The sequence below is a fragment of the Ascidia mentula genome, chromosome 5 (assembly GCF_947561715.1).
Source record: "Ascidia mentula chromosome 5, kaAscMent1.1, whole genome shotgun sequence".
NCBI classification, from domain to species: domain Eukaryota; kingdom Metazoa; phylum Chordata; class Ascidiacea; order Phlebobranchia; family Ascidiidae; genus Ascidia; species Ascidia mentula.
Window position 1 is genome coordinate 21,898,341 of NC_138570.1, and position 269,339 is coordinate 22,167,679.

At 38.0% G+C, this 269,339-nt stretch overlaps 36 protein-coding genes, 1 non-coding gene and 2 pseudogenes across 55 annotated transcripts in view; 19 read left to right on the plus strand and 20 right to left on the minus strand.

Moving 5' to 3' along the window:
• The window catches only part of LOC145901575 (cathepsin Q-like), a 1,231-nt gene extending 30 nt beyond the window's left edge, over positions 1-1,201 (minus strand). The window contains exons 1-5 of the mRNA XM_082989309.1: positions 1,127-1,201; positions 886-1,028; positions 667-823; positions 465-603; positions 1-295 (exon numbers count right to left, since the gene is read on the minus strand). The exon at positions 1-295 is cut by the window's left edge and continues 30 nt beyond it. Of these exons, the coding sequence (XP_082845435.1) occupies positions 479-603; positions 667-823; positions 886-1,028; positions 1,127-1,187 (486 nt within the window). The 5' untranslated portion in view covers positions 1,188-1,201 and the 3' untranslated portion in view covers positions 1-295; positions 465-478. The remainder of the gene's footprint in view (positions 296-464; positions 604-666; positions 824-885; positions 1,029-1,126) is intronic.
• A 1,816-nt stretch (positions 1,202-3,017) lies between these two features.
• On the minus strand, positions 3,018-4,157 carry LOC145901573 (cathepsin L-like peptidase). The gene is made up of 4 exons (XM_082989306.1): positions 4,026-4,157; positions 3,689-3,842; positions 3,487-3,625; positions 3,018-3,317 (listed from the first exon to the last, which is right to left on the minus strand). The coding sequence occupies exons 1-4, from the start codon at positions 4,122-4,124 to the stop codon at positions 3,176-3,178; spliced, it is 534 nt and encodes a 177-aa protein (XP_082845432.1). The 5' UTR covers positions 4,125-4,157; the 3' UTR covers positions 3,018-3,175.
• Positions 4,115-4,915, minus strand: LOC145901574 (procathepsin L-like). 2 transcript variants are annotated; one of them, XM_082989308.1, is made up of 4 exons: positions 4,809-4,915; positions 4,568-4,710; positions 4,269-4,505; positions 4,115-4,201 (listed from the first exon to the last, which is right to left on the minus strand). In XM_082989308.1, the coding sequence occupies exons 1-4, from the start codon at positions 4,867-4,869 to the stop codon at positions 4,157-4,159; spliced, it is 486 nt and encodes a 161-aa protein (XP_082845434.1). In that variant the 5' UTR covers positions 4,870-4,915; the 3' UTR covers positions 4,115-4,156. The 2 variants fall into 2 exon arrangements, with proteins under 2 accessions (XP_082845434.1, XP_082845433.1); XM_082989307.1 differs by lacking the exon at positions 4,115-4,201 and having other exon boundaries at positions 4,209-4,505.
• A 2,402-nt stretch (positions 4,916-7,317) lies between these two features.
• Positions 7,318-9,134, minus strand: LOC145901571 (procathepsin L-like). Of its 2 annotated transcripts, none has more exons than XM_082989303.1 (6): positions 9,018-9,134; positions 8,725-8,882; positions 8,425-8,601; positions 8,174-8,345; positions 7,970-8,111; positions 7,318-7,861 (listed from the first exon to the last, which is right to left on the minus strand). In XM_082989303.1, the coding sequence occupies exons 1-6, from the start codon at positions 9,046-9,048 to the stop codon at positions 7,690-7,692; spliced, it is 852 nt and encodes a 283-aa protein (XP_082845429.1). In that variant the 5' UTR covers positions 9,049-9,134; the 3' UTR covers positions 7,318-7,689. The 2 variants fall into 2 exon arrangements, with proteins under 2 accessions (XP_082845429.1, XP_082845428.1); XM_082989302.1 differs by having other exon boundaries at positions 8,970-9,068.
• Positions 9,135-25,801: 16,667 nt separating this feature from the next.
• Positions 25,802-39,468, plus strand: LOC145903232 (uncharacterized; annotated as a pseudogene).
• A 2,401-nt stretch (positions 39,469-41,869) lies between these two features.
• On the plus strand, positions 41,870-47,028 carry LOC145903717 (procathepsin L-like). The gene is made up of 10 exons (XM_082991846.1): positions 41,870-41,933; positions 42,231-42,318; positions 44,658-44,730; positions 44,796-44,935; positions 45,126-45,341; positions 45,398-45,574; positions 45,925-46,093; positions 46,155-46,296; positions 46,670-46,838; positions 46,894-47,028. Exons 3-9 carry the CDS (start codon positions 44,676-44,678, stop codon positions 46,818-46,820), a joined length of 1,050 nt encoding a protein of 349 aa, XP_082847972.1. The 5' UTR covers positions 41,870-41,933; positions 42,231-42,318; positions 44,658-44,675; the 3' UTR covers positions 46,821-46,838; positions 46,894-47,028.
• Positions 47,029-48,725: 1,697 nt separating this feature from the next.
• Positions 48,726-52,655, plus strand: LOC145903722 (procathepsin L-like). 2 transcript variants are annotated; one of them, XM_082991849.1, is made up of 9 exons: positions 48,726-48,813; positions 50,347-50,419; positions 50,485-50,624; positions 50,770-51,033; positions 51,090-51,266; positions 51,617-51,788; positions 51,850-51,991; positions 52,319-52,487; positions 52,543-52,655. In XM_082991849.1, exons 2-8 carry the CDS (start codon positions 50,365-50,367, stop codon positions 52,467-52,469), a joined length of 1,101 nt encoding a protein of 366 aa, XP_082847975.1. In that variant the 5' UTR covers positions 48,726-48,813; positions 50,347-50,364; the 3' UTR covers positions 52,470-52,487; positions 52,543-52,655. The 2 variants fall into 2 exon arrangements, with proteins under 2 accessions (XP_082847975.1, XP_082847976.1); XM_082991850.1 differs by having other exon boundaries at positions 50,815-51,033.
• A 1,909-nt stretch (positions 52,656-54,564) lies between these two features.
• Positions 54,565-57,144, plus strand: LOC145903756 (procathepsin L-like). Of its 2 annotated transcripts, none has more exons than XM_082991892.1 (6): positions 54,565-54,654; positions 55,788-55,945; positions 56,138-56,314; positions 56,393-56,564; positions 56,627-56,768; positions 56,922-57,144. In XM_082991892.1, the coding sequence occupies exons 1-6, from the start codon at positions 54,594-54,596 to the stop codon at positions 57,037-57,039; spliced, it is 828 nt and encodes a 275-aa protein (XP_082848018.1). In that variant the 5' UTR covers positions 54,565-54,593; the 3' UTR covers positions 57,040-57,144. The 2 variants fall into 2 exon arrangements, with proteins under 2 accessions (XP_082848018.1, XP_082848017.1); XM_082991891.1 differs by lacking the exon at positions 54,565-54,654 and adding an exon at positions 55,608-55,700.
• Positions 57,145-65,284: 8,140 nt separating this feature from the next.
• Positions 65,285-68,141, plus strand: LOC145901885 (small ribosomal subunit protein eS7-like). The gene is made up of 6 exons (XM_082989693.1): positions 65,285-65,365; positions 65,602-65,755; positions 66,053-66,196; positions 66,607-66,671; positions 67,571-67,721; positions 68,045-68,141. The coding sequence occupies exons 2-6, from the start codon at positions 65,609-65,611 to the stop codon at positions 68,117-68,119; spliced, it is 582 nt and encodes a 193-aa protein (XP_082845819.1). The 5' UTR covers positions 65,285-65,365; positions 65,602-65,608; the 3' UTR covers positions 68,120-68,141.
• Positions 68,142-68,448: 307 nt separating this feature from the next.
• On the minus strand, positions 68,449-71,312 carry LOC145903233 (neurensin-1-like). Its single transcript, XM_082991299.1, has 4 exons — positions 71,077-71,312; positions 70,731-70,830; positions 70,317-70,484; positions 68,449-68,613 (listed from the first exon to the last, which is right to left on the minus strand). Exons 1-4 carry the CDS (start codon positions 71,310-71,312, stop codon positions 68,449-68,451), a joined length of 669 nt encoding a protein of 222 aa, XP_082847425.1.
• Positions 71,313-72,745: 1,433 nt separating this feature from the next.
• Positions 72,746-83,891, plus strand: LOC145901906 (uncharacterized). Its single transcript, XM_082989719.1, has 13 exons — positions 72,746-74,689; positions 75,996-76,115; positions 76,486-76,567; positions 76,910-77,065; positions 79,082-79,258; positions 79,541-79,621; positions 79,821-79,901; positions 81,816-81,910; positions 82,579-82,839; positions 83,004-83,186; positions 83,415-83,486; positions 83,545-83,590; positions 83,694-83,891. Exons 1-13 carry the CDS (start codon positions 74,453-74,455, stop codon positions 83,750-83,752), a joined length of 1,650 nt encoding a protein of 549 aa, XP_082845845.1. The 5' UTR covers positions 72,746-74,452; the 3' UTR covers positions 83,753-83,891.
• A 175-nt stretch (positions 83,892-84,066) lies between these two features.
• Positions 84,067-85,183, minus strand: LOC145901907 (phosphopantothenate--cysteine ligase-like). Its single transcript, XM_082989720.1, has one exon. It carries the CDS (start codon positions 85,162-85,164, stop codon positions 84,226-84,228), a length of 939 nt encoding a protein of 312 aa, XP_082845846.1. The 5' UTR covers positions 85,165-85,183; the 3' UTR covers positions 84,067-84,225.
• A 271-nt stretch (positions 85,184-85,454) lies between these two features.
• LOC145903730 (mitochondrial enolase superfamily member 1-like) lies at positions 85,455-89,163 on the plus strand. The gene is made up of 14 exons (XM_082991856.1): positions 85,455-85,686; positions 85,902-86,010; positions 86,133-86,248; positions 86,309-86,395; positions 86,558-86,625; positions 86,691-86,761; positions 87,023-87,105; positions 87,172-87,206; positions 87,270-87,357; positions 87,661-87,795; positions 88,000-88,171; positions 88,297-88,396; positions 88,559-88,640; positions 88,822-89,163. Exons 1-14 carry the CDS (start codon positions 85,597-85,599, stop codon positions 88,927-88,929), a joined length of 1,344 nt encoding a protein of 447 aa, XP_082847982.1. The 5' UTR covers positions 85,455-85,596; the 3' UTR covers positions 88,930-89,163.
• Positions 89,164-90,153: 990 nt separating this feature from the next.
• Positions 90,154-93,880, minus strand: LOC145903234 (alpha-tectorin-like). The gene is made up of 10 exons (XM_082991300.1): positions 93,811-93,880; positions 93,516-93,576; positions 92,964-93,135; positions 92,465-92,622; positions 91,946-92,114; positions 91,669-91,739; positions 91,355-91,523; positions 91,064-91,216; positions 90,528-90,636; positions 90,154-90,281 (listed from the first exon to the last, which is right to left on the minus strand). The coding sequence occupies exons 1-10, from the start codon at positions 93,878-93,880 to the stop codon at positions 90,154-90,156; spliced, it is 1,260 nt and encodes a 419-aa protein (XP_082847426.1).
• Positions 93,881-95,268: 1,388 nt separating this feature from the next.
• On the plus strand, positions 95,269-98,093 carry LOC145902733 (armadillo repeat-containing protein 1-like). The gene is made up of 7 exons (XM_082990828.1): positions 95,269-95,540; positions 95,785-95,906; positions 96,106-96,209; positions 96,471-96,595; positions 96,783-96,899; positions 97,132-97,237; positions 97,373-98,093. Exons 1-7 carry the CDS (start codon positions 95,397-95,399, stop codon positions 97,537-97,539), a joined length of 885 nt encoding a protein of 294 aa, XP_082846954.1. The 5' UTR covers positions 95,269-95,396; the 3' UTR covers positions 97,540-98,093.
• A 298-nt stretch (positions 98,094-98,391) lies between these two features.
• Positions 98,392-99,606, plus strand: LOC145902160 (enoyl-CoA hydratase, mitochondrial-like). Its single transcript, XM_082990031.1, has one exon. The coding sequence runs from the start codon at positions 98,509-98,511 to the stop codon at positions 99,379-99,381; it is 873 nt and encodes a 290-aa protein (XP_082846157.1). The 5' UTR covers positions 98,392-98,508; the 3' UTR covers positions 99,382-99,606.
• Positions 99,607-107,230: 7,624 nt separating this feature from the next.
• LOC145903235 (uncharacterized) lies at positions 107,231-112,457 on the minus strand. The gene is made up of 15 exons (XM_082991301.1): positions 112,337-112,457; positions 111,901-112,027; positions 111,136-111,477; positions 110,892-111,080; positions 110,714-110,833; positions 110,543-110,611; positions 110,045-110,297; positions 109,861-109,982; positions 109,326-109,467; positions 109,139-109,270; positions 108,786-108,947; positions 108,430-108,732; positions 108,025-108,374; positions 107,591-107,784; positions 107,231-107,535 (listed from the first exon to the last, which is right to left on the minus strand). The coding sequence occupies exons 1-15, from the start codon at positions 112,401-112,403 to the stop codon at positions 107,231-107,233; spliced, it is 2,877 nt and encodes a 958-aa protein (XP_082847427.1). The 5' UTR covers positions 112,404-112,457.
• Positions 112,458-115,570: 3,113 nt separating this feature from the next.
• LOC145902393 (uncharacterized) lies at positions 115,571-120,904 on the minus strand. The gene is made up of 15 exons (XM_082990339.1): positions 120,815-120,904; positions 120,393-120,519; positions 119,618-119,959; positions 119,374-119,562; positions 119,196-119,315; positions 119,000-119,068; positions 118,502-118,754; positions 118,318-118,439; positions 117,783-117,924; positions 117,596-117,727; positions 117,243-117,404; positions 116,887-117,189; positions 116,482-116,831; positions 116,048-116,241; positions 115,571-115,992 (listed from the first exon to the last, which is right to left on the minus strand). Exons 1-15 carry the CDS (start codon positions 120,879-120,881, stop codon positions 115,685-115,687), a joined length of 2,880 nt encoding a protein of 959 aa, XP_082846465.1. The 5' UTR covers positions 120,882-120,904; the 3' UTR covers positions 115,571-115,684.
• A 3,292-nt stretch (positions 120,905-124,196) lies between these two features.
• On the minus strand, positions 124,197-136,895 carry LOC145903729 (protein phosphatase EYA2-like). Of its 2 annotated transcripts, none has more exons than XM_082991855.1 (15): positions 136,758-136,895; positions 136,474-136,569; positions 136,306-136,413; positions 136,192-136,246; positions 135,312-135,393; positions 135,158-135,242; positions 134,982-135,092; positions 130,322-130,395; positions 130,134-130,257; positions 129,866-129,993; positions 127,863-127,946; positions 126,363-126,452; positions 125,731-126,059; positions 124,991-125,213; positions 124,197-124,768 (listed from the first exon to the last, which is right to left on the minus strand). In XM_082991855.1, the coding sequence occupies exons 1-15, from the start codon at positions 136,855-136,857 to the stop codon at positions 124,688-124,690; spliced, it is 1,770 nt and encodes a 589-aa protein (XP_082847981.1). In that variant the 5' UTR covers positions 136,858-136,895; the 3' UTR covers positions 124,197-124,687. The 2 variants fall into 2 exon arrangements, with proteins under 2 accessions (XP_082847981.1, XP_082847980.1); XM_082991854.1 differs by having other exon boundaries at positions 136,303-136,413.
• A 595-nt stretch (positions 136,896-137,490) lies between these two features.
• LOC145902270 (ADP-ribosylation factor GTPase-activating protein 1-like) lies at positions 137,491-142,962 on the minus strand. Of its 2 annotated transcripts, none has more exons than XM_082990178.1 (9): positions 142,821-142,962; positions 142,389-142,556; positions 141,714-141,827; positions 141,285-141,388; positions 141,091-141,200; positions 140,567-140,745; positions 140,168-140,317; positions 139,588-139,646; positions 137,491-138,953 (listed from the first exon to the last, which is right to left on the minus strand). In XM_082990178.1, exons 1-9 carry the CDS (start codon positions 142,878-142,880, stop codon positions 138,599-138,601), a joined length of 1,299 nt encoding a protein of 432 aa, XP_082846304.1. In that variant the 5' UTR covers positions 142,881-142,962; the 3' UTR covers positions 137,491-138,598. The 2 variants fall into 2 exon arrangements, with proteins under 2 accessions (XP_082846304.1, XP_082846303.1); XM_082990177.1 differs by having other exon boundaries at positions 137,497-138,953; positions 140,567-140,748.
• A 216-nt stretch (positions 142,963-143,178) lies between these two features.
• On the plus strand, positions 143,179-144,525 carry LOC145902256 (uncharacterized). The gene is made up of 6 exons (XM_082990155.1): positions 143,179-143,322; positions 143,415-143,541; positions 143,742-143,970; positions 144,134-144,177; positions 144,242-144,344; positions 144,395-144,525. Exons 1-6 carry the CDS (start codon positions 143,198-143,200, stop codon positions 144,523-144,525), a joined length of 759 nt encoding a protein of 252 aa, XP_082846281.1. The 5' UTR covers positions 143,179-143,197.
• On the minus strand, positions 144,354-147,679 carry LOC145902255 (nuclear inhibitor of protein phosphatase 1-like). Its single transcript, XM_082990154.1, has 10 exons — positions 147,551-147,679; positions 147,401-147,461; positions 146,260-146,413; positions 145,877-145,987; positions 145,729-145,817; positions 145,344-145,476; positions 145,100-145,164; positions 144,880-144,982; positions 144,738-144,820; positions 144,354-144,673 (listed from the first exon to the last, which is right to left on the minus strand). Exons 1-10 carry the CDS (start codon positions 147,613-147,615, stop codon positions 144,539-144,541), a joined length of 999 nt encoding a protein of 332 aa, XP_082846280.1. The 5' UTR covers positions 147,616-147,679; the 3' UTR covers positions 144,354-144,538.
• Positions 147,680-148,082: 403 nt separating this feature from the next.
• On the plus strand, positions 148,083-155,297 carry LOC145902307 (uncharacterized). The gene is made up of 25 exons (XM_082990233.1): positions 148,083-148,224; positions 148,471-148,609; positions 148,722-148,808; positions 148,865-148,935; positions 149,121-149,255; positions 149,312-149,401; positions 149,559-149,679; positions 149,952-150,057; positions 150,184-150,238; positions 150,393-150,551; positions 150,854-150,978; positions 151,045-151,132; positions 151,261-151,346; positions 151,597-151,716; positions 151,972-152,136; positions 152,202-152,329; positions 152,436-152,471; positions 152,615-152,718; positions 153,112-153,256; positions 153,550-153,678; positions 153,774-153,842; positions 153,998-154,081; positions 154,146-154,276; positions 154,333-154,590; positions 154,647-155,297. Exons 2-25 carry the CDS (start codon positions 148,483-148,485, stop codon positions 154,833-154,835), a joined length of 2,808 nt encoding a protein of 935 aa, XP_082846359.1. The 5' UTR covers positions 148,083-148,224; positions 148,471-148,482; the 3' UTR covers positions 154,836-155,297.
• Positions 155,298-157,036: 1,739 nt separating this feature from the next.
• LOC145903556 (transcription factor AP-2-alpha-like) lies at positions 157,037-160,778 on the plus strand. 4 transcript variants are annotated; one of them, XM_082991642.1, is made up of 12 exons: positions 157,037-157,335; positions 157,534-157,649; positions 157,757-157,871; positions 158,196-158,287; positions 158,466-158,595; positions 158,661-158,718; positions 158,790-158,864; positions 159,051-159,213; positions 159,477-159,595; positions 159,712-159,853; positions 160,132-160,303; positions 160,595-160,778. In XM_082991642.1, exons 1-12 carry the CDS (start codon positions 157,054-157,056, stop codon positions 160,769-160,771), a joined length of 1,641 nt encoding a protein of 546 aa, XP_082847768.1. In that variant the 5' UTR covers positions 157,037-157,053; the 3' UTR covers positions 160,772-160,778. The 4 variants fall into 4 exon arrangements, with proteins under 4 accessions (XP_082847768.1, XP_082847770.1, XP_082847769.1 ...); XM_082991644.1 differs by having other exon boundaries at positions 158,478-158,595; XM_082991643.1 differs by having other exon boundaries at positions 157,537-157,649.
• Positions 160,779-160,876: 98 nt separating this feature from the next.
• Positions 160,877-173,110, minus strand: LOC145903555 (oxysterol-binding protein-related protein 1-like). The gene is made up of 24 exons (XM_082991641.1): positions 172,917-173,110; positions 172,691-172,851; positions 172,200-172,311; positions 171,798-171,883; positions 171,401-171,548; positions 170,970-171,079; positions 170,350-170,487; positions 170,162-170,263; positions 169,630-169,764; positions 169,248-169,344; positions 168,895-169,007; positions 166,726-166,889; positions 166,294-166,397; positions 165,233-165,537; positions 164,968-165,102; positions 164,771-164,868; positions 163,438-163,626; positions 162,966-163,073; positions 162,687-162,776; positions 162,187-162,322; positions 161,980-162,093; positions 161,388-161,508; positions 161,233-161,323; positions 160,877-161,162 (listed from the first exon to the last, which is right to left on the minus strand). Exons 1-24 carry the CDS (start codon positions 173,023-173,025, stop codon positions 161,060-161,062), a joined length of 3,069 nt encoding a protein of 1,022 aa, XP_082847767.1. The 5' UTR covers positions 173,026-173,110; the 3' UTR covers positions 160,877-161,059.
• Positions 173,111-174,024: 914 nt separating this feature from the next.
• LOC145903236 (uncharacterized) lies at positions 174,025-177,729 on the plus strand. The gene is made up of 6 exons (XM_082991302.1): positions 174,025-174,155; positions 174,367-174,556; positions 174,877-175,031; positions 175,691-175,850; positions 176,148-176,366; positions 176,737-177,729. Exons 1-6 carry the CDS (start codon positions 174,052-174,054, stop codon positions 177,727-177,729), a joined length of 1,821 nt encoding a protein of 606 aa, XP_082847428.1. The 5' UTR covers positions 174,025-174,051.
• An 836-nt stretch (positions 177,730-178,565) lies between these two features.
• On the minus strand, positions 178,566-181,931 carry LOC145901893 (eukaryotic translation initiation factor 3 subunit H-like). Its single transcript, XM_082989702.1, has 6 exons — positions 181,811-181,931; positions 181,437-181,590; positions 180,714-180,981; positions 180,065-180,214; positions 179,348-179,601; positions 178,566-178,729 (listed from the first exon to the last, which is right to left on the minus strand). Exons 1-6 carry the CDS (start codon positions 181,862-181,864, stop codon positions 178,635-178,637), a joined length of 975 nt encoding a protein of 324 aa, XP_082845828.1. The 5' UTR covers positions 181,865-181,931; the 3' UTR covers positions 178,566-178,634.
• A 1,244-nt stretch (positions 181,932-183,175) lies between these two features.
• Positions 183,176-186,406, plus strand: LOC145902619 (receptor-interacting serine/threonine-protein kinase 3-like). 2 transcript variants are annotated; one of them, XM_082990658.1, is made up of 6 exons: positions 183,176-183,316; positions 183,380-183,549; positions 183,609-184,468; positions 184,617-184,754; positions 184,984-185,028; positions 185,403-186,406. In XM_082990658.1, exons 2-6 carry the CDS (start codon positions 183,380-183,382, stop codon positions 186,146-186,148), a joined length of 1,959 nt encoding a protein of 652 aa, XP_082846784.1. In that variant the 5' UTR covers positions 183,176-183,316; the 3' UTR covers positions 186,149-186,406. The 2 variants fall into 2 exon arrangements, with proteins under 2 accessions (XP_082846784.1, XP_082846785.1); XM_082990659.1 differs by having other exon boundaries at positions 184,620-184,754.
• Positions 186,407-187,748: 1,342 nt separating this feature from the next.
• Positions 187,749-188,585, minus strand: LOC145903237 (uncharacterized). Its single transcript, XM_082991303.1, has 4 exons — positions 188,482-188,585; positions 188,231-188,380; positions 188,116-188,172; positions 187,749-187,932 (listed from the first exon to the last, which is right to left on the minus strand). The coding sequence occupies exons 1-4, from the start codon at positions 188,583-188,585 to the stop codon at positions 187,749-187,751; spliced, it is 495 nt and encodes a 164-aa protein (XP_082847429.1).
• Positions 188,586-191,379: 2,794 nt separating this feature from the next.
• LOC145903238 (gamma-aminobutyric acid receptor subunit rho-2-like) lies at positions 191,380-196,965 on the minus strand (annotated as a pseudogene).
• Positions 196,966-200,026: 3,061 nt separating this feature from the next.
• LOC145903239 (echinoderm microtubule-associated protein-like CG42247) lies at positions 200,027-203,641 on the plus strand. Its single transcript, XM_082991304.1, has 10 exons — positions 200,027-200,252; positions 200,306-200,437; positions 200,490-200,667; positions 200,803-201,165; positions 201,528-201,635; positions 201,692-201,829; positions 201,950-202,248; positions 202,312-202,539; positions 203,324-203,438; positions 203,492-203,641. Exons 1-10 carry the CDS (start codon positions 200,116-200,118, stop codon positions 203,639-203,641), a joined length of 1,848 nt encoding a protein of 615 aa, XP_082847430.1. The 5' UTR covers positions 200,027-200,115.
• Positions 202,803-202,876, minus strand: Trnat-ggu (transfer RNA threonine (anticodon GGU)). The gene has a single exon. It is a non-coding gene; the product is annotated as a tRNA-Thr (tRNA).
• A 178-nt stretch (positions 203,642-203,819) lies between the features above and the next one.
• LOC145902263 (uncharacterized) lies at positions 203,820-211,454 on the plus strand. 2 transcript variants are annotated; one of them, XR_014402588.1, is made up of 21 exons: positions 203,820-204,106; positions 204,170-204,359; positions 204,555-204,664; positions 204,859-204,926; positions 205,280-205,400; positions 205,453-205,557; positions 205,844-205,957; positions 206,010-206,084; positions 206,178-206,279; positions 206,360-206,730; positions 206,788-207,022; positions 207,077-207,200; positions 207,257-207,476; positions 207,576-207,840; positions 207,897-208,025; positions 208,077-208,181; positions 208,431-208,586; positions 208,831-209,003; positions 209,063-209,146; positions 209,235-209,377; positions 211,334-211,454. XR_014402588.1 is itself a non-coding variant. In XM_082990165.1 (21 exons), exons 1-21 carry the CDS (start codon positions 203,996-203,998, stop codon positions 211,401-211,403), a joined length of 3,045 nt encoding a protein of 1,014 aa, XP_082846291.1. In that variant the 5' UTR covers positions 203,820-203,995; the 3' UTR covers positions 211,404-211,454. The 2 variants fall into 2 exon arrangements, 1 of the variants encoding a protein (XP_082846291.1); XM_082990165.1 differs by having other exon boundaries at positions 209,261-209,377.
• Positions 211,455-212,639: 1,185 nt separating this feature from the next.
• LOC145903788 (transmembrane 9 superfamily member 2-like) lies at positions 212,640-219,350 on the plus strand. The gene is made up of 15 exons (XM_082991934.1): positions 212,640-212,819; positions 213,831-213,995; positions 214,096-214,214; positions 214,422-214,551; positions 214,680-214,798; positions 215,089-215,185; positions 215,493-215,681; positions 215,855-215,959; positions 216,047-216,194; positions 216,496-216,553; positions 216,660-216,819; positions 217,030-217,181; positions 217,985-218,096; positions 218,559-218,730; positions 219,125-219,350. The coding sequence occupies exons 1-15, from the start codon at positions 212,700-212,702 to the stop codon at positions 219,190-219,192; spliced, it is 1,914 nt and encodes a 637-aa protein (XP_082848060.1). The 5' UTR covers positions 212,640-212,699; the 3' UTR covers positions 219,193-219,350.
• A 142-nt stretch (positions 219,351-219,492) lies between these two features.
• LOC145903786 (prominin-1-A-like) lies at positions 219,493-233,255 on the minus strand. 7 transcript variants are annotated; one of them, XM_082991927.1, is made up of 24 exons: positions 233,148-233,255; positions 232,919-233,030; positions 232,478-232,545; positions 230,753-230,961; positions 229,141-229,325; positions 228,154-228,243; positions 227,235-227,443; positions 226,800-226,826; positions 226,114-226,252; positions 225,705-225,864; positions 225,198-225,344; positions 224,938-225,064; positions 223,945-224,027; positions 223,617-223,760; positions 223,422-223,509; positions 223,158-223,244; positions 222,962-223,102; positions 222,618-222,767; positions 222,391-222,480; positions 222,154-222,266; positions 221,775-221,816; positions 221,231-221,266; positions 220,170-220,205; positions 219,493-219,756 (listed from the first exon to the last, which is right to left on the minus strand). In XM_082991927.1, exons 1-23 carry the CDS (start codon positions 233,235-233,237, stop codon positions 220,199-220,201), a joined length of 2,544 nt encoding a protein of 847 aa, XP_082848053.1. In that variant the 5' UTR covers positions 233,238-233,255; the 3' UTR covers positions 219,493-219,756; positions 220,170-220,198. The 7 variants fall into 7 exon arrangements, with proteins under 7 accessions (XP_082848053.1, XP_082848058.1, XP_082848052.1 ...); XM_082991932.1 differs by lacking the exon at positions 221,231-221,266; XM_082991926.1 differs by lacking the exon at positions 220,170-220,205.
• Positions 233,256-235,934: 2,679 nt separating this feature from the next.
• LOC145902057 (prominin-1-like) lies at positions 235,935-244,786 on the plus strand. Of its 2 annotated transcripts, XR_014402573.1 has the most exons (24): positions 235,935-236,082; positions 236,159-236,273; positions 236,778-236,845; positions 237,587-237,795; positions 237,924-238,108; positions 238,534-238,623; positions 238,761-238,957; positions 239,239-239,383; positions 239,565-239,715; positions 239,887-240,039; positions 240,252-240,378; positions 240,775-240,842; positions 241,078-241,218; positions 241,316-241,394; positions 241,755-241,820; positions 242,262-242,390; positions 242,703-242,852; positions 242,993-243,082; positions 243,258-243,358; positions 243,543-243,584; positions 243,740-243,766; positions 243,845-243,900; positions 244,061-244,102; positions 244,305-244,786. XR_014402573.1 is itself a non-coding variant. In XM_082989905.1 (23 exons), exons 1-23 carry the CDS (start codon positions 235,981-235,983, stop codon positions 244,336-244,338), a joined length of 2,511 nt encoding a protein of 836 aa, XP_082846031.1. In that variant the 5' UTR covers positions 235,935-235,980; the 3' UTR covers positions 244,339-244,786. The 2 variants fall into 2 exon arrangements, 1 of the variants encoding a protein (XP_082846031.1); XM_082989905.1 differs by lacking the exon at positions 243,845-243,900.
• A 623-nt stretch (positions 244,787-245,409) lies between these two features.
• LOC145902638 (uncharacterized) lies at positions 245,410-247,918 on the plus strand. The gene is made up of 3 exons (XM_082990684.1): positions 245,410-245,491; positions 245,949-247,372; positions 247,483-247,918. Exons 2-3 carry the CDS (start codon positions 245,979-245,981, stop codon positions 247,817-247,819), a joined length of 1,731 nt encoding a protein of 576 aa, XP_082846810.1. The 5' UTR covers positions 245,410-245,491; positions 245,949-245,978; the 3' UTR covers positions 247,820-247,918.
• Positions 247,919-248,084: 166 nt separating this feature from the next.
• LOC145901750 (acyl-CoA synthetase short-chain family member 3, mitochondrial-like) lies at positions 248,085-255,156 on the minus strand. The gene is made up of 15 exons (XM_082989520.1): positions 254,833-255,156; positions 254,413-254,546; positions 254,098-254,242; positions 253,921-254,004; positions 253,646-253,755; positions 253,281-253,410; positions 252,305-252,526; positions 251,930-252,025; positions 251,399-251,550; positions 250,992-251,191; positions 250,677-250,822; positions 250,188-250,310; positions 249,631-249,730; positions 249,283-249,455; positions 248,085-248,961 (listed from the first exon to the last, which is right to left on the minus strand). Exons 1-15 carry the CDS (start codon positions 255,100-255,102, stop codon positions 248,881-248,883), a joined length of 2,166 nt encoding a protein of 721 aa, XP_082845646.1. The 5' UTR covers positions 255,103-255,156; the 3' UTR covers positions 248,085-248,880.
• Positions 255,157-257,067: 1,911 nt separating this feature from the next.
• LOC145902535 (uncharacterized) lies at positions 257,068-263,746 on the minus strand. The gene is made up of 19 exons (XM_082990547.1): positions 263,634-263,746; positions 263,414-263,568; positions 262,619-262,735; positions 262,213-262,407; positions 261,887-261,986; positions 261,725-261,825; positions 261,479-261,640; positions 261,161-261,310; positions 260,841-260,954; positions 260,453-260,521; positions 260,178-260,208; positions 259,982-260,115; positions 259,725-259,878; positions 259,310-259,367; positions 258,978-259,211; positions 258,553-258,707; positions 258,111-258,299; positions 257,522-257,602; positions 257,068-257,211 (listed from the first exon to the last, which is right to left on the minus strand). The coding sequence occupies exons 1-19, from the start codon at positions 263,674-263,676 to the stop codon at positions 257,132-257,134; spliced, it is 2,322 nt and encodes a 773-aa protein (XP_082846673.1). The 5' UTR covers positions 263,677-263,746; the 3' UTR covers positions 257,068-257,131.
• Between the last annotated feature and the right edge of the window lie 5,593 nt (positions 263,747-269,339).

Consider the following 269,339-nt stretch of genomic DNA (forward strand, 5'->3'; position numbering starts at 1 on the left):
AAATCGTAATTTTATAATAAATCTACATGACATTTCGGTGAAATAAAACCACAGCACTTGATAAATACCACATATAAATACATATAAATACATAAATACATATGACAATTGCAGGCAAACGTGAGTTTTTCAGCAGCACATTTACAAAAATAATTATGGCAGGCCGAGAGAATGCACGCCGACTGGATACATAGCACAGCAACGGAAACTCCCGGCAATATTGCAGTTGTTTCGTCGGTTCTTAGCGATTTTCTTATAACCGGAATTCGAATCGTTTTCGTCATCTATTCCCCAACTTAATTTAAAAAAATATAATAATTCCAGCAACATATTATGATTATCTTAAAAAAAATCATTTGGTTGATTTATTTTATTGATATTCCAATGCTTTATAACAACTTTAAGGCTACAAATCGATCAATAATAATATCTCTACACAGTTCGTAAGTGCATAGGTTGTCTACCTGTTCTTGACAATCTAGTACTCGTCTTCACCAGGTGGTTTAAATGGATCCTTCCCAAAACCTACTACACACACCGTATGTCGCAGAGAATCGCCGTTTCCGTCAGAAGCCTTCTCCCAATCAGGATCGTAAAATATATCTGACGTGTACGGTTTAGGTTATACAACACTTCCATCTATTTTTAAAACAGAACTTATTGAACCTTCATAGTGGGTATGGCGAAAGAATTTGCTCCGGTTTGAAACATACAGACCGACAGCAACTGGTCCAACATTCGCCACAACATTCTCCATCTCCTTTTCGTCTCCGGAAGTTTCCAACGATATCAAACCACTCATCCATGATAATTCCTCAGGTCTCTAATGTGAGAAAAAACATGAGTAAATATTCTTCAACAACAAAAGAAAAGTAATTCATTCACCTGATCACTAAACCGAGTGAGAGAAATGCGGTAGGTGAATATGCCGTCCTCATACAATTTGTTGTGCTCCTCAATTTCAATGCAATTTTTTCGCCAAATGTTTCTTCGTTCGTGGAGGTCGTGTTCGCTTGTGTAAACTTTTTCTTCATGAGGGATTAACATTATTTAGTTGACACATGTATCAAAACCACTCGACATTTCTCAACAAATTAAAATTTTTCCCACTAACATATAAACTTACCATACTTTGCAGTCCACTTCGCCCATTCTTGCTCCAAGTGGTCTTCAAACTTTCTGTCCATTCTCTAGCGGTTGTAGATCTTAGCACTGATATCTAATATATGTGTATATATACTCGCAACAGCATGTGGGAAAATGTGACGTATGATTTCACCATATCCATTCACAACGTACGTAGTTGAACACAACGGTGGGTGTGGGATTCATGATGTCAGCGGCAAAAATAACACAAGTCATGGCTTCCCACGTTGCAATGCGTTAACGTTTAGTATCACTCTGACGTTAGTTACAATGAAAAAGTAACTCCATTCATGGGTTGAACGCTACAGATGCACCAATGATAAAGATTACTACTGGTATCAGGAAATAGTAGGTGGTAGGGTTGCATCCACAGAGACATTCTGCAAATGCAACTTGCCATTTCGATATGGCAATCGTGCATTTTTATATATTTGCTTTTATTGGTGCCATAAATACTATTAATATTCACATTATTTTGCCCCTTTCTTTCTTTTCGATCTATTTAATGACGAAAAGTGGCTTTCTTTTATACGACCTGAAATGTCTTAACTAAAATAAAAATTTTTTTGCCTTCATCGGATCTTTCTTGGGGTAAGTGATTTGTTCGACGGAACCGTAATGTGAAGGTTCGAGGAGAGTTATCTGACCTATAAATATTTGGCCAAGGCAAGGTTAGCATGTCGATATGACATGTGTTACTTGCGTCATATCTCCACCATGTGTTGCGCCACTATATCAAATCAAATCATGTTTATTTTGCGAAAAAGCAACAATATACAAGGAAATGAAATGGCATGGGCACAGATAAAACCATGAAGGTTATCAGGCGCCCATGAAGGTGATTTCCTCACGGAGAATCACCATCTGTCGTAGGATCGCAGCCAGTCGCACTGAGAGGTGATGGGTTGCGACAAGCTGCATGTGACGAAAGGTGGTCACCCGGCCGTGCTGGCCAAAGCAAAACGAATTATACGCGTTTTTTTTGTCTTTTGTGACGTAGTTATCGAACACCATGTCGAGCGATGACGTCATCAAGCTATACAAACAGCTGTTGTCGGCGAAGAGCAAAGTCCAGATGGACGAGGAGAAAAATGGGTTTTGCTGGCCAAAGCAAAACCCATCGAAACGCAAACGCCAACTCGGTTCTCAGAACGTTTCCTTTGATCCACATCGACAGACCTACAACAACACGAAGCAACACGTCAGAGTCACATCACGTGACAACAGCACCAACAACTCGGCAGCGACGTCATCAGTTGTCATTTATGTTTTGTGATGGTTTGTGGTGCTGGACGTACACCCTCGGTTCTCCGCTGCATGCAACTCATTCAATCATGTTACTAATGATAAACGCAGTTCCTATAACTAACACAATATAAAATATGTCTGAAAACAAGAACAGTAAAGAAAGGGCTAGTGATAAAAACAAATTGTTGTTTTTTTCTTTTTTAAACACCAAAAACATCCTTTATTATGTTTACTGCAAGGAACTGAAGATGCCCATGGGGCGAAATATATATTCCTGATCAAAGGCCAGGCTGATCCTGTAGTAAAAAGCTACTTCTTCTCTAGTATGATTGCGAAAGTTACAGTGATCGCTAGGCCTGTATCTGCAGTTGTGGTTAGATCCCAATTTTTCAATTTTTGAATGCGTTGGGTTTTTATTCGCCGACGATCATGCATTGTTCGCTGGTACAACTCAAACCGGGGTTGTTGATATCACTTTCTCTTCTTGGTTCTTTTTACATACTTTCGTTTTATTTCACGTTTAAACTTTATCCTTTTTTATCAGTAAATAACAATTCCCAGCTTTTTAATCATGCACACTTTTCCTTTTAATCGTGACACAACACATCTTAATGTGGGGAGTTACAACAAATCGTAATTTTATAATAAATCTACATGACATTTCGGTGAAATAAAACCACAGCACTTGATAAATACCATATATAAATACATATAAATACATAAATACATATGACAATTGCAGGCAAACGTGAGTTTTTCAGCAGCACATTTACAAAAATAATTATGGCAGGCCGAGAGAATGCACGCCGACTGGATACATAGCACAGCAACGGAAACTCCCGGCAATATTGCAGTTGTTTCGTCGGTTCTTAGCGATTTTCTTATAACCGGAATTCGGATCGTTTTTGTCATCTATTCCCCAACTTAATTAAAAAAAATATAATAATTCCAGCAACATATTATGATTATCTTAAAAAAAATCATTTGGTTGATTTATTATATTGATATTCCAATGCTTTATAACAACTTTAAGGCTACAAATCGATCAATAATAATATCTCTACACAGTTCGTAAGTGCATAGATTGTCTACCTGTTCTTGACAATCCAGTACTCGTCTTCACCAGGTGGTTTAAATGGATCCTTCCCAAAACCTACTACACACACCGTATGTCGCAGAGAATCGCCGTTTCCGTCAGAAGCCTTCTCCCAATCAGGATCGTAAAATATATCTGACGTGTACGGTTTAGGTTATACAACACTTCCATCTATTTTTAAAACAGAACTTATTGAACCTTCATAGTGGGTATGGCGAAAGAATTTGCTCCGGTTTGAAACATACAGGCCGACAGCAACTGGTCCAACATTCGCCACAACATTCTCCATCTCCTTTTCGTCTCCGGAAGGTATTATCTTCCATCCTTTTATTCCAACTGCTCTTTCCTTTGTCTAACAAAACGTGTAATGTTAGACAACATTTTTCTTTATTTGAGCCTGAGTTGCGATCCAGTCTTTCTTGTTCATCTTTTTATTTTGCGTCTTCAACCAACTTAAAAATCAGTACTACTTTTTCTCAAACGTTTTCTCTTACTCAGGTTCTGAGGTAAAATTTTTCTTCAATGGCGAACCAACCTTTCTCGTGCGTTGATACTGATCCAATTTTGCAATTCCATTTTCCTTTATGTATTCAAACGCACACACCAAATAGCCTTTCCTGTCACCTTCCTCCATGCAATCAACAAGTTGTTGTTCAGAAAGTTTAATCAACTGATTGTTGTAGATTTTGTAATGTGTTCAACGGCTGCAACCTATAGTTTAATGAAATAGAAACTGTATTTGAATACTAACCAAGATATCACCATGACATATCCATACTGCGCTGAATATGCAGCATGCCGACAATTCTGTTTTTTGGTCTTGTACAGGTGTCACACAACCCTTTTCCCTCCAATCAACGTTTTCTGAATTCGGCAACTGTCCTGCTTGTCGCCGACTGCTACCAAAAGATAGATCTATCCCGCTGTGTGGTTGATGAAGGTACCCTTGGACAACAGAATTTGTCTTATTTTCCAACGATATCAAACCACTCATCCATGATAATTCCTCAGGTCTCTAATGTGAGAAAAAACATGAGTAAATATTCTTCAACAACAAAAGAAAAGTAATTCATTCACCTGATCACTAAACCGAGTGAGAGAAACGCGGTAGGTGAATATGCCGTCCTCATACAATTTGTTGTGCTCCTCAATTTCAATGCAATTTTTTCGCCAAATGTTTCTTCGTTCGTGGAGGTCGTGTTCGCTTGTGTAAACTTTTTCTTCATGAGGGATTAACATTATTTAGTTGACACATGTATCAAAACCACTCGACATTTCTCAACAAATTAAAATTTTTCCCACTAACATATAAACTTACCATACTTTGCAGTCCACTTCGCCCATTCTTGCTCCAAGTGGTCTTCAAACTTTCTGTCCATTCTCTAGCGGTTGTAGATCTTAGCACTGATATCTAATATATGTGTATATATACTCGCAACAGCATGTGGGAAAAAGTGACGTATGATTTCACCATATCCATTCACAACGTACGTAGTTGAACACAACGGTGGGTGTGGGATTCATGATGTCAGCGGCAAAAATAACACAAGTCATGGCTTCCCACGTTGCAATGCGTTAACGTTTAGTATTACTCTGACGTTAGTTACAATTCATGGGTTGAACGCTACAGATGCACCAATGATGAAGATTACTACTGGTATCAGGAAATAGTAGGTGGTAGGGTTGCATCCACAGAGACATTCTGCAAATGCAACTTGCCATTTCGATATGCCAATCGTGCATTTTTATATATTTGCTTTTATTGGTGCCATAAATACTATTAATATTCACATTATTTTGCCCCTTTCTTTCTTTTCGATCTATTTAATGACGAAAAGTGGCTTTCTTTTATACGACCTGAAATGTCTTAACTAAAATAAAAATTTTTTTGCCTTCATCGGATCTTTCTTGGGGTAAGTGATTTGTTCGACGGAACCGTAATGTGAAGGTTCGAGGAGAGTTATCTGACCTATAAATATTTGGCCAAGGCAAGGTTAGCATGTCGATATGACATGTGTTACTTGCGTCATATCTCCACCATGTGTTGCGCCACTATATCAAATCAAATCAAATCATGTTTATTTTGCGAGAAAAGCAACTACGCGACGAACAAAAAACAAGGAAATGAAATGGCATGGGCACCGATAAAACCATGAAGGTTATCAGGCGCCCATGAAGGTGATTTCCTCACGGAGAATCACCATCTGTCGTAGGATCGCAGCCTGTCGCACTGAGAGGTGATGGGTTGCGACAAGCTGCATGTGACGAAAGGTGGCCACCCGGCCGTGCTGGCCAAAGCAAAACCCATCGAAACGCAAACGCCAACTCGGTTCTCAGAACGTTTCCTTTGATCCACATCGACAGACCTTTACGTCCCGTCCAAACGTGGTGGTTTTGGTTGGAGATGGTCGGGATCGTATGGAGGTTGCGCTTGTTGAATCATCGTAGGTCTTGCTGATGATCAATCGCACGTTGTGATGTTGGTTTGCAGCGCTCCTAGGTCTGAAACAACAACGGATCCTACGGCAGTAAATTGTTCATTTAGGCGTAGAGTGTACAGTGGAATATAGATAAAAACACAGGAAAACCAGAAAAAAAGGACAGGAAAACGCAATAAACGACAGGAGGACTACGAAGAAAAAGGGAAAAACGGACTGTAGGAAAACTATTCTGATTGAAGTTATCATTGCCAATGCACGTATGTTGAGAGGTAGTTATTGCGCAGAGAACCCACTCACAATGACGACACACGATTCGTTATGCAACGTTACAAAGTTTAATCGATTGCAGCTGTACAGTCCTGGATGTGACGCAGATTTTGTGATAATATTTGTCCGGAACTGCACAAACTGAATTTAAACACAAGAAACAACAGCAAAACACAGGTATTTTTTTAAGGACCACACAATGGAGTGTTTCAGATGAGCTTCAAATCATTTACATCATTACGGCAGTTACTAACAAAATTATGTACAACTTCCCAAGCGGCTAACAAACTTCATTGGTAGGGCTCTGAAATAGTTGCTTTTTGTTTAGACTGAAAGAAAGTAATATTTAAAGAAAAAAAAAATATGCAACCCCTGATGACTCTCTGACGATGATTCTATTTCAGTTAAGGCTTGACTGTTGATTTTCCAACCGAATTTAAGACGTTTTAAACAGCAAACTTAACTACTTGTATAGTAAACGCCTTTTGCTTCTTGGTCATCTTCAATCAAACCGGATTTTGCTCCTGCAGCTTAGCCGGTAGAACAGAGTCACAATTGCAATTCTTGTTGCATTTCCAGAGAGAAACGAAACTTGGATAAATGGATTGATCGTTTACTAACTGGTATAGTAGCAATTTTTGTTTCTAAACCCTTCACATAATTTTAAAATACGTCACCGGATTTGCATAATTCAAATTATTCCACTGTCCACGCTGTATTCAACTGTGTTCACTTGCCGAAACTAAATAAGAACGACGTAAAACGTGAAGATAAACTAACACAAATTGAGTGCCGGTTCTAATAAACTTGTAACAAGTGCTGGTTTGTTCAGATTTGACTTTTATTTAAGGTACGGAGAGAACCTGGTAGAGTTTTTTTTTTTAAAAAACACAATTTCCACGGTGGTTGTCTCTGTTGTTTGGCACTGCAGCTCTCAATTATTGTCGCTTTTTTACAAAAAATATTTTTCCGACATACTTATGGACCTCAGCATTTTAGCAAGTGCAAACCGAAGTTCGTGTTTAAATCTGGGATAGAGTAAATTTTCATGTAAAATGATCATGTACTGTTTCTAATGGCGCATTAAGCTATTGTAAGTTGTCTATGGAGTGTCCGTTTGTAAAAGTTGTAAAAAAAATAATATATTGTGACCAATTTTAGTAACTGTCCATTAGTTTTATGCTATCCCACATATAACGGCAAGCGCTGCTACGAACTTTTAACCTGCACGAGTTAACTTTGATAAAAAGAAAATCTTTCTAGCCAAACTATTGGTTATATTTATTTTAGTTGATAAATACATAAATACAATCAACTAATTGTTGTTCAGAAAGTTTGACCAATTCTCCGTTATTTATCTTGTGATGAGATTTAACGGATGCTACCTGCATATTTAAATCACAGTAGTTATACCAGTTAGGCATTTGTTACGAACGCTTACTGCACTGAATATCCAACAGACATTGATTTTCATTTGGTCCTTCACCGGTGTTACACAACCCTTGACCCTCCAGTCAATACTTTCAGGGTTGAGTCCCTCAATGCCAACATCTGGTTCAGTTTCGTGAGGTTCATCACACAGTTTTGATGCTCCGAATAACAAGGGTGGTCTGTAACATTCTGCCACATTCCGATCGTCCATCCATGGAATTTCATCGTTTTTCTGTGTGGAAATGTATTTAAACAAACGTTCACACAAAACTTAGTAGGAAGTCATTAGGCTAACAGGCTTCGCAGCCCAGGTATCGTAGTCTAACTGTAAAATTTATACCTGTTCTTTATAATCCAGTACTTGTCTTCACCACGTGGTTTGCTCTGATCTCGTCCAAAACCAACGACCAACACAGCATGACGCAACGCATCTTTCTTTTGAGGGTTAAATCCCTTCACCCATTTCGGATCGTAAAAAATGTCTGCAAGACGAATGTTTTTAATCAAGAAAATTGATTCTGTGGTTTTCCTTGCAGTGACATACCTTGATAATATGTGTGACGATAAAACATGTCCGTACTGGAAGCAACCAAACTCACTGCAACTGGACCAACTTTAGCCACAATTTTCTCCAACTCCTGTTCGTCACCAGGGGTAATTTTCTTCCATTCTTCTACACGGGCCGCTGGTTCTAAGTCATTTTTCCAAACTCCTTTCTGTACAAACGTTATTCAAATTTAGTAATGTGGGGGCGATTTTAACAACTGAGTAAATGATCAACAGTATTTGACCGACCTTTCCAGTATAAGGGTACAGATCAGCTCGAGTAATGCCATTTTCCTTGATATAATCAAACGCCCATTCCAACCTGCCTGGTCTGTCACCTTTATCCAGGCCATCGACTAATTGTTGTTCAGAAAGTTTCACCAATTTCCCGTTCTTGATTTTATGATGTGATTTAACGGCTGCTACCTGCATATCCAAAGCTTTTTCCAAACAAAGGCACCAGTGAAATTATATCAAAAAAAATATTTATCAAAAAAAAATTTTTTTAAAACATTTATCCACAACACTTTAGTGATTCGAAATACTTACTGCAGCAAATATCCATCCACATGGGAATTGCATCTGATCCTGTACAGATGTTACACAACCAGAATCACGCCAGTCAAAATAAGAATTCTCCTGTGGCTTCAAAGGACTTGCAACTTGTGCAATTTCTGTCTCATCGAATGCAGCTTGAGTTTTCCTCACTGAAAATATACATCTTAACGTCTTAACACGTTTGGTTTCCCAAATTCGCCATATGCAATAAACTTGGTCAATCTAAAAGAGCTTACACAACAAATGTCTCCGATCGACAACCTCGTCCTTCATTAAATACAAACCATCTTCCAATGGTGCCGCAACTTGCAACATAGTTTTGCTCAGTGTAAATCTAACCAGACGGTGAAGTAATGCTCCTTCTGCTGATGGACTGCGTTCTTTGTATGAATAAATCCTTCCCACGCATTGCAATGCCATCACATGATGCCAACGACGAATTAACAAATACGGTTTACCTTTAATGCTAACTACATGTAAAAGAAATTTAAACATTATTTAACTTATTTTATGAGGATAGTGAGAATACCATATGAATAATGTTACCAAAAACGCGGAAAAGGCTTTCATTTAACGCTGTTTGTGCCAAAACAATTTTAAAAAGCGTCGCCTGAGGATCAAAACCGTGAAGGGAATAAAGACACCCAGTTAAGAACGAATTTAAAACATAAAGAAGGTATGTCCACTGTGTTGTAAATAGCATTCTCCTTAGACCAACATTGATGATGAGGTACACCAACGCACACGTCAGTTGCTGGCGAGATTAAGTTTTCTCCACCTACATTTGAGGTGTGTCAGTAGAGTCGCGTCGGAGGAAAGCCGGGGTAACATTTTATCAACGTTTATTTGCATTGACAGATTTTATATTTTATAACAAAGTATAATATTTCGCAAACGGGGTCTTGCTCAAAGAATAACTCGCTGGCAACGCGGCAAAGAGAGAGGGAGAGAGAGGGAGAGAGAGGGAGAAGGAGAGGGAGTTAGATTTCGAACCGCTGTTAGCAACATGCACTGTTGATATTACTTATAATCGCACATTCCGAATAATCACATATGAAAAGCCTGGTGGTAAATTGGCTGCACAATTAACCCACTGTTTCGTGGTTGTTGTTAGCAACAAGTAACTCAAAACGCAACTAATATAACACAATTAAAAGCAGTTATATTCATGTTAACCATGTGTGCTTACTTATAATGCGTTTGTGTTTTTTGTTGCTTTTTGTTACACTCAAGACACAGTGTTAAGCGTGTTGTTAGTTGTTGTTGCACTAAACAAATCAAAAACAACAAACAAACTGTTTAATTAAATGGTGACTTTCCCCACCATATTTCACAAACTTGGGTGCAAAATACTTTTGATTTGATTACTTTAAATAGGAAAGCCAAAGCAAATATGCCATCAACTGCGTTTATCATCAGTACTATAATAAGCTACATGCAGCGGAGCACCGAGGTAGACATGCGACTGAACGGGCAGAAAAACAACAACACGAAGCAACACGTCAGAGTCACATCACGTGACAACAGTACCAACAACTCGGCAGCGACGTCATCAGTTGAGATGTGTCAAGCTGCAGTGAAGACCTAAATGTTGAACAGGTTGAGAGGTTTTGATTTGTCATTTATGTTTTGTGATGGTTTGTGGTGCTGGATGTACACTCGGTTCTCCGCTGCATGCAACTCATTCAATCATAGTACTGATGATAAACGCAGTTAGTGTTAACGTCTACTATACTTAGCGTGATTAATAGCATCTTAGCTTTGGCTTTCCTATTTAAAATATTTCACATTAATCCACAAAAACAAAAACGTTTTATAAAATGTTTATTGATAGTTCCGCGATTAAAAAGCCTGAACATTTATGTCTTGACAATCGTGTACCTGTCTTTACCAAACGGTTTAACATTTTTTTCGCATAACCAAGTACACAAACACAGTCGGTGGTAGTAAATCACCGTTTTTGTTCGAAATATTTCCACATTAAGATCGTCAGAAACGTATTTGAACGTATTGGGTTTGAATAAAACAGCTCATTATAATTATTTGAGAGCTATTGCAAGCGATTTGTTTGTTTGTAATGACGAATTTGTAACAGAGAACTCCAAGCACTGGTAGAGGCCGCAAGTTTTTGAACTTAACTAACTCATACCAGACCTAACTTATTTGCCAGATATGCTGTACGGAATTACAACATCTAAAAATGATTTATAATTATAACACGAATATTTGAAGTGCAAATAAATAAAAACTGAGTTTTGCTATTCAGTATAAACCACCTAAAAATCTTAATATTTACTCAATAGGTTTCTTCCCCCCACAGAGGCCATGTTCATGGACAGATATTTTATTCGTCAAAAATATACCTGGGCATTCCAGCGAAGCAAGGAAATTTTACAAAGAATCGTCGTTTCAAACACCTTGAATACAAGCAAGTAAATAAGCAAATAATCCACATTTCATAATTGATTGTCATGATGCTGTCGCCAACACAACTCAACTAAGAACAACTTGTTTCACAACGCAAGGAACAGAGCTTTTACGACGGTCAAAATTTCACAACTCCAAACAAAACTCCACGTGGATGACGCGTTGTGTCACGTGCGTGGCACCAAATATGGACGAACAACAGCAAATAATGTTTGATTGACCCACCATCTTGGTTGGGAGCTTTCCAATGTATTTTAGCGACTGGTTATATGGTCCCAACTTCAATGAAGAAGAGTTTGGAGGTTGATGCGCGTTTTGCGTGCGTTTGTTTCTTTTGTATCTTTTATACAAGAGGGAGACAGAACAAAAACATTCGGGCATCGATTTTTGTCGTGCGTGTCGAATAGCTAAAATGTCGTATCTGGTAACTAACGCATGAGAACGACCAGGCATATTTCGATTACAGGATTCTTGTACTTGCATAAGTTTGGCGTTAAAATAACGACTATTATTATGTGCGCATCAACCACGTGATGTGACCAGAAAGAAAACCCATACGTAGAATGCAACGTTTTAAACAAACGTGGGTTGAAACCGCGAAAACACGCGAATTCGTTGCCTCGCAGTCGTTGTAATATTGTATCGAAGACAGTTGTACAGTTGTACACTGGATATAATGTAAACGTAATTTCAATATTTTTACGGGCTTAAAACAAATTGGTAGCAACTTTTAACGTAAAAACTGTAAGAATCACAATTCAAGTAGTTTTCTCATCAAAATGATGGACAAAGTAAGTTCAAAAGGCTATTACGGTAATAACGTACGAATTACCAAATAAGGAACAATTTTCTTAGTGTTTAAATTTACAAACTATACAGAAAGCGCACTGAAACAGTTGCTTTTTGTGTTCAGGCTGATTCATAATCATAAAAAAAGTAAATAAGAAAAAACACATGGAAAAGAAAATATGTAAACAGTTATAAAACAGCGGAACTTAAAAATAACTGATATGGATTTTATTTCAGTGCAGTGAAAAGCTTGGATTACTACATACAGTGAATCTTTCATGCTTCATTGTTAATTTTCCAAATAAATTTAAATTCGTCACGTTTGCACAGACAAAAGTTATTCTTTAGAGGAAATGGAAGAACGCTAACTTGACAAAGATCAACAAACAATACGATGAGGGAAATGCACTTGTCATATTTCATTGAATCGTTTCAGTGACATGGTAAATCGTCCTTAATTTGCTTAACCATAGTTGCGTAAAACTTAATACTTAAATAAAGGGGTGTGACAAAAAATATAGCATTTATCTTTTGCAACAACGAAGTTTCAAACAGCAAACTTTACTGCTTGTATAATAAACGCCTTTTGCTACAACCGGACATTGCTCCTGTTTACTAAAATCTGAAAAAAGTTGTTGTTGCATTTCCAGAGAGAAACGGAACTAGGATGGATGAATGGATTGCACGTTTGCTAAAATCTGGAAAATTTGTTTGTGGTATCGTCGTTTAAAAACACATTAAACATTATTGTGATATTCTGTTTAAAATCGTTTTTGAATAATGCAAGTTTGCACCGAAGCAGAGAAGTGACAAGACTGTGGATGCAACCAACCACCTTCTATTTCTTGTTGCGAGTAATGTTTTTGTTCTGTCTCCCTCTTGTATAAAAGATACAAAAGAAACAAACGCACGCAAAACCCGCATCAACCTCCAAACTCCACGCAGAACTTTTGCCTCTTCATAGAAGTTGGGACCGCAGCTTGTTAACCACTCGCTAAAATACATTCGAGAGCTCCCAACCAAGATGGTGGGTCAATCAAACATTATTTCCTGTTGTTCGTCCATATTTGGGTGAGGTGCCACTCATGTGACACAACGCGTCATCCACGTGGAGTTTTGTTTGGAGTTGTGAAATTTTGACCTTTCGTGTAAGCTCTGTACCTTGCGTTGTGAATCAAGATGTTCTTAGTTAAGTTGTGTTGGCGGCCAACCGACAGCATAATGACAATGAATTATGAAATGTGGATTATTTGCTTATTTACTTGCCTGTATTCAAAGTGTCGGAAACAACGATTCTTTGTAAAATTTCCTTGCTTCGCTGGAATGCCCAGGTATATTTTTGACGAATAAAATATCTGTCCATGAACATGGCCTCTGTGGGAGGAAGAAACCTATTGAGTAAATATTAAGATTTTTAGGTGGTTTATACTCAATAGCAAAACTCAATTTTTATTTAATTACACTTAAAATATTCGTGTTATAATTATACGTTATTTTTAGATGTTGTAATTCCGTACAGCATATCTGGCAAATAAGTTAGGTCTGGTATGAGTTAGTTAAGTTCAAAAACTTGCGGCCTCTACCAGTGCTTGGAGTTCTCTGTTACAAATTCGTCATTACAAACAAACAAATCGCTTGCAATAGCTCTCAAATAATTATAATGAGCTGTTTTATTCAAACCCAATACGTTCAAATACGTTTCTGACGATCTTAATGTGGAAATATTTCGAACAAAAACGGTGATTTACTACCACCGACTGTGTTTGTGTACTTGGTTATGCGAAAAAAATGTTAAACCGTTTGGTAAAGACAGGTACACGATTGTCAAGACATCAATGTTCAGGCTTTTTAATCTCGGAACTATCAATAAACAATTGATACTTTTTTATAAAACGCTTTTGTTTTTGTGGATTAATGTGAAATATTTTAAATAGGAAAGCCAAAGCTAAGATGCTATTAATCACGCTAAGTATAGTAGACGTTAACACTAACTGCGTTTATCATCAGTACTATGATTGAATGAGTTACATGCAGCGGAGAACCGAGGGTGTACGTCCAGCACCACAAACCATCACAAAACATAAATGACAAATCAAAACCTCTCAACCTGTTCAACATTTAGGTCCTCACTGCAGCTTGACACATCTCAACTGATGACGTAGCTGCCGAGTGGTTGGTGCTGTTGTCACGTGATGTGACTCTGACGTGTTGCTTCGTGTTGTTGTTTTTCTGCCCGTTCAGTCGCATGTCTACCTCGGTGCTCCGCTGCATGTAGCTCATTATAGTACTGATGATAAACGCAGTTGATGGCATATTTGCTTTGGTTTTCCTATTTAAAGTAATCAACTCCAAGTATTTTGCACCCAAGTGTGTGAAATATGGTGGGGAAAGTCATCATTTAATTAGACAGTTTGTTTGTTGTTTTTGATTTGTTTAGTGCAACAACAACTAACAACACGCTTAACACTGTGTCTTGAGTGTAACAAAAAGCAACAAAAACCCCCAAACGCATTATAAGTAAGCATACATAGTTAATATGAATATAGCTTAATTGAGTTATAGCTTCGAAATCTCCCTCTTCCCCCCTCTCTCTCTCTCTCTCTCTCTTTCTCTCTCTCTCTTTGGATTGTGTTAAAGCGTTGCGTGTTTTTCTTTGGGCAAGACCCCGTTTGCGAAATATTATACTTTATTTTAAAATATAAATTCAATGCAAATAAACGTTGATAAAATGAGTCAGTTACCACGGCTTTCCCCCAACGCGACTCTACCGACACACCTCAAATGTAGGTGGAGAAAACTTAATCTCGCCAGCAACTGACGTGTGCGTTGGTGTACCAACAACATCATCAATGCAGGTCTAAGGAGAATACTATTTACAGCATAGTGGACATACCTTCTTTATGTTTTACATTCGTTCTTAACTGGGTGTCTTCATTTCCTTCACGGTTTTGATCCTCAGGCGACGCTTTTTAAAATTGTTTTGGCACAAACAGCGTTAAATGAAAGCCTTTTCCGTATTTTTGGTAACATCATTCCTTTGGCGTTCTCACTATCCTCATAAAAAAATAATGTTTAAATTTCTACAACGTGTAGTTAGCATTGAAGGTAAACCGTATTTGTTAATTCGTCGATGGCATCATGTGATGTACAATTGTAACTCCAATGCGTGGGAAGGATTTATTCATATAAAGAACGCAGTCCATCAGCAGAAGGAGCATCACTTCACCGCATGGTTAGATTTACACTGAGCAAAACTATGTTACAAGTTGCGGCACCATTGGAAGATGGTTTGCATTTAATGAAGGAAGAGGTTGTCGATCGGAGACATTTGTTGTGTAAGCTCTTTTAGATTGACCAAGTTTATTGCATATGGCGAATTTGGGAAACCAAACGTGTTAAGACGTTAAGATGTATATTTTTAGTTAGAAAATTTCAAGCTGCATTCGATGAGACAGAAATTGCACAAGTTGCACGTTCTTTGAAGCCACAGGAGAATTCCTATTTTGACTGGCGTGATTCTGGTTGTGTCACATCTGTACAGGATCAGATGCAACTCCCATGTGGCTGGATATTTGCTGCAGTAAGTATTTCGAATCACCAAAGTGTTGCGGACAAAGTTTTAAATATTTACGGAAACTATCGCAAGTAAATAACTGTCAGTCAGTGGAATCATTCCATAAAAGTGCTTGAACAACTTGATTTGGTAAAACGGTAACTCTTTGTGTTTACACAGGTAGCAGCCGTTGAATCACATCATAAAATCAAGAACGGGAAATTGGTTAAACTTTCCGAACAACAATTAGTCGATTGCCTGGAAAAGGTGACAGACCAGGCAGGTTGGAGTGGGCGTTTGATTATATCAAGGAAAATGGCATTACTCGAGCTGATCTGTACCCTTATACTGGAAAGGTCGGTCAAATACTGTTGATCATTCACTCAGTTGTTAAAATCTTACCGCAAAAATGAATTTGAACAACGTTTGTACAGAAAGGAGTTTGGAAAAATGACTTAGAACCAGCGGCCCGTGTAGAAGATTGGAAGAAAATTACCCCTGGTGACGAACAGGATTTGGAGAAAATTGTGGCTAAAGTTGGTCCAGTTGCTGTGAGTTTGGTTGCTTCCAGTACGCACATGTTTTATCGTCACACAGATTATCAAGGTATGTCAGTGCAAGGCAAACAACAGAATCAATTTTCTAGATTAAAAACATTCGCCTTACAGACATTTTTTACGATCCGAAATGGGTGAAGGGATTTAACCCTCAAAACCAACATGCATTACGTCATGCAGTGTTGGTCGTTGGTTATGGACGAGATCCCAGCAAACCACCAGGCGAGGACAAGTACTGGATTATAAAGAACAGGTATACATTTTTCCTATACACTATTTGTAGGATATTTGAATTGGTTTTGTGCGCTTCATACATTAAAACTGCATTTTTGCGGCAGTGACAAATGAATTGAAATGTAATTTTTATTGTTTCTCAACCTTCACAGTAGGGGAATCGACGACGAAAACGACCCGAACTCCGGTTACATGAAAATCGCCAAAAACAGAGCAAATAATTGCAACATTGCTGGGTGTGCTTTGTATCCCGTGGGATAGGAATCCAAAAGAATTTTCATGAAAATCGATGCAACAAGAATGTTGATCAGTCAATCTTTTGTGCATTAACTATTTACACAACTTGGGGAAACCCACTGTTGCCTGTATGTATATCATGTATGTACGTGCTGTATAACTAGAAGGTCCAAAATGCCTTTATTTCAAGATTGGGCAACTTATAATAACGTACAAGTTACCCGAGTGTAAATACACCAAAATAAAATCTGAAAAGTGCAATATATCTGTGGTAGATTGGTAGTTTGGAATGGAGGTAAATTATATCGAAGATTGGATCATCAATTTTCTGAAAGAACAAACGTCCCTTTTTCAAGACAAACTTTAACAGATATAGGTCAATAAAACAAAAGCAAAATTACAAATTCACTTTAAGTATATTGGAACCAAATCCTGCTGGCAAACACAAAGTAAACATCCGATTTTAAACACTTCAAAGGAATATCAAGATATAACTGAATAATGTCCTTTGTTATTCCTTTGATGTAGGCACGTCTTTCAGCGACATCCACAGACTTCAATTTTACGGCACTTGTTCGGTGTTTGTTATGCGCTTTAAAAATAGATCCTGGACCCTTAAGCTGGTCACGAATAACAATTGCGTGACTTTTAGTTCAACCCACAGGATCCGCACTAAAAGATAATAGAAATGGTATGGAGGTTTTTTGCATAGGATGAGCATAGTTCCGTTTGTCGTAGTGATGTTCACTTTTTGGAGATTGTTTACAGGCTAATTACCGAAACAATTTCATCACTACATTATGTGCAAAACGGTTTCACAAACCACACCAATAATTATTGTCTACAAAGCTTAAATACATGCAGCAGAAACTTGTTTTTTTTTGGTTTTCTTGTTTTTGTACAACAAGCACATATTAATGTAGTATACTGCTGTAATTGCGACATAGCCAATATGATTAACACAAGAAACGCGAAAACATGTTTCATTCACAAACACATCTGCTTCATATTGCAACACCTTTATGTTGTGCACGTGTTGTTCAATAGCCTACACATTCACGTCACAGGTTTTTTAAGAATATCAACACCGATTTTCAACTACGTATAATGCCACCGCAAGACGTAATAAGGCTACACGTCACATAATCCCACTTGTTGTTCGGCCACCAAGTTATATATTCCATATGCAAGTATATACTTTACAACTTTATTTCTTTGAAGACTGAGTGAAACTTGACAATGTACGCGGAAATTGATGCAGAGGAAGAGTGGGAAACTTGGACAAAACAATTCGGTAAGGACATTGTTGTGAATCTGCAATGAAACAACTGCTGATGGAATGTTGTATGGCGTCTGCAGGGAAAAGTTATACAAAAAGAGAATTGCAGAAAGGAAACCGATCTGACAAAGTAATTTTCAAAAATATTTGAAACAAGTGGATGATTGTGATGTTCACAATCGCAGTAGACGCCCATTTCTTGACAAGTTTAGCGATTATGTAAGTATTAATTTTCCTATGTTCAAATTATGCTGTACGTATTAAAATACACATTTATAATTATATCCTAACATTTATTCATGTCGAATGGAGGGAATACTTCTGTATTTACTGTCATCATAAATCAACTGCATAGTTTTTAACTTGTAGTAAAGAACATAAAAATTGTGATCGTATCTTGTGGTATTTCAACAAGAAACCGGAAGAATTATCATGGATGAGCGGATTGATACCCGAAGAAGTTTTGTTTGGTTCTTACGCACCATTAACACCTAACCTAGAACCTGACCCCGATCCTCAACTGCCCATTTCTCAACCCTGGAAACGTTGACTGGCGTGAACAGGGTTGGGTGACACCGGTGCCAGACCAATTTAAGTCACCCGCTTGCTGGATATTCAGTGCAGTAAGCGTTCGCAACAAATGCCCAACTATGGTATAACTACTGTAATTCAAATATGCAGGGAGCAGCCGTTGAATCCCATCACAAGATAAACAACAGTGAATTGGTCAAACTTTCTGAACAACAATTAGTTGATTGTCACGAAAATGGTGGAGGAACAGGAGATCTGGAATGGGCGTTTGATTACATTAGAAGCAAATCGATTGCCCTGAGTCATGATTACCCGTATACTGGAAAGGTTAGAAGTTTACTTTAAAATATTTTTGACTTCACATTTCTATGGTGACTCAAAAAGTATATTGAGACAAAACGCAACTGGATACAGAAAACCTTTCAAAACCTTTTTCACTTGCATAAATAAAAAACATATCAGTTATGAGAAAGGTTGGAAACAATTGTAACAAAGTAAAGCAGTTCGTACATTTGTAATGGTAATTTTAAACGTTTTTATTGACCAGAAAGGAGTTTGTAGATTTAGCACAAGACGAGTAATTGGGATGCAATGATGGAAGATCACAGAAGGAGACGAACAAGAACTTGAGAATGTTGTAGCAAAGATTGGTCCGGTTGCTGTGGGATTGACTGCTTCAAGTTGTGGGAAATTCAAAAACCATACTGACTACGAAGGTGCGCTACTTTACCTATATGTATGACTGGACCTTCATGAGAGTTACGTTTGCTTTTACAGAGATACTTTATGACCCGGATTGGGAAAATAGTTTTAATCCATTGCATATAAACCCGTTTCATCATGCAGTGTTGGTTGGTGGTTACGGACGAGATCCGAGAAAACCACGTGGTGAAGACAAGTACTGGATTATCAAGAACAGGTAGCAACATTTTTAATAGTAAATAAACAATTTAAAACTAAAAAAAATCAAGCTCCCGGTGTGGTTTGACCTCATGACCAAGCGCTGGCTACGATGCAAGTAAACCTAAATGTACTAGTTGTAATCGAAAAGTAAAGTATTTCACATTAAGGCGATCGTGCCCTGTTAGAACTATGTATTTCGGTTTTGTGTACCTCTTTTCACACAATAGCAAGCAAATTAAACGTGATTCAATTAGAATTCTAAACAATTTAAACCATAACCTGCAAAATAATCTTGTCTCATGGGCCTATAGGGTCAAATATGTGTTGCCAATGCCTGGACGTACCCATGTCTAAAGTTCATCGCCAAACTATTTCCTTTCATCGAACTTTATTCATCTTTAGTTGGGGCGACGAATCCGGAAACAAAAAAGATCCGAATTCTGGTTACAAGAAAATCGCTAAAGACCGAGAAAACAATTGTAATATTGCCGGTTGTGTGATGTATCCAGTGGGAGTGAAACATAAATAAGATCGTGACTATTGTCAGGTAAACTTTTCCGAGTAGAAATATGAAGATATTTCATGTTGATATTTCCCAGTAGAAAACATGAGCGATTATGCAAGGCTACGACCCTGATCCTCAATAAAAACGTCTTTTATGCATTATCATCGATTTTGTACCTACAAATATCTGCATATTGTTAATTACACTGCTCAATACATTTATATACAGAAAAATACAATCTTATGGCTTTGGTGTTGAGGGAGATTTGAAACTTCGTTCTCGACGCTCGAGATTAAATTGAGATATATCAGACCTTGATTACCGTGTGTGAGTTGGAAAGTGAATGTATGCTATAAAGCTGTAATAAAAACATTAGTTTAATCGATGGTTAACCGATATGCCTTTGAAAAATGGGTAACAGTTGAACAGAGTCAGGCCTTTTTTTAAATAAACAAACATAAATAGTAATTCCGCCTATTTAACCTAATTGTTTTGTGTAGTTGGACTGTAATAGAGGCAAATACTCTGGAAGATGCAATAGGTGTTTTTTTTTCGTCGCATGGCGGCGCTATAATGCGATGCCAGTGTTATGTAACAACTCCGACCGGTAGTGACACCGCAACTTATAGACTTAGGTGTGATGGACTAAGCTTACTGTGTTTGAGTTTCAATCCAAATGGAATCATTGGAAACATGATTTCCCGATTATAATATCTTAGCAAATAGTGATGCAGCGGTACACTGCAAGGGTGGTATTGTACACGCTCCATAGCAAATGCTGGGACAGGAGTTGCGTATACCAACATCAGAAAAGCCAACAATTTATCTGAAGAAATCTGACCCCATTCCTAATGATCTTGACTCAAAATTTCCTGTCTACGGATTCACTGTAGTAAGTTTTGTGGAACTTCAATGGCAGGGAGAGTCATGAATATTGCGAGCAGTTTGCTGTGTGACAACTCACGCGTTTGAACCGTCGGTGCAGGGCGACGATAAATCTTTTCTGATGAGAGAAGCAATGTGTCTTTGCATTTCTACGTTAACATCTGGTGGTTTCATACAAGGTTTCATCATAGTACACTCATATATAGTGGTCCGACTCATTGTTACGTAGGTCGTCGTCACGCATGACCGCTTAGGCCTTAGATCTGTTGTGCGACTTTTGTTTACGTGAGGTTTTGTTGTCTGCGTGGCTAAAACATTGTTGAAAATTTCTTTTGGCTTTGTTTCGTTTTAGTGAAGACAGTTAATAACAATGCCAGGAACTCACTGCGCTGTGCCTAAATGCAGCTGGACTAAGAAGAAAGCAAAGAAGGGAGACGTGAGAGCCCTGTAAAAATATACCCAAGGTCACGAGCTTGTATCCAAACTTGAAACGAAAAGCTCCAAAAGAAAGAAATATTAAGTTAAAAATACGCCATAAAAATACAAATGATTTAAAATCGTCTGCAGACAAATTGCCAGGGATAATGAAAGGTATTGCAGATTTTTAATCTAGTATTTGAAGTAAGGTACTAAGGGCTTTGATATACCAGAGAAATGGGTTTATTACTTCCATAAGGACACTTTTGTAATGGAGTTTGTTGATAAAAACTACATTGTTCCAAAAATCAAGTAAGTTTGTTTTCCAATGTCAGTGCTTGCTGTACTTACAAGCATACATTGCAGAGTTGTATTTGATGAAACTGCAGTAATAAGGAGTGTTGCTTTATGGGGATGGAGGATTGAAATTCATGAAAAATTCTCAAACAGACACACTGTATCATGTCCTGAGTATGTTATATAGTACATTTTAATGTACATAAAAGTGTTTTTTGCTGTTTTGTGTTTTAGATGATTTAGAATATTTACATTGTTGCTCTGGTGTGCAGTCAGATGATGCTCAATTACATTGCCATCCCATTCCGCAGTGGAGAAACTCAAAAGTTTGTATAGAAAATATTTACAGATCACCTAATTGTTCTATCTGTTAGTGTGACATAAGTTTTCCACACACCAATGTATCACAAAAGATTGTTTAAAATAGACTCTACTGATGATAAACCCTGCACTGCTTGTCAAACATTTGTTTCTGCAAAATTAAGACATCAATGTCCAGGAACAATCCAGGCAAATCCGTAGGAGTCATGCTTTGATCAGCGATGATCAGTGTTTATTTTGCTGCCAGTCTGATATACAATAAAATGAATAAAAGTTGTTTTTGTAGTTTGTTGCAAAAAAACAATTCATCTCCCAAAAATATATTTTAGCAACAACAAAAAAAACAGTAATACGAAAAGGCTACTTGAGTGAACGTTTCAATTCTGCCCTGAAACTATTTGAGTGTGCGTTGCACTTTTTCAAAAAAGACTGAAATACACGCTTTGCAAAAGTATATGACAAAACACGAACAAATAAACTGACAGAATATACGAGTATTGATTTTACAATATCATCTTCTGGATTACACTGGGCAGCAAGTTCTTGCACAAAATTAGAATATACGAGTATTGATTTTACAATATCATCTTCTGGATTACACTGGGCAGTAAGTTCTTGCACAAAATTATTAAAGTACACATTATCCAAAAAGTTGGAGAGAACACAGCTAAAATTGACTTTAGTTGGGGTTTTAAATGATTCTCTTGAACACTTCAAATAAAGATTTTGTAGCAAGTACATATATGACTCAGAGGGATATTTTAAACAAGCCCCCTTATGCTCTAATAATCCAATTAATTGACCTTGAGGACTGTCAGTGCACAAAATATTTACAATGTAACAATATGAGGAAAATTTAGTGAAGCATTTTTTTATTGTATACCCTGCAAAGTATTCAATTGTGTCATTTTCTATAACACCTATACTGGCGATACGGTCTTGTTGATTAATTGGGGCATTATTTTTTAAGTTTACAATGGACCTTATAAAGTCCAAAAGAAGTTTAGGTGCACATTTAGTGTCTGACAACGAAAATAACGTTTTTGCAGTGCAACATAAGTTCGAGTACTGTCTAAGTAAGTAGTCATCATTTTGTTTTTCACAATATTTCCGTATGAGGTTTAAAGTCACATCCTTTCCTTTTTCATTAAATGGAAACTCTGTTGATTTAGCTACCCTATCGACGAATTTACATGGGGCTTTTAAGTCAGCTTAAGTTAAGTTGTCTCGGGCTGACAGGCTGTAAATTCAGACTCTGTACTAAATAAATTATCAATATTTCTAATCTAAGCATGCAGAGAAAAGTTATTGGCAGTTAGTTTAAGCAAATTCTTGCTGTAAATTGGTCCTTGATTACCCAATCAAAAATTATCTGCGATTATATATGAATCTTGTGTAAGTTACTTGCGGCATATCTTTGATATGGCCTTCGTAGTATTGCCGTGGATGTGCCGTATATGTTTAGTCCGATATAAGCACGATAAAACGGACATAACCCAGCTGTAGATATTCCATGCTTAATGAACAGATAATCATACCATGAAATTAAATTTTCAATTGCATTTACAATATAACTGCGAAGAAATTTGATACGTCTCATTTCTCATTTAAGAGACAAACTAAATTAATTAGGCATTTGATTAAGTTGTAATTCGTTTGAATCTGTGTTATTTTTTTTTTGTATTTAAATTAATTACTTTCTTGAATAAGTTTGTTTTCCAGATGGTATGCAAATGTTTTGTGATCTTGAAAAAAATATAACCTGGAAATTGCAAATTTATTCTTGTCATCTCCCAAATTTTTATTGCGTCACTGTTCTGGAATTAATTCTGCCGCACTGGATTTACGACTTCAATAGTTGCATTACGCAATCGGCAGTCGTCGTATTTTGCGCGTGGTGTTTTTTTAACGGTTTAAATCTGCAATAATCCTATTTAGATTTGATATTTTAGTTGATATGGAAGTTTGAAAGGGAAAGAGGTTTGGATTTTTGGGCAGCGCTATAATGCCTAAAACTGAGTATAAACCATATCGCAAACTATCTAGACAGCAGAAGTGGCGGCGCAAGACCTCAAGTCGAAAGTGTAAAAAAACAAACGATGGAAAAGAAACAATTCTTTTTTCAAATGGCTCTGATTATCAAGTTGACTTAACTACTGACACTATCCCTGATAACGTGGATTCTGACAGGCCAAGTTCAAGTAATATGCAACAAGTGGGCCACCATGATTTTTTTTGCAACGTTTTGTCTAACTCTGATTATGATTCCGACGTTTCTAGTGGTCCAGTTCCTGGATCAACTAAACAAAATCTACCTGAATCATGTGGTAACCAGTTTAATCCTTTTGCATTAAAGCAATCTTTGCAACAATGGGCCCTCACAGAGCCTAATGTACCTAAGTCTGCTGTGACCAATCTGTTGAAAATTTTAAAGCAATATTCTGAACATTTGCCCATGACGTTTACAACCTTACTACCCACACCCAAACTTTCATATTGTAGTATGAATAATGGGGGTGAATATGTTCATTTCAGTAACTGGATAACTAGTTTGAAGAAGATTCTGACAAATGAAGTGTTACGACTAAAACTTTCCGCTTGTCAATTTACATTTTACTTAATAATCAATGTGGATGGACTACCACTTTTTAAAGGTTCTCCTGATTACAAGCTTTATCCAATTCTAATAAAAGTGTATCTTGTTAAAATGAAATGTCTATGTGCTGGATTTTATTGCACAAACAAGTCCACCAACAGAGAACTCCCTGCTCCTGACCTGTTTCTGAAGGAATTTCTTAAAGATTTAGACAATCTCACTGAAAATCCAGTTATAATTGATACTGTAACGTGCAGACTAGGAAACTATGGAATTTAAGTTTGTGATGCACCAATGCGATCTAGTCTTAAATGCATTAAATCACATACTGGATATTACAGTTGTGAAAGGTGTACTGTTAAAGGCCAATACATTGAGCGTCGTGTATGTTTTCTCGGACACAGTTGGACTCAACGCACTGATGCAGATTTCAAAAGGCACATCGACAAGCAGCATCAAATGGGTGTGTCAGTTCTGTCTACAAAAAATGTTGACATGGGTGTCTGGTTTTATTTTAGACTATATGCACTTAGGTTGCTTGGGAGTGATGCGACGGTTACTTCTATGGTGGAAAGGAACACCACATCAGTTACATGCAAAATTGTCCTCACACGCTGTAAATGACATTACTTCCAGTATTTTGGCTTGTCAACCATTTGTTCCAGATGAGTTTAATCGGAAGTTACGACCACTAAAAGATATACTATATTGGAAAGCAATGGAGTTTAGGCTATTCATGTTATATGTGGGACCAGTGGTTCTTAAAAACAGCAATGCTTTAACACATGAGAGATACATTCATTTTCTTAAACTTTCCTGTGCCTTCAGGTTTTTTTTAGATAAGAATTGTACTACTTTCAATTTGAAAACTGCCAGTGATCTGCTTCATAACTTTGTGCATGAATCTGTTGTACTATATGGCAAACAATTTGTAACCTATAATGTACATTCTCTAATTCACTTGGTTGAGGACTGTCAAAAGTATGGTTGTTTGGAAAACATTTCATGTTTTCCATTTGAAAGCTACCTGGGTTGCTTAAAAGACCAAGTTAGATCTGGATTTAAACCACTGCAACAATGCTCTTGGTTTGCATATCATAACAATGAAAATCTTGTGTTTGATTGCCCTTTAAAACATGACAAACGTGATGCAAAACCCGCCATTGGTATGAATGTTTTAGTTGAGCTTTTTGGGGAAAAGTCTTTGTCATTCATGAAAAAAATTTTCTTGTTTGATTCTGTTGTTATTAAGCGAAATACTATATCTGACTCCACATTGTTTCACAATAATTGTTTTTACAGAGTTGTTGATATAGTTGTTGAAAATTGCCACATTTATTTTGTTGTATGTCAGTATACAAAAGTGCTAAACTTTTTTATAAACCCGGTTCATTCAAAAATTGTAGGGATACAAAGAATTTCCAACCTATGCAGTGACTATAAACTATTGTGCATGTCAAGTAATATAAAAAAGTGTTTTGTTTTACCATATAGAGAGGATTTAGTTGCTTTAATATTGCTTCACATGACCTAATGCATGTTTGGTGTCTTGCAGGAAATTGGTCTCACTATGAAAAAGTTTGTATGTGTAAAATTTAACAATGGCTCCACTGACATAGTGCCACGGTCATGGATGGTGGGATATTCCATGTGTAAGTGGCCTCAAATGTCAAACGAAGATATTAGGGCTTTAGCAAAAAATGAAGTTGAACCTGATGAGGAATGGAAGCAATACAGTTGTATGATCCTCTGTGAATCTAGTATGTAGTAATGTGATACAGTTCTGTTCCAATGTTACTAACAGTTCATTATTTAAGATGACTTTCACAAGTGCGAGGAAAAAGGTTATAGCACAGTAATGTTGAGTGAGACATCAGCAGATGATGAATTTGTTCCACCTCCTCTTGTAAGGACAGACAGTGAAAGTATTTACAAACGAGCAACAGCACCTCAAAATAGTGATTTGAGGAGAAAGCACAAGAGGTTTGTTACTATCAAAGGCTTAACATGGTTTGCAAGTAAAAATTGTTTGCCATGTGTTGTTAGAAAAAGTCCCCAAAAGGTTTTTCCTCAAACAAAGCATCCAAAATACCAAAACGAAGAATTGCTGTGTGAGATTCGGAGTGGATATTCTTTTATACGGAAACAGTAATATTTTAAATGATAAAATTGATAAATTGTCAGATTTAAATCTTTCAATGAACAGTGATTGTTCAAGCTCGGCAACTGAGCCATGGAAAATTGAAGCTGCTTGTACAGAGGAAGAGCTGGAATCTAATTTAAAACAATCTCTGGTATGACTGTCTTGAAAGTCATTTTTATGCAGATAATGATTTCTTTTTTTAAACACAGAATGCCAAATTGTTGGCTCAGCAAGTTGAAGTAAAATGTGTCCGAGCAACTTTCCGTAACTTTCTGAAAGTATTCATGGTCAAGGATTTGGCCATGCAATTTTCATGGTCTGGCATGGGAAGCGGACGTCAACAAGTGAAAAGAGCTTTCAAAAGCCACCAAATGTATGCACTCTTTCAAGGTATATACCTATTTTGTTTAAGTGTGGAAAACTGTCAATACATGTATGGACATGTGCAATTTGAACACTTTTCTAAATCATTTTTTTGCAATAGTTGTGATAGATAACCAATGTAGGCTGTTCTTGACAGTGTGAAGTGACTAATTTTGTTCCTGGTGCAGATAGTATTGTGGTAACAGTTCCAACAAATTGTAGTGACATGTTTTGATATAAGTGCTTATGTCATTTTTGTTATTTATATGCAGGATATGGTGGCCTATACATTTTTCCATAAGAAAAAAAAATTCGTTTCGAATTTCGTTTTCCCGAAACAAATTTTGTTTTGAAATAATCAATTTTGTTTCCAAAAGCAAAATTCGAAACAGAGTTCAAAACGAATTTCAGAAAAGGTGGTTATGGTCAAAAACGAAATTCGAAACAAATTTTTTGGAAAAACTTTTTTTTAAAAGTGAATATCGCTTGATGGAAACAAAGAGCTGATATTTAATATAATGACGTCAGTATTCAAAAACATATTTTTGTAAACAAATTTTGTTAACAAATCAAAGACCGTTTTGAAATGCCCAAATTTTGAAGTATCAAAAATGAAACTGTGAAAACAAAATTTGTTTTCGAAACAAAATTCGTTTACAAATGCCTTTAGTACGTTACTCACTATGTTGTAAACAGTGGGAAACAAATTATGTTTTCGAAACAAATTCGTTTACAAATGCCTTTGGATCGTTAGTATCTATGTTGCCCATAGCGGAAAACAAAATTCGTTTCCGAAACAAAATTCGTTTACAAATGCCTTTGGATCGTTACTATCTATGTTGCCCATAGCGGAAACAAAATTTGTTTTCGAAACAAAATTCGTTTACAAATGCCTTTGGATCGTTACTATCTATGTTGCCCATAGCAGGAAACAAAATTTGTTTTCGAAACAAAATTCGTTTACAAATGCCTTTGGATAGTTACTATCTATATTGCCCATAGCGGGAAACAAAATTCGTTTTCGGAACAAAATTCGTTTACAAATGCCTTTGGTTCGTTACTCACCATGATGTCTATAGCGGGAAACAAAAATTCGTTTTCGAAACAAAATTCGTTTACAAACGCCTTTGGATCGTTACTATCTATGTTGCCCATAGCGGGAAACAAAATTCGTTTTCGAAACAAAATTCCTTTACAAATGCCTTTGGATCGTTACTATCTATGTTGCCCATAGCGGAAACAAAATTAGTTTTCGAAACAAAATTCGTTTACAAATGCCTTTGGATCGTTACTATCTATGTTGCCCATAGCAGGAAACAAAATTTTTTTTCGAAACAAAATTCGTTTACAAATGCCTTTGGATCGTTACTATCTATGTTGCCCATAGCGGGAAACAAAATTTGTTTTCGAAACAAAATTCGTTTACAAATGCTTTTGGATCGTTACTATCTATGTTGCCCATAGCGGGAAACAAAATTTGTTTTCGAAACAAAATTCGTTTACAAATGCCTTTGTATCGTTACTATCTATGTTGCCCATAGCGGGAAACAAAATTCATTTTCGAAACAAAATTCGTTTACAAATGCCTTTGGATCGTTTCTATCTATGTTGCCCATAGCGGGAAACAAAATTCGTTTTGGAAACAAAATTCGTTTACAAATGCCTTTGGATCGTTACTATCTATGTTGCCCATAGCGGGAAACAAAATTCGTTTTCGAAACAAAATTCGTTTACAAATGCCTTTGGATTGTTGCTATCTATGTTGCCCATAGCTGGAAACAAAATTCGTTTTCGAAACAAAATTCGTTTACAAATGCTTTTGGATCATTACTATCTATGTTGCCCATAGTAGGAAACATAATTTGTTTTCGAAACAAAATTCGTTTACAAATGCCTTTGGTTCGTTACTCACCATGATGTCTATACCGGGAAACAAAAATTCGTTTTCGAAATTAATTTCGTTTTCAAATGCTTTGGTTCGTTACTCACCATGTTGTACATAGTGGGAAACATAATTTGTTTTCGAAACAAAATTCGTTTACAAATGCCTTTGGATCGTTACTATCTATGTTGCCCATAGCGGGAAAAAAATTCGTTTTCGAAACAAAATTCGTTTACAAATGCCTTTGGATCGTTACTACCTATGTTGCCCATAGCGGGAAACAAAATTCGTTTTCGAAACAAAATTCGTTTACATATGCCTTTGGATCGTTGCTATCTATGTTGCCCATAGCGGGAAACAAAATTCGTTTTCGAAACAAAATTCGTTTACAAATGCTTTTGGATCGTTACTATCTATGTTGCCCATAGCGGGAAACAAAATTCGTTTTCGAAACAAAATTCGTTTACAAATGCCTTTGGATCGTTGCTATCTATGTTGCCAATAGCGGGAAACAAAATTCGTTTTCGAAACAAAATTCGTTTACAAATGCCTTTGGATCGTTACTATCAATGTTGCCAATAGCGGGAAACAAAATTCGTTTTCGAAACAAAATTCGTTTACAAATGCCTTTGGATCGTTACTATCTATGTTGCCCATAGCGGGAAACAAAATTGGTTTTCGAAACAAAATTCGTTTACAAATGCCTTTGGATCGTTACTATCTATGTTGCCCATAGCGGGAAACAAAATTCGTTTTCGAAACAAAATTCGTTTACAAATGCTTTTGGATCGTTACTATCTATGTTGCCCATAGCGGGAAACAAAATTCGTTTTCGAAACAAAATTCGTTTACAAATGCCTTTGGATCGTTGCTATCTATGTTGCCAATAGCGGGAAACAAAATTCGTTTTCGAAACAAAATTCGTTTACAAATGCCTTTGGATCGTTACTATCAATGTTGCCAATAGCGGGAAACAAAATTCGTTTTCGAAACAAAATTCGTTTACAAATGCCTTTGGATCGTTACTATCTATGTTGCCCATAGCGGGAAACAAAATTCGTTTTCGAAACAAAATTCGTTTACAAATGCCTTTGGATCGTTGCTATCTATGTTGCCCATATCAGGAAACAAAATTCGTTTTCGAAACAAAATTCGTTTACAAATGCTTTTGGATCGTTACTCTCTATGTTGCCCATAGCGGGAAACAAAATTCGTTTTCGAAACAAAATTCGTTTACAAATGCATTTGGATCGTTACTATCAATGTTGCCCATAGCGGGAAACAAAATTCGTTTTCGAAACAAAATTCGTTTACAAATGCCTTTGGATCGTTACTATCTATGTTGCCCATAGCAGGAAACATAATTTGTTTTCGAAACAAAATTCGTTTTCAAAGGATTTTGATCCGTTACTCACTATAGTGACCATAGTGGGAAACCAAATTTGTATTTGTGTTTAAAACTTCACGTCAATTGACTTCAAAATAAAGCAAAGGTAGGCGGCCAACCATCAGAATTTGACAGTAGCCATCATGCCTTAGCAGTTTTCAATGCTCGTTTTGTTCTGGTATCTAGTATTTGTGTGCAAAATTTCAAGTCCCCTGATATTAAAATGTTCAAATCACAGGCGGGCAACTCTCAAAATTACATAATTTCGCCGAAACTTAGCCACCATAGTGCCAAACATGCGTTTTCGTTCGCGAATAAAAAACTAAAGGACATAGGCCAATTTGGTTTCTATTGTTCGTTTTGCACTGGCATCTAATATTTGTGTGCAAAATTTCAAATCGCTTGATGGAAAAATGTTGAAATCACAGGCGGTCAACTGTCAAAATTAGTTAGATCCGACGAACCTTAGCCACCATAGTGTCAAACGAACAAAAAACTACCTTCACGAACAAAAAACTAAAAAACATAGGCCAATTTGGTTTTCACTGCTTGTTTTGTACTGGCATCTAGTATTTGTGTGCAAAATTTCGAGTCGCTTGATATAAAATTGTTCAAATCACAGGCGGGCAACTCTCAAAATTACGTAATTCCGCCGAGCCTTAGCCACCGTAGTGCCAAACATGCGTTTTCCTTCGCGAATAAAAAACTAAAAGACATAGGCCAATTTGGTTTTCACTGTTCGTTTTCTACTGGCATCTAGTATTTGTGTGCAAAATTTCAAGTCGCTTGATAAAAAAATGTTCAAATTGCAAGCGGGCAACTGTCAATTTGAGTTAATTTCGCTGAAACTTAGCCACCATAGTGCCAAACATGCGTTTTTGGTCGCGAATAAAATACTAAAAGACATAGGCCAATTTGGTTTTCACTGATCGTTTTGTACTGGCATCTAGTATATGTGTGCAAAATTTCAAGTCGCTTGATATAAAAATGTTCAAATTGCAAGCGGGCAACTGTCAATTTGAGTTAATTTCGCTGAAACTTAGCCACCATAGTGCCAAACATGCGTTTTTGGTCGCGAATAAAATACTAAAAGACATAGGCCAATTTGGTTTTCACTGCTCGTTTTTTACTGGCATTTAGTATTTGTGTACAAAATTTCAAGTCGCTTGATATAAAAATGTTCAAATCGAAGGCGGGAAGATCTCCAAATCAGTTAATTCCGCCGAACCTTAGCCAGCATCATAGTTTGAGCATGCGTTGTTGTTCACCAACAAATTTCCAAAGGACATAGGCTAATTTGGTTTCCACCGCTCACTTTGCATTGGCATCTAGTATTTGTGTCCTTTAGAATTTTATTGGTGAACGAAAACGTATGTTCGAAACTATGTGGCTAAGGATCGGCGAAAATAACTCAAATTGACAGCTGCCCGGCTGCAATTTGAACATTTTTATATCAAGCGACTTGAAATTTTGCACACAAATACTAGATGCCAGTATACAAAACGAGCAGTGAAAACCAAATTGGCCTATGTGTTTTAGAATTTTATGGTGAACGAAAACGCATGTTTGAGACTATATGGTGGCTAAAGTTCGGCGGAATAAATTGATTTTAATAGTTGACCTCCTGCGATTTAAACATTTTTATATCAAGCGACTTGAAATTTTGCACACAAATACTAAATGCCAGTACAAAACAAGCAGTGAAAACCAAATTGGCCTATGTCTTTTAGTATTTTATTCGCGACCAAAAACGCATGTTTGGCACTATGGTGGCTAAGTTTCAGCGAAATTAACTCAAATTGACAGTTGCCCGCTTGCAATTTGAACATTTTTATATCAAGCGACTTGAAATTTTGCACACAAATACTAGATGCCAGTGCAAAACGAACAAGAAAAACCAAATTGGCCTATGTCTTTTGTTTTTATATTCGCGACCGAAAGCGCATGTTTGACACTATGGTGGCTAAGGTTCGGCGAAATTAACTCAATTTGACAGTTGCCCGCTTGCAATTTGAACATTTTTATATCAAGCGACTTGAAATTTTGCACACAAATACTAGTTGCCAGTACAAAACGAGCAGTGAAAACCAAATTGGCCTATGTCCTTTAGTTTTATATTCGCGACCGAAAACGCATGTTTGACGCTATGGTGGCCAAGGTTCGGCGAAATTTACTCAAATTGACAGTTGCCCGCTTGCAATTTGAACATTTTTATATCAAGCGACTTGAAATTTTGCACACAAATACTAGATGCCAGTGCAAAACGAACAATAAAAACCAAATTGGCCTATGTCTTTTAGTTTTTTATTCGCTACCGAAAACGCATGTTTGACACTATGGTGGCTAAGGTTCGTCGAAATTTACTCAAATTGACAGTTGCCCGCCTGCAATTTGAACATTTTTGTATCAAGCGACTTGAAATTTTGAACACAAATACTAGATGCCAGTGCAAAACGAACAAGAAAAACCAAATTGGCCTATGTCTTTTAGTTTTATATTCGCGACCGAAAACGCATGTTTGACACTATGGTGGCTAAGGTTCGTCGAAATTAACACAAATTGACAGTTGCCTGCCTGCAATTTGAACATTTTTATATCAAGCGACTTGAAATTTTGCACACAAATACTAGATGCCAGTGCAAAACGAACAAGAAAAACCAAATTGGCCTATGTCTTTTGTTTTTATATTCGCGACCGAAAACGCATGTTTGACACTATGGTGGCTAAGGTTCGTCGAAATTAACTCAAATTGACAGTTGCCCGCTTGCAATTTGAACATTTTTATATCAAGCGACTTGAAATTTTGCACACAAATACTAGATGCCAGTACAAAACGAGCAGTGAAAACCAAATTGGCCTATGTCCTTTAGTTTTATATTCGCGACCGAAAACGCATGTTTGACGCTATGGTGGCTAAGGTTCGGCGAAATTTACTCAAATTGACAGTTGCCCGCCTGCAATTTGAACATTTTTATATCAAGCGACTTGAAATTTTGCACACAAATACTAGATGCCAGTACAAAACGAGCAGTGAAAACCAAATTGGCCTATGTCCTTTAGTTTTATATTCGCGACCGAAAACGCATGTTTGACGCTATGGTGGCTAAGGTTCGGCGAAATTTACTCAAATTGACAGTTGCCCGCTTGCAATTTGAACATTTTTATATCAAGCGACTTGAAATTTTGCACACAAATACTAGATGCCAGTACAAAACGAGCAGTGAAAACCAAATTGGCCTATGTCCTTTAGTTTTTTATTCGCGACCGAAAACGCATGTTTGACACTATGGTGGCTAAGGATCGGCGAAATTTACTCAAATTGACAGTTGCCCGCCTGCAATTTGAACATTTCTATATCAAGCGACTTGAAATTTTGCACACAAATACTAGATGCTAGTACAAAACGAGCAGTGAAAACCAAATTGGCCTATGTCCTTTAGTTTTTTATTCGCGACCGAAAACGCATGTTTGACTCTATGGTGGCCAAGGTTCGTCGAATTTAACTCAAATTGACAGTTGCCCGCTTGTAATTTGAACATTTTTATATCAAGCGACTTGAAATTTTGCACACAAATACTAGATGCCAGTGCAAAACGAACAATAAAAACCAAATTGGCCTATGTCTTTTAGTTTTTTTTTCGCTACCGAAAACGCATGTTTGACACTATGGTGGCTAAGGTTCGTCGAAATTAACACAAATTGACAGTTGCCTGCCTGCAATTTGAACATTTTTATATCAAGCGACTTGAAATTTTGCACACAAATACTAGATGCCAGTACAAAACGAGCAGTGAAAATCAAATTGGCCTATGTCCTTTAGTTTTTTATTCGCGACCGAAAACCCATGTTTGACACTATGGTGGCTAAGGATCGGCGAAATTAACTCAAATTGACAGTTGCCCGCCTGCAATTTGAACATTTCTATATCAAGCGACTTGAAATTTTGCACACAAATACTAGATGCCAGTGCAAAACGAACAAGAAAAACCAAATTGGCCTATGTCTTTTGTTTTTATATTCGCGACCGAAAACGCATGTTTGACACTATGGTGGCTAAGGTTCGGCGAAATTAACTCAAATTGACAGTTGCCCGCTTGCAATTTGAACATTTTTATATCAAGCGACTTGAAATTATGCACACAAATACTAGATGCCAGTGCAAAACGAACAAGAAAAACCAAATTGGCCTATGTCTTTTGTTTTTATATTCGCGACCGAAAACGCATGTTTGACACTATGGTGGCTAAGGTTCGGCGAAATTAACTCAAATTGACAGTTGCCCGCTTGCAATTTGAACATTTTTATATCAAGCGACTTGAAATTTTGCACACAAATACTAGATGCCAGTACAAAACGAGCAGTGAAAACCAAATTGGCCTATGTCCTTTAGTTTTATATTCGCGACCGAAAACGCATGTTTGACGCTATGGTGGCCAAGGTTCGGCGAAATTTACTCAAATTGAGAGTTGCCCGCTTGCAATTTGAACATTTTTATATCAAGCGACTTGAAGTTTTGCACACAAATACTAGATGCCAGTGCAAAACGAACAATAAAAACCAAATTGGCCTATGTCTTTTAGTTTTTTATTCGCGTCCGAAAACGCATGTTTGACACTATGGTGGCTAAGGTTCGTCGAAATTTACTCAAATTGACAGTTGCCCGCCTGCAATTTGAACATTTTTATATCAAGCGACTTGAAATTTTGAACACAAATACTAGATGCCAGTGCAAAACGAACAAGAAAAACCAAATTGGACTATGTCTTTTAGTTTTATATTCGCGACCGAAAACGCATGTTTGACACTATGGTGGCTAAGGTTCGTCGAAATTAACACAAATTGACAGTTGCCTGCCTGCAATTTGAACATTTTAATATCAAGCGACTTGAAATTTTGCACACAAATACTAGATGCCAGTGCAAAACGAACAAGAAAAACCAAATTGGCCTATGTCTTTTGTTTTTATATTCGCGACCGAAAACGCATGTTTGACACTATGGTGGCTAAGGTTCGTCGAAATTAACTCAAATTGACAGTTGCCCGCTTGCAATTTGAACATTTTTATATCAAGCGACTTGAAATTTTGCACACAAATACTAGATGCCAGTACAAAACGAGCAGTGAAAACCAAATTGGCCTATGTCCTTTAGTTTTATATTCGCGACCGAAAACGCATGTTTGACGCTATGGTGGCTAAGGTTCGGCGAAATTTACTCAAATTGACAGTTGCCCGCCTGCAATTTGAACATTTTTATATCAAGCGACTTGAAATTTTGCACACAAATACTAGATGCCAGTACAAAACGAGCAGTGAAAACCAAATTGGCCTATGTCCTTTAGTTTTATATTCGCGACCGAAAACGCATGTTTGACGCTATGGTGGCTAAGGTTCGGCGAAATTTACTCAAATTGACAGTTGCCCGCCTGCAATTTGAACATTTTTATATCAAGCGACTTGAAATTTTGCACACAAATACTAGATGCCAGTACAAAACGAGCAGTGAAAACCAAATTGGCCTATGTCCTTTAGTTTTTTATTCGCGACCGAAAACGCATGTTTGACACTATGGTGGCTAAGGATCGGCGAAATTAACTCAAATTGACAGTTGCCCGCCTGCAATTTGAACATTTCTATATCAAGCGACTTGAAATTTTGCACACAAATACTAGTTGCCAGTACAAAACGAGCAGTGAAAACCAAATTGGCCTATGTCCTTTAGTTTTTTATTCGCGACCGAAAACGCATGTTAGACTCTATGGTGGCCAAGGTTCGTCGAATTTAACTCAAATTGACAGTTGCCCGCTTGTAATTTGAACATTTTTATATCAAGCGACTTGAAATTTTGCACACAAATACTAGATGCCAGTGCAAAACGAACAATAAAAACCAAATTGGCCTATGCCTTTTAGTTTTTTATTCGCTACCGAAAACGCATGTTTGACACTATGGTGGCTAAGGTTCGTCGAAATTAACACAAATTGACAGTTGCCTGCCTGCAATTTGAACATTTTTATATCAAGCGACTTGAAATTTTGCACACAAATACTAGATGCCAGTACAAAACGAGCAGTGAAAATCAAATTGGCCTATGTCCTTTAGTTTTTTATTCGCGACCGAAAACGCATGTTTGACACTATGGTGGCTAAGGATCGGCGAAATTAACTCAAATTGACAGTTGCCCGCCTGCAATTTGAACATTTCTATATCAAGCGACTTGAAATTTTGCACACAAATACTACATGCCAGTACAAAACGAGCAGTGAAAATCAAATTGGCCTATGTCCTTTAGTTTTTTATTCGCGACCGAAAACGCATGTTTGACACTATGGTGGCTAAGGATCGGCGAAATTAACTCAAATTGACAGTTGCCCGCTTGCAATTTGAACATTTTTATATCAAGCGACTTGAAATTATGCACACAAATACTACATGCCAGTACAAAACGAGCAGTGAAAACCAAATTGGCCTATGTCCTTTAGTTTTATATTCGCGACCGAAAACGCATGTTTGACGCTATGGTGGCTAAGGTTCGGCGAAATTTACTCAAATTGACAGTTGCCCGCTTGCAATTTGAACATTTTTATATCAAGCGACTTGAAATTTTGCACACAAATACTAGATGCCAGTACAAAACGAGCAGTGAAAACCAAATTGGCCTATGTCCTTTAGTTTTATATTCGCGACCGAAAACGCATGTTTGACGCTATGGTGGCTAAGGTTCGTCGAAATTAACTCAAATTGACAGTTGCCCGCTTGCAATTTGAACATTTTTATATCAAGCGACTTGAAATTTTGCACACAAATACTAGATGCCAGTACAAAACGAGCAGAGCAAACCAAATTGGCCTATATCCTTTAGTTTTTTATTCGCGACCGAAAACGCATGTTTGGCACTATGTTTGCCAAGGATCGGCGAAATTAACTCAAATTGAGAGTTGCCCGCCTGCAATTTGAACATTTTTATATCAAGCGACTTGAAATTTTGCACATAAATACTAGATGCCAGTGCAAAACGAGCAGTAAAAACCAAATTGGCCTATGACCTTTAGCTTTTTATTCGCGACCGAAAACGCATGTTTGACTCTATGGTGGCTAAGGTTCGTCGAATTTAACTCAAATTGACAGTTGCCCGCTTGTAATTTGAACATTTTTATATCAAGCGACTTGAAATTTTGCACACAAATACTAGATGCCAGTGCAAAACGAACAAGAAAAATCAAATTGGCCTATGTCTTTTAGTTTTATATTCGCGACCGAAAACGCATGTTTGACACTATGGTGGCTAAGGTTCGTCGAAATTTACTCAAATTGACAGTTGCCCGCTTGCAATTTGAACATTTTTATATCAAGCGACTTGAAATTTTGCACATAAATACTAGATGCCAGTGCAAAACGAGCAGTGAAAACCAAATTGGCCTATGTCCTTTAGCTTTTTATTCGCGACCGAAAACGCATGTTTGACTCTATGGTGGCTAAGGTTCGTCGAATTTAACTCAAATTGTCAGTTGCCCGCCTGTAATTTGAACATTTTTATATCAAGCGACTTGAAATTTTGCACACAAATACTAGATGCCAGTGCAAAACGAACAATAAAAACCAAATTGGCCTATGTCTTTTAGTTTTTTATTCGCGACCGAAAACGCATGTTTGACACTATGGTGGCTAAGGTTCGGCGAAATTTACTCAAATTGACAGTTGCCCGCCTGCAGTTTGAACATTTTTGTATCAAGCGACTTGAAATTTTGCACACAAATACTAGATGCCAGTGCAAAACGAACAATAAAATCCAAATTGGCCTATGTCGTTTAGTTTTTTATTCGCGACCGAAAACGCATGTTTGACACTATGGTGGCTAAGGTTCGGCGAAATTTACTCAAATTGACAGTTGCCCGCCTGCAGTTTGAACATTTTTGTATCAAGCGACTTGAAATTTTGCACACAAATACTAGATGCCAGTGCAAAACGAACAATAAAAACCAAATTGGCCTATGTCGTTTAGTTTTTTATTCGCGACCGAAAACGCATGTTTGACACTATAGTGGCCAAGGATCGGCGAAATTAACACAAATTGACAGTTGCCTGCCTGCAATTTGAACATTTTTATATCAAGCGACTTGAAATTTTGCACACAAATACTAGATGGCAGTACAAATCGAGCAGTGAAAATCAAACTGGCCTATGTCCTTTAGAATTTTGTTGCTGAACGAAAACGCATGTTTGAGACTATGGTGGCTAAGGTTCGGCGGAAATAATTGATTTTGAGAGACCGCCTGCGATGGTGGTCGAAAAATTTTTTGACATTTTTGAATCAAGTGACTTTGAACTTCACACGCAAATTACAGATTCTGTTTCCACTATGAACAACATATTTGTGTCGGACTAATGGTATTACAACACAGTGATTAATGGATCAACGGCATTTGTAATCGAATTTTGTTTCGAAAACAAATTTTGTTTCCCACTCTATACAACACAGTGATTAACGGATCAAAGGCATTTGTAATCGAATTTTGTTTCGAAAACAAATTTTAATTCATGCTATGTTCATGATGTTTTTGTGCAACTTTTTGCATTTTTGAATAGATAAAATCAGTTATCACAGTATATATAGACGTAAGTTATACTTACTGAGGCGTTTCAACTTTAAATTAAGAAACGTTTTGCTTCAACATATGCCCTACTCACACATATTTCGCACAGCGTTTGTTTCGTGTGATAGTGGATGAAAATCTAGTTTGTTTTGGATTAATTCGTATGACATGTTCCAACAGATTAATTTTATAAATTAGTTGAAAAAGATTTCTGATTTAGGAACAATCCTTAACCCCGGCCCCATTATCTCACGTTTGGACCAACATTGTCCAATTTATCCGATAGTGTTGATTTAAATAGCTCATTTGACACCTGTATAACCTAGCATTTTTATTCCATAATATGTTACAGCACGTTTGCGTAACGCTTCTAATTTCAAGTATGGCCCTCTACCCTCATCATGTGGCCAGTCGTCGTCAAGAATTTTGTTCACAAAATTCGTTCACAAAATTCGTTTACAAAATTTCAATTTTGTTTCCCACCATTACATAGGTAAGGATATTTAAGTGCATATCTTATGAAACATTAACATGGTATACTTTCTCTAACATCTGCCCCAGCAATAACATACATAGTTATTATTAATTTAAGATTTGGGTTAAGTAATGTAAAATAACATAAATCGTTTTTCTAAAAAAGTGGATGTTGTAGCGGACACCTCGCTAAAGTGTGTTGTTAATGGACAAAAACATTTACGTTCAGATGTTCTTCAAAACACTTGCCATCGTGACGTCAGCCGCGAGGAAATAACCAATGCAATCAAGCGTGTGTTCAACGGAGTGCCTGATTGGGATGGCGGCAGGCAACATCGCCTGAAATCGACTGCAGGACAATAGAGGGACAAAATTTCGTTGTGTGTTCGCTTGTTCAAATAAACAACAAATGTCGTACATTTGCCTTTGTATGGCATTTGTTTGGGACAATTGAAGTTTATGCTTGTTTTTGTTATATCTTGCAAAAGCCAAGTGTGGAGGTGAACAGGGACTTCAACGAACAAGCTAGGCCCTTGTATGAAAATTGAAACAATTAAGGGCCGAAAAAGGCCGTTGTTGCATTTGAGACATATATGCCAGGTATATACACCAGGGTCATGTTAGGCTTCGGCATATGGCCCATACCTTTTGACAAACAAAAACGAACTTATTCTGTACAAGGGCCCAACATAAATTTTTGTTTGGGTATGAGTTTACTTTGCCAGATATAATAGATGATTTAACTAGAAAGCCTGCTGCAACCCGTATTTTTAATTTCTGATTAAACTAAAAGGCTGCATTTTCCTGGAATGTGTTCACAACAACACCATGGTAAGAGTATTCAAGTGAAAATTTCATGTTTAGTAGTATTAATTATCTCTGTCCTTCTTCACAGGATCCTTTTCAGAAGCTGCCTAATCCCGTAATCCCATGTACAATTGAGTGTCAGAAAAGACTGAATGGAATGTTTCATACCAGCCCAATGTTAATTAATTTGAAACAAATATGCAGAAGATGTGATAGTTACATAACATAAACTTGTGTCAAGGCATTCTTGTCATATTTTCTTTTTTTTTTGACGAACAGAAAAGGTTTACATAAGCCTGCTTTTGTATTTTATGGTTGATTGTTGTTCACAAAATCCTTGCATAAATAAGATGCAGTAGCCTAAATATGAATAAACAACCAGTTTGCATTGATTGTTATATTATAGCACATCCAGCAGCAAATGAAAACAGTTAACACAAGTGCATTCTTCTTTCAAGCAAGTGTCAGCATTCCTGCAATGCATTTGTTTCCTTCAGGTCTCCAAAATGCAACTTAGGTCCTCAAAACGAATGTTGCTTTTTTGTATCTTGATGCTTGTACAATTCATTTAACGCTTGCGCAGTATTTATCAAAATTAACTCGAGTAAGCACATCCTTCTCGCCCCTGCAGCATAGAGCATAGTTGTACTAGAACTAGTTTATTACTTTTAAGGTTTATTGTAAACAGCAAACCCTCAACGCACAACCTCATAAACAACTTACCTAATCCTAACTTCTTCGCGGCACTTGTCGCAACTGGGTTTAAGCTGATTTAATCGCTTAAGCTGTCCCGTAAACCACTCTTCGCGTTAGATCGAAGGCCGAGACGGCTTAAGACGCTTGCCTTTTTCTCTTCGCCGAAAACGAGAGAGTCGGATCGGCGAGTCAGCTTCGAAGCCGTCTTAAACCGTCATGTAAACGGGGTTAATGTTTAAACAAAGTCTGTAGACCTTTAAGGTTTACCCTCCAATTTAATTCGTTAAAACAACAAAACACATCGACAATTTACAAACAACGCATCGAATCGTGTCCCAAACAATAGCTCGTATAGCTAGGCGACAATCTCTCTCTTGGTCTTTTACTTGTCTCTTGTTGTCTCTCTGATTATTTGACAAATTTGAATGGAATATATAGCCAGAGAAAGTGCAGTTAATTGGGTTCAGGTAAAAGGAAGACTACTTAAAAAATGACGTTTGTGTTAAATGTTATGACAAGATTGGTTTAGGACGTCTTAATGAGGTGTACGGAGCGCTACTTGTGTCATCCAGCATGAATGATGAATGTTCGTTCAGTCTAATCGAGTTGACGTGAGTTTGGGGAGTGCCCGTGGCTAATTGTAACAGGTTGATGGCGGTACAAAGCAATTGCGTGTTAAACAATAGCACCACAATACTGGGAACTGTTCTTTGATTTGATGTGATAGATGCATGGCAGAGCTGGAATTTCATTACATTCCATCAACAATAATTCTTGAAAAAATTCTGCTGGTAAGTTATCCCACTTATCGTCTCAGTGGTGGTCTCCATCCCAACCTTCAGTTTAAATTTATTTTGTATAGTTAAAGTATGTCATATATGTCTTCAGTAATAATGTATTAAAATCCCAAAACAGCGATCTGTAGACAGCTCAGATCGATTTATTGAGAGAAAAATATATTTCGCCTAAAACGGCATCATCAGTTTCTCCATTTACCAAAATATGTCTTCAGTAAAAGAATATATGTATAACAACATTGTTTCTACCACACAGACAACAAAACCTCACGTAAACAAAAGTCGCACAACAGATCTAAGGCCTAAGCGGTCATGCGTGACGACGGCCTACGTAACAATGAGTCGGACTACTACTTCTTAGTATACTATGGTTTCATCCATCAATATCCGATAACGTACGCTTTACGTAGATAGGGTAATCAGTCTCTTCCGTGTAAATTCTCCATATATCAGCGGATGCTATGACGAATGCAGGTGGTATTGAATTGTTTTGTTGAAAGAACATTCAAATGCTGCTGATGGTGAATAGTAAGTTTATATTTCAAAACGTTAAGTACAAACACAGATCGGGTTAATGTTTAAAAGCATGTTTTGTCTGCTTTAGATTTTTGATACTTAACATGAAATGTTGCTTTCTATTTTAATGTTTAATACTTGCTGTTTTATGGCTGGTTTTAGCGACCAAATTGTAATGAATAGGCGAGCAAGTAAAGGACACAAACGACAAACGATTCTTCGCGTTGTTGGTGTAACAATGTTTTTAGTTTGGTTTATTCAATAAAAGTTTTACACAACTGTGTTCAGTGTTCACGCCTTTACATGCAGGTTCTGAAATAGTTGCAGGACTGAAACTAAACAGTGCTCAAGAAAGTTGATTCTATTCAACTGTGGAAAAAGCGGAGTAAACACTTTGGTGAGCGTTTGAGTTTTATTTTAGAAACCAAAGCCTAATGAATAGATTGCTTAAACAGTTAATAGCATATTAGCTTTGGCTTTCCTATTTAAAGTAATCACCTCCAAGTATTTTGCACCCAAGTGTGTGAAATATGTTGGGAAAGTCACCATTTAATTATACAGTTTGTTTGTTGTTTTTGATTTGTTTAGTGCAACTTCAATGTTAAACTAACAACACGCTTAACACTAGCCCTGTTTACATGGACGTCTAAAGCGGGTTCGCGGCACGCTTCTTACCCGCTTCCCGCCATTATCAGAAAAAGCGTTACGCATCACAGCCCAAGCTAGTTCGGAAGCGGTTTCGGCGAACTAGCTTAATAGGGGTGGGTTCGGAAGCTAGTTCGCCCAACTAGCTTCTTTTCGCGAACCAGCTGTTCGAAAAATTTGGCGGCAAAATCAAGTTAGGTTAGGTTTGCTTGTTGATGTTTTTCGAAGATATTCTTTTTGAGGTTTTATTTTTTTTGCTTGGTATTAATGTTTTTCGAAGATATTAAACACCCAAAGCATTCTTTACTCAATCTGAAATGGGTCAACCACTGGGAATCATTAAAACCGGGAACTATAACATTCCACCATTGTCCTGACCTAAAACAAACGAAAATAACATTTAACTTAACCAAGATACAAAACTATGAATGCAAAGCTAAGCACAGTATTCCAGTAAGCATAAAGCTTGGCCCATAAATACCACCAATATCTCACCTCTGTAATCGCCACGGCCGTCCAAGTCTTCGATTGTGAGAGCCCTAACTTCCAATAAACTATCTGTTGCCGCCATATCCATTTTGCGAGAACCGAATTTCGCGCGCTCATGTAAATTGAGCCCCGAAGCTCGCTCGTTATGGTATGTTAGTTCTTCACGGCTCGATGCCGCAAGCTCGTTCGCAAACCACTTCATGTAAACAGGGCTACTGTGTCTTGAGCGTAACAAAAAACAATAAAAAAACACAAACGCAACATAAGTAAGCACACATGGTTAATATGAATATAGCTGCTTATAACTGTGTTATATTAGTTGCGTTTTGAGTTACTTGTTACTAACAACAACCACGAAACAGTGGGTAATTGTGCAGCCTCTCTCTCTCTCTCTCTCTCTCTCTCTCTCTCTCTCTCTCTCCCTCTCTCTCTCTCTCTCTCTCTCTCTCTCTCTCTCTCTCTCTCTCTCTCTCTCTCTCTCTCTCTCTCTCTCTCTCTCTCTCTCTCTCTCTCGTTGCCAGCGAGTTATTTTTTGGGCAAGACCCCGTTTGCGACATATTTTACTTTATTTTAAAATATAAAATCTTGTCAATGCAAATAAACGTTGATAAAGTGAGTCAGTTACCATAGCTTCCTCCGACGTGACTCTATTGACACTCCTCAAATGTAGGTGGAAGACATTATGGTTTCAAAATTACCGTATAAATTTCAATATTTTTCAGTCAGGTATTATAACGCATTTCATTTTTTTCATTATTGGGCCTTTTCTCAATCTCAATGATGAACCGAATTATCCGATTTTGTAACCAAATCCTGCTGGCAAACACAAAGCAAACGTCTGATTTTAAACACTCTGAAGGAATATCAGGAAATAGCTGAAAATTGTATTTCAATATTCCCTTGATACCGATGATGCCTGCACAGACAGGCGAAATATATATGTCGTAAAAACGTGAAACAGACAGACGACTTAGGATTTTTTATCATTTTTTGTAGTAATCCGCTACTGAGTCTCTGTCAGCCATAGAGACTATACAGGCGATTCATAGAAATCAAACTCTCATTATTCCCTCAATTTCGCGGTACCTTTTCGGTGTTTGGTATGCGCTTTGAAAATGGATCCTGGACTCTTACGCTTGGCACGCATAACTCGTTCAATTGCGTGACTAAAGATAATAGTTATAGTATGGGGTTTTTTGCATAGGATGAGCATAGTTCCGTTTGTCGTAATTATGTTCACTTCTTGGATATTGTTTAGAGGCTAAATACCGAAACAATTTCATCACTACATTATGTGCAAAACGGTTCTACAAACCACTGGACTTAATTATTGTTTACAAAGCTTAAACACATGCAGCAGAAACTTTAACTGATACAAGACAATGCGATGGTTTCTTTGTTTTTGTAAAACAAGCACATTGAAATATGGCGCCATAAGTATTTAGTATATACGCCTACTTCTGTAACCGCGACATAGCCTATATGATTGAGACTAGAAACGCGACAACATGTTTCATTCAGAAACACATCTGCGTCATATTGCAACAGCAAGTTATATATTCCATATGCAAGTATATACTTTACAACTTTATTTCTTTGAAGACTGAGTGAAACTTGACAATGGACGCGGAAATTCATGCAGAGGAAGAGTGGGAAACTTGGACAAAACAATTCGGTAAGGACATTGTTATGGATCTGCAATGAAACAACTGCTGATGTAATTTTGAATGACGTCTGCAGGAAAAACTTATACAAAAAGAGAACTCGAGAAACGGAAAGCGATCTGGCAAAGCAATTTTCAAACATATTTGAAACAAGTGGATGACTTTCATGTTCATAATAGCATTAGACGCCCATTTCTTGACAAGTTTAGCGATTATGTAAGTCCTAATTTTTCCTATGTTTTAAATTATACAGTAAATACACATTTTTAATTATATCTTAGCATATTTAATGTCGAATGGAGGGAATACTTCTGTATTTACTGGTCATTACAAATCAACTGCATAGTTTTTCAACTTGTAGCAAAAGAGAAAAAAATGTGTTTGTATCTTGTGGTATTTCAACAAGAAACCGGAAGAATTGTCATGGATGAGCGGATTGATACCCGAAGAAATTTTATTTGGTTCTTACGCACCAATAACACCTACCCCAGAACCTGACCCCGATCCTCAACTACCCATTTGGCAAGAACCCAACCCTGAAAGTATTGACTGGCGGGGACCGGTTTGTGTAACATCCGTGCAAGACCAAAGATTCCTGCCCGCTTGCTGGATATTCAGTGCAGTAAGTGTTCGCGTTAAAAGCTTAACTGGTATAACTACTGTGATTTAAATATGCAGGTAGCAGCCGTTGAATCCCATCACTCAATAAACAACGGAGAATTGGTCAAACTTTCTGAACAACAATTAGTTGATTGTCTCGAAAATGGTGGAGGAACAGGAAATCTGAAATGGGCGTTTGATTACATTGGGAAGCAATCGATTGCTCTGAGGGACGAATACCCGTATACTGGAACGGTTAGAAGTTTGCTTTAAAATATTTACAGTATTCGGACATTCGAAGGAAACATTAAATATTTGGAAAAAAATTAAAGTAGGTCTACTTAACATTAGCTGTAAAAAATATATTGTTATGGAAAAATGTTGGTGAAATCTTTATAATTAAGATTCATTCTCTTTTGTCTTTGGCTTGAGATTTCTATGGTTACTTAAAAAGTATATTGAGACAAAACGCAACTGGATACAGAAAACCTTTAAAAAAACCTTTTCACTTGAATAAATAAAAAAACATATCAGTTATGAGGAAGGTTGGAAACAATCGCAACAAAGTAAAGCAGTTCGTAATTTTAAACGTTTTTATTTACCAGAAAGAAGATTGTAAATTTAGCATCAGAAGAGTAATTGGGATGCAAGGATGGAGGAAAATCACAGCAGGAAACGAACAAGAACTTGAGAATGTTGTAGCAAACATTGGTCCGGTTGCTGTGGGATTGACTACAAGTAAAAAGAAATTTAAAAACCATACTGACTACGAAGGTGCGCTACTTTACCTATATGTATGACTGGACATTCATGACAGTTGCGTTTGCTTTTACAGAGATATTTTATGATCCTGAGTGGGTGAAGGGATTTAATCCATTGAACGAAGACGCATTACGTCATGCAGTGTTGGTTGTTGGTTATGGACGAGATCCGAGAAAACCACGTGGCGAAGACAAGTACTGGATTATCAAGAACAGGTAGCAACATTTTTAATAATAAATAAACAATTTAAAAAAACAAAAAATCAATCTCACGGTGTGGTTTGACCTCATGACCAGGTGCTGGCTACGATGGCAGTAAACCTACATGTGCTAGTTGTAATCGGAAAGTATTATCTTTCACATTAAGGCGATCGTGCCCTGTTAAAACTATGTCTGTCGGTTATGTGTACCTGTTTTCGAACATAGCAAGCAAATAAAACGTGATTCAATTAGAATTCTAAACAATTTGGACCATAACCTGTTAAATAATCTTGTCTCATGGACCTATAGGGTCAAATATCTGTTGCCAATGCCTGGGCGTACCCATGTCTAAAGTTATATCCTTTCATCAAACTTTATTCATCTTTAGTTGGGGCGACGAATCAGGAGACGAAAAAGATCCGAATTCTGGAGACAAAAAAGATCCGAATTCTGGTTACAAGAAAATCGCTAAAGATCGAGGAAACAATTGTAATATCGCCGGTTGTGCGATGTATCCAGTGGGAGTGAAACATATATAAGATCGTGACTATTGTCAGGTAAACTTTTCCGAGTAGAAATATTAAGATATTTCATGTTGATATTTCCCAATAGGAAACATGAGCGATTATGCAAGGCTACGACCCTGATCCTCAATAAATGGTGACAGCTTGCTACAATTCCTAAATGTTTGGTCTTTTATGTATTATCATCGATTTTCTACCGACAAAATATCTGCATATTGTTAATTACACTGCTCAATACAGTTATATACAGAAAAATACAATCTTATGGCTTTGGTGTTGAGAGAGATCTTCGTTCTCGACGCTCGAGATTAAATTGAGATATATCAGACCTTGATTACCGTGTGAGAACTGGAAAGTGAATGTATGCAATAAAGCTGTAATAAAAACAGTAGTTTAATCGATGGTTAACGGATATGCCCAAAAAAATGGGTAACAGTTAAACAGAGTCAAACCCTTTTTTAAATAAACAATCATAAATAGTAATTCCGCCTATTAACGTAATTGTTTTGTGTAGGACTGAAATAGAGGCAAATACTCTGGAAGATACAATAGGTGTTGTTGTGGCAAACAACGCGCACAAAAAGTCGCGTGGCGGCGCTATAATGTGAAGCCAGTGTTATGTAACAACTCAGACCGGTAGTGACGCCACAAAATATAGACGGAGGTGTGATTAATCAAGCTTACTGTGTATGAGGTAAGGACGGTGAAATGCTAGGCGAGGAGTCATCTGACCATGCTTCATCGCCCTATTCTGGATTCTGAGTTTCAATCAAAATGGAATCATTGGAAACATGCAAATATTACAGGGTTACTACTACCGTGCTGATTTTAAAGATTTGTGGTAATTGTCACAAGCAGTGTCCAGGAAATGTAAATGTGCTTTCTTCCAAAACACGTGTCTATTGTGTACTTGGTCATTTTTCTTAGTGTACCCACCAAGCGTGCTTTTTTGTTTATTGTATACGGATTAATGGTTACATGGCGCTGCACATGTCGATTTTACATCAACCACCTTTACGAAAAGCACACAAATACTCAAAAAGAGACGGAATTTCAAAAAAGCAGATCGCTTGTTTATTAGAACTTTCATGTATAGATGGGGTTGATTTCCCGATTATAATATCTTAGCAAATAGTGATGCAGCGATACACTGCAAGGGTGGTATTGTACACGCTCCATAGCAAATGCTGGGACAGGAGTTAAGTATACCAACATCAGAAAAGCCAACAATTTATCTGGAGAAATCTGACCCAATTTATAATAATCTTGACTCAAAATTTCCTGTCTACCGATTTATTGTAGTGAGTTTTGTAGAACTTCAATGGCAGGGAGAGTCGTGAATATTACGAGCAGTTTGTTGAGTGACAACTCACGCGTTTTTACCGGCGGTGCAGGGCGTCGACGATCTTTACTGATAAGAGCAGCAATGTGTTGTTGCATTTCTACGTTAACATCTAGTGGTTCCACACAAGGTTTCATCCATCAATATCCGATAACGTACGCTTTACGTAGATAGGGTAATCAGTCTCTTCCGTGTAAATTCTCCATATATCAGCGGATGCTATGACGAATGCAGGTGGTATTGAATTGTTTTGTTGAGAGAATATTAAAATGCTGCTGATGGTGAATAGTAAGTTTATATTTCAAAACGTTAAGTACAAACACAGATCGGGTTAGTGTTTAAAAGCATGTTTTGTCTGCTTTAGATTTTTGATACTTAACATGAAATGTTGCTTTCTATTTTAATGTTTAATACTTGCTGTTTTATGGCTGGTTTTAGCGACCAAATTGTAATAAATAGGCGAGCAAATAAAGGACAGAAACGACAAACGATTCTTCGCGTTGTTGGTGTAACAATGTTTTTAGTTTGGTTTATTCGATAACAGTTTTACACAACTGTGTTCACGCTTTTACATTCAGGTTCTGAAATAGTTGCAGGACTGAAACTAAACAGTGCTCAAGAAAGTTGATTCTTTTCAACTGCGGAAAAAGCGGAGTAAACACTTTGGTGAGCGTTTGAGTTTTATTTTAGAAACCAAAGCCTAATGAATAGATTGCTTAAACAGTTAATAGCATATTAGCTTTGGCTTTCCTATTTAAAGTAATCACCTCCAAGTATTTTGCACCCAAGTGTGTGAAATATGTTGGGAAAGTCACCATTTAATTATACAGTTTGTTTGTTGTTTTTGATTTGTTTAGTGCAACTTCAATGTTAAACTAACAACACGCTTAACACTGTGTCTTGAGTGTAACAAAAAGCAACAGAAAAACACAAACGCAATATAAGTAAGCACACATGGTTAATATGAATATAGCTGCTTATAACTGTGTTATATTAGTTGCGTTTTGAGTTACTTGTTACTAACAACAACCACGAAACAGTGGGTAATTGTGTAGCCTCTCTCTCTCTCTCTCTCTCTCTCTCTCTCTCTCTCTCTCTCTCTCTCTTGGGTTTGCCAGTGAGTTGTTCTTTGGGCAAGACCCCGTTTGCGACATATTTTACTTTATTTTAAAATATAAAATCTTGTCAATGCAAATAAACGTTGATAAAGTGAGTCAGTTACCATAGCTTCCTCCGACGTGACTCTATTGACACTCCTCAAATGTAGGTGGAAGACATTATGGTTTCAAAATTACCGTATAAATTTCAATATTTTTCAGTCAGGTATTATAACGCATTTCATTTTTTTCATTATTGGGCCTTTTCTCAATCTCAATGATGAACCGAATTATCCGATTTTGTAACCAAATCCTGCTGGCAAACACAAAGCAAACGTCTGATTTTAAACACTCTGAAGGAATATCAGGAAATAGCTGAAAATTGTATTTCAATATTCCCTTGATACCGATGATGCCTGCACAGACAGGCGAAATATATATGTCGTAAAAACGTGAAACAGACAGACGACTTAGGATTTTTTATCATTTTTTGTAGTAATCCGCTACTGAGTCTCTGTCAGCCATAGAGACTATACAGGCGATTCATAGAAATCAAACTCTCATTATTCCCTCAATTTCGCGGTACCTTTTCGGTGTTTGGTATGCGCTTTGAAAATGGATCCTGGACTCTTACGCTTGGCACGCATAACTCGTTCAATTGCGTGACTAAAGATAATAGTTATAGTATGGGTTTTTTTGCATAGGATGAGCATAGTTCCGTTTGTCGTAATTATGTTCACTTCTTGGATATTGTTTAGAGGCTAAATACCGAAACAATTTCAGCACTACATTATGTGCAAAACGGTTCTACAAACCACTCAACTTAATTATTGTTTACAAAGCTTAAACACATGCAGCAGAAACTTTAACTGATACAAGATAATGCAATGGTTTCTTTGTTTTTGTAAAACAAGCACATTGAAATATGGCGCCATAAGTATTTAGTATATAGGCCTACTGCTGTAACCGCGACATAGCCTATATGATTGAGACTAGAAACGCGAAAACATGTTTCATTCACAAACACATCTGCGTCATATTGCAACAGCAGGTTATATATTCCATATGCAAGTATATACATTACAACTTTATTTGTTTAAAGGTTGAGTGAAACTTGACAATGGACGCGGAAATTCATGCAGAGGAAGGGTGGGAAACTTGGACAAAAAAATTCGGTAAGGTCATTGTTATGGATCTGCAATGAAACAACTGCTGATGTAATTTTGTTTGACGCCTGCAGGGAAAACTTATTCAAAAAGCGAACTCAAGAAACGGAAACAGATCTGGCAAAGCAATTTTCAAATATACTTGAAACAAGTGGATGACTTTCATGTTCATAATAGCATTAGACGCCCATTTCTTGACAAGTTTAGCGATTATGTAAGTCCTAATTTTTCCTATGTTTTAAATTATACAGTAAATACACATTTTTAATTATATCTTAGCATATTTAATGTCGAATGGAGGGAATACTTTTGTATTTACTGGTCATTACAAATCAACTGCATAGTTTTTCAACTTGTAGCAAAAGAGAAAAAAATGTGTTTGTATCTTGTGGTATTTCAACAAGAAACCGGAAGAATTGTCATGGATGAGCGGATTGATACCCGAAGAAATTTTATTTGGTTCTTACGCACCAATAACACCTACCCCAGAACCTGACCCCGATCCTCAACTACCCATTTGGCAAGAACCCAACCCTGAAAACGTTGACTGGCGGGGACCGGTTTGTGTAACATCCGTGCAAGACCAAGGAACTGAGTTGCCCGCTAGCTGGATATGCAGTGCAGTAAGCGTTCGTAACAAATGCCTAACTGGTATAACTACCGTGATTTAAATATGCAGGTAGCAGCCGTTGAATCTCATCACAAGATAAACAACGGAGAATTGGTCAAACTTTCTGAACAACAATTAGTTGATTGTCTCGAAAAGGGTGGAGGAACAGGAAAGCTGGAATGGGCGTTTGATTACATTAGAAGCAAATCGATTGCTCTGAGGGACGAATACCCGTATACTGGAACGGTTAGAAGTTTGCTTTAAAATATTTACAGTATTCGGACATTCGAAGGAAACATTAAATATTTGGAAAAAAATTAAAGTAGGTCTACTTAACATTAGCTGTAAAAAATATATTGTTATGGAAAAATGTTGGTGAAATCTTTATAATTAAGATTCATTCTCTTTTGTCTTTGGCTTGAGATTTCTATGGTTACTTAAAAAGTATATTGAGACAAAACGCAACTGGATACAGAAAACCTTTAAAAAAACCTTTTCACTTGAATAAATAAAAAAACATATCAGTTATGAGGAAGGTTGGACACAATCGTAACACAATAAAGCAGTTCGTAATTTTAAACGTTTTTATTGACCAGAAAGAAGATTGTAAATTTAGCATCAGAAGAGTAATTGGGATGCAAGGATGGAGGAAAATCACAGCAGGAAACGAACAAGAACTTGAGCATGTTGTAGCAAACATTGGTCCGGTTGCTGTGGGATTGACTGCCTCAAGTTGTGAGAAATTTAAAAAACACACTGACTACGAAGGTGCGCTACTTTACCTATATGTATGACTGGACATTCATGAAAGTTGCGTTTGCTTTTACAGAGATATTTTATGATCCTGAGTGGGTGAAGGGATTTAATCCATTGAACGAAGACGCATTACGTCATGCAGTGTTGGTTGTTGGTTATGGACGAGATCCGAGAAAACCACGTGGCGAAGACAAGTACTGGATTATCAAGAACAGGTAGCAACATTTTTAATAATAAATAAACAATTTAAAAAAATAAAAAATCAATCTCCCGGTGTGGTTTGACCTCATGACCAGGTGCTGGCTACGATGGCAGTAAACCTACATGTGCTAGTTGTAATCGGAAAGTAAAGTCTTTCACATTAAGGCGATCGTGCCCTGTTAAAATTATGTATTTCGGTTATGTGTACCTGTTTTCGAACATAGCAAGCAAATAAAACGTGATTCAATTAGAATTCTAAACAATTGCCAATGCCTGGGCGTACCCATGTCTAAAGTTCATCACCAAACTATTTCGTTTCATCAAACTTTATTCATCTTTAGTTTGGGCGACGAATCCGGAGACAAAAAAGATCCGAATTCTGGAGACAAAAAAGATCCGAATTCTGGTTACAAGAAAATCGCTAAAGACCGAGAAAACAATTGTAATATCGCCGGTTGTGCGATGTATCCAGTGGGAGTGAACCATATATAAGATCGTGACTATTGTCAGGTAAACTTTTCCGAGTAGAAATATTAAGATATTTCATGTTGATATTTCCCAATAGGAAACATGAGCGATTATGCAAGGCTACGACCCTGATCCTCAATAAATGGTGACAACTTGCTACAATTCCTAAATATTTGGTCTTTTATGTATTATCATCGATTTTCTACCGACAAAATATCTGCATATTGTTAATTACACTGCTCAATACATTTATATACAGAAAAATACAATCTTGTGGCTTTGGTGTTGAGGGAGATTTGAAACTTCGTTCTCGACGCTCGAGATTAAATTGAAATATATCAGATCTTAATTACACGTGTGAGAGCTGGAAAGTGAATGCTATATGCGATAAAGCTGTAATAAAAACAGCAGTTAAATCGATGGTTAACGGATATGCCCAAAAAAATGGGTTACAGTTGAACAGAGTCAAACCCTTTTTTAAATAAACAAACATAAATAGTAATCAAAGTGGAGCCAATAATATGAATTGTGTATAAGCTGCAGACAGATGGCCACTGTTTCGACCTAAAAGGTCTCATCAGTGCAGCTGGTGTGACTTTCAGACGACTTTGCTGACCAAACGGCCAACCTTTTAGGTCGAAACAGTGGCCATCTGTCTGCAGCTTACACAATAAATAGTAATTCCGCCTATTAACCTGATTGTTTTGTGTAGTTGGACTGAAATAGAGGCAAATACTCTGGAAGATACAATAGGTGTTGTTGTGGCAAACAACGCGCACAAAAAGTCGCGTGGCGGCGCTATAATGTGAAGCCAGTGTTATGTAACAACTCAGACCGGTAGTGACGCCACAAAATATAGACGGAGGTGTGATTAATCAAGCTTACTGTGTATGAGGTAAGGACGGTGAAATGCTAGGCGAGGAGTCATCTGACCATGCTTCATCGCCCTATTCTGGATTCTGAGTTTCAATCAAAATGGAATCATTGGAAACATGCAAATATTACAGGGTTACTACTACCGTGCTGATTTTAAAGATTTGTGGTAATTGTCACAAGCAGTGTCCAGGAAATGTAAATGTGCTTTCTTCCAAAACACGTGTCTATTGTGTACTTGGTCATTTTTCTTAGTGTACCCACCAAGCGTGCTTATTTGTTTTTGTATACGGATTAATGGTTACATGGCGCTGCACATGTCGATTTTACATCAACCACCTTTACGAAAAGCACACAAATACTCAAAAAGAGACGGAATTTCAAAAAAGCAGATCGCTTGTTTATTAGAACTTTCATGTATAGATGGGGTTGATTTCCCGATTATAATATCTTAGCAAATAGTGATGCAGCGATACACTGCAAGGGTGGTACACGCTCCATAGCAAACGCTGGGACAGGATTTACGTATACCAACATCAGTAAAGCCAACAATTTATCTGGAGAAATCTGACCCAATTTATAATAATCTTGACTCAAAACTTCCTGTCTACCGATTATTGTAGTGAGTTTTGTAGAACTTCAATGGCAGGGAGAGTCGTGAATATCACGAGCAGTTTGTTGAGTGACAACTCACGCGTTTTTACCGGCGGTGCAGGGCGTCGACGATCTTTACTGATAAGAGCAGCAATGTGTTGTTGCATTTCTACGTTAACATCTAATGGTTCCACACAAGGTTTCATCCATCAATATCCGATAACGTACGCTTTACGTAGATAGGGTAATCAGTCTCTTCCGTGTAAATTCTCCATATATCAGCGGATGCTATGACGAATGCAGGTGGTATTGAATTGTTTTGTTGAAAGAACATTCAAATGCTGCTGATGGTGAATAGTAAGTTTATATTTCAAAACGTTAAGTACAAACACAGATCGGGTTAGTGTTTAAAAGCATGTTTTGTCTGCTTTAGATTTTTGATACTTAACATGAAATGTTGCTTTCTATTTTAATGTTTAATACCTTGCTGTTTTATGGCTGGTTTTAGCGACCAAATTGTAATGAATAGGCGAGCAAGTAAAGGACAGAAACGACAAACGATTCTTCGCGTTGTTGGTGTAACAATGTTTTTAGTTTGATTTATTCATTAAAAGTTTTACAAAACTGTGTTCACGCCTTTACATGCAGGTTCTGAAATAGTTGCAGGACTGAAACTAAACAATGTCCAAGAAAGTCGATTCTGACGCCGATCAACTACGGGCAAAGCGGAGTGAACGCATTGGTGAGCGTTTGAGTTTTATTTTAGAAACCAAAGCCTAATGAATAGATTGCTTAAACAGTTAATAGCATATTAGCTTTGGCTTTCCTATTTAAAGTAATCACCTCCAAGTATTTTGCACCCAAGTATGTGAAATATGGAAAGTCACCATTTAATTATACAGTTTGTTTGTTGTTTTTGATTTGTTTAGTGCAACTTCAATGTTTAAACTAACAACACGCTTAACACTGTGTCTTGAGTGTAACAAAAAGCAACAGAAAAACACAAACGCAATATAAGTAAGCATACATAGTTAATATGAATATAGCTGCTTTTAATTGTGCTATATTAGTTGCGTTTTGAGTTACTTGTTACTAACAACAACCACGAAACAGTGGGTTAATTGTGCAGCCAATTTACCACCAGGCTTTTATATGTGATTATTCGGAATGTGCGATCATAAGTAATATCAACAGTGCATGTTGTTAACTGCTTAACTCTCTCTCTCTCTCTCTCTCTCTCTCTCTCTCTTAATCGGATCTCGCCAGCAACTGACGTGTGTGTTGATTAGCCTACGAATAATATCATCAATGTTGGTCTAAGGAGAATGCTATTTACAGCACAGTGTACATACCTTCTTTATGTTTTAAATTCGTTCTTAACTGGGTGTCTTTATTCCCTTCACGGTTTTGATCCTCAGGCAACGTTTTTGTTATGTTTTGGCACAAACAGCGTTAAATAAAAGACTTTTCCGTATTTTTGCTAACATCATTTCTTTGGCATATCTTCAGAAAAAAAAAAGTTATATTTAAATTTCTATAACATGTAGTAGCATTGAATGTAAATCGTATTTGTTAATTCGTCGTTGGCATCATGTGATGTACAATTGTAACTCCAATGCGTGGGAAGGATATATTCACATAAAGAACGCAATCCATCAGCAACACTAGCATTACTTTACCGTCTTGTTAGATTTACACTGAGCAAAACTATGTTGCAAGTTGCGGCACCATTGGAAGATGGTTTGCATTTAATGAAGGAAGAGGTTGTCGATCGGAGACATTTGTTGTGTAAGCTCTTTTAGATTAACCAAGTTTATTGCATATGGCGAATTTAGGAAACCAAACATGTTAAGATGTTAAGATGTATATTTTCAGTAAACAAAACTCAAGCTACATTCGATGAGACAGAAACTGCACGAGATGCACGTCCTTTGAAGCCACAGGAGAATTCCTATTTTGACTGGCGTGATTCTGGTTGTGTAACATCTGTAAAGAATCAGATGCAATTGCCATGTGCCTGGATATTTGCTGCAGTAAGTATTTCGAATCATCAAACAGACAAAGTTTTAAATAAATACGGAAACGCAAGTAAATAAGTATCAGGCAGTGGAAGTGCTTGAACAATTTGCCTTGACAAAACGGTAACTCTTTGTATGCGCATTACATATATTCTTGATATAATTTCACTGGTGCTTTTGTTTGACAAAATCTTTGTGTTTACACAGGTAGCAGCCGTTGAATCACATCATAAAATCAAGAACGGGAAATTGGTTAAACTTTCCGAACAACAATTAGTCGATGGCCTGGAAAAAGGTGACAGACCAGGCAGGTTGGAGTGGGCGTTTGATTATATCAAGGAAAATGGCATTACTCGAGCTGATCTGTACCCTTATACTGGAATGGTCGGTCAAATACTGTTGATCATTCACTCAGTTGTTAAAATCTTACCGCAAAAATGAATTTGAACAACGTTTGTACAGAAAGGAGTTTGGAAAAATGACTTAGAACCAGCGGCCCGTGTAGAAGATTGGAAGAAAATTACCCCTGGTGACGAACAGGAGTTGGAGGAAATTGTGGCTAAAGTTGGTCCAGTTGCTGTGAGTTTAGTTATTTCCAGTACGTACATGTTTTGTCGTCACACAGATTCTCAAGGTATGTCAGTGCAAGGCAAACCACCGAATCAATTTTTTAGATTAAAAACATTCGTCTTACAGATATTTTTTACGATCCGAAATGGGAGAAGGGATTTAATCCTCAAAACCAACATGCATTACGTCATGCAGTGTTGGTCGTTGGTTATGGAAAAGATCCGAGCAAACCACGTGGCGAAGACGAGTACTGGATTATAAAGAACAGGTATACATATTTCCTATGCACTATTTGTAGGATATTTGAATTGGCTTTATGCGCTTTAAACATTAAAACTGCATTTCTGCGACAGTGAGAAATGCATTGACATAGTTTAAATGTAATTTTTATTGTTCTTCAACTTTTTGTATTCCTTCACAGTTGGGGAATCGACGACGAAAACGACGAAAACGACCAGAACTCCGGTTACATGAAAATCGCCAAAAACAGAGCAAATAATTGCAACATTGCTGGGTGTGCCTTGTATCCCGTGGTATAAGAAACCGGAAGAATTTTCAGGGATGAGCAAATAGATGCAACAAGATTGTTCACCGACCAGTTTCTGTTTGTTAAAATTATTTCTTCGTTTTCCACCAAAAGTACTTTTCGGTCAATATTTCGTGCATTAACTATTAACACAACCCTCTGTTGCCTGCATGATTCATGTATATCATGTATGTACGTGTTGTATAACTAGAAGATTAAAAATGCTTTTATTTCAAAATTGGCAAAGGCAAAGTTAAAATGGCCTCTAAGTTACCCAAGTGTAAATACACCAAAATAAAATCTGAAAACTGCAATATATCTGTGGTATATTGGTAGTTTGGAATGGAGGTAAATTACATCGAAGATGGGATCACCAATTTTCTGAAAGAACAACGTCCTTTTTCAAGACAAAATTTAAAAGCAAAATTAGAAAGTAGTGTTTACCGACCGGTGGAACCCGTTCCACTAGTGGTACGCGACGGCATTTTGGGTGGTACTCGAGCAACTTTCCGTAATTTACGGATATGGTTCGAATTGGAAAATTTTGTTTTCGAAAAGCACACTCATTCGTGCGTTGGGTACAACACCACACCATTTGCACACTATACTGTGGACAAACCAAGGCAAAATAAGACTACAAATTCACTTAAAGTATATTGGAACCAAATCATGCTGGCAAACGCAAAGTAAACATCCGATTTTAAACACTCCTAAGGAATATCAAGAAATAACTGAATAATGTCCTTTATTATTCCTTTGATGTAGCCATGTCTTTCAGCGACATCCACAGATTTCAGTTTCGCGGCACCTTTTAGGTGTTTGTTATGCGCTTCAAAAATAGATCCTGGACTCTTACGCTGGTCACGAATAACAATTGCATGACTTTTAGTTCAACCCACAGGATCCGCACTAAAAGATAATAGTAATGGTATGGAGGTTTTTTGCATAGGATGAGCGTAGTTCCATTTGTCATAATTATGTTCACTTCTTGGTGATTGTTTACAGGCTAATTACCGAAACAATTTCATCACTACATAATCTGCAAAACGGTTTTACAAACCACTTAACACCAATAATTATTGTCTACAAAGCTTGCAGCAGAAACTTTAACTTATACAAGATAATGCAATAGTTTTTCTTGTTTTTGTACAACAAGCACATTCAAATATGGCGCCGTAAGTATTTAGTATACTGCTGTAACTGCGACATAGCCAATATGATTAACACAAGGAACGCAGAAATTTTATGTGATTCTTGCGCACCATTAACACCTACCCCAGAACCTGATCCCGATCCTCAACTACCCATTTGTCAGGAACCCAACCCTGAAAACGTTGACTGGCGGGGACACGGTTGTGTAACATCCGTGCAAGACCAAAGATTCCTGCCCGCTTGCTGGATATTCAGTGCAGTAAATGTTCGCGTTAAAAGCTTAACTGGTATATCTACTGTGATTTAAATATGTAGGTGGCAGCCGTTGAATCCTATTACAAAATAAACAACGGAGAATTGTTCAAACTTTCTGAACAACAATTAGTTGACTGAAACGAGAAGGGTGGAAAAGTTGGTCGCTTGGAATGGGCGTTTAATTACATTAGAAGCAAATCGATTGCTCTAAGGGACGAATACCCGTATACTGGAACGGTTAGAAGTTTACTTTAAAATATTTACAGTATTCGGACATTCGAAGGAAACACTAAATGTTTGAAAAAATATAAAAGTAGGTCTGCCTAACATTAGCGGTAAAAAAATATTACTATGGCAAAATGTTGGTGAAATCTTTCCATGTAAGATACTTTCTCTTCTGTCTCTACTGGATACAGAAAACCTTTCAAAACCTTTTTCCCTTGAATAAATAACAAAACCTATCAGTTATGAGGAAGGTTGGAAACAATCGTAACAAAATAAAGCAGTTCGTAATTTTAAACGTTTGTTTGACCAGAAAGAAGCTTGTAGATTTAGCATAAGAAGAGTAGTTGGGATGCAAGGATGGAAGGAAATCACAGCAGGAGATGAACAAGAACTTGAGCATGTTGTAGCAAACATTGGTCCGGTTGCTGTGGGATTGACTGCTTCAAGTTGTGAGAAATTTAACAACCATACTGACTACGAAGGTGCGCTACTTTACCTATATGTATGACTGGAAATTCATGAAAGTTGCGTCTGATTTTACAGAGATACTTTATGACCCTGATTGGGAAAATAGTTATGATCCATTGCATAAAAACCCGTTTCATCATGCAGTGTTGGTTGTTGGTTTTGGAAGAGATCTGAGCAAACCACCTGGTGAAGACAAGTACTGGATTATCAAGAACAGGTAGCAACATTTTTAATAATAAATAAACAAGTTAAAAAAATAAAAAATAAAAAATCAAGCTCCCGGTGTGGTTTGACCTCATGACCAAGTGCTGCCTACGATGGCAGTAAACCTAATGTACTAGTTGTAATCGGAAAGTAAAGTCTTTCACATTAAGGCGATCGTGCCCTGTTAAAACTATGTCTGTCGGTTATGTGTACCTGTTTTCGAACATAGCAAGCAAATAAAACGTGATTCAATTAGAATTCTAAACAATTTAAACCATAACCTGTCAAATAATCTTGTCTCATGGACCTATAGGGTCAAATATCTGTTGCCAATGCCTGGGCGTACCCATGTCTAAAGTTCATCGCCAAGTTATATCCTTTCATCAAACTTTATTCATCTTTAGTTGGGGCGACGAATCCGGAGACAAAAAAGATCCGAATTCTGGTTACAAGAAAATCGCTAAAGACCGAGAAAACAATTGTAATATTGCCGGTTGTGCGATGTATCCGGTGGGAGTAAAACATATATAAGATCGTGACTATTGTCAGGTAAACTTTTCCAAGTAGAAATATGAAGATATTTCATGTTGATATTTCCCAGTAGGAAACAAGAGCAATTATGCCAAGCTTCCACCCTGATCCTCAATAAATGGTGACAACTTGCTACAATTTCTATATGTTTGGTCTTTTATGTATTATCATCGATTTTCTACCGACAAAGTACCTGCATATTGTTAATTACACTGCTCAATACATTTATATACAGAAAAATACAATCTTGTGGCTTTGGTGTTGAAAGAGATCTTCGTTCTCGACGCTCGAGATTAAATTGAAATATATCAGATCTTAATTACACGTGTGAGAGCTGGAAAGTGAATGTATGCAATAAAGCTGTTATAAAAACATTAGTTTAATCGATGGTTAACGGATATGCCTTTGAAAAATGGGTAACAGTTGAACAGAGTCAGACCCTTTTATAAATAAACAAACACAAATAGTAATTCCGCCCATTAACTTAATGTGTAGTTGGACTGAGGTAGAGGCAAATACCCTGGAAGATACAATAGGTGCTTTTTTATACGTCGCGTGGCGGCGCTATAGTGTGACGCAAGTGTTATGTAACAACTCCGACCGGTAGTGACGACACACAATATATACGGAGGTGTGATTGACTAAGCTTGACAAAGGACGGTGACATGCTAGGCTGAATTATGAGTTTCAATCCCAATAGAATCATTGGAAACATGCAAATATTACAGGGTTACTACCATCGTGCTTAATTCAAAGATTTCTGGCAATTGTCACAAGCAGTGTCCAGAAAATACAAATGTGCTTTCTTCTAAAATACGTGTCTGTTGTGTACTTGATCAGTCTTCTTAGTGTACCCACCAAGCTTTCTTATTTGTTTATTACATACAGACTATTGGTTACATGCGCACTGCACTGGTCGATTTTAGATCAACCACCTTTACGAAAATCACACAAATCCTCAAAAAAGGACGGAGTTCTGAAAAAGCAGATCGCTTGTTTCTTGGAACTTTCGTGTGTAGATCGGGCTGATTTCCAGATTATAATATCTTAGAAAATTGTGATGCAGTGATACAGGGTGGCGACTCTGTATCCCACGTGTGATGTCGGTAGTTTTATTCTTTCGTCATATCAAGAATAGCATGACCCGTTCAGTTCCCACGTGTTGTTGTTTGTTACAATATATAAGGTTGTGTAATACAAACTCGAATGATAGGGATTCCGTGTTTGGGAATTTTTAGGCTGCCTGTATGTTGTGACCAAATACGTCACAACCACATATATTGCAACGTCACAACCACATATATTGCAACGTCACAACCACATATATTGCAACATCACAACCACATATATTTCAACGTCACAACCACATATATTTCAACGTCACAACCACATATAATGCAACGTCACAACCACATATATTTTATTCTTTCGTCATATCAAGGATAGCATGACCCGTTCAGTTCCCACGTGTTGTTGTTTGTTACAATATATGAGGTTGTGACGTTATAATATATGAGGTTGTGACGTTGCATTATATGAGGTTGTGACGTTTCAATATATGTGGTTGTGACGTTGAAATATATGTGGTTGTGACGTTACAAAATATATGAGGTTGTGACGTTATAATATATGAGGTTGTGACGTTTCAATATATGTGGTTGTGACGTTTCAATATATGTGGTTGTTACGTTACAATATATGAGGTTGTGACGTTTCAATATATGTGGTTGTGACGTTGCAATATATGTGGTTGTGACGTTGCAATATAGGTGGTTGTGACGTTGCATTATATGTGGTTGTGGCGTTGCAATATATGTGGTTGTGACGTTGAAATATATATGGTTGTTACGTTACAATATATGAGGTTGTGACGTTTCAATATATGTGGTTGTGACATTGCAATATATGTGGTTGTGACGTTGCAATATATGTGGTTGTGACGTTGCAATATATGTGGTTGTGACGTTGAAATATATGTGGTTGTGACGTTTCAATATATGTGGTTGTGACGTTGAAATATATGTGGTTGTGACGTTGAAATATATGTGGTTGTGACGTTTCAATATATGTGGTTGTGACGTTGCAATATATGTGGTTGTGACGCTACAATATATGTGGTTGTGACGTATTTGGTCACAACATATACAGGCAACCTAAAAATTCCCAAACACGGAATCCCTATCATTCGAGTTTGTATTACACAACCTTATATATTGTAACAAACAACAACACGTGGGAACTGAACGGGTCATGCTATTCTTGATATGACGAAAGAATAAAACTACCGACATCACACGTGGGATACAGAGTCGATACACGCTTTGCAATGAGTAAGCGCAGGCTTAATTATTAGTCAGGTCGACTCAACCACACAAAAATACCTGCGTCTGTATTCGTAATGTTATCATGTTGGGTCATATCGATGTGTAGGTTTTTTCGTGGGAGTCGTTTTTTCATTTCTAATTTGGTTTTACTCGTGATTCCATGCAAGGTTTCATCCACCAATATATGCAATGTTAAAAGTGGCTCGCGTACTAATTTTAATATATGCAATGTTATAACAGCCATATCCAACAGTGTTCAAAACTTTCTGACAAACTGGTTTTAAAACATCCCCAAAAAAGATCACATAAATGTTTAGCTAGTTATAGGTAGTGCATAACAAACACAACATGCATTTCTGTTTCAGTTGCACTCCTGATATAAAAAAAAACACTTTCTTTTAAGAAAGTCAAGTTAAATATTTTCCTTTGTAATCAACAAACAAAAGTAATCAGTTTGTTTCAATCGTCCACAGAAAAAACATCTTCAAACGAAGAACTTCGTGACAGAAAAAGTATTCGGAAAAGAAAGTTAGCTGAAGTGAAAGAACACAATGAAGATTTCAAGACTGGAAAGTTCACATACAGGATTTCTCTAACACAGTTCAGCGATCGGGTAAAAAATAACACATGTCCAAATCAATGCGGTAATGTTTCATACAATAGTGGCTGATACAGTTAGACTGCAATACCTGGGCTGCGAAGCCTGATAACCTAATGATTTCCAACTAAGTTTTAAGTAAACGTTTGTTTAAATACATTTCAACACAGAAAAACGGTGAACTCCCATGGATGGACGATCGGAATGTGGCAGAATGTTACAGACCACCCTTGTTATTCGGAGCAACAAAAGAACCTCAAAAAACTGACCCAGGTGTTGTTGAGGGACCTAACCCTGAAAGTATTGACTGGGGGGTTAGGGGTTGTGTAACACCCGTGAAGCACCAAGGAACTGAGTTATCCGCTTGCTGGATATTCAGTGCAGTAAGCGTTCGTAACATAAGTCTAACTGGTTTTACTACCGTGATTTAAATATGCAGGTAGCAGCCGTTGAATCTCATCACAAGATAAACAACGGAGAATTGGTCAAACTTTCTGAACAACAATTAGTTGATTGTGACGAAAAGGGTGGAGGTACAGGAGATCTGGAATGGGCTTTTGATTACATTCGAAGGAATGGAGTCGTTTTTGAACACGAATATCCGTTCATTGGCAAGGTTTGTTCAACGAAACTCTTTCGCTTGTTTATCATTCACATTGTAAATGATAGGCCTCGTCTTTAGCTACACTTTAAACCTTGCAATCTTGTCTGGCCACTAAATTACACCGTTTTCTTAAATTTGTTGTTATTATATACAACAACGATAGGCAACTCAAAATACTCTGACTATAGTATTTTAAAATCAACATAATCAACTACAACCGGCCCTGTGAAAAATCTTGTTGGAATTAGCCATTTTTCCCGACAAGTCTGAGCGAGATTTAAAGTCAGTGGTTTTGCGGGATCTCGATACGATTGCTGTGAACGGCAATCGAGGACCTCGCCAGTGGGGCGAACCTGCCAATTATGTGATTGCATGAAACATTATCTGGGTTGGATTGAAGATCTTGATTTGAGGATCGAGAACAATGTTTCATGGTGATGGTGGTGTTAACCTCCTGGGTTAAAAAGGGGGACGCAGAAAAACGACTCTCAAACTTATTCTTTTTACACATGAACAAACAGTGGTCATCTATCTGCAGCTTACAACAATTATTTCTTTTAACCTGTAAGGTCTCATCATTGCAGCTGTTAAGTGGCACTGTGCTAGCTTTCACACTAGCAGGCACACTAGTCTCCACTTTGTGGTACCTTTCGGTCAACGTGGATCTGCAGGGTACCCTATAGTAGGTACCGAACAACAGAGACGACGAACCACTGTGTGTATTTGAGCGTACTATGGCCCTTACAGGTCGAAACAGTGCGTGTACACACCCTGTCTGCAGCTTTGCAATAATATGGCTTTTTTGCACGTATATTTCTTTTACATTTGACAGAAAAAGAGTTGCAAGGATGGACCCTGCAGACGTATTGGAATCAAAGAATTCAAGAAAATAAAAGGAGGTGAAATAGAACTTGAAAATGTGGTGGCGAAAGTTGGGCCGGTTGCTGTCAGTTTGGTTGCTTCAAATAAATCCAAACTCCACGCTCACACCAACTATGAAGGTGACGTTTTGCTATAAGTTATATATAAACATATGTGGTGGAAAGAGAAATATATGTTGATTTTCTAGATATATTTTATGACCCTGACTGGACAACTGGCAGACATCCAGAAAACAAAAATGCCCTTAAACATACGGTGTTGGTCGTTGGTTATGGGAGAGATCCGAGCAAACCATCTGGAGAAAACAAGTACTGGATTATCAAGAACAGGTGATAATCTGTACAGTTGTGAATTGTTCAGCAGATAACGGAGGTTTTGCAAAGTACATTGTCTTTACCTCTAGTTCTGTTGTTTGATATTTTGTCGTTTTTTTATGGCGTTTTAGTTGGGGAAGAAAAGATGGAAATACCGGATTTCAGAAAATCGCTAAAGACAGGAACAACAATTGCTTTGTCGCCGGGCGAGCCATGTATCCAGTTGGCGTGCATGTAATCAACCCCAGTGTTTCTTTGCCTGTTGAAATGCATGCTAGTGTTTAGTTAAAGGCTTTGAAGTTGTTTTTGACGTGTTTCACAATAAAGTCGAGACTTTTGACGAACAAAATATTCACAAAGATCATGACCAGTATTTAAGTTGTCGATTTCTTTCCTTGCTGTTGTTATTCTGTGCCGCTTAACAAAATACGCATCAGAGTTATTTTGTCCTCGTATAATTGTTGATAAGAAAGTCGAAATCAATCGAAATCTGAAAATACAATGAAGTGAAATTTGTTGTTTTAGCTTGTTTAACAAACCCTTTAAAATAACATATCATCTTAAAAGTTGACTGTAGTTCAATTTGTTTTTGTATTATGTCAATCGTTTGCTCTTAAAAACAAAAAAATACTACACATTTTTAATTTTATGGTGGAATTACTCTCAGTGCATACACACTGTATAACTTTACAAGAGCAGCAAATATGATTTTTGTGTAAAAGCATAATTTGCCCATAGAAAGCGTAGGCAATCCTCTTTTACAGTCGCCGTGTCGGCTCCAGGTGGGTTTTTGATTGTGGCTTTATTTATCGTTAAAAATCTTAGAAACTACAGAGTTTAGTTTATGTCGAAGGTGGCTGTGCTGATAAAAACATTTACCTTTTACTCATGTTAGACATTTTGAAGCCATATTTGCGTAACGGTAAGTTATAGAGGTTGAACAAAGTCACGGATCTGTGCAAGAAAACTTTTCACCGAATAGTTGGGTTGTAGATTTATAAATGTCATGTTGTTGCAGCCTCAAGATGTTCAGTGTGGGAGCAAAGATAATAAAAGCGAACAATGACAGACCAGACGAGTTCGAGACTTCCATTTCTCAGGCAATTCTGGAATTAGAAAACAACAGCGATCTGAAGACGCATCTTCGTGAACTTTACATCACCGCTGCAAAGGTTTGTGAATAAAGTCGTATGTTAAGCTGTAAATACTGAAACAAATGCACTGTAAACCTTTGTGATATTGAGAAAAATGTTTTGAATGACGAAGGTTTTTGTCATTCTTAACTAGCATTGCTTTGTATTTTCAACATTATTTCAGTAACTTGCGTATTGTTGGTACAATTGCATATTTATTGTTGATAAAGTTCTTTTGTACAAAATAAAGTTGCGTTGTACCCTGCCCAGTTCATAATGTTCTACTTATAATGTCACTACTTGACAGTTACGCAATAAAAGTATATTCTGTGACAGGAGGTTGATATTGGTTCCGGTAAAAAGGCTGTCATCATATTTGTTCCTGTTCCACAATTGAGACAATTCCAGAAAATCCAAGTCCGACTTGTTCGTGAACTTGAGAAGAAATTCAGTGGAAAACACATTGTTTTCATTGCTCAGGTAATTTTGTATCTTGCTATATTACTCATTAGAATTTCTAAACATCAGTATTTCCCAGATTGGAAAGTTTGTTTTTTGCGCGGAGGATTTCGTTTCGGCGATCGTTAATTGCGCGGACGATCGCAACGTTTTTTGTATGTTAATGCATTAGCTAATTAATATTGCGCGGATTATCGGCGAATTTTCGCAAAAGTGGACATTTTTTCCAGTCTGGAGTATTTCTATATCATCTCTTAAGTCGGCCACTGTGCGTTGTTTGACTTTCACTCATTGGTGGAGTCTGTAAAATGAGTGTAACAATATTACTGTAAGGTTTGACATATAATTTCAACCATCCTGTGCACCATTTTATGATTTTGCAATTTTGTAAATGGTTTGCAGCAGAATTTGATGTATTTCTTTAATTTCAGAGACGAATTCTTCCCAAGCCCACAAGAAAAACCAGAATTAAGAACAAACAGAAGCGGCCGAGAAGGTAATCCCATTCACAACAAGCAACTTTGCCATTAGTTATTTTATTACATTGATATCTTGCTTGCTTCAGCAATATAACATATCATAAGTTGCATCTATGTAAGCCACGTCACTTAAACTATGATATAGAATATAAACTACAGTTCTCTGGCATAGCGTGCACCCCCGACCTTTTCAAAATTTAGCAACACAATAACATCACATCCTCTAGGCTTACGCCAGTTTAAACTGCAGCAAAAATGAAGTTGCATTTCTTTTCTGATCAAACTCATAAAATGCTTTACATGCAGTTTCATTTGCCTCACAATTACACAACACAAGCAAAAGCACGTTTGTGACGAACATGTGGAAGAAAGATTTTATCAATAGCATTTTAGGCTCGTAAACTCCAGATATTTTGCACCCATAGATTTCATCTTTGTGCAGAGAAAATTGACTTCCGATTTTGTCGCGAAAACATTTATTTAAAACCACATTTGGACCATGTTTTTCGGTCGACAATTACTAAGGTCGCTGCCAAGAAACTTGTGAACTTGGAAGATCCTATGACCAATATATTATGGCATGCAAAAGAATTTGTGAGAGCATTTTTTATTTGCCGCTCCCCGTTGATGTGCAAAACTCTACGCCTATGCTACAGTTGAAATGTTTATGATAAACCTACAATGGAGTTCCCAGTTTTAAATAGTGTTTTTTTTTCAATTCGACTTGCGTTTTATCTAAACAAGACAAAAAAGTTCAACAACTGTGCTGTTGGTCTTGTCCAACTAGCGATTTCCAAAATATCTTTCTGATTTTTATTTAAACATTAATTTGTGGTGGTGACATTTGTGTGAAAAGTTATGACAATTTACATGAACATAGAAAATCTCTGCTGAGCATTTATGTGTGTTTTTGCAGTCGAACTCTGACTACAGTCCATGACAATATCTTGGAAGATCTTGTGTTTCCTGCCGAGATCGTGGGAAAACGAACTCGTGTCAAGCTTGATTGCTCCCGTATCATCAAAGTTCACCTCGACAAAGCTCAGCAGAACAATGTTGAACATAAGGTTGGTGCAATTACATTCTTAGAGAGAATGTGCGTCTTGTTTCATTGAGCTGCAGAAATGCACACAGTTTCGACCTAGCAGTGCTGCGAGTGACTAAACAGCCAGGTAAAGACATACCTGTATGCTGGAGGCATTGACTTATCCAAACTACGAACATAACAACTTGTATGACCAACATGGAATTATGTGCGTTGACTGCAGCTCATGTTTTATGCAATCCTGTTTCAGTTTGAAAGATTAACATAATAATTAATGAATATGATTTCTATTTCAAACCATTTATATTCACAAATATTAACTCTTGAATACTTTTTGATTTGTAGACGGATACTTTCTCCGCTGTGTACAAGAAGTTGACAGGAAAAGAAATTGTCTTTGAATTTCCAGGGGGCATTTAAATGATTAAATAAGCCACCAACACCAATGACTGGTTTTGTTCAAATTAACCAGTTTAGGCAGATGGAGGTTATGTGAAAGTGTACAATGTTGTCACCAAATTTAACAACCAGTTATATGTTTTTAGTTTGTAGATAACATGCAGGATTCACTGTTAACCCGATCAAAAACACAGTACTTACAGTTTAGCATCTAGTTTATCAGCAATCCTAATAAACTCAGTATGGTGTGGAAAGAAAGTTATGTCTGCCCTGGTTCTCCCATAAACCACACACGACGTTTATGGTGCAAATATGAGCATTGTATTTGTGATGTAACAATACGTCAGAAATCATTGTGAGGAAACAGTGGTTGAATGCTGGGCCTGTGAGGTGTGTAGAGTTACGTCATGAGCTCCCGGTGTCTGAAGAAAAGGTTGAACGGCTTTGACGTCATAGTGACGTGTTGAATCCGCTTGTTGGGCCTGTTTGATTGACAGCCCTCTGAAGAGTCTTTCCTGTGTATGAAGAGCGTTAATACTTAAATCGGTTCAAATGGTTTGTGACGTAAGACTGAGTTGATCGCATTACAATAATCTTCCAAGTGGCGTCACCTACCGGTCAAGAATATTTCGCCTTGAACTAAGACCATGTTTAATTACTACCCGGTAAAATCTCATCGTTTTTATTTAAGTGTGATGTCATAATCGTTCGTATGCCGTAACATTGACCGTAATCGGCGAACTCAAAGGATGTAAATCGATTTTATACATTTCTCGATCGAACCATTGTGACGTAACAAAACGCTGGAACAGATTGAAGATTCGAACGACCACACTATACAGTCACGTGATTTTTTATCAGCAAACCATCTCAGTTCACATCAAATTCTAATTGATCAGTTTAGTTATGTACTGTCTCAACACATGTGCCGACAAACTGATGTTTAAACGCATGTCCATCATATCAGACCAGTTGTAACATTCAATACAGGTTGTGGTTGCTAAGACACACAGAATGTGATGACGTCACATGCTCAAGTAGAACACAATAACAAAATGTCCTATCACTATACGCTATAGCGAATTCAAATATATTTCCATTCGCAATATCACTGACCACCATTACCGGTTATTTTCACATCGTGTCAGAAAATAAAATCGAGTCTTAAAGGTTTTTAAATAAAATAAATTTTGTTTTTGAAAAGCTTTCCGCCCGCACTCGCCGTTTTAAAATTAACTTAAACAAAGGTTATCGAACTTCGTAAATAAAACATTGACACCGGGTTTAACGGCACGTTTACAAGAAGTTCTCGGGTCGACTGTGGGAATTTGAAAGCTCTCGTGCAGATCGAAAATCATCGACATTTATCTGATTTCATTTAAAATATATACAGCTCTAATGGTGCTTATTTATGTGAATAGTAAGGTTTGCAGGCATTGCAGCCTAGCTGGATCAGCCACTTTTTCCTGACAACTCGGAGTAAGATTTGAAAAATCAAGCTCCCTTTGAGGTTTGAACTCACGACCCTGGACTAACCGGGCCCAACGCTCTACCAACTGAGCTACAGGAGCTCAGTGGTTTCACGGGGTATATTGTGGCCAAGGTACACTAGTGCGCAAGCGCACAACTTGCCAGGCAACCTTCACATATACGTAGGGGATCTCTATGCAAAGACATGATTGGCATAATCGCCCACTGCGCAGGTCATTGCTTGGCGATCACAGCTATCGTATCGCGATCATTAGGTTTGAAGGCTTGGCAGCCCAGGCAATACAGCCTAGCTGGATCAGCCACTTTTTCCTGACAACTCGGAGTAAGATTTAAAAAATCAAGCTCCCTTTGAGGTTTGAACTCACGACCCTGGACTAACCGGGCCCAACGCTCTACCAACTGAGCTACAGGAGCTCAGTGGTTTCACGGGGTATATTGTGGCCAAGGTACACTGGTGCGCAAGCGCACAACTTGCCAGGCAACCTTCACATACACGTAGGGGATCTCTATGCAATGACATGATTGGCATGATCGCCCACTGCGCAGGTCCTTGCTTGGCGATCACAGCTATCGTATCGCGATCATTAGGTTTGCTGGCTTGGCAGCCCAGGCATTGCAGCCTAGCTGGATCAGCCACTTTTACCTGACAAGCCGGAGCAAGATTTGAAACTTCATCTACGATTTCTATGGTTTTCACCGAACAAACTTTAAAATCATGAAGGTTTACCTGAAATTGGTTCCGCTCGAGTAGCTCTTGTTTAATTTCGATTATTCCGATCCCGATCATGACAACGCACAAGGTTACCACGATCCCCCCAACACAAAATGCTGACGCACCACTTATCATCATGACGTAATTAGCCCAAACCGGGTATTTCCCGGCTTCATCACTGACCTGTACAGAACATACGAATAATCAGCAAAATGCGGAGTTGAATAAGTGATACTGATGATGCCGACGAGCATAGGCGGATCTTATATATATACATTGGGAAACACGACAAACAAACGACTTCGGATTTTTTGTAGGAGTTGATAAATAAATCTGTTACCAAGTCTTTGTTGGTCATAAAGTTGCCAAGAGATCACGATTTATAGAGATCACGATTTATACAAAGTTTCATTGAAAGTTTTCAGGCACCTGTGTGGTTTCGGCGAAACTGTAGAGAAGAATTACAACCCCGAACACGGCGAGCAACAAACCTCCTGCACACGTCACACACAGCACTAGACGTTTCTTCCTAAACAAACAATGGGGCATTGTTACATGCACTGTTCCGTGTTCTGGAAGTTAAAGTGGTTGCGGTAACTTTCGACCGTTTTTATTTGGGTTTGCAGAGAAAACAAAGTGCAAAAATCCAAAAATGTTTGTTCGTAAGTTATTGGTGGGAGCTGCCTTAGGTGTGTATGAAGTTTAAATCACAATGATTTTTGCAACTTAACCTTCCGGAGAAAACCGATTTGGATGCGCATGTCACGTGACTTACTTCTGCCTCTTCTCGATCTCATCTGGCGCGATAATTTCACTCCTACACAAAGCAACTCCCGCGCAATCCTCGTAGAAGTGATGGAGGTAATTCCTGACTCCAAATCTTTGCCCACCGTCCTCCGTTGAACTGGATTCACTATCCGACACAGATATTTTCCTTTCTTTCGTCATAATGCAATCTTGCGTCACATCGTCTCCGGAGTTTTTAGCGATTTCGCCCCCGGTAAGTTTCATGGTTCAGTAAATATGTGACGTCACATACTTAAAATTTGGTAATGGTTAGAAAGCTGCAGTGTTTCCTATCAAAAAATTATGGCATCATCAATGCAGCGAAAAACGTTTTTCTGACACAATGTAACCATACAATTGGGCAAAAGTTGCAAATAAGCGCAAATAACTATCGTAATATGCTGCGATTCATGCAAAAACTGTGCACTGAAGGCTTGATAATTAACCAACGTTTTCATCACCTGTCAATCAAACTTTCTGACACTTTCGAAACTCAAGCAGCTCACAACATGCATTGCTTGTATTCTGTTGCATTTGGCGACTGCACATGTTTTTCGTGGCACTTTCATCGAATAGACAGCAGCCGTGTCGCAGGAAGGTTGTCAAACACATATGTTGGAGTTAGTTAGTTATTCTGGTGGAGCGCTGGACAGGAACATTCAGCGCATTAATAAATCAACAGTCAGGTAGGGAGCCCTCGTCGCGTCGCGGTTTCATGCAATGCTTCATTACTTCCACCTCTGCCCACTGTAATACTTCATCACACAACCTTCGTGTGCGTTTATAAAAAACAGCAACAAAATGAAACTTCATATTTTGCGCAGAAACATTTCCGTCCACTGCCTCGCACAAATAACTTGGTGCACGAAAATGTTAATCCAAATATCCCCGCCATTGTCGGTTAAACAAAACTGACAGCTGAATTTTTCTATCTGCTGCCTCGTATTGAGACATCGCTTTCTTGCCTCACGTCCACCCACCTCTCCCTGTCGATCGATTCCTGCCACAAAGAATAATCTTGGATTTAGGCGAGCGCTCTCAATCGATTTTCCCGCAAAATCATGCTCATTTTGTGACGTCATAATGCCGAAGGAAGCGGGGTGATCGATCACACCCGGCGGGTAGAAACGGTTCCGTGTGTTCGTTTTTTGTCGAACTGACGCAATTACCAGCATGCTGAAAGGCACCTACATCTGTCTCCTGTAATCAATGCTGTTTCCTTCAAACCACGTTTTAATCATATTTTTTTACTATTGTGTTAATTATAAATATGTTGAAGCGGACGGACGCAGTCAAAATTACTATTGGTATTTCCCGCCTGTTATCGGCGCTTGGACACTCTGCTGTTTGACAATCGGAAAGAAGACTGACTGCCCAGTCTTTAAATATAAGTTGGTGCAAGATAACGTAAACTGAACTACAGGATTTTATTGTAAAACTAATCAAGTACCTTTTTATTCGCGACCCTGTTTGGTTTGCAAGGTTTTTATTTCCTTTGTAGAGTCCACGTTACAGAATCCAATAAAATATTAGCACGCCACTAGCGACGAAGCGAAGTTGCGTGTTTTTTTTGCGCTCATTGGATAACAACGCCGACGAAAATTTGTCAACTTTTTTCTACAAATGTTGATAGATTTCCGTTGTTTTGACTTATTAATAAACATTATTGGCTTAGCATTGCTCTGTTTTGCTTTTTGTAATATTTACATTCAGAATTTTTGATTGTTTGATGGGAGTTTTTTTTGCGTTTATTTTAGCACCACAAATCCATCTGGTTGTTAATTGCAGCAGCTGCAAGTTGTCAAAGAAAACAGCCATTTCAGTTGATTGTATTCTGTATATTGTTTTTGATGTAACACAAGAAGGTGCAAAAAGTATTCAGGGAAATGTATCAGTGGTAATTCTAATTCTCATTTCCATTTTGTCGACATATCCTCACAAAAAATAAAGTGTTTGTGTTAATCGTGTAGGCCTATAGGCCCACTGCTATATACCAACCCTTTAATAGCATTGTGATTGCTATTTCTTTTTATTCTTGTTAAGGACAATTATGACACTAGAATAGATTGGCAATTGTGAAGATCACATCAATTAACCAAGGTTTTTTGTTTGATGATGTGGATTGCACATAAATTTATAAAATTGACATTTTTTCCGATCTTATAATAATATAGACCATCTACAATAATTTTGAAGTTGTGTTTTTGGAAGTATATCAATTGAAATGCTTTTTGTAGAGTTTTAGGCAAAATATCAACAAGTTACTATATTACAATGTAAGGTGGATTGTGTAGTAGGTTTTCTTATATAAATGTATATAAAAAATCTTTTTCATGAGTGGTGCTTCACCAGTAAAATAATGAAAGATGACAATGAACAAATAATTAAATGAAGTCCATATTTAAACTTGGTCAGCAAAGGTTGGTAGCATGTGCATCTACAAACAACACATTCCAGACCATTAAACTTTTAACCTTAACAATGTCTGAACATTTTTTGCAAAAACTTCGCCAATCTAGTTAGAAGATTTTCATAAAGTCAAGTAAAGTATGACAAACTTATTTTTGTTGTTTGCAGGTAGGATTTATTTTTCTGTTTTTTACTTCATCTGTCTTGGTGTTGCTCCCTTGTTCATGCATATAGTGTTTGTATTATGATATCACAATACTTCCTGTTGGTAACAGAGTATCGCACATCGGCGTGTTTGTGTTTGGGTGATGCCCATTGTTTTGTCATCACCACTAGAACGATTTCTTGTCGCCTATTCTAGTGATTAAATCAGCTATTAATTGTAATTGCTCATTTTAAAAAAGTTAGGAATTGTGAAACATGTTTGTGTTTATTACCATTTGGTTTCTGACTTAAAATTATTTTTTTACGCTTTATTGATTAAAACTTGTAAAATTGTAGAAAGTATTTTACTGGAATGTATTTATGTGTATGTGATATGTTCTCTTGCTTCTGCTTATAAATAGCTGATGTCATTTAAGCTGTCATTGGAAATGTTTCGATGATAAATGACCAACCTTTAACTTCACTTTTACAAAACTGTTATTAATTGTCTTGTGAGTTGATAATGTTCGTGGCAACATTTACTACAAGCTTTTAGTCATTTATATGCAGGGCTGCCATGTTATAGGTATTTTGAGTGCAGTGTCCAGAAAATACATGTATTTGTTTATTTCTTTAAAACATGCTTTTTTGTGTGCTTGGTGCTAACCTTAGTTATATTTCTGAGATTGTTGCAGTTATTTTTATTGAAAAAAGTATTTGAAAGCAGAATATTTGCTGATAAAAATCATAAAAACAAACAAAGAAAACATGAAACAAAATCATTTCATTTTCTAGAGATACCATAGGCAGAGATGATGCAGGTGAACGCAACAACATTGAAACCATACATACCATTTGCGGTGTTGGGAGGTTTTGTTTTCTTGCTCATCTTCATCCTCATTAAGTTGATTCAAAGTCGTCACGGCAAGAAATCAATATCTGGGAACTCGCCAGGGTCTGGACTCCACCTAACACGAGAAAACCTGGTTCGTTCGGGGAAGAAGAAGAAAGGCAAGAAGTCAAGACCAACTGATATTTCTGGCCATCAGGTATTTTGAATGTTGTCTGGTTCACTTTTTATGTGATTTTGTGCTTTTTATTTATAAAAAAATATAATTTTGTCTTACCAAGGTTATACGACTGTATATGATATCATAGGCTTCAATTTTTTACTGTTTTGTAAAATATTAAGGGTGACTTTTCCAGGTTTTAGAAACATGCAAAAAACATTTCGTCAGTGGTATCGCCCTAAGCATAGGAAACGACGCAAATTCTGTTTCATGTCACTTTGTTTTTACCGAATCATGTTGTTGTCGCACTAAGTTTTGAACACTTAATTGCGGACCCCCTTACTGAAAGCGGCACATTTTTGTTTCACTCGGTATATTGCACATTTCATAATTATGAAGTAACAAACAAATCTATTACACAACAATGCCGATTCTTACCATTGCGCTACAACTATTGCTGCGCTGCGTAACAATCCACGAGACACTTGTGTTTGACATGATTGTGACAATAATAATACAGGTCGTTTGAAACTTGCTTAGCGGATAGTATAGTGTGTGTGGATTTTCTGACAATACTTTTTAATTTATCTGAAATCCAGGGGTGACAATACATGCGTTGTCACCCCTGTTTGTTTGTGAGAGGTGACATGTCACCCCTAAATTGACGCCTATGTACACTGGCGTAGAGTACGGGGGTGCAGGGGTGCCGCGCACCCCCGATCTTTTCCAAATTTAATCACAAAATCGTATCGCGTCCTTTTGGCTTTCGCCAGTTTAAACCGCAGCAAAAATGAAGGCGCATTTCTTTTCTGATTACACTCATAAAGGTACTTAACATGCGGTTTCGTTTGCATCATATTCGCGATCTACAATTATGCAACACAAGTGAAATTACGTTGGAGACGAACTTGAAAAAGGAAGATTTTATCGCGTGTATAGAGAAATCGACTTTATCGCTAAAACCACGTTTCGTCCAGTTTTTTCGGCCAAAAAAGTTGTGTGGACGACGCTATAACTTTACATTTGGTGCACAAACGACCATCTGATGTTTGTATTTTTTTGCCGCACCCCCGTTGATGTACAAAATTCTACACCTATGCCTATGTATGATATGAAAAACTCTGTATTTTCATCTGTTTTTTTGCATATTTTCTGTCTAGATTGGATAAACAATAATGCTCATAAGGTTATAGGGTAAATAATACAATTCCTTGATTGTGCTGTGGCAATTTTTTAGCTTCAGTATCAAACAAAATTGTCACCGACTAATTATGAAATAATTGTAACAATGAACTGTATATATATGTATTATTTCTTCGCATTTAAAAACTTTTTTATTTTTTAGAAACCGATTGCAAGATCAGAGTTGGAGAAAAATATTCAAACAAATCAAAAACCGAAAGCATCCACACCCACCTTGGAGAATGGAGACGCAAAACAAATTAAAAAAATTGATAAGAAAAAGGTTAGCTTTTACCCAATTTACTTTTATTTGCCAAAAATGCACATATATGTAGAACTCCTTATCAGAGTCAGCAAACAGTTTTATGAGCAACATAGATTTGTTATATATCTATTTTTTTTGTAATAGTTGATGGTGCTAATTACAAGCGGAATGTGAAATGACTTTTTCTTATATAACTTATCATAAATTTATTTATGGTAATAAATATTTCTGTACCCGCCGTTTTTAATGTAGATATGTACTGTTCCCTTTTGGGCGACACACTTTATATATATATAAATGTTATTATTATTGTAATGTGTGCTACCATGGTTCTCAATATTCTCAATAAGCATATTTACTATGAAACATATTGTGTCAACTATCTCAGAGTAAAAGCAAGCGAAGAAAAACTCAAGTAGAAGATGAAGTACTTTCTCAGTATGTTGAAAACCAATCAACCATGGAAGAAGGTTTGATATTTGTTGTTGTTTATATGAAACCAATGCATATTGACCTAGCTAGTAGCTAGTTGTATTGCTCTCACAATTTATTACTTAACTATTAATTTGTTGCTGAAAAATTAAAAAAAAAAATACTAATATTATTTTAAATAAATACTGTATTTTATACTTATTTTAAGAAAAAGGACACGTCACACGTTAAAGGGGTTTTCTGTGTATTCAAACTTGCTGATTTAACTTTTGGCGGTGGCAAAAATAAAAAAGCACAAAAACATCAATTCTAACACTGCCTTAAAAATTTTTTACATGTACAAATAATTTCTTGTGAAGTTAACAATCGTTCTTGTTTAGCTGGCGAATGGCAAACTGTTGGTAAAGAACAACGAACAAAACGAGAGAAAAAGAAGCCTCATGAACATGACCCACCAGCAACATCTAGTGGAGAAGTCATAAAACCTCCGTATATTCCACCTTATGTCTCAACATCTTTACCAAGTACTGCTAAAGGTCAGTTTGATTGTCAAACAGTGCACATCACTTACTGAAAAGTTTGAACAACAAAATTTGGATATTTCCAATTCTGTTTTGCTACCCACTTGTGGTCATGTTTTCTGTGAAACATGTACCACTAGATGTCAGAAAAGATACACCAACTAACAATATCTTGAATGTTCAAATTTGGTCATTATTGTCCAACATTTCTAAACATAATTGAATCACTTGAAATTTGCTGTGAAGGCCATAAATATATATGCTGATAAAATATACAATTTGAAATATTAAACTTATTCTGAACTTGTTTTCCTAAAAACAAAACAGTTATATCTTGGTGGTTTGGAAACAAAATTCTCCACAAAAATTTAACATATTGTCGCAAAGTAATGTCTCAGTTTTTACCTTTTTGATGCGAGCCAAGAATAAATGTGTTTGATTGACACCGACCCTTGCAAATGTCCCACGATTTCCTCTGTGGTTTGTCTTGATGTGCATTCCTCCACCCCAACCATGCTTGTGGCATTTTGTCTGGTGTGGTGCACATCCATTGGTTTGTGGCAATCTATCACAATGATCAGTTCGGTGAAAAGGAAGGCACTGACACTTTTCCTCAATTTCCACCAATTGTAAATGACATTTTCATATTCACGACAGCTCTCCCATTCACATTGGCTGCAACCAATTCCTTATATGGTCGATTTAGGTGCAGAAATGGCCCTTGACAAATATTAGAATGGTTCAGCCTGGAGTTTTAAAGTCGAAGAGCAATTACATATTGTGTGCTTTCAGATTGACAACAACAATCTTTGCCACAAATATTGTCATTAAAAACTACGCAATAATAATTCACTGTGTCATCATTCTGTTTGTAAAGTTTAAACAAAATGCTTGTTGCTGCTTTGTAGAGTTCAATCCGATAGGTGTTACCTTAGCAGCAACAAGTGTAAATCTAGTAACCTCCAATAAAGCACATTGAACAGATTTTTTATTGTCAATGTTTTTTTACAAAAACAAGTGCAAACATATGTTGATGATCTGCAATCTGCTGTTGTCCAACTTTGACCAAAACTTGGTCATAATGTTTGGTTGTCGCGTGTGGTTTGTTTGCACAACAACAGCAGTTATTTGTCATTCTCATTCAACGCTAAACTTCCTAATAAAATATGACAAGCCGTGGCATTTTGATCAACACCAGCAAATTAATAAACCTGCTCTGTATATTCCACGTTGCAGAAAAGACAACAGATCCTCATTTGCATTTGCAAATTTTCTGAGGTTGAAAGTATTTTATTAAACACAAACTTCAAATCTAAGCAAGGGGGTGTCAACTGATAGGGGCTGGGTGTCAACTGATAATTTTAATAATCTGTGAAATATGAAACTTTGGAAACAGCTGAAAAAATGGAATATTTCAGAAGCGTGGAATTGCTCAATGGTTTCAAATACCAGCAATATGTTTGTGCCTTGACAATATGTGGCGAGGCTCTTAGTACTTGCATTGACACTCTGCACCCGTGAGTGTGCTGTGACTCAACGTGGATGAGCGAAAACGTGCACGGCCGAACATATGAGCCCGCATCCTTCCTTAACTATAATAGGCCAGGAGGAAGAAGCCCCTCTGCTGGTGGCAATTTATGATCACAAACTTTGCAGCGTCACAACTAAATGGTTGCAAGATGTTTTAAGGCAATGTTGTTGGCAAAATGTGGTTTAATAAGACAGAAAACTTAGTGACAAGTTAGTATTTTGCAACTAAGGTTGTTCTTAAGATTGGGAGGAATTTATTTGTTTAAAAAAAGACAACAACAGTTAATTGTGTTTTATTGTCTAATTGTAGTGTTGCAATAAAAGTTATTTCCCTTGAAATATTAAGTTTGCAGATCATGACAAAAAAAATGTAAACCTAGAGATTTCAGGTGGTCGCCTATTTGTTTTTATTTTTGTCGCAAAAGATGCGTTACATAGTTTTAAGCGTGTCCACAATTAATTCAAGTTATTCAATTGATCCACATTATATTGAACATTCAGATGTAGCTCCACGATTTGCGAAAGCTGCTGGTGAAGAATGGACTGAGAAGCGACAACCTGTGACATCTCGTCATCATTCTGCTAAACCTACAATAAATCGTACTCCAATATCGCAGGCTGCGTTGCCACCACCGGCTAAAACTGTGAACAACTGGACTCCTGCTACCTCAATATCAGGTGATACACAAACATTTGTACGCCACCTGCTCTTCATTAAAAAAACATTTTTACAATTTGTCTGTCCTAATGTTTGCTAGTTGAGACAACATCATGTACTTATTGTTTTTGTAAAAAGTGAAATTTGTTCAACAAAGTTTAAAAGCATGTCCAAGTTACCCAATGCAATATTTTACCTAAAACTGCAATTGATAATAATCCACAAATATGTAAGATTAGAGTTCAGGTAACACAAGGTTTCATTAAAACGGAAACATTGAGTTTATCCATGTTTTGTTGTAGGTTTGTGGGAATCCAACGGAAATTTAATTTCAACCCCAGTTTCTTCGATCGAGAAAACTTCGTGGAATCAAAAAAATGAAGGTTTGTAAAATGTTGTCATAAACTTGCAAAAACAAATAGAATTAGAAAATCTTTCAAAAGAAAATGATAGTTTTGATTTCATGCAATTAATTTTCAAGTTGTGTGTAAACAATAATCTATTGGAATTGTGATTTCTATTGTGTGGTAACTTTACTACTGATAATGATGGTTTTGTTACCGCCTTTCAAATTGTGCTCAGTAATATTTTCAAAACCGGAGAGTTTGAAACAGTGGAATAATGAGGAACAAACTAATTCACCTTCTACCTGGATTAACCCAGGTTAGTTTAAACTCAGGTGAAACTTAAACTAAACCTCTTGCCGAAAAGTTAACGGACGTGGCTATGTTCAACATAGGTTTGTGTAATATTGGTTTGGTCAACATAGGTTTGTTCAAAATAAGTGTGGTCAATGTTGTAATCATGGACGCAATGCTTCAACAAGCACGTCGTACCGCTGGGTTTGTTTGTTCATGTTAATCAATCCCTTTTCAATTGTTGCTGCTTCAAATGCCGCTAATAGTAAGCAAGCGATTGATTGTATTAAGCTGTGTAAAGACGAACTGGTCTCCATACAAACTGTCGCATGTTCATAACCCTTTTCTTTCATCAGAATTAATCTCGTTAACGAACTTTTGTCGAAAAAATACCCACGTGCTTCCCTTTCACCCCAGTGGGGTCAGCGGGTCAACCCCCCTCTCTGCCCCGTGTAAGTTGGGCTTGTCGCCATGGTAACATGAGTGCGTTTCAGTTTAAAATAAATCATCAACATTAAAATTTGCAGCAGTGATTCTAGTTGTGTCGCAGTGTGATTGTGGATTTTAACATGGAAGATCTGAAAAGTTTTTATTTGAATTCGCAAAAAAATCCAACGATCGTCGGTTTTTCTTCATGCGTGAACTTTTATGGCGCGGAGTTTGATTAAAAAATAGAACAACGAAGCGGATTGCCAGCATGTGAAATAATTTTTACTGACAGAACGCAGTAACCGTTGGGGCTGCGTGGATTCCATGTACAAGATGCTTGGTATGTTACATAAATCTCCAATCAATCAAATATACTGGTTTATTTGTTTGTAGAAACTCTGCATTTATAATAAACTTATAATAAATTCGCGAATAGTTTCTATCAAAGCGAAAGTATGATGATTGAAGTTTGATGCAGAACAAACCGCACAGCAGTTTTAATTACATTCAAATAAAATTTACATAAGATAATGTGTTAGAAATTTGGTTAGAACTAGCTCAAAGTATTTGGAAGCATGGTGAAGGACTTGGCGTGCAGCCAATACTTGTACCACCTTAATCCGTGATGCAGGCGGCGTTTTAAATACAGCGCTTTCGAAACCCATTTCAGAGTTAGAATCGCGACAAAATCCCTATGGCAGCAGAATTAGCTCTCGCCCCGGTACTGCAGGAGGGGAAACGCGGTAGCTGCTCTGGTGTCAGATTAATGGAGCTTGATTGCTACTTCCCGCCAGTGTTGTCGCCTCGCAAGCCTTTTTCTCCTTTGTATAAAACCCGGCCATATAACCGCTCTATACGCGAGCAGGGCGGGTGTATAGACAGGCGAAGGTTGCAGTAAGTCGATCCGATCAACTCGTGTCGAATGCTCGTGAATTTGGCGCCAATTTTCGTGATGACGATGAAATCTTTATACTGCGGTCGTCTCGTTGTTGTTTGTTACGTCACAGTTGAATTGTAAGTAGTTTGTAAAAAAGTTTGTGGCATTTATTTGGATTTTGCTACCTCGTACTTAGAATTAATCGATTGTTGAGTGTATTATTGTTCGGTTAATGTGTGTTTGTTTTAATAATCAAACTTAGGGTCAGACTGTTGCGAGTTTTTATTTAATCAGCGGCCATAGGTTGTTTATGGAAATGTCTGCTGAGATTTTTGTGGTTGTCATCAAATCACCAACTTCCCGTGTCAGGATGGTTGCGACGCCATTTTGTTTCTAACCGCCGCTGGGTGGCGTAGTTCGTCAACAACGTGTTCTCTCTCAATGTAGCGATGGCTGATGCATTTTTATTTAGCGCCAGTTATATTCCATTAAGGAAACATGTAATTGTTCAACTTAATTTTTAAGACTAGGTTGAAGTTTGCTGCAAACTCAATTTGTGGGACGATTGCAGACAACTCATTCCACAAGAAACCGAAACAACAAAAAATTTAAAATTTGCGCTCTTATACTCAGGGTCAACTGCAGTGACGTCACGACGATGGGGTTCCCCCTCATCGATTACTGACGATTGGGTGCACGTCAACACTACGTCATCGACCTACCAACCGGTAAGTGTTAGTTAGATAGTGAATTACGTGATAATGTTGATTTGTTGGCTGGCTGTATATGAAGATGTAAGCTATTCGTCGTGGTATTTGAATAGCTATTCGCTTCATATGCGGTCCGTCATCCCCAATCACCCCCCAGTCGATCGTTACGTCACACACAGCATTGTTACGTGAGCGTGGGCGGGTACGACGCGGCGAAACATCAGATGGTGATTCGTAATGTTGAAACACTCTGGCGTTCCGTCATTGGTCGTTCCATGCCGATGTCAAACCTCACACACGAACCTGCCCTGCCACGTGGTCAATTGCACTCGTCTGTACCGCCCACTTGTGACGGCGGGCGCCGATGGCAATCAACCGCGTGATGGAGCGCTATCTTCCTATTCTTGTTTTTGGCGAATGACGTCACGGGCTTGCGTTTCGAGTCGCGTATAGGTGACGTCACTTGAAACCCAGGACCTGTTGACGTGTTTTTGCTCTTTCATCACTGATGATGTCATTTCTTGCAACGTCGCCATTACATTGATTCCCCGCTAAATTTCATTCTGAGTTTCTCATGCTATTCTGATGACGTCACGAATAATTAGAGCTGTTTCGAAGATTTGCGGTTAAATCCACGACTTTACACGAATAATGTGTACACTGATATCAGCATGTTTGGTGCGCAGAGTCCACTTCGTCAATGGTCGGGAATACGAACGGGAACGCACTCAAGTCCACCAGGGGTCGCCCAAGAGATGATGAAACGCGAAGAATTTCTCCTGGAACCTGAAGGTTACAGTGTGCCCACTCCCGACGACCCGTGGAATCCGGATAACTTCAATAAAACAGACGGCAATGACTGGGGAATCCCCGAGGCGAATTGGACCAACACCAACGACGAGTGGGAAACCCCCCAAGTTGAAACGAAACCCAAACCCTCTTATTTTGTAAGTGGAATTTATTATTTCATCCGTTAATGGTTACGGCATTGCGGTATAATTAGTTACGGTTCTTAGCGATAATTATGATGCTGATATTGGCTTGAATGTTACAATATTTGTTTGATGGGACTGTGGTTTGCGTTATTTATCCTCACTAATGTTGAACACAGGATGAATCGAGCGATGACGAACGTACCCAATCCCTACTTCCCCTCCCATCTCAGACATCTGCACCTCAACAGGCTGTGGTTGGGGCGGGCCCAAACTTCATTTCCTCAGCCAATCAGAACACGAATAAGAAGCAACGTAGACGACGCAAGAAGAAGAATGCCAACCAACAGGACTCAAATAACGTAAGTGTTACCTTTATTATACGGGGTCAGTTGTTGTCACACTTTCTTACCGCCCATTGGACAAAGATTGTGATTTCTTAATACAATTTGTACATAAGTTTTAATCTTCAACATTTACATGTTAAGGAAGATTATTGTGGTTTACAGCAAATATCATTCCGAATTTTCGTACAACTTGCAACTGCAGTTGTTAGAATAAAAAAGAACAATTATTAATTCTTTATTCAGGGTACTGACAATGACGTGACAAACAAAGACAATGAAACTGTCCAAGAACAGATCGAAAACATTGAGCCGAAGGTAAATCAGTTGCACCCTTGCTGTGTCATGGATCACTGATTTTTTTATTATTTTTAAGGTTACTCTGGAAAATTTGCCACTTGAACAACAATCTGTTGCGGAAGGTAAGTCTGCAGAATTATTTGTTAATATCCCACAACTTTTACATGCAGTTGAACACTATTTCCTTTTGTTATTACGATTATGTTTAAAAATACATTTTTGCAGATGCTGATTGGTCGAAAGCCGGGAAGAAGAAGAAATGTCGTTCCCGCAAAGAAGATTAGACAGATGGCACGCCGATAAACAAATCCAATATCCCCCACATATTTTTGTAAACCTTCCTAGTTTCTCAAACATGTGCTCATCCCTGTGTTTGTAGGAAATTATTTAACCATTGCATTTACTATGAGTGTTTGCTTAATAAAATATCTTGGCTCAGTACAGTGGTGTTGCAGAAATGTTTGAATAATGTATTTTAGAGCAGTATTTATTTCATCAAATTCCCTGGCCACAACTGGTCTGCAAGTGCAAAAATGCTGAGAATAAGAACCACTGGTTTAGGCTTCACGAGCATGATTGTTAGGTGAAAACATGTTGCAGTATGCAATGCCTTGTCAATTAGGATTAAAGAAAACTAAAATAAAGGTTGATCTTTCTATAAAATTTGTGCTTTGGTCTTTTTCCCAAACAGACAACTTAGTTCCATATAAATATCCACTAAAGAAATGAGAATAATTGCATGTAAATGCTGAACGAACTACAATGAAGAAATGTATTTCTCATGGAGATCATTCAAATATTGGATAATTTTGTTTTCAATTTCAACTTTTAGCAGAGTGTCTTGTTCACTCAATTCTATGGCAAATACTTTTTGCTTTGTTACAATCGTTACTTTCGAAGCTTTTGTTCTTAAAATATTTGCAACTACAACATGGTGGCAATATCTGTCAAGTGATGTTGTAGCTTTTTCAAGCAAAATTGTTTCATCAGTTTCAAGTTTGAATGAAACAACAAATGCATTGCGAACCCACTTTTCTGTGAGCTGTTTAATTGTTTTTGGCACTAATTGCAGTTTTATGGTGAAACTTTCAAGATTCCCAGATTGAATTTTGTGCTCTGGAAGTTCATCATATGGAATGTAAAAATCGGACACTGCTGCAGCCAAATAAACCATGGCATTTGAACCAACTGGCCTCATTGCAACGCAAACAACATGAAGCAAATGCAGGTATTGATCCACAGTGACAAAATGGATTGGCAGAAATAGACCAGCCCCCGCGTAAGCATGAAATGCTCTGACATCATTGAGTATATTTTCATCTGTAGTTTCAAAATAAAGTTTTTCATCTTCTGCATGCAAATGTTGAATCAAAGGGCCTTCACCCTCAACTAAATGCCTCATAAAAGGAAAGGTGCTGTTCTTGCGATGTAGAAATATAACAGCATACCCTTTTTTCAAAAACTCCTCGGCAGATGTAGAACCACGCCACCCAGTGCTAAAGTTTTCAATTTGGCGAACACCACTCTTCTCCAAAGGTACACTTGTACCACCAGAAGTCACCAACACAATTTTTCTTGATTGCTTTGTTTGACAGTTAATGATAAATTCAGAAACTTTGTCATAAACCTCCTTGGCATTTGGGGGACATTTAAGTGAAGCAAGTACAAGGTCCTCTTCCATACTACTACAACTCATTAAATTTTACACAACAAAAACGTTTCTGATACAAACATATACATTGACTTACCAACACACAGCTTGCCCAATGCATGACATAATTAGGTACAACAGCCAGATGTCTAACATTAGCAAGCAAAAATGCTAGTAAACAGTCAATAAAAATCATCAACTACAACTTAAACAACAAATTACTTAACATCTTCAGATTAAATTTCTGTAACCGTATTTAAAATTTACAGTTTAATGTTTTCTGTGGTACCTTAACATTCTGGTGTACTGCAGCACGACGTTTTTTTGGGAATCTCGTTACAAAGGTCGCATTGTATTATTTCCGCACACCGCAGTTGCAAAGTTAGCAATTCAGCAGCGTCTGTTTGACTGGTTGTAAATGAATGACTGCCCACGGCGTTGCCAGTCATTTGCAAAGCAAACGTATGTGGGGACAAAATGGCTAACTTGCAAGGCAAAGTTACCAAGATAAGAGTCAAAGACATTAGATTCCCGACTTCATTGGAGCACCATGGATCTGATGCAATGGTAAATATCAGAAGAAATTAAAGTTGTACAACCTGTAATACGTCTATAATGTTTTTGTTGCTGCCAGGCATATTGTAACTTAATAATCTGTTCTTCTGGCAAAGATAAAACGTAACTTTATTCACCGACGTTTCGCCTGTTATTATGTAATACGTCTGGTTTGGGGGGAAATCTATGTTGCTTTGTTGAAGACACTGAAGTATTTGTGTTTGCAGCATGGCGAAGTTGATTACTCAGCAGTATACGTTACAATAGAGACAGATCGTGGTGATGGAATAATTGGCCATGGATTGACTTTCTCCCTCGGCCGGGGGAATGACATATGTAGGTCTTGTGTGGAAACGAAGCCCACATTTATTAAATTGCTTTATTATTGGCGTATGCCCAGTAAATAACAAATAAAATGGTAATTTGATGCCGATCAAGTTGGTAATTTGCAAATGCAGTGGCGAAAGCAGCCGAGGTTATCAGTGGTCACGTGATCGGATGTGAGATTGGAAAAATATTCGGAAACTTTGGGGTATTTTGGCGCCAAATAACCCAAGAGGGCCAGCTTAGATGGGTAAGATTTGTTGTGTGTTATTGATTAAGTTGGTTTATTTATATTCAACGTCATCCGTAGCTCGGACCGGAGAAAGGAGTTGTCCACATGGCTGCCGCCGGGATTTTCAACGCTCTGTGGGACTTGTGGGCCAAGAAGGAGAAAAAGGTAATTTCTTGATCCCTGTTGTTTCCGTCTAATAATCTAACAAGTATAAATTTGCCGTGGTGAGTCCCTAATTGTTCGTTTGCATGCTTCTTATTGTATTGCATTGTTGAAAATAAAACCAATCAGAGTTTGAGATTTGATATTAACTGTCCCCTTTTTTAGCCGGTTTGGAAACTTCTTGCTGACATGTCACCCATAGAAATCATAAACCTGGTGGATTTTAGTTACATGTAAGATTGAATTTTCCTTATGCCAAAGGACAATGAATTTGTTATTTCCGTATTTTTGTTTGCAGAACTGACGTTTTGACCAAAGAAGAAGCCTTGAAAATCCTGGAAACGAACAAACCCAGCCAGCAAGAACGGGGTGAATTATTGTTAGAGATTGACGTTATTTCAGCGCCAAATTTCCCACCAGTGCATAATCTTGTGGAATGGTTTGATTCCACAGCAGAAAATATAGTCATCTACATGTAAACAAATTACGTCTCATTTTCTTTTCGGTCGACAATGACTTCTCTATGTTCAACTGTTAGTAATTTTTAATCGATTTTAACCCGGATTCCTTACTATCCAGTAAGTTGTACTTTGAACGTAAACTGCTTAGCGTTTATATCGAATTTTGCAGAGAGAGAGTTGCAGACGAGGGGTTTCCCCGCCTACACGACGTCGATTGCTTGGCTCGGATATTCTGACGAAACCCTCGTGCAGGTAAACCTCTGTTACGTCACAACACTTCGTTTGTTTGTTTCCAAACCGTCGTATTTCCATATTTAGAAATGTGAGGAGGCTCTCGCGGATGGATGGACGAAGTGAGTGTTTCACATTGGATATGTGAAGTTTCAGGTGTATCACGTGGCATCTTTCTCTTCCAGGTTTAAGATGAAGGTGGGAGTGGATGTTGAGGATGACAGGAGAAGGAGCAAACTCATCCGGGATCAGATAGGATGGGAGAATCAGTTGGTAAGTTACAACTTGTTTCCAGGCAACATCCACTACTTATTTCTTGAATTATTTTCATTCAGCAAATAACAAAAAAAGCTTAAAGGCTTTTATTTAAATAATTTATTTAGATGTAAAACATCTTGGCCGATTGTGCTGTTATTGTTACGTCACAATTTATCTTAATTTTTACGTCATTTATTACTTAAACAAGTATATATATATATTGCTAAAACAAACGCATTTTAAGTAAAATCTTGTTTTTCACATTGATTTGTTGCAAAGTTATAACAAACTAAGAACTTTCAATTTTATTTTTATGAGATGATGGACGCGAACCAACGATGGGATGTAAAGGACGCCATCGAGTGGATGAAAAATCTTGCTGAGTTTCGTCCAGTTTGGATAGAAGAACCCACGAGCCCGGATGATGTTCTTGGTCATGCGACTATTGCTAAAGTAAGTGTTCAAACTGTTTTTATTCTTCTTTAACCTTCAATTACACACAAGCCATAATAGGTGAACGACAGAACTACGTGTTGGTTTGTATTTCGCGCAAAGGGTTTCCCTAAGTTTCAAAATATCCAACATAAAATTATCTGATTAGCAAATTTCTCTCTTCCTGTGTGTTCGTGTATTAATTTACATGTAATGTTCAAACAGGCTCTCGCACCGTTCAATATCGGAGTGGCGACGGGTGAACAGTGCCAGAATCGTGTGATCTTCAAACAACTTCTACAGTCGGATGCATTGCGATTCCTTCAAATCGATTCTTGCCGTGTTGGTTCGATTAATGAAAATATCGCGATACTTCTCATGGCGAAAAAGTTTAATGGTAAATAATCATAAAATTAATAAATTAATTGGGTTGAAGTTTTTTCCACAATTTTTAATTTTTTCAACCTTTGGATTAAGCACCGTGCAATATTTGAATCGTTTTATCGCCTGATTATCGTTTAGTTCCTGTGTGTCCTCATGCTGGCGGTGTTGGATTGTGCGAGCTCGTCCAACACATCGCAATGTTTGATTATCTTTGTGTATCCGCCACCACTGATGGAAGGTAATATTGCAAAATCTAAGTCGCCCAATTCCGACTCCAAAGTAACTGTCCACAACCGCTGATCAATTTCACGTGTATCATTAAGAATGTACATCATTGTGACATAACAATAACTTTACTGTTGTTTGACTGCATTGTTAAACCAGTGTATGTTTTGTTTAGAGTTTGTGAGTATGTTAATCATCTCCATGAGCACTTCAACTACCCTGTAAATGTGAAGAAAAACTGTTACATGCCCCCTCAGGTGAGTTGTGTCAACAATTACTTTCGAATGTGTGGTTTGAATCGAAGCAAAGCATCGTGAAATTGGCGTGGTGAAAAAATATGTAAAAAAATCAATATAGTTTGAAATAAGTTTTACCTGAAATCAGGGCAGAATTTTACCGAATATTTTGCGATAAACCAAACAATGCTTAATACCACAGGATCCCGGATATTCAAGTCAGATGAAACCTAAATCCCTTGAACAATTCCAATTCCCCGATGGTAGCGTGTGGAAAAAGCTCATCCAGGAAGGGAAGTTTACAGTGTGACGTCATATACAACGATTGTTAATTCCCATTGTGCGTTTGATAAATGATGTTTTGCAGAAAAACAAAACGAGCGATCTTTTGCCGATTTTAAAACTTTTCGTTTCTTTCTCGATTAAAAATTGTGAATTTTTTGTGCTGCAAAATCAGTTTCCATTTTTCCATCGCTAAAAATCATTCTTTGTTTAGCGTGTGAGTTTGAAATAATGTATAAGCAATAATTACATTCAAAGCAGTAAACAATTTTGCCATGAAAGGCGTTGACAGTTTATGAATCATGTTTTCATTACAATTATAGTGAAGGTTATTCTCTAAATCAGGGGTTCTCAAACCTTTTAGCCTCACGACACACTTGGACCCTCTTATTTCGTTTACGGAACCACAAACTTAAAAGTTAGTTCTAAATTGTCCGTCCTACCAGTTATCATCCCAAAAAATAAACTTCTAAAATCAATCGAGTCTTATTTAAATTTATGCGGGGTTCATCATGAGAACGAACTAAAAGAGTTACCCTATGTAAAAGTTAAGATAACGGCGGGGCGGGCAGAACTATATGTTGACCCTAAAATTTAAAGTACCGAAGGAAGTTTTCTGCGAGGGTACAAGAAATAAAGCTTATGTCCAAACATCATTCCTGCACCAAAACATATTGGAAGTGCTCTTATAAATTCGTCGGTTGGCCCACAGTAAAATTTTGAAAACACGTATTGCTGGGTCAATTCTCAGCCAAAACCCCAAACAGATACGCAATGGACTCCTATCACTTAATAAAACTGAATAACCGCAGTAAATTTTTTTTTTTCAAAAATTTTATCAAGGCGGGAGTGATTGCTCATAACGACCTGTTGGACCGAAATGTGGAATATCTGAAACACGAGACACTCGCTACGAAGTTTCGTTAAGTTTTTGAAGCTGTCAGCAAGTGTACATGTGGAGTGGGATTATGGTGCAGTTCTTCACAAACAAAAAAGCTAACAAACGTCTTAAAAACTATCTTGCAACACTGTGGGTACACAAAGGCCTCGACAGCCTACCAGAGTGGCTTGGTTCACCGATCCCGTTGAGGTCATTGTTTTTTCATCAGCAAAGGCCATGTATACTTAGTTACAGAAAAATTAGTCGAATTCAATCTCCGTATAACGTTTTATTCTACGCAAGAAATAATCCACTACGACATAATCATATAATTGTGATGTCACAAATCCACTGCTCCAGCACAAGACAAGATTAAATGTAATTTTGAATCTTCACCAGCAGCAGAAAAATGCAAGTCACCCCGAAAGCGATGAGGACAATGATGGGAGCGTGACTCAGCATATCAGATTTTTTATCTTGGCTGAACAGAATTTCCTCAACTGCATAGAAAAACATGCGGCGTGGTCAGAACTAGGCCAGGGAAAACATGCGTGTTGCCACAGTACAAACACTCAGCAAAGTGGTGGTGTGTGATAAACTAAACGATTCGCATTAAAACAAAAATCTTTAAAAGCCAGTTTGTTGTACGATTTTGACGTCATAGACACCCAATCCCTGAATGCGAATATAATTGAACCAAGCAACAATGCCAGTCATTATAGCCAGAAGTAATGAAGTAATTTTACCTGACATACAAGTCTTCCCATCTGGGAGAAGCATTTGCAAACTTGGGCAAGTGCACACAATCCCACCATCATTGTCCACTGCACAGTCGTGAGCGCATCCAGCACTGACCTGGAATATTCAAATCTTTTTACATTTGCGGAAAAATTTAAAACAACGTTGACGACGCGACGATTTTGTAAATCACTAGAATATGGCAAACATGCCACAGGTTGAATAAAAGAATTATGCGTGGGTGGGTATAGGATTTTGCGGACAGTTAAAATTATTTAAGTTCATCAGCGCTAACTGTCAGTGAGTTGCACCAAGGCGTATTTAAGTTCAATACAAACTTGCATGCGCTTGTGACAGAGGGAAACACTGACGGCGTTTTTTAGCGAAATATATTTCTCCTATATTCAGGTCAACAGATTTTAACCTCAGAAATTTTTTGTGGTCAAACACGCAACAAATGATATGCAGTTCAATGACGTGGTTTACATGAAAGCAGTGAAGCGTAACATTATCTTCCTGTTGTTGTAAAATATACGTCACTCACCTTGTCACACTTGACCGGCTCCGGTTCGAATACGATGTGTTCAGTGACGTCATTGGCTTTGGGATCAACGACTTGCAAGGGTCCGACGGTAACTAGTTGGGTGTTTTCCCCAGTGTTATCTGCGGGTATTTCCCGTCTTCTCCGACTGCAAACCTGCATGGAAACTTCTGGTGTAATTTTTCTTGCAAGGTTTTGTTGACGATGAAACCACACCGGTTTTGTCAAAAAATTTGAATTTTAAAGTGTTTTGAGCATAAATTCATGTCAGACAGAGAAGTTCTTTGAACTCACGTTCGTCTCGCACGTTTTGTTCAACCTCTCTCCGCACATCAACATCTCACACTGTATGTAAATCCTCTGGTTGGCTGGAGTCACTCTCAACCAATGGAACGACCGGAATTTAAATGTGAAATGGCGGGAAAAGCCGACAGATACAATTTGTGAGTCACTGGAGGCACACCTGCGAATACACGAGCAAATGACGCAACAGGATTTCGTGTTCCACGTTAAGTAACAAACATTCTGGTGATTCTAATGTTCAATATTTTTGTAGCATCAATGTCAATCTTAGAGTCTTTCGAATAAATGTAAATATTTCCACCCACCTTCCGTCGATGATGTAATATCGTGGACCAACATTTGGATCTGACGTCTGGGTTGCGAAACACCTCTCCATCTGTGACGCAATAACAAAAAATGACGTCATTTTAGCGCTCAAGTTCTAAATCCGTGATTTTAACCAAGTAACATTGTCCTGTCATTCAACTGCATTGAAATAACAACGCAGAATATCATAAATTTTGGTGAAGGTATTTATGTTGATTGATTTTTATAATCACCGAGTTGGTTAGGCAGCGTGCTGTGTTGCTATGGTTACCTCACCTGTATGTTCGGGCTGTTGATAATTTCAACCAACCAAATGTTGACATACACATCTGCATCAACCAACACTTGTCCCCCAGTGAATAAAGCGTCCAAAGCAGAATTGGAGTAGAACTGACCTTCGGCGTGATATTCCACCAAAGCAGGCGCGACAAAAGTGTCGTGGAGCCTGGATAACACGCTTGAAGTTAGTCGAAACCCACCAACCCGGATTAAACCAATCATCGACATGTGTAGTGTTGCATAAACCCACCTACCCAGTCTTAATAGGTTTTAATTCACATATAAATTCCACGAAATTCTTTCAGTGGTCTTTTATCCCCATGAATTTAACTAATTGAGTCCAACGTGTGTTGTGATAATACGCAAGCATAACATTAGCTTCAAAGTGCAGAATAATTTTCCCTGCAGTCTTTGTATTTTTAGGAAGCAAATAACAGACGTTGTAAGTAAGGAACATTTTGATGGTTTTCCAGTTTCACTGCACATTTTACTTTCGTGCAAAGTTTGAATTCTTACTTGTTTTCGGGGTTTAGGGGGGACAGTTGACCTTCTATGACCGTTCCGTAGTTACAACAGACGCGGATGAATACGCATCCCTCGCGCGATATCACTCCGCCACCGACGGGAATAACCAGGATGTAGTACGTCACTTTCCTCACCGTCCCGTCCACAATCTGATGGAAAACACCAGTTTAGCGACTTTGCTGCTGTTACATAGAAATGTTAAACTTCGTCGTCATAAATTTATAAGAAAGTCTGAGAAACGTCACTGCAACAAAATATCAACCATGCATAAACTGGCACAGTGCTTACATCGCACGGTTGGGAGGGGACCTCTCACAACAAATGTCGTTATTGTGATGTCACTTATCAACCTTTATGATGTAAGTAAATACAAAAAGCGTTTCGTTTATATCAGAAATTGTGCTAAATTTAATGCGAGTGTCGCACGCGGTGTTGCAACAACACTCAGACATGAGTTGAAATGACCTGGACCCAAATGTTAATTTCATACCGTGAGATCAGCTGCGCAGTCGCCAAAAGTTTGGTTCAACAGGAAAGTGTATCCAGTGCTTGACTGGACCGCAGTACATTCCGTTGTGGCTGAGGTCTGTTCAGTGTTGTTGGCCAAAATCACTTTGTCAACTGCAGTAATGCCGGCCTCCATGAGAAATTGATTGGAGACACTGCAGAAAAAAATAAGTTCTGTGCATTCTGGAATTCATTATTGCATCGAAGACACGTAATGGAGATCATTTTCTGATGCAAACGGGATCGGTCCTGGGCTCATTTGATCGGTTTGGGCCAAATCTGACCCCGCGCCTTTGCCTTTTTTGTCAAGGTCAACAAGAATATAGTAAGCATATGACGTATAAGCATATGACGTATTAATAATTGAAATTAAAATACCGACTAAAGCTTGAACAAACTGTTGGCATTACTTAATTTTATCCAAAAAAATTGTGATTATTTTCTCCCAAAGCAACTTTTGGTAAATTCAATTAATTGGTAAATTCAAGTAAGGAAACCAAACAATTGTAGTTTCCATCACGATTCAAACACTCACAAAAACTCTGGATCAGGGTAGCACGTGATTGAGTCATTACTGAGACTCGGAAGTTCCGTAACTGAAAAGTACAAGTGACACAAATGTTAATATTATGCGAAAACACAACTTAGGGCTTGTAAATCATTAAGACAAAAGATACAACACATTGTTTCGGTTGTATCGGCGATTTTAGGGGAAGCTACATGGGATAAATTATTTGTCTTATAGTTTATGTTGCATGCTTTAGCCTCCAGCAGCCCTGACATAAACAAGCTCAATTTGTCTATTTTATCGGACCATGAACTGAACCTACTTGTTGCTGCCTGCGATCTTTCAAAGCCAACTGCGGCTAGGATCACAACGATCCACGTCAACTTCAACATTTCGTCTCAATCGGTGTGATTTTAGGTGTTATTGCAGGATTCACGAAAAGATTTAAGTTTTGCTAAACCAAAATACACAACCATAAATAAATTTTGTGTACAAATATCCAAATCGCCATGCAACAACATATCGTTAACGTTTAGCACAAGATTAGTTAAGTCGCCACAGAAGACAAAAAGCGCTGGCACTGGGGTTTGCATTTGAACCACAACTAAACACGCAAGATATCCACAATTTTCCAGGACTTCATTTAACTCTACAGTTTGTTCGAACGTTATCCACTGTATATACAACCTCCATTTAAATGCTTCTGTTGATGAGGTTACAGATGTAGGGTTGACAGGAAACGTTGTTATCGAACAATGAAAGAACAAACCTTATTGTGATTCATCGGAAGTAATTGTGCATCGCGACTTAATGCTTCGTTATGTGCGTCGTGTATTCCTGTACGATTATGTGTGTGTGTGTTATTTACTGGGTGCCGAATAACGTCCACTTTGCGATGCGATAAAACAGCAGGGCCACATAGTCCTCGCTAGACCAAAACCTGTCTTCTCACGACAAAAATATCACAAGATAAATCTTTGTTTAGGATATCAACAAAATTACCCGTTTTACCCAAAATACCCGGAGATTCGTTAACAAACAGTTTGAGTGAACAAAAGTTAGTACTAGCAACGTTATTTACCAACAGAAAGTAATGCACAAAAATTGAATCTTTTTTTTGTAAAACTTTTTTAATTTTTATCTAGTCATCAGTCATGGATTACGTTTACGTTAAAAAAGATGCATATTATTAGTAAATATCACAATTTATGGTAATATCATCCATGACTGACAAAGTATTGAAACGACTTTGTTGATTTCTAATCTTTGGTTAATCCTGAATAATTAATAATATTCTGCTTTCCGATGTGGAAGGTCAATAAATCATTTCTCTCATCCGAATAACCCAAGTGCAAGTTATTTTTATGATATCTATAGATTGTCCGGGTTTTGTTTTTTTTGATAAAAATTGTTGTGAGCTCTTGTTATGTAAGACTTTTAGTGTAAGTAACATATTAAACAAATCTGAATCTGTTAGAACCAAGGCTAGTTTAAACGTACTACGTAAATTGTTAGGTATTCTGGAAAGATTTGCTGTGAATTGTGATGCAATTAATACATTCTCGTTAGGAGCAAAATGCAAAATTCGATATTATGATGTCAAGGGCACAATGCAGCTATTAACAGACATCACCAAGCAAATGCTGTTGTTTTCTTAAATATTGAATGTGATGCAAATAATAACAAGCTTCTGCAAGACCCTAAAGTTTGAATAATGCAAAAATAAATTAGAGTTTCCTAAATTCTCTTTTTACATTTTATAGTTTGTGATTTTTAAGATGTCAATTTGTGTTATAGAAACTTTGCTGGTGTTTTTGAACAATCTTTGGTAACGTAGTTTTTTAGGAGAGTCTTGTAAAGTCGACAACTTCATTTCAATCGTGGACAACATGGAAATCTGCTAGCACGATGTCTTCATCAACAACGTCTTTGTCAATTGTCAAAGAACTTCGTCGACTAGCACAGAATCCAGCACATCGGGAATATTTGTTAAGAAACGATGTTAACTCAATATTAATATTTGTTGATCCAGATGAACACACAGTGCAAGTGGTAAGATTAACTGTTTGTATTATTCCAGGGGTGACAAACATTTCCATTGCAATTTGCCAAATGTTTAAAAGCCTGCATGCCATCGACTGTATATATATGATATAGAATACAAATAATGTAATATTTTTTTTTAAAGTGACTTGTTTTTATTTTGGTGTTTAAGGAATTTTTTAACAACCAAATAAATCAGTTAATGTCGAACTATATATTTACTTGCAATTTGCACAATTGACTATTTGCTTAGGTAACTGAGGCACTAAATGCATTGTTGTATTTGGCTGAGGAAGCAGCAGAAAATGAAGGCACAAAAACATCGATGAGGTCAACCGTTGGTTTGATGGAGTTGATGAAGAAAGTTGAACAAAGGTATGTTTTTAAAAAATTTTATTTGTCAGGCCAAAACAAAAACAGAATATACAGTTGTTAATCTGGATATAATTGTGATTAATTGAAATGAAAGTCATGATAATAGACCCTTTGCTTCAACTTCCTGCATGATTTTATGATGTATGTCTATAATTCATGTAGTTGTATGTTTTTAACACAACATATCTCTTGTGTGTAGAGAAGGATTTGCCGTTGATTGCAAAGCTGTCGCCATGAAAATTCAACATTTACTCCGACCAAACAGAATGGAAACGAGAAGCAGCAAAAAAGCACAATCCTCAGGTTTCAGTCTCAAATTTATAATAAATATGACATTATTAGATCTGCAATTGTTTGTGTTTGTTTTTATAATAAGAAACCTATCCAATTTTATGATTCATACTGACAAAGGTTCAAGCAAATACATTCTGTGTGTAAGTTGGCAGTGTATGCTACAAGTATATGCGATGACTGGATTCACTACAAATTAAATAAATTGTTTGCCTGGAACAAATAATTTAAACTCTTGGTTTGTTCATTCAATACTGATTTAACTTTGAACAGAGTCTGGCGTTGTGACTCGAGCTGGTGTAAGAAGTGGAAGAAAAAGCAAAGATTCATTGAGTTTTCTCGGCGGAAACAAAAAAGCCAAAGTTATAACTTTGCAAATTAAAGGTCTAACTGATCAAGTAAGTTCTGCCATCTACTTTCTATATGCAAACTATTGACAAATACTAACAGTGGCATAATCAATGGTTACAGTGGTTTGTGGTAATTGACAGTTATGACAACTTTGAAGTGCAACAATTTTTCATGGTATCAAAATTAACTAAAAGATGTAGTGATGTTGTTTTATGGTTGTGGCAACATTTTCAGGAGAGAAGACAACAGTGTGTGGATGAATTGGTTCGAATCAAGGGCGTTATTTCCCTCACCTTCAACATGCATTTGCAAAGATGTACTGTGAGGGCAAAGGCTGAACTAACAGCTGAGGTATTTTATGTTGACCTACTTTGTGTTAAAACAGCATGAATTTGGTCATGCCAAGAACAAAGTTATGGTCAGTTGATGAATCTGAAGCATTGCATCTATCTCATGTATACATATTGTACTTAACTCGAATGCGTTAATATATGTAATATTATATCTATGTACATATACATATAATACATCATCTTTAAATAAAGCTTATCCCGTCTTTTGTGATTATTTTTTTTTTATTTAGCGTCTTGCGACAGCGGTCAAGAAAACGCAAGTAATGGAAGCGAGTCAAGTTTTAAAAGATGATGAAGGGAAGGAGATTCTGATTCCACTTGAAAGCAGAGTTGATGGTACAAAATATTTTCTGCAAAGATTTATTGTTCTTATGTGTATTGTGTATAGACTGGTTAAAAATGTGTACTTACGTCCATAATGTCTTAATTTACTCATAATTTGTACCCACAATTCTGCATTATTATCAACAGATACTGAAAATAAAGAGTTGCCGCCATATTTGGATGAAGAAGCTGCTGAATCCCCTTCAAAAGAAGATAAAGCTGTAGCAAGACCTGATTCATCGGGGATTGGGTCGTACGCTAGCTCATGGTTTGGTTCCATGATCAACGCTGTTAACAAAAACCTTTACTGGTGAAACGCAGTCATGCCATCTGGTGGACACTCGATGTAAATACCACACAGACACAAAAAACAAATAAATTCTGAGAATCTCAAGTCAGTGTTGCCTGGAAACCTAAAACAACACAACTACTGCCCAATGTTACAAGGATTGCATCTTGATCATAAAAGTTTACTTGCCAATAATGAACTACAACAACATTCTATTGCATTAATCGCATCACAGGTGTATATTGTATTTGTCACATTTTCTTCATCGGCAAAATACCAGTTTAGAAGTTATCTGGGCACAACTCATCAACACCATCTACCTATAAATTATTTGTGAATGAAATGGGTTATATTCGAACACCATCAGTTTTTGCTGCTCCAATGGTTGGGAATTTCTGCAATGTTGAACGAACACAACAGTTGAATTACGGTTCTGTACTTGTTGATTTTTACCTGCGAAACTTACTTGAGTTATTGCGGCAAACTTTTGTCCGACGTCTCTGGTGCTTCTTGCATGTTTGCCCTCTCTCTGTCTGGTATTGTACCCGATTTTACAACATGACGTTTATAAAATTGAAAATGTTGGTCTTGAGTGCCTCATGTAAAAGGATAACATATCGAAATATATATGGGTACTTCCACGTTTAGCTTGTAGTGGAACTAAAGAACTAACTTTACATTACCGCTACACAAAAAAGGTTTATGTTTGTGATGTAGGTACTTGAATACCTTAAAAATTGGTATGCGTTTTTTTAAACATTTTTTTAGGATTGAATACGGAAGACTCAATGGAAAATTTTATTTTTTCTACAAGATTAATTGTGGTTTCGGATGACTAAGCAAGCAGTTATTGCATGCATCAGCGGTTTTTCGACGTTCATCAAAACAAACATTGCCTGAATTTGTTCTTGCGTGCCTGGAGTATTTTGTCTAATTTGTACTGAGATTACTGATTTATTGCAACTTAGTATAGCACGGTAAAGGTTGCAACACAATGGCAGGCTTATTGGGTACGACATGCAGAGGATTGCTAAGACGCAGTGTTTACCTGAAAAATCCTTGTAAACTTTATGTAAGCGGTTTGAAAACGTACACAAACATATTGGTTGACAAGAAAGGAGATAATGGTTGTGTTGGATTTATTCAATTGAATCGCCCAAAAGCATTGAATTCCCTCTGCGATGCTTTGATCACTGACGTCAATGATGCCTTGGATGACTTTGAAAAGGATACATCAATTGGTTGTGTTGTTATCACTGGAAGTGAGAAGGCATTTGCTGCTGGAGCTGACATCAAGGAAATGCAAAACAAGACCTATGTTGACTGTGTCCAAGGTAACTTTCTCACTCATTGGACAAGAATTGCCGACAATAAAAAACCTATTATTGCCGCCGTGAATGGTTTTGCCCTGGGTGGGGGCTGTGAGTTGGCAATGATGTGTGATATCATTTATGCCGGTGACACTGCACAATTTGGACAGCCGGAAATCTTGCTTGGGACCATTCCTGGTGCCGGAGGCACTCAGCGTCTAACCAGGGTGGTCGGAAAGTCCCTTGCAATGGAAATGGTGTTGACTGGGAATCGCATCAATGCTGAATCAGCCTTGAGGGCTGGGCTTGTAAGCAAAGTCACAAGCAAAGAAACTGTGGTTGATGAAGCAATTAAAACAGCTGAGAAAATATCTAAAAATTCCAAACTTATTGTTTCATTGGCAAAAGAAGCTGTGAACACGGCTTATGAAACCACACTTACCGAAGGAAATCACTTCGAAAAGAAAATATTCCATGCCACATTTGCCACTAAAGATCGGAAAGAAGGCATGACTGCTTTTGTAGAAAAACGACCAGCAAACTTTCAAGATAAATAAACCCCAAAAGAAACAATTCTTACCTAGCATGCGCCAGGAGTTGTATTATCACTGCTTTATGCTGAAAATTTAATTACATAAAAAGTAGTTTTAGCTTACCCTCCAATGCTTTTCTGTTTGCTAATGATTTCATCATACTGCATTTGTTGTAAATTGTGTACATGTTTCTATTTAAAGTATCAGGTGTTTTGATAAATTGTGATTAATTTCTAACTTCCTTTGCAGGTGTTGAGTAGTTAACATAGGGAGAACAAATTAATGTGTTTTTGATGTGTGTATTTTCTTCAATAACACAAGCATTGTGTTTGCTAAATTTAATTAAAAAAGGTAACTATTTATTGGCCACATCTCCGGAAAAAAATAATTTTGTGCAATGATATTTTCAATAAGTTAAAGGTGTTAAACTGGTAATCTTATTTTTCAGTTAATTCTTGGCTGTACTACATTATGTGAACCACAACTCAACCCAGGGAAGGTTTAGATGCAGTTATTTTTCGATGGCAAACTTACGGTAAGATACTGCAGATATTTAAATTTTTTCAATCTGTTGGACATTTGTTTAAATCAAACTTTTGTGAAACAGAGAGACAACCTGTAGTGCATTGCATCATTACAAGTGGATCACTATACCTAAGAGATAATGGAACACTAAGAGATAATAGAAGAACAAAATCTTTTCCACCTGTAAAAGAAACAAACAACTGATTTCCAGAGAAAAGTATATCTTGGTCACTTGCTACAAACATTACTCTTCTGTTTATCATTGGTAATCTTTCATTTTGCATTTGTTGCAATTGGGTGAATGCTTAAGGCCAACATGTTTTGTAGGAAATTGATGTACACCCCTGTAGTGGCAGTGGAGAGCTATTGGTCATCCAGGGTCTAATTTGGAGAGTTTCCATAGAAACATACTTGTTCTCATGGAGATTCGCTTGTTTTTTTTCTATTTAGATTTATGTTCACGCATTTGGTGGAAGAGAGGCACAGAATAACTTTCCTAATTCACCGTTTTTTTAGTTTTTTTTCTAAGGAAATTTTTGCACTCAAAAAACAGTATTGATTCCAGTTTTGTTTTTGGCTACATGTACAGTCGTTATTAAACTATGAAATACTCAAAATAGTTGCACGTGCTAATTAGTCAGACAAGTGGAATTTCAGAAAATACTGATTTCATTTACTTTGCCAGAGCGGAGCCGTTGCTTGGAAGTGTTAGGCTAGATTTAAAAAAAAAAAAAAAAAAGATGTCACAGTTAGCGAACGGCAAATGTTATGATTTTGTTTTTATCCTTCTCGCAAACTGCGGTCCCGGTTTGGTTGAAATCAGTTAATGGTTTCTAAAACAGGTAGTTTTGCAAACATGCGTGGAGTTGGAACACAGACATCGTATAACAAATTTACGGATGGTTGGTTTTATTCGTGCGAATTATTCCCGCGGAAAGTGACCTTGCAAAAACGAGGCAGTCTTCTGATCTTGTTTGACTTGTGTAGGAAAGAGTGCGCAAAGGTGGGATTTCGCAGGGCTGATATTTTTCTTGCTGATATTTTTTTTGTACTTAAAAACTCTGCAGATGTTGGTGTAGTTTCTAAATTTTAATGGAAACCTAAATAATTTTAACGTGCTGGTATAAATAATTGTTTGTGGGAAATTATGTTTACAAACAAAAGATCAATCATTACACTGATAATACTACTTGGTCATACACTGATTTGATATTGTGTAGACTGTAATATCAACAAAATATTAAGAACCATACCACTGAACACTGGTTATATGTAGTAAAGACATATGTATTTGTCTGAAAACATAGTACTTAAGTTTGTATGTCTATATATTGGTATTTTTATTGCCACATTTCACATATATATATATGTTATGATTTTATGTCATTTGCAGCAACTATTATAGGGAAATTTGTGTTCTGTTTGGATAGGAAATAATATGTTCCAACAAAAGCTGTCTTAAAAATGAGGTTAGTAAAGTTTTTCCAGTGTGTTTTTTTGCAAAATATGATTTTAAAGTTTATTTAATTGGTCTTTGGCAAGTTGGGGTTTTAAATTTCTTGGGTGTAAGTGATGATAATTGGGATCAAAAAATTTCATTAAGCAAATGTGTTTTTTATCATTGTTTTATGTTAATCTGTTAGCAGTGTGTTTTACATGTAATAGTGTATTTGTTTCTTAAATATGACGTTGTATGTTAGTAATATTTGCAAACAGTTTAAAATTTGTGACAGATTATTTGGACTATATAGGGTTGCTTCTACTTGTGAGTTCTTAGGCCAGTGTTTTTGACATAACAAAAAAATACTCTGCTAAACTACAGAATCACTTTCCAAGTAACATTCATAGTCTTAGTTTTGAGTGACATGGATTGTTTTTTAAATGCATTCAGTTTCCGTTTAAGTTGTTTTTTTTCATGACTGTTTGGATTTCTCCTCGTACCGATGATAGCTTCCTGTAGCAACCTCATTTGGAGAAAATAACTTTCTTGACTAAGGAATTTAATTGTTGAATTTCTAATACATTCTCCTTTTGTGAGATTTTTCATTTAGAAGGCGCAAGATGACTATGCAATCTTTTGGTATCATGCATGTGCTTGGATAACATGATAAAATCCACATGTGCATCAAACATGGTGATGATGACACAGTTAGGGCACAGGTTCCCTCGTATGAGACCGGTTGACCAACTATCTTTGTGCTGCATGTTTTTCTGCAATTGAAGTGGTTGAGTTGGGTTGTATTCTGAAACTGCAAATTTTTAGAGCTTCTCCGAGATAGAATGTTATTTTGTGAAGGTCCTTTTCAAGCACTGGTTGGTGCTTGATAAAAGGGTCTTATAGGTTCCTGCTTGATTGAGTGGCAACACTACCAACTTTTGTCATTCACTCACCACTTGTATTTGTAGTTAGCTGTAAGGCCAGCCAGTTTGCACTCCCACTTTGCTGCAGAAGGTAAATTTTGTCTTTTGCAGGTTGATGAGACCATTGTGTTAGTTGATGTTGAATTGAGGAAACATTCTGAATTATAGATGCAAAAACAATTCTGCAATGTGCATCAGTCTCAGGTTTATATTTTTCTGTAGTTTCTGGTGACGAGGTCAAACTTAATTGGCACTGGCTTTTGAGATCTTATTCTCATTTCATCTGGTGGTACAAAGAAATCAATGTAACCATGCCCATGCAGTGTGATAAGGGTAGAAGCTGTGTGTACACAGTTCCATTGGTTTTGCGGCAGAAGTTATAAAGTCGTCCATGTTTGCAACTTTTTCGACCGAAACCTGGTTTTCGCGAAAAACTCAACAATCGATTAAATTTCGGTGCACACTCGAGACATATCACTGTGTGGCATCGATCGATATGGTTTGTTTTAATACATTTTTTAAAGTAAATTATTGATCAATTCCTGTTCATCCAACTGGAATAACAAAACCCACCTATTTAAAAGGGTCAAGATTGGAAAAAGTTAAACAACGTATAAACGAATCAATGCCCCGCTTAACACATCTTGAGATGCTCGTAAAAATTAAACCCGTCGACTGAGGTTCAGGAAACAGGGATGACGCGCCATCCAAAGAAAAAGGCACAAAACGCGGCGATCAGGGTAGGCGTCCCGTCCAAGCAGGAATTAGAAGCGCTTGCGATTATGCAGGATGAACAAAAGGTCAACGGCGTTGCGGTGAAAGGAAAGTTAGGCGGAACATTGCAGAAGGTCAATTTCCAGCTGCGGTCGCAAGATACTTTTGAATATTTTACTAACTTACAAAATGCGATATAATGACATAGACGCAACTGGCAGCGTCATTAAACCTAGGTAACGATGCGCATTTTTACGTTTATAAAATAGTTGTAAGAAACCCCAACAAAGGAAGGCTGTCGCAACGTATGTGACAAACCGCCATAACATCACATCTATTTCGCAATTGTTAAAACTTTACAAAAGCGACGAAAATAAATACATCGGTAAAACGAACGTTAAACTTATAATGTGCGATAGTTCAATGGCGCTTATTCGTTCAATTTTAGTCATGGTTGAGGACTTCCACGCTTATATAGAACGATGTTACGCCGTCATATCGGGCGAAGCAAGTGACAGACAGTTAAATCAGAAGCCGTTTCTACATTTATGTAACAGTCATATAATGAAAAATTTGAAACAATTATGCGGATTAGTAAAAAAGCGTCGCGCCGAATCGATGTTTATCGTTGCTTTGTTAGTAGCCGCAGAGGGTATGAAGGAAATTGAAATTTTTTTCCAAATGACTTTGCTTTATAATTTAAAAGACGCAAATCAAGCTAAAACCAGTTCGGATTTGTTAAAGAATAAAGTGCAAAAATGTTGACCCAACATTTCATTCAATTGAAACTGTAGAAGACTTGGACGATACCTTTTCCACAATTACCACCGATAATCCATTTAAAGACCATTTTGAGCAAGTGATAAACCGGGATAATTTGAAAGCAAACTATCCCTTATCAATTAAAAATGATTTTTATTGTCCTGAATTTATAATCAAATTTTTCCGGGAATGTCCTTCCGAAAAAACCTCTGTGTTCTACAAAGTACAGCATTCGGACAAACGCTACTATTCGATAATCGCACGCAGGGAATCATGTAAAAATCAACAGGAATTTAATCGAACTCCGTTCGACGGCAGGAAGCTTAACGGCCTGCACGAGTTTTCCGAAAATGTACGACGATAAACATAAAGCGCTTATAGTTGAGTTTATGGACAGTGGGTACCGCCGAAAACCCAAGCGCAAACGCGTTAGACAGGAAGCTGAGGTCGAGGAGAGATGGGGGAAGAAGGCAAAGGTTGTTGGGACGGACAAAAGTATGGGAAGATACTTTCAAACTCCCAACAAATCTTTGCGTGCTCCCAGATCATCAGAAAAAACAGGAAACCACGCGTGTAGAAACGATCTCGATCCAAATAGTTTGGCACGCCGGTGCTGCGCGCGCAAAATGGAAGCGGCGAATTATATGAATACTTCAGATTACGCGGAGCTTTCGGCAGAAAATGTTTGGCTTTATAACAAACATAAATGCGGGGCATTGCGTATTACTTAAACAGTTCCCAGGGATCGACGGTATGCAGAGCACGTTTGCGTACTCACGTCCAACAAAATAGTTATATCCAAATAATTAACGTTAATGGTAACCATGGGGTAGCAGTTCCAAATGTGTTCTCATTAAAAACCATACAATTCAAATTTATGACAACCTGTATCCATATAAAACTCTGACGACAAATTCGCTATTTCTAAATTGCTAAATTTTTCAAAATTGTTTCATTTTCAAAAACTATTTGGTTCTGGTAACTGTGGTATTTACGACATCGCGTTTTAGGTTTTAATCAACATCCGGAACATCTTACATTTAACGAGCCATCGCTGCGAACGGATATAGAGAAAATGTTACGCAAAAAAAGTATTTTATCCGCTATTTTATGGAAGCTCATCATAAACCGAAGAAGAAAAAGCGAGACGGTTATTGTGATTTATTGTAATTGTAGACTTGCAGACAATCAACAATATTCTTTGTTTGTGTTTTTTAATTTTAATAATAGAAGTATTCCACTTTACTTTAAATTCGCTTACTTTCTTGGTTCGTAATGCTGTTATTTTTTCTTCTGCTGCCCTAACATGCTGTACTTGTTTACGGAAATTGTAAAATAGGGTCGCACTTTGGCCACTTTTCATTTGTATAATATACAAAATCTTGCTATTAGTAAAATCAAGTTAATTAGTTCTTCACGGTTCGTATTTTCGTATTCTGTACCAAAAAGTTTAAGTTTATCGGTGATAACAATTTCTTCCATTAATTTGGCATCTAGCCATGCACTAACATGTTCTTATAACATTAACACACATACAAAATATATGACAATTTTTTTCCGTTTCCTATCCTCAAAAAAACGCATTCACCCGTGTCAAGCAGCGAAATAAAACATCAAGTTTAATTTGAAAAGATCTCAACACATTTTCAGGGTGCATTTAAAATAATTTTTAATAGCGACTGCCATTGGGCTTCCGTTAGGGTCGATTGGGTGTAGATTACCCATTTGTTTTGTTGCTTTTTATTTTTGAAGCATAATATTCGTAAATAGTCTCCAAGGCGGGTTAAAATAGTTGATCTATCTATTTCTACGTCGTAATTTGTTTCCCATTTTGTTGGTATGGCTTTTATTGCTGCTTTAATAATTTTATTGCTTGCCGTAAGATCACTGCATGCAATGCATACCATTTTGTTTACTTGTGTTATATTTGTTTTAACAGTTTTCCACGGGTCCCATAAAATTCGGGTTCAATTTTTTTCTTATCCAAGAGAATCGCTGTGCTTTTATATAAGACTCCATGTCTACCATATCTATTCCCCCTTCTTTAACCTTTGCGCATAAAACATTTCTACTTACTCTCTCCCAGTTTGATCCAAAAAGAGTAAAGCCGCAGACTCTCCCGTTTTTACTGCGATTTTGTAATCTGCCATTAATAAGGTTATAGGTCTATAACTGCCCGAGTACAATGTTCTTTTTCCAGGCTTAGGTAACAAGGTTAAAACCCCCCAGCAGGCCATTTGTCCAGAAAAGGAACCAAGTTTAAAAGCGTAGTTAAATGCCTCAACCGTTTTGCTGTTTAAAAATTCCCAAAACTTTTTGTAAAACACAGCTGGAAACCCATCTAGCACAGGCGACTTGTTGTTTTTCATTGATTTTAAAGCCCTCCGGCATTCTGCGGGAGTAACATCACAATCACATGACTCGCGATCAACGTCGCTTAACAAAGGCGTGGGAGTTGTGTCCAGATCATGTTTCACGTTTTTCTTGGTTTGTTGCGCAAAAATGTATTTTTTTAAGACAAAAAAGCTCACCGTGAACAAAAGAAGGAACAGCGAAACGGTTGGGATTTATTGCAATTGTAGGCTTGCGGAAAATAAGCAACAATATTTAATTGAGTGACATAAAAGGACAACAAGTGTTAAACATAATGGCGAGAAATCAGCACAAGAAGTCAAGTTACATTCGAATTCACGTCAAGCAGCGTTCGACCACTTTCTTTTGTAATAATTCGATTCGGTATTTCTCACTGGCGATGTTTAATTCAATGGTTCTTGTTGTTTGCAACATATTTACAAATTCTGTCGTTGTTGGTCTCCTCTTAGCGTATTTGCATCGATAAATTACAAATAGGGTGAGTGTAGCAAATGTGGAGAATGGTTTCTTTCGGAATGTTTCTTGCGCCGCAGATCGGATGAACCTAAAATCGAAGAGGTAGCTTGGTTTTGTGGAAAATGTTAACGTTTCCTGTGCGATATTATAGCGGGTAAATTGCTTGTCAATGTAACAAACGTCTCAAACAGCAAGTCATCTGTGTACCTCCTCGTGGTGCGACCGGAAGCAGTTTCGACTGACCAAACACAGAGGTACTACGGGCGGGTGAAGTTTTAGAAAAGCACCTCCGGCTGAATGGGATAATGTTTGATTTCATTCGATAGTGGGATGGTATAAGATTGTTTTTACAAAAGAACAGCTTGCGACCAAGTTTGTGCCAACAGTTACCTGCAAAAGTGTGTCCCGGACCACCTAAAAACCTTGTTTATAATGGAGCAGTTCACTTAACTTTATTTCCTTTTTTGTCCGTATAAAACATATACACACCATGTTAACATGGTTTAATAAACACAAAGTAATACGGTTGCACAATTATACCGTGCAATGGCAGAAGATTCTGAGCAATTTATTTAAATACAAATCTATGTAACAATATTCATGCAAAAAATACACTTAAAAGTCACAAACGGAAGTCGAGTATTGTTAAGGTTTATCAGATTTTCCGGACATCAAACCGCACTTAGATTTCAGTGGGTTGATGTTTTGTGTTAGAAAGTTGGGTTCCTCCAATATTTGACACCACCTTCCCAGTTGACATTCTGCTGTCATCTGCATGACTTCTAAACTTCTCTGTTATCTTATCAATGAAGTTAGAGTAGAGAATGGGGTTGAGGGCGCTGTTGATTGGGAGAAGAACGATGGCAGCAACTGCGTATGAGATGCTGTCAATCTTAACTCCGCTAAAGTTGACGAACACCATGATTGAAAGAGGAATCCAGCAACAGAAATCGGTGACGATCAGTCGAATTATTTTGCGTTGGAGAGCTGTGGAAAGGGACTTATTTTGAATGTGAATATGAAATGTGATTAAATAAGTTACCAATAGTTTTCTTTCCAGCTGCGTTTGATTTTCCAACTGATTTTCTCGCCTTGAAAATGATTGCAGTGTAAGTGGAGGCGACGAATGCGAACACAAGAAAGTTGATGATGGAAATTGTGAGCGAAAACTTCCAAGGCCAATCTTTACTTGTGACAAATAGGTTTGGGATGCAGACACTGTTAGCACTGTAGTATCTGCACAAAAGGAGGTGGTAAGTGTGAAGGTGAAGGTTGAAATTAACTGTATATACAAGAGTGCGGTTACAACTCTCAAGTTGTCTATTAAAAGTGTCTAGTTTAGTTACCGAAATTACGTTTGTAGAATTTGTATATGACCCCTAACCCCAGAAATTTAATACTGGTTTGGTTAGTTCTCGCTGGGGTCTTTGGTGTACTGTTCACTAAGTTACGGCGCACCATGTACTTTAATCTTACCCAAAGTGGCTTGATATGGTCAACAGATTAGTGTTTGGAAAGTTGGTGGATAGAAACTGTTGTAGTTCGTCCCATGAAGTCAATGCTTCAACCTGAGTCAATGCAGATGTATTGTAAGCTGATGATGGGTGGGAGTAGGTGAGCAACTTCATGACGAAACTTTTAGCATCGTTGAAATGCACGACAGTGTTACTGAAGTAGGGGTTGCTTTCGATTAATGCCAGTTCGACGAAAGTGCTTTGTTGGTAGCTTGAGAGTGGAATGAGGGCAAGGGCCAAGGATATCACCCAAGTAAGAACAACCATGAGTGAAACTGCTTTGAGTGATGGTTGGGTCATGGAGGCAATTGGCTGAAAACCAAAGTATTGTTAAGAAAATGTGATTGGTTTAAAAGTAATTTCTCACATTGTAAACAGCAAACAAGCGTGTTCCTGTTAGAAGCAACATCGTCATCACCGACGTTTCGCTTGAAAGCACGACCAACACTCCCATGACGACACAAGATTGACTTGTGAGCCACGATAGAGATTGAGAGCAATAACTTCCACTATATACAGCTCCCGCTATCCCAAGCATTAACAAGTAGATCGCCATAAGGAGATCTGCCACAGCTAGATTCAACACCAGCATGTGATTGGTCCACAGAGACGCCCCTCTATTTTTTGATATGATTTCTTTCAACGATTTTACTTCTGTGACAATGACGATCTGTGTACAAAATGTCACTGAAATGATTGATTGGATAATTGTCCAGTACTCACCATATTCCCGAAGAATGCGAGCAAGGCCATGATCCACACGATTGCTCGCAGTATCGGGTTTGCGATAAGATCGAATGGAGACGATAAAATATTTGCTCCAGATTTAAATTTGGGTGAACACTCGTCGCTCCAATCGCTACAGTCTTGCCGACCATCCAAAACCTTAAAAGGGATGGTTGTTAATTTTGTGCAGTTTATTTGATCTCCACCCAGTTGTTCACATTGTTTCGGTCTGGTCTTTGCAGCTGATGTTGAACTGACCTAGCTGGTAAACTAGCCACAATCACTTTGTGGCGATCAGTTGAATAAACACAACTAGCTGCTAAACAGCAGCTTATTTATTATTTAAATACTTGTGATTTTCGAACAAACAAGGGATCTCCGCTCTCGCAGTAAAACCTCCCATCCTTGGTGCAATTCATTTCATCTTCTGAATTGTCACAGTTGGACACAAAGTCACAAAGTAATAGTCGCTGTATAGAAACCTGAACATAACAAAGTTTACCGAAATAAGTTGAATGAAATGTTGAATTCCACGACCTTTTTCCCGTTGAATGCTTTACAGTAAAACCTCTCCGGACAAATCGTTACGTTTTCATCTTCTCCATTGTCACAGTCTTCAAACCCATCACATACTTCAAGGTCGGGTATGTTCACTAAGTTTCCACTTTTACATGAAAATCTGAAAGTGGAAAGTTCCATATTTAAACACAGCAGGTGTCATTATTGTTACCTAATAGAGCTTGAAAGTTAACCAAGCTTGTCTGTCATTGTCGCCAAATACGTCCTGTTGCGAAAGTCAGGTGTGCAATAATTTCTTTAGTATTGCTTCAGAACACCCGGTCTCCGCCATGTTATTTGTAATTATCAATTGTTTGTTAAAAACATGTTGCGGAACCTGATTTACTTTTCCACCTAATATTGTTTCTATAATCGCTGTTAGCTTGAAAGTTCTTGAGCCAAAACACGAATACTGGTTGCGATATTTCTCGGTTAGTTAATGTAGGTTTGTGACAATAAACCTTTACTTCATAAATTACTCGACTGCTGTGATTTCAGTCAGATCATTGTTCACCTTCCAGGACAGTTTGTCTCGTCACTCATGTCGGCCGTGCAATCCAAAATTCCATTACAATCTACCTCGTTCCCACTGAAGAACGTTTCCTCTGTACCTCGACTTCCGTTGGGAAAAGGTACCTGAAAATCCTCGTATTGCAGGAGGGAAATGTAGGAGTTTAAGGGAGAAGATTATTACTCACATAGATCTGACACGATATCCAGAATAAAGGTTCGCCGACTCCTTCGATAAAATTATTAGTGCAATTAAATTTTCCTGGAATGTCCGGACAATTTGCGTCGCACTCATCCGACGGGTATCCCGGTGGATTAGACCAAGACGTGCGTCCTGGAATTCCAGGTGGTTGAAGATGACATTCTTCCACTGCATTGCATAGAACCCCCCTCTGTATCTCCATGTCTACTCTGTAGTCATTGCACTTCCAGGTGTTGCACCTTAAACATTGAGACGGCGAAATGAATTCCTTGGTGTTGATTGTTTTACGCCAAGGGAAGATCGACCGAAGTGCGAATTGTTTGCTTGGAGTAAATTATCATAAGCTGTGTTGGATGAAAGCTTCTTTCTAACTTTTCACCATTTTAAATTTAGATGAGTGTACGTTTAGATTGCAAACAACAGAGTTAACTTGTTGTGTTTAAAGTGGCTCAGAGTATGTTGGAAGCCGTCCCACGTGAATTACCTGCAATTATTTCCGGCATCATCCAGCAATCCTCTCCCACATGCTAACGTCCCTTCACAATAGTCAAACCTGCCGGACAAATGGAGCTCACATTACCAACTCAAATAACTGCACACATTACCAACTCAAATAACTGCTCACATTACCAACTCAAATAACTGCTCCACTCACTTCTCGTCCAAATTGTTGAGACAATCCGAAACCCCATCACAAACCGATGTTCGATCCACACATTGAATGACGTCACCGTTTCTACAGTGCACTTGACCTGGAAGGCAGGTTCCAAGCGAACTGGCAACAAGCAACTGTTAAACTCTGATGGTGATTCACTTAAAGTAGAGAAATTTACCTGTCCGGCAGAAGAGTCACGTGACCGCAAATATCGGCGTATTGAACCTCGCACAAGCACTCATCCGACATATCCGAACAATCTATTATTCCGTCACAAACCTTGTCACGTGGTATTATCATAGAGTTGTCAAGGCAACGTGAGCACTTTTTATTGTCAAAAATTGCATTGGAAATATTGCGAAGATCTCTGTATAAAATACAATTAATTATCTGGTGGCGAATATTAGATGTCATCGAGTCACCTTCCGTCTTGCAAGTTCACGTTCACTTGGAAACAAAGATCTGCTGCGTCATCACAATCCTGTACATTATCCCACAGCAGTTGCTGGGGAAGACGGCAAGTTAAACCGTTCCGCACACATTTAAACCCTGCACCGTTTTCCCATTCATCGTCCTCAGGACAACCTTTACATGGTTTCCCATCGCATACAGTTGAACGGAGAACGCACTTACTGCTGTTCTCACATTTGTAATGAGTTGGACAACTGACGTCACAAGGCGTTAAACCTTGACACGTGACCGTTCCGTTGCAAATGTAGTCTCGGTGCAGCAGACATGTGTTGTTCAGAGGTGGAACTGTACAACTGGAACAAAATTGTTTGGTGAGAAACGTGAGGTGAACAAAAGGCGGTTGGTGAAGTTTGTTTAGAGTGAGGCAACATTGTGAATAATTCGTTGCAGAAAACGCCTTCAGCAGCGCTAAGTAAAAGTACATTAATCTTTTCTCTCAAAATTGTGACAGTAAAGAAGTGATTAGGACATTAGGTTATTGATGGGGAAGATATCATCAATCTCATTTCTTTAACCCTCTAATGACGCAGTTAACGGTTACTGTGGTCACAGTTCATCCTCCGTTCACCACAAAGCGTCAGAGAGTGAAAACACGTTTTTTTGGGGGGTAATTTGTGGCTGAAATGTTGATCAAATTTTTGTTCAGTTGTGGTTTGTTCATGTTTATGTTTCCCTCTTCAAACGTGAGCAAGTTTGTGACGAAACAAAATTCACACCTGACTTTGACAAGATCACATGCCGGACATGACGCTGCTGTGCTTATTTCGTCACTTCCGTCGCAATCCTGGATTCCGTCACAAAACTTCCCGGGTTCAATTACGGTTCCGTTCGTGCAAGTGAACTCTGTTGATAGACAGGGATTGGTTGTCATGTTTACGCGTGTTACTCGGGACCCATGAAGGTGCTCGAACAAAAGTCGCAGCAAATTTATGTCTTCGAAATTACATGAACTATGACGTCAGTATTTTTGTAGAAACGTTGGGTTTGTGGGCGGTTGGTGACTACATTTTCAGGATGCCTTAAAAGTAAACTCCCGGATGTTCCAACGTGCACTTTGTAATTAAATCATTGCCATTTGGTGACCACAAGATTGCAGTTGATGGTTTAAAAATAATAATTTTTGGTCTCTGTTTTAACTTTACTGACACTCACTTTGGGTTGAAACTATCCCGAATATCGTCGCCAGACACCAACCAATGATCAAAATCCTACCAACCATTTCCAACTTGTGTTTACAGTAAGCAGCTTTAACACCAGTCGAAAGTTACTTGACAAGATCAAACACAACCACGATATTTCGTTTTTGTTTGAATGCCCTTCGAATGAAAACAGATATATTAGCAGAGTTATTGGATGAGATATCGGTATATGCGGGGTTGCTATTATTTCTATGATTTTAAGACAAGTGTCTTGGAAATTACTAGCCTGCCTTTTTGTGATAACATGCATACTTTTTAATAACGTGCTTAGTTTGATTTTTATGTCTTAATGTTCTTTTTAGGTTTATTAATTACATGGCGCAGTGAAGGATGTTTTTAAGCGCCACCACGTGACTAGTAAAAAACAATCATCGTTGTATGAAATAAACTTGACCATCCTGAATTAATTAATAATATCCTCTAAAATCGTATAATCTTACTGAAATAATCAAAAAGGTCTGGGTTGGTTGTAAACCAAGGTCGTTCTATTGCACGAGGCGCATAATGTTAGCTTCAATATCTTCGCCATCCAAATGTTTTCCGCGGAAACTAAGCACACCTCACCTTTCACAACTTTCCGCTCCCCAACCCCAAAATATACCAGCTGTGGTGGATCGTATCTGTAGCTTAATTGATAAAATAGTGGTTTGGGAAATTACTTTCCTGCTTCTAAACATTGCATAGTAATAACCCCGTCTGGTAAGCGTTCCTCCCAAATGTTCGCCAACTTAAGTATTTTAAACTACTTTTTGCCAAATAAAATTTTTCAATTTATTTCTATTCTCCGCTGAAATTCCCGAACTAGGCTGAACTTGAAACTTCGCGTTTAAAAAGTTTTTGATCAATTATGCGTCTCTGCTGATTCCAATCCTGGTCATCGTTTTTGCGTGAGCCGAAACATTTGTCCTGCTTTAAGCTGTTGTAATCTGCTGGGTTTCGTCTAGTCTGCAAAACCTTTATTGAGATCGGCCACCGGACATGCCAATAACCGCAGGTTATAATGATGGTTGATTGATAGTTTTGTGTCTAAAGCTTCAAGCTTGCTGCTTCCTAATAGCCTAGTCACGAAACTTACGTCAAACCGCTGGTGGTTGAGGTGAAATATGGGCGAAGTCCCCCCCTAAAAAAAAGTAATTTCGGAACAATATCTGACATTTAATGCTGTTTTAATTGATTTATGTATTACCCATTTGTTTTGTTGCTTTTTATTTTACTTGTCATTAACATAGGGTGGGTTAAAATAGTTGATCTATCTATTTCTTTGTCGAAACTTGTTTCCTATTTTGTTGGAATGGCTTTTATTAGCTTGAGGTAATCTGCATAATTTTTGTTCAAATTGTCAAGCCCTCTACTTTGTAATTCTTTGAAGAGGCAATATTGCGGAGAGTCGTCAATGATTTGGTGGTATTCTAATATACCGCTTCGTATGAATGCATCAAAAGCATATGGTTTTCCTTCAATCTTTACTTCTCTATTATACCACAATATAAACCGATTTGTTGCCTTCCGCCGCATGTAAACAATCACGCCACTCCCTAAGGGCCACCCAGAATGTACTTAATCGAGACGCTGATTTAATAATTTTGCTGTTTGTCGTGAGATCACTGCATGCAATGCATACGATTTTGTTTACTGATGTTATATTTGTTTTAACAGTTTTCCACGGGTCCCACAAAATTCGGATTCAAAATTTTTCTTATCCAAGAGAATCGCTGTGCTTTTATAGAGGACTTAATGTCTGTCATGTCTAATCCCCTATTCCCACCTTTGCGCATCAGACATTTCTACACACTCTCTTTCAGTTTGATCCAAAAAGAGTAAAGCCGCAGACTCTCCCGCTTGCTTATCATATTCCATAACATTAAACAGAAGCCTTTTATTATCCCCAATTTATCTGTTTTTGACAAAACCACTTGCGCCAAATAATTTTTATTCTCATATTATTGGTTTTTGCTGCGATTTTGTAATCTGCCATTAATATGGTTATAGGTCTATAACTCTCCGGTTACAATGTTTTTTTCCAGGCTTAGGTAACAAGGTTAAAACCCCCCAGGCCATTTGTCCAGAAAAGGAACCAACTTTAAAAGCGTAGTTAAATGCCTCAACCATTTTGCCGTTCAAACATTCCCAGAACTTTTTGTAAAACTCAGCGGGAAACCCAACTAGTCCAGGCGACTTGTTGTTTTTCATTTTTTTTTAAAGCCCTCAGTCATTCTGCGGGAGTAACATCACAATCACATGACTCGCGATCAACGTCGCTTAACACTGGCGTGGGTTTTGTGTCCAGATCATGTTTTACGTTTTTCTTGGTTTGTTGCGCAAAAAATTTTTTTTTTTAAGACAAAAAAGCTCACCGTGAATAAAAGAAGGAACAGCGAAACGGTTGTGATTTATTGCAATTGTAGGCTTGCGGAAAATAAGCAACAATATTTAATTGAGTGAAATAAAAAGGCAACAAGGGTTAAACATAATGGCGAGAAATCAGCGCAAGATTCAGGTTACATTCGAATTCACGTCAAGCAGCGTACGACCACTAATTCGATTCGGTATTTCTCACTGGCGATGTTTAATTCATTGGTTCTTGTTGTTTGCAACATATTTACAAATTCTGTCGTTGTTGGTCTCCTCTTAGCGTATTTGCATCGATAAATTACAAATAGGGTGAGTGTAGCAAATGTGGAGAATGGTTTCTTTCGGAATGTTTCTTGCGCCGCAGATCGGATGAACCTAAAATCGAAGACGTAGCTTGGTTTTGCGAAAAATGTTAACGTTTCCTGTGTGATATTATAGCGGGTAAATTGCTTGTCAATGTAACAAACGTCTCAAACACCAAGTCATCTGTGTACCTCCTCGTGGTGAGACTGGAAGCAGTTTCGACTGACCAAACACAGAGGTACTACGGGCGGGCGGCTGAAGTTTTAGAAAAGCACCTCAGGCTGAATGGGATAAAGTTTGGTTACATTCGATAGTGGGATAGTATAAGATTGTTTTTACAAAAGAACAGCTTGCGACCAAGTTTGTGCCAACAGTTACCTGCAAAAGTGTGTCCCGGACCACCTAAAAACCTTGTTTATAATGGAGCAGTTCACTTAACTTTATTTCCTTTATTGTCCGTATAAAACATATACACACCATGTTAACATGGTTTAATAAACACAAAGTAATACGGTTGCACAATAATATCGTGCAATGGTAGAAGATTCTGAGCAATGCATTAAAATACAGATCTATGTAACAATATTCATGCAAAAAATACACTTAACAATGTGGTTTATCATATTTTCCGGACATCAAACCGCACTTAGATTTCAGTGGGTTGATGTTTTGTGTTAGAAAGTTGGGTTCCTCCAGTATTTGACACCATCACCTTCCCAGTTGACATTCTGCTGTCATCTGCATGACTTCTAAACTTCTCTGTTATCTTGTCGATGAAGTTAGAGTAGAGTATGGGGTTGAGGGCGCTGTTGATTGGGAGAAGAACGATGGCAGCAACTGCGTATGAGATGCTGTCAATCTTAACTCCGCTAAAGTTGACGAACACCATGATTGAAAGAGGAATCCAGCAACAGAAATCGGTGACGATCAGTCGAATTATTTTGCGTTGGAGAGCTGTGGAAAGGGACTTATTTTGAATGTGAATATGAAATGTGATTAAATAAGTTACCGATAGTTTTCTTTCCAGCTGCGTTTGATTTTCCAACTGATTTTCTCGCCTTGAAAATGATTGCAGTGTAAGTGGAGGCGACGAATACGAACACAAGAAAGTTGATGATGGAAATTGTGAGCGAAAACTTCCAAGGCCAATCTTTACTTGTGACAAATAGGTTTGGGATGCAGACACTGTTAGCACTGTAGTATCTGCACAAAAGGAGGTGGTTAGTGTGAAGGTGATGGTTGAAATTGACTTTATATACAAGAGTGCGGTTACAACTCTCAAGTTGTCTATAAAAATTGTCTAGTTTAGTTACCGAAATTACGTTTGTAGAATTTGTATATGACCCCTAACCCCAGAAATTTAATACTGGTTTGGTTAGTTCTCGCTGGGGTCTTTGGTGTACTGTTCACTAAGTTACGGCGCACCATGTACTTTAATCTTACCCAAAGTGGCTTGATATGGTCAACAGATTAGTGTTTGGAAAGTTGGTGGATAGAAACTGTTGTAGTTCGTCCCATGAAGTCAATGCTTCAACCTGAATCAATGCAGATGTATTGTAAGCTGATGATGGGTGGGAGTAGGTGAGCAACTTCATGGCGAAACTCTTAGCATCGTTGAAATGCACGACAGTGTTACTGAAGTAGGGGTTGCTTTCTATTAATGCCAGTTCGACGAAAGTACTTTGTTGGTAGCTTGAGAGTGGAATGAGGGCAAGGGCCAAGGATATCACCCAAGTAAGAACAACCATGAGTGAAACTGCTTTGAGTGATGGTTGGGTCATGGAGGCAATTGGCTGAAAACCAAAGTATTGTTAAGAAAATGTGATTGGTTTAAAAGTAATTTCTCACATTGTAAACAGCAAACAAGCGTGTTCCTGTAAGAAGCAACATCGTCATCACCGACGTTTCGCTTGAAAGCACGACCAACACTCCCATGACGACACAAGATTGACTTGTGAGCCACGATAGAGATTGAGAGCAATAACTTCCACTATATACAGCTCCCGCTATCCCAAGCATTAACAAGTAGATCGCCATAAGGAGATCTGCCACAGCTAGATTCAACACCAGCATGTGATTGGTCCACAGAGACGCCCCTCTATTTTTTGATATGATTTCTTTCAACGATTTTACTTCTGTGACAATGACGATCTGTGTACAAAATGTCACTGAAATGATTGATTGGATAATTGTCCAGTACTCACCATATTCCCGAAGAATGCGAGCAAGGCCATGATCCACACGATTGCTCGCAGTATCGGGTTTGCGATAAGATCGAATGGAGACGATAAAATATTTGCTCCAGATTTAAATTTGGGTGAACACTCGTCGCTCCAATCGCTACAGTCTTGCCGACCATCCAAAACCTTAAAAGGGATGGTTGTTAATTTTGTTCAGTTTATTTGATCTCCACCCAGTTGTTCACATTGTTACGGTCTGGTCTTTGCAGCTGATGTTGAACTGACCTAGCTGGTAAACTAGCCAGAATCACTTAGTGGTGATCAGTTGAATACACATAACTAGCTGCTAAACAGCAGCTTATTTATTATTTAAATACTTGTGATTTTCGAACAAACAAGGGATCTCCGCTCTCGCAGTAAAACCTCCCATCCTTGGTGCAATTCATTTCATCTTCTGAATTGTCACAGTTGGACACAAAGTCACAAAGTAATAGTTGATGTATAGAAACCTGAACATAATAAAGTTTACCGAAATAAGTTGAATGAAATGTTGAATTCCACGACCTTTTTCCCGTTGAATGCTTTACAATAAAACCTCTCCGGACAAATCGTTACGTTTTCATCTTCTCCATTGTCGCAGTCTTCAAACCCATCACACACTTCAAGGTCGGGTATGTTCACTAAGTTTCCACTTTTACATGAAAATCTGAAAGTGGAAAGTTCCATATTTAAGCACAGCAGGTGTCATTATTGTTACCTAATAGAGCTTGAAAGTTAACCAAGCTTGTCTGTCATTGTCGCCAAAGACGTCCTGTTGCGAAAGCCAGGTGTGCAATAATTTCTTTAGTATTGCTTCAGAACACCCGGTCTCCGCCATGTTATTTGTAATTATCAATTGTTCGTTAAAAACATGTTGCGGAACCTGATTTACTTTTCCACTTAATATTGTTTCTATAATCGCTGTTAGCTTGAAAGTTCTTGAGCCAAAACACGAATACTGGTTGCGATATTTCTCGGTTAGTTAACGTAGGTTTGTGACAATAAACCTTTACTTCATAAATTACTCGACTGCTGTGATTTCAGTCAGATCATTGTTCACCTTCCAGGACAGTTTGTCTCGTCACTCATGTCGGCCGTGCAATCCAAAATCCCATTACAATCTACCTCGTTCCCACTGAAGAACGTTTCCTCTGTACCTCGACTTCCGTTGGGAAAAGGTACCTGAAAATCCTCGTATTGCAGGAGGGGAATGTAGGAGTTTAAGGGAGAAGATTATTACTCACATAGATCTGACACGATATCCAGAATAAAGGTTCGCCGACTCCTTCGATAAAATTATTAGTGCAGTTAAATTTTCCTGGAATGTCCGGACAATTTGCGTCGCACTCATCCGACGGGTATCCCGGTGGATTAGACCAAGACGTGCGTCCTGGAATTCCAGGTGGTTGAAGATGACATTCTTCCACTGCATTGCATAGAACCCCCCTCTGTATCTCCATGTCTACTCTGTAGTCATTGCACTTCCAGGTGTTGCACCTTAAACATTGAGACGGCGAAATGAATTCCTTGGTGTTGATTGTTTTACGCCAAGGAAAGATCGACCGAAGTGCGAATTGTTTGCTTGGAGTAAATTATCATAAGCTGTGTTGGATGAAAGCTTCTTTCTAACTTTCCACCGTTTTAAATTTAGATGAGTGTACGTTTAGATTGCAAACAACAGAGTTAACTTGTTGTGTTTAAAGTGGCTCAGAGTATGTTGGAAGCCGTCCCACGTGAATTACCTGCAGTTATTTCCGGCATCATCCAGCAATCCTCTCCCACATGCTAACGTCCCTTCACAATAGTCAAACCTGCCGGACAAATGGAGCTCACATTACCAACTCAAATAACTGCTCACATTACCAACTCTAATAACTGCTCACATTACCAACTCAAATAACTGCTCACATTACCAACTCTAATAACTGCCTCACTCACTTCTCGTCCAAATTGTTGAGACAATCCGAAACCCCGTCACAAACCGATGTTCGATCCACACATTGAATGACGTCACCGTTTCTACAGTGCACTTGACCTGGAAGGCAGGTTCCAAGCGAACTGGCAACAAGCAACTGTTAAACTCTGATGGTGATTCACTTAAAGTAGAGAAATTTACCTGTCCGGCAGAAGAGTCACGTGACCGCAAATATCGGCGTATTGAACCTCGCACAAGCACTCATCCGACATATCCGAACAATCTATTATTCCGTCACAAACCTTGTCACGTGGTATTATCATAGAGTTGTCAAGGCAACGTGAGCACTTTTTATTGTCAAAAATTGCATTGGAAATATTGCGAAGATCTCTGTATAAAATACAATTAATTATCTGGTGGCGAATATTAGATGTCATCGAGTCACCTTCCGTCTTGCAAGGTCACGTTCACTTGGAAACAAAGATCTGCTGCGTCATCACAATCCTGTACATTATCCCACAGCAGTTGCTGGGGAAGACGGCAAGTTAAACCGTTCCGCACACATTTAAACCCTGCACCGTTTTCCCATTCATCGTCCTCAGGACAACCTTTACATGGTTTCCCATCGCATACAGTTGAACGGAGAACGCACTTACTACTGTTCTCACATTTGTAATGAGTTGGACAATTGACGTCACAAGGCGTTAAACCTTGACACGTGATCGTTCCGTTGCAAATGTAGTCTCGGTGCAGCAGACATGTGTTGTTCAGAGGTGGAACTGTGCAACTGAACAAAATTGTTTGGTGAGAAACGTGAGGTGAACAAAAGGCGGTTGATGAAGTTTGTTTAGAGTGAGGCAAAATTGTGAATAATTCGTTGCAGAAAACGGCTTCAGCAGCGCTAAGTAAAAGTACATTAATCTTTTCTCTCAAAATTGTGACAGTAAAGAGGTGATTAGGACATTAGGTTATTGATGGGGAAGACATCATCAATCTCATTTCTTTAACCCTCTGAATGACGTAGTTAACGGTTGCTGTGGTAACAGTTCATCCCCCGTTTACCACAAAGTGTCAGAGAGTGAAAACACGTTTTTGGGGGGTAAAGTGTGGCTGAAATGTTGATTGAATTTTTGTTCAATTGGAAATACCGTTGTGGTTTGTTCAGGTTTATGTTCCCCTCTTCAAACGTGAGCAAGTTTGTGACGAAACTAAATTCACACCTGACTTTGACAAGATCACATGCCGGACATGACGCTGCTGTGCTTATTTCGTCACTTCCGTCGCAATCCTGGATTCCGTCACAAAACTTCCCGGGTTCAATTGCGGTTCCGTTCGTGCAAGTGAACTCTGTTGATAGACAGAGATTGGTTGTCATGTTTACGCGTGTTACTCGGGACCCATGAAGGTGCTCGAACAAAAGTCGCAGAAAATTTATGTCTTCGAAATTACACAAACTATGACGTCAGTATTTTTGTAGAAACGTTGGGTTTGGAGGCGGTTGGTGACTACATTTTCGTGATGCCTTAAAAGTAAACTCCCGGATGTTCCAACGTGCACTTTGTAAATAAATCATTGCCATTTTCACATTTGCTTTAATGTCTACAAGATTGCAGTCCATTGTTTTAACTTTACTGATACTCACTTTGGGTTGAAACTATTCCGAATATCGTCGCCAGACACCAACCAATGATCAAAATCCTACCAACCATTTCCAACTATTGTTTACATTTACCTGTTGAAAACATGGTTTGTGTGTTAGTTGCATGAATATCAGTAGAAAGTTACTGGATATGATTATGAGTCTCCATATCAATATGATATCTGAATGCTCGTCCAATGGAAAATTACTTCTCTTATCTTAGCATAATTTGTTTGGCATCGTTAAGCCAACGGGTTCTACTGTAGATAAATTTTGTGACACGTATGATATCTCTCTTATCTCCAAATTGTTTGCAGACTTATTGGATAAGGTATCAGTATACGCAGGGTTGCAATATCGTGCTTATTTCTATATAATCTTGACTTTATGTGATTTTTCTGATAACACTTATTTTAAATTCTTATATCTGAACGTTCGTTTTGAACAAATGAGGTTTGTTAATAACATAGCACAGTGTGAAGTATGTTTTAGCCTCGACCACGTGGCTCAAACGCGGATCATCTTTGTATGATTCTGAATACACGTCATCATCCTGACTTAATATCTTACAAAATCGTACAGCGTTACCAAAACAATCGAAATTTTGGCATAAAATCTAGCACGCTTATTTTTCGTCTTGGCTAATTGTAAACCTTGGTTTGTTCTTCTTTAACACAAAGACGCACAGTATTGGTTTTAATTTCTTCGCCATCTAAATATTTCCGCGTAAGCCAAACACACCTCACCTTGTACAACTTTCCGCTTCCCAACCCTCACGTCGTTACCCAACCCCACAACATACAAACTGTGGTGGGATCGTATATGTAGCTTAATTGATAAAATAGTGGTTTGGGAAATCACTTTCCTGCTTCTAAACATTGCATCGTAATTACCCCGTGTGGTATTCGTTCCCCATAATGTTTGCCAACTTAAGTATTTCAAACTACTTTTGCCAAATAATATTTTTGAATTTGATTCTGTTGACAGGCTTAAGATTATTCTGCGCTGAAACTCCCCAAAATTAAAACTTTGCGTTTGAAAAGTTGTTACATTTTGATCAATTATGCGTCTCTAATGATTCCAATCCTGTTCATCGTTTTTGCGTGAACCGAAACATTTGTCCTGCTTAAAGCTGTTGTAATCTGCTGGGTTTCGTCTAGTCTGCAAAACCTTTATTGAGATCGGCCACCGGACATGCCAATAACCGCAGGTTATAATGATGGTTGATTGATAGTTTTGTGTCTAAAGCTTCAAGCTTGCTGCTTCCTATTAACCTAGTCACGAAACTTACGTCAAACCGCTGACGGTTGAAGTGAAATATGGGCGCAGTTTCTCCTCCCAAAGTAATTGCCGCACAATATCTGACATTTAAAGCTGTTTTTATTGGTTTATTTACAATCCGATGTTGCGCGTTTAAATATTTGGGAAAATATTATGACTTTAAGGAGAAATGAAAGCAGTGGGTTTTGCAAATGAATGAAGCTTTATTGCGGTTTGGACAACAAAGACGTCAAGCAGATTCTTCTACTTGAAACCTCAACCGAGAAGTTGGATTCAAACTCGCCACCAAAGATGTTTTCCACACTTTGCATAAAACCTTTGACTCTGATCGGCTGCGATGCTAGGGCACTTACTGATCTCGGTATGATATCTGTGATCGCCATACGAGGGATTCTGCCTTGTCAAGATGCATTTCATGCGTTATCTTACAACTCAGTTACACACTTACGGTTGAATGCTGATCTGACAAGAAGTAATTTCTGTCGTTGTTTCAACTTTCTAAAGTTCTGTAAATCTTATCAGCAACACAAAGTCACAATTTTGTGAGAAATTCTTTCACGCTCGCTCACTTCTGTCAAAAAAAACAAAATCATTTCCCTTCCGTTTAAGAGTCGCGCGATTGTTGGCCTGATTCTCATCCTCGCTGCGTTTTTCGTTGCAACATTACCTGTTGTTCGGCTCGGTTATGATTTGTTGCCAATTCTGGTTCGCAAGTTAACAAAACTCGGGCTCGGCGGTCATAGACGAGGTCAAGTAGAAATTAGAAGCGCTTGCGATTATGCAGGATGAACAAAAGGTCGACGGCGTTGCGGTGGAAGGAAAATTGGGCGGAACGCTGCAGCATGTCAGTTCCCAGTATCATGCTGTGGTCGCAAGAGACTTAATTTTTCACCAATGCACACAATGCGATATAATGGAGATAGACGCAACCGGCAGTTGTGGCCATTGCACTGTTTTCACAAATGTTTAAAAGCGACAGAAAATTACTCACTGATTTAAACAACATGCGACGGTTCAATCACACTTATGTCCGTATATTTTTCCGGGGAGAATTTGACGCCAAAATGAAAAGATGCCACATGGTCGTTTTGGGCGAGTCAAATTTAAACCAGAAGCAGATCATGGGAAAAAGTGAGCACTTCGTTCGACCACAGGAAGCTTAACGACACACGAAAATGTACGATGGTAAACATGAAATATTGATTGAGTTTCCCTAAAATAGAAACACGCCCGACAGGAAGTCGAAGAAAGTTGGGGGAAGAAGGCAAATGCTGTTTGGACGGACATGAGTATCACAGAATACTTTCAACCTCCCAATAAAACTTTGTGCCTGCGCAAAACAAATTGCCGGAAGGTGGTGCAAAGCAAGGTCACGTGCGTAGAACTGAGCTTGACAGAAAGTTTGATGATGTTACCAACGCATACCAACAGGGAAAGTTTGATGATGTTACCAACGCACACCAACAGGGAAAGTTTATTCAAATAATGAATGGTCGTGACAATGACTGGGTGTCTGATAATTGCGACCATAGCGCATTAAAAAATTAAGTATTTTTCTCTGATTGAATTTGGGCAAGGGCAGCAGACTCACTTACACAAGTTGAATTTGCTGCTTGCCAAGTTACAAATCGAGGAAATAACTTGTAGCAAGAATTTTCGATCCTTCTGTAGCCATGACCACACTCACGTACGCTGGATGCTGAGCCATCTGACGACCTTGCAAGCAGACAACTCGCATTTTCAACACAGCGGTTTAATGCGGCCTCAAAGAACGAACCTGGGACTACGTCTGTCAGCAGATGAACATGGACAAGCAGTTATTAAAATATCACCACAAACTCCATTGAATAATTCCTGTAGTCTTTAGATATGTTTCCTCTGTTAAAATTATTTTTAATCTATAAGATTTAATTTCATAATTTTTTGTCTTACTTTTTGCGTTCAGCACAGGATTAAGATGGACGACTGCAGTTGTAGTGAATTTGGAAAAGCCACGATGACCTTCTACGGAACTTGATTAGTTGTGAGTCCTCAATATTCGCCCTGCAAGGATTTTATAATCCTGATACAACCCTAGGTCGAAAGGATCAACAACCCCCCCCTCTCCTCCCCCAACCTACACTCAGCTTTGATCAAAACGGATCTCTTCAAACTGCTGACAACCAAGTAACCCAACACACATCAACAGCAGTGTTTCTACGTCACAATGGAAGTTCTGTGACGTAGCCAGCTGTGTGACGGGGTCGCGTTACATTCGAGAATTAACGTTTATACAATTATTTATTTCACCACAAGAAAAAAATAAAAAAGCCAACTTGCGCTTTTGTGACGTAACACTGCTGCTTGCAAATTGGCGAAACTGAAAATAATGCGGCCGTTGTTTGTTTCGGGTTGATTATGACGTAACAAATTGTCTGTGAGGCGTCGCAACGTACGTGGAGGAATGAAAGAATGTAATTGGATCGTCGTCGCTTTTGTGATGTCATAATCTCATTAGCCTGTAAGCTAAATTGCACGATCGGTCTATGAGTTCACAATGCCAGTTTCCGTGACGTCACCCAGTGTGTGTGGGAGCTGGTTTTGATGACGTCATGATCAAAGGTAGTCTTGTTCAAGTGCGTGATGTAGAGCCATCAGGTCAGAATGTGATGAAATCCTCCAGAAAGGCATGTTGTGCTGTGGGAAGAATCGATTTAACCTCGGCATGGATGTGAACCTAACTATTCACACACGTGTATTGTGGACGGGTTTAGGGGCATCTTTAAACTCCAGTAGAAAATACACAAACGTTGAGGTGAGTGTTTAAATATATGTTTGTGTCAATTATTGGCTGGGCTTTAAAGGCGTTGAAATTAAGAGGAAATCTGCGAATATACACTGACGTCATTAAGTTCTTACCACTTTGGCAGCTTGTTCTTCGTCGCGGCCGTCGCCAATGGCAACGTATGTGACGTTCCTCCCGAACCGTTGTATGATTCTCTCGAAACAACTCTCCTTGCCAATCTTTGTGGCGCTGTAGACGTTGTCGATGTTGAAAACTTCCCCAAGGCCGTACAGGAAGAGTTTTGCGAGCGCTGGGACGAGTTGAGTCGTCGTGGCGAGGACGTTTACGCAGTTCGGTCTGTGGGAAGATGGATTGTTGGGAAAAATATTTTGTGTATGTTGTGAAATTGTGACTTCCTAGTTCAATTTTTTTTTACAAAATGCAGCATTTAATGCAAGAAGACGTCTGATTTTTGATACTTTTGTGCGTTTAATGTAAAAAAATACAGCTGTAAAGAAAATGAACGATTATTGTGGTTGCTTTGCTTGCACAAATAAAAGAATAACTTTTGTAGTTGGAAAATTAACTAGCTTGTAAACATGTTCTCCTGTTAGTTGCATCATCGTGATACGCATCACCATTGTAAACATATTTGATAACGTGGTTTTTGAAACTAAATTTGGAAACATTCGGTCAAAGCCTACCCTTGCACGTATAGAGAGAGTGAGGTTAAAGCATGAACACATTGATTTGGGAAAACGAATGTTGCAAATTATTCATGATCTCATATCACTTTGGCAACTTCATATTTTAAACAGGAGCTCAAACCGCACCTAAGTTTCTACAAATCGTAAATCAACGTGTTTACATTTACCTCCTGTGTATAATCTGCAGGGATTTCATGGCAAGCGTCAACCAATTGTCAGTGACGGTTTCAAGGTCAGAGGTCAACTGCATCCACGTGTCCCGGCCGTGGACGGGCAGTAGAGCTTGTACGTTGTTCGAATATCTCTCGTATATTTCCTTGATTCTTCGGTATCTGAATGCCAACTTCCTCATCCAATCGACTCCGCCGCGCACTCCAGTGGCCATGCACACATTCCCAGACGTGGATCGAAATCCGTCGGTGGCGAAATTATACGTGGAAAGGTCCTGTCCATTGTCGTCGGATGACACGTCATCAATGTGCACTTGGTCGCATTCCTGTGACGTCATAACGATTGCGTCATTAGCAAGCAAACTTGCAGGGGAAATTAAACGACAATTTAGGGAACGGAGTCAGTTGGAAAAAACTTAAAATTTCCCACCAGACCATTTTGTGATTTCGAAACACGCCGAGATTAGAATTAAGTAACATCCGGGTGACCAAGTGGACGTAAAAAAATCGTCGAACTAAATTTAAATGTCGACAACTTTCAAATCGTGATTTGCCAGTAAAGCCTCGAAACATCAGCAGCAGTGACCCGCAATGCGGTAATAAACATCATAACATGGATTAAGTCGAACCTCAAGGTCGTTGAAGAAGAGGTGCGTGTCAGCCAGGTTGAAAATAAGCTCCTCCATTCTGAGACCGAGTGCGCAAGTTGCCGACGCATCCTGAGGAAATATGAACCGGTTTGTAACTCGACACCAACGGCGCCCCTGGGCTGAATGAATTATTCATGGGGAGCAAGACTTTAATTTTCTCCGTCGACTGACTGGGAGATAACTCAAGTGAAATTGAAGGTGTTTTGCCCAACCTGGGTTTCGTTACGTTTTAATCCCCGCGTTTTCTGTGGGAATGGAAAAGTTGGAAATGTCCTAATAGTTGTTCCTTCAACCACGTCATGAGACTGGGCGGGAAAATGGCGGCTGTTCTCAGGTTGTTTAATGCTGGGTTTACTTTAAAGCATGAAATTGACATTTACAATATTTTTCTACCGGTTTGTCAATATATCTTCATCAATTCTGTTTCATTTTGCAAATTAAGCGAATTCTATTTTTTTCACGGAAAATTAAATACAAATTTTAAATTCCAGCAGGTGTTTAACAGAACCTTGGTTTAAGTGAGGATTGGAACAAACTCTCCTTCAAGAAACTTTAATCGATGGATTTATTCAAAAATGAAAAGTCGTCCTAGGTTTTGGCAGCAAATTATTACCCGTGGGATGTTTAGGTGCGGGATTAACCATGAATGTTTCAACAGAAGTTAACTCAGATAGATTTATTTTTGTTTGAAGTTTTGCTTCCGTGTTGCGGAGCGAAACCTAAGTTTGAAATTCTGGCGCCCACAACAAAAACCTCTCTAAGCAAACAAAGTTAGTCACGACCTCCCCCCCAATAAGTTGGCTGTGACGTCACCGGTCACGCTTTGATGATCAGCGGAGACAGTAGCTATTTAGTTACTCGCCCGGCAGGTGACAGGTCGCATGAATCAGTGTGAAGAAACCCGCGAAACGAGATGGTGACTAACCGGATAATTGTTCTGACCCACCAAATAAAATTGAGTAATTGACTTATTTCACGTCATCAAAGCGCTTTGATCGTTTCGCAGAGTTCGTAAAGCAACAAAATCATATTCAATATTTTGTTAGTTGTTCACAGACATTAAATAAAGGACAGTCACATTGGTCGAATTGTCAATAATTGAATTTAATCTTGAGATGAAAGAAAATAATTAAACGATGTGAGGACCCCAAAACATTTTCGGTGGCACTTCTTTAAAACATTGGGCCAAAAAGTTTGAAAGTCGGTATCTGTTGACGTCATAAAGAAATGCTCGGCGCAAAAAAGGTAAAAAAAACCCACGGTCGTCGTTGAGAACCATCAACAGAAAGTCGACCCCCTCCCCACTTCTTCGGCGGTCACGTGTCAGCGGCGATAACGAGCTTTGTGATTTAACAATCGCCCGTCGGGGCGGCAGGAAACGGGGCTGTCACGTGATCATGGGAACGCGTCAGAGCGCCGCAAGTGGTCACGCTTGATTGGGAGCGAAGTGCGCGTGAAATTCTTGCTAACGAGACTCACCTTTCCGTATCTCTGAGCATAGGAGGATGTGAGGAGGGAGTGGAAGATGATGATCGTCTCGTCCAGATCCCACACGAAAACTCGCTGTAACGAAGAAGAAACATTTGGTAACCATGGCAATACCCAACACGTGACCGAAAACCTTCTGAAGTAAAATTAACAGGTTTTAATGCTGATGGCAAATACCAAGCTTAACTCCATACAAATGTTTGGGGCGAAAACATTATTGGGTTTCTAGTTCAAACGATGCTTTTGTTCCTGCACAAAAACTACTACAACTTGATCAGTGATAACAAATCAAATCAGTTAAGTCACTAAATTATGAAAAATAATTTATATGTTCCTGCAAACTAAATGACATGGTTTTAAATTGCATAAATCGAAATTGACGTAATAGTAAATGGTTTAAAAAACATTAATTGCTTTCTTAACATTTTATTGTGTTTTCAGTAAATGTTCCTGCATCAGACTTTGAATACCAGTTTGTTTGCAATAGTGAATAATGCATAGATTGTGCAGGACTCCTCGTAATACACTTGTGGGGTTCAGAAATACAATGTTGTACTTTGCAGTGCGGACAAATTAATTTTCCCCTTCCCGAAACATTTTCCCGTCTTATATTTAAGTTTCGCAACCTCATGCAGATAACATGAATATTTTTGTTCAATATTTGTTCAAGCATTTTCATTCACGATATTAAATTCCATCTTCGAGTGCGGAAAGCTGATTCGAACGTATTGGGATCCAGTTACCGATCAACTGCTACCGTGGGGGCAAAACAATCACAAAGTGCTCGGGTAGTTTCAGTAAATAACACCTCCTCTCATGTTGTAACTAATTAATTATTTGTCACTTAGAAAGTTTGAACATTTATCAACAATTTGACAACGAAAAATGTTTTTTCACGGAATCAAACTTTTCATTCCAGAAGTCAACATAATATTATTATTATTCCTGGGCTGCTTCTTTTACATTACATGAAAATTCCACAATATTTGAAACTTTATTCTAGGATTTCGCCTAAATCTTCACCCCCCTCACAGGTTGGAATCGCGAAGTCGTTCCATATATAAATTAAAAATTAAATTCCGATAAAAATTAACGAAAACGGATGATGTTTGTTGTCACAGAGTAGTCAGGAAATATTGATGGTTGAATTTATGAAGGGAGAAACTGGAATGTCGCGTCAGGTTAATTTACTGGTGGCATCGACGCGACGAAATCCCTACGCCATAAAATGAATCGCGCGACGAAAATCAACTCTTATCGAATAACGCCCTCCCCCCCCACAACATTTCCCGCTCCTGTCAACCAACAATTAGATTTGAGCGTTAATCGCGTTTCCCTCTTTAATACGTAACAATCGACCCGAGGTTTAGAATCCCGGTCCGGTTTTCGATCTCTTCGCTCTTGAGGTTTTGTGGAATTCGATCGCGACAGAGAAAAATAATTGAAAAATATTAATTGTAAATATCAGCTCTGGGGATGTTTGATATCTGTGGAAGCCAACAAACTTATTGTGGATGTGTTGGAGTAAAGCTTACACAGAGGAGATAGTTTGGCGATGAGTCATTAATTTATGGGAATGCCTGGGGTAAACGAACCGCTTAAAACATCGCTCAGCAACAGATTCGCGAGTCCTCCCTGATTACAATATTGGAACTTGTGCTCGTTCTTGTTCGAGTAAAAACTACTGGAATTATTTTGTCTGAGGTGCGAATAACTTGGAGTTAATCACACTGAATTGAAAATTGAAGCTAATATGCTGATTATTACAAGCAAACGTTTCGAACACTGCTGATGGTTCAGTCCTGTCTTCTGTTTTACCCGCCCGTTTTTGAAGTCGCTATGCAACTCAGTTACCTCACAGCACTGATGAAGAACACAGCAATGATCGAAAGGTTTGCTTAACAATGGTCGGCAGATTAGATTCGTATTTTGTCTGAGTTTGTGTGGAAATACTGTCCAAAGTAGAAGAAAAACCACGTGAACCCTCAGGTTACCTCGAGTTGGGAATCTGGACCTGGCGATGGATTTTTCCGATTGTTCCGAGATTTTGATTTTCCGCTCGATTTCCTCCTGTCGAGATCGTCCACCGAATATTTCAAAGTTTCACCCGAAACAGATTGTTCTGCAAACGACATTGTTACGTCACAGTAACAATTCTTTGGGACACTTAGCAAGCAAAGATTCGTGCGGTTTGAATAATCGAAAAGTATTGTTTTTTTGCGCCATGCAAACTAGAACAACTGTTGATCATAGAAATCATACCAGGCGGTGGTTCTTGTAGTTGATACGTAACTGGGGAGGATATGACCGCCGCAGCGCTGTTGTTTCCATAGTAACCACCTGGTGCGCCGTAGTAGTGAGGGTAACTGGCAGCGGCGTAACTCTCCTGTGACGCAACAATCAAAGTTTTTACGAGTGATGCGAAATCCATTGTCTACGTCACAACAAACCTGTGGTGACGTATTCATGTTGTGTCCTGCACTCAGTGATGCGTGACCGCCATATCCATAACCACCACCAGCTCCTGAAAACGATATATACGTCATAATCGTGTTTAAGTGCATTGTCATGTGGGGTTAGTATACTTTACCTATGTTAGAAGGAAAGAAGCTCGCTATCGCTTCCATTCTAAACGCGAAAGCAAATTCTAGAACGTTACAACGACAGCTTCTTTGTTCAGCAAACCTTAACAGATAACTTAAGGCTGTTTTTCTTAAATTCAATGTTAATTTCCTGCCTGAAAAACTTTTCCACTAGATAAACCTCAATTCCAGAACACTGTTATCCAAACGATTGTGACGTAACAACTACTTTTACGTCACTATTCTTGACATTAACAGTGGGGTTTTCGTAATCAAGCAACGCTCAAGTTTTTGCCAGCAATAATTCCGCACAAAAAGCTTTCGACGCGAGATGTTCGGCCTTCTGGGACCCCATTTCAGGCATGGGCAACCGCGCGTGACGGCGCTGATTTTATTTTCTTTCTTCCCCGCCTTACGTTGATGAGATGGAGGAGGTTGTGTGGATTTATCCTAGCTATGTTCAATTTGTTGTTGTTAATCACCAACTATTTCTGCAGTATTTTCATTGTCATCACAACATGTTTCCTGTGTTAACCCTTCATCATGTCAACGTCCAAATTAAGTTCCAAAATGTTTTTAATAAACAAGATGTTCTGCATCAACGTTAATTCGGACTAAACGTTTTGGTATGTTTGCATTTCAACTGACGCCAACAATAAGTTCTCAAATTCTAAACAATAACATGTTTGTCCGAAATGAAAACAAGTTCTTTAATTGTTAGAAGTGAGAACAAGGAACCCGAATCGCGTTTTGTGGGGGGAAGGACTCGATCCGCATTTCATAATTTGACCAAAAACCATTATTTGACCAAAACGCACGTTCCAGAATTATGCGCTCGTTGAAGCGTGACTAAACCGTGGTACAGTTTCAAAACATCTTACATTTGTGACGTCATAAAGAAAAATCTAACTTCATCTACTTGCGGCATTCGCGATCTGGGGTTGGTAGCCCTGGGTCCTGGGTATCTGGGCCCAAGGAACCCCCTGGGTCCGTTCGAGTTTTCACCCACAACTTTGCGAGTAACCTGACCCGGTGGGAACCGCGCGAACGAATTCGAAAGGTCAAGCGAGTGACCTTGACGGGTGGGGGGAAGATTAACTTTCGCCGCAGAATCGCGACTGGAGGCTGAAGCCTCGCAATTAATTATTTTCTGAAATATCCGCGACTTTTTTCAGACATTTTTAAACGCCAAACTGGGGAGGAGTCCATTAAACAAACACCGTGAAACGTCACTGGGGTTAAAATTTACTCAGGCCCCCGCGTTACGGTCGATTGCGCACGGGGCGCGCTAATTGACGCGACAAAAATCCACGAATTTTCAGCCGAAAATTGTTCCTCGGTCGAAAGCGCAACGCGCGCCTCGATTGTTTTGTCATAATTGCGCACCTGTGTGCCAGATTCCTTCATCGGATTATGACGACACAATGCACTAATGCGTCATAATTGTCGCGGCACGTGCTAATCCTGAATCAACAAGCGCACGCCGCGGATGAATATAAGGAGCACTAACGAGCTTCTTTAACTTGTTTGGATAACAATCACTGCACGAACAATGGTATTGTGACATAACAAAGCGGAATGCTGCCCGCTTAGAATCGCTGCAGATTTGTTGCAAACATTGTAAGCATCGCCCACACGAAGTAGCAGCGAACTTTTAAACTTTTGTATTGGAGAAGGTTTAATGTGGATGTGGTGGAAATGTTGCCACTCCATACACGACCAACCTTACCACCAACCATGCTCAATTGTGGATAACCCCATGTATGTTGGTATGGTTGCGCACTTGCGTTGAACGTGGGTTTTGAGGTTGTCACACCCATGCAATCCACACAACACATGCACAACACATACCAATATTATATCCGCATGTGTCTGCATTTAAATGAAATATCTACGATCGACTAACAGTCAACAATGTCACACAAAAAAATCCAGTTTCGGTAATTTGGCGGAATTCATTCAGAAAAACATTAACCGTGATTTAAATCTATTGTTACGACTTCGCGAAAGTTCTTTGTATCAACGACAAAATTTAAAATTTGATACCGGTAAAAAGCAATGAATCGAGATGTTGTTTACCATTTATCTGGGAAAATATCAACCACACAATATGTTGTAAACATTGTGTTTTGTTGTAAACGAGTTGAACAAAATGTTTCAGCATCACTTTTTGCATCGTAACAAAGTCATGAACGTTTTTCATTTTAGTTTTTCAGTCCGTAAAGTTGTAATTGATGAATGCGGGTCTGTGAGTTTTCAAAATTGAAACATTGTGATTTTTCGCAAAACTAGAGATTGTATGGACTTGTTGTGTGATTAATAAGATACGTGAAGTGTTAAATGAAACAAAAATGTTAAATATCAGAAATAATTTTGAGGCTTTCGGGTTCGGCACAGAATACAGAGACCAACTTTTCAGCAGAAAACTTCGGAAAAAACACGGGACCTGTGAAAAACTCCGTGAGAAGTTCGTGAAACCGTGAGTGGGAATTCATAAATCATTAAGAATTTAATTGAAGGTTACGTGATTTAAATTCACGAACTTCACGGCAAAATCGATATTAACGTTGAATATCGGACTCAGAGGTTGAGTAGCCGCATGGTTTATTCACCTCCTTGTACATAGTTTGTAACACGACTCGCGACAACGATTCGAGCGACAAATTTGGGGATGAGTTAGGTTTGCGATTGGCCCCAGGCGACTACAACATTATTACGCCATGCTCTGGTGGTGTTCTGTGAAACTTAGTGGTAGAAAGTTCTCTCTATCCTGGTAATTGTGTTAAATTCTTCTTCACAATTTTAATAAAAGAAAATATTTGTCGTGACGAAGATCTTAAACACGTTTTATGATGAAATTACGAAATAAATTCATCGGACATACTTTGACGTCACCCACGCGCGCTTAAAGTACGACCTTTGTTTGTTCTTTTGTTCACAAGTTTCTGTAATGTCAACGAACGCCGAGATCAGGTCGAGGTTGGTGACAATTTCTCCCGGCATGCAATGCAGGTTGTATTCGGTTATCACATATAAGTGAACAAAACCGAACAAAATCGCGTCGGAAACGGTCTTCCCCCCTTAAAACGCGACGCTTTGTTTATTTATTTCGTCTGGCGCGAAGTGCGAAACTTTAGAAGCCGATGAAAGACCGAAGCTCGCGGCTCGCGAAAAGACAATGCGCATTGACACGTCACAAAGACGAACTGCAAATGATCAATCATCGTCCTTTGTCGGAAAGCGAACAACATTCGACAATTAACGAAAGGCGACAGAATTAGAACGCGTCAAAATGGCGATTGCGTTTGCATCTCGAAAACATGTGTTACGTCATAATGAGGCGGCGTAATTACCGTCGCGCGCCAACAAAATGGCGAACTTGGTGATTTTTTGAAATAGTGAAATCACAGATGTTTTTTCATTATGCAATAATGCAGTCGATATAAAATTGCACTAAGTTAGTTCTTCAAACGATTATTAAGTTCCTAAAGTTGACTCACATTTTACAATTTCACTAATTTTCCTTCAATCACTAAATGAACAGCGACGTGGAAGACTAACTTTGCAGACGATTCGTCGAGTTCAACATTGCTGGGCGACACAAAAATTACAGCAAGGTCGAACAGGCCACTTACCGTACATGTACTGGCCCCACATCGCCGGGTAAGCTGCCATTTTCACAGTTTCCAATATTTTCTTCAATATTTTTCACTTCTCGATCAAGGAAAGTTTTTCGCGAAAACTTAAACTTCCACAACCCAACTTTTCATTTCTTGCAAGCTTTTTCGAACTTTTTAGTTAAATCGAGTCGAGAAGACGAAAACTTCGCGACCTTCTCGCCAGTATAGCCAGCTTCGAATGCACTTATCGACTGTCAGGATCTTGTTTTTGGCAAGAAAAGGCAGAAGCAGATTGACAGAGCGGCCCGGGGCACAAACCAACGCAATTTGATACGACGCCCGCTCTCCTCGCCACTAATTTCCATCGAATGCTTCCCGAAAAAAAGGGAAAATTCGTCATATGATGGCGCCCACAGCGCACCAGCACAGCGCTATTATTTTCCTTTGGTCGCAACAAAGCTAACTGTGGATTATTGGAGTCGTTTTAATCATTCCAATTTTGAAAAGTTTCCATCAACAGTTGTAATTCGTACTTTTTTATCTTTATATTTTTTTAATCAAGTTTCAGAATAATTATCAACCTTGCGAAGCACAACAGGAAGCTGATTTGCTGACCATTGTCAACCAAACGTTTCGAACACTGCTGTGCTTATCATCAGTGCTACTTCGCCAACAATTATTTGCCCTTTTCGATCTAACACGAAACTTCTCAGCCCAACACATCAGCACCATAGAAGACAACAAAAATCTCAACATTAACAATAAACCATTGTGATCTAACAATAAGTAACCATAGTTACAGTGGACAACTGGTCATTGTTCTCACATAGAACGATTTTGTTTCTTGATTAAAATTACAAATTGAAAACAAAATTGACATTTTTTTAACAAAAATCTGACAAATATACCTTGAATTGGTATCGCATACTGCGCATGCGCGGGGAATGCCGCCTGTGTGACGTATGAATATGGTGCTTGTGACGTTACAGCACTGTCTTCCAATTTCACTGGGCGGTTTCCTAAACGACAAAAAATCGCGACAATTAGTGCAAAAATGACGTCACCACCGTGTGACGTCACATACCTGGTATTTGAGGCGGAGGAAGTCGAGTATACTGGAATTGACTTTGCATTGTTGCGTAATCAATGGAAGGATGCACTGGTGGAATCTATTGAATCGAAACAAAGAAAAATGTTTGAACGTTGACCCCTCCCTCCCTCTCCACACACACCCTCACCTGGTCCGATTGTGACGTCACTTGGTGGTATTGTGACTCAACAGGAATGGCGATGGGAGGCGCGATCAACGTTTCTGGAATTCTAAACCACAATAAATGACGTAGTATCAAATCTGCCTCACGAAACTTTCTCACTAAACAATTTCACTTTTCTACAAAAGTCACTTTTCTCGCATACGGACAACAATGTTTAGCGAATTTGTCCGTCTTGCATAATGCTCACCCAGCATTTAGTACTGGAGTCAGTTACTATGGCTTAAATGGGCCATTTCCAGCAACCGCAGATTACCGAGAACTCGTTTAATCGACGACGCAACAATTTCCTTTAACAAGGCTCAGTTTTTACGCGGAGAGGTTCTTGTGTTGTGCAAGGCTTTATATTATGCTGGCACTGCTGCTGATTTCTTGCTTGCGTTTCTATTTTGTTACATTTGAATTTTTAACTTCGTCCGCAAACAGTGGGCACCAAAACATACAGTGGGCACCAAAACATACACGGAATCTTTACAATATTTTTACGTTGATCAAATTTGTGATTGTAAAATATTGTTTTTATGATTGTTTAAATTCAAAACAAACATTTCTCTGCCTGACGTCATGCATGTTTGTAGAAAAAACATAACTTGTTTTAACTTCTGAAATATTCTGTGATGATTTTAATAATTTGTGGGTACTTTGTCTTTGTCTGAATAACCACAATGAATTAATGTCAATAATTTGCATATTATAAATTTGCATGCATTGTTTTGTCATAACCTCCCTCAGTCACAACTCCCACAACAATATGTTGCAAATTCCTTTAATATTCAAATTCTACTCCACCAAAATCAATCCATGGTGGTTACAATACTCACGCGTACCCAAGACACAAAACACTTACACAAACTGTGGATGCTGATATTGGGCGTGAATCGTTGTCAGCGGAGTCACAGTTTCTAAAGCATAATAATTTACATTGTTACGTCACAAGCAACTTAACAAATATTCTCACCACCGTCGTTGTACCCCGACGATCTAGCTGCGTACGGCTCCCCTATCTCTGACGTCATATGCTGCGTGACGTCATGCATCTGCTGTATAACGGGTACTGGCTGGTGCGGGTCTAGAGCGAGGTAGGCTGTGTGTTAGTCGAGCCGGTAATTGCCGCCACTTCCTAACCTACCCTCACTTTCCTCAACTCCGTCATCGCTCGTACGCACGGTCGTCATGGCAACCGGTGACGTCGCAGAGGGTTGCGGGGAGTCAGGGGAGGACACGACTGCAAAATCGAATTTTTTATTCAAGCATTCCCAAGCAGGTTGACAATGTACGGGGGTTGTTTGCATGGCGTGGAATGATTTCACCGAGCCCGGTTGTGTTTCCAATTAAATCCATAAACACTTTTAAATTAATTTCTTTTGTAAAATATCAATAAATTTGTAAGAACATTTTTATTGGAACACTCGCCTTTATGAACTGTGCTTTGACCATGACGAGGTGATGACGAAGGAATTCTGTGTGTTACGTCATCATTTGGAGTGCTGTATTCCGATATGGCAGTTGCCATGGTTACACAGCTACTAAATCTTTAAAAACAGCGGCACAAATTATGGTCGCATTAGATCAAAATTTGTCCAACGCTAGAGGCGCACGAGGGTTAAATCCAAAGGCATACAGACAAAAATGTTTTTCAATTGGGGGCGGGTGATTAAAAACATTTGTCAGGCACCCGACCCAGAAGAAATCCTTATCGGGATTCGTGCCCAGGATATCCTGGGTTCAAATCCCGGTGTGGTCAAAAAAACGTTTTCCGATTTTGGGATGATCGGAATAATTAGGGAAGGACCCCGCCCTAATGTTGAACAGAAACCAGGATAACACGGGTTCGAATCCCGGTGCGGTTAGAATCCCATCTTCCCGACAAATGAAAGTCTTATTTTGAATCTTTTCGCATTTCAATGCCAGGAAAACTCGTTTAACCAACCATAAAATCTTGAGCAAATAAACTGGTTGGAAATATTGTTACATTTTACCGAAAATTCTGTTTGCAATGTTTGTTGTAATTGATTTTATAAAAACTAAAAGTTTAATTGATGTTTTAAAACATTGCGTGCATCTTTTATTAAATACTTAATTCCAAATTTCACCAAACTTTAGTAATGTTTAGGATAAAGATATAAATTACTTTGTTCGAATAAAATTAGAAAAACGAGATTGGAGACAGATATTTTGAATAAAACTGTTTCTGTCGTAAGTCGTGAATAGGATATGAAAAATCGTGCGATTAATTTCTCCGCAGCAAGTTTCACGGAATAACAAGTTTCCCTGCCTAAATTCCACAACCAAAAAGATTTGTTTTTAAACTTAATACAAATGTTAAACAATGATTTTAAAAACCAATAAACTGTTTTACTACGTTTTGAATTCGGACGCACAGGGATTTTATGAGATTGTCGGAAAACAAGAATTCATAATGAAGAAATTTTTGAAAAAATACACAAACTTTGTTTTAAATTTCCAAACAAACTTGTTCGTGCCATGGTTAGGTTGAACCACAGGCAAATATACCCAAGTTTACCAAATACTTTAACTGCAAAAATATCAGTGCCTTAACTAAGGCAGAACGCCGCCTTAGCGTTCTTATGCTTAGCGTAAGCACCGATTGCTGGGTGTGATATTATAGAGTTACGTAGACAGAAAATTTAATCCTTCACCGAGTCAACCTGAGCCTGTGGCTGTAGTAACAAGATGCCTGCATGCTCACTGAAATCGAAGATTACTTGATTGAAACCAAACCGCCCTGCTGAAATAACACACGTCACAATCAACACTGTTACGTCACTGACGAGTGGCAGGCGGCTGTCTGGGCCTTGCAGGTTTGCAGAAACGTAGATATTGGTAGAAATAGTTACAATTTTACAGCAAAAAACATGTTTTGCACATTACCAATGCGTCTGCATTACATCACATCGCGGATGACGACATAACAATAGTATTAGAACATTGCGACATAAATAGCGGCAAAAAAGTCGTAATGAAACAACAAACAACATACATCTGTCTGAACTAATATATTTCCTCTACTGCTGTTGCTCCTGGGTTAAAACTTTCACAGCAGGGTTATGTGGGAGTGTGGGTCGGTTGCTTGACGATAACTCGTGGCGCGAGTCAAAAGGAAACCCGAACCATCGGATATCGAGTTACTCGCGACGAGTACAATGAAACAATAGGTGTTGGAACCGTCGCAATTATTCTTCCCGGAGATATAAGAAACACCGACACATACAAGCACCAGCTAACAATCAGCCTCAATCATTCTTTGATGACGTCACACTGATCTCATTGTTCGTCTTTGTGACGTCGACAGAGTCCCATCCGACCTCTTCCCAACCTCCCCACGAGTCATCGCGAGATTTCGGCGAAGATTTTTGTTCGGGAGCTGATGACGTATTACTACCATCGTTAAGCCAAGCCTCAAGGTCAAGCTCGTCTTGCTGAGATGACGTCACTTTGGTCGGTTTCCCCCCGCCTATGACGTCATCAAACTCTGTTCTCGAAAGAGATTTGGAAGACTCGGATGTGGCAACACTAGGTGGCGTGTTTGTAACACCGAATGTATCCCAGAATTCAGAGTTTACGTCATCTGGTTTTTCTTGTGTTTGGCTGAAAATATTCAGGTTTATTAAATATGTAAAAATATCCTGCAATTTACTGAAAAAAAAAACCTTCATGAAGCAATTTACTCTGTAAGTAAAACAGACAAAACAGAATAAAATTAAAAATTTGTTGTGAATTTTTATTTTATTTGGGGTTAAATCTTTAAAAAAGTGGATTTGTCAAAAAATGCTTTAAGCAGTTTTTCTAAAAAAAACATTATTGAAAAATTATGTTTTGTTCAAGTAGTGAATGGAAGGAAGGGATATTGTGATATTTTCTAGGAGAATCACAAAATACTAATTACTAAAATGTATTAACATGTAGGCAAGTAATTGTTGGAATTCCTCATCATATAACAGGTTGGCAAATTCTGCAACATTACGAACTTGACCTTTTCATGTGAGTTGACATTTGTCACAAATCAAGTGAACTTAAATCAAGTCACTAAATAAATTTGTGCTACTTGGCATGAACATGCTGTAAGTGTGGAATTATTTTGGCGAACCAACAATTATTCCCACCCTGTCTCAACTTTGTGGGCATTGTTTGCAAAACATTGTTAATAATAGACCTATTAAGGTGAATCCCCTTGTTTAAAACCACAGCTTGTCACATGACACTGATGTAACATCAGACTTACTCTTTGTTTTGGATGAAACTCGACAAGTTGCTGAATCCAGTTTTGCTGTAATCTGTCAGCTGTAAATTGTAATGAAATTTAAAACATGGTATAGTCTAGTTGTAACGTTAAATTTATTCTAAACCGAGAAACAACATAACTTATTGTTGATGCTACCAGGCATAATGACCAGAAATAACACATGCTATATTTTGGGTTCATCCGGCAATGCCATTAATATTTGCAAACTATCGACAACATCTGACAGCATAGAAGATTGATGACAGCTATGTTGGCAAACCAGTATTTTCAATAAAGCAGCAGACCACAATCTTGATTTAATTTCATTTATTTTCACTAAAATTAGAGAATGGATTGATCTGTGCACAGGTTGGCTGATAAAATATCGATATTATGTTGTGTTTTTATAATAATATTGTGAGGGTTCAACTGCATGAAGCCTGTACACGTATATGAAGACTTTATCCCATTTCACAATTTCTATTGTGTATTTTGCTTACAACTGGTTACATTGAGGCTATGCAGGTAAAGTTTCAATCCTCATTTGTAAACCAAACAACTTATTGTGAAATGTTGATACCTTTCCAGCCCACGAAGAAACACTCGATGTGATGTCATCAACCACGTGACCCTCGGAGATTTTTTGCTGAGTCGGCTTCACCACTTTATCGCTGACTTTAGCTGTGATATCTGTGGCCATAGTTGAGGCTTGCGACCCCAGTTTAGCCGCCTGCAAAATATGAAGTGAAATTGATTTTAAATATTATTCAAATAATAATAATAAAGTTTAAGATTGTTATGTGCTGCATTAGCACACAAGTTAATATTTAACAACATGGAGATTTGTCATCAGCAGAAAACCTTGAAATGTCCCTGGGATTTTTGGTACAAGTCCGGCCCTAGTTTTGTTCCAAGTGTGTTTGGTTTAAAATCATCTGTAAGGAGATGTTTTTTGTTTCTGCCCAACAAACATACTCACATTTTCTTTAGCAGCACTTGCGGCAGTCGAAGTCCATTTAGCTGCAACCTGCCACCCAGTGGACAGAGATGACATTGCTCCGGCAAGAAAATCTCCTTCTTCTTCTTGCTTTGGGTTCGGACTATTTCCAAAGCCAACATATTTCGAGTTGGGTTCTGGGTGGTTGGATGATGCTGATTCTTCTGTGTATCAACATGTGTTTAAAATTCACCACAACAAACAAATAATCCTCTATATTCATATGTAAGCTGCGGACAGGGCCACCATTTCAAACTACTATGTCAAGCCACCCAGCTACATAATATAATCTTATTGTCGAAGTAGTTCTGCCCGTTCCTCACTTAAACACTGATTCTACTGTACATACATAAATATGTTTTACCAGCAGATTAAAAACTTGTTAAATGTGCCAACCAGTAGAATTCGTGTTACTAAACAAATGCATTATAAACAGAGTTCACACCTTAAAAAAACATGTTTCTTGAAACCAGAGAAAATTACCATAATTTTTCAAATAAAACTACCTTTGGGTGTAAAGTTTTGAGAATAAAAGCTGTCGTCCTGCGCCAACCATGATTCAAAATCATCGATCTCATTTCCATCTTTCTTAGCAGAAGATGCTGCTGAGCTGCTTCTGAAAAATAATATCATGTAGAAGATGAACAATTGGAATGTGAATATTGCAGAGGGATGGAAAGCAATCACTTAAACTTCTTACTTGTGGGTTGTCGAAAGACCAAAAGACGTTTTTGCCGCCGGAACGTAACTTTGAGCTGACGATGTCGATTCATCCCAAGAATCACCAGCAGCTTCTGTTGAAATCTAAAGACACAAACTATTTGTTAATTGAAATAATGGTGTCTTTTGAAAAACTACCCTGCTGTCCTATTGATAAAATAATTAATGTTTAATATTTATTGGCAAACCATTACCACACTTTACTACTGGTTTTGGAAAATTACTGGTGTTGCTACAGCGAAAAATAAACATTTGTAAAAAGGCTGGGTGATTTCTATGGTGGGTTATGCCTAATTCATATTTTTGACTTCGGTCATTCATGTGGACAAACATCCAAACTTTGGAAAATTTCACTGTGTTTTTTATGTTTGTCAATCCACAGTTGATTATAAACAAAATGATTGTTTACCTTATCACGAAGCAACGCTGCCGTTTTGCTTCCATACTTTTCATGAATCGTCCAATTCTCATCAAAATCGTCGTGAGATTTAAAGAAGTTACGAGCGGGATCATTCCCTCCAACCTAAGTCAACAGAAAATTAATGTGTTGGTTTCTGAGGTTTTGTATTTGTGTAAGGTTTGTATCTTGGCAACTCTTGAAACAAAGTAACAAAAACCAATACTTCATGGTTATTGACTGTAGATCAATTTAAACAAACAATCAATACATTGGTTAAAAGGCAAACAGAGATGGAAAAATGTGAAAATATTCAAATGATGAATTAACAGCATGTTTGTACATACATAGTTTCCAGTTTTAGACTCAAGTTTAAATACAAGTAAACATGGCTCTGTTTTCGTGAATAAGGAGTTTTTGCAAGGTACTTTGAACATATGAGTAAGCACGAAAAAGCAAACAGTGCTTGACATATCAACTGGCAAAATGCAGTGTAACTTGTTCAGTGCATTAACGTTTGTATGTGTTGGAAACAAAATGTAGTATCTGAAAGAGCAACTAAATTTAAGCTAGCAGCCAATACTGTCACAAAATTAATCAAGAAAAATCCATATTAGAATGAATCAAACACATTTTTTTTACAAAACATGAGACATTTTGCTCATAAACGATATTCAGAAAACATGCCTTCATTTTCTCAAGTTCTACATCCTTCCATTTGTCCATCGTTGTAGAACGAACGAAACTGAGGTGAACCCCAAGGCCTCTGTGCTTCCCGGAACATTCTAGGCAAATCCAGATTCCATAAGACACAGAAACCCATTGGGGGTTGAGTGCCCCACATTCAAAACACGTCTGAAAAAAACAAAAGCACCTAATAACTCCATCTAACTTATTATAATCTAAATTTTTAACATAAATCTTATGGAATTGATTTTAAGACAGAAAACTTCATAACCATACAACTTACAGTATAAGTGGCACACAAGTAGATACTTCCTGTGTAGAGGTACCCCCCAAAAATGTAAATTTATTCATTTTATTGATAATAGAACTATTTTGGATCAAAATGTTGAAAACCATTCAAGTTCAACAATAGAGATCTACTAAGAAACCAACCTTGTTGCCATTCTTTGGCTTTAATTCCTTAAGAACGCTCCTTGTTTTTGGACTTGCCATCAGGAAAGCTGTTTGTGTTCAACTCGAAATTTGATGAATAAATATTGAGAATAGACACACAAGCGGTAGACGCCGTTTCACAACAGCATATCCTCATAACTATTCAGTCAAAAGAATATATGTCGGTATTTGTTGTATGGCCGAAGCGTTGTGAAAATAATACGAACTGAGTCAGCTGATTCGATGACGTGGTGTGTTCATTGTCGTCACAAACACCAACTATTCTGTAACAAACCTAAATAATTTCCTTATTTTAGTGATTTTTACTCGACGAACTTGGTTTACAAGATATGGACACCAAAGTATCATGACTTAGCATGCAAAAATATATTGACTTTCGTAAATTTCCGGAAACCATCGGAAATCAGCAGCCTATCCGAAATGCTAAACTTCTTGTTCAGAAACAGAGACCTTACGTTTATCCATTCGCTAAAGATCTAAGGTGGGTTTTTAATAAATTATTTTCAACATTTTTTGTCGTTTTATATTTGTATGATTACGTGTATCTCTACAATCAATGTTTATTTTTGAAAGCTTTCCCTATGTGACGTCACAAACATTACGTAGCAACTACATGTCACAGTTCAATCTCAAACAATCTTCCCGGCGCAAACTTCGACCATCGTCATCAGGACGACGTCATAATCCCCAGTCGAGAAAGGTTAGGAGTTTTTACAAGTGTAACAGGCGGACTGATGGGTTACACGAGTATAGGAGGTGCTCACATGACCAGCAGCAGTTTGTTTATATCTGGGTTGGGCAATTACTTATTGAACAAAGATGCAAAATACTTTTAAATCGTCGCCAGGAAGTCATTTCCATTGAAAAGTTATGAAACCATGTTACAAATAATTTCTCCAGGCATTCCACCTTCTGCGAATATACAATGAACCCGTGTGTGACGTCACCACATCTAAGAGATCCTCAAAGCATGACATCATAAAGAGCAGTATGACGCAACAGGCGACACCTCTATCTACCTGCAGGTCGGCTTTCCGACAACTTGAAGTCCTTCCGAAATTAACCGAACGTTTCCGGAATAATCCGAAAGCTGCCACAAATATAATTCCAGTGGAGTTAAATACAAAAGGTTTGAAACATCACGGTTTTCTCGTCAGCATATTTTATTGCCAACAAATTGCTTCAAGTTCAACGAACCATAGGAAACAACAGCTAACTTATAGTGCGATTGTTACAAATGTTCCCATACAGTTTTGTGTTGTTTGAATTCTCAACTTAACTTTTATGCGCAGCATCGATTTCAACTGACCCTGTAATTTTGCTTCCGGCGTGCCAGGTAATATTTTTGCACCAAAATATAAAAATATTTTCAAAAACAAACAATGGCGACATTTCTTCAGATGAAGGAGATCGACTTTATGACGTCACACGCGTGGAAGATGAATCCGCGGAAGCGAAAATTTTTCCCTCTTAAAACCAACCATAACTGGAGTTCGCCACAAGGTATTGTGACGTAATAAGAGTGCTCGTAATGACGACACACATTCTTGCAGGTTGTGACGTCAAGGCCGAAGAAACCATGACGACAACAACTATGACATCATACAAGCCTCTGTTGCCGCTACGTCGCAGAACGAACAGAAAACATAGCAGGATTCTTGACTCGTCCATTTTTACGAAGTGACGTCGTCGTGACGTCACACCAACAACGCGGGGGCGGGGCGTTTACCCGGCCACGCCTCTTTTACATATTTCTTTCGTTGTTTAGCGTCCTTTGCTTTTTCAGTAAACACTGGAGGTCGCTGTGTTGCGAGTGACGTATCTATGGCAACCTGAGTAATGAAATGTTTTTGTTAAATGTCATTCCCCTATTGATTGGTTTGCACACAAATTTACCTCCGTTGACTCATCAACATCTGGAGCAAGATTTGGGACAAAACCACTCATGCGTGAAGGGACAGGGTCAGGTTTGTGAATTTCTGTAAATTAATAAAAAAAATGAAAAAAAAAATGCAAGTTTCTTTGCCACAAAATCCACCTTCTTTGTCCAAGTCTTCGTACAATCCCTGATTGTAAAATTCCTGGATGTGTTTTTTTACCTCTGTCGTCGACGACACTAAACCTGTGCTCTCTCGAGGACGCTGAAACATTACAGATGTTTTTATGTAACTTGTCCCAATATCATGTCATGCAGCACTATTATATATTTGACCGAAAGTTGACAAGATTAACATTTGTGATAATTTACTATATATTACCTTATTTGGGATCATCTGCACAGATATCATGTTTCTGAATCTTCCAACAGATGAATCAACATCCTCTGAAAATTAACAGTCATGTAAAAATCCTGTAAATTTATTGTTATTTAGAATGGATTATATTTGAAAAACACTTCTAGAAACAAATGATGGCTTTTGTAGCAAAATAATTTTTTCTATAAAACCAACATCCACAGATCTATCCACAATGATCACTGTTTGAATTTTCACTGTAAATTACCGGGGTTTATGATTTCTTCATCTTCAGCAAAACCAACAGCTTTTCTTTTTCGTCTTTTAAACTTGGGAGTCATGTCCTCCAGTTGGAGAGCAGTTACACGTTTGTTGTGGGCTGTGTTGAACTCCGTCAAATTCTAAATATCACAGTTCAGACAACGCTAAGTTATATTCACAATGATAACAAATCAATCAGCAAAACAGACAAAATTTATCTTGAAATTAACAATTCCGTGATTGCGACTCAATCAGTTATCTTTATGAATTTATGAACCTTTAACATCACAAGTCAATAAAACAAGTAAAAAACAATGAAGCATTAAAATTGTGTGAGTGGTTTACTGTGGAGTCATGTGTGCTCAGAATGGAGATGGGTAAATATTATTTACCTCAAGCTCTTCCTCCTCCTGAGGGAGATCAAATATCATATCCTCTTCAGTTTTTGCGTCACCAACTTGGGCAGTGATTGGAGGTCGCTCTACATAGACATCATACAAACTTACAACCATTATTTACAAATTAAAACAGAACCCCAACCTTTTAGTATAAAAGATCTGGTGGAGGCTCCGAAGTGGAAAGTTGTGTCAAATGGAATTGGAGTAGGTTTCTTTGATTCCAAGCGGAGGTTTCGAATAAACGATCCGTGCACTTGCAAAATATATGGTGCAGTGATGTCAATTTAGCCCATTGCAAACAATACAGCAACAACTTTTTGACACTGGATAACATTACACAATATTAATGCAGACATTTTGAAGAATAATCATTTCTAGAAACTCAACTTTTCTTAGATTTGAATTAAACTAAAAAGTGAAAATTTAAACACATGATCAGATGTACATTTTTAAGATTGAATAGAGGAATTTGAATAGAAAACAAGAGATACATTTTACGGAGATTTTGAACAAGCCTGAACTTACTGCTTCCCAAATCAACAATGAACATTCTTTTTAGATGTTTGTGAAACATGAGCGCTGCATGAACTCGTGAACATGAGGCATGATCCATCACAAAATCACATGAATCAGAATTTCTCCCGAAGAAATAACATTTCTTTTCATCAATAATTAGTTTCTGAACAAAAATATCATTTCTAATCACACGGAAAATATTTACCTCACCAAATGAACATAAGATCAACTCTTCTTTTCTGTGACAAATGAACTTCAATTTCAATCATTCTAAGTCTTGTGTCAACACGTTTGTTTTTTTAAAACATGTTTTGCTTAATTTTGAAAATACAAGGACTGGCTCATACTGTTGCTAACATTGTCATGTTTCAGGTACGAAAAACATTGCAGAAAAAAACATTACAATGTTAACAACAGAATGGGCCAGTCTCTGTATTCACAGAATTAAGTAAATCTGTAAATATTGTTCCTGTGTTTCGCTTAAATATTCTATTTGAATAAGAACTGAATATGCTTATTAAAGCAAAACATGTTTTCAAAAAAATAAAAGTGTTTTAACATAAGGTTTATAATATGTGAATTTGTCACATATGCATTGAACATGATTTGCAACAAATACATTAAAAACTGTTGCTTAGGTGCATAACGCAACATCAATAATTGTGATATTGGGCCTAAAAACCTAGCAATCATTTGTTGTGGGATTCAGTTTGAATAACCCAAGCTATAATTCGAACTTGGGTAATTCAATGCATCCAAATTATCGTTGGAACATGTAAGTTACAAATTTCTGAACTCTAAACACAAACTAGTTTATTTTATTGTAAACACAAGAAAAAGTGCAAGATGGATTTTGGTTTGGATTACCACTACTTTTTTTACAACATGATTCAAATAATGCAGATAATCTTGTATCTGTGTAGCTATGTGAAACACATCTTAAAATAATCTTAAGCTAAACAAGTTAACTTATAAAAACATCTATGTTATTGGAACCTAATCAAACATATTGAAATGTTGTTTCCTAATGGGTTTAGCAAGAACAAAACCTTTAAAAATGACTACAGAAACATGCAAAATATGAGGATAATTAGGTTAAAACAGTTTAATCTATGTACACATATGAGCATGCGATGTATACAATTTATACCTCAATCAATTTGTCCCCTTTCATCACGTCAAGATGTGTTCCAGGTGGTGCAATTCCAGCCCTAAACAAAATTTAAAACCGTTTCAACAATATTGCTGTTTTTGTCAGAGAATTAGGCTATAGTCTTTGACAAAAATTAAAACAACTCACCATGTCGGTACTTCATAGTCGTTTTTGAGAACGATTGTCGCGTTACTAGACTTCATCTTGGCCATCTTCCTGGCACTTGCCAATAATATATATTGATCAAAAGTACGAACACTTGGCTCAACAACATAACATGAGCACACACGCTTGTTCTAGATGACCGCAAGTATTTACCACTTGATATAAAGTACAACAACAAAATTTTGAACAATCTTTATTCATCTTTTGCTAACTTTAGGCACTAAAAAACGCACAGATATATATGCATTTGATTTATATACAATAACAATCTTCTGCAGTATCTTTTCAAGAAAAATACCCCACTATATTTTGACTGATTGATGATAAATTGATGTTTTACCTAATTTACAAGATAATATTTTGAATGTATCGAATTCATGGTAACCGGTAAGTTTGTGAACATCATGAAATAGGAACATATTGTAGCAAATGTCGTTCCTTCTTTAATAAAAAATAATAACTGAGTATTTATAAAAACCAGTGTGCTTTTTTTCATAATGTAATAATTAGGAATTGCAATAAATGATAGCAAAGCAAAACGCACCAATTCGTGTGAAAACCTGCGCATAGCAAGCATGGCGCAACGAAACAAAATCGTTCTCATTTTGATAAAACAGACTGGGAAGAGAAGTTATTTCTGAAATTGTGAGAATCAGGTAAGCGCCATTGATATGTCTCACTACCAACAACATGAAACACGTTCAATGGTGTAGGTTTTATTTAATATTTGAAAAATATCTTGCGTTTGTGGTGTTCATGCACCTATGAGTATTAATTACATGTGGTATGAAAGTAATTTTGTGGGTTATAACATCTGAAGAATTTACTTTGAAAAGAGAATTGATTTTAACCGAAACTTTTATGAACGGAATTTGTCTAATGATCTGTTCGCTTGAATGTAGAAGTAAGAAGATATGGATTCCTCAGAAGAAACAGAAATGGAAGAAGACATTTTAAAACTGCAGCTTCATGCAATACCCTTGGACTTGAACCCATCTCTGCCCGCTGCTGAAAGTGAAGACGAATATGAAAGTGATGAAGGTGATTGGGCACCACAAATCTTAGAATTTTATTTTGCTGATCATTTATAATGTATTGTGATTTGCTTATATTTGTGGTGCTCACATTTTGTAAATCTTATTTAAATTTGTAGATAGTGTGGTTGATTTCATCGGCAAAGATTCGCAAACCTATCCTGAAGAGACAGGGAGTGACAAACAACCCGGTACATCAAAATCAGGTATTCATAATAGATTTATTGTTTACAAGATAGATGACGAGCTATGATGTTTATAGGTTTAAACGAAGACAATGTGACACATGAAGGGTCTCAACCCCTAACCCAACCCGTCGATGAATCAGATGAGGTGCAATAACATGGATCCATAAAACCAATTGTTAAATTTCACTTTTTACATCACTTTGAATAAATAATCTTCTGTTTTTATGGTCGTCAAGATAGTAAGGAGAACCTCAACAATATTTACATGCGTGCATAAGATGACATGACGCTTTGCATCAGCAAAAATCAACCTGTTTAAATCTGTTTCAGGAACTCATTGATTTGTCTGCAAATTATGCAGCCACACCCCTCAACTTATTAAAACTAAACCTTGCGTATCAAGAAGTAGTGACACAGCAGCTGGAAAAAATAAAACAACTGTTACAAGACAACAAAATGAAACAGGTATTCCATTCCAACTGTGCAACTTTCACTACTTGTTATACGATGTTTATTTGTAGACGTTGTTGGTTGAGGAACAAAACCGGTTGGCAGAAGCCGCACAACCAATGCCCAAAATTATGTTTGGTGTTTTCAGACAATATTTAAGGGTAAGTTTTCGTATTTTTTTAAGTTTGTTTTTAATAAATGTTTTTAGAGCTATTTTAGGACAGTTTGCAGGAGATTTTTTACAACTGTTACGTCAAATGAAAAAAATGTTAATTGTTTGTATAAATCATAGCAGCAATATTTTTTCTGATTTTTTAGGATGAAAATGGGCTTCCTCCGTGGAGTAATTGTGAAGTTGAACGACGAAAAACTGAATGCGGAGAATTATTTAGCGGAAATCCTACAATAGCAAAGAAATGGGCGAAACCTGCAGAGCAAAGTTAGATTTTCTGAACACGAAATATAAATATTACAAACTAATTTGGAAAAGTATTTTTGATTTATTCTGCATATGGTAGTATTTTTCGGAAAGTAGTATTTTCATGACCACAACTGCAAGGATGAATTTTGCTTTATTAAATGAGCTTTGATTGTTAAAATATTACTTTGGATCCTTTCAAAAAATTGAAACATTAAAAAAAAAATATGTGTTTCTTTCATTTTATTTGGAACATGAAAAAATATATTTTGAATTTGTTTTAATTTATTTAGCGTTACGTGGAGCTGTTGAGAAAAATGCTCATAGAGTTTTGACGGAACCTCTTCTCTCAAAGTTGGATTATCTGCAGGAAAAATACAAACTTACTGAAGACCAACTGTTAGTGCTCGAATTTTACCCAAATAAATTTTATTCAACTTTTTATTTTTTATTCAACTTTTTATTTATTCCTAACAGAAATAAAAATTTTCAAGGAATGCAACCTTAAAAATTATTATTTTGCAGAATTTTGGACAAAATTAATGCAGCCAAAAAACAAATAAGTGAAACCAAGTCCAAGGTAGGGAGCATGAAATGCAACCTCTGCAACACTAATTGTTTCTTTAGTAACGTTATTTTTATATCAGTTTTTTGCCTTTATTACTGTAAACAAACCTAGGTCCCAAAAATTAAATAAATTTTCTGGTTATTTCAAAGTAAAATTATTTTTCTAGGTTCAGGTGGAAATATCTGATCGAAGCCGTGAGTGGGATTGGGACATAATTTCCAACATGGAACTTTCGATGTACTCACCACAAAACTGTCGACTCTATTGGAAGAATCATCTCCACCCATCGATCAACCACAAACCTTGGTCGATTGGCGAAATTGAGGTGAAAATTAAACCTTTCTGTGATGAATAAAAATATTAATTGTAGATGGTTGATGACAAACTCGCAGTAATAAGTTTCGTGCAGTGATATTTTTTACTGCCTATGCATATTTTAATCAATAGTTTTAAATTGTTGTTTGGAAAGAAAAAAATATATATTCGTTTTAAAAACGAAGAAAATACAAGTGCATGACAAAAGACAGGAGCTCTGCATAGGTTTTTACTTGGCAATCAAAGCTATTGCTAGTTTAAAACAATGTTTGTAATATTATGGATATTGTAAATATTTCCAATTTTTTACAGAAACTGAAAGATGTCTTGAAAGATCATAGAAATCATAACTGGATTGAAGTTAGTAAAGAAATGCCGGGAAGGACAGAGATGGAATGTTGTCGGATTTATCAACTCAAAATCAGCTCCACTTTCAAGTATGATTTCTATTAATTATTGTCATCCTTCGACTTTTTTAATTTTATGTTTGTCACGTGATGTAGAAAGACCACGTGGACTCCAGAGGAAGACCAAAGGTTGATCAAATTAATCCACCAGCACAGGGTCGGTAACGTGATCCCGTACACGCAGGTGATTGGTTTAAAATGCGCGGGATTTCTCGAGAATCAACAAAATGTTAATCCATATTTTACGCGCAACCCAAATTTATTGCAGAATAAATATGGATTTAATTTTACTGATGGTTGATGTTGGTTTAGATCGCGATTAAACACGGAGGAAGAACTTCTGCTCAGATTGTTCACAGATGGACGAAAACTCTCGACCCCTCATTTAAACGAGCAAAGTAAGCTGATTAAGTATGTGTAGTGTGGTTGGCAGTATTTCCATGGTAGGAATGCAGATATTTAGATCGGACGAAGTTGTGTAAGATTGGAAAGAGTCGCCATATTTTGGTGTTCACTGATTGGCGGCAATGTCAGAGATATGCGGACACACCCCGGACACGCCCACAATGCACACAGCAATATTCATTCCTACACTGACTTGGTTGGGGACAATTTTGTTTCGAGTAAAAATATGTCTACTGCCCTCAGGTGGACGGCAGAGGAAGACGCGAATCTGATCAAAGCAGTGGTGAAGTACGGCACCAAGTGGTCATATATACGTGATCTTGGATTGGTTCCGGGTAGAAACGATTCACAACTCAGAGAAAGGTAGGTGTTAGTTCCTCCACCATCCTGACGGACAAATAAACTGAAATTTAATTTTTTTTTCAAATCGTTTCACATCCTGTTAACTTCAGTGTTCATTGTTGTTTTGGTTTTTCCAATCCCCGAGTTTGACCGCGCAAGATTTTCCACCGACCTATAGACACGTGATCATTTAACATTCGATAAATACGAAACTGGGACTTGTGACATCACTGATCGCCGACGTCATTGTCACATTTCCAACGAATTTGTTTGAAGGTATACCAACTGTTTGAAAAGCGGTAGAAGCGGGAATTGGTCGAGAGATGAAGACGAAAAACTCATTGAACTCCGCAAGAAAACAAATTCATGGTCGGTGGTCGCTCGTCAGTTCAAAGGTCGGACCGACAGTCAGTTGTTGAAGAGGTGGCAAGTCCTGGACAGGTTCGCTCCTACTTTAATATGCAAATTCATTCAAATCCAGTTAAAACCCCACTTGTATCTTCCAGTGCGAGGAAACGTGGTGTTGAGATTGACTACAGCGGAGTTGGAATTTCTCCGCATCATCGGGAAATCAGGGAAATGAGATTAAAATTGGCGGCAACAATATGTGCTGAACATATGTCAGTGAAAATTGGTGAGGATTTTCAACAAAATATTTTAAATCAAAAAACTTTTTGAATAGTTTATCTTTTTATAATATTTCGTGCGATAAATTTCACAACAAATTTCGTCATTTCCAGAAAACCCGGACCCGAATCTCGCGTTCAACGACGAAGGTAAGAAAAATTCCATAACCTTTGTTAGAAAAAAACGTCACAAATATTTAATAAAAGTTTGATTGAAAATGTTTTGTTTGTTGAGTAACCAGAGAGTGTGTGTGAATATAAAGTACTGAAAACGAAATGTTGGGTTTGCGTAGAAATCTTTGAAGACAAAAACACGAAACGGCTTCATCTGATTAAAATCACCCCCCGTCCTTTGGAAGGTTCCGGTCATTATACGGAGATCGACAAGTTGGAGAAGGTTTGTGGTTAATTAACCTTGTTGACCAACTTGTAGCTTGGTAAAAAAAACACTTGTAAAAATCCTCTGTCGCATTTACACAGTGTTGGTTTACGGATGAAACCCGATATCGAACCATGAGTATTTTGCGCAAAATCTACTCTATGTAAATTGTGGATGAATAAAAGAAATAAAAATGGCATGGGCACCGATAAAACCATTAAGGTTGTCGAGTCAGGCGCCCATGTAAAGGTGATTCCCTCACGGAGAATCACCGTCTGCCGTAGGATCGCAGCCAGTCGCACTGGGAGGTGATGGGTTGCGACAAGCTGCATGTGACGAAAAGGTGGCCACCCGGCCGTGCTGGCCAAAGCAAAACGAATTATACGCGTTTTTTTGTCTTTTGTGACGTAGTTATCGAACACCATGTCGAGCGATGACGTCATCAAGCTATACAAACAGCTGTTGTCGGCGAAGAGCAAAGTCCAGATGGACGAGGAGAAGAGACAGGAGGACCCGGATCTTGTCATGGTGGACAGGAAGATCCTACAGTTGTTAAGTAAGACGCAAGGATCCTGGTTTAATTCCGGCCGACAAATTCGGGGTTTGACCTTTAACCCCCAGTTCGAATAACTTTCAAATCCACTGAACCTCACACTACATATGGTGGATTATCTTGTCATGTAGGATTCTTGTATGGAAACTTTTATTTCCAAGGGCAAAATCAGTCGAATTTCAACAACGCAAATATATTTGGATGATCGACATCGTCATTGTGTGAGGTGTTGCCATGGAGATAACATAGAGAAATTGTTAAAATTTGTGTTTTGATTGATTTCTTTGATTGGTCAGATGTTATCTACCGACCAATGAAAGTGAAGTCACGTGGGGCTGATAACCCAATCCGCGAGCAGCACAAAAAGTTGGTGGAGTCGGGCAAGGAGTTTTCGGCGAAATTACTTTTCGGTCATTTCGTGAAAGGTAGAAACATATATTCAAGAAATTGTATCACAAGCATGATGAGGCAATGATATCAGGGGGGATTTTTGTAAACAAACTTGTCTTGAATTTTCCAGCGTTGAACATCAACGCCCAAAACGCTCTTGACGCCATCAAGCGGAAAAAGAAAACGCAAAATAACAAAGGTAATTTTCTCTACATTGTTGATTTCTGACAAAGAGAATTCGTTGGAATTCGCATTTTATGGTTTTAGTTCAGGTACAACTTTATACTTGTGTAATTATTTAATACAAACACTCCACATCCCAACATTCACACGTACATTTCTGTGTAATATCAGGAACAAAACTAAAAGATCTTCGGGATAATAATCTGGTTACAAAAGAAAAACAAGCAATTGATGACGTCAGGGAAATGATGACGGGTGAGTGATGACGTAAGAATGTTGATATTATCGTGACCAAACATCACATCGATGACGTCATCAGGTCGGTCGGCGCGTAGTAAGAAGAGTGACGTCAGAAGTCCTGGAAAGTCACGTGCTTTTGCCCGCAACCTCTACCTCCCACTTTGTGCACCAAACCGCGCAACCACTCAAGCGTATCGGAACCTTGTTACGGTACAGTGACGTCATTGGGTTATTGTTTCGTCATAATCATGTGTTTACCTCAACAGGCAAGGGAAAAACGAATCGAAGTTGCCAAAACCATTCTAAATGATAGTGACGTCACAAAAGACAAGAAATATAGCATCGAGATGTCATCAACTCGTGACGTACCGTCTACTTCGCGGGCGTCCGGAGACACAACTGCACAAATTAGAGCCGTTGTTTCTGACAATGATGACGTAAACGATCAAGGACATGATGACGTCCCTACAAGCGGTGATGACAACGTAAAGCACAACACTGAAGAAATTTTGACCCGAATAAGAGTAAGTGTGCGAACCAAAAGTTAAGATTATATCTAACTACGTGTGTGTGTGTGCAGTCAACCACGAAATACAAAGTGTTCCGGTCACGGTTCAATGCTTTGTTCACGTGGCCAACTCTCCTCGCTTCACTGGTTCCGTACAAGCGATCTGAGAGAGGAGGGAATTTAAAGCCGGTCGTCAACCTTAAACGTACCGCCGTTTCACCGCCGGATGGCGCCACACCGCACAAAAAAGTTAAACCCTGAGACGAGGTTTTGTGACGTAACAATCGCAACCTGATCCTGGATTGTGGTGAAGTTTGAGAAGATTGGATTCTGACCAGTTGTAATATCTGCCATCACAAAGTTGTCAGGAAAATCTTTTGAACAATTATCGTGACTTTCTACTGTGATATAAACATGATTCTGGTGATTGTTGCCATCACAAAGCCGACCTTTATGACGTCATAGTGGGAAATATTTATTTGTCTTTACTTTTTCCTCATTTCTTTTATTTTGTTCTTAGATTAAAACAATACAATTCGGCGCAAAGCAATATATTAAAAATGATCACCACAAGTTTTGTTTAACTTTTTCGATAAACGGAAGAATCCAATTTCTTACGGCTGTCCTCATATTTTCAATTGTTTTTTTTCTTTAATTTTTCACCCTTTTTTGCGCAAGAAAATTACGTCATACTAAGTAACGAAACAAAGCGCCATTAAAATTGTTTCCACACAAATGCAAACAATCGTGCGTTTAATATTGCGTCATATTGAGGGGTTTATGACGTGTCTATCTGTCACGGGGGAATATCGAATATCCCGTAGTTTTAACTATTATAGTTTACAGCTACCGGCCCGCTGCCCCCCATATCGCGCGAGACCGTTGTTACGTCACTATCACCAAGTTTATGTTGGGACAATGGGCATTATCGTGGCGCGAAGTGCATTCGCGAACCAAACAATCGACGTAATTGGCGGCCGTCGTCGGGCGCGAGGTGTTCGATAACTAATCGGTTGATATTCTCGAAAATGGCGGCGGTGAAGGTGGATTTGGTTTATATAAACCGTCCGACATTGCCCAGAGGCATTCACCAGTCGGACAGGTAACCTCCACCAGAATGAAGAGAATCAACTTTCATCCTTCGGCGTCGATAGTTTGGTTTTCTTTGATGAGTAATTACCAGCTTCACCCGCCCCAGGCGAAATCCAAACTCGCGATTTCATCGAGTTGTTTGAAAAAAAGAAGACGTGGAAGTCGCCTGCGACGATAATCTTTGCTTGAGGACGATTTAGAACATATAGCTGGTCGAGGTGCAGTTTTGTAGCCCAAGGTGAGTGCGCCAGAGGCCTTGCCTGAGGATTTCTGAAAGCAATTTAGAGCAGAGAGAGTCGACAGTCGAGTTTATTTCCCAAGTGGTCATGTTTAACGCAGCAATATCAGAAAAATACCAAATGTCCGAATATCGTTTGTAGAATTATCACGAAACAAACCAAAAAACAGTCGGTAACTCTAGACGTTCTCTGTCCTTCTTGCTCAGCGCTGGTGGGGAATTCTAGAATTTTAATTTAAAAGCACCGCGCGTCTGCTCCAGAGTTGGAGTTTTTTTACAAAAATAAAAAACGAAATTGGATAAAATTGTTTTCGGGAAATTGCCTATGTCGGATGAGCGCAAAGAAATATTTGAAACATTTGCACCCGTCTTTCTACATTCAAAAATATCGGAATTCGTCAACACCTTGATGACGTCATCGAAGTGCCACGTGACGCCCCGGGCTAAAAAGTTTGGCGCCAATTCTAAGTAGGCTGTCATGAAAACAGTTTCGGACGCGACGAATTATTAGCGAACTCATATGACCTTGACTTTGTTCAAACAAAAAAATAATTGTTGGGGGAAAATTAGTTTCTTTATTGACGAGAAAATATTGAAAGAAAGATTTGTCGTCATTAAAGTTGTAACTTGTCAAGAAAGTTTAAAATTTCTTATTGAATATTAGTTTTTTTGCGGTTATACGAGGTTAACTCATAAAAAAAAATATCGCTTGCTGAAATTTCACAAAGTAAAAGAAAATTTTGACATCAAATTTAGAACGACCTTTCTTACAAGTCATGCGCATGCGTAGTACGTCAATATTATCTCTTTTCAAATCAGCTTCAAGTGATAATTGGCAGTCTCACACATACCTGTTAGCTCGTTATTGTGAGGCTAACAATTAAATGGAAGACTTTCGGTTATTAGAATGACTCACGCGGCATCGAATCATAAACAATCATCGTGATTAAATTTCGTGAAACTGTTTCAACAACAATAAATCACACGAAAATTTTGCGAAAAATTGTGTTTGTCAACATTTGAAATAGAGAGTGACGTCGAAAGTTTGGTGACGTTAAAATATTTGGTGACGTCTACGCGTTTACTGATTTGTTTCGTGAATCATTTCAATCGATGTTTTTGTTCAGAATTTTAAAATATTAATAAACAATGAGTGAAATTCGCACTTTGACCGTAAGGGGGTCTGAGTCCCCCCACCTTCAGCGACCCCCTCCATCCCACTCAGTGTCTCTCCCTGCCCACTCGGAACCACCCCCAACAATCCTCATCACTGATGAGAATGAAAGTCATTCACGTATGACGTCACCAGCACCGAAACGACCGCGATTGGACGAGGGTCACGTGATCGTTGTGGGGGGCCAGCATCAGTTGCAGGACACCCACGGGCAAGGGGGAATACCCAGTTTTGCTCTGCTCCAACAATCCCTGGAAGTAAGTGACGTCACCAAAGTAACTATGTCAAAGATTTTTTTGTTGGTTCGCGACGTAATTTCTTTGACACACTTCAATTTTTCTTGTGGTCGTGAAAATTCTATGCCGCCGGCTGTTTCGAGACTAATCCTGTGATTGGTGGTTTCCCGAGTTTTTCGACCAATAGCGTGATGCCAAGTAATCGGTTTATGTTGACAGCAGCAATCGAGACCGGACTCAACGAACCCAGACCAGAATAAATTCACACAACTTGACACGGTTTCGTCTGAAGCTTTGCAAACTTTCAGTCCCACGCCAACATCAGTCGTACCACGGTAAGCTTGAAAACATCATATACTCCAAGTTTATTATCTCTTCTCTCATCCAAGTTGTGATGGATGAGATCGGTGTCACGGAGTAATTATTTCCCCCTCTCATCCAGGTTTAACCCGGTGAATTCGATCGAGTTCCAACCGACATATTTCCATCCGTCCGCTTACACCCACCAACCCACGTCACACATCGACATTCACCAACTTCACGATCCCTACGCACAGGTTAGTCTATGACGTCACAATAATGATGACAAGCACACGGAATCGGTCTTTTAACAGAATAAATACAAAAAATTGAGTTTAAACGATTTTTTTGTCACATGATCTTAATATTGTCCAATCAGATGCTGCAACTTTGTCCAATAAGAACCGATTGTAGATAATTCAAAGCGAGGATTTGAAATGTTTTGGCAAAAATAATCGCTCCGCTCATCCGCTGTTTGTTTACATGTTTATAATATTTTGATTCGAACTAAGATAACTTTCCCGCGTCGACGTCACAAGGCCGAATTGTGATCTAACCCAGGTGCGTTTGTTCGTCAACAGAGCCAACCTTATGCAACTTATGGAGGACAGAGAATGACCCAACAAACATTACCAGCTTTACAAACTACCCTTCCACAACACTTGGTTGAAAGGTATCACGTCATCAACTGTTACGTCACAAGTCAAATTATCTTGAGCACAAATATGATATTATTCGATAATAAAGTTTGTCAGATGATTTGTTAAAATTATGAACTCCTGTATAAAAGAGTTGTTTTCCAAACAAATGGTTTCCACTTGGGTTTTTCAGCAAATGTAAACCGTTAAAAGTTTGTCTTTTAGTCGAAGCGGGGAGCTGGAGTTTTGCCAGCAAGATGATTTAATGAGTAGTGACGTGGCGGTTAGTCAGGAACCTTCTGGAATGCTTTCCCCAATTCACATAATGCAGGATGTTGTACAGGTAAAATTCACAACGATTCAAATTGTCATGGTAACATAGAAATCTAAACAACAATATTTTTTCAGACACAAGGTGACGTCACTTACATCACCACCACCGACTCGTCTGGCGTCATAAAGAAAGGTATTGTGACGTAACACTGGTTTGGTTAAAATGTGAGGATAAGTAAGTTGACCGTTCCGCTTGACTTGCAGCACCCAATCAGACGCTCACGATGAAACCACGTGAGGCGAAAAGTAATTTCCACCCTTCTGGAGGCCTCATTCCAGGTAAATTAAATCTTCTTTGTTGGTGTTTTCTGTTTTCAACCAAAAGTCAATAATTTCGATACTTATAACTGATGTAGTTTTTAGTGATTGTCCCGGCACGAATTCATTGCCACATTTTTAGTTTATTTGAGTTTAAACAAAAATGTATGGAAAAAAATATGTAACCACTTGTTTGTGACGTCACAGTGACAGGAGGGGCAAACCCCAGTGACGTATTCTGTTCGGTGCCGGGTCGTTTGAGTTTACTCAGTTCAACATCAAAGTACAAAGTTACGGTGGCCGAAATCCAACGTAGACTTTCACCACCGGAATGTCTCAACGCTTCACTGCTAGGTGGCGTTCTTAGGAGGTGAGCACAGCATTGTATTTACGGTTAAGGGGAATCCCAGGTTGATCCAACCCATCAACAAAATTCAAACGTTTTTTTAATTCTTGCAAAAATACAAATAAAGTTGGGATTCTGGTTTATTTCAATATTTCGCAACGCCACACTGCATGGACGCCTGACTCGATAACCCTTTCATCAGTGTCCATTCAATGTCATTCCCTGTCTATTGTTCATCAACAATCCGCATAGTTTTTGTGTAAAGTAAAATAATTTGTTTAAATCAGAGCGAAATCGAAGGACGGTGGAAAACGACTCCGGGATAAACTCGACAAAATCGGTCTCAACCTCCCGGCTGGAAGAAGGAAGGCTGCAAACGTCACTCTGCTTACGTCACTTGTCGAAGGTATACGTCATAATGAACTTTGCTTACATAACCGAACAATATATGATATAAAGCCGTTAGTTGGTTGCGTTAAAATCCTGTTGAACCCGTTTAAACTTAACGATGACGTCACGCAGGAGAGGCTGTACATTTGGCACGTGACTTTGGTTACGTTTGCGAGACGGAATTTCCCGCCAAACCACTTGCTGAGTTCGTATGTAAACAACATTCTGACCCCGAGATTTGGCATACAAGGAAAAACATGATTCTGGCCACCAAGTAAGTCCTGCGCTGATCAAAAAACCAGGTTGTGTAAAAACAATTGACAGAAAAATTATGTTTTTTGACAAAAAAATGGCTAGCTTGGTCTCATTTTTGTATTGTGAGAATATTTACAAACACAAACCAAATTTTTTTTTTGTATATGCTCATTAGCACTTGGTCTATTTTAACAATGCCGATACCCAGAAAAGTACAGTGTAATGTCACTGTACTATTATCCAAGCATGTTAAACTAACTTCGCTACAGCGACTTAACTCGTGATATTTTCCTCCAGGCAAATTGTGAAGGAGATCCAGGATCTGATGGCTCAGGATCGGTCTCCCATTGGGAACACAAGACCTCAACCCATACTTGACAACGCCGTGCAGAGACCTCTGACTCATTTCAGTTCCACAACCCACGGCTTCGGTACTCCAGCTATCTGCGCCGCGCTAACCGCTCTGCAGGTGCGTTCATCACCATGGTTACGATGGATTGTGACGTGTTGTGTTAGTCGGGGAATTTCCGCGGCAATCTTCACCCGCTTTTCGACGAGATTTATTATACTTCTTACTAATAAACTTATCTCGAAATTACGTCGCGAGAAACTTGATTAATTCGCACCCTGGAGTGAAAATATCAATTCGCAAAGAATTGTCAATTATAACCGAACAAATCTTGGAAGTAATCAAAGTTTGCCAGCACGGGAATCGAACCAGCGACCTTCGGTTCTTTTAATCTAAATTTTAATTTTGCAGCATTATCTCACCGAGATGTTGAGGTACCAAGAAAAGAAACCTTTCTTAAACGGCGTCGCATCGGGAATTCAAACGTCATCGGTGACGTCGAATCAACATGACGTCATCCGCCTGAGTATGCACCAGAGCCAGTTGCCAACACATAATATTAGCGACAAACACGTTGAAAAAAAATGAATTGTTTTTCTTTTTGCTGTTGATTATGACGTAGCAGTGTGTATGAAAATATAACTGACCGTTTCACGCTTCAATAACTCCGCGTCTCCTTTTGTGACGTCACAGTCGAGTTACCAAGTTAAAAGTTTTATTTTAGTAATTGCACAACAACAGTAAAACAATCAGGACTCGGTGCATAAGAAGGAAAAGATAAAAAATCTTTGTGATGAAATAATCAAATCCACGATCAATTTCCTACTGCCACGTTGACGTTTGTGACGAAAGAGACGATGACGTCATTAAGAGCTTCTAAAATACTTCTGGACATTCTGACCAATCCCTGTCCAGATATTTGCGAAGAAACAACCAATCCTGGCTCTTTGAAGCGGGGTTTTCCCCTTTTTTAAACCACCTGTGTGATGTCATAATGGAACATTGTCAGGGAGGCCGCTTTCGAACAGAAATTACAACAAATTCGTTACCTTGGCGACCATTCCAGCTTCTTTTTATGACGTAACTTCCTAGCAGCTCGCTGTTGTTCCTCCAACCTGTGCTTCTGTGCACTAGCTCCATCTAGTGTAAACAGCAACATTTAATCATGTAACACTTTATTGTCATAACGCGTGACGTCACTCACCAATGTCGCCATTCTCCAACTCTCGAATATCTGGTCGAAGTCGGCTGTCGGTGGGGGGAAGATCGTAACCTTTGACCTCTGGCGCATTCAACGACATCGCGAACTTTGTCATATTGTACATCTGTGACGTAATAAAGATAGAATGACTAATATGACCACCGTCAGATGGAGCTGTGTAGCCAGAGCTTGGGTCAAACTGTTTTTGGACAACCTCTGTTCTGTTGTGCGTGGGATAGAATGTTGTGCGCGGGACAAACTTTCCAGATATTGCAAATTTGTTAAACTTTGAACCAGCTTCCTCGCTACATTAACATTAATGTTGAAAAACTTAAATAAACTAAGATGAAAGAAGAAGGCAGCCACAAGTAATATTACCAATATTTATCATGTCAATACTTGCAATAAACCAAGCTTTTACAATAATGAATCAGGAATACTACTTTTAAATAATTCTGGCATATTTTAATTTGGCCAGATCCGTTAATGTTACAAGTTATGACTGCAAATTGATCCAGAAACAGAAAAAAACCTCAGACATAAAGTTACCCCTGACAACAAAGTTATGATAATTGGCAAACATTGAGTGGATTACCTCCTCGGACGATTCAGGACGTTTTTCCACACTCCATAATAATCTGCAATCATCCCCGCAATCCTCGGACATTGTTGATAAGTACGGAGATGCTTCTTCTGATGAAACTGAATGCTAAAAACACAAGAATTAAATTAATTAAAAGATCATGTCTAAGTGAAATATATATTTGTAAATGACCATGTTGTCATAATACGAGGAACTTACAGATCTAGATTTTGGTTTCTGTGATGAATTACTCACGGCCCCACCCGTCATGGAAAGGAATCGTTCATGCACGTCAGGACTCATTGAGTAAATGTGTTTCGTCCAATCACCTTCGAGCACTCGGACTTTCTGTTTGCTGCAAAAAATTCTAAAATGAAACTGGATATTTATGGATAAATTGGGTTTACTGAGGCAGTAAATCAAAATTAAATAAAACAGTGAAACAAACAACTTTTGGAACAATACACACTGTAATCAAAGGTGGAAACATATGTTGCATTGTGTGATTACCAGTGGATCATTATACCAGTTATGCCCCACAGATAATGAAAGAAAACCAGACATGTTTATTAAAGAAAATAATAAAAGCTTTTCAGAGAAAATCATATCAGAAATTATGGTGCCTAATGGGAAAAAGTAAGATTTACTGAAAACAATTTAAAAAAAAATTAAAGTTGTGATACATGGGAAGCAAAACCTCCCCTGGTATAATCGCTTACTCTGATGTAAAGACGTGACCTTCAACCTTGTTCAGGTCGTTCCGGAACCAACTGTATGGTTTGAATGTCACAACACATTTCTCGTTGGTCCTAGAACAAAAAAATCATTTGAATGAATTGACCAACAGGATCCTGGACTCCATATTAACTACATATCAGATGCTTTCACATAAATTTTAAGTAACTTTTTTAGTTGAAAATAAATAAACAAAATTTCAAAACATTATCCAGTATGTTGCTGCTTGGAGAATCTAACTATGATAAATTCGTTAAAATTACTTGTGGTTAACAATATCCATGACACCGTGCTGTTCAATCCACAGTTTTCCCACCACGATATTATGGACCGAACACTTTGGGTTGGTCCAAGTGTACGTCTCGTCATGCCTGATTGAATATTAACACTGAGATACGTATGAACGTGAAACCACAAGGCTATGATTTATTTTTTTATGAATTTTCAGACCAAGTTGAAGCAACTGTGGAGTTCTTTGGGAAAAGCAAGCAGGCTGGAGTCAAGTTTTCACCAAAAAAAGGAACAAAAAAAAAAATTTATGTGAACAATTTCTTTTGTAAGCCAGCAATTACAATGTGATTTTGTTGATGACAACAAAATGCTTTGCAGGGAATACCTTGTTTGAAAAATATTTACCCGTAAAAACAATCAGTTACATACACAGCACATTGGCGAGGGATTCAGTAAATTGTCATAGTTGCCATAGTGATTGTTTGGAAACAAATATTTCCTTACTGTGGGAAGTGAAGCGTTAAAATTCCTTTTGGTTCCACTTCAACGGTTTTCCCCCAGAACTTAAGCTTGGGGTGGATACTGCCGTGGAACATGAAAGGGTCATTTGGGTTCGTTCCTTCAGCATGGAAAGCAGAGACAGGTGGGTGATGTGACACCTGCTCTGATACCCAAGTGAAACCAAGATCAGGTCTAAACAAAATAGATAATTGTACTACGTTGTTGACCTGACAGCCAACATAACCAAACAGTGAATTACAGAGAGTAATGTGCATAGTATTAAACACAGTAAGAAAAGATATCGAAATCCAACTAGATTTAGGAATTTCATGTTTCAAATGGAATTTCCATACAACTACATGATGTACAAAACTTACTGGAAACAGCCTAATTTGCTTGTTTTGAACAATAAAAATTGAAAGTTTACATTTCTCATAAAAACTAAAATGCACAATATGTAGTTTTAATACAGCAGGGGTAACAATATGCAAGCATATATAAATGTGCACAAGGAGTTTTAACTGAAATTCTACATTGCTTGGTAAGAAATATAACAGCACAAGTTAAAGTACAAATTATTAGTGTTGTACAGAGGAAATTTCTTGTTTTTTTTACACAGAACAAGAAACAAAATGATTATAAAGAAAACAATTTGTTGCAACAAAAACTTGTTTTCTTATATTTCTAATAATATTGCTATAAATCGTGCTTAAGAGTGGGATAACAAGAATGTGTTGGAGGCGAGCAAGCAAGTGATGTCTTGTTTAAACTCAAGACTCAAAACAAACAACGAGAATTGGCTAAAGGTCAATATTTGATAGGAGATAAAAGTAAACGTAATAGAGGGAACATCGACCACACTGAGGCCACAGGAAGGACAAAATATTACAAGGTTACTCATTCAGCAACTGATATTAACATTGTCACAAAAACTAGAATTATGCCACATTAATATAATTAATAATTCATGAAGCCATTTGTAAACATGTATAAGTTATGAACAAATCATGTTCAGTAATGTCCAGCTATATTATTTTCAACCACAATAAGAGTGTTTGATCAATTTATTAGGATGGCAAATTTTATCAGCACGAGGCAACTTTCGATAATTTTAAATCTCGCTGTGTTATTAATGGCGTGCATGCAATTAACCTTATTACCAACATCATGTGTTACAAAATCATTAACATGGGCCAATACAGACTTAGTTTCATATGTAAACTACTAACACGTTCACAGATGTGTATGCGATATCTCTGTAACATGTGTAGCATTGGAAGGAACAGGTTTAGATAACCTATGTCTCTAAAGTTGTTCAGCAAAATCTCCAACTAACCTTTGGTACTCGTACGTCTCCCCCAGAAGAGGGTTAAACGGTTTCCCAAGTCGATTTAACTGAGAAGCAAGAGCTGACACGGCAAATGCTGCAACGTACTTAAAACAAACAAAATTGTAATCTAGCAAACATTTTTCCAAAAATTCTTTGAAGATCTTAAACTATGGGAAGATTTTTGTAAATTAAACATCTTCTACCTCAATTCTCTCCAAGGAACTCTCAGCATGATTTGCAGCCTCAAGTAGTTTGCTATACTCCATATATTCGCACAAGCGTTGAATGAAGCTGAGAGGTTCATTGAATATCACGGGCATTGTGATTTTTGATAGCTCCTGCAATGAAAATGCAAGTTACATCCACACACTTTGCATACATGCTGGTGTTAATGCAGAGAGTAGCCCAAAATGTGTACAATACATTTTCTTCATTGTATGCTTGCATTAATATTGTATTATATGTTACCTTTCCAATACACTGCCTGAGGATATGCCAGATGCTAAAATCATCGCGAGAAAACATTGGAAAAGGTAAAGTTTCGCGATACAACAAGTCAGACTCAGTTCTGCCACTTGATGGCACCACAGAAGATGTTCCATTTTCTTCTGAAATGGACGAGTGATTGTTCTTTGATACTGAGCAAGACCATGTCACCGATGAGTGAATAGTTTGGGATGTCGAAGTTGCGTCTTCTTCATAAACTGCTTCGTAATCTGCCTCAAGCGTTTCCTCCATCACCAAACTTGCGTCAAATTCACTTGTGTCGTCGTCTGCAATGAAACGAAGATTAACAGCAAAACATTGCTGCACACAAGTTTGTAAGGACAGAGGCAATCTACAAACATTTTAAAATCGACAGAAATAGAACCTGAGTATTTTGTGTCATTATTACCAATGAGACACAAAATATATGTGAAAAGTCCACAGCCATAACTGAACAGATTTTAAACAGCTGATAAAATTGTAACCATTTAATCAATCTTGTTATGCTGGGTTTGCTCGTTGAAAGCATACCTTTTGAACATTGGTACAAACTCAATTTCTACAAAGTGGGTCACAAATGTTTTACAACCATATATAAATAAGTGTAAGCGTGCTAAAACAATTGGTTTTATCAAGAACACCCACTTGCATCACACTTTAAGGCTTACACAAGGCAGCAGATTGGAAACCAGTTATATAAACAGAGTGGTCATATAGCTTGAGCATTACAATACAGGAAGTTGGCAGGGTAGAAGCTGTCATAATGTTACTACTCTGAAGAATACTTCATCAACAAACCCCGTTAATCATCTGTTACATAAAATTTACAACTAATTTCACTAACGATAATGCTGGTGACTGAAAAAGTAATAATAACAAAACTTAACCACAATATTTTTCATTTTTAAAAAGTTTGTGCTTTATCATAGTGAAACACACTTGCCATCTACCTAACTTTAAATGTCCTGAGTTACCTTAGACTGATCGATCTAATTGAACTAACCTCATTTATTCATCTATACACAAGTCTGTATTATGCTTACCAGATTCTCCAGAAACTGCGTCGTAAAATTCATCTTCTTCGCTTACAAATCCTCCACTTGACTTGGAAGCGATCGAGTGATTCCGGCCGCATTCCCCAATCGATCTGATGTAAATGTCAGGTTTGTCAGTTAAACCATCAAGCAACGTTAAGTGTTCGGGAGGCGGTATATGTGAAACTTAATTTTATGGCGACTTGACATTTCATGTGCTTTAAAAATGACCTTTATTGCGCAATGACTGTAACTGGAAATAAACTTAACAACTTTCTAATCATTCAAGTAAGTTGTCTGTTTGTATTAGTTTTTCACAAAAGCAGAACTATTATGTCAGCAATACCCCCATGTAATGGAAGGTTTCAGTTTTTATCAAATGATTCGTATTAAATGATACCTGAAGTACTTCAGATACTACAAGATAAACGAAGAACTAACCTTTCTTCGTCACTTGGTGAATTTGGCATCACTCTGGTGGGACTACCGCCACCTTGTGATGAAAATGCTTGTTCCAGGTTGTGGTGTGTAGCAGCCAATGACTGCAATGCTTGTTGCAACACTCGATTTTTTTCTTTTTCCTCCAAGAATTGGGATTTTGTTGTCTGTGATTTTAGGGACAGTAATTTCACATACACAAGGACATTAGCAATTTAAAGAGCATTGGTTTAACCGAATTAATCCAAATTTAGAGTTATGTACAGCTTCTGCAAACAATCATAAATAATAGAATGGTTAAACCAACACACATGAAAAGATTTGAAACAATCGGTTGGTGCACAGCATTAATATCACTGCCACAAATCACATGTCATTTCATTACATATATTCCAGTAACTGATTATGTAAAAGCAAATAGTGGCCATGTGATGATTGGGAAAGATGTCTGGCCACCAGTACAAAGTTCACTTTTCATGACAAGGAAAACAATAATCTTCTAATTTACACTTGTTCTTGTCACTAAACAAACAAATTGCTGAGTGCCTACTTCAATATTCACCCTCGGTACACTTACTAAACCTTGAATTTAACTTTAATTATGTGTTCCTATTAAACTTTGAGGGTGTAACTAAATCACCTCAACGTACAAACAGAACTCAAATTACGTGAATATAAAAAATCCATCGATGAAATAACCAAGTGTGAATATTTAAACAAAACCTGAGGAACGAATATGTTCGGCTACTTAAAGAGTCGACCCAACAACACGAACTCAGTAAGTGCTGACATAACACAGACTGTGTAGAACCACTGCCGGAAGCAACGGTCGACTGTGCCATCATTACATAGGTCGGCTAATTAACTTGCAGTAAGACCTCGTACAACTTAAGCACGAACCACTTCTTTGACATTTTCTCGCATCTTTTTCTTTTGAGGCACGAAAGCAGTTTCCGGTACATAATCATGTTTGACTTTTTATTAAGAATATTGAGAAGTTTAACCAACTTCATTTTGTTGCGAATAAATTTAAAGAACGCAGAATCCGCCCTAACATAACGAATTAAGCCCAAGCGCAAGCCTAAAAACCTTTCATATTAAATTACCGACATCGTTGGTTCGTCGAGCAACCTTCACAAACATTTACAACAAAAACTCTCAATACAGAATTAGTGAGAAATTAGGGAATACCTGGAGGCTCAAAGACACGCCCGGGCCTTTTTTTCTTGGGTTATGAATGCAGGCTCACGAACGACAAATAAAACCAACGTATAAACACGTTAAGTCATGCGTGACCATACGTCACCAGGCTACACAAAAATATACCTATGGTTAACGTACACGACTGATATCTGCAACATGAGTTATGAAACACAGCAGAAATACAAAATGAGAAGTTGTATTAGAGTTAACACGACTTTGCAACAGTTGATGGTTACCTAAGTACCCCAAGTCAAAAGAAGAATGCTGACAAAATACCAATTCATTAAATCATTTAGTACAATGCATCGAGTTTAAAGCAACAGTTTCAGCTCGTACATCTGTAGCAGATGTTAACACAATTTAAACCACATTTAATTTTGTAACGCAGAATGTTTAGTTCACATTTGATGTCGCATAAATTTAAATTCTTGAATTGATAATTTATTCCACTGGTTATCAAAGTAGCCAAGCAACCCTGCGTGTTCGTTTAAAACTTAAAGGTGAACTGGAGAATTAATGGATGCTACAAGAAAAAGTTTGAGAAACACTGATATATTGCCACAAGATATCTGTAATCATGTTCTTGGATAAGTGGCATGCATTGCACTGATATATTTAAACTGATGACTATTGGTACAAAAAAAACTTCTGTAAGGTCAACAAGGCCTTTAAAAAGAGGCAAATGACTTAAAATGCTCAACTCATTCTCTCCCTGTTATAACCTACAACCTCTGCTCTGGTGACTAATCTAATAATATTACCTTCGTGTTAGCTTTAAACTTTAAACCCATGGGAGCATTCTAATTAACTTCTGCTTCCCAAGGTTAGAGAAGCTTCAACACTCTGCAACACTAATCACCATAACGACCACATGACATATCATACAACCATCAAATATTAATATGTTTAAAGCAGATAGTAGTGGTGTTGGATAAGCAGATAGTAGTGGTGTTGGATGTATGAAATTACCTGATCTCGTTGTCGGAGTAAAGAAAGACAATTTGTGAATGATTTGGACATTTCTGTTGCATTTGACAAAACTTCGTGGCATTTTCCCAACACTTGACTCGACAATCGTTGACCTTGAAAAGATTTCAATGTCATCAAACACGGTACATGTTTATACGCATTGACATTTGGTTTTACAAAGTAAGAAGCAACACTGCAGTAAACAAAAAAAAACACTTAAAATCTTGTTGAAATATTGTGCAAATGATTTCAAGCAATGTTTTAAAATTAACCTTTATTATTAACTGCATCACTAGTGACAGAATGTCACTGACGTGTTTTTTAAAAAGTTTAATTTTTAAACCCAGCCCCACCTTCAATGTTGACTTTAACATTCTCTGCCAACTTTTGAACCAGGGACGTCAGTTCTTCAACCCGACCCTCCAACACTTGCTGGTGCACTTGAGCATCCTGGTTTATAACAAAAAAAAATAAAATTTGTTTGTTTAACAGAATTAAAACAATTCCTTGCTGTAAATCTTGACTAGGTTAAGAACAGTGGAATTATAACACAAAGCTTGAAAACAGGTCTACAGATTTAATAGTAATTAACAAAGTAATCCAAATTACTGTCATCATTTTTTTTGCAGGAATGAGTAATATTCGTGGTAGCTTTTATTGCGAATAGAAATTTCCATTTTGCATGAAACGATCTTTTCATCAAGGTTTAATGATACCAACCAACCTTCACCTCACCTGCAAGATATTCTTAATATCTGTGAATGCCACAGTTTCAGCTTCATCCTCAGAATCGCTTTCATCCATCGACTTCCCAGCCACAACAAAGTAGTTACTGTACTCGATGTGTTCTTGTAGAGCTTCAATCCATTTCTGCATCATAACACGCACGCCTGTTTATAGTAGGACGACCCCTCAGTAAATGACATTAAATTAATGACCTTTAGTAGCATTACCCTACACGACATGTCATGTAATGCGTTGGCGTAGCAACGACAGGAAGACTACAAATTGCATTGAAATAATGCACAGTAATTCTAAGGCACATTGTCAGTTGAAATGTGAATAATCACGTAATTAATCAACATTAAAACAATTGAAACAGTTGCAAGGAATTTATTTGTTTTGTGATAATAAGAATAATTGTTGCAGTTTAACTTGAACTATTATTTCATATCTTCATGTGCATAAGTAAATAAAGCTTCAGCCAAATATTTTTCACAATAAAACAACAATTTGAGAACTCATGCAAAAGTAATGAAAAAGTCACCGTTCTGTTGATGAGAGGTCGATTTTTCTGGTGAACCATTAAGTTGTGATGAGATCCATCAAAATAATTTATACGAAAACCCCAGTTATTTTCTTCCCGTATCTGAAACAAAACACTTTTGCTTTTAACTCAACAAACAAATATGAAGTTTGTAATCTGGTTTTAATAAGTTGTATGATTCGTCGTACCACAACATTTGCTTCAGTGAGATACTTAAAAGATTTGCGGCGTGACCCGGTTGCAGCATCAGCTCGCCGAGCAAAATACGAAATAACTCCTTTCTCCAAAACAACCCAATGCCACCTTGGGTTTAAAAACCTTTTCCTCTGCAAACAACAACAGCCTTTAATCAAAATACCACAATGATTTGAAAACAAATATAGCAGCAAATCTATCAAGTTGATTTAAAATTCTAAGAATGCAAAACTTTAAGAATAAATTATAAAGTTTAAGTCACAACAGTAACATCAAAAACTCATTGGTTACCACAAGAAAATAGAAAACTTTGTTAATTGTTTCTGTTGGTCCCAATGTATTATATCAGTAATTTAAATGAATCTGTTTACTAAATAAACAGCAAAATTTACACATAATATATTCAGTGAATTAAAGAAATTAACCAAAAGCTGCAACAACATAATATCGTTTCTAAATGTTGGTGTGTGTTGAAATTTGCTATGTTTATGTTTGTGTGGAAAGGAAACAAACTCTTGAGTGACCAAACACTGTCACCTAGTGGCAGTATGATTATTAACATTCTTGCACTAGGTGGCACCAAGCATTTGATTGAAAATAAATGCTTGATTACCTTCAGTAACGGTCCCTCGAACCTCTGCACAACTTTGCACGGATGGAGACGTTTCACTTCAAGAAGTTTCTTCATCTGCAAGCTTCTGCTGACATCTAGTGGCAACTCATCTATACACAAAGTTATTTAAGTGTAGAAGATGTTCTAAATACTTGTGGCAAGGCATGTTTTGAAAACATTTCCGCCAAATTATTTAAAATCTCTGCTAAAATTGAAAAGAACATACTGACTAAACACTTTACACAAGAAAAATATCATTTAATACAAAGGAAACTGTAAAAGTGTAAATTGGACTGACAGCAGTCTGTGGAGTGGCAGCAGAGCAACATTGACCAAACCATTGAAGTGTTCTCATAACATGATGACCCACTAAGATAACAGGATAACAGCAACATAGAAATCACAATAGAATTGGTTGATGTTTTTTGTACCTTGTTTGTTTTTCTTCGAGGTGTCGGCACCATGCTGGATGAGCAGGAGGGTCATAGGTCGATGGTCACGCATAGCTGAGTGGTGCAAAGCAGTGTTCCCACGTTCGTCGCACATATTGACGTCAACCCTACCCTGGTTGTTCGAGATCTGCAATTGTTAACAAACAAAATCTAACTTATTTTTACAATAAACAATTCATGAAATCAGTCTTTTTCAAAACATTTGGAAATATCTTATCGAGTAATTTCATTTATTTCAAAATCATTTGTTTCTTGTATTCTAAACCTCACTGTGAAAAGATTTTGTCACTTGCTTTCGTTATGTGAGAGAATTGTTGGTATTTAAGCCATGTGTTGTTACATCACACAGAGAATTATCACGCTTCAATGCACATACCTGCTTTTCCACATCATCGACTCGACCTTCCTTGACAAGTTGAAAAAAATCCTCATTTCTTTTCAAATGTTGAACTTTTTCAGCCGCTACAAAACAAACATAAAAGTTGAATATACACGATATATATTTCCAAGTTATAGATTTTCAGGACAAAACCATTTATAATATAATGACCAAACGCCAGTTTAATCAATGCTTTTAATGCAAGAAGAGCTTTTCAGTTGATTGAATATTATGTCAAGCAGCATCAACAACCATTTGTCACAGCACAATTTCATAAAACCACGAATACATAAGTTGAAGTTAGAAATATTAAACCATGAACTGCATCCCAAAGTTAACAATAAAACATAATCAAATAAACTTTTTGTGGTTAAATAAGAAGATAAAACGACAAATTACCCTCAAGCACGTTCTTGATACTTGGGTTCAATGAAATCTGACGAGGTTTCTTGTTTTCATCGTTTGAAATTGAAGGATCTGCGTCGTGTTGAAGCAAGCAATGGACAATATCCTTAAAATTGAAGAAAAACAAATTATTAATATTTGCAACATCTGTTAATATGAGTAATTACACTACACAAGTTTTAAACAAAAAAAACATTATTTGCCAAAAATGTGGTTGCTCAACCAAGTACACAATTCTAACTTCTGTAGAACAGTTTAGACAGTGGATGAATGAGAAGTGCAACATATTTTTTATTTCAAGAGAAAACTGACAGGATAGAACTAAATTTAGTCAACATAAACCATGTTGCCAAAGCCTCCTTTGTAAAATTCATTCACCAACACACAATGAAATTGCAATTTTGCTGCTAGGGGTGCGTATATGTACAAAGGCCTCATTTTCATAATACATCTCCAGAAAAAACATAAAAATCACAACAATTAACCTCTCTGTTGGTATGGGTTGCTTTGTGTAGTGGGGTATCTCCCGTGTCATTTAATATGTTAGGGTCAGCTCCATTCTTCAGCAACAATTCAACCACATTGCAATGACCAAAGTAACTTGCCAAGTGCAATGCCGACCAAGACTTCGTACTTTTGGATTGACCTTAAAAACACTTTGTGTTGAGAACAATCTCCTCCAGTAGCTGTAAATGTAAAAAAGTGCCATACCTTTATGGTTGAGATCAAGATTTGAAGTTTCATCGCACAACTTTACAACTTCCTCAAGATTTCCATGTCGGGAGAAATAGAGTAATTTTTCTTCAGAGGTTTCACACATTTTCCCAAATAAAAAGCATTTGAAGGTGACGGAAATCTCAAATTAATTAAAATATAAAAAATAAATTTCACTTGCATACCAGAAAGGTTCTAAATAAAACAAAATTCATGTTAGTAATATTCTAAAGTCTACAAATTTCAAATAAGCCTACTAATATAAAAGCAATCGTCATAAGTCCAAAACTGTTTAAGATTTTTTAGAATTTCCTAAATAACAACAAAACTTTTTTGAACAGTCAACAATCCTACGAGAAGCGCGTTCTAAAATTTTCTTCCTGGCGCGATTTTCGGCATTATGACGTCAGTGTTTACACAATCAGCTGATTTTTAATTTCACGCAGTTTCAAACGCAGCAAAAAAAGCGCCTCGGAAATTAAACCTTTAAAATCAACCAACTGATTAACAAATATTGGCAATTGATTGGTGTCAAAAGTGAAAAATTCTTTGGTGTCAAATATTGGACCATGTGGGATAGTAGGTTACACATTGACTTCATACATTTTAACAAAAAAACTTCATAGGCGTGTGTAACCCAAAATGAGGGACAGAGTTGTTTTATCGTTTCAACACATTGCGCTGGTTAAAACAGGACAACAACGGTTACACATAGAAGCGGAAACGGTCGTAAATCGGCCTGGGGTTGATTGTCTTTTGTTCTTCAGGAAGAGATCTGTTAGTCATCCACCAACCGCCGCATATACGAGATAATATCTGTAGCTTCTCAGTGCGTGTTTGTATGTTACGTGTATTGCAGAACTACTTACTGGTGTAAAACATTTGTGCTCAAAAACTTTAGTCAGTCAGTTTGTAAACCGCACGTTTCTGTAAATTGTATTTGTTGAAGGAAAAACAGAGATTGACAAAAGACTTAATGAATTTACCCAAGGAAAATATACGTATTCGACTTGAATTGGACCTGAGCTAATCTACTGCTTGTATCTTTGCTGTAATTTCTATTACACCTCTTTTTGTGAAGGTTATCCTACTGTATTTTCCAACATAATTTTAAAGAGAAGGTGGGAAAAGTATGAAGGTGTGGATCAGTGTTACCCTACTGCTCGGGATTGCTGGAACTGGATGGTCACAAATCGACTTCACATTCGATTGTTCAAGCAACGCGGTCGCAATAACGTGAGTAAAAATGCAAGGTTTTAAATACAAGATGAATCTATAAATTTTTACAACAATTTGGTCTTTTCCACTCACAAGTTCACCTGCAATTATCGGCCCAATTTAAAGACTTTTAATTAACCGACAAACGATAAAAATGTCAAGTTGACGCTTTCAAAATTTGTGAGAAACGTTTGTGGCAGAGAAAGGTTAATGCATTTAATGTTTGCAGTCTACGAGAAGCCTACCTTAACACATTTGTCACACTCCCTGTTCGTTCCGTGTTCTTCATCAAGCCCGGGGATGACCTGCACACCATCATAACCACCGGATCACCGTCATCACCATGCAGCACCACAGATACAGGCGATTACTTGGCAGCAACCTTCGATAGTTTCCAGGAATGCGCGTATTCGACCGTGGTAAGAAATATTAACTGGTTTCGACCCAAAAGTGATTTATTCAGTTGGAAATCTTGGTCAAAGCCTAAATTTAAACGTATGTAGGATATTCCGTTGGGTGGCGCAGTGCACACCTGGTACGATTTTGGGGGTGTCCCCAAAGGGGTTCCGCGAAATTCCTTGAATAAATGTAAAGAGTTCCGTGGGTTGTTATCAAGAAAAACGTTTAGGATTACCTGAAGTTTCTCAAATTTGGGGTTCCTTGGAATCTCAGCTAACTCGGTAGAGGGAGCAAGAGATTTGTAACAGACCGAGTTGCAAAATTTTTATTTCTTCTCCAGCAAACTGGTGGAACAATCACATTCCAATACAAAGGAATGCTCATCACTACAAACAATGGAGTCGTCGACAGGGATTCAAGACATTTCTTCACTTTCGAGTGCGTTTACGCTGACACTTACGATCTCACTGCTGTTCCATTCCAACCATATCTAGCGTAAGTAGAGGAAATATATTATAAGTTTCGAACACGACGCGTTCATTTAATTCCACCTCACTTTTGGTGACTGATGTTTTCGGACAGCAATAAAACGTGGGAAAGTCCCTTTATTTCATCATTAAGTGGTTTCATCGTGTCTATGGGTTCGACAACCTGTGGGTTCGGAGCCGCATGGGGCTCTTCTATACCCACTGTTATCGATCCGTAGAGTCGATAAACTCATTTACAAAAACAACTATAATGCAAATAAATAAGATTTTAAGTAAGTAATAGTGACGCTTGTTAACAGCAAATAGGTTTCAAATTCACTAATTGTGAGTGCTGTAAGGGGTCAAAATAATCCAACCAACTTAAGGGGTCAAAATAATCCAACCAACTTAAGGGGTCAAAATAATCCCAACCAACTTAAGGGGTCAAAATAATCCCAACCAACTTAAGGGGTCAAAATAATCCAACCAACTTAAGTTTTGTGTCTCCCAACATGTTTTAACTTGGTTTAAAAAGAATGTATTTGACTTTCTGAATAGCAAATGTTGCTTACCGCTGGTCAGTTCTGAAACATTTGAATTATTCGCAAACTGCCTTTGGAGTCGCCCTCAATTCATTCCTAATATCTTGAAGCAAATTGCTGGTAACGTGACGTCACTTGAATGCAGGAATTTCTTCTCCTCCGACTCGGCGTCGGCCACCCTCACCCCCACCCTCTCACTATGGAGTGACAGCGGTTTCAGTGTCCCACTGCCAACTGACCGGGGAATCCCCACCACCGATACCGTCTACGTGCAGATTGAGAGTCACAATATATTCCTCATCGAGGTGGGGTTAACTGGGTTCACAATTGGTCATATGAGACGACGCGAATTTTGCCAATTTTATTTAGAAATGATGGTTTATATTCGCCACATAATGACGTGCTTTTGTATCAGAAATTATTTGCAATATTAGTCCTGGGTTTTAATTTTAATGAGCGTTCACAGAAAAGGCATTGTAGCTTTGGGTTGTTGTACTTCGCGAGTTATATAACTCAACTACCAGGTTATTGGTTCAAGATCTACCAGTTTTCCAGAATTACTCGAACCCTGTCTACAGTCTGTAACAATTACTATGTTCCAGGTTGTCAAATGTGCCAGTTCCCCGAGCGACACTTTAGGGTTTGTTTCCGAAACAGTTCTTATTGTGAATGACATGGCGATGAGTGGGGCCGCGATCATCCAACAAGACATGAGTGTCTTCAAATTCTCATTCCCTCCACAGTTCGGCCACTTCCAGAACCTTTACGTGGTTTGCGAAGTTCAAATTTGTGACACGGTCGCTTCTGGAGCCACATGCTTGGTCAGTGCTTGCTTCGAAGTTTTTATTTAACTTTGACTCAAAATCCCAACATAAAATTTAGAATTATCTGAATATTGTCTGACGCTTGAAAAGGGAACAAATTGTCCATTTTAATTGATGCTAGTCAGTCGATACGCAACATTATCGCAATGGAATGAAAATTGTTTTATAATTTTGAGTTACGATGTAAACTCTATTTCCCAAGATAAACATTTTCAAAGACATCAATATTGGATTCCCAAACACAAAATTAAACTCTTTTAATAACATGGGTAAAAAAAATCCATAATTTCTGCAAGAATCTGATGTCAAATAATCAACCATTGGTTTCATGCAACAATTAGAGAAACGTGATTTTGACATTTTTCAGGTTCGTCGCAAACGAAGCGTTTCCGTAAAGTTGGTGAAAGATGACAACGAAAGGAAAACTTACATTCTGTCGACTTCATACAGCGTGGAACCATCCCCCGACCAATCACAAGAAAGCAACCAGATCGCACCAGCTGATGTGGTTCCTCGCAATGAACAGGTTGACGCAGAAGAAGTGGAAGAAAACACCAACCCGATATCAGAAACCATCCAAAACTCCAACCCGATATCAGAAACCATCCAAGACACCAACCCACAATCAGAAACCATCCAAGATACCAACCCGGTATCAGAAACCATCGAAGACACCAACCCACAATCAGAAACAATCCAAAACTCCAACCTGGTATCAGAAACCATCCAAGACACCAACCCACAATCAGAAACTATCCAAAACTCCAATCCGTTATCAGAAACCATCCAAGACACCAACCCACAATCAGAAACCATCCAAGACACCAACCCACAATCAGAAACTATCCAGGATACCAACCCACAATCAGAAATCATCCAAAACACCAACCCACAATCAGAAACCATCCAAGACACCAACCTGGTATCAGAAACCATCCAAGACATCAACCAGGAATCGGAAACCATCCAAGACACTAACCCGGAATCAGAAACCACCACGACTACGAAAGCAGCGACGACGACAGAAACCACCACGAAATCAACAACAACCGAAACCACAACGACCAGGAAACGACCATCTCAGGTTGTAAACCACACCCCGAAAAAAACAACCAACGGCAACAACGGTGCTTCGGTCATTTCTCGTCCCCATGGCAACACCAGCGGTGACGTCAAACACGCGTCCGATGATGTAATGTCGCGTTTCGTCACTTACGTCACGCAAGCGGAGATGGTGTTTTACCTTGCCATTGGTCTGCTGGTTCTCATGGTCATTGTTATGATGGTTGCTACTTACAAGAGGTGCGTGGGGAAAAAGAAGGTTGCCAGAGTCGGTGAAAATGTTTGGGGAAAAAACTGAAAACATGAGATTTTAACCAAAGTTTGACGTGGTGTTTGTGATATTTGTTGTATAAAAAACCAAGTTTGCTCGATTGTTTTTCGGTCTTTATTTATTCGGAATAAAATGTTTGAATTAAAATTCTGTTGGAATGAAAATAATTAAAAACAAATAAGAAAACTTTCTTTGCAAAAGTTTGGAAAACGCAGATTGTGTTCTGGAATGTAATGTGTTATAACCGAACCCTCTGAGATATTATGTTCTGGTCAGAGATTATATCAGGTTGAATGGGGGGACAAACAACAACCTTTTTACCAATTGTCAAAGTCAGCGCCCTAACCCAGTTGGCAATAGTTGACGTCACAATAGAAGTTCTTAGTCATAATGCAGTCTAACTGTGGAGTGTGGATCTGCAGAGAAACGGTTTGATTTAAACGTCATTTTTGTGTTTAATTGTGCAATTCAATTAGTCGTCTACGCGTCTGTCCCTGCAGATCAGCTTTCGCAACTAATCCAGTTCGTACCCACACCTTACAACACGTCTCGTGGCTTAAGGCCTACTGGTTGCCTTTGCGGTTAATATTGATCAGTTTCAAAGCAAACAATGTTGTCCACGAGCACTTGTACACAGACTCCACCTCCCTTGTGTAATTTCGAATCCCATCGGGAGTCATTTTGCAAACTGATTTCAGCGTTTCTTAAACCTTTTACATTGGTCCTGAACTTTCACCTTATGTGTGCCTACTAAACTGTTCATTTAATGTTTGGTAATGGCCCTAAAACACCCTTTCCAACAACATAAACCCTGTAAGGTTTCCTGCAACAGATTATTCCAACACATGCGAAAATTTCCACAAAAACTTCTGTATTTCCACCAACCTTTTCATAACAACGCTGTCTGTTTAAAAATTCACAAAATAATTATTTCAGTCTTTGTTGTCAAGAGCTTGAGCCATGAAAATTCTTCCTAGTGTTTGTGAGGAATAATGACAAACTTTGTCGCAATAAGCTGTGACTTGACCTGGAAAGTAAAACAACAGTCAGTAAGAAATCTTGCAAATAACAATAAAAAAACTAGTAATATTTCCTGCAACGGCGACCAAGTCTGCAAACCTAAAAAATGAGTAATTAAAAATTAAAACAACATTTATTCCCATGGAGCTTTAGGGATTTTATCTTTTAAACATTCCTGCAATGCAACGTAATTTGTTGGCAAAATAATTTAATTATTTGCAGCCTAATTTCCTTCTTAAATTTTCCCATATCAGAGGCAGAAGGTTTAGTTTTTTGGACAACAAAAATTGTTCAAACAATAAAAAATACCAAAGTTAAAAATAAAACCTCAAGTAAAATTAACCAACTACAGATGTTATACCAATGTGCTTGGCAGAGGATATGAGATATCAAGTAAATACACATGGACATATAACAAGAGGTAGTTGCTCAGTTGGTTAAGAGTGTGGTTGCTTGGTTTTACCTAATATGTAAATAACAGTTTGTGGTGGTTTCATTCAATCTTTTACTTTTCTTACAGAATGAACATTTGTTTGTTAATAGAAACAACATCCTGGGTAACTCCCTTATTTCCAGGAAAAGAAAAAACAACCCCAGACCCAGATTCTCAACCCAATTTCCCCACCTGCTGCGAGTAGAGCGTCAATCCTCATTGGTTGCGGAACAGGTTTGAACAGTTTGTTTGGATCCTCTTCCGGGAGTGGGGGTTCCCCTCGTTGAGAACGAGCCGCATTTTCCGTCTGTCTCCGTTGTGTGTGGACGAGCTTGTTCTGGTGTTGCTTGGCAGCTGATCTTTGATATTGCACAAACTTTCCACCTTCCTGTGTGACCTCATCAACTGATGACATCATCAAGTGGAGTTGACGTTCCAAAGATGAACTGCAGAAGAAACATGAATTAGGTGGAAGTAAGTACACGTGTGTGATGTTGGCTGCTGGGGGTTTAGTGATTATTTCATCAACAACATTTCACACTAAGGTTTTGCTGACGTTCTGACATTTAAATTAGAAAAGCACCGAAAATTCAGTTTGCCGAATTTATTCGGGCACAGCATTCTTCAGCGCCAAAAAAGGCTGTATGATAGGATCACATCTAATCCAGCACATGTTTTGTTTAAATTTATCGCGATTTTAAAGAGATAGATACTAAAATTAGTTTCGGTTTATACGGCAACTTTTGCCAAATATAAAAGTAGCTGTTCGGTGTATCACTAATTAAAATCCCTCTAGCTAAAATAACACATTGTGCAACTAAAAATATTTCAAAATACAATTACAATACATTCTATGAACGAGGGTAGCTCTTTAACCCAAACATTGTTTTGAGAGTGAAAAGTTTTAACCTGTGTGAAAGATTCAAGTAATCGACTTTCTCAGGGATCGGATTTTCTTTCTTCAGTTTTAGAAGCAGCATGTTGATCAACGGGGAATTCTTCACACGGATCGGAACTTCCTCGTAAATCTCCTCAAACGTCAATCCTTCTTTCTTTACCCTGCAAAAAAATATGTTGGGTTTTTCCAAACACACCTTTACAGAACCACAATTGATTCCAATGCATGGCAGAAAAATATACATTCTGATCTGTTTATTAAGAGCTAGACAGGGTGTACACATTGTTTCGACCTATAAGGACTCATCAGTGCAGCTGTTGACTGTTTTTGTAGTAGTACACAGACTGTAGTTTGCTTTTACTTTGTAAGAAAGGTCTTGAAAAAGAACTAATTGTGCATTTACTAAGAAAACATACAAATATACAGTTCTGCATGCTGTATTTCTCTATATTTCCTTACACATCCAGACCTCTTGGATTAACTTATGTATGGATGCAATATTGTTGCGATTGTTCATCACTACAAAGTTTCAACAAATACTAGGTATAAACTCATACAGAGCAAAAATCCATCTCAAAGTTTTGAACATTTTATCTTAGCTTTAACATATTGGACATAATCACATAATTTGGATGCAAATAAAACAGATTTTTAACTCACGATTCATATGAAAAATGTTTTCCTTTGTACATTTCCATCATTTTTGGGGTGAGACGGTAAGCTTTTAGAGACAGACACCCCTGACTGGTTTTAATCGGGTCAAAAATTAGGACGATGGATTCCTCGATTGCCGACTGATAAGAGAACTGTGAGTCTAGGAATGCTCGGTTTATAAAATTTCCATGGTTTGAGGATTGGTACCAGCCGACGTGCAGGTGGTCGATGTTGACATGCCTCAGTGACCTCATCATGTCCATCTGGTATTGCACTGGAAAAACATGCAATGACTTTATTGGAATATTACAGTGTATTATTGTAACATAGCGATGTTGCTTTATTATCACCAAATCATAAAAATGACTAGTATTTTTCCTCTAAGAATTACAAAATAAACAGATGAAAAAGTGAGATGAACTCGCAAGCTTGTGTACTTTTGCAAAAATCAGTCTTGTGCAAAACCAAGAGAGTTCAGATCAAACTAAACAGGTCAAGATAATTGCTTGATTTCTAAGCATTAATATTTTCATTTTTTGTGTTTTTAAATATTTATTAATTTAAAACATACAACTAACAATACTCATAAATATTTAACACTGGAATAATAACCTATTAACACCATGTATTTAGATTTAGTTTTACCAACAACATAAATTTACGCTACATAAATTAATCACAAGCAATAATGTTATTAGAAGGAGATGACAAAAAAAATAAGTTCGATGCCTTCATCAAAATCTGAAGTTTCATTCGTCCGAGGGAAAGGAAAGCAGTTTGTGATTTCCAAAGTATCTCCGACCACAAGCCCAAGTAAAACTCCCTGGACAAGTTCTGGACCTCCGCTGTCCTCTTCACAATGTTTGATAATTCGTAACACAACCTGAACAATAAAACACATCAGTAATTCCTGCATAGAGGATTGAGTGAAGTCAACACAAGTTATTCAGGCATTGTCCCAACATAATATGTTGCTTGGTACTGTGGACACAAATATAGTCCTATTTCTTGTTTTCTAAATTTTGTAACATGTTTGTTTTTATAAGAAGTTGTTGATTCGACAAACAAAATTAAAAAAAATGTCAAAGTTTTTATAAACTTACCAGTCCATCTATCTGTATATTTTTCACGCTTGTTTCTTGCGAATTACTTTCCATTTTTCAAGATTTTTCTCAAACAATGTAATAAAAATTTTCACAAACGTGGGAATACACTTAAATCCAATGAGACTGCCAACATTTTTTGCCGGGGCGAAAGGTAGCTGTCCAATGAGACTAACAACTTAAAATTACCGTATTTTACGGACCATAAAGCGCACCCGATTATAAGGCGCACTGTCAATAAATTGCTTTGATTAGTTTTTTGTTCATACATAAGGCGCACCGGGCTATAGAACGCAACGTATTTTTAGGAGTATGGGTTGCCGTATAAAGCTCAAAAAACAAAAACTTGTTACGTAATAAATGTAAGCAAGTCACAATAATATGAATATCACAGTTGCTAGTTGCTTTTACCGTAGTTTATTGTGTAAGACGGTGGTTTATTTATAATAGTATCGGTACTGGTTTTGAGTGTAGGCAATAAAGCACTACTTGATCCATACATTAGGCGCACCGGCTTATAAGGCGCACGATCAATTTATGAGGAAAAAAAGGATTTAAGTTGCGCCTTATGGTCCGTAAAATACGGTACAGCGAATTTTGTTTGTCGAGGTCAACAGAAGACACTCTTGTATTCGACCATATTTGTCCTTGACTTTATTATGATTTGAAATTGCATTATTTGTCTGTAATCGTTTTGGCTATCGTTGTTGGAGGCGGTGCAGTTGCACGTTTTTAAACGCAAAACCTCCTTGCATTAAATCAACAGAGACGAATAAAAAGTTAAATAAACATTGTGTGTTGTACAACAAGTAGCGAAGACCTTGACCAAACCGAGTCGTAGTTTGTTGTAAATACGCCAGACGAACTGTGCAATCTATGTGAGAAAACTTGGGAATCACCAAACTAAAGATGTTTAGGTAAAGAATGCTGGATCGTTTCATACTTTTCACAAAGATAAACATTATGTTAAGCGTGATTGGCGAATTGCTGACAAACATAATTCTACGAACAAACATAAATGTTTGTAGAGGAAAATACCAAGTAAAAAAACTAACCAGCTATGTATTTGTTAGTCGAGTCTTAAACGTGACGCCAAAAGTAATTCTATACCACTAAGGTCGACGTTTTGTCTCCCAAAACACACAAACAAATATCCGATAACAACACATTACATAGAAGTGAATCCTCGCAAACAATACCCAGGCTTTGTACGTTGATGTAGAAATGCGCAAGGAAGACACAGCAAATCATGCGACGCGGTGATTGGTCGTCATCAATCACGTGACTATCATGTCACACGCCTTCAGCTGGAGAGGTAAAGCGTAACCGTAGCAACGTCATCGGAATGATTTGTTTCATTGGATGGTTCCAGATGAAGCCTCGCACTTTGCAGTCACGACGAATTAAAAACAAAAGTTTAACATCTGTAGCAAGAAGTCGTCAGTAGGCTGGAAATAGTTTTAAAACTGCAAGGATTCCAAGATCGGCTAATCATGTCAAAACAAAGTAAGTCAAACACACGGTTTCATTTAACACATGGTTTTGAAGAATCATTTTGTCTTTCCACAGATGCATGAGATTGATGCTGATGAGATTCTGTGCGACCCGAGGTCAGCTATTGTCGGTGGTGGAAGTTTTGGAACGATTTTGTTGGGTGAACACAAGTCACTCAACAAAGTTGCTGTGAAGATCTTGACTCTCCAAGGAGGGCCAGGAGATATTCCTCTTATAAAGAGCGTGTGAGTAGAGAGAGCTTATCGCTAGTTACGGCGCGGCACTTTACCTAACTATATTTCAGAATCATGAGTGAAATTGGGAAACTTCAAACTTCCCAAAGTGAAAACGTTGTCAGAACGTACGGTTGGGCAACGCTGTCCTGCAGTATTGGAATCGTTACAGAATATTGTGAGGGCGGATATCTCCATCAGTTACTCCTGAATCCAAGCGTTGGATTGGATATTTCGCTTCGCCTCAGGATGCTCAAAGAAACCATGGATGCTGTGGTTTTCTTCCACGAGTTTCCACAAGATGCTTTGGTTCATGGAGACCTGAAACCTGCAAATACCCTTCTAACCAGAAGCCTCCAAATAAAGGTTGCCGACTTTGGTAGCGCTCGTATGGCTGCAGTAACTGGTTCGACCACCATTCGGGCTCCAGTCGAAAGCGAAAAAATCGAATTCACTGCTGAATATACGGCACCAGAAAAGTTAAGACGGATTACAATGAAGCCAAAGAAAGAACACGATGTTTATAGTACTGGAGTGATGACCCACATGTTCATCTTCCGTGAATTTCCCTACCCACCATTGGATGCAAATAAACTGTGGATTGCAATCATCAACGGAGAGAGACCCGACTGTGATGAGATTGAAGAGTTGAAAGCAAGCTTGGGTGACGGTCAGAGGGAAATCCTCACAACGATGGATGAAGAAATGAAACGATGTTGGGATCAGGATCCGAGGAAGAGACCTCCTATGAGAGAAGTTCGCGACCGATATCAACGCTTGTTAGACAAGAAAAACCCAGCTGACATCTTACAACACGTGACAGATTCTGTGCGGCAAATGAGTTTAAACGATCCTGTCTCAGCCAATCAGAGACCACTTGTTCCGCTTCGCCAGTTTTCGCCATTTACTAGAAAGTTCGATTTACCAGAAGGTAAAAATATGTTTTATTTGAAATTTTGACAAAACATGAATTGTTGGTAAAGGAAATTATGAAAGTCACGTGTCGGCGGAATATCTGTTACTTTGTGATTACAATAAGCTTCGATTATAACTTTTTTATGCTTACCAATGGTTTGTAGAAGAACGCAGTGGGTCAAAAACCGATGACCTTTCGAGCACATCACGTGACGTCACACAAGGTCAAACACCACGCGGTGTTTTGAAAATTCAAAGGTCATCCACTTTGCAAATGGAGACACCTGGTGTCGTGTTGCCAGGTATTACATTTTAGATTTTTTAAACTAAGCGTATTTTAGTGGAAAATTAATTTTAGTTCATATGATGAACGGGGATTCGAACCCTCGATCTCCTGCTCGTGTTCAAGGAGTATTGTTCAGTTGACATTGTGGCTTACTCAAGGTCATCATTAATTTCAAACATTATCAAACCGTCACAGTTTTTTGAATCAAAGAAAAACTTTTTACCAAAATCCACTTATATTTGCAGATGACGTCACAAAGTCAAAACTACAAGAATTGTTTCGTCAACAAAGTGAGTACTAAGAATTAAATATTATTAATAATTACCTACAGAATCAAAATTTTGAAATTCATGTTAGAGTAATCTAATATCAAGAAATACCGGCATATTTAGGAAATCCTTGGTCTCAAAACGTAGTCAGATGACGTTGATTGGTGAATTAATCGCTAACACACAAATGACGTGACTACAACGACCTCTGACGTCACTTAGTGCTTGTAACCATACACCCCAAAAATGTGATGTCTCAATGATTTTCTATAAATCACCATGGAGACCAGGTTCGTCCAATAGACCTTGGGTTTTCGAACCCTGCGTCAGTCGATAAACGTGTGACGCAATACATCACCATGACATCTAGCTTTACACAATGCTTGTATGTTTAGCTGGAACCAAAACTCAACTGGTGATAGATAAATATTCAAAATCACTGAAAGATGGAAAATATACCGAGGCCATTATGACGAAACAACAACTTTCTCGATTGATTGAAACTCAAATTGAAACTACGGCTGAAGATTTGGAGAAATTCGCTGTTAAAAGCAGAAACGAGAAGAGATTTCGTAAAGCTTTGTTGTTTTTCCAAATATCATCAGATTATTATGCAAAGAAACCCAACCCCAAACTTTCAGCTAAAGGTTCAAGGAATTGCGCGTGGCAATTGATGAAAACAAACAAAGCAATGGTAAACAGTGACGTCACAAACAAACCTATTGTTGGTGATTACGTTATCCCACTGATTAGGGACATTCGTCACCAAACACAGAACTTGGCAAATGTTGAAGACAAACTTCGCGTTGTGTCTGAATGTTGGTGCCTCCATTACATCGAATATAGTCTTGATTTAATCGACTCCCATCAATCGAGGGAGGAAACGATTAAAGAAGGATTGGATCTGATGAGGAGCAAGTTTGAAGCAGAGTCGGGGAAGTACCGAGTATACGGAATTCTTCTCAACAATCTTGGTTATGTTTGTGAGGAAACTTCACGGGTTCGTGACGCGGTTGGGTTTTATCGGCGAGCTGTTGATGCCCACAGAATGGCTGAAGACTTCCCGACTGAACAAGAAAAGAAGGAATTGATTGAATCAAGTGAAAATAACTTGAAAAGAAACGAAGCAAAGTTGCGATAAGAATGACTGAATGACTATGTATGTTTCATTATGACACCTGGTGGTCAAAACCTATTTTCAGTTTTAAGAATGACTTTTGTGACGTCACACACGCAAGAACAATCGTGTTAATATACGTTTTCTTGCGTCTCTGTGTGCACCATTGTTTAAAAACTTTGTTTGTTTCGTCACAATGAACATCAATTGCTTGCATGACTTTTCATCTTTCATCGTGATTTTTCTGAAAATTGTAACAAATAAAGTTGAATACTTTGTGTTCCTCCCACTCGCACTGAGTGTTTTAGTCTTGAGTAGTGAGAGATTTGCAAAATAACGGTAATATTATGTTGGAATGGGATGTCAGTTTACAAATTGTTGCTTGCCTTTAAATAAAGTTCCACAATGTTATCAACTGGTTTTGGAGAGATTTATACTAGTGACACGTCACCATATATAGTCCTTATTTATAAGATTTGTTCTTACTTGTGGTGGACGTCCTTATATTTAGGCATTTTGAGCTGTTTAAGCCATTGGCGTCCTTTACATTATGTTTTGGATGAAGTTAAATGCAGAACGTTTTTTGCGTAAATAATTAATTTAACTCTTCAACATCACGGATATAAAAGGTCACCTTGCAAAATTTATGTAAATGACGTCGAATTTTTTTTCCGTCGCTCTTATGTCGGTTTCACATCGGTGACAGCCCTGTCTTTATACGTGTCTTCGTTGTTTGGGAACTTCTTATATTCAAGTCACGTGATTCCTATTCAAACTAAACTTGTTCGCTACAACGACTCTATACATATATGCTGAAGATATACACCCTACTTACTATTCCCTAACACCTGTATTCCATTATTACGTAACTAACGTAATTGATTACTCAGAAACACATTTTATAATATATTTTGACACCAGAAGATTGAAGACCACAGCAGTTGTTTATAAATCACAAACTTGGCGGAAAATGATGGCTTGCAACTTCCATTTTCAATAAACGCACTTGCAAGTACCAGGTGTTTTTCGATGAAACGCACTCTTAACATTCTACCTCAGGCAACAAAATCGTCAACTTCGAACATAATTGTGTTTCTATAGCGCCACCACGCGCTCATTGGCAATTGTTAGCAGCTCTGTTTACCAACCTAATGTTATGAGACCTTAGGTTTCAGGTCGCATAATTTTCGTTTAGAAACCTGCGTTCAACACTTCCACATCCACATTAAGCTTGTATACGACAACTTATGTAGGAAGTTACAGCAGTCGCCAAGCAAGGGCCAACCCTTTGTATGACTAACAATTAACGAGCGTTAAATATTATAAATAATCCTGAGTCGTCTGTTTAACGTTTTTTGATTTATATATTTATAAGAGTGACGTCATACAGCAAATGAACGACCAGGATCGCTTATAAAATCTATGCGTGGGTGGGAGTTACACAAAACCTCACCCTCACACACTTAACCCAAATCCCTCGGTAAACCTCACAAAGCTTTCAACACTTGCCATTTTATTTACAACAAAACAACAATATAAAAGATGACTTCCGTCACCATGGAAATGAGACGTTCGGATATAACTTACACAAACACAGCAACTATGACGCGTTTGACGTCACAATCTAGTTGATAGAAGTTTCGTTTATGACCTCAGAAAGGACTTTGTCGTCAATCTTGCCAAGAATGAGAACGTAAGCCGACAGATCCGGAGCGTCAGAGGATGGTAGAGTGTCGGCTTCCAATGCGGCAGAGTCAGCACCTGATCTTTTTTCCGGGGTTTTCTTGGCAGATTTTGTTCCGGAATTTCTGTCAAATAAAAGTTTTCTAAATTGAAAGAATATAAATAACTTTTCGAACAATGACCAATTGGACACTTCAAGCCAGGAAAATCCCCCCCCCCCCAATCTTTAGTTCCCGCGCAAATATCGCCTTCAATCCAACAACATTTAACTTAAACAAATCTTAACCTCATCTAACCTCAACACTTACGTCAATCCATTTATCAACACTGTTTTAAATATTCCAGAACCGCAGTCACCAGCTGCACTGATGAGACATTATAGGTTAAAACAATGTGTTTGTAAACCAACAAATTTCTTCTTACCGTTTGCCGATAATGTAGGTGAGGAATTTTCGCATTGCTGCCTGGTTGAACGAGTTCGACTTAATCTGGGTCGCATAAGATTGCGAATATCTTTTCTCGGGCGTACTGAAATCTGCTGAGTCACCATTCTGCTCCAGCGACGCAAGATTGCTGAATAAGCAATATCCAGTTAAATTAAGGAGGATTTTTGTGCCCATAGGTTCTAGTTTTAAATTTTAAATTTGTAATCATTTTTGATGAGTCATGCTTACGTCAAAATCCGGGCTTCTTCGTCTGTAATTTCCCGGTTGACTGAAGCCGATGTTCCAGTTTGAAAGTTTACGAACAAAACAACAACAAGAATCATTTTAAACATTTTTGAACTTTTTAATGTTTTTCCACAACAAGAATGAACGTCTATACTGAAACGAACATAGGTTTAGTGTTTGGTGAAGTTGATCCCCAACCTTCTTCACCCAGGGCCCACTTTTGTGTTCAAAAATATCTCAGACTGCACCAAAGCCACCAAATGCCGTAAAAGCATTTGTTTTTCTACGTCATTGCTGTTGCAAGCCAACAATTACGCACTTGACATAAAACCGGAATCGGACACTGAGCATAGTTAGAACTCCGGTAACAATTATGTAGAACAATATTATTCCACTAACTTATACCAACCTTACCATGCGGTTAACCTTAAAACGGAGGCTTGCGTTCGTCTCATCCGAATCTAGATGTTGCAAGAAACCAACACCAATTTCTGACTTCTGTGATCAATGTGTCGTGGATGCGTCGCATTTATACCAAACCGATCTCATTCTATTGACATTTATCTGGGATTGTGACGTCACAGTGGCGTTTTTCTAGCACAACGCCTTTTGTTTGAAACAATCGAGAATCCTGAGAAATTGAGGGGAAGTCGAGAAACCAATGAAAATTTATGGCGGAACCAACAAGTCATCCACCATATGGCGCTCGATTGTTTCGTAGTCAACGAGCAATTAATTGCCCGTCTGTGACGTCACTGTAACAATTGTTGCAAAATTCCAACGTGCGTCGCAAAACGTACATTTACTTTAGAACACAACACACAAGCAATGTTACGTCACACATGGGTTTGTAATGGAAACGCGACACTTGTTACGTGATAGAGGGTAAGTAATTGTTTTTTAATTGAAGAATGTTTCTATTGTTGTCACAACTCGACCTTTGTTTGTTTTTGTCACATCTGCAGCACGAACGTGTTTAAGTTCTTATTATGACGTAACAAACACATATGAATCCAGTCGTTCGAAACAGGGATTGTGATGAAAACATCGTCAAATCATTACATTCGAACGAAACATTTAATGTTTAAAATATTTAGATTTTGTGACATATTGACCGGTTCGTTCGAGTCCTGCAACAATTGTTTTCGAAATTTTCTGCCGTAAGTTGGATTCTTATGAACTGTTGATGCCTTGTGCAATTCATGGCACCACAAACGTTAGACAACAAACACATGATAATAAAAGTATGAAACAACAAGAACCCTCTTGTTGCAATAAAATCGCGCTTTTGTTTGCAATTATGTGAGAGAAGTCGAAGAGTCGGTAATCCGTGTTTAAAGTGGATTGATGTTGACACAATCACGCAGTGGCAGATGGTAGAGAGGCGGTGACGTTTTATTGTTAACGACATGAGAATATTCATGGTTTGTTTGCGGGGAGGAGGGCGAAGGTTTAAAATTGTGTGGTTTAGGAGCATTGAAAACTGGGTGGTTTTCACTAAATTCGACAAAATAGTGGTGAAATGGAACAAAACATGAGAGGAAAAACTTCTTCCAGGTCCAGACATATGTGCACAAACCCTGAGGATTGGAACCTCCACTTTACGCCGGACAAAACGAATTCTCAACTTCGACAATAACAAAAATATCCTGGCACAAAATTTGATCGAATAAATGTAATTTTTAAATCCCCGACTTGATTTTGCGAAACATTTCATTTCGTAATTAAAACTTTTAAGGCGTGAAACCATTGTAATGTTCACTGGGTTTTACCCTATGTTGTAATTATTCGTCATCACATGTTCACAAGTAAGCAAAATGCAATCACAAAAATCCTTCCATTTTTCCAAAATTATCAGTTTTACGTGGAAAGAGATTGGGGATTAATATGAAGTGTGGTTTTATCCGCCGACCTTCAATCCAACACTGAACAAACACCACCTGGCATGGAGAGGGGATTCTGTTTGTTTCGTCATATTTGTATTTCATTTTCCGCCACTCGATACGAGAAGTGGGCGCAACATTATCTAACCAATATCAGGTCAAAATTTTTGACAAGCGGAATGTCGAAGGTCGAGGGCTCGAGGTTGTTTGGATGTAATTTTGTTGCTTGTCAATTATTTGTTTTTTTACAGATTTGACGTCACTTCCATCGCAGATCACAATGTATTTACTTTGCAGGTTTTATTGACCTCGATACGATAGCTGTGATCGCCAAGTAAGGACCTGCGCAGTTGTGCGATCCTGCCAATCAACCGATTACATGAAACAATGGCGTGGTTACCTTTAAAGGGTTGTTGCGTTTGCAGGTTTTACATAAGTTTTTCATTTTGCCGTAAACAAAGCAAATAGTTGAATTCCCAGTTACGTGGATAGGTGACGTCACGATAATCCGTGGGAGCCAAACAACTTAACACTGATGGTTTTTAATTCAATCCATATTTGTGTCCAAGCTTAATTCAAACAACACACGTTTGTACACATTTTGTTCTTGTTCGGGATTCGAACCCACGATATCCAGGCTACGAATCCTGATCATGTTTTCCTTGGTAAATGGGTCGAGCGCTTGACCGATGCGAAACTCTTCAGTCGCACCTAGTGTTTCTTTGTACTTGTTTGTAAAACATGTTTTGTAAATAATGTTGCCAAAAACTTTTTACGTTGCTTGGTTCAGTGATAATCATCAATATAATTTCAAACACCGAATAACAGAGAATCTCCACTGCAAGTAATTCCCAGCTTCTTTCCTCGCCAGGATTTACCGCCATTTTCAATTTATTGCGACAAACTTCGATGACGTCACCAAATTGCAAAAAAAAATGTTTTTCATCACGTGATTCCGACATTGCTCCCACTCGAATTGCAGTATGGCGTCATAACAATCTATTGTGACGTAACAAGTTCATCCGTCCTCCTCCGACTCATTGTGTTGGGTGGAAATGACGTAATAACCCCAGTAAATTCCGTTAAAGGCGAGGAAGGTGAAAAAGTATCCCACGCGGAAGAATACATCGAGAGACGCCGCGTCATCGCGCAAACTTCGTTCGTTGCACATGCGTTGCCATAGCGACGGGTTCTAGATATAAGTGCGTTGGTCGCGCGTCCGTTACTACAGGGGGATGAAAAAGGGGTTTACCGGATCGGGCTTTTGATTGTTGTGGTTTGTTCTTTTAACGGCTCCGTTATATCTGTGAGGTTGGTAGGGGGAGGATCTGTAGATGACCGCTATGTCCTCGGATATTTTCTGGTGTTGGTAATTGCTGTGAAATATAAACGACATTGCATGGATTATAGTGCGATCTTTAAACGGTCGTCCGCCACATTCTGTTTTACCGACACTTATACGTAACAGACAGATCCGTCGGTTAATTCCTGAGGTGTTTTACAACAATTTACCTGATATTTGCAACAAGAATCTGATGATATGCAGACAAAATAGGTACAACAGCCATTCACTCTCCGCGTTTTAACGCCAACAAATTCATGTTAATAAAAATGTGTATTTTTACTTTGAGTGATGAAGACATGATTCCTCCATGATGTGAGAATCCAACATCTTCCTCATGTCACCCGCACGGGGGCGCTATAAACAAACGAAAAGTTATTCAGAAAACTAAACTGTCTCCTCTTGATTAATATCAGTGATGGGAAAATTTCACCGGAAATAAAACCTGGGTAAAAAAATGGCTTCAAATATTGCAAAATGGTGATCTTAATCCATAGACTGTAGATGCTGTACTGGCGATCACTGTATAACTACCGTAATGGCAAAATGCACCAAGCACTAGCTTTTAACAACAGGATTAACCGGTGTTTAAATGTGTTTTCGTATGCTGTGAATAAATTTGCTAAACGAATTAACCCCGGTCGTAATTCATCAGACATTGCATGAATTATGTGACGTCATATTTTACCAGGTGATTATCCTCTGGGTCACTCATGTTGTCAAAGGAACGTTTCTTCTGTTTCGTCATAAAAAAGTTGAGCACGCAGAATTCTAGAACAGTCGAGAAGACGAACAGAAAGCAGACCCAGAGATAAATATCCATGGCTGTGAGGTAAGAAACCTGCGGAGGATTTTATTGGAATGACGTCATGTTAACAATTAATAATTCCTCTACCTTTGGTAAGGACGACTTCAAACCGGTGATGATGGTCGATATTGTAAGCACTGACGTCACCCCTATAAAACACGTCATTTGTGATGTATATGCGATTCGAACTGTCTAAGATCTTTATGGTGTATTGGGATATTAGGTGATTTTTTATTTATGGTTGTTCACGACTTAGTTTCTGTGTCGGGGTTTTCTAACAGTGGTCTATGACCACCCTGGGGACCACGGGGCGTTGTCAGGGGTTCCACGAAAGATGTGTCCGTTGGGGGGGTCGGACACATCTTTCACCACGTGGTTAGCGTGGTATACAGAGCAGAAGGCATTAGTGATTGAGAACTAATGTTTCATGCCAAAAATTTCTTTACGCCAGGAATGTTCAATTCTAAAACAGTTTTGCTAAGAATCAGCAACCACTGTGTGTCCGACTTAACGTTCTCACCCATGGATACCCGGGCTGGGACAGACCGTGGATCAATCCACATCCCCAAGCCGGCCAACACAACCATAATCATTGCTGGGAAGTAGGATTGGAAGAACACTGACAGGAGATATCTCTTCAACTCGAAACTCACTTGCAGTTGAGACTTCTCCCCTGTTGGTTAGGATGACGTAAATTGTTGTCAATAAACATGGGTTCGTTTACAAACAGGAATTAGAGCAAAAACGTTCATCAAACCATTTCGGGTCAAATAACCTTATTTCTGTTTAAGTGACTACCAGGATTAACCGAGATTATTGCAAAATCATCTAAGCTATTACTTTAGAGCATCAATATTTCGCCTATACGTCATCATGAGGCCAATCAAAGTTGTCAGTAGGAGATTGATGATGTATTTGTAACGAAGGTTTAAAATAAAAGATAAGAGTTTGTAAATTAGCTTCGAAATACAACTTATGAATAGAATAGTTTAAAATAAGATTTAAATTTATAAGAACCATCTGCAGACAGTAGTAGTTCGAGCTACAAGTCTGGTCAGTGTGGCATGTGGAATTAGTTCAGTCTACAACTTCACTGACGGGACCTCACAGACCGTGCGAACCACTGACTGTTTTACACCAACTGTGCGAATTCTTCTCTATTTCAAATGGAGTTGTGTTTGCGTTAGAACCGATGTTGAACAGAATAAGAGAATTCTCCCCATCATCTCACCTGTGTATTGCGCCATGCCCGATATTGTGACGTTTCTTGAGTGGAATTTGTGGTGGACGAGCCTGAACTTCGGCATATTCGTCACAAGCCTCGTGTCCATGAACAAATCTTCCATGTGTTCTCCCACCGACCATTCCAGAACCAATTCGTCTTTACTGTGCCCCACTATGACGTAATAATATAATACCTTTAGGTCAGAATTTGCCGAGAAACAGATTCCAGGAATTTGAACAGGACACGGTAAATTACGTTGAATTGGAAATTACTTGAGTTTTTATACTTGTACGTCAACATTCTTTACCCTGGATTCACTTGCATATTATGACTCATAACAACGCGTGTTAGTGTAGGTTGTTGTGTTTTACCACACAAGTACAAAACAGGGGATTATACGCAAATGAGCCACCACCAAATCTACAACAGATGTTTGCGTTCAATTCAATAATGCTGGGATTCTCAAAGATCTCTCGAAACGGATGATGTGAAACAAACGATCAAGTTCAAGTTCAAGTTCGAGAGAGAGAGAGATAGAGAGAGTTTAAAGTTAAGAACGCATTGATCTGGGATTGAGCGTAGAGTCCACTGTGGGATCCCAATACAAGAGATATGTTTATTAAGTAGGTTTGTCTTTAGTTCAAGTGATAAAAGAAAACAACCTGGCACTGATTAGATGAACAAATTACTTTGATTCGGGACTGATTTTGATCCCGAAAGTTGTTTGTTTTTATTTAGTGTCATGAAGGAAAACATTAATTGCAGTGGTTTCCTACAACATTTTAAATCTAAATTTTCACACCTGAACCCACTTCAGGGTTCACCAGTTAAACTGCATCATGAATAATGTTCACAAGCGATACTGACTAAATGTTTGAAGGTCGGACTGTTGTCGGTTCTGCAACCCAACTACTTTCGACCTCATCATTGAATCGTTGTGATAATCAATAAATTGATCTTGTCGTAAAACTAAACACAGTTTATTCAAATCTAAAGTTGTTAAATCAAACGCATTCATCCAAGGCATGAATTGACAGAGGTTTGGATTTGATGTTAAAGGTTACCTCCCGCGTGTATTAAATATCGGTAAAATATTTGAAACGGAAAATTGACGTAAACGGAAATTATGGAAACTCTGCTGAACTTCCAGGCTGGCAAATTCGCCATCAAAGTTTAATCTTTTGAAAAAATATAAATTTATTTTTCAGTTTCATAACTGTACCCTGTGCTTAGGAAGGTTCGGGAAAATAACTTGTGCATTGGTGTTGTTGTTTGTATGGTGACGTATGATGACGTAATAGCGACATTACAACAACTTTCTAATTCTTACACAACCAGAACTTACAACTTTGAAACATGAGGGAGCAACTTTCTGTGTCGAGTGGAAAGTTATACAAACTCATCTGACAAGCGACCGTTGTTGTGATTCTGTTAAAAAAAAGTACTGAAATTATTTGGTTTCCTGGCAACACAGCACAGAAATAATGCAGGCTGGGACATCAAGGTGGGCTGGCATTTAAAAAAAATTAAAATTCGCTTCAGAATTATTGCGCTGTTGTCGCTGCCAGAGGTGGTGTTGATATAATTGGACTCCAGCCACAAAAAAACTCGCATTCAATCAACTTTTAGACTGGCAAGCGGTGGAACTTGATCAGGGTTTGGAATAAAAATGTCTCACTTTACGCTGTAGAAGATATTTCCGGTGCTGAAGAGTCGCATTACCAGGTTATCAACGGTCGTCTTATGAACAAACGAACTTTTCGACCCAATGATGTAAAGATCTGGATAAGATGGTAACTGTGATGATCAGCTGTTCATTTTTACCACAACAAGACATTAATATTGATGATCCCCCCTTTAAATTCCCCCCAGCTTCATATTTACCACCGGGCATCCCCAATGGGACGGAGGTTAATTCGAATAAAACATTGCCATGAAAGATTCTAGCGAGTCAATATGCTAATGATGCTTCAGAATTATGTTTTCTTACAAATGGTGATTATAAAATAATTCATTGACGTTATCTTATGGAGTCTTAGGGGTTGCACCCCCGCTGTGTTTGCGCATTTCCTTGCATCCTGATGGAAGCTTCTAGCAACAGAAACGTTGGCATCGCAACTGTTTGTGCCAGAATCCGCCTTGGAGTAAGTTCGGCCGCTGTTACAAATTTTTGCGCAAAATATTTGTAACTTTATACAAACATAGGAATTTTATTGAGCACCAGATATTGAACCAAGTATGAAGGAATCTAACCTGGCACCCAAAGTTTAGAGATAAGTCGACTCGGTAAAACCACACTTTTCATCCCAAACCTTGAACGAAAACTGAGTCTGGGATCTTTCCACGTCTCGTGCATGCGGAGCGTGAACGTGAGGTCCTGTATCATATGAGTTGTGAGGATTGCTTTCATGTGAAATTCAAGTGACAACTCACATGAGACGAAAAGTGTCATACACTTAAAACTTTGGGCTTTGTTTTCATTGTTAGGAAACACTGAATAATGAACTACAGATTACTGAAACTACGCTGGTTGTGGTTTAAACACCGCAAAACCAAAACTCTTTACATTAGAGGTTGACATTAAAACGTACAAAACACCCACCATGTTTTTCTCTGAAATATCGGTTATGCTTTCTATCATTAGGGAAAGTCCCACTCTGATTGGTCGACCTGAAATTTTGAAGAAATTTCGCGTTAGAAATCGTCAGAAAAACTTATTTGTTTGATTCAAAACCGAGATGAAAATTCCCAAATTCAAACGTAACGCGAAAATTGCGTCTCTTTTAAAAATAATTGAAAATATGCGTCAAAGGGTTGAGGAAGATTATTTATTCTTAACTATTTTAATTGTTGTCACACCTTTAAAATCACCAACGGGTCCCCCCCTTCTGACTTTGTGACAAAGTACCATCAACCCCAAAGACTCGCCCCGCACATTTTCCTGTTTACGGGAAACTCCCTCAGGTGTTATTTAAGCATGGTTTTATTTTGTTGTGATTTTCTCTCCAACATTACGATTACCAACCTTTATTACGAGGTCTTATACTTAATTCATAGGAATGATCCCGAAACATCTTCTCTATCTGCCTTGTAATGTCGTTTCCATGCTCGTCAACCGACAATCCTCCCAGCTGGTTTGAGGTAATTGTTGGAGCGGAAAACACTGCGGGACGAGTAAAGTGAGGAAATTGAGGTAAATACAAACGCACTTCATAGAAATTAAACTCATTCTTACGTTGTTCCCAGAATCGGGTATTTCCCGCGTTTCTTAAAACGTGGCTTATTGGCGTTTGTGACGTCACGTTTAGTCCAAAGAACCCCGGAGGCGCCGAAAGAATTCTGAAGAATTATTAGAGCTTAAACAATCTGAGGGAAAATCTATATTTTATGACTCAATACTTACAATGAAATGATTAAACAAAATTTTGATGACGGAATCATAATTATCAAATTTTGATGTTTTTGTTTTCAGTTTTTTCGGATAACCAGTGAAGCATGAAACTCCAGTCGCATATTTAAATAAAGCTAACTACCTGTAACAGCAAAGTCATAATTTATAAAGACATCAAAACTCTGGGGGTTAAGGGTTTAAAAACCTCTGTAAGTTGATCGCAATCAAAACGATGGTTTAAATTTCCAGTGAATTTCTATTTTAACTCAATGCAACACTTTTCGATGTTTCTTCGTTATCTCAGATTTGTCACAAAATTTTTCGCTTCTAAAATACGAAGTTCTGCAACAAGATTTTTCCCGCTGAGGTCGCCATCCTGGAACTTCAGAACACAACGAGATCTCTGCAGGTTTCGTGAACGTTGCCTTGGATCAATATAGACGTCCCACAAGGTGAAGTAAGCACAGACATGAGTGGAACGAACTCCGTGTAAATGCTACTTCTCTCCAATCAATACTGCTCAGCTATGCTCTGTTTATTGTCTTGTGCGACAACGGAGGGCATGAATATATGAAGGCTTCAAACTATTTGTTGATTTGCTGAACAAATGCGCCGCAACCTGTCCATTCCTGTGGGTGAACTTGACGTTCTCTTGTAAACCTCTTTGATTATGACGACATAATTTCTGTGAGTTATAGAGCAACAAACAACATCAGCTTATTTCCAGAAACCCCTCAACAATCGAATCGAGTGTTGGAGACATACGAACCGCCACACTTGCCGTGAAAACTGAATTATTTAATTTGAATCAACTTTCGGACAAAACTTTACAACTGGGTTAAAACCTGGTTAGAAAAGGCGGGAATCCTATAAGCTTCACTATAACAAACACTGTATAGGATTTGAAAGAAAGCTTAACTCTCTGCCTATCTCTACTCGCCTTAATTGAACCGTCCAGTCATGGTGAAGCTTCATTAACATTCCCGCGATCGACCGGGTCTTTATAAACGACCATCGCCCCTCGTGTAATGGAACAAACTTTCTTCTCAACACGTGATGGGAGTTGATTGAACCGGGAAAACCCCCTTTTAACGAGACGTCCGGCCATGCAAGGAACTGAACACATTATTTACGACCCTGAATATTTGATGTAGTGTTATTTTATAATGCTTACGTCATTGAGCTGCTTAAAATTGTGACCATGGTTTCGACCAATCAGGTCCCATCTTGTGGCTGACGATGGTCGGTGAACTTGACAGTCAGAGGCAAAACTAAACACGAACCACAGGAGAACAAACTATGGCCACTGCTTGATGACTAACAATAATGCGTCCATCTAAGAGTTGTGCATTCTGCAGCTCACTAATTAGTGCTTGTACTTACGTCATTTATCCCAGAATGTTCACTCATGCAAAACCTTCAATTAAATTCTTACCTCTGTCCAGATATTTTGATAACTTTACGTTAGTAATGTTTCTGAAATGACAAAAACGTTCACAATCTTTGATTCAATTAATTTTGTCTTTCTTCATTTCTTCAGTAATTTGATGTCAAATCGTTTTACATGACGTCAAAAACCCTTTGAAAAAGTTTAAACTGAACTGACGTGCATTTAAAACAATTGGAACCCACGCGTATACGATGACGTCACGTTGAGATATTCCAGTAACAAAACAACGGCCAGGAAGGTTGCCTAGGTGACAAGATTAATCGTGACAAGTGTTATTTACGATCATGGAACGTTGAAGAGGGGGGAGGGGGGATATTAATCAACCTCCAATCTCTCAACAAATCAACAATCGATAGATTTTAATCCAATAAATCCTTCATACTATGGTGGGAATTTAATTAAGATTTCTCTTTTAATTGCGCGGCTTTTGTTCTGTCACCGTGACCGACTGTCGTCAAGGCAACCAGGGATCATTCAACTCACTCCAAGAATGACGAAACAATGACCATTGTGTTTGTGTTCTTCTAACATTCCAGAAAACTTTCGACAGACGAATCACATCGAGAAGTTTTATTAACCAAACGAAGTAGTATTGGTCTGACGTTACACTGTGAAACTAGCGACGATGACGTCATCAAAACCGTCGTACAGCCATTTGACGGAAGGTATGAACCATGTTCCCATGGCGATACTGAGGTAAGAATAGTATATGTTGTTTATGTGAAATAATATTCTGTGGCGATATTTTTATCACAGGCGAAGAATCAAAAAAGCTTCATCAAGAATCTTCACTCCAACTGAAAAATCAAAACGAATTCGAGTATTTTTAAACGGAAATCCAAACAATGGTATTTGATTATCTCGAGACAAAGCTGTATTATCTTTATACAAATTATTATTACGTCACAGGCACTTTCTTTGTTGTGAAACCGAAGCAAGAATTGCAAACGTTTTTCAATGAAATCACAGCCAAACTTCGCCCACCCAAAGTGCTACGTCATATTTATGACGTCAAGGGGATACTGGTTACGTCTCTTTCAGATATTCAACAGGGCGGAAGTTACGTAGTCGCTTCTGGTTCATTTATAGGCAACATTATTTACGACGGAAATCCACCGTGGACCAATCAGAGAAACCCACGAGGTCGAAGGCAAAGTGACGTCACCTTGCTTCAGAGTTACTCTGGGTTAAGTAGAAAGTTGAAACAAAGTTCAAGTGTGGATGAAGATAAGCGGACGACTCCGCGTGAAGATAAACCTGAAATAAACAAAACTAACGAGGAGGAAGTTGGTGAACCCACGATCACCGACTTGAAAGAAAACACCAAAAGCGATCACGTGATTATTTCACCCTCTGTTCTCCATGGCAACCAACAGCGCCCCATTGTTGTCACGCATAAAAACGACAAACTTAATCTCAACGTCTCATGTCAAAGATCTGTCAGTGACGTCATTAATGACGTGTGTCGAGCCCTTGGAGTGAAACGCAAAGTCACCTTCAAATTGTACACTGCAGTGGGCGATGACGAAGTACAGAATATGACGCAATTTTTCACAAGATTTCGTCATAATGACGTGTATCGTATCGATGACATCATATCACCAAAGACTAATTTCCCATTGCATTCGCGTGGTGGCGCAAGAGGGAACAGCATCAAGTTGGATTTCGTCCATGGGTGAATTCGGTTTGCTACAAATCTTATCTTGAATTAACATGAAATTGTTCCAGAGGAAATCTACGCGCTGTATCCGTTACGTCATCGGGTGACGTCATCTACGCCGCTGGGACGTTGGTAGTTATATATGACGTAAAGTGTAGAAGACAGCGGATATATACAGGACACACAGAGGATGTCACGTGGTAAAAATTTGATAATTTTTTTTACAAATAAAAGATTTCTCACAATTTACAGTGTGACGTCACACAAAAGCGAAAATATTGTGGCTTCAGCCCAACGCAGTGGTGTAGATGACGTCACTACTGCTGACGCACACATTCGTGTATGGAACGTTGACAATCTTGCAGTAACGTCACAGTTCGGTCACGGTCTGATAAACACGAAAGTACAACGAGTTGAATTCTCGAACGAAGTGAGTGTGAGTGGGGATGGGGGGGGGACTATTGTCAATAATAAGTAGTTGAACTTGACATTTTGTTCTTGATCACCCGACGTCACCCGACGTCACAAACGAATAATTGTCTGAAAGTCCGTGTATAAATTTTAGGGGGATATTTTGGCTGTTGTCGATTTTTCTCATCTGTCGCTATGGAGATGGAAACAGGAAACCATGGTAACCAAAACCACGTGCTCACAAACCGTCATCATGAATACGTCATTTTCCCTCGATGACGCGTGGTTCATGACGTCAGGGGTTCATCACTTAGCGTTTTGGCACGTGACCAGCAACGCAAAAATTGAACGCAATTTCCGGTCGGGTGTATTCCCTAAATCGGAGCCCAAAGCAATTAATTGCGTGACGTCATCTTACAACGACGACGTCATCACGGGTGACACGGATGGAAGGATAGTAATATGGAAGGAGGACAATTGTGGTGATTTCATCTTGGAGAGTGAAATGGTTTGTCAGGTACGGATGAATACAAAATATATCTCGTCCGCATGATTTCATCGGAAAATTAACAAACTTTAATTGAAATTAATTTTAATCAAGAAAATAAAAGCGAAGAAAACTGGAAGTAGTTTTCATTGGGCCAAACATTTTATAAACTAAGACCATTTCCTGAGTGATTATTGAAATACCCGAAGGGAACTAACGTCCACCCTTCACGGATTCACGGCTTTCACGCGTTCATATGAGCTTGACCAATCAATTACATCCGCTAATTTCCCATTTAGTCAAATTTTATTTCCCCATGGGTTCGACGAATTGGGTCCAAATGGAACCCCGAGCCCCCTGAAGAGTTAACGCTAATTCCATTATTGGTTTAGGCTTCTGTTACGTCACTGTGCATGCTTAGTGACGGAACATTAGCGGCGGGTGACGAACGCGGAAGAGTTTACTCATGGGATTTGCTCCGAGAGTGTTCCTCCGCCAGGGTAAATAGCAATACAGGTTGTAAATTTGTAAATAACACGTATGTGTTTATCACAAGGCAACAAAAAAGATTTCATCCAACAGCATTGACGTAATTACCACGTCACCAAGAACTGATGACGTCATGATGTGTTTTTGTGGAAACGGTTGGTTGGTTGAAGGTTCCTTTACGGGATCGTGGAATCACAAATTCTTGGTAAAACATGAGATGAAAAAACTTCCCACATTTTAACATTGGGGTTTTCCCAATATTCCATTGCAGGAATATTTTTTTAATTCACAAAATAATTTACAAATGTTTCTTGTTGCCAATCAGGGCCACGGAAAGCCTATTGCGGGAATGGCGCCACTAGCGGACGGGAAAGGCATTTGCGTTAGTGACGTCACCGGTCACGTGGTTTGCTGGTCGTGCGAGGATGATGACGATGATGTAATGTGGAGAATAGAATTAAATGATGACGTCACTTGCCTTGACGTCCATTCGCACTATGACGTCATATTGGTCGGCTGCTTTTCATCCAAATTTATCGCTTTGTCATCACGTGACGGAGCTCAGTTGTCAAGCAGGCACGTGACCGCTCCAGTTACGTGTGTTCGCTACAGCGACTTTCACAAGTAAGGCCGTAAAATGTCACTGAAACCAACCAACCGTTAAATATTTATAAAAATCCACAGGAGCGAGAAGTTGACACTGGTTGCCGTGGCAACAGAGGAACGCAAACTTCAGGTCTTTCACGTTCTAGAATTTGGTCGCGCTTACGTCAGAAACTACATCATCAATACCCATGACGTCATCAACACCCTGGACTGGTCATGTGAAGCGACGCATGTGAGAGGCAGCACACGTCACGGTAACGTCACAATTTGGGAGGTTGTGACGCAAAGTAAAGATGACGATTATGAAGGGTGAGGACGACGCGGGTTGAATCCGGACCACCAGGGCATGTATGCGGCCGGGTTACCGCAAGAAAATAATACATAGACAGCGACCAGTAATATTTCATGCAATGGCATGATTGGCAGGATCGCCTCACTGCGCAGGTCCTTGCTTGGAGATCACAGCTATCGTATCGCGATCATGAGGTTTGCAGGCTTGGCAGCCCAGGCATTGCAGTCAAGCTGGATCAGCCACTTTTTCCTGACAAGTCGGAGAAAGATTTGAAAAATCAAGCTCCCGGTGAGGTTTGAACTCACGACCCTGGGCTAACCAGGCCCAACGCTCTACCAACTGAGCTACAGGAGCTGTGCGCTTGCGCACCAGTGTACCTTGGCCACAATATACCCCGTGAAACCACTGAGCTCCTGTAGCTCAGTTGGTAGAGCGTTGGGCCTGGTTAGCCCAGGGTTCAAACCTCACCGGGAGCTTTTTTTTTAAATCTTGCTCCGACTTTTCAGGAAAAAGTGGCTGATCCAGCTAGGCTGTAATGCCTGGGCTGCCAAAGACCATTAACAAGTATTCTTAGTTGTGAATATCGTGAGACCATTAACAAGTATTCTTAGTTGTGAATATCGTAAGACCATTAACAAGTATTCTTAGTTTTGAATATCGTGAGACCATTAACAAGTATTCTTAGTTGTGAATATCGTGACACCATTAACAAGTATTCTTAGTTATGCAAGTACTGAGGTATGGGGGAATAATGTCCACGATCAAAACTCACTCGGTTACCCGGTAAACATTCGTGTTTAGGTTTTGGTTCAATGACACTTGTCCAATGGAGCGGAATGCCACTTGCCAAATAAGGTCAAGGTCAACCAAGGTCGTTGCTTACAAGGGAGGAAATATCAAACTGTGGGAAAATGAGGTAAAATATTTTGACAAAACAAAAAACGATCTGATCTTAATCCGCACCAACAGGTTCCACTCACAGAATTCAAGTGTTCCACTCATGACGTCACAAGCATATGTGTGACGTCACAATACGTATTCTGCGCAGGAGGCAACGAGGACGATCCATTCGTTGCGAGATGGCGATTTATGGACCAACGTAACGACTCGTCACAATAAGGGTGTTTATGACGCGACAATAGTGTGTAGCGATGCGTGACGCGTTCACTATGGAGAGGGAATGTTGACGATGCGCGCGTAACAATGGCACCGGCATTGTGACGTAGTAGATGTACGACAATGGACCCGCGACGTGAATAAATATTGTCGCGATGTAAAAGTTGGTTGTCATGAGCTAGACAGTGCGGTGGATAAAGTTCAGTACAACGGTTGCAAACAACATTGAATTTGTCGACTTTTACCGCAAGTGATCGTAACCAGCAGATGTAAGCACGGGTATTCCCCCCTGCAGTTCAACAGAATTTACATTGTGAGATTTTGGGTTTCGTAATTATCGTTTTTATTGCGAGCGCAATGACGGCACTGAGTTGTCTGTGGATCACTTTCGCGATTGCCATGTCATCAATTGTGATGTCATCAGGCCAGTTAAACGTCAATAAAACCGTGGAGATTATTCAAAGGAAGGTGAGTCATTTACGTGGATTCAACGAAGCGTTAAACACGTGACTTTGATGTTTTAATCAACAGAATAATGAAGTTGGAAACTCAGATCAGTTCCGTGTTTCAATTATTGGCGTCATAATAAACAACCAAACCCTTTATAACGTCACAGTGGAGGAGGAAACTGCAGGGTTATCAACGAGTTTTGTGAATCCACAATCAAGTCAACTTAATACGATTGGGACGAAACGGTTATATTTCATACAAAACATCGCAGGTAATCAAGTGTGCTGTGTGAGGGGATACACAGGGATATATATCATAATAAGAAATCATCGAGCTTCAAATTAAAAATATCGCACCAGTGACGTCACCAACTTTTTTTACCTACGTCAGACACGTTATACGTTTGTTGCGGTTATTTCCCGGTCCTTGCGAATGAAAATATTTTTGAATCCTTATTTTTCTGCAGCACCCAACGACGTAAACATGACGTACGATGCAACATTAAGTAACCTGGGAGCAGATATTGGGTCGCGCCATGACATCACAACTACGTTGCAATACTTTGTGACGTCAAGCGTGAGTGTGTAGTTGTTGTATATTCAGTGTGTAGGTGTTGTTGTTGTATATTCAGTGTGTAAGTGTTGTTTTTGTATATTCAGTGTGTAAGTGTTGTTGTTGTTGTATATTCAGTGTGTGAGTGTTGTTGTTGTATATTCAGTGTGTAAGTGTTGTTGTTGTATATTCAGTGTGTAAGTGTTGTTGTTGTACAGATGCAAATCAGCACTGAAAGTGTTTGTATCGAGAAAGTTGAAGAAAGTGTTCAGCAAACAAATATTGGGTGAGTTGAATTATTTTAAGCAATGAATTATTTTTGTTCCGAAACAAATAAAAAAAATTAAACTGAAACAAAGAACAAAGCGTTAGTTTGTTAAAATTTTGCGCGTTTTAAGGTTTGAGAAACTTTGCTCACATTATTTTTTTACCCAAATGAACATTAGATAATTGACTGTTTGTTGTTGGTTCTGGCGCAACCGTAGAAACTGCTCGGATTTTTTTTTATAATAGGACAAGTTAGGGCAAAATGTTGTGATGCGTTTGCACAATAGGTTTTATTAACTCCAAGTAAAATGCATTCCAATCGTCGACGGGCGTTACAACTTTATTGAAACTAAATTACTTTCTGTTTTGCAGGCTTTCAATCCTGATCATCGTAGTCTGTTTTATCCTTGGCCTTCTCGTCGCCTTTTTTATCGTGCTTCTCTCGATTCTCGAGCCATGTTCCTCTCATCCGATTGAACCGACAGAGCAGCAGGTTCAACTTTAAAAAAACTCCACTGAACTTCAATAACATGGATATATTTTAGACACAAAAATCATCAACAGCGAAAGTTTACCGGATGAGCGAGAGAGCGTTCGGTGGCGAAGTTGAACACATGGGTGGAATTTTCACTAAAGATATTCGCAATGAGGTGATTTTTTCTGTTTATTGACTGCGGGAAAAACGACTCCAAGAATCTCACATATTTGACCACGAACATCGTCGTTGTTTCTAGTGATCTATTACACCTCAGACCAACCGCGTAGACATCAGGAAAAATACTATTCTTATGTTTTTATTATTTCTGCACCGATACCACCTGACATCTGGATTAATCAAAACGTATTAACTGATGATGGTGGTTATAAGTCATCTCTATGCATTATAATAAAAACGTAAAACTTGTTTCTGGCACATTTTCACTGTGTTGTGTAAAGATGCTGAACGACGTTGAAATCTTGGAATTAGAAAGTTTGGTTGATTTGGAGCAAGCATTCAACGAAGGAAGAGATTATTTGGAAAAGAGTTTGGCGTCAGTAATAATTGCCCAGGTAATTATCCCAAACCCCTTCAATGCATGGTAATTTACTATATTTTGATCAGGCGTGCGGCGACAGAATATCAGCAGAACAAGTTTGTCAAAAACTCAAAGAAAACCAAAAAGAAATCAAAAATCAGGTGGAAATTTGTGTGGGAAACAATATCTGAGTTGATTGAACATATTTTGCCACGGGAAACTTTTAACGTGGGGTTTGCTATGTTGCCTTGTAGAGTCTCGGGATTGGGGATTTCCCAACTAAAGGTGCTTTGGAAACAAAACACAAAACAGAGATGGAAAATTTGAGAGAGAAAACTGAAGATTTGGACTCGAAAGTAAGTTGATTTCCCGTTAATTAGTGCTGAGTCAGAATTTAGGTTTTTACATTTATTGCCTCGTAAACAAGTGATTTCAGTTTCAGAACGAATTGGAAGAATTAATGCGACGACGTCACAGAAATGAAGTCATCGATCATGCTTTTGTTACGTCACTGAACGAGAAAAATACATCATTTACAGAAGAACGAGGATCCACCGATATCCGATCAATTATCAGAAGTTTTAATTTACCCAATGGCGATGACGTAGCATTGCAGATTGTGCACGCGCACAACACCATGTTGCGCCATCTGGTGAAAATGTTTACGACACATGTGGGCGCAATTGGACAAACTACCAGGTCACGTGACGAGACCGTACTAAACTGGATGAGGGGGAGGGAGAAAGCCAAACAAAAATGGAACGCAATGGTTAAACAGATTATGACGTCATTATCGCCTGCACAAAGGTTTGTATCAATGGTTTGATGACGTTAAACATTCCAGAAATTGTTTTTAACTCGTAGGGAAGGGCTTATAACGACTAATACCCGACAACAACTCTTCGAAAAAACAATCCAATGCGGTAGAGCGGCGCAGGCACAATTCGAGAGAGGACTTCGTGAGGCTCCCAACCAATCGAACTTCACAAAATCTAACAAAGAAAATGTTTTTGATGACGACATAAACGACGTCACGGACGTTACGGATTGGTTGGAGAAGAAAGTTGAAGAATTCGGAAAGTTGCTCGAGAACACTAAGGTAATATTTCAAACAAGCGAAATGAAATAAATTAATAATTGTAAACTTGTTCAGGAATCAAAACAAAATGAAAGAATTACGGACTACCAACTACAGTTACTTAAAACTGTGACGTCACAATTACGCAATGACATGGATGACATTAAGGAGCGAATTAGAAGTTCTCTGACTGACAGAGGTATAGGTTAAATATATTTTAATTTTTACCATTTGACGTCACTTGTACGTCATTAGAACCGGACGAGACGACACTTGATGACATCATGGGAAGTTATGACGAAGAGGTCAGGGAATCCCCTCCAATTGTATCAATATCACGCAAGCGATGCTTAGTGGATTACGTAAGCATGACGTTATTGAGCAGGGTGTACGCGTCACAACGGTTCGTGTCCAGGGAGACAAATGTGGAGAAAGTCATGGGTGAAAACGATATCCTCCGACTCACCTTCACCAAGTAAGTTCCTGAGGCGTTGACTCGACGTGGTTGCTAAGCAACATGCTGCCGATTCCCCCCCTCTCATGTCACGTGTTTAAATCCCACAAATCCACGCAGTTCCGTTCGACGAAGAATTGAAACCAGACTTCGAGAATATCTACAATACGTCACAGATGTACAGGCCGACATTGATGACGTACAAACCGCTGATGACGAAGTCGGATTACGTCGCGAACTGCAGACAAAGTTAATGATTAGCAACGAACAACAATCCCGTGTCATTATGACGTCACCTAACAATCATAACAACGTGACATCATTTACATGCGCGGAGAGCAAGATAGCCTTATTGTTACGTCACCAAGCGTCAAGAATTTCTGAGGTTTGTAAAAATCGCGCTTTGTCCAAAAAATTACTGAAAATTTTGATCAATCGCAGGCCGAGGAACTGGAAAAGGACAGATGTGGGATTGAAAACCTATTGATGACGTTGATAAAGTGCCTGACGTCATCAGGCAAAATGACGACAGATGACTGTAAACTGTTCTTGCAAGAATATAAAACAAAGGTACAATGACGTCACAGTGGTTGTATCAGTAATCTCATGATAAAATCGCAGGGGGTTGAAACGAAAGAAAAGTTTGCTCTGGAGAGGAAAAGGAGAGAGGAGATGTTGAAAAGAAAAACTGCACGAACCCTGCAGATACGGACGAATCAAATGACAGTGAGTCAAGCAATAATGTATAGGACATCAAAGTTTTGAACTTACCTAACTTCAGACTTGAATTTTATCAAAAGTCAGCAACGTTATATTACCGTCTACTGTGAATTGTACTACGAAAACCGTTTTCTTTTTAATGCTTTGACTTGTACTAATTGAATAGGCGTTTCAATGGCTCGTTTCGTATGGAACCCTGCTCGTCATGACCTGTTCGCAAACAAGTTGTTAGGTTATCATTTGCTTGTTTTAAAGGTCGGTCATTCACCACCAAGTAACGGACTATACGTCGCCGATGATGTCATAAAGGAATCCAGTGCGCGCATCGAAGCGGAACGAATGACGTTGCAAGATTTATTTTCCAGCAGGCACGAGGTTGCAGTTGCCCAACAGAAAGCGATCCTGGAACAGGTTTGGAGTCGGTTTCGTTACTTTAGCTTTAAATGGTAAATTAGCACCACTCCACCGGCGGGGTTTGAACTCGCGACCCTGGTGCGTGACTTTAACCAGCGCAGCTGTGATGTCATTGTGCCCAATGGACGCCAAGTGAAAGCTTTCGCAGTGGGGAAACCTTTAAATGCGGAGCATGTGCATGCTTTCTGCAAGACCAAATTACGTCATCAACACTACGTCATTAATAATACGTTTACTTCAGGAGTTGCGTCTTTTGGGTGAAGTGGTGAAGATATCGAAACTAGTTGGCGAGGATCTGAAGGAGTCAATCAACCTCGTGTTTCCATACAAAAGAGAGGATCATAAATCGAAACTGAACGCAATGCTCATCACCCAGGATAGAAATCATAACAAGGAAAGCAAGGAAATATCAAAGTAAAAATTTTGGTTAGAAGTTAAGAATAAAGTTGCATCAAAACCGATTTTCTTTTCAGGAATTTTCTTCGTTTGATTCTGGAACTTGTTTTAAATCAAGAAACCTTCCATCAAACTCCATCAGACGAACGCTCACAACACAGGTGGGAGGTGTTCCATGTTGATATCGAATAGAGTGTTGAGATTTCACCGCAGAATTACTGATGGAACAACAAATTGTCTACGTTTCAGTAAACCACACAAAAATTTTACTAAAGATCTCAAGATTTTCAACCACAATTCAAGAAACTTGCGCCGCTAGATGGCGCTTCTAAGTATCCAGGCATCCGCCCGGAACCCTTGGGAAGAATTGCTACCCCGGAAGCGGAAGATAGGTTTGTGTTGATTACGTTTAAAGTGCATATGACACGGTCATGGTAACTTTGCGTAAAAGTAAAGGTACATCTACAACAAACATAAGGTTGACAGGCTTCGCAACCAAGGCATTGCAGCCAAGCTTGATCAGCCACTTTTCCCGACAAGTCGGAGCGAGATCTGAAAAATCAAGCTCCCGGTGAGGTTTGAACTCACGACCCCAGGACAGCGTTTTGCATCACACAAAAATATGTCATTGTGACGTCACAAAACAAAGGCTTATTTGTCCCTAATTATCGGAAGACCATAGGGCCAGCGGTGCACAACCTGCGGCCGCGGACGCTATTTTTTGCGGCCGTGCACATTTATATCAAAATATATGCATTGGCGGCCGTCGTTGCTTCTGAAACTTGTTTTTGAAGCGGTCTCAAGAGTTAAGCTTTTAATTAGGCCCATTTCCATTTCCGCGTCATACACATTCGTTCGCTGTAGCGAGTTTTAACTAGTGCAGCCACCGCAACCGAGACACAGCGCAACAACAGGGATGGTGACGTCATAAAACATTAATAGTATATCTGTGAATTGTTATGTACGCATGTACAGTTGTCGAAAAGCTAAACAGTGGAGTCACTCAGTCATGTCGCTGAAACGCAAAAGGTTGTTAAAACAAGAGAAAAGGGCGTTTAATCCCAAATGGGAAGTGGATTATTTTGTGATGTGGACGTGAACCTGGCGTGCAAGAACAAGGCAGTCATTGAATAATTCGACTCTTCATTACATTGTAATATACGTAATTTGGCAAATGTAAATAATAAATAGTGCACATGTATGGGACATTCCTTTCTAATAATGCTCACGTCAACTTGTCGTAATTATCAGGAGTATATCGCTGGAAAAGCAGTATATTCAGTGGCGGCCGTTAGCACACAGTGGTGTGTGTGTTGCGGCCGGCAATAGCAAAAAGGTTGTGCACCCCTGTATAGGGTATAGCAGAAACGATATTACTTTGTACTTCGACAAGACGGGGATGGTGCGTTTCTTTACTCAGTGACATTACATGACGTCATTTTTGGGTGTGATGTCATAACTTTAACCTCCCCTTTGTGTTGACTTTAATTTCATGATTCCAACATTTCTAGTTACGAACTATATTTCGAAAAATACATTAGTGGTTGATTGTGGCGAATTAAATAAAACATTTATGACGCGAACTCGTAGGCAACGCCACTGTCGGACAAAAAGTGGTTCTATGACAGAATAACAGTGTTGTGTTGCATAATCAGCTAATTTGGTTACCCTTTTTTGGCGGTCTTTGCCAGTTTCAAAATTCAATTAACCTGCTTCTATATTTTGCTGTGAGTGGACAAAACGACAATGCTACACTGACGGTTTGTCTCTGTCCTCATTTCAAAGGTTCATGTGTCACGTTAGCGATCATAAATGCTGTAACAACAAGAACACTCTGTCCCAGTAACTGTTTTATTATCACACAACTAAGTAAGACATAATAGGTCGAACAGCGGCCATCTGTCTGCAGCTCAAATAACATCAAAATCCATTTGTTGCACTTGTTCACTTTTTGTCCCCTGTTTAATGCAACATTATGCTAAAACTAGGCTTGCTGCAAGCACGCGCACGACCAAAGCGCCTTCTATGACGTCATGCAACAATAATCTCATTTTCGCACGATCTCGTTCGCAGCGGCAAAAGTGCGAGTTTGATCAGCTGTATCTTAGAAACCAGTCGTCGTATCAACCTACCTTTTTCGCCAAAAATGTTTTAAAGTTATAAACATCTCTTAGTTTAAAATCTTAACATGTTTTATTTTTTCGTGTTACAAGCACTTTAACACCACAAAGTAGAAGTAGTCGCCTGGCTGTTTGGCGGGCAAGATTATCTACAATAATATTTCTTAAAACAATATTCTCAAGTCTTGTGCCAATGAAATATTTTTACCAGCATATGTTTGTCAACAGACTTGAAACGCACTCGACAAGGAAGAAAAAGTCAACGCTGTCAGCCCTGAAACCTCGGCAGCGCCCCTAGCGTGTGTATTATCTCTATGTGTCTACGTCACAGAATAAACAATATCTCGAATGCCTGGAGCGATTTTCGAGAAGCGAGTTTTGTAACATATTGGCACCAGGGGGCAAATTCGACAGCTGGTAACCGGCGTTAGTGCAACATCAAGTTTAAGCATGTCAAGGTTTGATGCGTGTTCACCCACAACAGTCAGCTTAACGTCAGCAGATTCAACACAAGTGTGAAAATCGTTAAACTTTCCCGAGTAACTTTAGGTAGGAAAGTTGTAACGCAAGTTCGTTGCACAGTTTTCAAACAGAAAAAAAACCCGTAAATAATACATTCAATACCTGTTTGTTTTAGCGCCAAACTGTATGAACATCACATTTCCAGCTATTTTCATCTGATATTCGAACGTCGCGCGTTGCCTTTTTGTTGCGTCACAAAGCGTGGCACTGTTAAACCGCGCATTACGCCGAAAGCAGTGATTGGATCAACGCATATATGTCTGTGCATTGTTTGCCTTCAGTAAACGCCACGTGGTGTATTGCCCAGGGCTCGCAAAGTTGGGTGTTTGTTGGGTGAAGTTTGATCATTTTTGTGTGCTTTCGGAAACTTGTCAGCGTATTATTCGTGTTTGGCTGTCTTGAGACATCGGGCTTGGCTACCGAACCAAACAGCGACATGCTTCACAAACATACACACCTTAGTTCCGCCAAGTTACAACAATGCTTTTCCGAATCGTTTTTATTCATAAAACGCGCGGTGTATTCAAACCCGAACGCCGTGAACTGACCAAGAGGTTTGGCCGGTTACCAGTCTGGATCACGTGACAACCATTGTCTGTCAGGTGTGACGTTGCAGCAACCATTGTTGAAATATTCGAAGTTTTAATTAAATGTTTGCGTGTTGCAAATCGTGTTGCAGATCGTCGCCCATTCAACGTTTCTGATGCGGTTGTACAGAAGTAAGTTGGTGGTGTTTTAGAAATCTAACAGTTAAATGGTTTTCGTTTAAATCCAGATTTTAGAATTACGTTGACTGTTATTTAAACACTGAACGAAATGTCATTACCTTTAGAAATAAGGCCGTTATGTAGATGACCATAAACTCGGTTTTCAAAATGTGACAACCAAGGTTGATTGTACGTAGTTCAGTTTAAATAAACCAACCTAACGTAAAAGGTGAAACGTTACACTGGTTGGGGCAAAAGTACTGCAGTGACACAGTATTGCTATACTTTTACATATCCACAGAAAAATTTAATTTAAAGGAATATTAGGAAAATTCTAGGTAAACAAACTGGTTAATAACTGGAACATGTCAGTTTTATATCCAGTATTGTTGTTGTTGGCTGTTGCATTGTGTGGGAATGCTTTCTATCTGCCTGGCCTAGCACCTGTCAGCTACTGTAAAGATAAAGGCGATGAAACTTGCAAGGTGGGAAAATTTTGTTGCATGCTTTTGTGGTAAAGTGTTGAATGACTGGATTTAATTTTACAACCCATCATGATTGAAAAGTTTATTATTTGCACAGAAGGCAGCATCAATTTTTAGATGTTAATGCAATAGCTAATTTTTATTGTGTGGAATCTGGTATAATAATTTGGTGGCTAGTAAACTACCTTGCTGACTTCTAAACATAAAAACATTTTTACCTTTAATAAAAAAGATAAAGCAAAACTTGGACAAATTTCCACAAATTTAAACTACAGCAAGATGTTAATATGTTTTAAAGAGTTAATTTGTTGGTTCAGTTTTTTTTTAAAGGTTTTGTATTCGGTACACAACCAATGACACAAGAGCAATCTGGTTTACAACAATTAAAATTTTTTATTTTTACAACAATTACTAAATACAATCAAATATCGTAAAGTTTGATTCCATTGCAAATTACAACAATCATAACTTACTTTTTTACGTTGCATATATGTATGAGAAATAAGAAGTGTTTTCAATATTAGTAAATATAGATTGATTTTTGTGAGGTATCTGTAATATGTTGCCTGCATTTCAGTGGCTGTGCTTATTAGTACCTGGTTCTATTGTCTATTGATACAATAATGATAGATTGCTGGTTTCCTGTGTGCTGAAATAAGTAAAGGAAGAGCTCCCACAATTGTTAAGCTGAAACACACATTTGTACAGTGTGCTTCGTATCCTGCCCAACAATAAACCTTACAAAAATACAATTGTTTTAATGATAACTGATGACTTAACACAATTAAATATTTGATGTCAATCACTATTGTCAGGAAATAACTTAGTTGTCATGCCAACATTTTAATCTTTATAACCAAATTTTTTGAAGATGTTATTTGTAAGCCTGATACTACCAGTTTTTGTCTGGTGTATAAACTTAAACATCATTTATTTCTGTGTTTTTCACCAATTTGCCATTAGTTATAATCCTGCAATGTTTTTAAATAAATGTATGTTGTTTGTTATTAGGTCGACATTCCTGTGCTGGTGAACCGTCTGGTGTCTGCCGAGTCCATCATTCCATACGAGTACACATCATTTGATTTCTGTGAGGCCGAAACTAAAGAAAAATCACCATCAGAAAATCTTGGACAAGTTCTGTTTGGTGAAAGAATCCGACCTTCTCCGTACAACGTAAAAACTTCTGTTTAAACTTTTTTCTCCTTTGAAAATTACATAGTTAATAAAACTTAACACCGACCACCAAAAGTAAATGAGATTCTTGTGTGTTTAGCTCAAGTTTATGAAAGATGAGAAGTGTGTTTCTGTGTGCAAGAGGAAATACTCATCTAAAGACGACGAAAAACTTAAGTTTCTCAAATACGGGATGTTATTCAGCTATGAAAACAGATGGTAAGTTTAAAAAATATTTTCTATTTATTATTTTAAAGATTGTCAAATGGTTGACTAAATAATGAGCATGCATCTGAAATAAAACATATTCCATGTCTGTTGGATGAGCTTTGTTACTTGTAGGCAAATGTTATGGCAGTGTTTGATCAAAAATCTTTATGTAAAGCATTTAAGCCTCCCAAGATTAAAGTTTAATATTATTTTTAGGATTGTTGATAACATGCCGATTGCTTGGTGTTATGAGACTGTGGAAAATGGTAAGTTTTGCACTCCTGGATTTCCTATTGGATGTTTCGTGAACGAGAAAGGAATACAGAAAGATGCTTGTCAGATAAGTGTACGTTTATTTTTATGTTTTTCTAATGCTTGTTTATGTTAGTGATAAAACTATATTTTTTTTTGTTTATTTAATTCCACAAATTTTTAATATATTTTCCACCATTACTGACAATTTATTGTTTACAGGAGGCTTTTAACCTCAAGGACACTTACTATCTCTTCAACCACGTTGACATCACAATATATTACCATCCTGGTGCTGATAAAACTTCCAGACTTGTTAAAGCAACTCTCGAACCAAAGAGGTATTTTCTTATCGACTCAGGATTTGTACCAGAATTCCTCAAATCCTGGTTTGAATTCAAAAGTTGGTTTGACTTTTTTAGTTTGGGAAAGCCGCATGATAATTTGTGTAGATTGGTGTTGTTAAACAGTTGAACCCATACATTAACTGAAAAGGTATTGTACTATTCCCCATGTATTTTCTCTGTTATCAGATCAGACAATAGTGCAATGTATATTTTCACATTAATATTTTAGTTTGTTGTTTTGAGAATTGCAAAACATATTTTAAACATCACATTAATGTATTTAGTTACTCTGGCGCTGAGTGTAGTGGAGGTCCACTGGCTATTCCAAAAGAATACAAGAATGAGATTGCTTTCGATTACACGTACAGCGTCACATTCCAGGTCAAGTTATTATGTAGGGTTGTTTCATGTTAACAAACAGCATAAAGAACAATGAATTGCTGGTGCTGTCGGGTCTATTTATAACTATAAGACGGTTGTAAGTTAACTCTGTGTTTGTGCATTTTATTACATCCTGATGAAGACTGTTTCATAGCAACCAAGACATTGACACAACTATTTGTTCCAGAAGAGCCATCTTGTAGTAGTTTAACAGAACCCTTGCACGTTTACCACTTTACACTCACATGTTAACTAAAATAATCAGTGAATTTGTCACAAATATAAAAAAACTGAAACATGTGAGCAGGAGGACAAGTCGATCGAGTGGGCATCGAGGTGGGATTACATCCTTGATTCCCTTCCTCACACCAACATCCAGTGGTTCTCCATCATGAACTCCCTCGTGATTGTCCTCTTCCTCTCCGGGATGGTTGCCATGATAACCATCAGAAGTCTACACAAAGACATTGCACGTTACAACCAACTTGAATCTGTCGTAAGTTGTACAAAGGATGGATTGGAATATCTGTGATAAATATACAAATATTACAAAATCTTATTTTGTTTAAATTCTAGTTTAAATTGAATGAAGGTCCTGAAAATAACTTTTCACAAATATTTTGTGGATCTGTTAAACCATGGTTGGTATCATTTCTATGGTTGTTATAGGAGGACGCACAGGAGGAGTTTGGATGGAAGTTGGTCCATGGTGACGTCTTTCGTCCCCCGTCGAAGGCGATGCTTCTTTCCGTCTTCACTGGCATCGGAACCCAGGTAAAGTTTAGTGTGATTGAAATATGTCATAGTTTAAAGTTTATGAAGTGAGAACAAAATGGAGTAACGACCCAACGTATTCCCCAGGTTATCGTGATGACATTCCTCACGTTATTCTTCGCTTGTCTTGGATTTCTGTCACCGGCCAACCGTGGAGCGCTCGGAACCACGTCGGTCGTCTCGTTCGTGTGTTTAGGAGTTGTGGCTGGATATGCGTCTGCTAGACTTTACAAAAGTATGCAACGTCTGCTTGTCACAAATTGTTTCAATATTAGTTGTAAATTTTTTCAAGAAACAATTACAGTAAAAGTGCGTTTGGTGAGAAATATGTTTTTAAGTTGATCAATATCGTGGTAATCAAAGTACGAACAAAATTCTGATTTTTTGTGGAAACAGAAAACAATCCTTTTATTTAAGTCACACAATTATTTGTCAGAATTCCTAGTTTTAATTCAGTGCCTAAAGCTAACAAAGTATTGACAGGTTTTGGTTTTTACTGATATGTTACAGTTGTTTTTTAATGTTTTATTTTTCAGCTCTTGGAGGCGAGCGATGGAAAACGAACGTGATGATGACGTCGTTCCTCGTGTCTGGGTAACTTTCACATTTACTGTTGTCAAAAGTAGTTCATTGTTTCTTTCAGTTCTTCAAGAAAGTTTATTTTCTAACGATTTTTTTTCAAATATAAGATTTTGTGTAGATTCATCTTCTGTGTGTTCTTCATAATGAACTTGATATTGTGGGGGGAGGGAAGTTCTGCTGCCATCCCGTTCGGAACACTCGTTGCTGTGCTCGCACTCTGGTTTGGAATCTCCGTTCCTCTTACATTTGTTGGGGCTTACATGGGATACAAACGAGCGGTAAACAACATAAATTTTCAAGCATCCAACCACAATTTTTCTGTTATTTTTATACCTCTTATGATTTCTTGCTAAAAACCAGAAATAAAGTTTAAACTGTGTGGGAAGTAAAAACAAATGTTGTTTTTCAAATAAAACCTTTTCACCACCTCCACAAATAATGTAACATTTTATTTTTCATTCTGATGAAAACGTTCTTTAACTTTTCAGCCTTTTGAGCATCCTGTGCGAACAAACCAGATCCCACGTCAGATCCCAGAGCAAGTGATGTATACAAAATCCCTTCCCTGCATCCTCATGGGAGGAATCCTTCCCTTCGGATGCATCTTCATCCAACTCTTCTTCATCCTAAACTCCATCTGGTTCGTATTTTTCAATTTGTTTTTTCCCTCCGTAAATTCTCCAACCTTTTTGTTGCAATTATTGCTTAGTCAGAACTTATCCTAAGGACCTATATGGGTATTAAATTGGAGAAATCCTGTGTTCAAGGCCCTCGGCTGTAATGCATCTAGCGACTGTTCCGTTTGTTTCCCAATGACCGTTGATGGGTCTTGTGACTTACATAGGGACCTAAAATTCTACAAATGTGAAAAAAAATTGCTCCTGGATGAGACTGTACAGAGCAAGGACTTTTTGGGCCTCCTGGAAGATGATATGACCAACAGGGGGGTATAACCAGCCCTGGGGGGGAGGGCTTTGACACTTTTTCAGCAACTAAATTTGATGCCATTGCATAAAGAAGAGTTGGAACTTATAAAAAAATGCAATTGAGTGGGTAGTTGAACGATTCATTTTTCTGCAAAATCCAGTTCCATTTTTATTGTCAAAATATTGACTAACCAGGGTGCAAATGCCCCCAGGGGGTGGCTAAACCATTTCTCTAGTGACTAATTTTGATCAAAATTTGTAGATATTGGATGGATCTTGAGCATTTCCCAACACCAAAACTTATTTTCATAGAAATACCAATATACGTCCTAAACTGAATCAATTTATTCTGATGCTAGTTGTATCACAAGTTATGTGATGCTTATTTCAAAATATTTTGTCTGTATAGTTGGTATTACATCTCACGCCACCTGTTGAACTTTAATCTCACTCTGCCACTGATATTTATGAACATAAAAACTTAATTTGAGAAATTTAATTTCCCCCCACTTTCCAGGTCGCACCAACTTTACTACATGTTTGGTTTCCTCTTCTTGGTTGCGGTGATCCTTGTCATAACCAGTAGTGAAACCACCATCCTCCTGTGTTACTTTCATCTTGCTGCAGAGGTAAATCCCAAAGTTGTCACAATATTTTTGTTGTTTTGATCAGCATAACTTTTTAACAAGCTCACAGTAAAGGTTTTATTTGAAGTTATTTTAGTTGTCATTAAGTGGCATAAATTTTGTTTGCTGTTTTGGAATCTGGTCGTTTTCCGTGTTAAATTGTACTTGTTTTAGAATAACTGAGTAAATCTGCAATTTTGTGCACTTTCCAACCCCCTATTTTGTTGCAATTCAATTTTATTCTTTAAAATTACAATAACTTAACACTGTTTATTTGATTTTATGCATGTTTCCGTTTAAATAAGAACTGGTGATAATGATTTTCAGCATAACACATGCTTTAACATGAAGTTATTTTATATTGTGAATTGAAATGTGAAGTTTCCACCTGTGCTTCACAATCAGTGGTGTTGGAAAAAAGTTTATTTCAGGGGGGAAATATTAATTATTGTCAACTTCCTGCAGGATTATCGCTGGTGGTGGAGATCGTTTCTCACCTCCGGATTCACTGCAGTTTATTTCTTCTTCTACGCCGTACGGTTTTATTTCACCAAGATGGCAGTAGAGGGTTTTGCCTCAGCTATTCTTTACTTTGGATACACGTTCATCATGTCGGTGCTCATCTTTCTGTTTACTGGTGAGTTTCAGAACTCAGGTTACCAAAATAACTGTCACCCTATCCCAAAAATTACCTCTGTGCCACATGCAACCCTTTGTAATGTTTTCCTGAATTAATTTGACTTAAAATCAGTTGAGATCGCAGCAGGTGACTTCATACCATAGTATGGTTTTAACTGTCTGTTACAGAACCTTAATCTCAACAAAACAGTCAAGTTAATGCTCTTGTCTTGTCTTAAATCTGTTGACTGCATTAAACTGGGGAAACCCCAACCAACAAAACCACACCCAAAAATTGAGTGAATTTTTTTTACAATTTCTATCTCAACAGATTGCAAAATATTCCTAATTCTAAACAACCTGAAATATCCTCACCAAACAGTTTCTCATAAATGCAATTTATTGTGTCCCAGGTACCATTGGTTTCAGCGCTTGTTATTGGTTCGTGAAGAAAATCTACAGTGCAGTTAAAGTTGATTGATGAAATACAAAAGCATTCGTGCCTTGATGGGAATGGCATTGCTCCAAGAATATATTTTATTGGAAAACTTCTTGTAGTTGATTGTTTTTATGCAACTTGTATAAAGTGCCCGTGATGTTAAAAGCTTATACATATAAAATAAACAGATGAAAATACAATGCCTGCTTGCTGCAAAAGGAACTAAAACAATCAAAAAACATTAAAAAATTTGTACAAATATCACTTCGTGGCAAAAACGTCATGTTTGGGGTTGAAAGGAGCAGATACAAAAGCTTAGCAGTTTGAATTAAAAAAGCAGGGAAACATACAACATATTGCAAGGTTATTTGCAGCTGTAATGCTTTTTGACTAAATAAAACTACTTGGATGGCGATTGCACTGCAATAAAAACCATCCTGATCCACAGTGAGGATTGCTGAGTCAGCAATATGTTGATTACATTGCAGAAGTACTCTCGTCAGGGTGGGGATAAAATTTAATGAAGGCAAATAAAAAAATCATCGTACAACAGTTGGATGGGGGAAGTACCTTCAGTAATACTGGGATGGATGAATCTTTGCTGACCTGAAGAAAAATATGGATAAAAAACAATATCAAAATTCCACCAAATATTTAATCACAAAACAAGCAATTTTACATGCAAATGATCATCAGCTGAGCCATGCAATGTGAAATCAGAAAACAAACATTTTTATGAAAATTTAGTGATTAGAATAAATACAATTTAAACTGAATTCACAAAAAAAAACTTTCTTTTTGATTTAAAAGTTTTTTAAACAATTATTTTAGAGAATAAAACAAGCAAAAGTGGTTTAAAAAATTAAACTTGTTTTACAAATTTGCAAGGAGTAAAAGCAAGAATGACCACACATATAATGTGTGTATGTATGCAAAGCTTACCGTTTGCTTGTAACAGAGCTAAGCAAAGCGTGCATGCAAAATACCAAGTGTTAGTTTAAAATATTAGTATTTTTAACCTGTTGAAATCCCACCACAGAATCATGTTTCAAAACCTACAACATGGATTTGTCAGTTTAATATATTGAGAGTTGACGACCAACTTAAATTTCAGACAACAAAGTTAGGATTAAGCAACAACACAAGACTTTCCATGTAACTAATTTACCGACAAGTTGGAAAAGTTTATACGGTAGTGATGCAACTCCCTTCATGCACATATTTGCCTTTTAACAGTATTAGAAAATGAACAAGTACTAATTTACATTGGTCAGGGTTAATTTTTACTTGAATAAACCTTGGCCTTTATCAAAAACATTCGGACACCCATGGTTTAATCATATTCAACTATGTGGGTGGAAAGTTATGTGTTGGTAATGGATCGCTGTTTCAAACTCAAACGACAATCAAATGTTTTCTGCAACACCAGGAAGTTATTTAATTTTTGTGTGCTGCACACAGTAGTGAACACAATGTTTCAACCTGCAACAGCTCATCACTGCAAAGTTCATGTTATTGTCTTCATGCAAATTTATTTAAGGTATGTTACTTGTGTGACGAGGGTGATGTTGATTTCGTAAAATATTTTGTTCTGTCAAACCACTTGAACTATCAATGTAGCAGACCAACGTTTAACATTTTGAATTAAATTTTAAATCAAGATTTAATAAATGGATGGAAGGTTAGATAAGGTTTCACCAATAGAACATTAGTTAAGTTTTTACCAATACAACACAGAGCACTTTCAAATCACCAATTCTAACATATTTTTTTATCTTATTCATAAAACAGAGATGAACAAATATTAGTCCATGTTTTGATACCAAATAAAACACAAAACAGAATTAGGAAATTATTCCTGTCTTGTTGGTTCACCAACAATGTCCCAAGTTCATTGTTGGAAATTATAGCAAAAAGTTTGTGATTTTTGTGGAGCAATAAAGTTGGAATTAAAAGTTCTTCATGCATCTGCAGAGTGAAATTTAATGCAGAGGTGCAGACATGGCAGAAGGGATTTACGTATGAAATTGTAAATTCCCAAGACAACATGCAAACAACACAAACATAGGTCGGAGCTCACCGAAATTTTGAGGCCGATGACGACGGCACTCCGTTGCTGTGACGACGAAAAATCAAGTTTTTATTTTGTCAAAATGGGAAAAAAGTTTTTAAACACAAGAAAATGTCAAATCAAGCCCAACAAAATATGTGAAGTTTAACAATGAAGTTGCCAGCATACTTTACATTATTTCATGGTTTGATATTTTATGTAAGTAGCTACTTCCCAATGATAAATTTTTCAACATTTTTAACAAAAATGTCACAGTTTTAGTCGTGCAACAACAAGGCAACATGCACAATATTTGGGAAAATGTTTCCATGAAGATTTCATGCAATTGTTTTAGCGTTTTACAGTTTCCAAACATTTTTTGTCAAAACAGTCCCCCCCCCTTCACTAACAAAAGTATTTTGTTAGAAAACAAACAACATTTAAAAAACTTGACGTGACTTTAAAAAATCAATGGAAAAACAATGGATATTCAGCCAACATCATTTCACCAATTCTTAGAGGAAACATTTTTGAACGCATTAAAGTTAGGAGAAGATTTCATGCTGGAACTTACTTATTACTCCTGTTGAAAGTGTCCAACTCATTCCAACCTCCACTGCAAGGCATAGTGAGGATATTGTTAAATACATGCCCAGACAATTAACAACAAGCAAAGATCAGATAAAGGTTTGCAAATTAATTTTTTTTCTTATCTATTTTTTCCTGTGCGACTTTCTACTAAGTTACCTCCTTATTTGATAAGAAAAGGTCGAGGGAAGTTGATTTGTTCGATCGGATCACTAACGTTTTCCCTGAAATAATTTTAAGCTGGAACATTTTTATTTGTCCCCTATTCATATGCAGATCCTTTCATAACCCAACATTCACAAAGAGTTTTTCGCAATTTGTGAGAAAATATTGGATTTTTTGCCTCACGATGGCAGCAGACTTACTTATATTCGTCATCAGAGCGATATCTCCTGAAAAATTTTGCGAGTTTCATCCCCACGATGGCGCCAGGGATTAGGAAGAAGACGATCCACCCGAGGGAGAACCAGAGTCCATTCTGCAAAGATTTAAACTTTTAATACCTTTTATTTGTCAAAAATGAAAATATGAAGAGATGAAGTTATTTTAAACAAACACATAATATAATGTTGATTTTTTAAATAAAATAACATGTCATTTACCAGAACATCCATGAGGTAATCGCAGAGAAGGGAAATAACCTGGGAGTAAACGATGAACACTGGACGACAAGCTCCAAAGTGAACGGTGATCTGTGGACAGAATTATATCGGTGACTTGACTGATGGAGTTGGGAGAAATCAATTAAATTTAAAGCATTTAGTTTGAACAAGACATTAATGTACATAATTAATTATTTTAAACTTATGATAAAGTTTATCCCAAGTACCTGCAACTCCAACCAGTCAGCATAACCAATCACATCGTTTCCCAACTTGTTGGCAAACACAACAATCTCAGCCTGCACAACAGCCGTCCCATTTTGTTGAATGAATAAATCAAACTGGATAAGTTCGGCCTCTGTCGCATCAACCGTGTCCTGCAAACCATTATCATTAATATTTGACCACAAAAATCCAAGCAACATGTTATCTATCAAAAGTATGCAATGCTTTTTTTCTGAATTATAAAACAATTATCATGAAGATTTATTTGCAGCAAAACGAGAAAAAAATCTAATATCCTGACTTTTGAAGGCAAATTTGTTTTTATTAATTTTGTGTCAGAACTTACATTAAGATTGGCTGCAGTGACGCTGAGAGCATCCACAGACGTCGTCATTGCATCAAGGTACAAGTTTAGGGGATCCACCATAGTTTCTTGGATAACCACAAGATCGTATGAACTTTGTCGGAGGGAATCAGCTACTGAAGACTGTACATAAATATGTGTTAATTCCTGGACAAAGCAAAGTGTGTTTAGAACAAACCGAATTGGGAAAAGTTAAGTTGTCGGCAGTTTCATTGAGGAAGATGGCATAAGCAGTCAGATTGGCTGCCGTTATCCCTTCATTGATCTGTAAACATCAAAGTTGTTGTTTCTAAATATTAAATATTCCAATATAATTTCCTCTTTAAAATAAGTTTGAATCACCACAAAATCAGATGGAAATATTTAGTTTAAATCAAAATGCACAAAAAATAAACACTGTAAAGCACATTTTTACTTGAAAAAGGGCCACAAGTATACTCACAGTTTCTGTGTACGCAGTGAAATTAATTGAATCCAGGCCAGACGTCTTGAGATCATACAAAGCTTGCTTCACGTCATCCGTGTAAATTCTATGTAAAATAACTTGGGTGTTTATTTAATATTTTTTAGGAAAACATGAAGAGAGAAAATTGCAAATAAACAGGGAAGAACTTTGCAGGATATGAACAGGACGTACGTAATATTGAGTGTTTCATTGAACGACGAAGCCATGTCTGTGAGCTGGTTTACTTGTTCCGTTGCATTGCTAACAAGTTCTGTCACATCGTAAAGGTTCTCGAGTTTCAATGCTGTGTAAATTGATTCATTTTTGTCGCATGATCTGTAGTTATAAGAAATTGTGTTGAAACTCCACGCACTCCCAACAACATTAGGTTTGAAATTGTTTACAAATAATCTGGTGCAATTCTAATGAATACAAACACTAAATAATGATTGCACAGAAAACAACAGAACAGTTGAGAACTCGACCGATAGATAATTAATAAAACTTGAATATTTCTTACTCAATAATTCCATAAACAGTGAGTCCTGCCCCGGGGTTATTTAACGAGTTGTCCAAACTCCCGTTCAGAATTCTATCGGCAAACTAAACAAAAACACAACAACATAGAAATCTACATGAGGTAAAACATGACAACATAGAAATCACCACATAGCAGTCCCACAACAAATAAGTGATACAGATAACACACAACATGTAAACGAATGAACCCGGTGAAATGTGAAGAAATTATTGATGTTTTTAGTTTTGTTCGGTAACAACTAAATATTTTGCAGGAACAAATATTTTTAATGTAGTTTTGACAGAAAAGTTTCTGACATGAAACTTGTGGAAATTCACAACACTAAAAACTCTGCCACATGCAACAATCCTTACATTATGACATCACTAAAGTCAAGTTCAATGTGCGGTGAACCGTAAAGTGTTTTGCCAAGGACGCTTCCATAATAATTCCAAAGTAAGTCGTCGATAAACTTCAAACGCAGCAAGAAGTGTGCAAATAAGAAGTTAGAAAAGGAACAATTTACACAACCTCCCCCCCCCCCCCAAACTTAAATACAATAAAATATTTTCAAGGAAAAAGTTAAACAGTAACTTTTGGTTTGTCGGCCAGCTCGGGCACGTCAGGGGCAGTTTGAAAGGTAAATATTTAATAAGTGAGAGTTGGACAAAAAGTGGGAGCTTAAGGTTGTACGAAAAAGGTTGAATATTTAATTAAACTAAACAAATGTTTTGTCACAATGCCTCCTTTGTACAACCACAATCATTATATCAACGAAAACACAATTTAGGTAACAGCAAAGTAAGTTGGCAACACATTGGACAATTATTACTTTGTTGAAACATTTCATTGTTTTAAGAATATTTTCAACTTTATTAATTATTATCCCAGAACAAACATTTAAACAAAACAATTTAAATTGTGATTATAAATCTTTGTTTCATTTCTTTTTGTTGAAAAACAAACATTTTAAAGCATTACAAAGAAAATTACCTTTAGTCCCTCATAAGGAGATTCAAGATTTTGGCAAACATATCGTTCACCGTGGCCTCCAACCGTGAAACTTACAGTGACGAGGATCATGAGGAGCCAGGAGAAGATGAACGATAATCCAACCGCGCTACAACAAACATCATGTGTTAAAATCCTCACAACTAACGGATCTGATTCCAAGGAATCGGGCACAAGTTTTGTTAGATTTGTCGACCTAATCTGGTTCAAAAGAGGCAGGAAAATGTTTGTCAAAAACTCACGCCATTATGAAGATTCCTCCACAGTTTGAGACACAAGATCTGCCGGAAGGATCGGGACTGTATCCTCCACATCCACAGAACATACCGAGGAAGTAGAAGACGCAGATTACTGCGACGATGCATCCCAGAGTCAACCCAGCTGCATATCTGAAACATTCCGCGGAGTTTCAATTGTTTCAAACAATAAAGCAATCGATTTAGCCTCGTATTCAAATAGCACAAGAAACTGTTTTCCATAAACCAGCAGACCTCAGTCCAAAACGTTATGTTTCAAACAACTCATATTGCAATATATTAGTGTCGCTGGTAACAAGACGATTCCTAATCAAGGTAAATTCTGCCAAAATTAAGTAACAGGTGAAGTTTATTAACTAACTCATTGTTACGATCCAGCAAATATCTACTAACCACACTTTCCACATTATACAATCGTGAGTGGAAAGATGTCTTCGTTCATATCGAGAAACATAAACTTTACAACCAGTTGCCGCAATGGTTGATACTAACCTGTATATATCCCAATTATCATCATAAGTTTGGAAAGCATTCGATATCGTGTTGTCAAGGTTACTAATTTGTGTTTTCAGGTTTGTGACCTCACCAAGTGGGAGTGAGGCGAGTGAATCTTCTAATGTTTTGTTCACATCATTCAGAGATGTGATGAGTTCTGTGGATAAAATTTCGTTTAACAACAATTTAAACAAATCTTAAAGACCTCAACTTATTGTATGTTTTTTTTGCATAAATTTAAGTCAAAATTAAAACTTCTGGAAAAAGAAATCAATATTTTTTAAACAAATTTTATATTTTTGCAAGTTTACTTCACAAATATATTGGATCAAATATTTTTATTTATGTCATATTAATCAAAACTATGTTTTTTTAAACATCATATTGGCATGGAATATATAATTACCATCGGTGACGGGCTGGCTGTTGTTTTTGACAATTTCTGGAATATCATCAATTTGTTTTTGAGCAGAAGCAATCGCTCCATCAATGTCGTAACTCAAACTCTCGTTGATTTTACTGATTTGATTCGACAAGTCGTCGAGCTGCGGGGGGGAATTTTATTATGTTTAAATTTCTTTGGGTTCAGGAAAAATTTACCAGTTGATGAATTTGTATATTTTTAAATGAAAATGTAATTTTGCAAAAAACTTTACTTGTATATAAATAACAAATAAAAATCAAAAAAAAATACAAACACCCAAAGTGGAGACAAAACTCTTACAAGCATTGTTAGTTTTTTGGCCAAGTTGAAAATAAAGAAGTGTTTGTTGGGGTAAATATTCAAGGTAAAAGCAATCCTTCCCTCACAAAAACTCAAAAATTTTCAGGCAATGTTGCACTGCAGCAAAAAAAACTCCCAAAAGAACTTTTACAGAATCAGGATTTTTGTTACATTTTCATCGTTATACAATAAAATCCAACCAGCAAATGCCAAGTTGGGAAACATGCATTAAATCTTAATAAAGTGAACATAAAAGTTTTTGTTCATTTTATGCTGATGTTAGATTGTTTGCGAAGTATAATATGTGCCAAGATATCGTGGAAACGTTAAAAAGTTAGTTTCATGCAGGGGCAGACAAGCCTTCCAACCTGGTTTGCTATCGATCCACTGCTGTTCTGCTCCACACAGAATGCAAATATTTTTGTCATTTCATTGTTTTATGTCAAGTGAATATTTAACAATAAAAAAGCAATTTGTAAAACACAGATAAACTTTTAAATAATTAACAAATAGTTTAAGATAATTACAGAACTGGTTTTTTAATATTCTGCATTCTCAAAAATTTTAACAAAGAAAAAATAAAGTCAATTTCCTGTGAAGGGAAAATCCCTACTCATTTCAAATTTACAAAAGTCACGATTGAGTTATTTAATATTTAAATTACGGTGCTGACATTTTCATATCCATCTGTCATTTACGACAGTTGTGGTTTTTACAAATGCCTGAGCTATTTTAATTCACGTGGGTATTATTTATCCGTGAATAAGATTGCTGTAGAAAATAAAATTCTTTATTCAACTCACTGCGGAGAAGTTTCCACCCAGGGTGAGACTGTTCACGGTGTTCGATATTGCAACGCACTCACTGACACCGACACCGGAACAACCAGCTATATCATTGGTAATATCTGTTCGAACCATTTCCAAAGCCATTTCAATACCAGTTGTTCCACTTGAAATTGCATCTGTTGCGGTTTGTAGATTTTCCAGCTCCTGAAGTGTGTTGCTCGACACTGGAAAGTTTGTGTCATCAATAATGGCAAGAAGGATTTTATGCAAATTGTCTAAACTAAACTTTGCAAGTACATAGAATAAATTAGTTTTCTTGACTATCAGCGTAATTGAGAATGCAAAATCATAACTACGTGGATAGGAGTGAACATAACTACGTGGATAGGAGTGAACATAACTATGTGGATAGGAGTGAACATAACTACGTGGATAGGGGTGAACATAACTACTTGGATAGGGGTGAACATAACTACATGGATAGGAGTGAACATAACTACGTGGATAGGGGTGAACATAACTATGTGGATAGGAGTGAACATAACTATGTGGATAGGGGTGAACATAACTACTTGGATAGGGGTGAACATAACTACATGGATAGGAGTGAACATAACTACGTGGATAGGGGTGAACATAACTACTTGGATAGGGGTGAACATAACTACGTGGATAGGGGTGAACATAACTATGTGGATAGGAGTGAACATAACTACGTGGATAGGGGTGAACATAACTACGTGGATAGGGGTGAACATAACTACGTGGATAGGGGTGAACATAACTACGTGGATAGGGGTGAACATAACTACGTGGATAGGGGTGAACATAACTATGTGGATAGGAGTGAACATAACTACATGGATAGGGGTGAACATAACTACATGGATAAGGGTGAACATAACCACAAGAAAAGGTTAACAATAGTTCTTACACATTGATAGTTGGTTAAGTTGTCGAAACACTGGTTGAGCAGCCGCGTCTATCTCTGTCTGCACTGGAACTCCAACAGATTGGTCGATATCTGAAATAAATCAAACATATGATTTAAATACATGTGGTAGCCTGGTGTCCCAGGTTGAAACTAAAACATACAACATCCCAGTATGCAGGTTGAAACTAAAACATTCAACATCCCAGTATGCAGGTTGAAACTAAAACATACACCATCCCAGTATGCAGGTTGAAACTAAAACATACAACATCCCAGTATGCAGGTTGAAACTAAAACATACAACATCCCAGTATGCAGGTTGAAACTAAAACATACACCATCCCAGTATGCAGGTTGAAACTAAAACATACACCATCCCAGTATGCAGGTTGAAACTAAAACATACAACATCCCAGTATGCAGGTTGAAACTAAAACATACACCATCCCAGTATGCAGGTTGAAACTAAAACATACAACATCCCAGTATGCAGGTTGAAACTAAAACATACACCACCACAGTACTAGTCTTGTAATTCTGACATTGAATACAAATGTTTGCAGAGTAAATCTTGCTTTACCAAATAACGTGCACTTTCATTATACTTTGTGCAATATTGTTGTGGCATTATTACCCTACAATGCAGTGGTCACGGTTCGGTGAATATAAATGGACAATTACAGGTTTGATGTTTATTGAACCGTGACATGACACAACAAACAACTTCTTTGTTTCCAACACTTGAAAACCCGAGAACCAACAATTTTTATGTGATATTTTTTCTATGTAAAACAGGTGCTTTAAACACAACCAGGGATTTAAAACATAAATTAGTCTTGTTCCTGTGGGCAACCTTTGGTGTGGCAAATTTATTTTTTAGAATAATGAAAGGAAAAGTGTTGGTCAATGAATTCTTTTCCATGCAAGACATAAAGGATGAATTTGTGGATGACCAACTTAATGTAGAAATAAGTTAACAATCCTTACTGTTAACTTGTTGTCGAAGGTTTTTATCCAGGTCGTCGTACTGTTCCACGATAAACTCAAACTGTGTTGGAATATTGTCCAAATATTTGATGACATCCGACAAAGTTTCATTTGTTTTGTCTGGTATAATCCGGACCACCTGGGTCACCCACTCATTTGTGAGAAACACAAAAACACATGGAACCCTGTGAAAATAAATCATAAACGTCAGAAACTCTGCTGTTGCAACAAAGAAGTTATTCTGTGTGACAAATATTAACATAATGTTGACTAAGTCACGATAAAGATGATTTTCTTTTCAATAAAACATGGAATTCACAAGATTTTAAACAACTCTGTTTAAATTACTCTCTTTTCCATTACGATATTGTGGCATTTTGCAGTGCGTTCAGCTGTGGCTGTGGTATATATACTGAAACTTATAAATGCTTGTTTTGTGCACACAAAATATCACCAACACACAATTTGACATTTAGTAAAACACTGCTGATAGTTTCAGCGTGCACCCGATATTTCCTGTGTGAGGGAAAATTTCACATCCGCTGTTACAACGCAGACAGTATCAAGTTTCAAAATCACTCTCACAGCTTTTAAAACACAAGAGTGGATGTGATTTCCACTGACTTAGAAATGTTATTTTATAACAAATTACTTATTTGCTTCATATAATTAAATAGTTTAGTGCAACAAGGAAGGTGTTAAACCAATTGACAAACTAAGCTTTCATCAACAATCGTCCGTGACATGAGATTAATTCCTGAAATCTGTGTCAACTTAAACACAGACAAGAAATAATGGAGCATAATTCCAGAACAAAAAATAGGTTAATCTGTTGGAAGCAGAAGCCACAATATAAGGGCAGATGTAAGATGGCATATGGTGATAATCTTATCTCTATGTTAATATGGATAATACCCTTAATGGACATCTGAGTGTATGTTGCTTCCTGCATATTACATACTGGACAATTGAAAATAACAGAACCATTCATTTACAACAATGCAATATATTCACCAACATTTAATTGGTTTTGAACCCAACCATTGCATTTACCTACAATAATGTGTTCATAGCTTGTTTCTCATTCAATAATAACACAAAAAAATATATATTGTGGCAATATGTGTTGTTGTTTTAATGAGTTCCAAATTAACAATTCAGTTAAGTGATGTCATAAACACATGTAGAAAAAAAATTTTCAGATAAATGACTGACATGGACATATTTTTGTTGAAAGTGAAAGTGAATTGTGGGAGAGGTTGGAATAATCAGTTTCCAGTCACGCTGCACTTGTTTTGTAAGTGCTCAGATTTAAAGCCTTTTTTTTAAGATTGTTGGCACAAGCGGTTTATTGTTACCATAACTACCATTTACTGCTTTGTTTATTACAAAAGGGTTTTTGGAAAAAATATTGTCATGTAGATTTTGTGTCCACATTTTTAGGTAGACATTTTACTAAAAATCTAATATAACCATCACTAGGATCTACTACATTTCTCAATACAACTTAGAGCTCATCCAAAAAAAATGTTTTCTTATGCGTGGTTGGGACCAAAAGCACGGTAATTTCACATGATAAATAACACATAAACAACTTTAACAAAGTACTCACGCAATAAAGACTGTGATGATCAGGAGGGAAACACAGAGGCAGTGTCTCCACTTGCTCTGAGCTCGACCCTTTGATTGTCGCATCTCACCTCCGCAGTTGCTACAACATGTCCGACAGCAACACATGATAGCGCCAACTAGTGGCACAAATAGTATGAAGAGACACCCAGCGACGAGACATGTCATGTAGCCGACCTCAAAACTGGCAAGCTGCAAGGACAGGATCATTATTAGGAACAAATATATTGTTATAATGAAACAAAAATCAGCTGTTGGTTTTTCACATACAAGCAAATATAATTTAGACAACATGAGGACAATAAGCACAAACAACAATCAAGCAATCCACAAATCTATGTTAAGTTATTATATTCAAATGTTTTAATTGAAGTGTTAGTTGGGTTGTGGCCAGTATATTTCATTGGAAGGAAACTTTTCAGCAGTTTGAACAATTTGTCTCAGGAAATCGACACTGGATAATATTTTGTGGTAACATGGTCTAATTAAATTAAATCAAAAACAAATGTTGTGGGAAAAGTGAAATGAAAGATTTTCAATCGAAACTTGCAGTGTTTGCATGGTTGGTTTTTATGGTTTTCGAGGAAAGTAGTCATGACAAAAAGTAAACAACGCCACAAAGGTTGGATTTAACGCGGACAAGATTAAACATGTCCTTGAATGAAAGGAAAACGTCAACGGCAAACAATGACCAGCAAAATTCTCCCCTAAACCCATGAAAAGTAATTAAATGTAGTTTATTTTACAATCAGCCCCATCTGTTCCAATTAAACAAAAAATGTGGCCCAAAATCATTTTCAGTTCAAATGTTTGTAGAAACATCAGAAAAATGAAACAGTAAAAACAAAAGCAATAAAAATAAATACTTTCAGTTTCAAAATATTCATTGGCATCATTTAACGTTTGGATAACTAAAAACTGCAACAATCATTGTTCAAAGGTCCAAACTGTAATTTGTTTTCTAACTATTTGATAATTTTCAACATAGCATTATGTCTGACGCCTCCAGATATTATTTACAAGAAACATGGAGCAGACTTGAATGTCGTCCCCATGAAAGGTTTGGTGATTGTGGCTTGGCAGGAGAGCGAGTAAACACTTCGAGTTGACGCGAATCCCTGATTTCCCACTTTAACAAACTGAGATATGAAGGGGGATTCCATGACAAAGTTTCTGCCACAAAGTCTTTGTGACAAATGGATGGAAAATTTCATGGAGGTTTGGATTTCGTGATAAACATATTCTGATGGTTTTTTGTTGATGAAACAAACTTTACAACAAAAGATTCCAAATGTTTGTAATTTTTTAGGAAGACAAACCATTGAAGTGACGAACACCAAGTTGCAACACAAACTACAACAAATCCTCCTACCATGAAATGAAGTGACGTAATAATGTCCAATCACTAAAACATATGGAATGCACGAACACTCAACAAACTGTGGGTGAATACCCAACAATCTACGTTGTCAATGATGACTAATTTTAAGACTGACACACATTAATGTATTGAGTCAGATGCTGCTAACCTATTGCACACCAACCACGCACTGACAAATACCTTGTAACCGATGTAGAGATATCCTGGCATTAACTGGATGAACACCATTACATTGATTTATTTGTTGAAAAAAATACACATTTATACATTGTATATATGTTAAGCTATTTAAAAAACATTTTTCTTATTTTGAGACAACAAACTCACAGTCTGCCATTGGTTGAGGAGAGTGTTCAAGAAATCTCCTTCTGATGTTGCCACGTCATAGATAAACTCTGGGTAAATATAAAATTAGTCATGGGTAAACCACAAAATGACATAATAAAATATCTGATATGAAAGCTTAAAATTTAGAATAAAGTTCCATATAATTTGTATATTAAAGTCATCCACATGGTAATGCCTTCTTGTTTGCAAAAAGTTTGTGAAATATAAGTCAGTGTTTCCTTGATTGAAACAATAGGTTGTTTGCCTGATCACTAATCGTTGCATCTGCATAGATTCTTGTTTTTTGTGACACAAGCTTGTGAATACGTCATGTGGAATTAGTAAAACTGATTTATTATGATGTGAAAATTTAATACAGTTGTTTTAACCTGACAACGTATATCATCAGTTGGTTTAAATACTTTCAAGCACATGACTTACCTTCAATGGCACTGAAAGGTTTAAACACAACATCCACAAATCCTCTTGTCATCACATAAAGATGGCTTAACGAGGCCACACTGATTGACACGGAAACCTCATTGTAGGATTCCTGAATACAGAAAAATTTATTAAAAAACATGAACTCGATTATGTAAAAACATGATGTAAGACTTGGGGTAAAACAAGCAAAGTTTTTATTAAAATTTCAACTTTTACTAAATTTTACCTGAGGTAGATCCCCATATGTCATGTTATTTGCTACTGCTTCATATACAAGACATGACAATATACAAACTAATATAATTTTAAAATCCATGAGAAATTTTGAAAAGCTAGGTCTGCAAAGTTAAAACACAACAAAGATCAGTTCAGGCCTTTTTATGTCTGTGATACAGCAATGACCACAAAACCTTATATCAATCTTAAGCAATATTTGCCATTGGCAGAAGAAATCAAAGCAGTTTGTAAAAGTTAAAACAACAACAACCACGAAGAAAACATCCACCACATTCTCGTTAATACACAATATGCCAAACTTGCTACGGTGAGAATGCTCGGTTGACGCACTGCTACCTTGCACAGTTACTGTTTAACCAGGAAAGTCAAAACAACTATTTCCCCGTAAGACTGTAGTTTGCGTCACAGAACAATTATGACATCACCGCGCATGGCTGTCGTCACATCTCACATGTTCTTGTTTAGAAGCAAAACAAGAGGCCGCTTTTTTTTATTTCTGTTCATTCAGGCGTGACACTGCGTGAGAGAAAGAATTAATCTTGAAGAACCGAAGACAATTATGTGCACTGTGAAGTATTCGGGTAAATCCGTTAAAATGCGAGAGAGGTATTTTTGGCTTGCACGTGACATGGGCCACGTTGAACCGGGGATTATTTCCACCAAATACCTCTACATGGGTCCTTAAACTTGCTTTTTATTGAAAATCAGATAAATCTGGTCGTTTGGCTCAACCACAATTGCTACAAAACACACGAGACAATTCAAATGCAACCAAAATGTACTTGGGAACCAACAGATAAACAAGTTTCGCATAATGTAAACACTCAAAGTGTGGCGATACGTTTAGCTTGTGACAAACCGGTCATATTCTCCAATTAGAAGAATTCAACCGTGAACAGAGTGCATAATGACGACACAGATCCATTATCATGTAATCCAACATTTAGCTTTCAGGCGACCATCCCCCCTTAGTCAATGTGTTACGTGAAACAGCTTAAATGCAAATGAACAGACGGCAAACAGACAAAGCAAACAAGTTCGAAGGTTGTTGGATTTAACGAACGACTCATCCGCAACAATGCGAAAAGTTTTCGTGATTTCATTCTGTCGTTCGAAGCTTCTATAATTAACCATTGTGCGTCACATCACATGAATGTTACGCTTGACTTATAGCGGCAGCATCATTCAAGGTACTAGGCAACGGAAATGACGTAGAACCAGTCGCGCGACCAACCGAATAAGGGACCACAGGTTGTGGGCATGTTGGGTGCGTGAGAGTGAAATGTGACTCCTTCTCAATCGTCAAACTTTATATATGGATGGGAAATCATCACCCAATTTATGTAACTCAAGTTGTAACTGACTGTTCATGGGGCAAAAGGGTATTCCCCATGTAACCCACCTTGTCCCCAGCAATTCGTGGTTCAGGGGTTTGCCCGTACATCGCCTGAGAATTTTGATCCGCGAAAGCTTGAACTGCCGGCCGTAAAACGTCACAAAACGTCACAGTATTATGACAGCAATCATGACGTGATTGTACCGAGGAAGCCCAAAACAGTTGGATGTATGACGTCATAACAATTCATTATATGGTCAAAGTTTCGTTAATCAACATATGTCACGTGACATTTGTAAATATGTTGTTGTTTGTGTGGTAGACATATTGGGGGAATACCCCGACCGTGTCAGATAGCAAGAATTAATTTTTTTTTCACTTCGCGAGTCGTCCATGTTCTACCTCGTTAAAATATATTTAACCTTCAAGATCGACGGCGGCATTTAAAATTTATGGTTTGGGGACAAATACATGTTGTAGGTTTTACGGGGGTTTTAAAAATGTTGAATTCAGGTTGAATTTCCTCAAATAACTAATCGCAAAGACTGCGAGTATTGAGCTGTGTATACAGGGAGGCAGAACGGTAGCTGGATCACAAAGGACGCATAAATATGATTAGGACGCTGAGAACAAAGGACCAGCAAACGAAGGTTGGTTACACTGCTGGTGTGTTGAATAACAGAGTGTTCACGGGTGAAAGAAAACCATTCTCTGTCACAACAACACAGGGAATAATTTGCTGGGCTTAAGGTCGGTCTCAGTTCGTTGATTCCAGGCAGAATTGAGAGCGAGGAGACGAGAGTTTCCTTCTGGCATCAGAATTACTCATGATAGTTTGGGTAATGGTTTTATCTCGTGTGATTAGTTGCAGGGTTTCAAGTCACGCCACGAGTATGAAGCTGTCAAATCGTTTGTTGTTGAGTTTTGTTCAAGAAGTTTGTTGGGTTCTGTGGAAAACTTGGTTCAAATCATTGTAACAAGCACCAGTGATCAACAAACTCCTTCAATTTAATATTGCAAACGTTTTTGCGTTGAACCACGTCACAGTGCTGGCGTCACTGTACTTTGACGTAATTAACAGGTCGTTGCCCACGTATTGTTTGTGAGTATCAGAACCTGGTGCCTCGGAAACCGTTTCTCACTGTTATTTGTGATGCGTCAACCTGAGACTAAACAGCCTTCCACGCCACACAGCATCCGGAATCTTCATATGTTTCACTGCGGTTGACTGCGCGCAGCTGGTTTGTGGCAGTTGAGTAACAAACCCTCCACTGTAATATTATCCTTTCCAGATAAAAGTTTCAGGTTTCAGAGTGTGGAAAGGAAAGTTTGTATTCACGACAATAGGAGAGGGAACAAGAATTCAAACTGAAAACTTCGAGGCCTCACAGTTGCGAAGATGTCGGGGCAGAGATGTTTTATTTTACTTCAATATTTCTGCAGGTTTTCAGGGATTAAGTTAAGGTAGTGCAAGTGATTTTGTATTATGAAAATTTGGTGCGGTCTCGGTGCCTTACTGGTGCTGTTGGTCACGTGTGTGCCCTCAACCAATCAGCAAACTTCAAATCCATACGGAGATTTACCACAGGTAAGAATAAGTTCATGGTCACATAGAAACAATAAGTTTGACAACTTGTTATATATGATCTTTATGTTTTTGACAGGCCAGTGGGAACGTGACGTCACTTATAACAGTTGATATTTCGGCGATCCAACCTTTGTTCAATGCTGGAATCAACTTCATCAACATCGTCCTTATCTCGCTCGCTGAATTCAGAGGTGAGAGAACAAGTGATGACGTCATCGTATCAGTGTGACGCTCCACTGGTCATATATCTCAACCAACTGTGGGTACACGCAATTACAGAGGGGATAAGTTCAATGTTCCAAAGCAAAATGTTTTGAGCGGCGTTTCATCATAAGTGCAAACGATATCGAAATAAAAAGGAAAATAAATTACCGGACTATGACGTCACAATACAAATAAGATAATTTGTTTAAAGTTTGCATTGGAATTATTGAAAGCATTAGACTTTGTTGACCACCAGGAGTCTGTTATTGTGACGTAACATTAAACTGTTTGTGTCATTGCCTGACAACCACTTAATCACAATGAATCACCATAGAAGTTTGGGGATCAAGTTACGAATAAGTTGTGACGTTTTGCGAAATTCTATAAAACTCCCCACGTGACTCTGATGGATTTCAACATAAGTTTCGGATCCGGTTTCGTGTTGGTGGATTGTTTTGGAAACTGGGAAAATAATTCTTGTTTATTTCCAGTTTTCCTTCAAACATACGTGAATGGGGTGACGATCGATGTAAACCAACTTGCTCAAGACTGGGGGAAGGTAGGATGGGGTGTTTTTGATAAAACCAGGCGTGACCTTGGGATATGACCTTGCCGGTTGCGGCCACCCCTCATGTGGGTGTCCACCCCGCGTGTCACTTCCAGCGTAAATAATATTTAACTGGGGCTAGGGTTACAAACCAGCGGAGGCCGCTGAGTTTCGGGTTTTTTAATTAAACTTCCAACAATTGTTGGGTAATGTACAAGTTTAGGTAACTTTGTCGGGGGTAATGGGATATTTTATGTGAAAAGTAACGTTCTTTGCTGGTGGTAGGAATGTGAATCAGACACGTCCACATTGGCTTACAATCAGCATTTCAGAATACATAATAAATAACAATTGGCGAATTCGATTGTTACCGAACAATCCTTTCAGTCCAGGGTTAAAGGTCATTTACTGAAGCCTTTGTTTAAATTCGTCCCGTGACAAAACCCGATCCCCGCCTATTATCCGGGACATCCTTTTCGTACTTTTTGATTAAAAATTCTTTGAAGAGACGACAGCAAAACATGACGACTTATTTCCATACATTCGGGAAAAACCTTCATCAACTGCGCCTTGGTTGGGTCGCTTTGCAGTCCCAGTTTCTGTAGTTATATTAACGTTACATTCGAAGAAAACCTTGTTTAATTGTGATGTTTTGGTGAATAAAGTTATCTAAGAAATAATAACTGGATTTTATAAAATAACGATATAAAAAAAACCTTGCTTTTTCTTTATTGCATATCTTGATTTTTTAAGATTGCGAATTCGACAGCAGGGTTTGCAGCATGCATTGTATTCGGGTTGTTGTTCATCATTTTGGTCCCAATTGTGGGATTGTTTATGTGCTGTTGTCGGACTTGCTGCAACACCTGTGGAGGAAAGATGAAACAAACCAAGAAAAGGAGAAAGTCGAAATGGCAATATTGTTTCTGTGTTTCTCTTCTAATTATTGCCACACTGATCTTGTAAGTTTAATGACTTGCTAACGAGGGGATTTACCTGTTTGGAAACGTCGTAAATTTATTTGTTAAAATGGAAATGTGTTTTTATTCGTGCGCACAAATTATTAATTTGCAAAACCTTGAATCATCAGCGTGCCAGCAGTACTGGTATTCTACACAAACGATTTGACGACGAAGGTGATTAATGACTTGCCCGATGAAACCGTTCGTATACTGGGTTATGCCTCTCAGTATCTGGATATGGTCGATTCACAGCTTAATTATATGGTCACACAGTATGACGTATTCAGCACCACCGTTGTTGGAGAGGTTAACGGTGGGTCAATTATAATAAAACACATTGGTTTTAAAATTCTATTAATTAAGGTTACGAATAGTTTAAACACATTACATGACAATTGGGCTGTGAAGCGTTTCGATGTTAGCGATCTGTTCATGTTATAAATTACCTATTACGCAATTATGGGAAAGTTCATTCAGCTATGTTGGGTTAATGTACACAACAGCAAACACTTCAACTTTACCTTGTGCTCTCTAAAGATCTTTGATGTAAACAAAAATGATTCCTGCATGTTAGCTTGTATTGATGCATGTACACTATTATCATGTTTCTCAACCTAAACCTCCCATACAACCAAATATATTGATGTGATCGAACCTATTTCCACTAACTTTCATGGATTAAAATGTTAGTTGTTGAATCTTGGGCAATCTCAATTAACTTTTGATATATGTTGTCAGATTTGCGCAACACGTTGGGCACACCGATTGAAAATGACATTCTGGCCATTGCAAGTCCAGCCATTACTCAAGTATCAGCACTCAATTCAAGTATGTTTCATTTGTTTATTCATCACTTATTAAAATAATTAATATTCTGACTTATCCAGTTACGCAAGAAAACCAATCTTGATTTTGTGTAAAAACCTTATTTTTCTTGAGGAAAGACAATGATAATTTTGTTTCAGCTACTCTCGCATACACAGCCCAATTACGTCAGTATCAGAATGCCAGAGCTGCCATGGTAACACTTAACAGTGATCTGACAACTTTCCAATCTGCTTTTGCAACCGACTTCCCCAACACTGCAGCATGTGGAGGAAATGCCGATTGTGAAAGTGCACGAACACAAATTGGTGCATTGGGTCCTGGGTTCACTCCCGTGGTGAGTTGCAGTGTTTATGTATTGATGTTATGTATTTACCCTTACCCAAAAATGGTATTCAGGTGTCAGATGTTAATTGCTTGAAACTTGTTTTTTGATACATCAGTCTGATCATGTGTGTATGTGACAAGCCTCTGAATATTGTTGTAAGCACAACATATGCAGTAATTTGGTTTCATAGAGAAAAAAAACAGAGATCAAGATTCTCTCAGAATTAACAAGCTAGTCTAACCTGTTTAATTACAAGTATAGATTAATTATTATGTCAACATTTTCTTCAGAGCAAAGATGCTGCAACAGAGTTGGGTGCAGCTGATACTTGGTTGGGGAGCCACGGCATGTATGTTGGTGGTTACGCAACCTTGTTTAATGGACCTCTTAATACCATCATGAACAATGCTTTCAGTAACAACAATATTGCTGGCAGTAAGAGAGTTGTGTTGTGTATTCACTGAATTTAATTGAAAGTATTTTAACACAAAAACATTCAACCAAAATGACCAAATTATCGTCCTAACTAAATAAAAAGGTGAACCTTGTTAAATTAACATGCAATGTCATCCCTTGGTAACATTCATAGATTTGTTGAACTTTGTGTTTCATTCAGCGGTGAACAACACCCTGCAGTCATCAAAGTCGGTGGTCACATCCCAGACAACAGGTCTGACTGTTTTCAATGAGTTAAACACTTCCATCACCGATGCTCAAACTGGAGCCAGGAACACATTTAATGATATCAAATATTACGATTACATCAGGTAAGTTTGTTTGTTTCAAAACTATGAAAATTTGTAACATTTTACATTTTGCTGCCAAATATTGAGATCAAAAATTTCAAATGTTTTGGGGACATTTTGTTTTTTCTTTAATTGAATGAAAGTTGTAGAAATTCCAGTGCAAAATTTATTTCAGTGAGGTTTTGAATGCAGGTGGGCGGTTGCTGTTGCTCTCAGTGTCTTTCTTCTCTTCATATCTCTCTGCTACTTGGTTGGAATTTTGCTTGGAACTTGTTGTGGTTCAAAAGATGAGTTGCCAACGCAGCGCGGAACTGCTTCAAATTTGGGGGGGATTTTACTGATGAGGTTAAATTTATGATGTCCAAAAATTTTTTTTAATTCTTTAACATCTTACAATTTAATATTTTTAAATATTTAAAGTCCAAAATATGATAAGTTTATTAAAAAAATTTTAAATTTACTAATTTTAGTAAAGAAATTCTTAAATAACCACCACCATCTTGGAAAATTTCTGAAAATAACTCAAATTTTACTTGATTTAAACTTTGGCTTTGCAGTGGAGTTGGTTTGACTTTCATGTTTTCCTGGCTTCTCATGATTTTGGTGACTTTGACTTTTATGGTCGGAGCTCCATTGGAGAGATACATCTGCCAGGGTCTCTCTGCCCCATACGACGGTCTCAAGGTAAATATCATGTTGTACATATGAGTGAAGGTTTCATTGGGTTATTACAAGCATGCTAACAAGAAAGCCAAAGCTAGTATGCCAGACATAGAGCAGACGTTCTGAGCAACGCTGCGTTCATCATCAGTGCTAACTGTATTTAATGAGTGGAATCAAGAAGTGCACAGAGGTGGACAGGCAGACAACTGAACAGGAACAAAAACAGTAACACAACTGAAGCAGGTTACAAGACAGCAGAATACTCACAAGAAGTCTGCGGCAGTGACGTCATCACTTTTCGTAATGTCTGGTTTATCTCTAGCACAGTAGCTTTGGTTTTCTTGTTCAAACAACAAGATTTTTGCATACGAGCATGATTTTAAACCAGTTTTGTGAAAATATTTTCTTGTTCTGCAGCTCGTGGATGACTTTGTGAATCTGAACCTTGGAAGTGGGATCAACACAACAATCACCAACCTCGTCGTGTGAGGATTTGTTAATATTTACATTTTTGTAGATTGGAAAAAATGAAAAGCAATGTTGAAAATTTCACACATAATGAAGCTGAAGGAATGTGATAAGCAAACAGTGGCCATCTGTCTGCAGCTTATACACAAAAAGGAAGAGTTTAAATATAAAATTAAAGTTTGTTCTTGATAAATATACTAAGAAAAACTGTTAAAATATTTGTTGTAAAATTTTTATGTGATTGTTGTAAAGTTCCTGTCAAAATGACACCGGTGCGATCGATGCCATCGGGCTCGGTTCAACTTTGAATCTTCCGGCGATCAAATCGGACGTTCTATCGAACTTCCAAAGTGTCAACTATGTCGTTAATGTTAATCTGAACACGGTTTTCAAGTAAGTGTTGTTTCATGAAATTAACATCAAAATTAAAGCAAAAAGTAATTACTCTTGCAACTTGTTACAGCTAATAATTGTGTTTAACTCTTGTTAGGTTGAACAACACCCAACTACAGAACGCTGTAACTGCACTTGGGTCCAACAGCATCCTCACAGCACTGACTGGTGTCACTGTAAGCGTTTGTGGGCAGGAATCACTTGAACCCCATCATCAACGTTTAACTTGATTTAAAAAGAGTTTCCAAGTTGTATATTTGATCTTCCGACCCAACCACTGATAACACTTTTGATGGATAAATGCTGGACCTTCTAGTTATTTTTAATAGACTAATTAGATTGATAATAGACTAATTAGATAGTGTGAGTGAGTTAGTAAATATGATTTTGGATGAAGGCTTTTTGAAAACCATCACAAAAATTTTTTTTTGATTAATTTATGAATCCCACATACGTCTCATCCGACTTCACATATTATTGCACAGATTTCATAAAATATTTTGAGAAATAAATTTTTCATATTTTGTTTTGACCAGGCTCTGACTGCACCTGACTATTCAACTCTAATAGCTTCGATGCAGTCGGCAGAAGCTGCACTTACTGTAAGCTTATTGCAAAATATTGGAGATGTTTTCTTAAGATGAATTTTGTAAATAATACTGATTTTAAAGCTCTTTTAATGCCTGTTGATGAAATAAAACCATGCCAGATTTTAAGGCATAACATAGATTGTTTTAATATTTAAAGATTTTGAATGTTACTAGAACAACTTTGTGTCCACGCTTCTGATTTTATAAAACATGTTTCGCTTTTAATAAAGCATCTTCCGTTCTACAAATAACATAAACAGAAAAGACCTAGTTAGATGGTTAACTTGTGTCACATGAAAGAAGTGCTGCTGGTTAGGTAGATTTCATGAAGTAAAAACATTTTATTGCTAATATTTAAAGATTTAACATGAAATAATCTGATGGCTGAAACTTTTTATTAAATTTTTAAATTCAAAAGTTAATTTTTTATATAAAAATTACCCCATGTTTTAGGGCGCGAGCAAAACCAACATGGCAACTCACCTGGCGACACTTCAAACAATTTCAAGCAATTACAATACAAACTTTGCCCAGTGGAACAGTGGATGGAATTATGTTCAGACTAACGGACCGACCATAGAAGTAAGTTGAAACTTTCACAACCAACAGAAAAGTTGGTTAATGTAAATCCATATGTGGGGAACCCCCTTCTCTAATGGCCAGGCAATGTATTATGAAGTTGTTGGGGCCGGAATTTAGTTACACCAAAATCGCATTTAATCTTTCACGTTAACAACACATTAGTAACTGAACATTAAATTGTGGTTTCTAGTCCAGCTGGTTCGTGTAAGATGCTTAGGGTTGTGAGTTCAAATCCCAGTTGAAGAATTCTTCAGATATGATCGTATGATGTCAGTTCTATAGAAAAAGTAAATATTTTCCGTTTTCCCACAGGCGAGTCGTGCAACCACAGTAGCGAATTGCCAAACAGCCGATGACAGAATTGGGTCTGAGGTTGACACAATAATAAACACACGAGTTGGAGAGTTGAACACGACAATCTTGAACCACGTCAACACTTTCTTGGATTGGGTCGTGTTCGAAGTGAGTTCATTAAAAGCCTTCTAAAGTTGTTTCGGAACATAAAAAAATAACAGCAAATCTAAACGTCTGACAGCAAAGATTTTTAGGAAAGAGGTTTCTGACAATAAAATTTATTTGTAAAATAAATATTTTAACCCCAGGGCGAAACTAACCTGGGAAATTGTCGTCTCGTCTATGACATGTACTCAGAGTTCGTGTCTCTGTTCTGTAGTTATATCATCAATTTCTGGGTAAGATTTTCTTTATTATTGAAATATATTTGTGGCAAATACAGCCTAAATGTTAGACACTTAATCTTGATGCAAAAATTATTATAGTGAAAGATGTTGTGTTTTGTGCGTAGATAGGTGTTACTTAGTGTTGAACTCTTATACAACAAAACAAACTAATATTTTTTTTATTAAGAACGCATTTTGGTTTTCCCTCGGTTGGGCGATGTTCTTTATCCTTCCTGCAGCGATAATTGCGATGAAACTTGCAAAGTTTTACAGGCGCATGGATGAGACGTAAGTAGTGTGGATGAGATGTAACTAGTGTTGATGGTATGTAAGTAGTGTGGATGAGACGTAAGTAGTGTGGATGAGATGTAAGTAGTGTTGATGAAACTCTTTCATGAAACCATACTTTGACTTAACGAAAAAATTGCTGTATTTGAACCCATCTGGAATTACCACAAATATTTTGTTATAGAGATCACGTCGATCCACCAGATCACCTCATGATGCCCATGGGGTAAGACCCAAGTTACAAACTCTTTTCTTAAGTAAAAATGTGTATTTTTATTTGTAGTTTTATTAGTAAGTTTTTTCTGCTTTTAATCAAAATATATGTTGGTAAAAATGACTGAATTCTGGCAATATTATAACATGTTTCTATTTTCTTTCCAGTGTGACGAACGAAAAAGGTTCTTTTAAGTAAGTTTTAGTGTTACCAAATTACATAGAAGCAAAACATTTTTAAAATTTAATGTTTTACCTCTTTGATAAATTCAGCCAGGGTCCAGCATAAGATGACAGAAAATTTCACCATTTCATCATCTAATAAAAATGTAATGTTGGATTAAAATGCATGAGCATGTTATTTATTTGCAAAACATGCATCCTCCATCTTTTAACATCTCCATTCACTTCAATTTAATTTTTTGTTATTTTTTTTGTTGGTTTAATTAGCAAAAAAATTTAAATCTTAAATTTTTGTGATTATTTTAGTGGAATGATTCTTGATGAAACCCTGCAAGCAAAAATTCCACGGTGAGTTTATTGTCGTAAAATATCAACCAATAACGTAAATACAAACAATTAAATTGCATGAGATTAACTGCAGTTACAATAAAACTACTTTTGTCAAATAAAAATTATGATTTTTTAAACAATTACAGGAAACATTATACTTTTATTTTGCTTTAATCTGATGTTTTGTCAACTTTTTGTTGAATTACTTATGTTTTTATAGAGCAAGAATCAACAAAGTTACTCCAGAAATTTGAACAAGAAAATGTTGAACAGAAATTTTTGTGATTTAAATATTGCACTTTTTATATTTTTGTATCAAGATTTCTATGGTAAATTTTTAATATTTTTTTTTCGATTTTTTGGGAGAAAAATTCTTCTTTGATCCTAAATTATATTTTTGATCATTTTTGCTGTGACTTTTAAAATCATTAAGGGGATTTCCAATCATGACTTTATGATGGGGGGGAATTAAGCATTCTGTTTGCGATTCGTGGATATTGCAAAATGTAGTTGATCTTACCTTGTAAAAATCTGAGCACTTGACACAATTTTGTAGAAAACTTTATGTTTGCACTGTTGTAATTCGTGGAAAAAAATACTTCAATGATTTTCATCACAAAATGATAAGAAGTGTGTTTTGGAAGTTTCCTGCATATTGTTTTTTATTTAGTCAATAAATGTGTGCATGTTTGTACAAAGCTATGACCATTTGTAACCGAACAAAAGTTAAGTAGGTTTCCACATGATCAGATATTGTGCAAAGGGGAATTATCATAATTTACTTTCAGTTATACTCAGAACTATGAGGAAATCCGTGATTTGTGTTCCCAAGAAAAGTTTGTTAATAAAATAATTGAACTTGAGAAAATGTTCGTGAAATAATTACTCTGTTCAACTCCTGTCCAATCTCATCAGTTTCCAAATATTCCCTTTCGCGGCTGGTCGGTTTCGGGGGTTTCCCCATTGATATGCGGCTACGTCGTTTCAATGATTTTGAAAAAAAAGTTCACGTGATTCGATGTCGCTAAACTTTATGCATGAAAACACCTTAATATAAGTTACAAGAATGACGAACACAATCCACAGCAGTTAACCATAGGAAGGTCTTGGGTGACGAATAGCTTGGTTCCCACCAGGAAATAATCGACTTCGAACAATCACAAGAAGGAAATAAGGCTGGAGTTGAATCACGCGCATTCCATATGGACGACAAATCGCTCGAAGCTCGGTTGAGTAATTATGCGTTTAGTGACAGTGAGTTGTTGGTGTTTGTTAAGTTGACTCAACTTTAATGCAATTTACATATTGTTGTCAGGCTGAGGAATTAACAATTGGATAAACACGAATTTGTTTACAGAAAGAGGTTGAAAGTTGTTGGAAATTTTATTGTTTTGGGCAGAATGAAAAGTTAAGTATGATGACGTCATATTTTCAATGTAAGATCCCAGACTTATTGACTGAGATTGAAGTATTTTATAAGGAATAGGGGCAATAATTTATTTATAGAAGTCAGTTATAGTTTCAGTGAGCTGCATGCAGATGGCCACTGTTTCGACCTAAGATCTCATAAGTTCACCCAGTTACATAAAAAGTGTTTAAGACTTGAAGCCTGGCTGTATAGCGGGTGAAACGCTGGATAATAAAAGTCACGTTAATTGTGCCAGAAGGACAGATTAAATATTTAATGCGCTTGACTTTTCGGTTGTTATCCATCGCACCTTTAATAGAAAACCTCGCACAAAAAGGTTGGGGACGTAAGGTTCCCATTAGCTCTGCTTGTATTCACGTAACATTCGTGAAGAATTCCGATAGTTTCTGAATTCTGATATCAAATCAACTCCAGATACATTTTTAATATTTCTAGAGGTTAAAGGAGACGATTGAGGTGTGAATTATGGAGGTTCTTGTTGTCCTGACAACCTTCCTGCTCACTGTAAACTCTGTTCAACAACATCCGGATCTCGGAGACATCAAAGACCAGATAGAAGTGATCGATTACGAAATAAATGGAGAAGATTTGTTGCAGAATTTCAAAATGGCCGACAAAGCTCTGATAATGAAGGGAGCCGCAAAGAAGTGGCCTCTGTACAAAGCTCTGAGAGATCGGGAAGTTTTCAAGGAAACTTTGCAGGACGTGAAAGTGAAGAGCGCGATGCTCCACCATGAGAGTTACGGAGGCGAGGAGACGACAGTTGGAGATTTCATCAAGGAGGGATTATACGGGGCCAAGTTCGACGTCACCGTGGAGAATGACGGCATCAAGAAGTTGCTCCATGTCCCAACTCCCATCAGCTCGTGTAAGAAGATGTTCGACGATTTTACTTCCTCTCATCGGATTCTACTGACCGGTATTAAGTCGAAGATTCGCGCTGATGTCATGGGATCTTGCATTATGAAGGATATGTTCTTCACTGTGATGTCTGGAAGTGTCAAAGTTCAATATTTTGGAAAAAAGAAGAAAGCTTTCATGCACTCAGGTGACCTCGCCTACTTCCCACGTGGTCAGTGCTTCCACCTGAAGTCGAACGGGACGTTTATTGGAGTCCTTGTGAGTTGGAACAACTCCGCATCTGATGGGAGCGGATGTGAGAGACCGACAACTTATAGCAAGACTGTGGATATGAAGATGACGGACACGGAGTGGAAGATGATGTCTGAACCGGACGAATTACCGGATAAAGTTCTTAACACAGGGTTCACGATACCCGCTATCGGTTTGGGGACCGCCCGCCTTTTCAGCGACACATACAACGCTGTTCTAAACTCCCTCGACCTCGGGTACAGAATGTTAGACACAGCTCAGATTTACTCCGGGGAAGACGATTACGAAAACTTTGTCATCAGTTCAGAGGAGGAGGTTGGGAGAGCTCTCCAGGACAGCAATGTGCAGAGGGAAGATGTTTTCTTGGTGACGAAACTTTCTCCTGATTTTACATCGTACGAGGACGCCATTGAAAGAATCGAGAATTCAATGAAAAACCTCCAGACTGATTACCTGGACCTTCTGCTCGTTCACGATTTCTTCTCGGATGAATGCGGAGTTGGCGACAAAACTGGGAAATGCAAGAAAAGCAGATGGGAAGCCTGGCGCTCATTGGAGGAAATGCAGTCACGTGGTGTTGTACGTAGCATCGGCGTCAGCAATATTTTTCCACGTGACTTGAAAAGTCTGATCGAAGTTTCAAAGTCGAAAGTTTCGGTCGTTCAAAATTGGTTTGATCCGCTACACCAGGATCGGGAAATTCGAAAATTGTGCCTTGAAAATAAGATCGTGTACATGGGATACAGGTGGGTTCTCCTGTCGCATAAAAAACAAACGGAAAAGTTTATTATTAATAACATAACTCGTATGCTGTTTGTGACGAACTAAAATCTGATATTTTAATATTTGGTTGCAGTAACCTTGGGAAAATGTGGACGGATGACCTTGAAATGAATGAAAACCCGGTGACTAAAAACCCAACTCTCATAGACATCGCAGTCAACCATGACCTTCCAGTGACCTCTGTCGTCCTGCGGTGGGCACTGGACCGTGAAAGTGTGATCATACCTTGCAGCACTGATCCGGAGCACCAGGAGATAAATTTAAACGTAAGAAAACAGTTTCTCCTCGAGGGGGCGCTCGAGCGCATTGACAGTTTGGATAATCTGATCGGAAATCCGGATGAGCGAACGTGGAAAGATCCGTATAAAAGTGGGGGAAGTCCCCAGGGTGAACTCCGGGACGAACTGTGACATTTGATTTCTATGTTGCGCCAATTAGTGGGTTGTGTTCGTGGGATGTTGATTTGCGCCAGAAACTGTGATAAGTTGAAGTTACGAGAAGGGAAAATAAACAGGCGGCTTGCCGAAATAATAAGTGGAATATATGGGGCACATGTAAAGTACAACAAAGGTTGCATAAAGCTTTAAACTTGGAGTAGGAAAGCCTAACTTTTGCCTTTATTGGTAAAATCAATAAAATTGCAACTGAAACAAGGTTAGAATTTATTTTTGCTCCACATTAAAGTTTAATAAAAAATCCACAAAATTTGGTTGCATTTAAAATCCACAATAAAACACAGTAGTTTTAATTTTGTTCCAGAAGTCTTGCTCCAATAAATAATTTATTTTGAAGCACAATTTGAACAAATGTGCAAAGTAATTTGTATAAAACTGTGGCATTTGAAGGAAAAGTTGTCCTTGCAAAACAGGAAACAAAGTCATTCAAACACAATTCACATACTTTGTACCATGAAAGCATGACTGTGTGGTCATATATGATGTATTTATATGAACATATTGCATACAACTGCAGATATAACATAAAAATTCGGGAAGGGAATTTCACACTGAAATCCCCTCAAAAAGTTTGTGTTTAAACACTTGTGGGTAGAACAAACCATTACACAAAGTTTGAAACACAAAAATCATTGGAAGCCTAAAGTGTTTTTTTTTTCATCCAATGACAGAAAGAACACAAACTGAAATTAGTTTAGTCTCCGTAGAGAAGCTGGAAGCATTTGATCGCCGCTAAGTATAACAAGATACAAATTAGTGCATAGCAAATTACAATACATCAGTTACATGATTACGCTGGATATACATTTCACACAAATAACAACTGACTTTACAAGGCAGCATCACAACCTGTATAGAGGAATGTTATTCGGATAACTGCACAATATTTCAATCAGTTAAGGCACTTGATTACTTGAGGTATTTAATAAAAAAGGTTTTTGCAATTAACACGTCATTTGTCATAACAAGAACAAGGTAAAACAACAAAATATCGCCTGCATAAAACTAAAATATTGTCATGCTTGAGTGGAGTTGTAGTGACTCATCACTTCTTCCAGCTCATCATAAACCGATGCATCCTCAATAGTTGGGGAAATCTACAATATTTAAGTTTTTTACTTTTGTACAAAACGAACAAAAGAACAACCAATATGCAAAAGTTAAAAATGGCAAATTAGCAATTATAAAACCAGAAAGGCGATTGAGTCAGGCACCCATGTAAATGTGATTTCTTTATCGGGAATTAACGTCTGCCAAAAATACATAAGAAATTATTGAAAACACAATTTGTGTTTGTTATGAAAAATCATCTCTGTCAATAATTTCCCGCAAACGAAACGAACCCAACCTTACTACAAATTCCCAAGACCCACGTAGGCATATTTCCCAGCGCAACATTTTATTAGTTGGTGTTGTACCTTGTAAGGTTTGTTGTTGACAAGAGCTTGCAGCGAACCCCTGGGTGTTTTTCCTGATCGAGTTTTTGGTAAATTTTTCACAAACACTGCATATTTAAAAGCAGCTACCGGTCCGATCTCTGTTCGAACAAGTTGTACAAGCTGGGGAAGCATCTTACTGTGGACGTCACATTCTGAACAAGAAACATAAGCGTGAAATAGAGGTCCTTGGTGTTTTAAATGCTACATGTATGTTGATAAAATATGTCACACTTACGTGGCAAACACAAGTGATGTTCAATGGAGCGTTACAGCCAATGGAGCGTTACACCATTGCTTGGCAACACACACACATCAATGTGTTCTTACCTGGCTTGATGACAACATAACCAAAAGGCACGGAACCTTTCAGTGGATCATCTTTCGCAACCACAGCTGACTCGAGCACACACTCATGCTGGTTGATCACCTGCCATTAAAACACAACCTTCACCAACAAACACAGCCAGACCAACCAATATCACAACACCATCACAAGCTAAATTCTGCAAACAAACTCTTACACTCTCCCAGGAATAAATTGTAATTTCCCCAATATTAATAAAAACATAATTTTAAAAATTATTTCCTGGAAAAGTTGAGAAAAACACGAAAATAACACGAGTTGAGAATAGAGAATTTGAATATTGAGAGGGAATCCGACACTCAATATGATTAACTCATTTTTAAACATTGGTTCTAGGAATCAACATTGTCAATTGGATTTGTGCACAAAAATGGGATTGTATAAAAAAACAGAGTAAGTTTAATGTACGGTGGAAGATACGAGAGCATGGCGAAGATAAATGACATCACTGAATATTTAGAGTCAGTTGAACCTGAATCTTTCCAGCATTGACAGCTGTATAACGTAGATTGAAACTTACCTCCTCAATATGACCACATGACAAGCGATGACCTGCTACATTGATGACATCATCAGTACGTGACATCACAGACACATATCCCTCCTCATCCATGACCCCCGCATCCATGGTGTCATAGAAACCCTGCAGAGAGTTAATATTAACCCTCTCACACAAACAAAAGTAACAAATCACAACTGGATATTTGTTCCCAAATTTTAATCCCAGGATGTTACCCCACAAATAAGCACACCCTCACATAATCACAGTGCATAGTTTCACCCTTAAAATGTACTTATTAAATGGTGAAACTACACACACAACTGACTGCTTTATGCCCTGGAAACATTTTGTATAGGAATAGGCAGCTATTCCAGCTAGAGAAACACAAATATGCGACCTCAACATAAACCAACCTTTTGTCAAGTTATTTACAGATCAAATAAAACATTTCACACCGATTCAGACGACATATTTGTAGTTTTCGAGCATAGAAATCAAAGTGTGCACCTTGTATTTGACGAAGTAAGTATTTTTAAAACGTTGTTCGTTGTTCCACAAAGTTTGAAAAGCTCCGGGTGGAAGGGGAAGTTTTGCAACGAGATTTCCAAGTTTTCCTCGAGGGAGTTCATTGCCATCGTCATCCACAACTCGCACTAAAAACATAAAAAAACATCGACTTATTCACTGAGTTTGCCATAAAGATTAAAAGCACACAATAAAATATTACTTGGAAATACTTTTAATATTATTTTTTCATGAGTACAAGTTTATAATATAAGTATATTTTTTAATTTCTTAAATCATAAAAATGTTGAAACTCACAATCCCAGCCTGGAACAGGAAGCCCTGAGCTGCCCTCTGGTGGATTATCCCTGTTTCCGAGACCGATACATGAGCAAGTAATTGGACTTCCAGTTTCAGACTGCCACCAGTGGTCAAACACGGGGACACCGAATGCATCCTTGCACCAATCATATGTCGCGCTGTCGCAATGCTCTCCAGCGATAAACAAGTTTTTTAAACTGCAACAAAATATTTTTACTTTACACAAAATTTTTTTTATTTAGTTTTAAAGGAAAGTGCACAAATAAATCTGCAAGCAGCAGTTTGACACAAAACTGGTCATAAATCTTTGGTTTCACACTGGTCTTGTGTGAAAACAAATTAAAAAAAAGCAAACAAAAAAACAATGATTTGTTGGAAATTCAACTGATATTTGTGTGTTGTACCTCGATAAATCGTATTTTTTGGCATGTTCTGCATTAGAGTCTTCACGCTTGATCGATCGCATGGCAGTAGGAGCGACGAACAGACAAGATACTTTGTGGTCGTTGACGACTCTGAAGAATGAAGATGGGTCTGGAGTTCCAACTGGTTTCCCCTGCAAACAACTTTAGGTTTAACAACAAGGCGGAAATTTCTCATGTGAAAAATGGTCAAAATTGTGGCAGGATTTTTAAAATACATTGAATGTGGCCGATGGAATACAACAAAAACTTTAGCTAAACACAAAATTACTATATTTATGTAGCAACTTGGTGTTCATTCTAACTGTTTGGAGAATAATCGTAACTTTTCAATCAAAAATATTTGTTTCTGATGAAGAAACTCTGTGTTACACCAGAAATATTTGGTGATTTGGTCTTTGAATCATAATTTTGTGCATGTTGTTGTTACAATTCGGTAAAAACCAGAAAACAAATTTACTTGAAACACTTTTTATGCAATAAATCTTGCCAGAGGGCAGCAAAGAGTCATACCTCATAAACCACAGTGGTTGTCCCATAGAGCAGAGGGGCATGCGCTCCGTACGAATGTCCGACAGCCCAGCCCAAATCTGCAGCTGCCCAATATACCTTTGAAATATCAAATATTAGATAGTTTCCATGCCAACAGCTTCGTTTTAAGATCACATTTCAAAAAACACCAGTTTGAGTAAAGAATGTTTCCTCGTGTCACGAATTAAACTCACAGATACAATATTTACTGGATTGTAAGCCGCATGTAAATGTTAAAGGCAAACTTTGGTGCCCTACAATAATTGTTAACAAATCTGTCGTTTAAACTTGTCACGTACACTAAAAACTGTGTTTGATAAAACACATCAAGATTTTTTCATCAAGTATCAAGATTACCTCCCCAGGGTCAACGTCATATATCGCCTTCATGCTCCAGTGCAGGCGGACAGCGTGGCCGCCAGTTGGACGAACGACTGCTTTCGGAATGCCAGTGGTGCCAGATGTGTATAACAGATACAAGGGATGGTTGGATTCGACCGGGACGCAATCGTGTCGTCTCTCCCTCGACATCACTTCCTCCCAATTCAAGTCAGTACCCGTGTTCAGATTTGCCGCTTCCTGTAAATATTTCTTGGTGGTAAATTACTAAGGTCTGGTCAATGTAAACAATCTGTTGGTAACATATGCAAATTCCCTTACAAAACTAAACATTTATTGAAAATGATATAAACATAACAGGAATCACTCTGTTCTTATCTATTATTTGAGTGAGTACAGAAACCGACGATGACATTTACACAAAATTAATACTTCTGTGTATTTTATGATTGAGTAACTTTGGATGCACTGAAAATATTTTGTTTCTATAATGCAGATGTTCCACATGCTTTCATTACGACAGGATCACACCACTGCGCAATCTCTTTATAGTTGGTGATCTCATCTCTCATATTTTGATCATAAAGTTCACTTCATCACAGCCAAGGCATTGCAACAGATCACAGTGGGGCATGAAATATTACTGCATTGTCTGATTACGGTGGTAGAGATCCCCTACGTATATGTGAAGGTTGCCTGGCAAGTTGTACATTTGCGCACCAGTGTACCTTGGCCACAATATACCCCCGTGAAACCACTGAGCTCCTGTAGCTCAGTTGGTAGAGCGTTGGTTCAAACGTAGAGCGTTGGTTCAAACCTCACCGATCCTTACGGAACTTAATTTTCACTCAAACTTCTTTGCAAAAAGTGGTTCATGCAGCTTGGCTGGGTTGCCAGTGAACCTTATTATTTCTATGGTAATGTGAATTAAACTTTTAAATAAATTATTGTTTTATCCAAAATCACAAAATGTTTGTCATTCAATTTTTCTCACCATTTCCGGTCGCTGGTAAATAATTGTTTTAATTGGTTTGTGGGTTGACATTGAGATTGCTTCATCCAATATTGGTTTGTACCTCACCAATCTTGATGGTTCCACCCCACAGTTAGCAGAAATAATTACCCTGAAATAAAACTCATGTTTTGTTGTGACTGAGATGATTTTCAATGAATTAAAATTTAACAAACTACAAACCAAGTAAGGTACAACAGCACATAAACGAACATTTACTCAGCAATATGGGAAAATGTGTTAATGAATAAATCCTGACATTACAGTTATGTTCAACATGGCTCCAATAATAAATGAAATTCTCTACAACATTATTTCATCAAGACATAAAGATCTTAAGTACGTACTTTGGTTTGCAGTCGTCAATCCTGGCTGACAATTCCTTTGCAGCAAATCCACCGAATACAACCACATGGATGCCACCCAATCTCACAGCAGCCAACATAGAGATTATTGCCTTGGTAAAAAATATTGTTGTTATACTTCTTACTTGAGATAAGTGAATGATGATTATGGAAAACAATAGTTGCATTTGTGATTCATAAAATTTACTTTTAACTGTGGTACGAACATTTATCTGAAGTGTAAACTAGTTGTTCACCACTGCATAAAGGCAATATACCTCTGGTATCATTGGCATGTAGATCATTACTCTATCTCCTTTCATAACACCGAGGTCTGACAAACTTCCAGCCAAGTACGAAACCTATACAAAACTTGTTAAAGGATGTTTTGTTGTGAATCGCTTAATAAAGCAATCTACGCAACTCTTTACTCAAGTTTCAATTTTACTCCAAACCTGGTCAAGAAGGTCACTGTAGGTCAGTTTATTAATGGAGTTTGTGACTGGGCTATCATGGATTACAGCAAGTTGGTCACCTCTGCCTAAGTCAACATGACGATCCAAGCAATTATAACAATGGTTCAACTCTCCACCAGTAAACCTGAACAAATAATAATCCACATTTTGCAATACAGTAGAGTTGAAAGCCTCCTAGCTAATGTTTGTGTAAATCTGTTAGCATTCCACTTATTTTTATTAAACGTTTTTGAAAGTCAAACACAAATGGCGGTTGATATTTTGAGCAAATTCCACCATAAATTTTTCATTCACCATTTTGTAAAAGGCAAATTGCTGGTATCCAAAACTTTGTTCCATTTCTTAAACCAAACAAGTTTTTCTGCAGCTTCACCCCAATAACTTTCTGGATCTTCGATACTTCGTGGGTGATGAATTTTGTATGAAAACTAAGACATCAAGTGTAAGATGTTTATGGAAGATACGCAACAAAACATTTAGTTTATGGCACCCATACTACAAACAAACAGATAGGCTAAATAAAAATCCAACCAAAGTATTTTTATCATGAATTGCCATAAGAGTCAAACTGGAAAATTAAGATTTTGCTGAGTTTTTTTGAAAATGTTGATTCTGCAGCCTTTGCACAGACAATGATTTTTGGTAGCCTATGTTTATGTGATAATATTTAGATAAAAACTAGAAGATATGCATTTCTCTCAGATAAAAGCTTACGGTGCTTTGCAAGTGAAAAAATCGACTATTTGCAGATTTCTGTGCTTTAAAGCAATGCCTGCTGCTTCCCACAGATTTTAAAAATGAACCAACTTTAAATAATTTCATGTTTAATTCTTTAAACGCTGAAAAGCCAAAGATTAAACGCTGAAAAGCCAAAGATTGAACGCTGAAAAGCCAAAGATTAAACGCTGAAAAGCCAAAGACAACGTTAAACATGGTTTCTGAAAGAGTTGCCACATAATAGCAGTAAGTGAACGTGACAATCATGATTTAATGGAAATGCTACATGCAATTAGTAATGGAAAATTCACCGGCGCTGTTCTTAAACTGCAAAACATTTGCAAACAAACAAATGATTTTTCAAAACGTTTTTGCAAATCAGCAAAATGTGACGTCATAATGTTTCATAGAAGTATCTTTTTCTTTTTATTTGTGTTGCGGAACTTTCTTTTCATATATTTTTTTATTTTGCCACAACTACAATAGCAACAAAACTACAAGTTGGAATGCACACAAATAAGACCTAAAGGTTTAATTTAGTGTTGCGCAGAGTTAGTGACTGTCCAACGCAATGACACAAACAGCCGACACATTTCAAGCATAAACAATTACACAGCAAAAAGCAGCGATGTGCTGTTTGTTAATCTCCACCTCGCCCTCTTTCGAATATTGCTCTTGGTGTTTCGACTGCGTGTGGCAAAGTATGTGACATGAAAGGCCAGAATCGGGTTTTGTAATCCCCGAAGGAAGCAAGGAGGGCGATCACGTTCACCATCGAGTCAAAGTTAATCAGGCTCATGGCCAGGGGATTGGTCCAGAAGTTCTGCTCCATCAGGTTTTTGGCGTGGATCGCAACAACAACCTGAATGATGTCAATGATCACAGCGATTGCCGTGCACACACAGAGTCGGATGCAAGTCTTCTTAATCCCTGTGTTCTTCCTGTACATCTCCGAGAGCGGGAGCATGAGGAGGAGGAAAAGAGCAACTTGGAAGACGCTGAATCCAACGATTCCGAGTACGAACAACGAGAAGAAGTTCTCCTGCAACCACATGACGTTGCTCCTTTCGTCAAAACGAATTAAAGTAATTTTTTCTCTTAAATTACGTTTTTTAATTTCAAGCCCTATCTAAATTATGTATTCAAGTATTCTTGTGACTTTTACGGAGAAAATAACTTCATAAAAAGATCTCAAACGACATCACCTGTGGTATGCATCCGCCATTGGTGCTGTAGCTTGTAGTGATCGCACCAAACAGAACGATCAAAAGAGAGAATATTAGAATACCATAATACACAACCTTGCTCGCGCGTTTGGACCAGTTTACCCAGAATCTGGTGATGCTTAAAACGTTGTAAACCGAATGTTGCCGCATCCACAACACGAAGTAGAGACTGCCTCGGTTCACTGCAAAAGAAGCAGTACCGAACTTGAGGCTGATATCACATATCTTATCGCTGGGACAGGCAGGCAGAAGTTCGAACAGAGGCCAAGTACATTTCACAAGCAGTGAGAAGCCACATATCGCCGTGAGCCTGTTGGTCATAGCGAGGTTGTGAGTACCCTTCAATACCCAATAAGCGATGGATACCACGGCAACGTAGAACGCGAAAATGAGGAGAAATACGGTGGAAACCCACTCTGCCTTCGACAAACTGTCGGGAGGAACTGGAGCAGCGGTCGTTGAATCCGGGGTAAAGCTGCATTGTGACATCACTACGGTTTCTTCGTATCCGAAAACTGGATCGAAAAAAATAGAATTTAACACAAATAATTTTCTGCGACCGCACGGAAAGCTTTCTGGACTCTACCTTCCGACGCGTGGTTTATATATAGGGAGACAGATGGAATCAGTTTTTCTAATTGTTTGCTGTTTGTCGTCGGTTTTATGTTTAAGTTAATTAGCCGTCGTCCCGGATAATCAAATTGATGCAATATGAATAATTCATAACACTCCTCTTTAATTGTGCTTATGCTAAGTTGTCATTGGCAACGCAAGTGCTTATTTTTACCCAAGTGACGTCATCAAGACCTCACAATTATTCTCTCACCAAGGTGTTCGAAAACTCGAGATCGGAGAATTTAAAGAATGTCAGGGTTTGTGTTTTTGTCAAAATCTATTTACTGTAAATACGAAACTTTAACGTCTACTCAATTGACGTTTGTTGGTGGGAACAAATTTCCCTTATTTCCAAGCGGGGGAACTCCCAACTCAACAAATGCAGCAGAAGAAAGAATTAAAAATACATTTTATTTCGTCATTCTACACTAAAATACAGAGGTTTGTGTATAAGTTCAAGCCAGTAGTTCATCAAGCTCCAAATCCCCGAAGTCGGAGTCGTAACCTTTCGTCTGATCTTCCGTTCGCTTCCCAGCTGTAAGGGAAACACATGGAAACATTTAAACTACGATCAAGTCAGGGTTACGCTCCAGGTTGTTGTTATGTACGGGGGCACGTTTAGATTTTTTGGGGGACTTTGAAAAGTTCGCAAGAAAAAATAAACATTTGACAAAATAAATTTGAACAAAAACGATTTGTTCAGAAAATCAAGTATGCGGTAAACCCACGCTAATTTTCGGTAATAATTTCCCCAAGCAGATTTTCCGAAAACTCTGTGTTTATTGAAGAATGACTGACAGAGAGGGCAAGATTTAACTGTGCAAAAAATAATCAAGCGAACAAACCTCCAGAGCCCCACACACTGGTCGATGTTGACGCTCCAGCACCACCGGTAGTTGGAGCTCGTGAGCTACTGGGACGGGGAACTGCAGAAGTTCAAAACACGAACAAAGTTAATGGTGAGGTTGGGGCAGAAGACAAAGAATTAAAACTATTCGTTTCGGAAAGAGGGAAATCGTGACTTTAACCAGGTTTCCCAAAACTAAACAAAAATGTTCAAGCCAGGTCTTATTTAAATGAACTTCGTATCAACTGCATGGCACGCAGGGGAATATAGGCTCCATAGACGACAATATTCTGGTTAAATTATCTGTGTTTCTGGGTTGTAAAAGTATTACAGTTAATCGTTTCAATAAAACATGTGAATTGTTGAAGAAACGAAACAACCGGGGAGTCGTGGTTTGATCATCGGGAATATTTGATCGGTCCATGTTTAGTCCAGGAAACTTTCAACGCCAAATTTTCGCAAATTATATCAAAATGTTGATGACTTGTGACTACATGTTGTCTGTGGTCAAGGATTTCACCAAACCAACTTTAAAACTCCACAAAGTTAACAAAAACAAACCTGAAAATAATGTTCATGTAACTAACCTGGGCTTGGTTTGGCGTCCTCTAGTGACGAAACTGCGAATGAATCTTCCTCGTCATCATCTGACCAATCCAACTTCTCAACTCCGGTACTTCCCCTAGGTGTGACGTCGACCGCTCCCGCTGGAGGGCGTTTCCTGGAGGAGAGCTGCTTCTCCAGGTTGGCGCCAATTTGCTTCACGCGGTTTGTTTCTGTTGAAAACAATATTAATTGTGACGTCACAACTGTTGTTCAGTAAAACTCTACTGCTGGGTTCAAGCGGTGGAGTTGATGTCAGTTGGTTTGGGGGAAATTACGAATTTCAGTGCCAGCCCCCGAAAAACAACAACCGTGGAATGCAGAATTACCTCCCAATGTTTTTTCACAGAATACGAACGCTGCATTGTGACGTCATACTTTTAAAGGTTCAGGCGAACTTAGCAGTTTTACGTTTATTATATGTACCCCTGGGGGTTTGGTCAAAGTCATCCACTGCAAGTATTTCTTCCACGTCATCATCGAAGTCCGCATTTTCTCTTTCAATTTTACCGCTAGGTGGAGTAACCTTGGGACTGACGTCATCGTCCGTGTACTCGTCCTCGCTGTCCCATGGGGAACGTCTGTTACGTCACAAACATTTATTGTCAACAGGCCTCTGATTCTATAACCTCGTTATTTTTGGAAGACAAGGTTCGGTGTTTCATGAATAATTCAACAATGTTCTTGTTCGGGTTATGACGTCAGCGTGTTTAAACAATACCCGTTATGACACGTTACAGTTATTTTTAATGTAAACGTGGATCAACTTATTATTTGTTGGCATAGAAATATTACAAAGTTTGACGTAGAAGTTGGGAACACGGCTGTTACATAGAAATCATATTTCTCACAAGTCATCGAGTTGATCACGTGACGCCCTGGGTGCAGCGCGCGGCAATGGTTGCGTCACATGTTTGGGCGATTGTTGCGTCACATGTTTGGGTGATTGTTGCGTCACATGCTTGGGTGATTGTTGCATCACAGTAGGGGATGTGGGGGGGTGTTTTTTATTCGATTTTCGAATTCTTGTTTGTTCCTTTTTACGCGGTGCGCCACCTCGTGGCTCGTGAAGAGATTTGGAAAGTCTAAAAAAATCCAGAAAATAAATTTTCTCACAATAACTTCCTGTGTTTATCCCTTGCATAATTAAAATATATTTCACAAACAGTTCTCAAATATTCACCTCTGGTTCGGGAAACCCCCTTTCTTCGCCCTTTTCTTGATAGAAGTTCGCATGATTTCTATGAAATAAAACAAAAATGACTGAACGAAACATTCTCCATTGTTTGTTGTAATTTGGGTTTAAAATATAGCTGGGTAGAGTGGATCAAGGTACACGTTTCTGGTAGTGATATCTGCCCATATTTACAAACATTATGTAGACTAAGTTTAGCGTCCAAAAATATACGTCGGTCATTACGTAAGTTAGTGATGACGTCAATATTTATATTACTTAAGTTAGTGATGACGTCAATATTTATGGTAGAAACCTTCCGTTGAGTCTTACTGCTTTCTATTAAAGCAACATTTGGGAGAAGGTAAAGCTTTTACCACCGATATCAAGCCTCAACTAACGCCCGGTTAAGGCTTAACCCAACCTTGGAGCCTGGATGTTGCGAGATCGTCAACCTTCTTTCTCGATTCATCTCGGAATTTGTAAAGAGCTGGGAAGGATTTCGCCTTCTGCTGCCTCTGGGCCTTCAACACTCTGAGTTTCGTGCTTAGCAACGACGAACTTATCCCTTTCGCTTCCTGGAAACCATTGTTACGTCACAGATACAAACATATGACCACATATCCATCTGCTAGTTGTGTGAAGTTTTGCTACAAAGCTTGACCGCATAGCGCCACCTACCGGATCAACCCCACACTGTCGAATCTTGTCCTCGACGAGAGATGGAAGAATGGAATCAATCGATTTCTTCAACTCCAACAAATTCCTCCTCCGTTCTTCGGCCGAAGGTCGCTCATACAAAGCATCAGGTTCATCTAAAGTTCAAGTTCATTATTTAAAACAAAACACGATCCATGCAAGTGACGTCACAACTAACCCCAATCAACGGGTGGTTTCCGTTTTGGTTTCTGAAAAAATTAATATTTCTTAAAATTGTGTTTGATAAAGTTTCTTTCCATTTGCAAATAGTTGTAGAGATTTGTGAGTCGTCGAAGAATATGTTTCCAATATTTTTTCTTACGGTGAAGTTTTTTATTTTATTAAATCACAACGATTCATCTTTATTCTCATAGAAATCCTCAACATCTTCTTTTAGCGTGAAGTTTTATATTAATTTCAAATATAAACCATAATATTTAACAGCAAACTTACTGGAGATTTGGTTGCAAGATTCCTTGCTTTTTGTTGAGTTTTCTTTGCTTTTTTCTCACTTTCATTCATCTGATAAAAAAAATCCCCAAAAAGTATCAGAATTTGCAGCTGCTTTGTCGGTTACAAGCGATCAATGTTTGGTAAATAATTACAATATTTCAATTGTTATTGATTACATTGGGAACCATGTGGAGACAGAGTGAGGAGCAAGTTGGATCACAGTGTCGGGTTGGGCCAGAATACACTTGTCACAGTAATAGGGTTTAAAGTATAACGTTTTGCTAATTTTCTAAAGATTTCTCTAAATTGTAGGTAGTGATTTAGAATATACAGCGTCACAAAACCCCAGCAAATTCATGCGAAATATCTCATGACAAAATATTTTTACCCTGTCTCTGATTTCGTCAAACTGCTTTTGTTGGTTTCTCAGAATTTGTTCTTTTTCATCTTTAGTCAATTGTTCTTGTTTGATACGCTTCATCGCACTCGACAACGCACTTATCTAGAAAACATGATCTTAAATAAATTAACAAACTTGATGCAAAACCGCATAAAAGCTGCGAAAATAATCAGAAAATTTAATCAACTTAGATTTTGCTAAAACACATTTCATGGTAAATTCATAATTTTGTGTAAAATAGAAATAAAGCAGGCATGAAATATATTGTCGAATTTCCATAATTTCCACTCAATCACATCCACTATCACCTGTTGGTTTTTAAAGTTTGAAATTTCTTCGAGTTGTTTCACTCTATCCTCATATTCCCTTAGTTTCTGCTTCTCAACTTCAACATCGTCAACAAGTTCCCCGAGGTTTGACGATTTCACCTCCATCGTCTCTTGGAGATCTCCAATAGTCTGTAACATTATTTGCATATTGTAACCAAGCAACCAGGTTTGAATGCAGAATTTCCCAACTGTCAGATACAAATTCGGTTCATTCCCAAAAAAGTTATGGAATAAATTCACAAAAATTTTGCATTGAAACATAATAGGATGCCTTAAATAAATTGAAACCAAATCCACCTTCTGATATTTTTGTTCTTTCTCTTTCAACTTTGTGATGTCGTTCATGAAATTTTGTCGCAAGGAGTCGAATTCTCTCATCCACTTTGCTTCCTCAGTTTCCTTCCACTCATCCATTTCGCGACGAGATTTATCTGCCCATCTCAGTTTTTCTTCTTCAGCCTTTAAATTAAACAAGCAATTAGTTTTGTAGAAATTTCAGTGGGTAACAAGAATATTGTGAACAGAGTCTCTCTGTATTTTCACCTGCTGAAGTTTTCGGTTAAAATTTTCTCTTTCTTCAGTCAGGTCACTTTCAAGCTTGCTTAGGTGATTCCCCAACTTGGTTTGTTCTTTTTGTGAATGAGCTGAAAATATTTTTTCACAAGCTTAGCTCAAAAGAAAGCAACAACATATCCTCAATCTTACCTATGACATCCCCGATGTAATTGACGGAGCCAGGATGTCTACGTTGCATGTGGCCTTGCAGGAAACTTGCATTCATGAAAGCTTTTTCACAGTGAGGGCACTGAAAAGTAAAAGAATTTCAATCATATTAAATACTAATCAACTGAAAGAAACTTGGAACTTTCAGAACACAACTTACTCACAGAATAAGGCGTTTTATAACGCGGGAATTGTGCTTATTTCCAGTTGGAAAGATCACAACTACTTTACCAAATAACACAGGGAATTTCAGAAAATCACAGAGTTTGTAAGTTAGTTTATTGAAGGAACATTGCATGAATGCTCACTTGATAGTAACTGGAAGCTCCAGATTCAATTAAAAGTTGCTGCTGTTGAATCATTTTTCTTCGTCGTTTATTTTCCTGACGCAACTTACTGATATCTTCATTCTGCTCATCCAGTTTTTGCAGCAAATCTTCATGAGCTTTTGACGCATCGCCGAGTTTTGCTTCCAAATCACCAACAACTGACTGCAGATATTCCTACAAACATACAGAATACTGTTTCTAAACTTCTATTACCACAAAAAAGTATTAACAACATTTACTTTGTGAAAAAATACTTGCTGGGTTGCCTGTAAAAGTCACAATGCAGTTAAAAAAACTTGCAAAAGTTAAAATAGTTTGTCCCATATTTCACAATCTTATAAAATCACTTCACCCAATCTCAAGTTTGGGACACAATGTAACTAACCTGGGAATGTAGCAGGTACTCGATTGTGTACTGAGACAATTTGAAGAGTTTGCAAAACAAAGGATCCAAATCGGACACAGCATCAATATTGCAAAATGTCACAGCCGATATATTTTCCTAACATAGAAATACAAATTTATTCCGGAAATATTAGCAACGTGGGCTATGTTGGATTGGTGAAGAAACTCAGTATCCTGCACACGCTAACAGAAGACACCCTCCAAAATATTACATTTTTCTGATATAAAACAAATAAGTTTCATACACATTAACCAACATGTACATTATATCATGTATGTGAGGTCACAGGGCATCTATGTAGTTATGACTACCTTGACTTAAATAATGGATGCAGAGCATAAGCAGTTTGAAATAAAATTTACACATTGTATCTTTTCAAGGAACACAAAAATAAATCTGTGGTAGACTAAAAAAACAGAAAAATGACAAATTGTGACATGTTTATTTTTAAACATAACTAAACTAATGTTTGTTAGTAGCATCTCCAAACCAATGGTTCGTTTTAACTTTTTACTTGTGCCCAATCATGCATCAGATTGGAAAGTTTGTAATTGTAATATTTTTTTTTGTTTTAAATGGATTTCTTCTGATGCAAAGTAATTTTGACTGTTTATTATTATTATTCTTTGCAGGGCAATAATAGTTGTAAGAAATTTTACCGGTCTGACAGCAAGTGCAAAAAGGTAATGGATAACTGGTCTAAAGATTTCGAAAATTAATGCATGTTGATGTCACAACAACAAAACAAAATTATCCAGCAAACTTGTTTTCTACCTGCAAAGTAACAAAATCAAGTTCCCTGGCAACCCTTTCCACATCGATAGAACTTAATTTCCTCCAATCAATTTCTCCAAATCTCTTCCGGAAATGAAACGCAGGAACTGGTTCATGAAAGTTTGTTGAATCAAGTTCGAAACTATGATCAATCCCTAACACAAAATAATTTGTTGCTTTTTTACTTTTGCCTCCACTGGCCTGGAACATTCGAACATACCTGAGTATTCTCTGGAAGACCCATATAACGTCTTGCCTGGCATCTTCAATTCGGTGCTTTTTTAAAACAACTTGGTTATATTTTAAAGCAAAAACATTAAACAAAAAAACCTTCAAATCAATGAAATTGTTACAACCAAACACAATCTTTCAAACTGACTTCAAAAGTTGAAAAATTGGGATCTACCCAAAACCGCATATGCAGGCCTAGCGATCACTATAACTTATTTAATTATACTAAAATAAAGTCAATCTTTCAAAACTCTGTTTGGAACAAAAAATAGCGTTTACTTTGAAAATGAAAACGCGAACAAGAATATTTGAAAAGGAATTCGGGGGAATTACCCGGCTTGATGTAGCAACTGCTTCCGTCACGCTTCACCAGTCATGCAGTTAATTTCGCGTAGTTTGCCACCCAGCCAACAGGGGTTGTAACCAAAAAGTGGCTCGGGCCACGTGGCACCAACATGGCACGCATTTCACCAAATTTGGGCCACGTGACCCCAACATGGCACGCATGTCACCAGCATGGCACCAACATGGCACCAGCATGGCACCTGGGTGTGTTTTCTGTTTATACTACTTAATGAATCCACTGTATGCTAAATCAGTAATATAGTCTGCAGTTATCATTTGCACTAAACGTTAGGCATTTCATCAGTGTGGAAAACTTTGTTTCAACAAAAACAAGATGTAACAATAACTTTAAACTGCTAGGTGCGTTTGTCAATAGTTTCAAAATTGAGCCGAAAAGTCGAAATGGGTTTAAATATGGTTATCAATGAAACGTTGTATTTTGTTGCATGCCCACTTGTGCACACTGATTTGTACTATGATTTCTATAGTGACATGTTACGATCCCAGCGGACCCAGCGGACCCAGCGGACCCAGCGGACCCAGCGGACCCAGCGGACCCAGCGGACCCAGCGGACCCAGCGGACCCAGCGGACCCAGCGGACCCAGCGGACCCAGCGGACCCAGCGGACCCAGCGGACCCAGCGGACCCAGCGGACCCAGCGGACCCAGCGGACCCAGCGGACCCAGCGGACCCAGCGGACCCAGCGGACCCAGCGGACCCAGCGGACCCAGCGGACCCAGCGGACCCAGCGGACCCAGCGGACCCAGCGGACCCAGCGGACCCAGCGGACCCAGCGGACCCAGCGGACCCAGCGGACCCAGCGGACCCAGCGGACCCAGCGGACCCAGCGGACCCAGCGGACCCAGCGGACCCAGCGGACCCAGCGGACCCAGCGGACCCAGCGGACCCAGCGGACCCAGCGGACCCAGCGGACCCAGCGGACCCAGCGGACCCAGCGGACCCAGCGGACCCAGCGGACCTGTAGTATTAGGTCAAATATAGCGCACCTGCAGTATTAGAAGGTACCTAGCGGACCTGTAGTATTAGGTCAAATATAGCGCACCTGCAGTATTAGAAGGTACCTAGCGGACCTGTAGTATTGGAAGGTACCTAGCGTACCTGTATTATTAGAAGGTACCTAGCGGACCTAGCGGACCTAGCGGACCTAGCGGACCTAGCGGACCTAGCGGACCTAGCGGACCTAGCGGACCTAGCGGACCTAGCGGACCTAGCGGACCTAGCGGACCTAGCGGACCTAGCGGACCTAGCGGACCTAGCGGACCTAGCGGACCTAGCGGACCTAGCGGACCTAGCGGACCTAGCGGACCTAGCGGACCTAGCGGACCTAGCGGACCTAGCGGACCTAGCGGACCTAGCGGACCTAGCGGACCTAGCGGACCTAGCGGACCTAGCGGACCTAGCGGACCTAGCGGACCTAGCGGACCTAGCGGACCTAGCGGACCTAGCGGACCTAGCGGACCTAGCGGACCTAGCGGACCTAGCGGACCTAGCGGACCTAGCGGACCTAGCGGACCTAGCGGACCTAGCGGACCTAGCGGACCTAGCGCACCTAGCGGACCTAGCGGACCTAGCGCACCTAGCGGACCTAGCGCACCTGTAAGTTTGCCTGTTACGATTGCTTTCACTTTCAGCTTCAGGCTTTCAAACAAACATTTCTAATCACATTTTTAACATATTTGCTAAACACATCTTTTATCTTTGTATACTTATGTTTGGTGCTGCATAACTACGCTATTTTTACATAACAGTTGAGCGAAATGCGGTGCCATGCTATTGATTCTTTTCAGGTATTGCAGATGCTTCTTGTCACAGTTGCAAGTGTATTAATCATTAAATGCATAACTTAATACTGCATCTATTTGTGTAAACTGCAGACAGATGGCCACTGTTTCGACCTAAAAGGTCTCATCAGTGCAGCTGGTTTGACTTTCAGACGACTTTGCTGACCAAACGACCAAGCAAAGACTTCCACTTTGTGGTGACTATACAATCACCGTCATCCGTTGGGCACCAAACTAGGTGCAACCTTACGGTGGAAACACTACGGCCAAGCAAAGCTCAACCAATAGTGCCGTCAGGCCCCGTGTCACAATAATCATATGATAAGCAATGTGGAGCCAATAATATGAATTGTGTAAGCTGCAGACAGATGGCCACTGTTTCGACCTAAAAGGTCTCATCAGTGCAGCTGGTGTGACTATAAGATATTGGTTGAGCTTTGCATAGTGTTTCCACCTTGTTTTCTCCGTTTTGGTTGCACCTAGGTTGGTGCCCAACGGATGACGGTGACTGTATAGTCACCACAAAGTGGAAGTCTTTGCTTGGCCGTTTGGTCAGCAAAGTCGTCTGTAAGTCACACCAGCTGCACTGATGAGACCTTTTAGGTCGTCTGCAGGTTATACACAATTCACATTTTTGGCTCCCCATTGCTGCATATATCTGCTTAGTGCTGCATAACTGCTCTTTTCTGACACTAAACTTTGGCAAATAACAACTGCATTATTAACGTTATCCACAAATACGGTGTCACATTGGTCCCATGCTGTGGCCATGTTGGTGACATGCAGGTGCCATGTTGGTGACATGCGTGCCATGTTGGTGCCACGTGAGCCATATTGGTGCCATGTGGCCCAAAAATCAGTTCCATGCGTGCCATGTTGGTGCCACGTGAGCCATATTGGTGCCATGTGGCCCAAAAATCAGTTCCATGCGTGCCATGTTGGTGCCACGTGTTCCGTGCCACTTTTTGGTTACGAACCCGCCTTCACCCAGCCGCAGTAGTAAATAATGATTCGCCACAAAATGACTCTGGATTTAAACAAATTCCCTACAAACTTGGCAACAAGAATATCACGCATGGAACATAATTATTATTTATTTTTATTTTTTGTAATAATTGTTTATAACTGGTATGAAATTTGTTGTGAAAACATTCCAAACATATTTACTTCTTTCTTGTCCAAAATGTGGGCAATCCGCGGGGCTCTGTGGCCCACAGCTTCAAATATTGTTAAAATTAAACGTTTTCCAGCGCAATAACCATGACAATAAATAATGTGACACTTAAATTACATCATGAGCCTTGAGTGTTTCTCTCAAAAGAAAATGTTGTTTGATTTACAATTTGTGTTGTTTTTAACTTTTGATTTAAAACCGCATTTCAGAATATTTCGTCGCAATAATTTTGGTTTACATTAAACGAGGCCACATCTTGGCTACAGTAACCACTCATTAAACAATAAAATATTTTCGTTCCAACAAAGGTCGAGGATGCAGCATCCTCATGTTTGCGATGATTATAGAAAAAATTTGTGTCAAAACACAAACTTTGATCAGGGAAAATTTTTGCGTGTGGATCTGACTAAAAGAAATCCGTCCTTTCATACGTAGGGGAATCACCTATACTTTGAGTGGACACGGGGTGGAGAATTGAATGCAAACACGAAACTCTCGTCCAGTTGTTCGATAAATATCTGATATTCTCACAATGACGTATCGCCACATTCCTAATTGTGTTGTGGAAAAAATCCAAAATTAAATAAAAACTAAATCCTGTTTTTCGCCACAAACCAAAACCTTCAGACGTACATTGCCGCATGGGCCCGGCCTGGGGTCGGCATCCCGCGGTTCCAAGGCCACATGTGGCTCTTTTACCCCTTTCTTGTGGTTTATAATGACGTCAATGTTGACAATTGGGATCCACGTTTCAAAATGACGCTTATTTTGGTTTGTGCCACAAACGGTCAAACATTCTCTGCCAAATATTGTTTTGTGGCTCCAAGGTTTCAAGTTTACTACGACATGACTTCAACTTCTTGCATGCAAAGGATTTCAGACCATCAAAACATATTTACTTTCAATAATTGTCGCAAACTTCCTCTAGAAACGATTCTTCACACTTGTAAACGATTCCGATCGATATCAGCATGTGTGCGAGGTATCGATACAAAAAATAGTCGCTTGTACAAAACTAATCGACATTAATACCTGACAGGAAATCTCAGTGATTCTCAACTTTTCAATGCCAAAATCAAAACTTCAAGTTTGTAACGAACTACACCAAACCAAGTTAGGATGCAGCAGACGGAAAGTTCAAAAAATACTTTTTGTGAGTAGAACTGAATCTCACATACGGCCTATAGTTGACAGTCGAAGTTAATAATCATTGATGAAATCGGAAAGGTTGCAGTTAATTCATAGAAAGCCAGCTAGGCTGCAATGCCTGGGCTGCCAAGCCTGCAAACCTAATGATCGCGATACGATAGCTGTGATCGCCAAGCAAGGACCTGCGCAGTGGGGCGATCCTGCCAATCATGCCATTGCATAAAATATTACTGCGTTATCTGATACGGTGGTAGAGATCCCCTACGTATATGTGAAGGTTGCCTGGCAAGTTGTGCGCCAGTGTACCTTGGCCACTATATATCCCGTGAAACCACTGGGCTCCTGTAACTCAAGCCTCACCGGGAGGTTGATTTTTCAAAACTTGCTCCGACTTGTCAGGAAAAATGGCTGATCCAGCTAGGCTGCAATACCTGGGCTGCGAAGCCTGCAAACCTCATGATCGCGATACGATAGCTGTGATCGCCAAGTAAGGTCTTGCGCAGTGGGGCGATTCGTCAATCATGCATTGCATAAAATATTTCCACCAGTTGAGTTTTGGTTCCAGCTAAACATACAAGCATTGTGTAAAGCTATATGTCATGGTGATGTATTGCGTCACACGTTTATCGACTGACGCAGGGTTCGGAAACCCAAGGTCTATTGGACGGACCTGGTCTCCATGAGTTTATTATGGGAAAACTTCAGTGGTCTCGAACTTATCAGATATGACGTCATTAACTTGCGCCAGATCAATTGAATCTGTGATACGTATATCCGCCAACTGCGACAATGAAAATGCCAAACTTTCAGCACTTCTACAGATTGGTGTTCGAGTGGTGTATGGAGTGGCAAATATAATGGTACCGACTAAATATTGTAAAAGAACGCTTGTGGCCAAGTTCAACATCCCTTGTATCGAATATTGTTTGTATGAAAGTTAATAGTCGTGTGCATTTTGAGGTTACGTCTTATGTAGGATAATAGTATACCATTTGCGTTGTTGAGCATATACTGATAATTAGTGATGCACCGAAACAGCTATTTTTATATTCGGCCGAAACCGAATATTCGGCAAAAGTTGCCGAATTAATTCGGCCGAATAAACCGAAACTAATTTTGGTATATCATCTCTTTCAACGCAATAAATTTAAACAAAACATGTGCTGGATTGGATCTAATCTTATCATACAGCCTTTTTTGCCTCATAAAGAATAACCGCGTATT

Coding starts and splice junctions, on each gene's coding strand:
- LOC145901573 (XM_082989306.1), bottom strand. CDS start 4,124: ATGGAGGAAGGTGACAGGAAAGGCTATTTGGTGTGTGCGTTTGAATAC. Junction 3,843..4,025: donor AGTATCAACGCACGAGAAAG/GTTGGTTCGCCA, acceptor ACGTTTTGTTAG/ACAAAGGAAAGAGCAGTTGG. Junction 3,318..3,486: donor TACTGGATTGTCAAGAACAG/GTAGACAATCTA, acceptor TTTTTAATTAAG/TTGGGGAATAGATGACAAAA.
- LOC145901574 (XM_082989307.1), bottom strand. CDS start 4,869: ATGGACAGAAAGTTTGAAGACCACTTGGAGCAAGAATGGGCGAAGTGG. Junction 4,711..4,808: donor GAAGTGGACTGCAAAGTATG/GTAAGTTTATAT, acceptor TCCCTCATGAAG/AAAAAGTTTACACAAGCGAA. Junction 4,506..4,567: donor TCACTCGGTTTAGTGATCAG/GTGAATGAATTA, acceptor TTCTCACATTAG/AGACCTGAGGAATTATCATG.
- LOC145901571 (XM_082989302.1), bottom strand. CDS start 9,048: ATGTTGCAAGTTGCGGCACCATTGGAAGATGGTTTGTATTTAATGAAG. Junction 8,883..8,969: donor CGATCGGAGACATTTGTTGT/GTAAGCTCTTTT, acceptor GTATATTTTCAG/TGAGGAAAACTCAAGCTGCA. Junction 8,602..8,724: donor GTGGATGGATATTTGCTGCA/GTAAGTATTTCG, acceptor TTGGATATGCAG/GTAGCAGCCGTTAAATCACA.
- LOC145903717 (XM_082991846.1), top strand. CDS start 44,676: ATGGACGCGGAAATTCATGCAGAGGAAGAGTGGGAAACTTGGACAAAA. Junction 44,936..45,125: donor TTGACAAGTTTAGCGATTAT/GTAAGTCCTAAT, acceptor TATTTCAACAAG/AAACCGGAAGAATTGTCATG. Junction 45,342..45,397: donor CTTGCTGGATATTCAGTGCA/GTAAGTGTTCGC, acceptor TTAAATATGCAG/GTAGCAGCCGTTGAATCCCA.
- LOC145903722 (XM_082991849.1), top strand. CDS start 50,365: ATGGACGCGGAAATTCATGCAGAGGAAGGGTGGGAAACTTGGACAAAA. Junction 50,625..50,769: donor TTGACAAGTTTAGCGATTAT/GTAAGTCCTAAT, acceptor TTCAACTTGTAG/CAAAAGAGAAAAAAATGTGT. Junction 51,034..51,089: donor CTAGCTGGATATGCAGTGCA/GTAAGCGTTCGT, acceptor TTAAATATGCAG/GTAGCAGCCGTTGAATCTCA.
- LOC145903756 (XM_082991891.1), top strand. CDS start 55,622: ATGTTGCAAGTTGCGGCACCATTGGAAGATGGTTTGCATTTAATGAAG. Junction 55,946..56,137: donor GTGCCTGGATATTTGCTGCA/GTAAGTATTTCG, acceptor GTGTTTACACAG/GTAGCAGCCGTTGAATCACA. Junction 56,315..56,392: donor TGTACCCTTATACTGGAATG/GTCGGTCAAATA, acceptor ACGTTTGTACAG/AAAGGAGTTTGGAAAAATGA.
- LOC145901885 (XM_082989693.1), top strand. CDS start 65,609: ATGTTCAGTGTGGGAGCAAAGATAATAAAAGCGAACAATGACAGACCA. Junction 65,756..66,052: donor TTTACATCACCGCTGCAAAG/GTTTGTGAATAA, acceptor ATTCTGTGACAG/GAGGTTGATATTGGTTCCGG. Junction 67,722..68,044: donor AGAACAATGTTGAACATAAG/GTTGGTGCAATT, acceptor TTTGATTTGTAG/ACGGATACTTTCTCCGCTGT.
- LOC145903233 (XM_082991299.1), bottom strand. CDS start 71,312: ATGAAACTTACCGGGGGCGAAATCGCTAAAAACTCCGGAGACGATGTG. Junction 70,485..70,730: donor GTTTCGCCGAAACCACACAG/GTGCCTGAAAAC, acceptor TGTTCTGTACAG/GTCAGTGATGAAGCCGGGAA. Junction 68,614..70,316: donor TCGAGCGGAACCAATTTCAG/GTAAACCTTCAT, acceptor CTTCATACACAG/GAAAGACTCTTCAGAGGGCT.
- LOC145901906 (XM_082989719.1), top strand. CDS start 74,453: ATGATGCAGGTGAACGCAACAACATTGAAACCATACATACCATTTGCG. Junction 79,622..79,820: donor GTGGAATCAAAAAAATGAAG/GTTTGTAAAATG, acceptor AATTGTGCTCAG/TAATATTTTCAAAACCGGAG. Junction 82,840..83,003: donor AACCCAAACCCTCTTATTTT/GTAAGTGGAATT, acceptor TGTTGAACACAG/GATGAATCGAGCGATGACGA.
- LOC145901907 (XM_082989720.1), bottom strand. CDS start 85,164: ATGAGTTGTAGTAGTATGGAAGAGGACCTTGTACTTGCTTCACTTAAA.
- LOC145903730 (XM_082991856.1), top strand. CDS start 85,597: ATGGCTAACTTGCAAGGCAAAGTTACCAAGATAAGAGTCAAAGACATT. Junction 88,397..88,558: donor TCCGCCACCACTGATGGAAG/GTAATATTGCAA, acceptor TGTTTTGTTTAG/AGTTTGTGAGTATGTTAATC. Junction 88,641..88,821: donor ACTGTTACATGCCCCCTCAG/GTGAGTTGTGTC, acceptor TTAATACCACAG/GATCCCGGATATTCAAGTCA.
- LOC145903234 (XM_082991300.1), bottom strand. CDS start 93,880: ATGTTGAAGTTGACGTGGATCGTTGTGATCCTAGCCGCAGTTGGCTTT. Junction 93,136..93,515: donor TACCCTGATCCAGAGTTTTT/GTGAGTGTTTGA, acceptor TTTTTTCTGCAG/TGTCTCCAATCAATTTCTCA. Junction 90,637..91,063: donor AGCCGGTCAAGTGTGACAAG/GTGAGTGACGTA, acceptor TGAATATTCCAG/GTCAGTGCTGGATGCGCTCA.
- LOC145902733 (XM_082990828.1), top strand. CDS start 95,397: ATGTCTTCATCAACAACGTCTTTGTCAATTGTCAAAGAACTTCGTCGA. Junction 95,541..95,784: donor ATGAACACACAGTGCAAGTG/GTAAGATTAACT, acceptor CTATTTGCTTAG/GTAACTGAGGCACTAAATGC. Junction 95,907..96,105: donor ATGAAGAAAGTTGAACAAAG/GTATGTTTTTAA, acceptor TCTTGTGTGTAG/AGAAGGATTTGCCGTTGATT.
- LOC145902160 (XM_082990031.1), top strand. CDS start 98,509: ATGGCAGGCTTATTGGGTACGACATGCAGAGGATTGCTAAGACGCAGT.
- LOC145903235 (XM_082991301.1), bottom strand. CDS start 112,403: ATGGTTGGTAGGATTTTGATCATTGGTTGGTGTCTGGCGACGATATTC. Junction 110,834..110,891: donor GTGACTCTTCTGCCGGACAG/GTAAATTTCTCT, acceptor GCTTGTTGCCAG/TTCGCTTGGAACCTGCCTTC. Junction 110,298..110,542: donor GATGCCGGAAATAATTGCAG/GTAATTCACGTG, acceptor TCAATGTTTAAG/GTGCAACACCTGGAAGTGCA.
- LOC145902393 (XM_082990339.1), bottom strand. CDS start 120,881: ATGGTTGGTAGGATTTTGATCATTGGTTGGTGTCTGGCGACGATATTC. Junction 117,190..117,242: donor TCGCATTCTTCGGGAATATG/GTGAGTACTGGA, acceptor TTTTGTACACAG/ATCGTCATTGTCACAGAAGT. Junction 115,993..116,047: donor AGCTGGAAAGAAAACTATCG/GTAACTTATTTA, acceptor CCCTTTCCACAG/CTCTCCAACGCAAAATAATT.
- LOC145903729 (XM_082991854.1), bottom strand. CDS start 136,857: ATGGCAACTGCCATATCGGAATACAGCACTCCAAATGATGACGTAACA. Junction 135,394..136,191: donor TATCAGCATCCACAGTTTGT/GTAAGTGTTTTG, acceptor ATTGTGGTTTAG/AATTCCAGAAACGTTGATCG. Junction 129,994..130,133: donor ACTACAAGAACCACCGCCTG/GTATGATTTCTA, acceptor TGTCGTTTGCAG/AACAATCTGTTTCGGGTGAA.
- LOC145902270 (XM_082990177.1), bottom strand. CDS start 142,880: ATGGCAAGTCCAAAAACAAGGAGCGTTCTTAAGGAATTAAAGCCAAAG. Junction 142,557..142,820: donor AGCCAAAGAATGGCAACAAG/GTTGGTTTCTTA, acceptor TGTTTTTTTCAG/ACGTGTTTTGAATGTGGGGC. Junction 140,749..141,090: donor TCAAAACTTTACACCCAAAG/GTAGTTTTATTT, acceptor GTTGATACACAG/AAGAATCAGCATCATCCAAC.
- LOC145902256 (XM_082990155.1), top strand. CDS start 143,198: ATGCAAAAATATATTGACTTTCGTAAATTTCCGGAAACCATCGGAAAT. Junction 143,323..143,414: donor CCATTCGCTAAAGATCTAAG/GTGGGTTTTTAA, acceptor TATTTTTGAAAG/CTTTCCCTATGTGACGTCAC. Junction 144,345..144,394: donor TAACTGGAGTTCGCCACAAG/GTATTGTGACGT, acceptor ACATTCTTGCAG/GTTGTGACGTCAAGGCCGAA.
- LOC145902255 (XM_082990154.1), bottom strand. CDS start 147,615: ATGGCCAAGATGAAGTCTAGTAACGCGACAATCGTTCTCAAAAACGAC. Junction 145,988..146,259: donor CATTGTTGATTTGGGAAGCA/GTAAGTTCAGGC, acceptor ATATTTTGCAAG/TGCACGGATCGTTTATTCGA. Junction 145,477..145,728: donor AGGAGGAGGAAGAGCTTGAG/GTAAATAATATT, acceptor TGTGATATTTAG/AATTTGACGGAGTTCAACAC.
- LOC145902307 (XM_082990233.1), top strand. CDS start 148,483: ATGGATTCCTCAGAAGAAACAGAAATGGAAGAAGACATTTTAAAACTG. Junction 148,610..148,721: donor CGAATATGAAAGTGATGAAG/GTGATTGGGCAC, acceptor TTAAATTTGTAG/ATAGTGTGGTTGATTTCATC. Junction 152,719..153,111: donor AGATCGACAAGTTGGAGAAG/GTTTGTGGTTAA, acceptor TTTGTGACGTAG/TTATCGAACACCATGTCGAG.
- LOC145903556 (XM_082991642.1), top strand. CDS start 157,054: ATGAGTGAAATTCGCACTTTGACCGTAAGGGGGTCTGAGTCCCCCCAC. Junction 158,596..158,660: donor TAATGCAGGATGTTGTACAG/GTAAAATTCACA, acceptor ATATTTTTTCAG/ACACAAGGTGACGTCACTTA. Junction 158,865..159,050: donor TTCTGGAGGCCTCATTCCAG/GTAAATTAAATC, acceptor GTGACGTCACAG/TGACAGGAGGGGCAAACCCC.
- LOC145903555 (XM_082991641.1), bottom strand. CDS start 173,025: ATGTGTGAAACCTCTGAAGAAAAATTACTCTATTTCTCCCGACATGGA. Junction 163,074..163,437: donor TTAACGCTTCACTTCCCACA/GTAAGGAAATAT, acceptor ATATTCAATCAG/GCATGACGAGACGTACACTT. Junction 162,323..162,686: donor GGTCACGTCTTTACATCAGA/GTAAGCGATTAT, acceptor AATTTTTTGCAG/CAAACAGAAAGTCCGAGTGC.
- LOC145903236 (XM_082991302.1), top strand. CDS start 174,052: ATGAAGGTGTGGATCAGTGTTACCCTACTGCTCGGGATTGCTGGAACT. Junction 175,032..175,690: donor CCATTCCAACCATATCTAGC/GTAAGTAGAGGA, acceptor ACTTGAATGCAG/GAATTTCTTCTCCTCCGACT. Junction 176,367..176,736: donor CTTCTGGAGCCACATGCTTG/GTCAGTGCTTGC, acceptor GACATTTTTCAG/GTTCGTCGCAAACGAAGCGT.
- LOC145901893 (XM_082989702.1), bottom strand. CDS start 181,864: ATGGAAAGTAATTCGCAAGAAACAAGCGTGAAAAATATACAGATAGAT. Junction 180,982..181,436: donor AACTTCAGATTTTGATGAAG/GCATCGAACTTA, acceptor ATGTTTTTCCAG/TGCAATACCAGATGGACATG. Junction 179,602..180,064: donor TACTTGAATCTTTCACACAG/GTTAAAACTTTT, acceptor TTTCTTCTGCAG/TTCATCTTTGGAACGTCAAC.
- LOC145902619 (XM_082990658.1), top strand. CDS start 183,380: ATGCATGAGATTGATGCTGATGAGATTCTGTGCGACCCGAGGTCAGCT. Junction 183,550..183,608: donor ATTCCTCTTATAAAGAGCGT/GTGAGTAGAGAG, acceptor ACTATATTTCAG/AATCATGAGTGAAATTGGGA. Junction 185,029..185,402: donor AGAATTGTTTCGTCAACAAA/GTGAGTACTAAG, acceptor TTGTATGTTTAG/CTGGAACCAAAACTCAACTG.
- LOC145903237 (XM_082991303.1), bottom strand. CDS start 188,585: ATGTTTAAAATGATTCTTGTTGTTGTTTTGTTCGTAAACTTTCAAACT. Junction 188,381..188,481: donor GAAGAAGCCCGGATTTTGAC/GTAAGCATGACT, acceptor TTGCTTATTCAG/CAATCTTGCGTCGCTGGAGC. Junction 188,173..188,230: donor ACCTACATTATCGGCAAACG/GTAAGAAGAAAT, acceptor ATGTCTCATCAG/TGCAGCTGGTGACTGCGGTT.
- LOC145903239 (XM_082991304.1), top strand. CDS start 200,116: ATGACGCAATTTTTCACAAGATTTCGTCATAATGACGTGTATCGTATC. Junction 200,253..200,305: donor AAGTTGGATTTCGTCCATGG/GTGAATTCGGTT, acceptor AAATTGTTCCAG/AGGAAATCTACGCGCTGTAT. Junction 200,668..200,802: donor GAGTTGAATTCTCGAACGAA/GTGAGTGTGAGT, acceptor TATAAATTTTAG/GGGGATATTTTGGCTGTTGT.
- LOC145902263 (XM_082990165.1), top strand. CDS start 203,996: ATGACGGCACTGAGTTGTCTGTGGATCACTTTCGCGATTGCCATGTCA. Junction 206,280..206,359: donor CTGAAGATTTGGACTCGAAA/GTAAGTTGATTT, acceptor AAGTGATTTCAG/TTTCAGAACGAATTGGAAGA. Junction 207,477..207,575: donor CTCCGACTCACCTTCACCAA/GTAAGTTCCTGA, acceptor AAATCCACGCAG/TTCCGTTCGACGAAGAATTG.
- LOC145903788 (XM_082991934.1), top strand. CDS start 212,700: ATGTCAGTTTTATATCCAGTATTGTTGTTGTTGGCTGTTGCATTGTGT. Junction 215,682..215,854: donor ACAACCAACTTGAATCTGTC/GTAAGTTGTACA, acceptor TGGTTGTTATAG/GAGGACGCACAGGAGGAGTT. Junction 215,960..216,046: donor TCACTGGCATCGGAACCCAG/GTAAAGTTTAGT, acceptor CGTATTCCCCAG/GTTATCGTGATGACATTCCT.
- LOC145903786 (XM_082991926.1), bottom strand. CDS start 233,237: ATGGATTTTAAAATTATATTAGTTTGTATATTGTCATGTCTTGTATAT. Junction 230,962..232,477: donor TCCTCAACCAATGGCAGACT/GTGAGTTTGTTG, acceptor CTGTCCTTGCAG/CTTGCCAGTTTTGAGGTCGG. Junction 219,757..221,230: donor TCATCGGCCTCAAAATTTCG/GTGAGCTCCGAC, acceptor ATTTTTCTTCAG/GTCAGCAAAGATTCATCCAT.
- LOC145902057 (XM_082989905.1), top strand. CDS start 235,981: ATGAAAATTTGGTGCGGTCTCGGTGCCTTACTGGTGCTGTTGGTCACG. Junction 241,821..242,261: donor CGGCAGAAGCTGCACTTACT/GTAAGCTTATTG, acceptor CCCATGTTTTAG/GGCGCGAGCAAAACCAACAT. Junction 242,391..242,702: donor CTAACGGACCGACCATAGAA/GTAAGTTGAAAC, acceptor GTTTTCCCACAG/GCGAGTCGTGCAACCACAGT.
- LOC145902638 (XM_082990684.1), top strand. CDS start 245,979: ATGGAGGTTCTTGTTGTCCTGACAACCTTCCTGCTCACTGTAAACTCT. Junction 247,373..247,482: donor ATCGTGTACATGGGATACAG/GTGGGTTCTCCT, acceptor ATTTGGTTGCAG/TAACCTTGGGAAAATGTGGA.
- LOC145901750 (XM_082989520.1), bottom strand. CDS start 255,102: ATGATTGTCACGTTCACTTACTGCTATTATGTGGCAACTCTTTCAGAA. Junction 251,551..251,929: donor CAACCACTGTGGTTTATGAG/GTATGACTCTTT, acceptor AGTTGTTTGCAG/GGGAAACCAGTTGGAACTCC. Junction 250,311..250,676: donor CTTACTTCGTCAAATACAAG/GTGCACACTTTG, acceptor AACTCTCTGCAG/GGTTTCTATGACACCATGGA.
- LOC145902535 (XM_082990547.1), bottom strand. CDS start 263,676: ATGCCAGGCAAGACGTTATATGGGTCTTCCAGAGAATACTCAG. Junction 261,987..262,212: donor GAGCTTCCAGTTACTATCAA/GTGAGCATTCAT, acceptor TTTACTTTTCAG/TGCCCTCACTGTGAAAAAGC. Junction 258,708..258,977: donor CGTGATCAACTCGATGACTT/GTGAGAAATATG, acceptor GTGACGTAACAG/ACGTTCCCCATGGGACAGCG.